At 39.8% G+C, this 235,291-nt stretch overlaps 3 protein-coding genes and 2 long non-coding RNA genes across 17 annotated transcripts; 3 read left to right on the plus strand and 2 right to left on the minus strand.

Moving 5' to 3' along the window:
• The first annotated feature begins 6,916 nt into the window (after window positions 1-6,916).
• NOB1 (NIN1 (RPN12) binding protein 1 homolog) lies at window positions 6,917-15,073 on the plus strand. 2 transcript variants are annotated; one of them, XM_036070813.2, is made up of 9 exons: window positions 6,917-7,040; window positions 7,161-7,293; window positions 8,076-8,206; window positions 10,136-10,207; window positions 10,402-10,530; window positions 10,624-10,827; window positions 11,403-11,500; window positions 13,590-13,734; window positions 14,468-15,073. In XM_036070813.2, exons 1-9 carry the CDS (start codon window positions 6,978-6,980, stop codon window positions 14,735-14,737), a joined length of 1,245 nt encoding a protein of 414 aa, XP_035926706.2. In that variant the 5' UTR covers window positions 6,917-6,977; the 3' UTR covers window positions 14,738-15,073. The 2 variants fall into 2 exon arrangements, with proteins under 2 accessions (XP_035926706.2, XP_035926723.2); XM_036070830.2 differs by lacking the exons at window positions 6,917-7,040; window positions 7,161-7,293 and adding an exon at window positions 7,326-7,536.
• A 14,796-nt stretch (window positions 15,074-29,869) lies between these two features.
• On the plus strand, window positions 29,870-42,819 carry NQO1 (NAD(P)H quinone dehydrogenase 1). The gene is made up of 7 exons (XM_078062536.1): window positions 29,870-30,107; window positions 35,961-36,064; window positions 37,076-37,240; window positions 37,351-37,481; window positions 40,080-40,193; window positions 40,855-40,956; window positions 41,886-42,819. The coding sequence occupies exons 2-7, from the start codon at window positions 36,061-36,063 to the stop codon at window positions 42,189-42,191; spliced, it is 822 nt and encodes a 273-aa protein (XP_077918662.1). The 5' UTR covers window positions 29,870-30,107; window positions 35,961-36,060; the 3' UTR covers window positions 42,192-42,819.
• A 4,072-nt stretch (window positions 42,820-46,891) lies between these two features.
• NFAT5 (nuclear factor of activated T cells 5) lies at window positions 46,892-166,195 on the minus strand. Of its 10 annotated transcripts, none has more exons than XM_078063740.1 (15): window positions 165,793-166,195; window positions 163,996-164,049; window positions 114,241-114,366; window positions 100,106-100,664; window positions 93,640-93,832; window positions 91,214-91,404; window positions 88,796-88,968; window positions 79,186-79,320; window positions 79,008-79,060; window positions 72,648-72,780; window positions 66,764-66,844; window positions 59,451-59,599; window positions 56,261-58,742; window positions 55,133-55,376; window positions 46,892-54,698 (listed from the first exon to the last, which is right to left on the minus strand). In XM_078063740.1, exons 1-14 carry the CDS (start codon window positions 165,863-165,865, stop codon window positions 55,141-55,143), a joined length of 4,638 nt encoding a protein of 1,545 aa, XP_077919866.1. In that variant the 5' UTR covers window positions 165,866-166,195; the 3' UTR covers window positions 46,892-54,698; window positions 55,133-55,140. The 10 variants fall into 10 exon arrangements, with proteins under 10 accessions (XP_077919866.1, XP_035942692.2, XP_077919867.1 ...); XM_036086799.2 differs by having other exon boundaries at window positions 66,764-66,847; XM_078063741.1 differs by lacking the exon at window positions 163,996-164,049.
• Window positions 165,262-217,140, plus strand: LOC144380328 (uncharacterized). Its single transcript, XR_013444426.1, has 3 exons — window positions 165,262-165,401; window positions 215,846-216,004; window positions 216,341-217,140. It is a non-coding gene; the product is annotated as an uncharacterized LOC144380328 (long non-coding RNA).
• Window positions 192,663-232,208, minus strand: LOC118532450 (uncharacterized). 3 transcript variants are annotated; one of them, XR_004915723.2, is made up of 6 exons: window positions 232,003-232,208; window positions 231,342-231,483; window positions 231,052-231,204; window positions 227,921-227,992; window positions 215,040-216,105; window positions 213,692-214,829 (listed from the first exon to the last, which is right to left on the minus strand). It is a non-coding gene; the product is annotated as an uncharacterized LOC118532450 (long non-coding RNA). The 3 variants fall into 3 exon arrangements; XR_013444425.1 differs by lacking the exons at window positions 213,692-214,829; window positions 215,040-216,105 and adding an exon at window positions 192,663-192,693; XR_013444424.1 differs by lacking the exons at window positions 213,692-214,829; window positions 215,040-216,105 and adding an exon at window positions 216,123-216,334 and having other exon boundaries at window positions 231,052-231,137.
• Window positions 232,209-235,291: the final 3,083 nt, after the last annotated feature.

Consider the following 235,291-nt stretch of genomic DNA (forward strand, 5'->3'; position numbering starts at 1 on the left):
TAAATACGGACGCCTATTTAAATTTGAATTTCAGATAATCAACTATGCAATATGTAGATGTGCCCCAAATACTGCAGGAGAGTATTATACTATAAATACTCCCATATATAAATACTCCCATGCCATATGTCAAAAAAAATCATTTGTTGTTTAGCTAAAAATTGGGGCATTCTGTATTTTTACTAGCTGTATCCGGCAACCCTATACCTAGTAGATACCAGGCACCATTCTAGGCTCTAGAAACAAAAGTAGGGGCGCCTGGGTGGCTCAGTCATTACGCCCCAGGTCATGATCCCAGGGTCCTGGGATGGAGCTCTGCATGGGGCTCCGTGCTCAGCGGGAGGCCTGCTTCTCCCTCTCCCACCCCCCCTGCTTGTGTTCGCGCTCTCGCTGTCTTTCTGTCCAAAAAATAAATAAAATCTTAAAAAAAAAAAAAAAAAGAAAAACACAAAAGTAGCCTTTATGGAGCATCTGTTTTTGTGACATAGAGCTAAGATAGGAAAGCTTCAAAACCCCTGGTTGGGTCCATAAAATGCCCCGCCACACCAAACTAGACCCCATTCTCTTAATCTACAAAGCAGATAGAATTTTATTAATTATAAAGCACATTTTAAATCAACATTCTGTACTAATAGTATGGACCTTCAGCTTTGATAAGTTGAATGAAGACTCAATTTTTTCACTCTTAATCACCATTAACTAAAATTAATACTAATCACTTAATTAGCCTTAAGCACTGTGACTTAATTATTCTGTTATTTTTGGGGTTTCGAATTTACATGGATCCTATTATGCATGCAAATTAAATTGGTTGAGCACTTTGTCTCTACTTTTCCTATTCCCATTCCAAATCCAGGAGATGGTATTTCATGGAGATACAGGCCTCTCTTAATATCTTAAACTCTACATTAATTCCATTTATGAAACTATTAAAACTTCTCTAGTTCCACTGAAGGAAGTTTTACTTATTCCAGAGGAATTAGGAAAGGATTCCTTGATTTGGTGGCATTTGAATAGATGTTTACCAAAAGAAAGGACTAGGCAGCGGCGCCTGGGTGGCTCAGTGAAGAGCCGTTAAGCCTCTGCCTTCACCTCAGGTCATGATCCCAGGATTGTGGGATGAGCCCCTCATGGACCCCCGCATTGGGCTCCCTTCCCTGCAGGGAGCCTGCTTCTCTCTCTCCCTCTGCCTGCCACTCCCCCTGCTTGTGCGCTCTCTCTCCCCCTCTCTCTCTCTCAAATAAATAAAATCTTAAAAAAAAAAAAAGGACTAAGCGAACATGCTCACAATTGTGCGTTAAAGGAGTAAAACCTAAGGTGTATATATATATATATATATGGTCACCTATGAGGCCCTACATGATCCCTCCCCACACCTCATCTCCAGTTACTCTTTTTGGATTTGACTTTCCGTTTGCCTGGAAAGCTCTTTCCCCAGAATCAGATGGCTGACTCCTTCATCTCTCATCAGATGTTTGCTCAACTATCACAGTAAAGCCTTTCCTGATCAGCCTATTTAACCATGCAACCCATCTCTTACTTCCCCTACCAGCCCCTGTTCCTGCTTTATTTTTTTTGTCCAGATTTCCTCCATACTTATCACTATGTGACATATATGAATGTATGCATGTGTGTGTATGTAATCTGTTTCCCACTACAAGAATTATGAGACAGGAGCCATATCCCTAAAGCCATATTCCTAAAGCAGTGCCTGGCTCACGGGAGGTCTCCTTAAATATACTGCTGAATGAATAGATTTCATCAACATTTATTGAGCACTGAACACACTGCTGTAGATCCCACAGTATAGAAGACTTTTCTAAAAGACACACAAAAAAATCTAAAGTATGTTTTCATAAAAGTGTCCCCTGAAAGTTTAAAGGTAAATTGAAATGTTCATTTGAGGAAAACGACCCCTAAAACACAGTCCCTGATTTCCAACCTACTTAAAGAAGACATACAATTGGGGCCGCAGGGTGCTCAGTCAGTTAAGCGGCTGCCTTTGGCTTGGGTCATGATCCTGGGGTCCCGGGATCAGGGGTCCTGGGATCAAGCCCCCACATCACATCTGGCTCCCTGCTCAGCGGGGAGTCTTCTCCCCCACCCCCGTTCCTCCCCCTGCTCATGTTCTCTCATTCTTTCAAATAAATAAAATCTTAAAGAAAAAAGATACACAATTAATTACAATGCAAAGCAGAAATAATAACTGCTCATTGAGCAAGAGAACTAAAACGTCTTAAGTGTGATAAGAAAGAAAAGTTCAAATCTGTCCTTGGGGAAAAATCTGATTTGAGTAATCAGAGACTGGTTTACAGAAGGGACCACTGACTGAACTGCTTCTTGGAGACTAAGCAAGTAGTGATTGGCCAGCACAATTTTCTGGAAGAAGAAAAAACAAGGGCAAAGACAGAGACAAAAAGTTTGGGACACTCCCAAGAATGTTCAAAGGAATTCTAGGGATACTTACTGATTTCACATAGTGTTTCTTCTGCATCAAGTTTTTCTCTCCCCCTAGCCCACTGTTAAGTGCATAGTTTCATAGCCTCTACGTGTACACTCCTGGAAATGAACTCAGATCTTCATTGGCACACAAGTAAGATCTCTCTCTCTCTCTCTTTTTTTTGTAGGATTTTTATTTATTCATTTGAAAGAGAGAGAGCACAAGTTGGGGGTGTGGGTGGAGGAGCTGAGAGAGAAGCAGATTCCCCGCTGAGCAGGGAGCCCGATGCAGGGCTCAATGTGGGGCTCGATCCCAGGATCCCAGGAACATGACCTGAGCCAAAGGCAGACACTTAACCAACTGAGCCACCCACGCGCCCCAACCTTTCTCTTTTCATAAAGGGCTTCACATGTAAAAGTTGACATTATCTCCAAATGAGTCATACATTGAATCCTTCTACATGTGTTTCAAAGCGTTAATTTAATGCAAACTGTTTAAAGTGACCATAATTTTTGTAATAGTGTTAGATTTCTTTACCTTTTGAAAAACCATAAACTTCAAAAAATTGAAGTGTTTCAGGGCTCACTTCACCTGTGAGAGATCCTGTCCCCAGATACCCTCGGCTACCACACATACTACCTTCAATTTTCTGAACACCACTTGGACTTTCATACCTCAGTGCCTCACAAAAGTAATACAAGTTAGGGGCGCCTGGGTGGCTCAGTTGGTTCAGCGACTGCCTTCGGCTCAGGTCATGATCTCAGGGTCCTGGGATCGAGCCCTGCATCGGGCTCCCTGCTCGGCAGGAAGCCTGCTTCTCCCTTTCCCACTCCCCCTGCTTGTGTTCCCTCTCTCGCTGTCTCTCTCTCTGTCAAATAAATAAATAAAAATCTTAAAAAAAAAAAAAGTAATACAAGTTAAATAATATCAAGTGTATAGTATAAATTACTATTAACAATTTCTTGAGCATATTTCCGGGAAGTTTTCTGTATCTATGTAGGGACAGGTAGACATGAGGGGACACTCTAGAAAGATGGCTCAGTGATACAGGTTTAGGACCCAGGGATAAAGTATAGTTGACCCTCGAATAACACAGGTTTCAACTGCGCAGGTCCACTTATATGCAGATTTTTTTCATTAATATAGTGTATTTCCCTATGAAATACCAAGCATGGAGCCTGATGTGGGGCTCAGTATGGTGTTGAAAAGCAGTAGTAGGGGCCACCTGGGTGGCTCAGTTGGTTAAGCATCTGCCTTGGGCTCAGGTCATGATCCCAGGGTCCTGGAATTGAGCCCCACATCAGGCTCCATGCTTGGCGGGAGGCCTGCTTCTCCCTCTCCCACTCCCCCTCCTTGTGTTCCCTCTCTCACTGTCTCTGTCAAATAAATAAATAAAATCTTCAAATAAATAAATAAATATCATTTTGTTATATCACCCAACCCATGGTGGTATAAAGGAGCTCCCAATACATATTTGTGGAATAAATTAGATTCCTTCTAAGGCTTTAGGGGACTTGGAGACTAATGTTACGAGGTAACAGAAAAGCAATTAAAATACTATTAAAAATGACAAAAGATACAAGGTATCAAGAGACCTTTTGTATTAATAAATATTCTCAGTGTTCACTGGAGAATGAATGGTTCAAAGCCTGATCTTCCTTTTCCTGACTAGTCCCCTAAATCTGTGATTCTCAAGTGTGTCCTCAGCTCAGCAAGAGCAGCATCACATAAAACTTATTAGAAATGCAAATTCTCAGGCACTGCCCAGATCTACAAATCAGAATCTGAGGAAGAGGCCTAGCCATCCATTTTTGGTTTTGATTTTGGTTTTTAAGATTTTAAGTAACCTCTACACCCAATGTGGGGCTCAAACTCAGGACCCAAGATGAAGAGTTGCATGCTCCACAGGCTGAGTCAGCCAGGCACCCCTACCCATCTGCTTTTACAAGCTCTCCAGGTGATTCTGATGCACACTCCAGTTTGAGAACCATTGATCTAGATCATTCTTCTTCATCCTAGGGTTTACAGAATTATTACTGCCAACTTTAATAAACCTCTTCTATTATGGAGTCCAGTTCCCACATCCTCCCTTTTTAGGCAACAGGAGCAATCAATTAAAGAAGGAGAGAAAAGAATACTAGTGTTGAGTGGATTATATAGTCTAGGCATGAGATTAAAACTTATTTAGAGTAAGGGGAATAAATGTAGAGGGGTCACAGGCACCCCAAATATTTCAGAAGTGGCATCAAGGGGAGTACTGGTTTAAAAAGAAGGTATGGAGGTGGGGGTACCTGGGTGGCTCAGTCAGTTAAGCCGTCCAGCTCTTGGTTTTGGCTCAGGTCATGATCTCAGGGTAGTGGGATTGAGCCTGGTATAGGGCCCCACAATCAGCGGGGAGTCTGCTTGGGATTCTCTCTGTCCCTCTTCCTCTGCCCCTCACCCCGACTCATGCTCTTTTTCTCTCTCTCTCAAATAAATTAAATCTTTTTTTAAAAAATGAACGTGGGAATTAAGATGACTCACATTCTTACCTTGAGTGCCTTTGTTGGAAATGCCACTAGTAAAAAATAAGAACTCTAATGAGTGAAAAAAGTTTAAGCAGGTTAAGAGATAATTATATCAGTTTTAACCTTCCCCCTGAGTGAAGATAACCTAAAATTTTTATTTATTTTTAATTTATTTATTTTTTAAAGATTTTGGGCGCCTGGGTGGCTCAGTTGGTTAAGCGACTGCCTTCGGCTCAGGTCATGATCCTGGAGTCCCGGGATCGAGTCCCACATCAGGCTCCCTGCTCAGCAGGGAGTCTGCTTCTCCCTCTGACCCTCCTCCCTCTCATGCTCTCTGTCTCTCATTCTCTCTCTCGCAAATAAATAAAATCTTAAAAAAAAAATTATTTTTAAAGATTTTGTTTATTTATTTGACAGAGAGAGCACAAGCAGGGGGCATGGCTGGCAGAGAGAGAGAGAGAAGCAGTCTCCCCACTGAGCAGGGAGCCAGACTCTGGGTTCCATCCCAGGACCCTGGGATCACCACCTGAGCCAAAGGCAGACACTTAACTGGCTGAGCCACCCAAGCGCCCCAAGATGTCTAAAATTTTTAGATGGATGTTTCCAGAAAGCTAGACTGGGGAATAAATAGGGATCGAATCTAAAGATTTGGGAGGCATTCCTATAATGTAATAATTGAAGCCTTGAGGATAGATAGTATTGCTGAAGGAGAGAATTTAGAAGGACAACGGGGCCAAGACAGTTCCGTGGGGGGTGGCCTGCGTGCAAGGCAGAATAGAGTCCAGTGAAGGAGGGTGGAAAGCCATCAGAGAGGCAGGGGGACCAGGATCCTTCAGTATTACCAAAGTCAGGGGAGAAGAGACAGTCCAGAAAGAGGACATGGTCAGCAATGTCAAATTTGGCAAAGAAACAGAAAGCTGAGAAATAAAAACAAAACAAAAAAAATTGATATGATCAACTAGAACATTAGAAACAGCTTTCCATCGTGCCATTTCAGGCTGGGCAGGTAGGACAGGAGCCATTGGTTCTGGAGATTGGAGAGAATAAATGGTAAGCAAAGTTGAGACAGATGTTTGGGGAAAGAAAGGGAATTTGGGCAACTGCTGAAAGGGACGCCTAGGGCACCGAAATGTTTTTGAGGGTAGGATGAATAAATTATCATCGAGGGATAAGATTGAAGACTTGACAAAGAAGGCTTGTAATGACTCAACGTCGCTGAAGATGAATGACAGAAAACCCACGTCATCATTCTGCTGAAATTCTGCATGAATTTTAACAGGCCAGATCCCATAATTATAGAATCTCAGATTTGAAAAGGAATTTAGAAGTCATCTAATACTCCCTTTCAGTTCCATCCAGCAAAGGATTATTTGCTAGTAAATTGCGTCCCTTGTTTAGAGAAATGGGCGAGGATGTCAAAGACTCTTAAAATGAAGTGGGGGTACCTAAGCAGTGGTCCAATAGAGCATAGTGGATAAGAAAGTGGCTCAGGGGTTGGTTTGTCCGTTAATCAATCTTTCTTTCTTTTCTTTTTTTTTTTTTTTTGTAAGTAGGCTCCACGCCCACGACCTTGAGATCAAAAGTCGCCCCCAGGTGTTAATCTTACAACCAAATATTAGACATGTTAGCTGAGCCTAGCTGTCTTGAGTAGCTATCCCTTACTTGTAAAACAGTACCTATCTCACAGACTTGTGATCTTTAAATGATCTGTAGTTTCTCTGTATTGACTGACTTGTAACAATAAGACTATATACAGGTTTTACATTTAAAAGTAAAGAAGGCGCTAAGGGGTGGACGCAGAAGCCTATCTCCTACGGTGTCTCCCTAAGTTTGACCCTGCCCACACCTGGCTGGGGTGCAGGCAACCTCGCGCATGCGCGCGGGTAGCCCTGAGCCGGAAAATGCCTATGCGGCCGCCAGGAGGCGCCGCTAAGTCACAATTGTACCTCCCTGCTCCCAGAGGCCCTGATTGGGATGTAGGGGTGGAGCCAGCTCCGTGCGCAAGCGCGCTGAGGGCGCGTTCGGTCAAGATGGCGCCTGTGGAGCACGTTGTGGCGGATGCCGGGGCTTTCCTGCGAGACGCGGCTCTGCAGGTACGGAGAGCTACCGCCAAGAGGAGCAGGGTCTGGGCTGGCGACCCCTGAAGTAGTGCGGGAAGTCGGGGGCGCATTGCGTGGTGCGGACGGGTGTGAGCTGGGCGGGTCTCTCCGCAGGACATCGGGAAGAACATCTACACTATCCGGGATGTGGTGAACGAGATTCGGGACAAGGCCACGCGCAGGCGGCTCGCAGTCCTGCCCTACGAGCTGCGTTTCAAGGAGCCCTTCCCAGAATACGTGCGGCTGGGTGAGTGCTTCTGCCCTGGTGTTGATGGCGAAGCCGGGTCCCAGGCTACCCGCTCGGGACCGACTCGGGTGCGAGTTGAGGTCTGGGTATTTATCAGCATTTGATTCAGAAACTGCACGTTCTAGGAGATCATGGTGGCAGAGAGGCTCCCTGGGTCAGGAGTCAGCCAGGCCTTGCCAGTTACTAGTAGGATTTGGTTGAAGGATAAAATGGAAAAGCTTTTAGTACAGTGCCTGGTACATGGTAAGTGCCCAATAAATTTTAGCTGCTAATGTCTGCTTTTAAGGAAATGTGTTATTGTTATAAAGCGGAGTTGTTGCAGAGCAGTCCAATAATTTTGTTTCATCACAAACTACAACAGTTATTGACTGAATTAACTTTTAATCCCATTTGGAATCTGAATATCCTATTAATCTGGATTGTTATACTTAGAATCAAAGAATTTTAGACCAGAGAAGAGACCTTCTATTCCAACGTAATACCAAAGTTTAATAAGGAATTCTCACCATTTGCAGACATGCTTTTAGTGACTTTTTGTTAACTTTGTTCTCCTGTTCCTTCCTCTGCACTGGATAAGGAGGTCACGGTAAACCTAATTGGCATGAATTTTAATGATAGAGAATACAAATGTCTCAACAGTGAGTAGAAAAAAGGAAATGGATGAGAGTATTAAAAGGGTTTTCTTGGGATATTGATCCTGAGTTCTTTTTCATACTTTCACTATGGTTATCCAAGGTCATATGGCTTTTTGTTTCTAATTTGAGTTGGGACTCTCTTCACAGTGACTGAGTTTTCAAAGAAAACTGGAGACTATCCCAGCCTCTCTGCCACAGATATCCAGGTGCTGGCGCTCACCTATCAGTTAGAAGCAGAGTTTGTTGGGGTGTCTCACCTAAAACAAGAACCGGAAAAGGTAAATCAAGAGGATTATTGGTTTTCTTCCTTTTAACTTTTTTATTCTGGGAACCATCAGATATACAGAAGTGGAGGGAATAGTATGATGGACCCAGTGTCTGGATTACTCTGTCTCCACACTTACCAAGTCATGATTTATCAGGTTTCATTTCTACTGACCCCAGCCCTTAGTATTTTGAACTCAGACATTGTATTTCAGTGATATTTCTTCGTGTCTCTCTTTAAAAGCAAAAAAAAAGCCCCACAAAATCATTACACAAAATTAATAGTAATTCCTTAATATTGTCAAATGTCCACCTAGTTTTCACATTTCCTAATTATTTTACAATTTTTTTTAACAAATGTGTCTTAGTCTCAGCAAATGGTCTCAGTCTCTTTTGATCTGTAGGTTTTTAGGAAGGGTTGGTTAAATTTGGAAAATGCAGAAATAGAGTAAAAATCAACTATATTCTTGCTATTTTTATTTTTATTATTATTATTTTTTTTTTTTTTAAGATTTTATTTATTTATTTGACAGAGAGAGACACAGCGAAAGAGGGAACACAAGCAGGGGGAGTGGGAGAGGGAGAAGCGGGCTTCCCGCTGAGCAGGGAGCCTGATGCGGGGCTCGATCCCAGGACCCTAGGATCATGACCTGAGCCGAAGGCAGACACTTAACGACTGAGCCACCCAGGCGCCCCTATTCTTGATATTTTTAAAAAAATGGGTTTCTTTCCAAAAGGAAGAAAGAACACTATGTGCTTGCCCTTTTTTTTTTTTTTTTTAAAACTCTTGCCACCTTCAGAATTCTAGATTCCTATTGTGCTTTTAGGGACTTGCCCGCATTGGCTAGGTTGAAGAGACTAATTGATTTGTGGCTGGGTCCTATTGGCTTTTTCCATGCCAAAAGATTTTAGAAGCCAAATAATCATGTAATAATTAATTTCAAATAGTGTTAACTAAGAATTGCTTAATGTCTTCTGTCTAAAGTCATCAAAAGTCCTCTGAACTCACATTTGTGTACGAATTGGAACTGCCATCACTTATTTTCAACCAGGTTTAGAGTTCTCTAATCCAAAGAGTCTAAAACTGATATGTAAAACACAGATTTCTGTGTGTCACCAAAATGTTTTAGGGAGACAGAGTAAAGGGAAACATAAAGCCAGAGTCTGTGACTGAGCACAGTGTGACTAGTATCTGGGTTTCCATTTGGCATCCATCAATTCATGATTCCTAAAAATTGCCCTTTTCCTGCAGCCTATTGGGCAGAGATTAGGTTTTTTGTTTTTTGGTGTTTTGTTTTAAGTAAATTCCATGTGGGGCTTGAACTCATGATCAAGAGTCTCGTGCTCTACCCACTGAGGAAGCCAGGTGCCCCAGGAGTTAGATATTTTGTATCAGAAGCCTTAAAACAGTCTATTTTTAAAAAATAATACAGTATCGGGGCGCCTGGGTGGCTCAGTCGTTAAGCGTCTGCCTTCGGCTCAGGTCATGATCCCAGGGTCCTGGGATCGAGTCCCACATCGGGCTCCCCGCTCAGCGGGAAGCCTGCTTCTCCCTCTCCCACTCCCCCTGCTTGTGTTCCCTCCCTCGCTGTGTCTCTGTCAAATAAATAAAATCTTAAAAAAAAAAAAAAATAATAATACAGTATCTTTTGACCCAGCAATTCCACTCCTAGGCATTTATCCTAAGTATATAACTAAAGATACATGCAAGTTTTATAACTAATGCTGTTCATCACAGCGTTATTTATGTGGACAAAAAAGAAATGTTCTAAAGTGGTTATTTGGTAGTTGTGGGATCACTGAATAATTATTTTTATGTTTCCCAATTCTCAGTAACTGTGGGGAAAATATTTTGTTTTCTATTCATTTTAGTTACTCTTTCATGGTGAATTTTCAAACTGTGTATTTCTCTGTTTAGAGCTGTCACTTTTTTCTTTTTAAAGGTTAAAGTGAGCTTATCAAGTCAGCACCCAGAAACTCCTCTACACATTTCTGGTTTCCATCTGCCCTCAAAGGTAATTGCTTAGACAAGCCACGCTCTCCTGCCCTCTTGTGCTACATAGCTCCACAAATTATGTACAGTGAGCCACATTTATCTAGACTGCTATCCTAGTTTGTCCAGCCCTGTCTGACCGGACTTGTGTCATCTGTCATTCCATCTATAATCCTCTGTTTTTAGGTTTTAAAATCCTTATTCTTTTAACCTCAGCCTAAACCCCCACGAGAAACACTACAACATGGACACCCAGCTGGTGAGCCCGAGAACCTAGAATTCAGTTCCTTCGTGTTCTGGAGAAACCCTTTGCCTAATATTGATCATGAACTGCAGGAGCTGCTGGTAAGGCCCTGATGTATGATCCCCTGATGACAGCATGCCAGTTTCTTCCTGCTCTTCCTATGGGCTGGGACTTCGTGACTTCTGTTGTTTCAGATGGACAAAGGTGATGATGTTCCAGGTGAGGAGGATGAGGAAGAAGAGACTGGATTTGAAGAAAGGAAAGACAAGGATAGCGACGACGATGGGGGTGGCTGGATAACTCCCAGCAACATCAAGCAGATCCAGCGGGAGTTGGAGCAGTGTGCCGTCCCGAAGGATGTGCGGGTCGGCTGCGTGACTACGGACTTCGCCATGCAGGTGGGTGGATGGGCATCGGCCGGCCCTAGGCTCTAGTTCATAACCTGTCACGGGCAGGGGTCCCTCTGAGGTTTGGGAGTATGTACAGCTCTACTCTGAGGCTTCTTTTCCTGGTTCTTGAAACTTCACCTGTGCTCTTTATTTATAGTTTTGGCTGGAAACTAAAAAAAATCAATGTAATGACAAAATATATATCTTCTATTAAGTTTTTAATGTTTATTATGGATGGTCTTTTGATAGTTCTCGTTCAGTATGTTTCATGTTCTGTTCTCAGTTAGGTTCTTGGAAAAAGTAGAGGTTTCCAGCCCCCAAAAGAGTATCTTGCCTTTGACAAGATAAATGTCTTTGTTAAGAGAGATTGCTAGTGAGGGGCCCTGGGCAAAAGACCTGGGCCCTTGAAATACAAGAGAAATCTAGGTCTTTTTCCTAGTTTGTGTGTCTTGAGAGGCATCCTAAGCTTACTTTCCCTTAGCACCAAACCAGGCTTTGTGAAGTCCTTTCACTGTGATTATACGGATGTTAGAAGAAACTTTGGTTTTGCTGACTTCGGTTGTGCTTTGACTTGTTGGTCACAGAACGTCCTGCTTCAGATGGGGCTGCACGTGCTGGCAGTGAACGGCCTGCTGATCCGAGAGGCCCGGAGCTACATCCTGCGTTGCCACGGCTGTTTCAGGTACGCAGCTGGTGGTCTGGACCCACGGCCTCTGTGGAACGCTTTTCTCTTCCTGTCCTTTCAGCCAGTCTTCAGAAGGATGGCCTCGTGTTCAGGTGTTCCTCCACCTTGTCCTTCATATGTGGCTAGGTTCGGTCCTCACCACAGCACTGAAACCTCTGGGACAGTAACCTCCTGCTTATTATCTCAGTCGTAGGAATAAAGGTGTGGATTGTGGAGCCAAGAGCCCTCATCATTTAACCATATGTACTGAAACATTTATGGATGAAATGATGTCTGGGACTTGCTTTGAAATAATACACAGGTGGGAATAGAGATAGAACAGGATGGCCATCAATTGATGGTTGTTGAAGCTGGGTGAGGGGCCCATGGGGGTTCGTTGTGCTCTTTGGTCTATTTTATGTTTACATTTTATGTTTAAAAACAAAAAAGAAAAGGTGAAATGGATTCAGATTACACAGGTTCAGATCCAGATTCTTTCTCACAGTAGCTTTACAAAAGTTGGTGAACTTCTCAGTGTTTCAGATTTTTCTTGCATAAAATCGAAAAAGCTGGTTGTCCGAGAAGAGTGTGATATCTGGAACACAGGACGGGGTGCACTCAGGTGAACTGTTAGTTCACAGAGCATGCCCTTCTTTTCCGTTTCTCTTCTGGCTCTTGAAGTGGTCCTCGTGCGGGGGTGGTGTTCTGTGGGCAGGCCCCAGGGGCCCGGAGACCTGCTCGGAGCAGACGAGACTATTCCACAGCCTTGCCGGTGACCATCGCCCTGGGACCTTACACTGCAGTGGCTGAGAGCTTCTTCGTAGATTCAGTCTAGATTTGGTGGCTGTCATGTAGATCATCTCGTGGAGCAGCAAAGTGTCCTTAGTGCTGGGTCCCTAGTGCTGTTCCACTGAGGATAAAGTTGCCTAGATGGACCACTGCTCTCCTGCTGGCTTCAAGACAACCAGTCACTCGTGGCCCAGGGGCCCTGCTCCACCCCCAGCCTCTGCAGGCTTGCCCGTGACTTAGGGAGCCACTTCTCAAAGCTTCCTCTGCATTCTTCTCCCTCTTCAGTATGTAAATGTACCGGGCGTAGGACGGTAAAGCGCCTGGCTTCATGAAAGCCCATTTCCCCCACTGCCCTTCATTACAAAACCCCAAGTTCCCCAAATGAACACGCCTTCTTAGCAGCTCTTAGAAACATTCTCCATTCTTGTGAGATTAGCCCAGTGACTGGACGGTTTCTTACACAGGATAATTAGTTCCTAGCATCTGTTGAGAGGCACTTGGTTTCCTCTCAGAGACTTGCAGGTCAAGGGTTCAGCGCCTCGGGAGATTCACATAGCTCATCCCCTGACCCCTGGGAATGGAGGGGGAGTTCCTCAAGGACACGTATAAACACTGCCACTTGGTCCTTGACAGCAGCGGCTTTCTTGTCCAGGGTCCCTGTTGGGGCTCAAATGCATAGGGGCAAGGCGAGGCCTCAGGGCCTGCCCTCGACACCCACAGCCATTCAACTCCGGCAGCTCTCCAGTGTTTCCTGTGTCGTTCGTTAATACGTTCTTGGCGCTTTGGGAGCCACGTGCTGGCTTCACAGCCCGGCTGCCAGCTCAGGAATACGGCCCTGGACTAAGTACTGTGATGTTAGAAGCACTGACTGGAGCCAGGTTCCCCGGGCTTGTATCTGCCACTCACTAGCTCTGTGACCTTGAGTAGGCTACCGTATCTTGCCTCGGTTTCCCCATCTGTAAGATGGACATAATGCCAATTCCATAGGATTGTTTTGATGTTAAACTTGTGGAATAATGCCTAACAGTTCAGTAAGACTTCAGTACTAGTGTAACAACATTCGCTCAACTTCCATGTTTACAGACTCACTGCCAGTGTCATTTCATTCACTTTTGCCCTCAGCGCAGCAGGGTGGCTTGCTTGTATCGGTGGCACGAGGCCAGGCGGCCGTGGTCTGTGATGCGTCGGGGGCCGTTCAGCCTCCCCCCCGTTCCTTGTCGCTTCCCCCTCGTCTGACACCCGCGACTCACCTTGTGCTCCAGGGACGAGGTTTGCCCTCCGTGGTTTCCGTGCAGAGCCTTTCTTTTTCTGTCTCCAGGACCACATCTGACATGAGCCGAGTGTTCTGTTCGCATTGTGGAAACAAGACCCTGAAGAAGGTGTCCGTGACCGTCAGTGACGATGGAAGCCTGCACATGCACTTCTCCCGCAACCCGAAGGTGCTGAACCCTCGGGGCCTCCGGGTGAGTGGCAGCATTCCCTTCTCCTCGCAGCCGGGCCTGAGGCTGGGAAAGCAAGACCTCTTAGCATCAGGATCAAAATCCACAGAGAGGACCAAGAAAGGCTTGGCATTTAACTGTCCCGCTGATTCCCTGAACCCGGCCTTACTTTATGGCACAAGATGGTCTGGCGCTCTTCTAATTCCGTCCCTGCCCTGGCATCAGCCATTTCTCTGTGGAGCTCGGATTCCTTACGGAGAGTGGGGTTTTGAAACAAAGAGCTGAGCATAGGGTGGGCTCATTGCCCTAGGGGGTCGGAGATGTCTCAGCCCACGGGGGACAGAGATTATAAACCGACGCGTGTGTATGTAAATATACACGGGAATATTTTCTATTACGTATCTGTATTTTAAAATGAGTTCATAAGTTCCATTTCAACCCAGCAGAGTTCATTGTAGCCCTCCCTCATGTTTTGACACCATTTTCCATCATTATTTATTTGCTCAATCTAGAATACTCATTTCAGAATTACTAACCCACAGCAGTGAAAATGGTACCTGCCCAGTGGAGTTCGGTGTTTGGAGGTAACTCCGTTGCTAGCTGAGGGCGTGTCCCCACAGCACGAGTAGCAGTGAGTGAGACGCTCCACTCACATCCTCTCTGCATCCAGAGCCGTCAATACGCTTGACATTAACAAGATCGGACATGTTTGAATAGGGTGCCCCGTCCTAATGGCCTTTCCTCCTCTCGTTTGCAGTATTCACTTCCCGCTCCCAAAGGGGGCAAATACGCCGTCAACCCCCATCTGACCGAGGACCAGCGCTTCCCTCAGCTGAGACTCTCCCGGAAGGCCAGGCAGAAAACGGACGTGTTTGCCCCTGACTACATAGCTGGGGTATCTCCCTTTGCGGAGAATGACATCTCCAGCCGGTCCGCCACCCTGCAGATCCGAGATAACACCTTGGGAGCGGGGAGGAGGCGGTTAAATCCCAATGCTTCCAGAAAGAAGTTTGTGAAGAAGAGGTGAAGCGCAAGCTCTGCGGGCCAACAGGATTGCCGCTGCAGCTGCTGAGGCGCTCAGGGGCCTCATTTCCCCAGCTGTCGGGCTCCAGAACCATGTGGGTGGAAACAGTAGGCCTGGCTTATGCAGTGCTGCTTCCTGGCTCCCTGGGATGGGTCGGGTCGGGTTCGTGATGGAGCTGGGCCATCCCTTGGCCTGCGAGCATCCAGAGAGCTGGGATTCCTGCCATGTTGAGGGGAGTTTGACAGAAACAGAAGAACGGTGCCATGGAGCACATCCTCAGCATTCAAAGAAAGGAACTTCCAGCTGGTACTGTTTTTCTAATAAATGTGGTTATAAGCTTCTGTGCCTTTTCATTAAGTCGCCAAATGTTTGCTTCTTAGATAATTGGAAGGTAGCACTTGAGCTGTATACTCAAGTATCAAGCATTTAGATTTTTTTTTTTTTTTACAAGAAAATATACTAAGTTTGTTACAGTAAACCTAAGAGCTACTATTTTTTCTCTTTTACAACTTATTCTTGGGATGCCTGGGTGGCTCAGTTGGTTAAGCATCTGCCTTCAGCTCAGGTCATGACCCAGGGACCTGGGATCGAGCCCCACATCGGGCTCCTTGCTCAGCAGGGAATCTGCTTCTCCCCCTGCCTGCCACTCCCTCTGCCTGTGCGTGCACACACCTCTCTGTCATATAAATAAATAAAATCTTTTAAAAATTATTCTGAGGCATTTCAGTCATTCAAGAGAGTTTTAGTATAGTGAACTGCTACAGCCTTCCACCTAGAGTCACTCTTACTTTGCCTTTTCTTTCTCTCTTCCTACACCCATGAGTACACCAGGAATCTCCTAGGGAAAGGATGTTCTTTGCATAAGTTCGGGAAACAACATTGATACGTAACTATTACTGATACAGAGCAGAACTCAATTTTTTCTAGACTGTTCACCGTCCTTCCTTTCATTTCCTGTTTCTGAACACTTTCTTTAAAAAGATTATGTGTTTTAGTGAGAGGGGGCAGAAGGAGAGAGAGTTTCAAGCTGACCACGCTGAGCACGGAGCCCGACATGGGGCTCAGACCCACGACCCTGAGATCATAACCTGAGCGGAAACCAAGAGTCGGGGGGACACTTAACCTACTGCGCCACCCAGGCACCCCTGAACACTTGAACTATGTCTTGAGCAGTTGACATTTTTAATAGTACAAACCACGTTTTTTAAATGTCCCTCCATTTGGGTTTGACAGATTGCATAACCTCAAGTAAATTTAGGGGGAAACACTTTGGGTAGGAATGTTCCATGAGTGATCGGTATACAGGGTCTCATGGTAAGTGATGTTAACTCTGATTACTTGGGATATGAACCGGACTACAAGATTTTTTTCCAAGTTCTTTATATTGATAGTATATATACAAAGTATATAGTAATCTTCAAAAGCTCCTTAATTAGGTTATTTTCTTGTATGGTTATCTTGGGCATATAGTTAAATTGAATTTAAACCAAGAACATTAACCAGGTTTTTCCCATCGTATTTTTTTAAGTAAACACGGTTCCAAAAATAAAAACCAAAAGGTATACATAGAGCTAGATGCATTCCGTCCCCTCCCGTTTCACCTTAACCCATATAGGTCATTGGTTTTGTTTCTTACTCATCCTTGTTTTGTTCTGCAAAAATAAGCATCTGTGTGTGTTACATCAACTTTTTTAAGATTTTTAAGTAATCTCTACACCCAACGTGGGACTTGAACTCACAACCCTGAGATCAAGAGTCCCATGTTCCACTGACAAGCCAGCCAGGTGCCCCAACTTTTTTCGTACACTAGTAGTGGTAGGGGCGCTCGGCTGGCTCAGTCCGTGGAACGTGCGACTCTATCTCGGGGTTGTAAGTTTGAGCCCCACATTGGGTATAGAGATTACTTAAAATCTTTTTTTAAAAAAGTAGTATACTATATTCCACCCCCCACCACCCCCCCCGGAAATCACTCCATATCCATTCATAGAGATCTTACTGTTCTTATCACTCCGTCATGAAAAGCTACCAGGTCAGGCACTTCATCATGTTACAGGCTCTGGGTTGAGTACGTAACCCACGTCCGCCCACTTACTGGGTAGGACATTGTTAACGAGGTGCGGGTGCTGTCAACAGCAGTCTTCTACACGAGATTAAATGCCTTAAAGTCACAGAGCTTGCGAGCGTCCAGGCCAAGGTTTCAGCTTAGTCTGTCTGCTCTGATGCAACAAACAGACCAGGGGAGACCAGAGGAAACAGGGTGAACACTAGCCCCCCTGCCCTGCATCTCTGAAACTCATGGGGGGGTTGTGCAGCTGGGGGGCTGGCTGAAAGCTGCGGTCCAGGGTGCTGGAGGAGAGGGCAGAAGGGGCAAGAGCCTGTGAGAGTCCGTTTCTTTCTCCTCCTACTGTCAGACTTACAGAAAAGCAGGGGGTAGTGTAACACCCATGTGCCCGATGTAGAGGCCAATTTTAGGCAACCAACTTGAACAATGGAAACCTGAGTCAGGTAGAAGGACCCATAGGGACCCCCAACCCCCAACCACCCCACCCCCACTGCTACATACAAACAGGCCCATCAGGCGACCCACCACAAAATATCCCCAAATGCTAGCTGACCTACAGGTTACTTACACCCGGACACAGGTACCAAAAAGGGAAAATTCCCTAGGTTCCCATACCTCCTCACCTCCCTTGCCTTAGAACCAAAAGGCGGCTCTGGTCCCACCCAGTAAGGCAAACCTCAGAATGTGCTTCTCACAGGTCACCAGCCAGAGCTAGTCCTGTGGCCCCACCCAATCGGATAGGACCAAGACATGCAATCCCAATCAACAGCCAGAAGGTAGGATGCTAGAAATACTTGGTGAATAGCATTAGTCAAAACCACAAATTGTAGAGATGCATACAAGTGGCTTGAAATAAACTTGGGAGCAGGAACAATAGGATAAAAGAGGTTGTAAGTGTGTGCATAGCAAGTTGTTAATTCCAGTGTTTAAGCCCTTGGACTTGAAGTATTAAAAGCTTAAGAACTTTTATATAAGTTATCCTTGAAAATTTTGATTGCTAGTTTAGGACATGTGAAACTCGTATTTAACCCAAATCTTACTGGCAACCTTGAATGACACTTTTAATTGTTAATAATTAATAAGATAATTCTGAGATAGGGAAACAGAAGGACTCCATAAAAATCTGCTTTTTGCTCCTTTTCCTGCTTCTATTCTTGCCAGGACATGCACCCCCACCCCACTTTACACAGGCCTCAGAATGTCCTCCTTGTCAGGGACAAGGAGTTAATGATTTCTTTAGAATAGATAACATCTACGGAAGGGCCAGTTGAGAAGGACCCCACAAAGCCATCATATGCACATTCCAGACCAAGGGAGCTAAATATCTCGATGCCAAGACCCTCTACTCCAAGGAATAACACCTGGGCCCTCATCTTTGTTCTAACAGGTTCCTGGATGCCTGAGAGCACATGTACACTGGGCCACAATCCTCCCTAAAAACCCCCAGACCCTGAACAAAGAGGAAATTCATGCTCCTTTCCTTTCCGAGTCTCCCAGACACAACGCCTGTATCTGTTCTCTATCTTCAATAAGCTCTGCTGGCTCGCATCGGATTTCTATCCTGCATGAAGCCAAGGACCCTCTTGTCTAGTCCTGAGGGACCCCCTCTGGGTCACCAGATCAAGCCTGCTGGCATCAATTCTATACTGCTATCTTCTTTAATACAAGATACAGTTAATAGCAGTGTCAGTGACATTTCCAAAACACCCCCTGGGAAAGAGCACCACTGTAATCCACAATCAAGCAGCAAATGCAAAACCCTGGGACATCTGGAAGACTAGCCCCCAAATTTACTGGTTATTTTCACCCCAGTACACATGGACAGGGAGATAGCTATAGTGGAAATGAATGCCGTGCCTAGCTCACTGTGTTTGTGTGTTCACGTGTTTGGAGGTAAATTTTCATAAATGCAACCTGTCTGCATTATTAAGACAATGATGAGACTGTAATTCTGGGACCCATGGTGACACAGAGGTGTGGTGTACCTTTACTACACTGTAGTAATGAGCTGTTCACATGTCTGCAAACTTAGAAACTGGGTGGGGTTTCTCTTTCTACACCCTTCGTGAGGCTCATTGCCAGGTTCTGGAATGATGTTTAATAAATGCTTGTAAAATTGAATGCATGACTCACACCAGTCTGGAGAAAATAATCAAGAGACCGGGAACACCTTTCCCTAACTTTTCTTACAGTTTGCTCTTGGAAATTATAAACGAGTTCCCTGCCCCCGAAGGTGTTTATGCCAGAGCTGAAGAGTTACTAGTGGGACGTGGGATAAAAAGGATCAAGCAATGAAAATGGGGTCCTTTCTATACCTTAAACTCTGTGATGTGACACCAGAACTCAATTTGCTCTATCAGATAATCTCTCTTCACAACACATGCATACCATTTCAAGAGAAATTTCAGTTTACCCAGAGCTGTCTAAGCCTAATAGAGAATGACCTATTTGACACAATATATAACATGACAAAGTTCCAGGAGAACACACAGGAACACAGAAGTCCAGCATAACAGTGCACGTTCCATACCATCGTGGTCGGGGGAGGGGGACAAGAAGGAGGAGGTTTACAGTAGAAGAATCATTAATCCCCTAACACCAAAGACCTGTTCCCTCCAGGGATCCATGGCTGGTAGCCACGGGAACCACTGAGGAGAACAGACGCCCAGGTCCCCAGACAGGCCCGTGCCGCCCCAAACTACTGCACCAAGTCCATCACCCACAGCAAGCGGGATTTAGGGACTTCTTATGCCAAAAAGGAGGCACCCTTGGGGAGGCAGTGCCTTTAGCAGGTGACTAATGAGGCTGTTTGTGTTCTTCCATCAGGAGGAGGATGGGGGACTCCTGAGGTTTCTCCTCTACCTCTGCTTTTTGTTTCTAGATAATGAAGACCATCAACAAAGCTTTCTACAGCTCCGAGTGCTGGCTGCTCCCTGATGATGTGGGAGAGACCTTGAGGACATGGTTTCCAGTCAACACGCAATGCTGGTACATACATACTCCAGGGACAGTCCTGCTCAGAGAAGCCCCTGGGCAGTGTACAGTTTTTAAACTCACAGCAAATTAAAGCTGAGGGACCTTTAAGGCAATGCAGCTGAAACCTATGTTTTTACAGAAGCAACCAGAGCTCAAAGAGAAGAGCATTGGCAGCTCATCTGGACCTAGGCTCCTCTGGAGTCTGAGGGCCTGAGTTCCAATTCTGAACTACACACTAACTAGCTGTAGAGCCATGGGCAAGTCATAATACCCCTTGGTTCATCAGTTTCCCTATCTCTAAAATGGGGGTTTTAGGGGTGCCTGGGTGGCTCAGTCATTAAGTGTCTGCTTTCGGCTTGGGTCATGATCCCAGGGTCCTGGAATCCAGCCCCACATCGGGCTCCTTGCTCAGCGGGAAGCCTGCCTCTCCCTCTCCCACTCCCCTCTACTTGTGTTCCCTCTCTCACTGTGTCTCTCTCTGTCAGATAAATAAATAAAATCTTAAAAAATAAAAATAAAATAAAATGGGGGTTTTATTCCCTACCTCACATCATACACGGAAATTACTGCAAACTAGATCTTAAAACTACAGACTTAAATGTAAGAGCTAAAACTATAAAACTCACAGATAAAAAAAATATAGGCATAAATCTAGGGTTAGGGAATGATTTCTTAGACAGGACACCAAAGCAGAAGTGATAAAAGGATCATAAGTTAGACTTCATCAAAATTAAAACCTTATATGGTTTAAAAGACACCACTGAGAAAATAAAAAGACAACCCAAAGAATGGAAGAAAGTATTTGCAAATCATGTATCTGATAAGGAATTTGCATAAAGGAGGCACCTGGCTGGCTTAGGTGGTAGAGTGTGCAACTCTTGATCTTGGGGTTGTGAGTTCAAGTCCCACGTTGGGTGTAGAGCTTACTTTAAAAAAAGGAACTTGTATAAAGAACCCTTACTACTCAATAATAAAAAAGACAACCCAATTTTAAAATGTGCAAAGAAATTGAATAAACATTTTTCCAGAGAAGATATATAAGTGTCCAAGAATTAATTACATGAAAAGATGTTGAATATCACTAATCATTAGGAAAATGCAACTCAAAACCACAATGAGATACCACCTCACAGACACACTAGGATGGCTATAATAAATGAGACAGACAACAGCAAGTGTGGATGAGGAGAAATTCTAACACTCATACTTTGCTGGTAGGAATGTAAAATAGTGCAGCTACCTTGGAAAACAGTTTGGCAGTTTCTCAGTTGTTAAACATAATGTAACCACCAATTTTCTTCCTGGACACCTACCCAAGAGAAATAGAAACACATGTCCATGCAAAAACTTAGATACCAGTGTTCATAGTAGCATTATTCATAATAGTCAAAGGTGGTAACCACCCAAATGTCCATCAGCTGATGAGTGGATCAACAAAATGTGGTTCATCCATACAATGGCATATTATTCAGTCATAAAAAGGAACAAAGTACTGATATCTGCTACAATGTGGATGACCCTTGAAAACACTAGTTAAGTGAAAGAAGACAGTTACAAAAGACCACATAATGTATGCCATTTATATAAGATGCCTGGGATGGGCAAATTCCCTAGAAACAGAAAGATTAGTGGTTGCCTAGGACCAAAGTGTAGGGGACAGGCAGGAGAAATGGAGAGTGATTGCTAATGGGCTCAAGGTTTCCTTCTGGAGTAATGAAAATGTTCTAAAATCAGATCACTGTGACCACTGCAAAACTCTATACATATATTAAAAGCCATTATACTCTCCCCTTTAAATGGGTGAGTTTCATGTCTTATATATCTCAAATCTATTTTAAAGATGAGAATTATAATAGCCCTTCCCTCAAAGTGCCGTGTGGAGGATTAGCATGAGTTAATACATGTAAGTGTATTCAGAACAGGTCTTGCTGCATGGAAAGTCTTCAGTAAATTAGTGATGATTACTTCCTATTCTGCAAGGGAAAAGGAATAAATTCTGTTGACTTTTCTTACATGAAGGGGTAATAAAGTTAGAAGAATTTTCCACTGTTAAGTATAGCATGACATATTCTGTTCATTTAGCAAAGCACAAATTAATACAATATGGTTTCCATAGTAGTACATAAGTTCAGGTAAAAGTATAGAATAAGGTCATACTGGGGTTATCTTTGTAATATTCATCTGGACAAAATGTCACAACACTGGGAATAAAAACATCTCAGGTACTTATACAGAAAAAAGCATATTCCATCCAAATAATCAGGAAGTAGAGGATATCGGATTCTCCACAACCACCATAAAATCCTGCAGACAACTAGTCAGATATACAATGTATCAAAAAACTTACCTTCCATTTATCCTTTGTTAGCAAACTATTAGAAAATGTAATGGGGGAGGTGGGTGGTGAGGAGAGTAAACCAAAGAGGAATACATGGACTTCAGCACAAGAGAGAGGAGAAAAAGAATCCCAGAAAGATAGCTACGCAGCAAACCTCAGAGAGTCATCAGCTGAGACTGAAACAGAGGACTTCAGAACTTTACCCAGAAGAAGAGAAGTAAACCTGATGAGTTTGACCAAGTGAAAATTAGCATTCATTCTGTGCTTATCTCTGTTTTACACTTTTTTTTTTTTTTTTTTAAGATTTTATTTATTTATTTGACAGAGAGCACACGAAGGAGCATAAGCAGGGGGAGCAGTAGAGGGAGAGAGAAGCAGGTTCTCAGCAGAGTGGGTAACCCAATACAGGCTTTATCCCAAGACCTTGGGATCATGACCCGAGCTGAAGGCAGATGCTTAACCATGTGAGCCACCCAGGCGCCCCTGTTTTAGAATTTTTTTAAAAGATTTTATTTTTTTAAAGATTTTATTTTTTTAAAGATTTTATTTTTTTAAAAGATTTTATTTATTTATTTATTTATTTATTTATTTTTATTTATTTATTTTACAGAGTGAGCATGGAGGGGGCAGAGAGAGTAAGCAGAGTCCCCACTGAGTGGACAGCCAGACATGGGCTCAATCCCATGACCCTGAGATCATGACTGGAGCCAAAATCAAGAGTCGGATGCTTAACCAACTGAGCCACCCAGGCACCCCAAGATTTTATTTTATTTTTTATTTTATTTTTTAAGATTTTATTTATTTGACAGACAGAGACACAGTGAGAGAGGGAACACAAGCAGGGGGAGTGGGAGAGGGAGAAGCAGGCTTCCTGCAGAGCAGGGAGCCCGATGCAGGGCTGGATCCCAGGACCCTGGGATCATGACCTGAGCCAAAGGTAGACGCCCAATGACTAAGCCACCCAGGCGCCCCACCCAAGATTTTATTTTTAAGTAATCTCTACACTCAATGTGGGGCTCAAACTCACCATCTCAAGATCAAGAGTTGCACTTTCCACCAACTGAGCCAGCCCAGCACTCCTGTTTTTCACAATTTCGATGGAAGGTTTAGGAACAAGCAGAGTGTTCGTTGTGTAGAAAACTAATGAGGAAAAAGAGGCAATTATCAACTCTAGGAAAACAAGAAGTTGAAGAAAGAAAATTATCATAATTCACTATCTGGCTCATTGTCATAATAGCATAAACCCTAAATACTGATTTAGCCAAAAATTTTTATATTGCCATATTGGAAGAAAAGAAGAAGGAAAGATGGTGGGCAGTATCAAAGTACTAGTCCTCATCTTTCATAATATTAAGCGAATAGATAAGGTCTTAAAATAATTAACTATAAAACAGCACACTACTTAGAAATACGGCATACCACAAAGTATCATTAAAACTAGTTCGGGGAATGCCTGGGTGGCTCAGTCAGTAAGTGTCTGCCTTCAGCTCAGGACATGATCCTAGGGTCCTGGAATCGAGTCCCTCATCAGGCTCTTTGCTCAATGCGGAGCCTGCTTCTTCCTCTGCCCCTCCCCCTGCCTGTGTGTGCGCACACTCTCTCTTTTTCTCTAAGTAAATAAATAAGGTAAAATATGGAAACATTAATTACTGAATATAAGTTTATCCACTTTTGGCTTCCTTTTACAGATGAACCAAAGATATTTAGGTCTATTAATAGATACATTTTGTGCCACATTGAAAAGTTTTCTGTAAGGAAGAATATACTTCTAGAAATTGTAAAATGTGTTCATAAATCTACCAATCCACAGAATGCTAGTATAACCAACAGTCCACAGTTGCTTCCTTTTTAGTTTTCCTTAGGAATAAAGGATTCTATTTATATAATTAGAAACTTTTACTAAAGCTATTATGGCAAACAGTATGGTGATTCCTCAAAGAATTAAAAATTGAACCATCATATGATCCAGCAATCCCACTTCCAGGTATATATCTGAAGGAACTGAAATCAGTATCTCAAAGAGATCTCTGCACACCCACGTTCATTGCAGCATTATTCACAATAGCCAAGGTATGGAAACAATGTGTCTGTCAACAGATGAATGGATAAAGAAGATATACATACACAACTGAGTGTTATTCAGACATGAGAAAGGAGATCCTTCCATTTTTGACAAGTTGGATGGACACTGAAGGCATTATGCTAGGGAAAGTAAATCCGAGAGAGAAGGACAAATACTATATGATATCACTTCTGTGTGGAATCTAAAAAAAAATGAACTTGCAAAAACCAGAGTAGAACGGTGGTTAGCAGGGGTTGGGGGTGGGGAGTTGGGGAGATGTTATTTAAGGGTACAAACTTATAAGTAGAAGATAAATAAGTTCTGGAAATCTAAGGACAACATGGTGACTAAAGTCAACAATACTGTATTGCAAACTTCAAAGTTACTAAGATACTAAATCTTAACTGTTCACAACACAAAAAGGAAAAGATAAATATGTGACTTGAGAAAGGTATTAGCTAATACTGTAGCAATCATATCGCCAAACAAAAATGTATCAAACCAACACATTGTATACCATAAACTGATACAATGTTAGATGTCAATTGTATCTCAATTAAAAAAAAAAACAAAAACAACTTGGGGCACCAGGCTGGCTCAGTTGCCAAAGCAGGTGACTCTTGATCTCCGGGTCATGAGTTCAAGCCCCATGTTGGGTGCAGAGCTTACTTAAAAAAGAAAAAAAAGTAGTAGTAGTAAGGGTGAAAGGAAACAACTGTGTATGAAAACTAGGTAAGGAAATAAAATGACTGGTTGTTCCAGAATGAGAAAAAGAGGGAATAAAACATAGGATAAAATCTGAATGGATATAGAAAACATTGTAGAAGATTTGTGAAAAAGGCACGGGAAAGGAAGTCTATGTTTGGTCTAGCTAGCTAAGATTGGAAGGGATTTAAGGGTGTTTTGTTTTTAAATGAGATTTATTTATTTATTTATTTATTTATTTATTTATTTATTTGAGAGAGAACACATGAGCAGGGGGAGGGGCAAAGGGAGAAGCAGACCCCACGGAGCAGGGAGCCCAACGTGGGGCTCCATCCCAGGACCCTGGGATGGTAACCTGAACTGAAGGCAGACGCTTAACTGACTGTGAGCCACCCAGGGACCCCTTTAATGAGTTTATTTATAAAAATTTTATTTATTCATTTGACAGAGAGTACAAGCAGGGGGAGAAGCAGACAGAGGGAAAGGGAGAAGCAGGCTCCCTGGTGAGTAGGGAGCCCGATGTGGGGCTCAATCCCAGGATCCTGGGATCATGACCTGAGCTGAAGGCAGATGCTTAACCTACTGAGTCACCCAGGTGCCCCCTTTAATGAGTTTTAATATGAGAAATACACTGGTACAAAATTAGATTTGGTTTTCTCTCTCTGAAAAGGACAGGTTTTCTTAAATTTCTGGTATGCTTTTTTAAGTGATTATAAAAGTTTCCCTACCTGTTAGGTAATTTGCCTGGACAGCAAAGATTTTGGGTCTTACCAAAATATTTTACACTGTTTTTATCAGGTCTTTGATTACTTAAGAAAACCTAGTCTTCTCAGAGCTAAGTTTCTTTCACAACTAAACTTCTGTACTTGCCTTTAACATCTATTGTCACTTTGGTTAAGTAGATAATTCTGTCTTATTTCATAATGATCATTCATTCATTCATTTATTTTATAGAGAGCAAGTGCAAGCAAGGGGAGAGGGAGAGAAAGAATCTCAAGCAGGCTCCAAGCTCATCGCAGAGCCTGACACGAGGCTCAATCCCAGGACCCTGAGATCACGACCTGAGCTGAAGTCAAGAGTCGGAAACTTAACTGACTGAGCCACCCAGACGTCCCTGATCTGTATCCTATTTAATCCAATATTCAAACTGTTTGACATTTTCTCCAAATCAAATTCTAAATGGGGCATTTTGACCTCAAAATAACTTTGAGGTTTATCAGTAGTTTCCTGGAAAATCTAAAGGACTTATCTCTCACCTAGGAAGATGTTAAAACAATTAGGTTTCTTTGGTATGTTAAATTACATGGCAAGCATTATCAAGTTAGAAGTGAGGCTAATTCTTCTTAGGTGGCATTTGTACAGATGCTTATTTATATAGAGATTATAGAGATTGTAGGAAATTCCCAGAAATCTGTTATGTCCTAGAACAATGTTATCAGTCATAATTCCAGTTATGATCTTAAAATATCGGGTATCACAGGAATAACCCCATGTCCTTGTCAATTCTATTATAATGAACTCTCATCACATCTTTAACCATGGACATTTTAAAGTCTTTTGTCATTTACAAACAGTTCCTGTTTTCACTCTGATGCTTTTGCAAAATGAAGATTCACAGAAAGGACCTTACCAAGTACTCTTGACCACTGACCCTGCCGCCCAATTGCAAAGTGTCAAACGTGGGGCATACATCTGACAGCTATCTGGCCCTAGGCAAAGGTCAGAGACCTCAAAAAGAAAAAGAAAAAAAGAAAAATCAAATTGAGGAGAAAGAGAAGTAATGAACATTGTTCCGACATGGTTTCTGTTCCTCCTTCCCTCTTGACCATCCTTTTCCTCATTCTTACACCACGAAGGTCTTGAGGATTCTTTTGTTCATCTTTTGCCTTTCCCTGACCTGGAAACATAATGCCATTGTTCTCCTAGCTTAGGCCACTGCAAGGTGGGGGGTGGGGGTGGTAATGCAACCTCCAAGTAACTGTTAGATTTGCCACCATGCTGGTGATCTGGTAGATCATTTGCCTGCCCCAAACTTCTCCCTGATTCCCAATGCCTCAGTTTCTATGAAACAAACTCAGCCACTTTCCATCCTGGGGGTCTCTTTCCTGGACTCTGCTTAACAACCCCAAACCAGGGGAAACTGTGTCTCTGTTCAAAGAAAGGGACACAAGGCAAGGGTAACCAGAATAAACCACCTGTGTAGTCTAGAGACCCTTCAGTTTTACTGACTGCCACCTTTCCAGTCCCTAGTCACAGATTCAAATGGGAATTACCAAGAGTTATTCACAATTCAAAATTCATTTCCTGTGGTGGATCCGTACTGTCCTGGTTAAGGGTAAGTGCCACGGAGGCTATGCTTGGAATTTCTCCTTAACTCTTGAAGATACTGCAGAATCTGCGGCTAAAGCATTACCTGCCCAATAAATATCCCTAATCTCTGGCCAATGTTGTTCCTGATAAGAGGAGAGCCCTTGATGATCTTTTAGCTGAGCAAGAGGTTTTTGCTCAGTGGCCACCACCACTTGCTGCACTTGGGCTCACACTTCTGGCCAAGTTGAGACTCGGCAGCTGCGTAAGATCACTGAGTAAGCCAGCTGGCTTTAAAAAGTGACTCCTTCAATTGGGTCTTACTTTGATCTATTTGATTCTGATTGGCTTGGGTCTTGGGGACCATGACTCATAAGTGCACTCCAGACATTGGGCATTATCTTGCTTTTAATAACCATAGTCTCCTCAGTGTGCTGTATTCTCTCAAATCTTTAAATGCATATTTTTGGCCATCCACCACCAAGCAAATGATCTCCCTAAGATTAGAACATCACTAACGCTTAGCCGCATGTCACCGAACAGAATCAGCTCACCCTGAACTGGAATCTGAAATCAGTCCGGAATGGCCTGATCAGCACTAGTTAGGTAATCGACCTGACAGACCCCCACCATCCCCTAAAAGAAAGTAACCTCAAAAAAAAAAAAACAAAAAACTATCCCCTTTTCGCAAAGTGTAACTTCCTTGTTCCCACTCCTTTCTGCCTATAGAAGTCTTTCATTTTGTACAGCTCCTCAGACCCCCATTCTACCCTCTAGACTGGATACTGCCTGATTCATGAATCATTGAATAAAACCAGTGAGACCCTCCAAATGTACTCAGTTGAATTTTATTTTTTACCAAAACAAAGAATGAATCAGTGTTAAGTGAAACCTCATTTTTCTCTAGGCTCAACACGGCTTGGCTTGGCGCTGTTACTAATCTTTATTTACAATTTTTATATTTTGTCTATCATGACTTTCTTTTCTGCAAATTGATTTTCAAAAAAACATCGCATTAAAGAGTTATTTATCAGGGTGCCTGACTGCCCCAGTCGGTGGCACATGCTCAACTCTCCATCTTGGGGTCATGAGTTCATGCCCCATGTTGGGTATACAAATTACTTAAAAAATAAAATCTTAAAAAAAAAAAAAACCAGACTTAAAAAATACTTGTTTACCTTGATTACTGCGTTTTTTAGCACATCCTTAGATTTTGCAAAGGTGCACCTCCCATCTCCCTTCCCTCTGAATTTTCTTAGTTTTCATTTCTAATTTTTCTTAACTTTCAAGTTCTATTTCTTTTGCCTTCCCCTTTGAGAGCAAAGGCGTACCTCTGAGATATTGTAGGTTTGGTTGCAGGGAACCGCAACAAAGCAAGTCACATGAATTTTTTGGTTTCCCCGTGCATATAAAAATTTTATGGGTGGCTCAGTCGGTTAAGCAGCTGCCTTTGGCTCAGGCAATGATCCCGGAGTCCCGGGATCAATCCCCACACCGGGCTCCTTGCTCAGCGGGGAGTCTGCTTCTCCCTCTGTCCTTTAGCCCACTTGCGTGCTCTCTCTTGCTCTCTTTCAAATAAATAAATGAAATCTTAAAAAAAAATTATGTTTACCCCATAGTCTATTAAGTGTGCAATAGCATTATGTCTAACAATGTACATACCTTAATTTAAAAATACTTCATTGATGGGGCGCCTGGGTGGCTCAGTCGTTAAGCGTCTGCCTTCGGCTCAGGTCATGATCCCAAGGTGCTGGGATCGAGCCCCGCATCGGGCTCCCTGCTCAGCAGGGAGCCTGCTTCTCCTTCTCCCTCTGTCTACCACTCTGCCTACTTGTGCTCTCTCTCTGTCAAATAAATAAATAAAATCTTTAAAAAAAAAAATACTTCATTGTTAAAAAATGCTTATCATCTGAGCTTTCAGTGAGTTATCCTCCCTGATCACAGATCACCACACCAAATATAATGAAAAGGTTTGAATTTTCCAAGAATTACCAAAACGTGACACAGACAGAAAATGAGCAAATGCTGTTGGAAAAAGGGTGCCAGATTTGTTCAATGTGAGGTTGCCACAAACGTTCAATTTACAGTCAAAAAAAAAAAAAAATGCAGAATCTGCAAAGCACACTAAAACAAGCACAATAAAACCTGTAGGATGAAGACTTCAACTTTCACTTGGTAGAGATTTAGAACTTTTCCCTTTGCTCTGTTCAGTTGCCCCAGGGCTGGACTAGCTCCTGGGGGACAAAACCAATTCGATTCCCGGCACCAAGGGAAATGCATCCCACGGGACCCCCGAGGGCCGAATCTGAACCTTGCCGAGGAAGAAACGAATTCCCTTTCCCTGGAACAGGCCGGCTCCCTCCGAGTCACAGTGAGTCAGCGAATCTGAGGCTTCAGGACCACAACCCTGCACATCCTCCTCCGGGTCTGCCCCATTCCGTGCGAAGGCGCTGTCCCGAGGCTGGGAGAGGCGCCAGGGTGCGCCGGGGCTCCCCCGGAAATTTCCCCCTGCTGGCCCCAGGTGGTTCTGGAGAGAGTCCCGATGGGCATGCCTCCCACCCGCACCCAGACCCTTTAGCCGCGCCCACCTCCCCCGCCCCCTGCGTCCTCAGGGCCCCCCTTCTTCCACGTCGGGGGTCCCTACTCCAGCTCCCAGACTCCGCTTCCCTCCCAGAACCGCAGCCCCGGCGCGCCCCGCCCTGCGCCCCAGGGTCCCAGCGGCCGGTTCCGCCCCGGCGGGCCCCCGCTCCAGTGGGCCGGGCTCGGGGAGCTATAAAGTGGCGGGCGCTCTGCAGGCTGCACGCCGGACCCCAGCCTCTGCCCGACGGCCGTGTCCCCCACCCCCGCGAGGACTCTGCCTCGGCCAGGGTCGCCCTGACACCCAGCAGCACAGCCAATCAACGCACCGCCGGAGGCCTGGCTGGTGAGTGCCGCGCCGCCGCGCTCCAGAGCAGGACCCCCTCAGCCCCCCAGCAGAGGCGCCCCCAGCCCTCGTTTGTCTGCGGGAGCCCCGGGGGGCTTAGCTCTCAGTTTTTCTCCGTGACTCAAAACAGAAAAAGCAAAGGCATTAGGATCCCGGGAGGAGCCCTTGACCAGACACTGCGGGAAGGAGAGCTCCTGTTTCTATCCCAACCCCACGAACCGGGGTGGGGGTTTGAAAGAGACTTGACCTCGGTAGCAAAAAAATTGCCTCCAAAACAGGTCGGAAACCGGTCGTCCAAGGCCAGATCTGGCCCACTGGCACAACTTCTTTGGCCTTATAGAATTTAAAGCATTTTGGTATAAGTTGCTAGTATTTACAATAAAGATAGGTGATTTCGTTTAAAAAGGTGAATTATCTGCTTTTGGAGGGAAATTAAAAGATCCGGTGATGACTGGAGCTGGGGAAGTTGTTCCCTTTAGTTTGACAGAGACCAGCCCCAGGCTGCCGGCCAGGAGACAGTTTTGACTGTGACCCTTGGATCGGGCAAACCCGATCCCTGTTCCACTTGGAGTGACAGAGCCTCCCCTCTCCACCATCCACCCCAGGGCACCTTACGGGTCACAAGTTTATGTGATGCACGCTTGGCCTCTAAGACACCCCAGCTGCAAGGCCTGCCGGTGCAGGGAGCTCTTCCGCAGAGAGCCTCATTCCCAGATGGGACGGTGCTACCATTTACAAAGCCATTTCCTCAGCTGGGACAGAATTCTACCTTCTTTCAATTTCCTTCCCTCTGAACCTAGTTCTGTTTTCTGAAAACACACATGCAGACAATCTCATCTTGCCAAAAGTTAAGGGAGGGATGAGCTGCTGTTGCAGTTGACAAACTAGAGTTAGAATCTCTGTGAAACGGGCTGCAGCCCACCCAGAGTTTCTAGAAACCTAGAGGAGAAGCATCTGGGAGAGACCGCAGGGCAGCTGACCAGGCTTCCCGCCTGCATCTTAGGGGCGGGTTCTCTCTACTTCATTCTTAGCTGTCCTGAGGGCACTGGCACTCCTCTAGTATAGGGCAAGAGCTAGTTCTTGATTTTCCAATCTTACAGAATATTCTGTGCATCCAAAGCATTTGTTTGCAACTACAAGGTGCCTCTCACTAGCAGAATGTGAATGCACTAGTAGAAACAGAATGCACAAAACTGATAGGAGGGCCTGCCCTTATTCTATTTGTGATAGGTTTTCCTTGACTGCTTATTCTTCCTGCCAGAATGATCGCGTGGGTAATATATCTGTTACTGGTAAAGACATCTAGATGTGCTTTACATTAAAACAAGGTGCCACGACCCCTTTCTCTCTCTCTGCCAGCTTTATCTTTTTCTGTCATTAAATTCTTTTTAAAAAATTTTTTTAAAGATTTTAATTATTTATTTTGACAGAGACAGTGAGCACAAGTAGGGGGAGCGGTAGAGGGAGAAGCAGACTCCCCGCTGAGCAAGGAGCCCAGACGTGGGGCTCGATCCCAAGACTCCGGGATCATGACCTGAGCCAAAGGCAGACGCTTAACCAACTGAGCCACCCAGACGTCCCCGTGTCATTAAGTTCTATGTTGGTTTTGAATGAAACTGCTGCTTGACAGAGTACTGTGCAGTCTGGAATGTTCGTGAAAACTTGGTTTCAGATTGGCCTGAGTTTGAAGGCAGAGAATCATAGGAACATTGGAGCCTTAGATGAGGACAGAGGTCAGGTCCCCCAAAACAGTCGGGATGCTTTGGTCACCAGAATGTATGTCTATGGAAAAAAAAAAAATTGTGTGTTTTTGCACACTGGTGTATCCCAAATGCCTAGAGCAGTGCCTGGTGGGTAGGAGGTGCTCACTCAAGCCCAGTGGAGAGGCTCAGAGGATGGGTTAGTGAGAACGTGAGCAGTGCACAGGGAGAGAAGAAGTTGGCTGGGGGTGGATACACCAGATTTCAGGACACAGAGAAGGGCGGATGAACAGGGAGCATATTTCACGTAGGGGTGGACTGAAATCTGAAGAGAGCTGCATTATCAAGGGCAGGCTCAGCTGTGGGACATACAGTGGCTTCTGTGAGGTCAGTGATGTGCCTGGCAAGCAGAAATGAATGTTAAATTAGAAGGACTGATGATAACCCCATTGCTCTTTCAAACCTCTTCTTCAGTGGCAGCGCCTCCTGAAGCTGTTCCTCATCGGCCAGCCCTGAAGTGGACGGTTTTCCTCAGGAATTTTGTCCCCTGCCTCCCCTGTCAGGCTAACGCTGTTAGTTTTTTGTGTGCGTGTCTTACTGCCTTTCTCAGGGTAAATCCTGAGAAAATCAAACTTGCCGTGTAGCTAGTTAAGTGTCAGGAAGGGCCACTGAACCCTTCAAGTCCAAAGACTGCGGGTTTGTCCGTGAAGAAGGACCTGGCGACGAGTGACTTGGTGGTGTGCTGGGTAGTGAATCTCCCCTTTACCCTTTCCCTCGGGCAAAGCAGCAAGCCTGCTCTGTTGACTACAAATGAATGTTCTGTTGTGTGTGCACAACCCTTGACCATTTTCCTACTGCCTTGTTTCCAGGAATCAATATATTCCAGATACTGAACTTTGTTAGTTACATTTCTTGCAAATACGTCCTTCCTGTTTGTGTCACATGGCTTACGTTTGAGGGCATCATGCATCCTCTAGCTAGGAGCTGATGAGCTCCTTGAAAGCAAGGGACAGATATCCTGATTTTCTCATTTTAGGTGAAGTGCCTTTATATTTTACTACTTAGGAAATGCTTGTTAACACTGATAAGTAAAAAAAAAAAAACAAAAAACCTTTATATCTATATATAGGTAGGAAGCCAAGAGAATAAAAACTGACAAAGCAATATTCAGTAAACACTGAGATAACTAATGCAAAGGTAAGTCACAGAGAAAATGCTCCTCAGAACTTAATATACTCACATTTCTCCTGAGAGTGGGAAGTCCTGGAGTTGATAAAAAGAAAAACGGGGGTAGGAATTTGTTGAGGCAGCTTCAGGAGCTCCTTTCCCTTTTCCCTGGCTGTCCAAAGCAGATAAATCACTTTCATAGCATTTAAATCCCTTATCAAACTTAGATTCCACCGCCTCTGAGTTTACAGAGCCTGAAGCGCCACGTGCACGTTTGGCAACGCTCCTCTCGGGCAGGCTGGGGCGGGAAGCCGACACCTAGCTGAATTTAACCCGAAGCAGCTGCTCCCACTGGAGCTCCACCCGTGGACACAACTGTTAGGAGTAGTAAGAAACGACGTAGTGATGCCAGTTACTAGGAGCAGTGGTGGTGGGATACGCCACTCTCTGCCATTCTCTGGTCCCTCCCCCCCTGCTGCCTGCATATGGCTGTGTGGATTTATCTCTCTCTCTCAATCTCTCTCTCTCTCTCTATATATATACATATATATGTATATTTTATTTATTTTATTTATTTTTTATTTTTAAAGATTTTATTTATTTATTTGAAAGAGAGAGAATGAGAGAGAGAAAGCATGAGAGGGGGGAGGGTCACAGGGAGAAGCAGACTCCCTGCTGAGCAGGGAGCCAAACGTGGGACTCGATCCCGGGACTCCAGGATCATGACCTGAGCCGAAGGCAGTCGCTTAACCAACTGAGCCACCCAGGCGCCCTATTTTTTTTTTTTTAGTACTCTCTTCACCCAGTGTGGGACTTGAACTCACAACTATGAGATCACAAGCCCCACACTCCTCTGACTGAGCCAACCAGGCGCCCCTATGTCTATATATTTTAAAATTATTCCAGTTTCACCACTTACTATGTAAACTTGGGTAACTTGCTTAACTTTTTTTTTATTTAAAAAAAATTTTTTTTAAAGATTTTATTTATTCATTTGAGAGAGAGAATGGGAGAGAGAGCACGAGAGGGGGGAGGGTCAGAGGGAGAAGCAGACTCCCTGCTGAGCAGGGAGCCCAATGCGGGACTCGATCCTGGGACTCCAGGATCATGACCTGAGCCGAAGGCAGTCGCTTAACCAACTGAGCCACCCAGGCACCCAAACTTGCTTAACTTTTCTGTGCCTCAGTGTTCTCATCCATAATATGGGGATACTCACTGTATCCATCTCAGTGTTGCCATGACAACTGCAAAAGAATGCAAAGTACTCCGAGCAGTGCCTAGCACAGAGTAAGCACCTGTTAATGCTGTTCTGGCAGAGAAAGGCAAATAGTATTTCACTTGTAATGTAGAATCTAAAAACCCAAACAGTGAACAAACAAAAAGACATAGACCCATAAATACAAAAAAACAAAGCGAGTTTGCCAGAGGGGAGTGGTATGGGCAAAGGGGCAAAGTGGTTGAAGGGGAGTGGGAGATATGGGCTTCCAGTTATGGAAGGAATAAGTCACGGGGGTAAAACGTACAACACAGGGAACATGATCAACAGTGTTGTAATGGTGTTGTGTGGTATGGCAGGTGGTAGCTACACTTGGGGTGAGCGTGACCTAATGTACAGACGTGTGGAATCACTGTGGTGTTCACCTGAAACTAAAGTAACATTGTGTGTCAAATATACTTCAGTTAAAATAAAGAAGAAAAAGGGCACCTGGCTGGCTCAGTCGGAGGAGCACGGGATTCTGGGTCTCAGGGTCGTGAGTTCGAGCCCCACGTTGGGTATAGAGATTACTTTAAAATAAATAGAACTTTGGGGTGCCTGGGTGGCTCAGATGGTTGGGCATCAGCCTTTGGCTCGGGTCATGATCCTGGGGTCCTGGGATTGAGTCCCATATCGGGCTCTCTCTTCAGCGGGGAGTCTGCTTCTCCCGCTCCCTCTGCGCCCCCTTCATGCTCACGCTCTCTCTCTCTTAAATAAATAAAATCTTTAAAAAAAATAGAACTTAAAAAAAAAATAAATGCTGTTCTTATAAGAGTATAACATGCTTGTTCTAACAACTTTTTTAATACAGGTCCAAAAAAGGTCGAAGGAAAAAAAGTAAATCCTTCCCCTCAGTCTCTACCTCCTTGCCATCTCTTACTTAGCTAAGAAAACTATTTTTCCCTCATACCTATATACTGCAAATCTATGTACACATATATGTAGTTTCTTTGTCTTTTTTTTTTTTAAAGTAATGTCTATACCCAGTGTGGGGCTCGAACTCACGACTCCAAGATCTAGAGCTGCACGCTCCAACTGAGCCAGCCAGACACCCCTCTCTGTCTTTTATAAAAATGGGTTCACATTTACTTCATTTTGTCAGCTAACAATATATCACGGACATCTTTTTTCTGGGTGACTATATATAGTTAACTCTTTCTTGTTAACAACATACTAGTCTGTAGTATGTATATATGTACCATAATTTATTCAGATACTCCCCATAAATAGTCAGGTTGTATCCCATTTTTGCCAGTGAAAAGAGTAATACAGGATGCAAGGATGATCCTTGTTCATGTATCCTTATGTCCCCATGCTTTTAGTCTATAGAACAGATTCCCCAAAGTTGGAGAGCTAGATCAAAGATTTATGTGTGGGATTTTGTTTTTGTTTTTGTTTCTTGAGAGAGAGAATGATCAGGGAGGGAGGGTGGAGAGGGAGAGAGAGAATCCTAAGCAGACTCGATGCCCGACACAGGGCTCGATCTCAGGCAACCCTGAGATCGTGACTTGAGCTGAGATCGAGAGTCAGGTGCTTAACCAACTGAGCCACTCAGGCACCCCTAAGATTTATGTGTCTTTAAAATTTAAAGAGATTCAGCCTGTTTACTTTCCCTAAAGATGGAGGCAGTTCATAGTCCCACTGGCAAGGTGCCAGTCTTCCTGCAATCTTCATAGCCCTCAGTGTTGCTTGTCTTAAATTGTTTTGCCAATCTTTTTTTTTTTTTTTAAGATTTTATTTATAAGTAATCTCTACACCCAGTGTGGGGCCTGAAATCGCAACACCAAGATCAAGAGTCACCCTCCACCAACGGAGCTGCTTTGCTAATCTGATGGGTAAATAATAGTATTTCATTTAAATGTGCTTTTCCTGAGGGCACTTCCCTAATGTGCCGGGTGGGGCATTTCTTCCTCTGTGACTAGTGTGCTCATGACCTTGAGTTGTTTTTCTATTGCATGGTCTTTTTCTGTTTGTAGGTGTTCTTTGGGATTTTAACCCTTTGTGGTAAGAGTTGCAGATATCATCTTCTTGTTGATTGTCTTTTGACTTTGTTTATGGTGCCTTCTGGTACACACAAATTTTTTAATTTTTATGTGGCTTTATCTGGCAAGCTTTTCCTTCATGGTTTCTGAATCTCTAGTCTTTCTTAAAAAGTATTCTCTGTCTTGAGGTTATACAAATTCTCCCTTTAGATCTTTACTCTGCCAGGAATTTATTGCTCTAGGTGGTGTGTTTGTGGGATAGTGAAAAAAAAAAAACCAAAACACTCAAAATACATATTGAACACAATAGACGCACCGAAAAGTGCACAAATTCAAAGTGACTTGTCACAGACTGTGTGATCAGCACCCAGATCAAGAAACAGAACATTGCCAGTACCCCCAAAGCCCCTTCTCTGCCCTTCCAGTCAGTACCCCTTGACAAGGGGAACCACTGTCCTGACTCCTAACACCTTGTATTAGTTGTCTAAGGGGATAATTCCATTTTCATGCAGATGGCCAATTAAATATGCCAACAAAATTAGTTAGGATGCCTCCTTTATTCGTGGGTACTTTTAAGGAGAAAATATGTTTCTGGCCTCAGTGGGGGGAGCGCATCCCCCAATGCCTAACAAAGTCGACTCTCCCTTTTTTTAAGTTTATTTATTTATTTAGTAATCTCTATGCCCACCATGAGGCTTGAACTCACAACCCCGAAATCGAGAGTCGCATGCTTTTCCAGCTGAGCCAGCCAGGCGCCCCTGAAGTCGACTCTTGCATTGTGGATCCTGGCTTGGCCGCCCTGGAGCTGAAGCTTTGCTGCGTGGTAACTGCTTTTCTCCGTCTGCCTTGTGTGTGCCTGAGTAGCTAGAAGAGTACTGATCGTCCTGGCCCACCCAGAGAAGACATCCTTCAACTATGCCATGAAGGAGGCAGCGGTAGAGGCCTTGAAGGGGAAAGGATGGGAGGTCACCGTGTCGGACCTCTACGCCATGAACTTCAATCCTGTCATCTCCAGAAAGGACATCACAGGTAGGAGCAGCTCCCCTCCTTAATGAGGTCTCTGTGGCACGTCTCACCGGTGGGTTCTCTGGCCCATCCTTGGCCCCTCCGGCTTCAACCTGTCCTTTTCCTCTCGGCAGGCCCACTGAAGGACCCTGGGACCTTCCAATATTCCGTGGAGTCTATGCTAGCTTATAAAGAAGGCCGTCTGAGCCCGGATATTGTGGCTGAACAAAAGAAGCTAGAAGCCGCAGACCTTGTGATTTTTCAGGTGTGGTCGGACATCAGAAGGGGTGTCAGGACCCTTGAGTTCTCACTGCCCGAGCCCGGTCCCCTAATCAGCTATGTGATCTTAGAAAAGTCAGTTACCCACTCGAGCGCATTCTCTGTAAAGAAGGGCGATGACTTCAAAGGTGCGCCCTTACTCAGATTTATAGACCCGGTGCCCCTGGCCGTACTACTCTTTGAAAATAGGGGACTACAAAGACGACACGTGAGCCTGGCGCTTTTCTTCCGTGAGTGATTCCTTGTGGGATCTCTCATAGTTTGCCGTTAGCCCCCCTTCTCTGCCTCAGCACCCCGACTGGTCTGTGGAGTGAAGCGTGGGAGCCTGACCTCTGCAGTTAGAACCGCCCAGCTGAAGGGCCCGCGGCCCTGCTTAATGTGTTCCAGCCTCAGAGCGGGGCCTTTCTTCTCCTGGAAGCTGTGTCCCCGCTAGGCAGGCAGTCCTGGACGTGCATATGCTTCTGGTCAGGCCTCTTTCCCGAAAATGCCAGACTGGACTCAGTGACTTTGCTTCTCCTGGTTCTCACCAGCTTTTTGATACTGAACGTGGGATGTCTAGGACCCTGGAAACTGCACAAGGAGGGTGACGCCAGCTGTGGTTTTTGCAATTATTCAATCAGCTGCAAAGAATCTAAACTTTTAGGTTTTTTATTCGACCCTCAGGCCTGCTGCTGCAGATCAAAGCCACAAGCCATTAGCCAGCGCCCCAGAGGACGCCTTCTTGGAGCGCGTTTTCTGCTGCGGTTTATCCTCGTGCAGCCAAGGCAGCGGCAGGAGCAGCTTTCAAGTCTGAATCTCATATTTTAGAATTGGAACAGACCCTAGTGGTCTTTTAATTTAGCTTCTATCCGATGCCTAAGTTTAATTTACTATCAGTACAGCTGTGCAGGTTGTGCACTGTGAAATAGCAACATCAAAGGGCAATGTATACACTGCAGATTTGTAGACTTACTATAACATGTTACCAAAGGATGACAGGAAAAGTCTTACTATAGAAGAATCAGTGCACTATGTATGATAGTCTTTCTTTTTCTTTTTTTTTTTTTAAAGAATTTATTTATTTTGATAGAGACACAGCGAGAGAGGGAACACAAACAGGGGGAGTGGGAGAGGGAGAAGCAGGCTTCCTGCTGAGCAGGGATCCCAATGTGGGGCTCGATCCCAGGACCCTGGGACCATGACCTGAGCCGAAGGCAGACGCTTAACGACTGAGCCACCCAGGCGCCCCATGATAGTCTTTCAACATACAAATTACGTGTCCTGAGGAGGAGCATTTTGATTCATACCGAGGTGCCATGTGGGCTAGCCCCCTGCTTACTTCCCTCACTTCTCCAAGAACAATCAGAGGAAGAATTAACTCTTAATATCCTGCAAGCCGAGCAATCCTATTTTCAGCTCTGACTGCAGGACACTCACAGGGACCAAATCTACTTGTCTAAACAACCTACACATTTCTCTTAAAAGCTGCGGTCTGGCCCCTCACAGTTGCAGGGTCATAAAGATAAGAAGCCTCTAGAGATTACTCAAGCCCCTCTTTCCACAGCTAAGGCACATGAGACTTAGGGAAAGTAAGGGGCTTATGGGGCAGAGGTCTTGCATCACGTCAATGGCAGAATCAGGGTGAGAAGACAACCTTGTTTTCAAGCTCGTGTTCCTTCTGTTCGAAAACCCTGCCCCTTTTCCCCTCTCCTATACGTCAATAACCATTCAAATATCGGAGAAAGATATCAAGTCCTCCAAATTCCTTCTCTGTCCTAATTTTTCTCATGTGGGCGTATTCCATTTGTCATTGTCTTTAAATCCTAAGTCAGGGAGAAGAAGAAATACTGGTATAGTCCCTGTTCTGCTTTTATCAGGACAAGAGACCCCACGAGACTTTCTCATGGGAATTCCCTGATAAACCTTAGTCACAAGGGTCATTTGTTTGCCCGCATGAGTTCATCCTCATGCGCTGTTTATTCTAAATGATAGGATTTTACATCCGTGAACACAAGGTCCCTGTTTCATTTGTTGATACCACTCCTACTGAAGTGAGCTCTTCAGAAAATATTGATTTAGGCATCACACATTGAAACAAACTGCAATCCTTGCTGTTTACACTTTGCCGCTAAATGTGATTTCAAAGAAACAAACCTTTTATTGTTTTTAAAGATTTGTTTATCTGAGAGAGAGAGTTGGGGGGAGGGGCAGGCGGAGAGGGAGAGAATCTCAAGCTGATGCCCTGCTGAGGGTGGAGCCCGATGCAGGGTTTGATCTCACGACCCTGAGATCATGACCTGAGCTGAAATCAAGGGTTGGATGCTTAACCAACTGAGCCACCCAGGCGCCCCTCGCAGAAACAAATCTTAATTGCATGTGGCTCTCTTCAGACCTACCGGTAGCAGTTTCTTTAGGCAGAAACAGGAGTGTCAAGTTGACTGACCAAGGACAATAATTTTAATGTGCTAACTCCTCCAGGAGAAATGACAAGGGCCCCAAGAAAGGTCTGCCCTTCTGTGAGGTCCCAGGCAGCTGCTAAGCACCTGAGCCACCCTCTGGGCTGGCGGTGCTCCTGATCTGACCTCTCTGTCCCTCTGTCCCACAGTTCCCGCTGCAGTGGTTTGGAGTCCCTGCCATCCTGAAAGGCTGGTTCGAGCGAGTGCTCATAGGGGAGTTTGCTTATTCGTATGCTGCCATGTATGACAAGGGACCTTTCCAGGTAGGTGGATGGTTCCGCTTTTTCTCTATCAGCTAGATTCTGGGTAGATTCTGTCCTGAGGCAGAGTTTTGAACACAATTAGATACTCAGGTCAGGCTCCTGGGAGAGATGGATAATAAAGTTTTTAGTAGATATTTAGATATGACTTTAGGACTTGCTTTAAAATAGCCCAGGAACCTAAGGGGCAAGGGTAGGAGCTAAAGCGAATACTGAGCGTTGAAGCTGGGGGGGGGGGGTAGTGGTGGAAGCGTCTATATTATACTATTTTCTCTATGTATGTTTGACATTTTCCATAATAAAAATTAAAAAAAAAGAAAGTCTACCTTAGTTTTTTAGAGACCCACCTCCTCCACAAGAAACATTTTGAGGCCTCCTGGATACGCGCGTAGCCCTGTGGGGTGACAGGTAGAAGCGACAGAGCCCCGCTGGGGCAGCAGCGGTCGCGCACCGGTTTTGTAGTCCCCTGGTTTGCCACCCGCGGTGCGCAGTCGCCCTGGGTGCGACTTCCGGAGTCCCACTGAGCGGCTGGGGGAGCCCGAGCCGGAAGTGACGTCAGCGGCAGGTGGGCGCGCCTGCGTGTGCCTTTCCCGGGGGCTGTTTCGTTCGTTAACTTCCCATCCCCGCGGAGAGGTGGAGGGTGACGACGACTTGCCTTTTACAGAAGAAGAAGACCGTGCTTTCCGTCACCACTGGTGGCAGTGGCTCCATGTATTCCCTGCAGGGTATCCACGGAGACATGAATATCCTTCTCTGGCCAATTCAGGTTACTTGTTTTCAATGACTCTTCGGGGAGGGGGCGGTTGATCAAACGAGCTTTCTGTGGGGTCCAGATCCTCAAGATCGCAGCTGAAAACAGACCTGGGGTGTGAGGATGAGAGCCACGTAATAATTCCGAACTCCAGGGAGCTCCCTTTTAGGGCTTGTCTTCCCCGGCGCCTGCACTGCAAGGATAACCCGAGTATGCCCACGTGCAAACCTGGCCGCCTCCTAACCAAGGGCTAGCGCAGGTAACCCCTAGATTTGTATAGCCATGTGCCCCGGTCCTCTTCAGATGACCGATACCTCTCTCCAAGCTTCCTGGAGTTCCTTCTCCGAGTTGCTGCTACGGCCTCACAAACGATTAGAAAATCGTAAGAAATGATTTCGTCCAGCTAACGAGAGTGAAGTGTCTGAGGGAGGCTATTTGGGAGCTGGCCACTGGACTATCAAGATAATCCCTTCTAAGGTAGAGGGTTGGAGAGAAGGGCAAATGAGGTGGCCACCTTTAAGAGCGGACAACTAATACTGGAGAATAAATTATAAGAATCATTTCTTGAGACTCATCTGGTTAAACGGAGAGGCAGAGAAAGGCACATCCGCATGCCTTGGCAAGAGTCAGCTGCCAAGAGGCTGAAATTCCCTTATGTAATAGAGCTTCCGGCATTTTTGGCAGAGGATCCCAAGGCTGGCAGGGTTTCAAGGTTTTATTCATTTAAAAAAGAGCTCAGCTGAATAGGCTAAAATAGGTAACAGCTAGGAATAGAGAGCAGGTGAGAGAAAATAGCTATGAATTGATTCTCCGGGGGGAGGCCTCAGGCCCCCATATCAGAGTGTCTTTTTGGAAAACCTAGATTAACTTTGGCTGTTTGTATATGGTACAAGCTGTGTAGGGTTTGTTCTGTGACTCATCTCTGTGCTTTTGTGTATCCCCAGAGTGGCACTCTGCATTTCTGTGGCTTCCAAGTCTTGGAACCTCAACTGACATATAGCATTGGGCACACTCCTATGGAGGCCCGAATTCAGATCTTGGAAGGATGGAAGAAACGCCTGGAGAATATCTGGGATGAGACTCCACTGTATTTTGCTCCGAGTAGCCTCTTTGACTTAAGCTTCCAGGCAGGATTCTTAATGAAAAAGGAAGTGCAGAATGAGTGGGAAAACAAGAAATTTGGCCTTTCTGTGGGCCATCATTTGGGCAAGTCCATCCCAACTGACAACCAGATCAAAGCCAGAAAATGAGATTCACAAGACTTGGTTTCCTTCTAAAATGTAGCCAAATCGAGATTTCTTTTTCAGACTTCCTTGACTTGCTTTAGTCTTTAAGATTTGTGTTTTTTTAAGATGTGTGTTTTTCTTTTTCCACAAGGAATGACTAGGAGACAGAATAGGCTCTATTCATATATTTTTGGATAGTTTTATTAATTATAACTGATTCTTATGATTGCTATCATGGCAAAATCTGATTAGGCTCAAGAGGCCACTTAGGATATAAAGCAGGGAAAGAAGTAGAAACATGCCAGACAATAATCTTTAAGGTCCTCTACACAATTTAATTCCTCTTGTTAGGGACAAATTTTTAGGGCTAAATCTGGCAAGACAGCATCCAACTCTTCAATAATACATTTTTCTTTTAATTACCTCTCTGTGGCTTATAGCAGAAGGGAATTGCTCAGAGAAAGAAATGACTGAATCTGTCTGACCCATGGGACTTGTTTGGTAGTTACTAATCTGTGCTTGTTTATGATACTGGCTTTAATTACTGCACAGTGACTAATAATATGCCTAATGTGTTACTCTTCAACTTTTGTTGTTTGTATACAATACCTGCAGATACCTTCAAGTGAAGATAATAAAAGTCTCTTCTTTATCTCAGTCTTCTAATTTAATGTCTGCAGAAATAAGCCAACACATCTGTACACATCTGCTGCAATGAATGAATTCAAGAAATAGTTACTCCCAATACTTAACAACAGCCTTCTACAAATAGTATTTTATTTCTGAGCTATATAACACCCTGGAAGGTTTTCTTCTCTATCATAGCTGAACTGATGACTTTCCTTTTGGATGCGATTTGGTCCCACAATTTGGGGGATGAAATCGTAATCCTAGAGTTTCATTAACTCTGAACAATTCTGACATACTTCCAATTTCAATTATTGAAGTGCGGCTCACTGTCCTCATAATTCAAGTAGAATATGATGAAAGGCCGCCCTCTTGTGGTGCCTTGTAAGGAAACGAGCTATTAGGCAAAGCAAGGTTGCCTGAAACGGAACAGGTAAAAGTGGAATCTGTTAGGGAAGACAGGATCAGAGCATGCAATAATAAATTATGGCCCCGGGCGCCTGGCTGGCTCGTGGAGCATGCAACTCTTGATCTCAGAGTTGTGAGTTCCAGCCCCATGTTGGGTGGAGAGCATTCCTTAAAAATAAAATCTAAAAACAAATGGCCAGATGCCTTTAAGACTTGAGAGCTCTCCCAACAGGGCTGCTTCATATTGAATGGTAAAGGAACAACCTATTAAGATCCTCGCAGGGAATCTACAGGACATTTAGAGATCCAGATAAGAGTGTTACAGAAATCAAGAAAAACCTAGAATTCAGTAAACAAATGCCGAGGGGCAGCGGTATTTATTGTGATTTGCCCGATGTATTCCGATTTACCCAGTCAGTGGGCTAGGTACTCGGCTAGGCACTGGGACCACAGCAATGAACAAAACCAAGTACTTCGTGCTAGAAGAAAGAGCAGGGTAAGACAGAGACGGAATGTGCGTAGTTTTGTTTTATATAGGGTGATCAAGAAAGATCTGTCCGATAAGGCTATGTTTGAGCAAAGACCTGATAAAGTGAGAGTGAGATGTAGATGCGTGAGAGAAGGCACTCTGGGCAGCGGTGATGGCAGAGGGCAAATATCCAAGGCAGGAACATGCAGTGTGAGGAAGAGAGAGGACATTCGTGTGACTAAAGCAGAGAAAGGAAGAGGGGGCTAGGTCACATAGCCGGGGTCAGATCACACAGAGCCTTACAAGCGCTGTAAGAAAATAAAGATGGGGAGTGGCTGGAGAGTTTTGGGCAGAAGTATAATATGACTCACGTTTAATTCTGGCTGGTAGGTGAGGAATCAAGTATAAGACAATGATGGAAGCACGACTTATGCTTGTGGGGAAAGTGTGACAATCTAGTTAATAAATGCTTTGAGCAACAGAGGTGTCAAGAAGTGGATGTTTTTATAAGGTTGAATATATTTCAAAGGTTGGCGTAACAGTATTTGGTAAAGGACTGGATCTGGGTCAAATAAAATAACTCGAAGGTATTTTGGCTTAAGCAGCTGGAAGAATGGAGACTCTCATTTGCTAAGATGATCAAGAATCAGGAAAGCATATTGGGGGCAGAAGTTGGGGTCGGGAAGGGTGAAATCAAAATCTGACTTCAGACATTTTATGTTTGAGATGGATGTCTATTAAGGGTAATAGGAACCTGGACTTAGGGGAGAAGTTATGACTAGAGGCATACATATGGAAATCTTCAACATAGAGATAGTATATGATGCAATGTCATGGATGAGATTACCTAGGAAATAAACTGCGAAAGAGAAGAGATCTGATGATTGACCTCTACGGCTCTCCGGTGTTAGGTCAAGAAGATGAGAATAAAAAAAAGTGCCCAGCAGAGCAGGAGAGTTGAGCGTGGGGTCCTGAAAGCTAAGAGAAGAGAGTGTTTCAAAGAGGGAGTGATCGAGTATGTCAAATAGTACTCATAAGCCAAGTAGGATAGGTCTGAGAATTGACCTTTGCATAAAGTCATGTGGAGGCCCCTGGTAATTTTGACAAGAGATATTTCGGGGGAGTGGTTTCATGAAAGCCTGATTGGAATGGGTTCAATAAAGAATGGAAGGAGAGGAAGTGGAAACTTTGTGTACAGACTTGTGTGGTCAAAGAAAGTTATTTGATTTTTTTAAGAGATAAGGGACATTACAGCAAATTTATATGCCAGTAGGAATGACTCAGAGAGAAAAGGTTTTGATACTGGAGAAAGAAGACAATTACAGGAACATGTCTTTGAAAAAAACAAAGCACAAAAGGATATGGGATCTAGTGCACAAGGGACAGAATAGCTAAGTAGTGTCAGGACTAGTAATACTAAAACAAGGTAACACTTATTAGGCACTTACTGCGTGCCAGGAACTAAGTAATTTTACATGGATTAATTTACTTAGTTCTTTTTTTTTAAAGTTTTTTTTTTTTATTTGACAGAGAGATAGAGAGAGAGCACAAGTAGGCAGACAGGCAGATGGAGAGGGAGAAGCAGGCTCTCCACTGAGCAGGGAGCCAGGCGTGGGGCTCGATCCCAAGACCCCAGGATCATGACCCGAGCCGAAGGCAGCCGCTTAACCGACTGAGCCACCCAGGCGCCCCTTTACTTAGTTCTTGCAATAACCCTAAGAGGAGGGTTTTATTTTTATTTCGACTTTGTAAGTAAGGAGACGGAGGAATGCAGAGGTTAAACAGCACGTGCAGGAGCCAAGAACTCCACTGAGGTGGGCAAACTCAAGAGCCTATGCTTTTAAATACTACACTGTATTGCCTCAGCAGAAGCAGGGACAGCAGCACCATGGAAGAGGGCACAAGAGCAGCAATGAGTAACTCTTCTTGACAGCAAGACCATTAAGTGTTGCTGTTGAGAAACTGTAGCTACTTTTATACTTCTAGAGTCCTTGTTGTGTCCCGAGCAGGCATAAATGATGCTCCAATTCTCTTACAGGCCCGATTCCATGGCTGCTGAGAATGTTTGCTCCTTACAACAGGACAGAGGAGTACTCTGACCAGCCTGGAGTAAAGCCGGACAACCACCTCCCTTGTTCTGGACACTGTAACTTCAATTATGTAACCCAGGATTGCATCAGCTTTCCTGGCAGCCACGTATAGCCTCAACTTCAGATCAGTCTTTTGCCCACACAGGCTGTTTTTTGGACCCATGTATTTTTTAATTTTTTTTTACCCTTTTATTATTTTTAAAAAATTTTTTTAAATTAAAATTTTAGGTCGTTAACATACAGTGCAGTATTGGTTTCTGGAGTAGAATTCAGTGATTCCTAACTTACAACACCCAGTGCCCATCATAACAAGTGCCCTCCTTAATACCCATCACCCATCTAACCCATCCGCCACCCTTTTTGATATTTATACTTACGGAATTTCATTTCATTATTACTCCTTTCCAGTGCTGCTGGAAGTCATTTAAGGCCAAAAGACAACTTTTAAACACATTTAGAACAATGGCAGCATTGCTGAAATATATACAGCCTCCTAAAACAACTCGTGTGTGTATACGTTTGGGTATGCTGAGAATTCAGTCACTTTCATAGAGTCAACAGACACAGACTATATGTGATAAGGTATAAGCATACTGTTCCAAGCACTGCTTCTGAAGTTTCAGTTATTTATATATCAAATTCATGATATCTATGTATCATCTATATTTGTTTTTAATATCACTTATATTTCCCCAGAGTCTAGTAGGTGGACATAGATTTTTTTCTAATGCACATAGACATATATATGTTTACTCATGTCTCATTTTGAATACTGCTAGTGATATGTTATATAGACACCACATATTGGTAAACACTAATTTATGTATGTTATGAAGAACAACAAAAAGAGATTATTGCCTCTGGATGTTTGACTGAAGGCTGGGGAGATTTGGTTTTTATCAAAATCACCTCTGTGCTACATGATTTGCTACCACACTGAGTCACTTTGTATGCTGCCCGGGAAGACTACTAGGCACAAAGTAAATGCTCAAAAATAGATCTGTATTTTCGTACCTTTTCCAAATGATTTTATAATTTCAGCCACATACTCACCTTGCTCAAAACTGACATTCATGGATATGGATTCATTCACAAAGTTTGAGGAAAAAAGACAGTTACCCACTGCAAAATGAAAACTTTCAATGTTTTATTTTTGACTGCAGCTGTTTACAGAAATATAGTTGCGAGTATACAAATGTTCCAATAGAAGCAAAATATCTTTTTAATATTTAACAAGTTATCACAGATAGCTAAAAACATAGATGCAAATGAAATTCCCCCACAGAACAAACTGAAAATATCTGGTGTCAGTGCTCTGAAATCCCAACTATGAAAGCCATATACACAAAAATGTAATCCTTATATCATTGCAGGACAATGGAAGAAGGCAGTTCAGTGGTTGACCAGTGTGCTCAAGCAAAATAAAATAAAATTAAAAAATTTAAATGGCAGAATGATAACTAAAGCACTTGTTAATGAAATATTTGCAGTATGTTAATTAAAAGACTAGGTAAAAGAAGTGAATAAAACTCAGTAAAAGTTGACCCAAAAAAGTAGCCACTACTTGGAGCTTATCAATTAGAAGGGAACAAGGTGAGCAGATACATTCATTAGCTCAAAAGAAATTAGCTCAATGTCACTGGAATCAGTCTGTAGTTACTAAAGTCATAAACACTTCAGTGCAGGACAGTTCTTTATTGGACGCATTAGTCTGATTCCAAAGCCACTCTCAAACATCTGAGATGGTGTGTGTGTATGTGTGTGTGTTGTCCTGAGGTTCATCAGCTAAAAGAAGAAGCAACCCCTATAAACTATTTCAAACCAAATTCCTTCTGGGGAAAGAAAGAGAGCAAGGATGATATGGTTAAACACGGGTCTTTTAAAAGAGATATTACAAGTTGGAGTCAAATAGAATTGTGGTAGAATGCTTTGGATACAGGAATATATTATGCAATAAAGTGGGGAAGAGGGGAAAGGGAACATAAAGGAGGAATGTACCTGGAGCATCTCCCCACGGTTTGCCCATGTATTCCCAGCACCAAGGTTTGGAGAGTAAGCCACTTACATTTCCACTGCTAGGATTAAGCAAAGACAGCAGTGGTGATTTTTATAAAGTGAGTATACAATTATTTTTATTTTGAATGTGCATTTTTCTTCCATGAGTTAATTAATTGGGTGATTTGTAAACAGTGGAAGGAAGATTACAGCAATTATGGAGGTACTGAATTACATACGGAGATTAAAGTGAATGGATAAATCTACTTATCTTGTTAGTTTATATTCACCATGAGGCATACAATTGAGAAGGGAGAAGTGCCCAGATTATATAATGCACTGCTTGTCCAATATCTATTTTAGTAAATAATGCTTGTCTGAAGCATAAGTTCCAAGAATAGCTAACTGTATCAGTTCTCATACAAACCAAGCTACTTTTAAATAAGTTTCATCTATTTAAAAAAGAAATTAAATAAGGTGCTTTGTGGACCTGGCCAGCCATCTTGTTTAACATCTCAGATACAAATATGAATACAAGGAATGATGTTCTGAGGGTTGGTCTAGCCAGACCAAAATTGTGGTCTGCTGGTAAAGTAAGAGGCAATGAAAAGAAAGCTTGTAATATCACTGCCCATAATGTACCCATTTCATGGATAAACAGGAGACTTTAGCACCCGTCAATTGTTTTAGCTACTTAAATATCATAACAATTAAAAGAAATATAGAAGATTGCACCTATATATTTAAATCAGTCATTTAATGTAAACTTTTTAGTACATGGTAGTAAAATGCCAAACTAAGTTAACTGAATTATCAGTAACTAAACTGTTTATGTATATAAAACATACTATATTTCTATAGGCAGTACTGAGAATAAATTATCATTGCCAATAAATGATTATGGATAACCAGGTTAAGCTGAATTTACATAAAGAACAATATACATAACTGTTTGTATGACTGGGGCGGGGAACATTTCTAGATCTTACTGTATAACACTTACCCCAGTGGTTTTCAAATGAGCATACATCAGAATCACCTGAACGGCTTGTTAAAACACAGATTGCTAGGCCCCATGCCGGAGTTTCTGATTCAGTATGTCTATGATAGGGCCCAAAATCTGCATTTCTAACTAGTTCCCAAGTGATACTGACGTTGGCTGGTGGGCTTTGAAAACCACTGGTTTATACTGTTTATGTAGAAAATTATATACTACAAGGTTCTTATAAACATGACACAAAATATACTGGAAGAGAGCTGGTTTTAATTAAGTCTCAAACATATAGATTAGCAAGCTGAACATTTAATATTTCTAAAATGATTTGCTGAAGTGTAATAATTTCCTCATATAGTCAATTACATTTCAAAGTCTTAAGTCCTACTATACAGTCATTTTAGAAAATATTCACGTAACACTTACACCCAGCTGGCTATCCAAAGTAAAAAGGGACATAAATAGTTAAATGTATTCATTAAGAAGGAATCATCACCACAGAGCATTCTTGACTTCTTTGGAATGATTAAAGTGCATAATATCATGAGGGTATTAAGAATACTGCATAAAGCTTTGCAGTCTTCAGAGCCTCTAAGTCAAAGAAATACTCACACGGGGAAAGCAGCTCTATCCCCAAGCTACTGCTATCCTGCTCTCTCGATAGACACCACCACTGCAGTAAGGAGCTACAAAAGAGGCAAAATTAACAAAAACCAGAGGGACACTCAATCCAACTGTATCCTGTTGAAAGGAATCATTATCTTCGTTCTAGCGGGATTCCAAAATAACTTCTTTATTTCCTTTGACACTATTTTTCGTAAAGATTACAAAGGTTCTGACAGGTAAGAGGTGCACTACAATGAATTACATGGCCTTGTCTAGTTAGAAAAGTTGACATTACCAGCTTTTACCTGAACTATGTGGTTTTCATCCATCTAATAAGTAAGATCAGAGAAGATGCTTTAAATACTTCCTTCCTGAAATTTAACTACAAACATTTGTGTACATGGAGTCTCACAGATAACAAAATTTTCATTAGCATTCAGATAAGACCTATCATTAGTTGGTCAAGATGAAGACAAATTTAGATCATTTATATAAAGCTGAAACAGTATAATTCTATAATCTATTACTTACCATCCCTCAAAGGAACAATTCTAGCAATGTATCTTCTCTGTTACTCTTACGCCAAAGGGAGAAATTTATGAAGTTGTTTTCTACTGTGATCGAAAAATGGAGAAAAGAATGGCTAAATGAAAAAACTAAAGTTGGGGCCTAGTGAAATCACTTGTGTATTTGTTTTTGGCAATAGTGAAAAATGAAATTACAAGAAAGGGGCACTATCATGGTAAAAAGGCACTTTTCCATAAGTATTTGATCTTGATATAAAATATTAATTTAAAAAAATTTCCTGAAAGTGGAGTAAAAATAGAATTTTATTAATGAATGAGGCTAGAATGGCATGAAAACAAATGGGGATTAAAGAAGTAAGTAGAGCACTGGGACAATTCACAAGTGACACTAAGTTACTCTGATATTTACTGCATTGTGAACATTATGTCCATGATTTAGGTCTAGTGACACAAATAAGCAGAGGAGAAAACCTCTTTTTAATATGTTATGAGATTCTACTAACCTCACTTACTAAGGCATGTACTCTGAGTTATTTTTCTAATAAAGCTGCTGAACTATACGTCTCTGTCTTCACTGAGTCCCTCCTTATAACCAAAGGTGTACAGATATAACATGGCTGCACTGGGTAGGGATGAAGCCTGTGGTCATGAAGCAGCATAAAGCTAACAGGCCTCATATAATTTTCAATTAATTAGAAAAAAAATTAACTAGGAAACAGGTATTAGAACAGAAATTTTCATGAGAACAATGAAAAATTCTCAAATTACTCCTTGTGAGTATAAGTCATGTTTATTTTGAGACTTTGATTATTATCGCATTTAATTCTGATCTTTAATTACTGATTTGTCTAAACAGATTTCACTTTTCCAAAACAAGTGTCCAAAACAGTTTAAATGGTCAAAAGGAATTATCTTAGTTCTAGAGGGACTCAGATACAATTTCTTTCTCATTTCCTTTGACATGATTTTTCCTAGGCAGATTAACTGAAGTTGTTGATGGACAAGAAATGCACTATAATGAAATTTCCAACTATAGCATATACAATATTACCAAAAAAGAAAAGAAAGGAAGGAAGGGAGACCCTTCGTTAATTCTGCTTTTATATTGAACAAAGCCCTTTGAAAACCTGTTCTAGAGAGACTGGCAAAACAGACTTGTACTGACTAAGTAACAGCACAATACAAAGGTAACCTGATAAAGCTCAGAAGCCAATACGACTTCTAGTTATCTTCTCCCATGTTGGTGTGGATATATAATGGAATGACAATAATGAATAACACACACACACACACACACACACACACAGATAAGCTCCAAGCATTAAGGTGAGTTGCTAAAAGCAAGAGCAATTGAATGTAACAATATAAAGGAATAAAAAAGGTTCATAGTTTATTTAGGTCCTTCTGCCATAAATAAATTTAATTGTTGCTTCCAAGGCCTTCGCTGGCTCATGGAGTCTCTCCCATATGTAGTTATAAGTTGTAACAGTAATCTGGAAATTGTATTATTAGCACAAGTATCAACCACTGACTACTGAGCTAACTCTTCATAAGAAGACAAATGCTTTTTGCAACCAAATATTCAGAATGCTGTACTTAACATTGACCTTTAGGTGTAAGGAACATTAAACAATGTTAAAAAAAATTCATCATTATTGAATAAGAATATGGTAGCATAGCACAGCCCTTGTATAAATAACCACAAAATTTATGAAAACAAAAATTGGGTTTTCTGCCTCCATCCAATCAAGCCACTATACAGTTCAGGTGTATGTTCTGTTCTAAACTTAGATACTATAAAACAGAAAATTGGTCCCTGGTGACTTGGCATTGGCAATCAGCATTTTATAATGATAAGCCTCTTGCTAAATGACAGAACAGAAGTCAGCACACAAGCCAGTCTTCTTGCCACCACTTCATCCACAGAGCAGTATTAACAAACATTCTAATTGGAACTCGGTGAACAAATAGACTTCCTGAGTCTCCTGTGTGATCTCTTAGGAAAAAAGTCAGAAAACTCAGAAATAAACTTACAGTATTTTATTTCTACTTCTTATTTTTATACCTGCTGGGTAAGCCACCTCTTTATACCTCTGCAGTTAGAGTTTTACATTTTAAAACTGAAGCACTGGATTGTGTGGCTGGTCCTTCTTATAACCTGAACTATATTGGGTAATTTTTCCTGATGGGGTGGGGAGAGATGATATATTGAGGAAAATGCTTTTGGTTCAGAGAATTTATAAAGTAGCTCTGGATATTACAAGATGGGGAAAATGTTATTAAAATTACAAACATGGGATATTTTTTTAGTGTCATAAATAAAAGGCATAGAATACAGAAAGCCAATTAATAATAACAATAACAACAATAAAATATTAAATATATAGTGAGCAAGGACTGAATGGCTCATTCTTGTGAAACACCATGACACAACTGCCTAGATGGGTCTCCTTACTCTAACATTTTGCTGAGTGAAAGATCCAGCAAACACACAGTAAGCTGCCTTTAGCCCACTAAAAACATCAAGGAACTGCCCGATGGAATGGCCACAGATGAACAGGTCATTTGTTTCAAAAGATACTTAAATACTCAATAAAGACATAACAAACCCCCCCTCACTGTTATCAGACGCCACGTTGTGGTAGAACATCAGACAAACTCACAAATTTACCACAAAAATGTGTGGCAAAAAAAGAATAGTTTATATATATGTATATATATAAATTTCTATATTTATGCCAATGTACTCACTCAGTACAAATAGCAAAATAGTATACCATTTCCTAAATACAAAATATAGCTTTCCAAAAAAATGAAACACACATTAGATATAAACCATCCAAAACTTGAACGATTGAAAACTGTATTCAAAAGTAAATGACCCAGAGTAGGTCTCTTTCTGAAAAGTTCCCTTCATATCGGCAAGAAGCCTGTACTACTGAAAACGTAATTCAATGCCTCTCAATCAGAGAGAGAAAGAAAGAAAGGGTTGGGGGTGGAGGAACGAATATATAAGAACAGAGAGAAAAAACAAATTAGAAGAAGAGCACATTCAAAGAACCAAGGAAGACCACAAAAAGGGGGAAAAAATCTGGCTATATAAACAAAACCAACACCACAATTCTACAAAGTTCAACTAAATGTATAGGATAGAAAAAAATTAAAAACAAACAAACAAACAGAAAAGTAGCCTTCAACAATCATTTAACAGGCTATTTTCTTGTACACTTAAAAAAAAACAAATGAAAGGGACATGAATACCAAAACATCTTATCTACATATAGAAGCCACACACAATTTGGCCTTAAACTGTATTAACAGCTTTCTACATGCCAAAAGGAAAATCAGACATAAGCATGTGTCCAGACAACAGGTTGTAGTGAGAAGCAGGCATCCCATGGGTGGCAAGAACACCCAGAACTGTATAACTAATGCTACAACTGCAAATTCTGGAGTGTGTAATTTTGCTCTATAGATGTAACACAAGTTAATTCATTTTAAGTCAATGATATGACCCTGTAAAGCCTAAGGCTTGTGGGAACCATCAGATAAGTGACCACTTCAAACTGTAAAGCACTGAGGTGACAAGTGAATTACACTCACTGCAGTTCAGGGAGAAGTGATGTTTCAAGAAATTTTAGTTTGCCTTTTTTTTTTTTTTTAAATTAAAATGTACACTGTTTCCTATTAGAGGGAAATTTGAAGACTTCAGAACAGCACCGTTCATGGAAACAAATGAATGCATTGTTTCTTGTGTCTCAGGAATCCGCTCCCTCAATCCTGAGGGCAGCCCCCCTGCCTGTGCGCAGGACTTGCCGGGCTACCCCAGACCGAAGCGGCCTTTTCCTTTAAGTTGCTACAGGGTCACAGAGCTAGCAGTATATTACTAATTGTCTAAATAAAGTGAAGGAGAGGGGGAGAAGGATATAAATGAATACAAAAAGGAAACATCGGTCCACGACTGGGGTAAGAAGAAAGCAGACTCAAATTGCTGTGTCAGTTTTAAACTGCCATAGGAGGCTATCAGAACATAATTTACCACATACTATCCCCTTCATTTTTTGATAGAGCAAGATAATTATTCTTCTATGCACAGTTATGGCTAAACCCCTTAAGAGAGAAACAGAGAATTAACAACTCTCTGAAAAATAAAATCAATAGCATTTCAATTCTTCCTACTTTGTGTGTTGTCTGCCTTTGTGATAAATAAAGAGGTCTCTGACATGTGCAGAGCTCTTAATACAGCTTACTTGTCAGAATGTTACCCCTTCAGTTTCTCCATAAAAACTGAAAAAAAGATTCCTTCACTTTGGCCAACAGCTGTGCTTTTTATATTGAAAAATCACAGCCTTAAGTTTTAGTTGCTATTTGAACTTTCCTTTTTCAAAAGCCATTACTTGACTAAAACAATGCAGGAAAGAAAATATGAATAAAGAACAAAAGTAAACATGACATTATGAATTACCTTCTAATAGCAATAATAACTGAGCAGTCCAGCTTTTGGATTTAAACTGTACTTTTAAAGAAATAGCGCCTAGGAAAATAGCAACAATTAATTCTGTCAGCTGGAAACTCAAAAGGATTCTCAGTCATCACTGTTATTAGGAATATAAAATATGAAGATGTTAACAATGGTGGCTAATCACTGCAATAGGCAGCACAGATGTGCTCTTTTGCAGTAAGAGTAAAATCTATCCATTTACTCAATCACAGTTTTTCATACTTTGCTTTGTTTTTAAAGTAACAGTTCAAAAATCCTCATGGAATCACATGATCTCAGGACATCTTGGAATCAGAATTTTCTTCATGGAATTTCTAAAAAAGAAGGAGAAGTTGAATATAACTCACTAGGGAGTGAAAGCATTCAGAAATTTCCCGTTACCCTGAATGACCCCAAAGTATATTACAGTATTATAAATGATACTTCCACAGACTTTTCTGACTCAGTATTTATTTCTTGAGGAAGGGAGAAATGAGATATAATTATATCCAATACATAGTACATTCATTGGATGTTCTGTCGTTCCACGGCAAAGAAACTTAGAGCCAGAAGGATTGCCTAGTACTAACAATACAAGTTACCATTCAGAGTAATTTATGCAGATCGAAAAAGTATCATCTTGTGAGAAAGCCATATTTCAAAAGAGTAGGGTCTAAAAGATGTTATTACTTAAACACAAATCTGGTTAAGAATAATACAATTTATCGATGCTTTTCAATAAAAAAAGAAGCCAAAATGCAATACTTACTCATCCAGTTAAAAGGTGCCAGTCAAGTTGTTCCCTTGGTTTTGCAAAGAAACAAGCAAATCAATCTTTTCAATGTTCTGGTTGGCATTTATAGAGGATGCTAGTGAAGAATTCTCTGGCATTTGCTGAGAAAGAAGTGTTGTCACAGGCGGCTGGCCCTCATTCTGGGGTTGGCCTGGCTGACTTATGGCCATCAACTGATCTGGCAATGTAGCTGGTCCAGAAGTTAAAAGCTGACTACAGTCTGCAGAGACATTTAAAATAGAGAAGCTACCTGATTAGTTACTTTCTGTTAAGATTCATAAGAAGATATTTATTAGTTGCTGGGGGAAATTCATTATTGTGCTTATTCAAAAGAGAACTAGAAGGGAGGCACCTGACAGCCCCCAAAAAGGTTTTCACCAAACGGTACTGAAATTCATCCCAGGTCTCTTCTAAGTGGTATACAGATACAACTTTGCTTCGTTAATCGTAAGTCCTACACATTTTCCTTGGAATATAAATATTAAAGATGAGTTTCTACTTCCTTGGAAACTACTTGCTTTAATTGGCAGAGATATTTTCTGTCATTCTTACTTCATTTTCCTTTCAACTTTATAGATTAAAATGGCAAACACATTCATTTATATTCATGACCACATTTAGTCCTCCCAATATCCTTTTCGATTAAGTACATAATATTACCACCATTTAAAGAGGTGGAAACTGAAGCTTTTGCAGGTCACGTAACTTGTCCACGATCTCACGGAATATAAATGGTATAGCTGGGACTTGAACTCAGTTCCAAGTATAATCTGTGCTCTTAAGACCCCTGTGTTTTGGGGCGCCTGGGTGGCTCAGCTGGTTAAGCAACTGCCTTGGGCTCAGGTCATGATCCCAGGGTCCTGGGATCGAGCCCCGCATCGGGCTCCCTGCTCTTCGGGGAGCCTGCTTCTCCCTCTGCCCGCAGCTCCCCCTGCTTGTCTCCCCTCTCTCGCTGTGTCTCTCTCTGTCAAGTAAATAAATAAAATCTTAAAAAAAAAAAAAAAAAGACCCCTGTGTTTTGCTTCCTTTTAATAAAAATAGTAATAATGTGACCACTTCAACCAATAACATTTAAGAAATAAGAAATTAGAAAGAGTTTCTTACTATTCTGAATGCCAAACAAGAACATTCCGGAAGTCTGTTGAGATGAGCCAGGAGAATTCTGTAGTTGGTTCATTGTGCCTCCGGTGGTGTTGTGAAATAAAGTTGCCTGTGCCTGAGGTGAAGATGCGGCTCCCTGGATTCCGGGCATGTTGTTCTGAGGGGAATAAAGAGGAGACTGCTGCATGTCTTGTTGGTTCATACTGGTCTGCAAAGCAGACATGGATGCTGGAGAGAGGAACAGTGTTACTTGCTGCTCTTGAGAACTGGGTGACCCTTGGACCAACTGAATCTGAGGAGAGCTATGGAACAAGGAGGTTTGTGGCGACTCAGACTGGGCAGGGCCTGGGTTCTGAAGAGAGGAAACCGTAGGCTGGTTCTGAAATTGCATGGGCTGCTGCTCTTGATTCATCGGGGCCATGTTATTTTGTTGGTGAAAGATGGCCTGGTTCTGCTGCTCCTGATTAGCCATTGGATTCTGACCCGGGCTGAACATCATGTTTGGTGGTGGCTGCTTCTGGGAGGCCATCGTGGCCATGGTATTCTGGCTACTGAACAAAATGCTCTGCTGCTGCTGCTGCTGCTGCTGCTGCTGCTGCTGCTCCTGGGACGGGGAGTTACTCTGCAGGGCGACTATTGAGCGCGGAGCCTGGAAGATCGTTCCTTGTTGGTTCTGAGGCATTGGATTAGGAGGCAGGGAGCCCAGCGACACTTGAGGCTGGAACATACCTTGCTGGGAGGGCTGCGCCTGTTCCTGGGAGAGCATAGGGGTCTGGATGTGTGATATTGGAGCCTGCTGCTGGAAAGCAGCCTGCTGCTCAGTGTTAGATGTTGACTGCAGCGGAGAAATTGAGTTCTGAGCGGCAAAAAATGAAATCTGTTCTTCTTGGGCAACTGTGTTACTCTGAAGATTATTCATTGGACTCTGGGACAGAAATAGGTTGGCTGACTGCTGGTCTTGAGGAACAGAAGAGCCCTGGAGCACAGCCATGGTACTCTGGGAGTGAAACATTGGAGGCTGCATTTGTTCAGAGGACGTCGTAGAAGTCTGACTGTGGACGATGGGACTTGGGCTGTGGAAAATAGAACCTTGAGCGTCCTGGGAAAGGTTCTGAGCATCAGCGATAGGATTTGGAGGGTGAAAAAGTGGAGCCTGTGAATGAGAAGACTGCTGCAGAAAGTTCCCAGACTGGAGTGACATCATCTCATTACCTTGCTGGAATAAACCGTTACCTTGTTGCTGAGTACCATTACTCTGCACGCTCATCATACTTTTCGTAGATGAAAAAAGGTTAACTTGAGCTTGACTGTCCCCACTATGTTGCATTTGGACCATGGTCTGAAAGACACTGTTCTGAATCTGCTTTGCTTGTGCTCCAGTTTCTTCTCCATCTCCTGAACTCGATGTCTGAAACATGGTCGTGCCAGGGGTTGCAACCTGTTGTGTGGTGGTTGTAGTAGTTTCGTTTCCAGAAACCGCAGGTGGAGAAGAAAACAATTCACACTGCATTTGCATGTCCTCATTGGTAGATAACGCACTCATCATGTGCGAAGTCTGCTGGTAAACTGGAGATTGCTGAAGGTTCCCGTTTGCTGACGCAGGTGAAGGGAATAACTCGGACTGGATCTGGGCAGCCGCCTGGCAGATACTCTGCTGCATCTCCATCACCATCGCAGCTGATGATTCCATCACTTGCTGCTGTTGCTGTTGCTGCTGTTGACCGGATAATGTGTTCTCAGGCGGTGGGTGAACACTTTCGGCTCTTCCGGCTATTAAATTATCTGGTCTAGTATGGACTGCTGGCTCTGTTGAGGAAAACATTCCAGGGCTTACGCTATTTTGAATTTGACTGACTTGTTGAAAAATGTCTGCACTAAGCTGTTCTTGAACATTCTCATTACCATCTGGAGCAGAAAATAAAACTGAAGATAACTGCTGTTGTGCCTCTAAAACCTGCTGGACCAAGTCAACATTTCCACTGCTGCCACTAGCAGTGCTGCCTGTAAAACTCCCGGCTTGCAAATGCTGAATCGTGTTCTGTAGCTGACTCACGCTATTCGGTGATGGGAAAATATTGGACGACATCTGCTGCTGTAAAGTCTGCGCTTGTTCTTGTAGTGGTGACTGCTGCTGTTGCTGGGATGATTCAGTCAGGTGTGACAAGCTAACCACTGTCCCATCTGACTGCAGGACGTCTCGAGACTGAGTCTCTCTGGTCTGAAACTGGGGAGCCTGCTGTAGCAGTGCCTCACTGCTGGGCAGCTGACTAGAAGCAGAAACGGCTGGAAAGGTACCAGGCTGCGAAATGTCCTGTGTCTGGATGGTTGTCAGGGTCTCTGGGTTGTATGTCTTGGGCTGAATCTGCTGCTGCTTTTCATTTTCAGAAGGTAAGTGGGAAGAGGATGATGATGAAAAAGACCCACTTCCTGCCATGTTAGAGATATTTTCTAACGTTTGTTGAGTTGATCCAACTGTCTTTGCAGTCTAAAAAATAAAAATCCCCAAATGATATGTCTATGTAAACATTAAATTAACTCATATGGTACTTCAAAAATTATTATTCTAAAAACATATGTATATGCAGGACCGGTTTTCCACTCTACATTATTTTTTCGGGAAACGGGTTAAGACTAGGATTCTCAGTGATACCATGATATCGGTCATTAGGATATCTTTTTAATAAATGTTATAAGCAAAGAGAGCCAAACAAAAAACTTCAATAATCAGTTATTGATGTGCTTAGGACAGGAAGAACACATTAATTCTATAGTTCATCAAGTAATAGTAAACTTAAAAATACCTCCATCTTGTGGATCACTGGTAACATTTTGGAGGGAAAAGAATAAGTAAAAAAGGGAAAGGGAGTTATAGAAAAAGACTGGGGGAAAAAAGGAAATAAAAATGTCTCCAATTCTGAAAATACTAAACCTGTACTTTCATTAATATCCCACATCCCACAGGTCTAGCTAACATTAATTCTTCCCTTATCAAGGTATATTGGAAGTCACTTTGCAGGCTATTTTATTAGCATTTTAAATCACTCTGAAAAGCAAAACTCATTAACTGCATCTACAGAGAAACACATGTGAAAGAAACAGGAAAAGTAAAAAGCACAAACACGGGGAAAAGAAATCAAACTAGCAATTTTTATAACTGAGATGAAGGTGTGGGGCACTAATCAATGTAACTCACCTTAAAAATAGGGGAAGATCTTTTTTCTGCTGTTACTTCCATTGGAGTAACATCTTCACTCTTAATCATACTGCTTGATATGAGTGGAGTGATCAGAGCATTAGGAAGAATATTTACCTTATCTAAGTTACAACCAGTAGTTTTCATTGCTGTATACACACATACACACACACACAAAAAGAAAGAAAAGTTTAAAATCACTAACATCATCAACTATTTCATTCTACAATATGCTGACTCTTAGTCATGATTTAAATGTCTATTTTTTCATGCTATGCTGGCAGCATGAGATATAAAACTGGAGTTATCAAAATGTGTCCTCCCTTTTTTTGAAGTAGCAGTGGCTTGAGGACTTCTGATAGGAGCCTGAGACTGGGTTAAATAACAACAAGGTTACGCAGTTCAATTATCAAGCTATATCCCTCAGGGCCCTTTCAAGGTACCATGAATTACACTAATCAACACGACCACAATATATTATAGGATACAGCTTAGAAATATCCAGGTTAAAGCTACTCAATTACAACTCTCCCCTTAGCATATGGTTGCCTGGCTGCATAAAGTTAAAACATTTTAAGGGCTATAGGATTGTTTGAACATTTCTCTCCTCAACAAAACTCAAGTGTCTCATTAGAATATGCCACCAAGGCGCCAGATAGACTTTGCTTTTCTAACTTAATGTCTTAGAAAACTTGTATATGCTAAGTTGACACATGAGCACATTTCTCTTTCATTTTTTTTTAAAGATTTTATTAATTTATTTGAGAGAGAGAAAGCACACACGAAAGAGAGAGAGAAAGAGAGAGAGAGAGCATGAGCAGGGGGAGGGGGAGGGAGGGGCAGTGGGACAGGGAGAAGCAGACTCCTCACTGAGCAGGGAGCCCGATGTGGGGCTGGATCCCAGAACCCTGGGATCACGACCTGAGTCAAAGGCAGATGATTAACCTCCTGAGCCACCCAGGTACCCCAGCACATTTCTCTTTTATTTTTATTTATTATTATTATTATTGTTATTTAAAGATTTTATTTATTTATTTGAGGGAGAGAGAATGAGAGAGAGAGAGAGAGCACATGAGAGGGGGGAGGGTCAGAGGGAGAAGCAGACTCCCTCCTGAGCAGGGAGCCCGATGTGGGACTCGATCCTGGGACTCCAGGATCATGACCTGAGCCGAAGGCAGTAGCTTAACCAACTGAGCCACCCAGATGGCCCCTACTACTGCTTTTCAACACCATACTGGAAGTCCTAACTAATGCAATAAGATGAGAAAAGGAAATAAAAAGGAACAGGTTGGGAAGAGAGAAATAAAACTGTGTTTGTTCACAGAGGACATGATTATTTATGCAGAAAATCAGAAAGAATCAATAAAAAACCTCCGGGAACTACATGATTAATAGCAAAGCTGCAGGGGCCCCTGGATGGCTCAGTCGTTAAGCGTCTGCCTTCGGCTCAGGTCATGATCCCAGGGTCCTGGGATCGAGCCCCGCATCGGGCTCCCTGCTCAGCAGGAGGCCTGCTTCTCCCTCTCCCACTCCCCCTGCTTGTGTTCCCTCTCTCGCTGTCTCTCTCTCTGTCAAATAAACAAAATCTTTATTTAAAAAAATGGCATATGGTACATTAACAGGATAGCTACCTTTGTAATAATTTGATTTAAAAATATTTGAAATTTACTGGTCTTACTTCAACTTGTCTCACAGCTAACTGGCGAAAAACAACTGTGGGAATTGATTATCTTGAGGGAGGGGAAAGTGCTCATTTAACTTTTGATATTCTATACTTTATTACTTCGAAAAATGGATCATTTCCTCTTGAGTTCTCAGACCTATTTTCACCCAGATTTAATGCAACTCACAATCCAATTTTGACTGAGACAAAACTTCAGATCATGCACAAGGCAGGCATTTAAAAGTATTTTAGACCCATCTCACATGACAATTTGAAAGACCATTGCTAGTGTCCTATTTTGATCCTGTGACACAGGACAGACGGACCTGCTGCTTCTGGTTTATGTGAAGCCTGTATTTGGGCCCTCTTTGGTTTTACTGTTAGTACATCGGGCCCACTGCTACTTGGCAGGTGTGAGGCATGGGGTAGGTTGACCATATCAAGTTCTGTTGTTGCTATTATACATGTGGTGGGGGATGAGTTAGCCCCCAAATTTTGCTAGTGGATCAGCTGCTGTCACTAGGTATAAGTCATCCCACCAAGACTCTGCTAGTCTTTGCCTTTCCTAGTCTTTGCGAGCAGGCTATTCATGCTTATTTATTGACTTACTCTTTCTCTCTGTGCCTGTTGCCAGTTCTGAGTCACAGACTTCTCTGGTGCCCAATTCAGGTAGATAAAAGAAAACCCAAGAAACTCACTTGGTGTCAATCTTCAAGTTCTAAGGTCCCTAGCCAGTCCACTTTATTTTCTCTGTATTTCAAAGTGCTTTTATGATTATTCAATTATTTCCAAGGTAATTTGGTAGATTTAGACTGGAGGGACAGGGAAAAGTAAGTCTATACTATTATGTCCCAGAACCCACAACTATATCTTTAATGGACCTGTAAACAATATTAAATGGCTTGAGAGAGGTCATCCTATCTTTCCTTCCTACATTCTCATTATATATTTATGATCCTTTACAAAGTTTCAGGCACTGTTTCAGGTTCCAGTGATGATTAAGATGGATAAAGTCCTACTGCCCAGAAATTACATTTTAGTGAAGGAGGGGAAAAAAAAAATCAAACATGTGAAGTCTGTGTATTATGTAAGGGCTAGGGGAGAACTTTTAAGCCAATTCAGAAAATCCACAAGGTAAATAAGATAGACATATTTAACCATCCAAATATCAATTTGAATTTGTGAAAAATGGTATTGACCATTTATGCCAAACAACTTTTAAACAGTGTTCAGTTCTACCCATGCCAAATAATCTTTGAAACTTAGAACAATCTTTACTACAAGTTTGTTAACAGCAAGCAGCATTTAGGTCAAGTACAAACATGCTTGTTTAAAATATCGATTAAGGGCGCCTGGGTGGCTCAGTTGGTTAAGCTACTGCCTTCGGCTCAGGTCATGATCCCGGAGTCCCGGGATCAAGTCCCACATCGGGCTCCCTGCTCAGCGAGGAGCCTGCTTCTCCCTCTGACCCTCCCCCCTCTCATGTACTCTCTCGCTCTCATTCTTGCTCTCTCAAATAAATAAATAAATAAATAAATAAAATATCGATTAAGATTTATAGGGGAAGAAATGATAGAGTAGAAAAACCAGAGGTGTGGGAGAAATCTAAGTTGCAAGCTCTGTCAGTTGAGAGCTGTGTCACCTTGAGCAAATCACTTAACTTCTCTAAGCCTTGGTTTATTCACCTGTAAAATGAGATTGAGATATGGTTCCTTCACGCTCCTAAACCTTTCCACATAGCTAAAACCAGTTAGAGAAAAGTATATGCTCTCAACTATTACATACTCATCCACTCCTTACAAAGCCGAAACTAAGAGAATGCACATCAATACAAGTTGACCCTTGAACAATGTGGGGGTTGAGGCACTCATCATGACACACAGTTGAAAATCCACATAGAACTTTTGACTCTCTCAAAACTTAACTACTGATAGCCTACTGTTAACCAGAACCCTAACCAATAACATAAAGAGTTGATTACCACATATTTTATATGTTATATGTATTATATACTGTTTTCTTACAATAAAGTAGGCTAAGAGAAAGGCGGCTATTAACAAAACCATAGGGAAATACACTATATTTATTGAAAAAAATCGGCATATAAGTGGACCTGCGCAGTTGAAACCTGTGTTATTCGAGGGTCAACTATACTTTATCCCTGGGTCCTAAACCTGTATCACTGAGCCATCTTTCTAGAGTGTCCCCTCATGTCTACCTGTCCCTACACAGATACAGAAAACTTCCCGGAAATATGCTCAAGAAATTGTTAATAGTAATTTATACTACACACTTGATATTATTTAACTTGTATTACTTTTTTTTTTTTTTAAGATTTTTATTTATTTATTTGACAGAGAGAGAGACAGCGAGAGAGGGAACACAACAAGCAGGGGGAGTGGGAAAGGGAGAAGCAGGCTTCCTGCCGAGCAGGGAGCCCGATGCAGGGCTCGATCCCAGGACCCTGAGATCATGACCTGAGCCGAAGGCAGTCGCTGAACCAACTGAGCCACCCAGGCGCCCCTAACTTGTATTACTTTTGTGTTGAGAATATATACACAGTTGAGTAAAACCAAAAATGAATCGTGATATTCTGGCTCTAGATTTAATATCTCACTGAGTGAGCTGAGCAGTTATCCTCCTTACTCTCCACCCACTCCCTCCAAACCCTCTCTAAAGAATTAGAAACTTACTTTAAAGCAAAAGCTTTCAATAATATCATTATTTGGTTATCAAGTTCTTTTTTTTTTTTTTTTAAAGATTTTATTTGACAGAGAGAGAGACACCGCGAGAGAGGGAACACAAGCAGGGGGAGTGGGAGAGGGAGAAGTAGGCTTTCCGCAGAGTAGGGAGCCCAATGCGGGGGGCTCGATCCCAGGACCCTGGGATCATGACCCAAGCTGAAGGCAGACGCCTAACGACTGAGTCACCCAGGTGCCCCTGGTTATCAAGTTCTAAATCTTAATGTAATTGATGGCTATTTATAAGAATGTTACTTGGAAGATTCCTGCCAGAACACAAATTTAAAAGTCATTTATGTTGCTCAGTCTTCCTCATTAAAGTATACTTAATTAAATCTCTCAGATGACACCATTATACTAAAGCTCTGATTTCAAGGGATCATAAGAATAAGCCATATGTCAAGGAAAGCTGCTGGTTCTGAAAGCTACTATTTTTTCTTCATTGATCAGGAATCTCCAAATAATGATATTCCATTTAAAATGACAAGTGAAAGGGGCACCTAGGTGGCTCAGTTGTTAAGCATCTGCCTTCGGCTCAGGTCATGATCCCAGGGTCCTGGGATCAAGCCTCGTATTGGGCTCCCTGCTCTGTGGGAAGCCTGCTTCTCTCTCTCCCACTCCCTCTGCTTGTGTTCCTGCTCTCGCTCTCTCTCTCTCTGTCAAATAAATAAATAAAATCTTAAAAAAAAAATGACAAGTGAAAAATTTAAATCTTTTTTTTTTTAAGATTTTATTTATTTATTTGTCAGAGAGACAGAGAGGGCACAAGCAGGGGAAGCAGCAGGCAGAGTAGGCAGACAGAGAAGCAGGCTCCCCACTGAGCAAGGAGCCCGATATGGGACTCCATCCCTGAACCCTAGGATCATGACCCGAGCCAAAGGCAGCCGCTTAACCGACTGAGCCACCCAGGCATCCCTGACAAGTGAAAAATTTAAATCAATGAGTATTCAATTTCATTTTCTATTGTCAAAAAAAATTTTACCATGGTTTCACTTGATAAAACTGTCAAGATAAGGTTTGAACTGTGAAAAATAACATGTGTGTGTTTGTTTCTTATCCATTTGTTTTAGCCTTTTAAGATTTTGATCAAACGACTAAATCATTTATTACTAAAACTTAAATGTGACAGCTAAAACTTTTTAACCTTCAACTCATTATCTTGTAGGAGAAATTCCACACTGGATTAGATTAGTGTCCCATCAGTCTGATACTCTATGAAAGTACCATCAAAAAGTTTTGGAGAAAAGCATGGATGGCAAAGTTGGCAAAAAATAGACCACAAATATCTCTGACTTTCTTTAATGATTCATTAATTATGGATTTATTCATTTAATAAACATGGTTTTAATTATTTTTGCTTAGATGTGTTACCTTATTCACTAGAGCTCAACCTATCCTTTTTTAAAAAAAGATTTTATTTATTTATTTGCTAAAGAGAGAGAGAGAGTGAGAGTACAAGCAGGGGGAGCAGCAGGCAGAGGGAGAAACAGGCTCCCCGCCGAGCAAGGAGCCCAACGTGGGACTCGATCCCAGGACCCCGGGATCATGACTCGAGCCGAAGGCAGCCGCTCAACCAACTGAGCCACCCAGGCATCCCACGACCTATCCTTTTTTAACACTAGCTAAGTGACCTTGGGCAAATTATTTAACCTCTCTGGAACTCTGGTTTCTTCATCTGTGAAATGAGAATAATAAATTACCTACCTCATTGAGTTTGGAAGATTAAATGAGATAGTGCCAGTAAAGAGTATGGCATATTGCCTAGCACTTAATATACATGTGATAAATGTAAGCTATGGTTATCCATTATACAGATTTGTAAATTTTCCTGTAGTTGAATCAGATAAATTTGGCAGTTTACTTACTATTGCATAATTCCTCACTAATCTACTCTAGAAGTGTTCATGTTCAGAAATTAAATGACAAGCTATACTATTATACTAACTATTCTATGTTATGTATATGAATGCTGAATTTTACCACTGACAATATAAAAAAATCCATTGTATTTGATTAAGTATTTTTAATTTTAAAATTTAATTTGATTTAACTCATGAATTTCATGGCAGAAAAATATAAATAAAGGCTAGAATTATAATAAATCAATGGCCATTATGTAATTGACATCTTCATATATAATGGCAAAAAGAAATCACCACTGAGTATCTAGTTGTGTTAGAAATCTCTTAAGAAAAAAATTTACTCCATTCTGGCCCCCCCACCACCCAAGGTACTATAGGCTGGACACAGAGTAAAGTTTGCAAGCTGGAAAAAAAAAAAAGGAAAGAGAGGAAGAGAGAGAAAAAGAAAGAGAGAGGAAGGAAGGAAGGAAGGAAGGAAGGAAGGAAGGAAGGAAGGAAGAAGGAAGGAAGATCTAATCTATGTTACATTATAACATCCTGAAGATATCTTCATTGTTTCTTGGGATTGGCAGGGAGTAAATAAAGATGTCAGAAGGAAGAATGATAACTAAAAAACCTAAAGAAACTTTTCAAATGTTGAACTTTTTCAAAATAGTTCAAATTTTGGTCTCTTCAGTTTCAAAATTTCAATGTCAAGTACTAATTTTGGTAGCAAGAAGCTTTATAGATTCTATTTTACAAAAACTTTGTATTTTATACTTTTAACATTTCTAACACTGGGGAATGAAAAACATTAAAAAAAAAAAAATCTCCTCTACTCCAACATATGCTTTAAAACAGTTTTTTCATATGGTGAATAAAGGGAAATATCAAGTTGGGAAACAAGTTTCTGCATTCAATAAAGTTAAACAAATATTTATTTTGTGATATGGAAGATACCTTGCTAAGTGTTCCAAGTACATAAGAGAAAACAAAATAAGTAAGAGTTGCTAGACAAAATAAATAGGATCACCTATTTATAATTTTTGGAAAGAATCGACTTGGTACCTTTCATGGCCTCTTCAAAAGAGCAAGGTCTTGAAGGACTAGATATCTCTTTCTTCACATTTACATTCAAAGCACCAGCTGCTGCTATAAAAGCAAAACAAAATAGAAAGATGGATGTATTTAAACTTTTCCTAAAAAAAAAGTGTATCTTAAAAATCTTTAATTGAAATATTTCCCATAAAACATTATTAAATTATTTGTTTAGCAGAAAATTTAAGCAGAAATGAGGATTTTTTTTTTTTAACAGATTTTATTTATCTATTTGTAAGAGAGAGAGCACAAGGAGGGGGAGCGGCAAGCAGAGGGAGAAGCAGGCTCCCCGCTGAGCAAGGAGTCCGATGTGGGGCTCAATCCCAGGACCCCAGGATCATGACCTGAGCTGAAAGCAGATGCTTAACCGACTGAGCCACCCAGGCGCCCCAAGAATGAGTTTTTATAACCACCAATTTATGCCCTAAAATCCATCAACCAAATGGGCAGTAGTACATGCTCACTTATGAAAACAAAAGCAACAGCAACTTAAAAAAATCCTTCTTGTAACAGTATTCACACTGATGATATAAGTAGAAGACTGATACGAAACTTTTTTTTTTTCCTTAAGTAGGCTCCATGCTAGCATGGAGCCCAATGCAGGGCTTGAACTCACAACCCTGAGATCAAGACCTGAGCTGAGATCAAGAGTCGGACGCCGGTTTAACTGAATGAGCCATCCAGGTGCCCAAAACAGACATGAAACTTTTAAAAATTATCAAATATACTGTAATAACAGGTAACAAAAATTCACCATTCATCTACATAAATGATTAAAAAATATTGATTGAGAAACATTGGTCAATTAATTGAACTAAATTTTAAAAAAGCTGTGATGAACATATAGAATCTATAACATTATGATTATTCCTTTTGTAAAGACTTGGAAAAAATAATCTTTGTATATTATTAATGGAGAATTGCTGGACTATTACATCTAGTCATATCAACTACAGCTACTATGGCAACTTAAAATTTAATGGGCCTAAGAACAGGGTTAAGTTCTGAAATGATAAAGTTAAATAAATTCCAAGTTTTTTTTTTTTTTTAAAGATTTTATTTATTTATTTGATAGAGAGAGACACAGCGAGAGAGCGAACACAAGCAGGGGGAGTGGGAGAGGGAGAAGCAGGCTTCCCGCCAAGCGGAGAGCCCGATGCAGAGCTCGATCCCAGGACCCTGGGATCATGACCTGAGCCGAAGGCAGACGCTCAACGACTGAGCCACCCAGGCGCCCCATAAATTCCAAGTTTTTGCTTAAAATGCCTATACAATAATTTTATTTAAATATTTTAATTTCTATTTTTCAATGTATTTATATTCCCTAACTTATTCAGAATAGGAACTGAGTCACCTTACTTTCAATTTCTTTTAAAATTTTATTAATTATTTATTCATTTTTAAGTAAACTGTATACCCAATGTGGGCCTTAAACTAACAACCCCAAGATCAAGAGTGTTAGGTTCTACTGACTAAACCAGCCAGGAGCCCCACCTTATTTCCTATTTCTTATTTTTGACATGACAATGTGAAATGATAAAGAGACTATAAAGAGCTAGTTAATTGTGAATAAAAAGACAAAACGTACACATCTAAGAATGAAGTTAAATAATTTATCTTAGTGTGCGACATAGGAGGTCCAACAAATGACATATAGGGAATTGAATGGAAAAGAAATCCACAGACAGTTTTAAAGCATAACATTAATTCTAGCAATTACAGATTTTATTTATTTATTTAGAGAAAGCGCCTGTGTGAGTGGGGTGGGGAGGGGCAGAGGGAAAGAGAGAATCTTAAGCAGGCTCCACGCCCAGTATGGAGCCTGACTCAGGCTTGATCTCATGACCCTGAGATCATAACTTGAGCTGAAATCAAGAGTTGGACGCTTAACCACCTGAGCCACCCAGGTGCCCCAACAATTACAGATTTTAAAATAGAAACTAATCTTTGAAAACACTTTAAATTTTGACTCTTTTTTTCTTTTTTAAAGATTTTATTTATTTATTTGACAGGGAGAGAGAGAATAAGCAGGGAAAGCGGCAGGCAGAGGGAGAGGGAGAAAGAGGTTCCCCGCTCAGCGAGGATCATGACCCAAGCTGAAGGCAGATGCCCAACAGATTGAGCCCCCAGGTGCCCCTAAATTTTGACTTTAAAAATTAAGTTTCAGTCAGTCGTTGTTAGAGCAACAAAAAAATGAATAAATATTATATCCCTCATTTCTTACAGAAATCACCAATGCTGAGTCACCACAAAAAATAGCTAATGTGACTTATGTGTCTTAATAGACTGAAGTAAAAGCTTTGGGGACTAACTAGCAATGAAACAAAGTTTTATGGCCTTGCAAAGTATCTAAATGCTTGAGAACATACAGATGCAATGTATTTTTTAGCAATACTAGACTCAGAGGGCTTTAGAGGGGCTCTTGTCTGGCAAAGTGTGCAGAGCCAGTTTATGTTAAACCCTTGCCTCAATCCTACTTTTAGACCATGTACCAAGTACAAGTACCCAAGATCTCCAAATTTTCTGCATAACTATTTTAGACTATGTGTATAGTCTTAGGCCTACAGAGTGGACAGAGCTTAGAAGCACTTTTGGTGCACTGTCTAGGTATAGAATGAAGCTAAAAAAGGGAAAGTTGGTTGGGCGACTGCCTTTGGCTCAGGTTATGATCCTGGTGTACAGGGATTGAGGCCAAATCAGGCTCCCTGCTCAGCAGGGAGTCTGCTTCTCCCTCTGACCCTCCCCCCTCTCATGCTCTCTCTCTCCCATTTTCTCTCTCTCAAATAAATAAAATCTTAAAAAAAAAAAAAAAAAAAAGAAAGGGAAAAGAAGGCTGGCAGGGTGGGGAACCCTCTTTCCTCATTTTACCACATTCGGCTTGGAACTCCCAAGCATTCTGATAATCCTAAATTCAAATCTCGTCTTCTAGGTTGATATGAAAGTATCTTAGTCAAATTAGGAGGATAGGATATATTTAATTTGCTAGTTTAATTATAACTTTTAAATATTTAGACAAATAGTATAATATCGCCATTTCTACGTTGACTTGCGAATATTAGGGTAGGCCTAGTTTTTGCTGTTATAATTACACATCATGAATATTCAAATGTTTAACCACAGTCCCCAGATGAATCACAACAGCAATTGGCTTATCATAATGAGACAGTGCAAATTTTCTATAACCAAGTTTTCCTAAAATCATATTCTTTCTCACGTACACCTGAAAATATTATATTTTATAAAACATAAAAAAGTGAAATTATAGGAAGATTCTTTAGCTATAACATAAAGGCAGAAACTGAAGCATGAGGTCCTATTACAACTTGCATACTATGTGTTTATTTTATTAAGAGTTTCTGAGAGCGATTGCTATCTACTGAATACAAAATATGAAAGGGAAAACTTAAAAGAATAAACATATGTTAATGATTGCCTAAATGTGGCCAAAGATAGCCAAGTAGTATATGCAGAAGACTTAAAAGCTGTTTTATCTGGCAATTTTTCAAAGGGAGATTTCTAATCATCAGCATGTATCACTAAGAAATGAGGATTCTTAGTGCTAATGCTAAGCACTTCAAAGTCCTGATGTTCTTCATAATTAATAAAAACAAACAACCACAGAACCTCAGTATTTTCAGGACCGCAAAACCTTTAAGGCTATTCCCTGACCACACATACACACTTCCATCTTCCCTTCCCACACAGATGATAGAGAAGCTCATTAGGAAAAATGTTCTTCTGTATCAATTATGCCAGCTTTCTCCCCACATGAGTAAGCTCCTCTTCACAAAAAATATTAAATGCCACTATTTAAGTAATTAGCAGTTACTAAAATGCTTTAACTACCATTAGTTTTAAGTCAAACTTTCTTGGATTTTTGAGACCTTCCTAGAAAGAAAACAATCAAATATTTGGTCTTTTGAGTATCTTCTCTTTCCTATTTTTGTTGAAACCAGTATATCATTTCTAAACTTTGCCTTTTCCTGTCTGAAAATTTTACTGCTGATCTTTTATTCTGAAACAAATATTAATTTCATTAATGCTATATACGGTGGCATACTTTTGTAGCAAACTGGTGGATAATGAGCAAATGCTGTGAAATTCAGACATGATTTTTTAAAAAGGGGAGAGGGGCGCCTGGGTGGTTCAGTCGTTAAGCGTCTGCCTTTGGCTCAGATCATGATCCCAGGGTCCTGGGATCAAGTCCAGTATTGGGCTCCTTGCTCAGCGGGAAGCCTGCTTCTCCCTCTCCCACTCCCCCTGCTTGTGTTCCCTCTCTCGCTGTCTCTCTGTCAAATAAATAAATAAAATCTTTAAAAAACAAAAAAAAGAAAAAAATTAAAAAGGGGAGAGATACATTAAGTGATAGAAAGTAATTATCAGGACTAGATATAACTCTGTCTTAGCTACTGTTTCCATCGCTTTTTCTTGCCAGGGCTTTTTTTCCCCTGGCCACCATTATTCACTTTGTACCTCACTGAATCCTGAACTATTTGGGAATAACATAAATGATAAGCTTAAAAACATGGAAAGAACTGCTAGTTCTGAAGTATGCCTGAGACTGGAATGAACTGAACCAATGGTAAACATGACAGAAACTAAGCCTAGGTCAGTGGAATAGGTGAAGAATTTCATTTTCCAAAATGTTCTCCCTACTTTTGCCAGGAAAAGGCTTTTCTTCTCTAGGCAACTAAATGAATGTAGGCAAAAAATTCTTTTTTTTTTTCCTTTTTTTTTTTGAGAGAGAGAGAGAGAAAGAGTGTGTGAGCGGGGATGTGGGGAAGGGCAGATGGAGAGGGAAAGAGAGAATCTTTTTTTTTTTTTTTAAAGAATTTATTTATTTATTTGACAGAGACACAGCGAGAGAGGGAACACAAACACGGGGAGTGGGAGAGAGAGAAGCAGGCTTCCCGCGGAGCAAAGAGCCCGATGCAGGGCTTGATCCCAGGACTCTGGGATCATGACCTGAGGCGAAGGCAGACGCTTAACGACTGAGCCACCCAGGCGCCCCTCTTTTTTTTTTTAACAGATTTTTTTTTTTTAATTTAAAGACTTTATTTATTTGAGAGAGAGAGAGAGAGAAACAGCATGAGAGGGGAGAGGGTCAGAGAGAGAAGCAGGCTCCCCATTGAGCCGGGAGCCCGATGTGGGACTTGATCCTAGGACTCCGGGATCATGACCTGAGCCAAAGGCAGTTGCTTAACCAACTGAGCCACCCAGGCACCCTAGGCAAAAAATTCTTAAGATACTTCTTACCCAGAGATCTTTTAAACTTATAAACATTTCAAGTATTCTTATTGCTTTGGTTTCTGAAGTAACTACTTTACCTAGATGCTTGAAATTATATTTAAAATATTTATTAAAATCCAGTAGTAGTCTTTTGATATTTTTGACTATTACACAAATTAGAATCTGTTACATGCATGTAACTCTATTTGTGATTTTATCATTTATCAATCCAAGCTTATCTCTCACCTCTCCCAAAATGCATCCTATAAGCCAGACACAGACTAAACTATTAAGTTTCCCAAGGTTGTCACTTTGACCTTTCCACACATAAGAGGTACTTAATGAATGGTAATTCTTACTAAGAAGTAATCTGCATGATATAATTCTGAAGAGTAGGACTTCAGAGCATTCCTAGTTTTTCTTTTTACTATTAGAGCATAGGCAGAAATAATACCCTTAACGCAAGAGTAAAAACAGGTGGCCATCTTCTTAGGAAATAATGTCCTTAGTATCAGTTCATCTTAGCACACAACTTTTTCTTCTTGGTTGGCTGGTCTTCAATATGCTTCCAAAGAACTAGAAATTAATTACTGATTTTAGTTCAGAATTTTTTATTTTGACATACCTGGGTCTGGAGTGTAAGTGAATGGCTGAACATCATGAGATCTTCCAGCATTGGTCACTACATAAATTCCCACTGATACTGGCAAAGTTATATGTTGGTCGTGATATGGGGGAACCTTCACAATAAGATGATTCTAAATTTAAAGGAAATAACAAGAGTTAAAAAAGGAGCAATATTTAAATTAAAATCTTGAAATAATTATAATTAAGTACATTTTCTGTTAGCTGTAAAATGTAAAAAGTCTGACTAGAAAAAAATGCAGTTTAAAGATCAGGTTTCATAGGCATCAGGACATTAATCTTAAAATTGCTTTTAATGTTTTACAGTGGCTTACAAGGTGCTTCTCCTGTCAACTGTATCTCTTTTCCATTCCCCCCAGGCTTGTTATACTCTGGCCACAATGACCTTCTCACTCCATTCTTTTAACACACTAAATTCATTTTTTTTATCTCACAGTCATTATTACTTGCTGGTTTCTCCCACTGGAATATTCTTCTTTCACCTCTTCAGATGGCTAGTTCCTTACCCATTTTCAGGTCTTATTCAAAATGTTAACCTCCACAGAGAGGCCTTCTATGACCATCCTATTTAAAGTAGCACCCCTTCCCAACCTGGTCACATAATCTTGTTTATTTTTAAAATAGCATTTATCACCACTTGAAATTACTGTATTTGTTTTTTGTCTCTCTCCAATCACAAGAATTTAAGTTCCATAAGAACCTAGGATGTTTTGTTCTTTGTTCTATATCCACTGTTAAGCACCTTACACCAAATATACTCAAATGTATTTGTTGAATAAAAGAATGAATAAATTTTGAGAAAAAAAATATGTCCACCAAGCACAATGTCAGTTATCATATGTTTTGTAAAACATTAATTGTGAGATGTACTTCGCAATGCAGTTCACAACTGCTTCCTAACCACTTTAATTCTCATTTAAAGTCAAAGAGAGTTCCGTGCACCCAAACCCTAGCAATCAAAGTTATTTTTTGTCGGGATAGTGGCAGAAGCATCCTCATAAGCAAAAAGTTCATAAGTGCTTCATCAGCACTCACTCAAGGGGACTCCATCTTCTTGGAGGATACCATGAACCATATATGAGTTTTGCTCTTCTTCCCTAGTATATTACAGTAATGGGAAGGAATATTAAGGGGCAGTGATTATGTGTTTCTACGGTGAGGATGTGACAAGCAGGAGGCCAATGTTGACAAATGAGGATGGCATGAGTTTGATGACATTTTTTATTTAGCTAGACTACAGTTGGTGGACTCAGCTGACAGAACAAGTGACAAGTGGTACCAAGGTCAAGGTTTCAATTTTTGTGCACTTAAATTTCTTTCTAAGCCAGTTTAAAACACTCTCTGAAATAGCCACATTATAAATAAACAGCTTCCGATTTACGGCATTATGCCTCCTAAGGCAAGTTAGCCATCTCAAAAAAAAAAAAAAATCACTTTTTAGACAGATGAAAAAACATGTATACATATGTGTATTCACAGATATTGGAGAAAAAATCTGAAAGCACATATTCAAACGCACATGAAGTCATCCAAAAATGTATTTGCACTGATCCAACTTCTAATAAACAGTTTTAAAATCCTGTCTACTCTTAACGTTACTCTTTTGTTTAAGCACTGTAACCATGTCACAAACCAGTCCTACCTACAGTTAAAGAGACAGCTGAATGGAGAGACTTGTGAATTATCCTCCCAGTCTTAAAATTATTTGGCAAATTCTGTAATTGAAATTATTCTTCTGAATAAAATCTTGTTTCTTGGTAATCAGTAACAGATTTAGTATCTAAAAGTCTGATGCATATTTTATTTAAAAGCTTTTATTCCACTTGCTTTGGAGAGCATATTTAAATAAACCTAATATGAAACCTTTAAAAAACAAAATGACCCTATTTTGATACTACTCCTTCTACTCCCTCAATCTGAATCTAGAAATTCTATAAGTGATTTGAATTAAAAACTAAGTAAATTATGAATAGTGATACAAAGTTGTTTTTATATACTATTTTAATAAATTAAGAGAAATTAACTACCATTAAGCTAGGAGCACAATACAGATAAAATATACAAAGGGTTGGGAGGTCCTTGGAGCAGGTTCAATGTTCTCTAGGGTAAAAATAGAAGCAATCTCAATTTTAATTTCTTAGAAAAATCTGCTTGGAATCAAAATAACAATTTTCTCCTTCTCAGCAGATAATTTTTTTTAGAACTTATAAGGAATGGTGCTGGATATTTTTCATTCTCCTAAATGATAATTTATCACTGCCACATTCATTTTTCAGTTGGGGATATATATACATATAAATAATTAGAGACACATAACAAAACAAAATTCCTAATAAAATCATTTGAAAATATATAACCTCTAAACTCTCAAGCCTTTGTTTAGTCTAGATGTTCCCAAAAATTCTGAGGACCTCTTTTGGCATTTCTTTCAAGAACTTTCTTTCCATATTTATATGAAAAATTCCATCTTCTCCAAAACTCCAAAGCTTCTCCTTACTTTTTTATTCTTTCCCTCTAAAGAATGTAATAGAAAGAACCCAGAAGACTAAAGGTTGAGAAATAACAATCTACACAACTGTATTTTTGATACACTAATGCCTGTTTTATGTTTTATAAAACAAGTTATTCTCAAATCAAATTGTATACTTCTTAGTATCTAATATACCCATTTTTAGCTCTTAGTTCCCTTTTTAAAATCACCTCCATATTTCAAGCTGTGAAACTCTTGCTTTCTTTCAAAACCAACTTATCTTTAAGACTGTATGTATATATACACATATTCATAGAAAGAAAAAGACTATATATATATCTATATATATGTAAAAGAGATCTCTTAGAGATTGATCTTTAAGATCTACATCTTTTGTATATATTTAATAGGCAATTCCTACAGAATTTATCTGAAATTGTTAAAATGGGAATAGATATAATGACCCTGTGCTTACCACATTTGGTATACATGTGCCTGAGACATATTATGGCTTTGAATAGAAGAGACAGATACTAAACAAAGAACTGTTTTCTCAGACTTCATTAATCTCAATTTTTAAGTCTGTTTTTAAAGTTTTATTCATTCTTAATCTTTACACACAACATGGGGCTTGAACTCACAACCCCGAGATCAAGATTCACATGCCCCTCTGACTGAGCCAGCCAGGCACCCCTCAACTTTTAAATTTTTAAATAATAAAAAAGTTTAATGCCTGAGGAGTTGATTTTGTGGTTGGAAATGAATAGTTATCACAGTTATTCATAATGGCAATTTGCAAAGTTATCTTTAAATGGTCTTTTCTACTACACCATCTTTTGGTCATTTTTTAATATTGTAGAGGTCCTTTCAGCTCTTCTGTATAGGCCTGATATTTCTTTATGGACTACAATTTCTTCTCTTTTGTTTTCTGAGTACCCTTCCCTCTAAATTGTTTTTTTTTTAATAGATTTTATTTTTTTAAGTAATCTCCACACAGAGGCTCAAACCCACAATCCTTAGACCAAGAGTCACATGCTCCACCAACTGAGCCAGCCAGGCACCCCTAAATGTTTAATTTTTGTTTTTTTTCCCCTTAATATAATCTGTTGGATCGGTTCTTTATATCTCTACTGTGATCCCGTTCTAAAACACTTCCCAGAAAGTCCCTTAGGAAAAAAAAAGACAAAGCTCTCTGAAAAAGATTAAAATTTAAAAATGAACAGCAGAACCACAGACTTAATGAAAGATCATATTATGTTTTAGTTTGTTATACATACTTGCTTGCAAAAACCCCAGGACCTCTAGATATAGCCACCAAATAAGGACATTAATTCCTTTCCATTCCACCATGTCTTATTTTTATGATTAATCTTCTTTAATCTATTGTAGCTGGCATAACTACCCTGAAAAAAAGTGTTTTAAGAATATTAACTACCCCATGCCTCAAAGGTAAAGAAGGAAGGAAAAAAGGAAGGAAGGGAAGAGAGAGGAAGAGGGAGAGGAAAAGTCAGAGGAAGAAGGGGAGGAGGAAGAGGGAGGCAGAAGATGAAAAGGAAGAGGAGGAGAAGAAACAAAGACTTCTTAACATTAAGTTCTATATGAAACAGCAAGTTAAGACTATAATTTGTTGGGGCTATCTTATTAATATTTTATATAATGTATAGGGCAAGTTTCTCAGTCTCCAGAACTAGTCATAGGATAAGGTAAGGAAGAGAAATTGTAATAGAATATTACTAGCAAAGGAGTTTACATTAATGTAACCAACTCATCAAAAAACAAAACATGTTTATGGCACACATAGAAGTATTACACGTAAGGATAAATTAAGCTTCAGTCAGGACCAAAACTATAGGCATGTAAGAGCCTGGTTGCAATCAGGGTTTGAAGTGCCCTCAAAAAGAATAAGGAACCTTAGACCCCAGAGTCCTCATTTTCTTCCAAGTGAATAAAATGAACCAACAAGTTTTTCATGAGTATCTGTTAAGTGCTTAATATTATGAGGAACACACAAGAGTCATAATACACTGCCCCTAATCTCCGGGAGTCCTCGAGAGGAAGCCACTGTTGGTTCATGGGGAGTGGGAATGGTCTGATCAATTAAGTTATATAAGAAATCATAAAATGTCAGAGTTAGAAGGAACCTCTCAAATAATTTAGTAAAAATTTATAGATTAGAAAACTGGGGCACAAAAGTGACTTGTCTTATTTAGTTAACAAAGACTGTTAGTGACAAATTAAGTGTTATAACTTCAGTTAAGACAGAGATTGCCCAACAGTATATGTGACAAAGGAATGACTGTTATGTCCTATTATCTCTTTTTCACAGCATGTAGTAGCATAAAGCCAGAGGAAAACTTTCTATATAGCATTTGTCTAGGTATGTAAGAAGCTCCACTTCATAGGATACTATTTTGTGAAGAATTAACTTTACCCTAAGGTCTAGTTTTGTCCTTGGCTACTGAAAGGTAATCTCTAAGACCCTAGAAATTCCTGCCTGATAGGAATATCTCTGACTGGGGGCTTTGGCCACTGGACAAATTTATGAAGGGGACTTTGAAATGTCCTATCAGTTTCAACCTCTGATGGAACTGGAGACTACAAGTGAGCTGCATGAGCATTATGTGGCTGAGCCCCAACAAAAACTCTGGACACCAATGGCTTGGGTGAGTTTCCTGATTGATAATACTTTGTATATTGTCACACACGGATGTGCTGAGATGTAAGGCATCCTGAGGACAACAAAAGCTTCACCTTTGGGACCTCCCAGACCTTGCTCTGTGTGTCTGTCTTTCCCTTTGGCTGGTTCTGGTTTGTGGCCTTTTGCTATAATAAAACTGAAATTAAATATAGTGTTTCCTGAGTCCTGTGAGTTATTCCAGCAAATCTAAGTGGGGATGGGAAACCCTAAATTTGAAGCCAACTGTTGAAAACTGAGAGTGGTCAGGAGATACCTGAACTTGTGGCTTCTATCTGAAATGAGGGAACACTGTGCCCTCAGCTTTGAGTTTGGCAATGTATTTTATTGGATACATATTTTAAATTTTATTTTTTTAAAAATACAAAGGAATAAAAAAATTTAAAAACTAAAAATTATAAACTTTTTTGATAAATTGGCCAGTTTCTAATTTTTGCCTCTTCCATCTCTCTGCTTGTTTTCATGTGCTCTTTTCTACTCCCATCAGCATTTAACGGTAAATTTTAGGCTTTGGGTATTTTACACATTAGTTTGTCCCTGCTTTGCTGCAAGCTGTTCTTTCTCCACGATCTATACCTATATACGCTATTCTTCTGCATATGCCTTCTATCTGATTTGTTCATAAATTTGTCCTTCTTTTCTGCTAGTCTCAACTTCTGTAAATTTGGTACTATTTGTTCTACATTCTAATTCTTAAGCCAGTTTTTTATCCTTGTTTTCAAGCTCTTTTTCCTTGTCATTTTGAAAACAATATATGGTGAGGTCCTACAAATACAGACTCTTAATATTAAGTTTAACAAACAGTGCCTCTGTGAAAGGTAACAAACATAAAACACCTGACACAGCAGGTAGTCAACAAATAAGTTTCCCTTTGATTTAACTAAATGGTAGGCTAGGATAATCCAAATCCTCAGAAAAAACAAATATTAGGAAATAAATGTCTCATTTATTAACAATGATAATTTACTAATGCTTCTAACTTTTAAAAATAGAGAACTGTCATTTCTAGCACCAGTGGAATTTTCAGTTACAGAAATTCAAGAAAGAAACTTAAATGATTTATATGAATCCCACATAAAGAAGAAATTTAATCTGTTGATTTAGGAAAATTTCAGAACAAAACTGAATTTCTCAGAGAGTAAATAATTAAACTACAAAAAGTCTTAAAATTATACCTGATGAAATAATTCCATGTCAATTTCAGCTTCTGACTTCCAAGAGTTTTCATCTGATTGAAATAAAAACAGTAATTTACTAAAATTTTGAAACTTTTTTTACTCTGTAGCTATTATTATATCTTTATAACAAAGTAGAACATGCGAAAATCTCCATACCAATATTATGCCTACTTACCAGAAACATTTTCTTGGAAAATAACTTTAGTTCCTTTCAGAAAGTTCTTGCCGATTAAAAATACTTCTTCCTCTCCTTTCACCGAACAGCTATGCAAGCTTTTCTTTAAGATTTCTGGCACTCCTGCTGGCTGAGCTGTGGGTACACATAAGCATTCCATAAAAAGAACCACCAACACTTATTTCTTTTCTAAAATCAGTTCTAGAAGTTGTCTTTTTTGACCCCTGAATTTGACTTCCTTTACTCTGCAACTTAACTTTCACCCTAACAGAGAAAAATCCAGGAAAATCCATATTAATTTTTAATAACTCTGATAAGATTTTGTAGGGATGGATTAATGTCTAAGATGAGGTTTTATTTTATGTATCTTTGTTTTATCGTTATGTGAATTAATAAACGAGTTTTAAAATGTGCATTTAGTTTTAATAATATATTTTTTTAAATTCTGTCTTAATCATATTTTTAAAAAATTCTGTTTAAAAAACAAGCTTGTCCCACAATCCTAACCTCAAAAATGTCAGCTATGCTTTTGCGATTACTAGACTTCTGAGGCAGTATCTCCTCTGGGTGGTACTGAGGGCTTCTTTAAGGATCTACACCCAGGACTCAGAGGCCCCATATACCAAAAGAACACCTAAAAACAGACTGAATCCAATTCGGAATAGTTTTTTCTACCAGAGGATCTCCCTGAACTAGGATAACATGAGGTTAAAAAATAAAATAATTGAAAAACTAGTGCATAAAGACTAAGTAACCACTACTAAAATAAAGAAAGAAGTTGTAAAGTACCGAGGGCACACATCTAATGAATAAATTATAATTAGCCTACCAACTTTCTCATGCCAGGATTTCCTTAAGAAAATTTAATAGGTATTGCTTAGCAAAACAGATTCCTAAGTCAAGTAAATCTGGGAAATAAAGATTAAAGCAAAGCTAAATGAACAAAAGGATTTCACCAAGTATTTAATATTCTGATAAACACCATAAATATCCAAGAAGTGAATACAGTATATAGGTTCCCCAATATATTTGACTCCAAAAACATTCTTCCTTATTGACACTTAAGGACTAGTTTTCCACCAAAATACTGAGATGCTGGTGTATGCAAATAAATACCTTTTAAGTACTCAAAAAACTGCACCCCAAGAGGTTAAGCACTTTGACAGAGATTACACTATCCGTTGTTTTAGTAAACCCTCACAACATAAGCACTGCAAAGGTAAACTTAAATTTGGCTGTATAACTCACCGACTTCTAAATTAGTAAGAGAGTCCACTAAACTTTAGGAAAAGTTTAACTTTTTTCTCCATAGACACTTATATATTTAAATAGTTAATTTTATCTTTATAATAATACCATATAGGAAATTTTTATTGTCAAAATATTCACTGCCCCTCTTTTCCTAGGTCCTTCCTTGTGAAAAGGCTATAATTATTGCTCCACTCACATCAGGACTGGCCATGTGACTTGTTTGTATAATGAAATGTGAACTGAAATAATATGCCAGTTCCAAGGAATAGCTTTTCACATGGTTCCACTATTTCCTTTTTTCCCTCTACTACAAAAATGGCAATGTCCTAGATAAGGGCAGCTTCTTCAGCCTGGATCCTAGAGTGAAGAGAATGGACCTGCTTCCAAACCACAGCCAATATTATCATAAAGTGAGGGAGAAATAGAACTGTTGTTGAGTGCCACTGAGTTTTTTGTTGTTGTTGTTACTGCAGCATCATTTAGCCTCACTTACTGATATAAACAAGTATCCTGTCCTTATTAAATATTTAAATGGCAAATGACACTTTTAGCAATGTCTAAGAGTTTAAAAGAAATTGTGAATGTATACCCTTATACACTGGTTTGAACCCATTAACAGGGTTAAAGTATGAAGAGAATGGAAACAGTTATTGGTCAAATACTGGCAATTATATGCCCTTTTTAAATGAAGAATTAACTGAACTTATTTATAGCTTTTTAGAGTAACACTGGAACTAGATAGCTGTTTTTAAAGGATGTTCAAGAAAAACACAGTAAATTTTTTTAAAAGATTTTTTAAGTAATCTCTACACTCAACATGGGGCTCAAACTCATAACCCCAAGATCAAGAGTTGTATGCTCCACTGACTGAGCCAGCCAGGAGCCCCAGTAAATATTATTTTGATTAGAAAACAATTAAGAGGTGAAAATTACATGGATATATTGTATTAACGAAATGAATGGAAAGTATACAAACTTTCCCATTTCCAAATACTATGTGGAAATTCCATTCCACTGATGCTTATCAAAACTTTTTTTTCCCCTATCTCATTTTTTCCTTTTATGTATTAAGAGCATATGATGGCCAAATGAGGCTCCTCTGAAGGTACAACGTGTATGTATCTTCTATATATCTGTACTTACACAAAGAACTAGTCTGTTACTGTTCAAGATAATTTAACTTTTAACTTTTGACCTTAAAAGGTTTTTTCTATTAAAAAGTTTAATGGTTACCTAAGAGCCCAGACACCATACTAAACAGAACTAAAGTCAGTATTATTTAAGCATTAACTATTTTATTTTTATCTTTAAGTAATTAGTAAGCCAGCTCTTGAAAGTGATCATACTGCTTTAAAATTTTAACACAAAAAAAGCAGCCACTTTTCTGGTATTATAAAAACAATGTGCTTCTAGATGCTTTTCAAATAGCAGCTCAAAAATAAAGTTGAAAAAAATTAATGAATATCTGAATACTGAAAAATAACAGCATGCCAAAAGAATTAGTAAAGCTTTTTTTTTTTTTTAAAGATTTTATTTATTTATTTGACAGAGAGAGACACAGCGAGAGAGGGAACACAAGCAGGGGGAGTGGGAGAGGGAGAAGCAGGCCTCCCGCTGAGCAGGGAGCCCGATGCGGGGCTCGATCCCATGACCCTGGGATCACGACCCGAGCCGAAGGCAGACGCTTAACGACTGAGCCACCCAGGCGCCCCATTAGTAAAGCTTTTTAATAATGTCTGTGAAGAGAAGGGAAGTTTATTCAATGATATTATCCTTTTCCTGAAGTTGTGGGATACAGAGAAATAAGGGAAGTAGAAACTTGTTAAATTCAGTCAGATTTAATCCAATATACATTATTGTGAAGAAAGCTATAAATTAATTTTGTTATATTTAAAAAATTAGCATAGGAGGGTAGATACTAAAAAAGTATGAAAATTGATATTCTTAATTTGATACAGTATCACCAAATAATATATACAATATACCAGAACAAAACAAAACAAAAAACATGTATACCTGTATTGTCTGGAGAAATAGAAATAGGTCAAGAATATAAAAGGGGATAATTCTTCCATCCCCTTAAAAACAAATAAACAAAAACAGATAATGGATGCAATGGTCACTGTTCAACCAGCAAGTAAAAGCAGACCTTCTTTTTCAATGTCATAAAGCACAACATGAATACTGGCAATAGGCCTTCTTTCCACTGAGTGTCTCTAGTTGGAAGATCAAATGTCTGTTTCCTCTCCTCCTTTCCACCTCTATCACCTTTTGGTCCCTCTTCCTCTTCTGCCTCCCTCTCATCTTCCTGTTTCCTTCTACCTCCCATTCCAATTCTAACCCTTCTTACTAACCTATTTCCTTTTTACCTCTCTTTCTATTCCAATTACTCAAACCTGTCATAAAGGTTATATTCATGGAAATAAACATAAACCAGGAACCCATAATGGAACAAACATTCTTATTTTAAATTTTTTAAATAAAAAGATTTTTTGGGCCCTTTGTTTCACTGTGTATTATTTATATGTTTACTTTTCCTCCTCCCTCATATCCCCACACTCTAAAGCCTAAGTGCAAGCCTCACGTTTCCTAAAGTGGTCAGGTTAAAATTCAAATTCTTTAGCTCAACACACAAGTTCCTATAAAACAGATCTTGCCTGGCTCTACTAACTTCAAATCTTACCACTTCTTCAGTGTGTGTGTGTATATATATATACACACACACATATATTTAGAGAGGGAGAGATAGAGGGAGGGAGGGGAAGAGGGAGAGGGAGAAGCAGACTCCCTGCTGAGCAGGGAGACCAGGACCCTGAGATCATGACCTGAGCTGAAGGCAGCCGCTCAACCAACTGAGCCACCCAGGTGCCCCTATTGTATGATCCCATTTATATGAAATGTCCAGAATAGGCAAATGCATAGAGACAGAAAATAGAATAGTGGTTTCCAGGCTCGCGGATAACGGGGGAATGGAGAGTGACTGCTAAGAGGTACAGGGTTTCCTTTTTTGGTGGCAATAAAAATGTTCTAAAATTAGATAACGGTGATGGTCATACAACTTTGTGAATATGATAAAACTGTACACGTTAAAAGGCTTAATTGCATGGTTTGCAAGTTATATCTCAGTAAACTATTATAAAAGAAAAAAAGAAGCTGTCTATTATAGGACAGAAAGCATGAACCTAATTGTATGTGAATTTAAGATAATTAGATGCCTATATGCCAAAACCCTAATTATAAGCTATACAACTTAAAAAGTATATCCACTATTAAAGTTGATAAAAATTAATTCTTCCCTATATTTTATAGTAGATATCAGCTCAAAATAATGAACAAAAAAATCAGATTATCTCTTATCTATCATTTCCTACTCTCAACAGTTTGTCCCTATTCTATTAAAGTGAAACCAATCATTTCTACTTTATTAATAACAGACTTGTTGTCAAGATCAAATGGGATAATGTAGTACTACTATTAATAGGAAACTCCATTCGATTAATACTCACTAGAGAGGAGGAATGACTTAACTACAGAGGATTTGGAACCAGGGGTTGGGCATGATTAGCCCAGTCTTCTTTCCTCCCTCTTCTGCAACTGCCTACATGCACAAAGCATACGTTTTAGATGGTTTGTGCCTGTTGATAAGAGGCCTGCAATTGTAGAAGGCTGCTCTGACTGGGTGGATAGATGTATCCTACTCTGGGATGAAAAAGTCCTCTTTTGAACAGTTTTATCAGTAGTCAAGTTGGCATTATCATCTCAATTTCTCTAACTCCTATGTGTCTAACTCCAATTACAAGGGAAACATTTATTTATTAACTTCCTAAGACCTCAGCATACATGAAAGCGCTTTATAAACCACAGAGTATAAGACAGAGATAAAATAATACTATGAAAAGTAATATTGAAGTTAATGCCTTTTCCTGTACATCTAGTTTAATATTTAAACAAAAGTAATTAAAAAGTAATAAAATTTCTTTTTTTTAAGATTTTTTATTTCTGAGAGAGAGAATGAGAGACAGAGAGCATGAGAGGGAAGAGGGTCAGAGGGAGAAGCAGACTCCCTGCTGAGCAGGGAGCCCGATGTGGGACTTGATCCTAGGACTCCAGGATCATGACCTGAGCCGAAGGCAGTCGCTTAACCAACTGAGCCACCCAGGCACCCCAAAGTAATACATTTTTTTAAAAAAGATTTTATTTATTTATCCGACAGACAGAGACCAGGGAGAGAGGGAACACAAGCAGGGGGAGTGGGAAAGGGAAAAGCAGGCTTCCCACGGAGCAGGGAGCCCAATGTGGGGCTCGATCCCAGGACCCTGGGATCATGACCTGAGCCGAAGGCAGATGCTTAACGACTGAGCCACCCAGGTGCCCCTAAAAAGTAATAAAAATTTTAAAAGATTTCATTTTGTTGTCAGTTAAACAATAAAAAAAGATTGTCTGATCAATCTACAGACTGCTAGGTAGTATATTTAATGAAAACCCATGAAGATCAAATTAAAATTATATTCTGAACAAAGAATGATGACATTCATTACATACAATGATAGGTTTTCAAAAAATCAAATCACTGATCCACTAGCAATGTACAGATCAGGAGGCTTACGGGTGGTTGGCTGGCTCAGGGAGAAGAGCATGCGACTCTTGATCTCAGGGTCATAACTTTAAGCCCGAAGTTGGGGGGTAGAAATTACTTAAATAAATAAGTATTTTTAAAAACGGAAGCTTAGATTCTTGCCTAAAGGATTAGATGTAATTGATATTCATAGAAATTACTATTAGAAATATTTTAAGCTAGTTTTTTTTTTAAAGGAAAAAAACCTGTTTGTATGAAAGTCCATGAAAATAACATTAATAAGAAATAAAGGGACGCCTAGGTGGCTCAGTTGGTTAAGCAACTGCCTTTGGCTCAGGTCATGATCCCAGGGTCCTGGGATGGATCCCCGCATTGGGCTCCTTGCTCAGCAGGGAGCCTGCTTCTCCCTCTCCCTCTACCTGCTACTCCAACTGCTTGTGCTCTCTCTGTCAAATAAATAAAAAATCTTAAAAAAAAAAAAAAAAGAACAAACTATGAAAACTATCATGTAAACTTATTTGCAAATTAAAAGAAGTATGGGAACTATTACTGTCAAGGTACCCCTTCATTTTTTTATTCTTTCAAAAATAATTTTTTTGAGTATAATTGACATACATACAATGTTACATTAGTTACAGGTGTACAATATAGTGATTCAACAATTCTATACCTTATGCTATGCTCACCAGGAGTATAGCTACCATCTGTCACCATGCTATTACAATACCACTGACTATATTCCCTATATTGCACCTTTTATTCTCTCTCATTCCATAACTGGAAGCTTGTATCTTCCACTTCCCTTCACCCATTTTGCTCATCCCCCAGCAACCTGGCTACCATCAGTTTGTTCTCTGTATTTATAGGTCTTATTCTACTTTTTGTTTATTCACATTTGTTTTTTTTTAGATGCTACATATAAGTGAAATCATACAGTATTTGTCTTTCTCTGACTTGTTTCACTTAGTATAAAACCCTGTAGATTCACCTATGTTGTCACAAATGGCAAGACCACATCGTTTTTGGTAACCCTTTCTTTCAAAGAAAGTACTGATCATGTTTATCTAATCCAGTTTCTCTAAGCAGATGAAAAGTGACAAATAGTCAACTAAAGGAATAAAAATAAATAACCTACACCTCCATAATAAACGACTTCTACAAAAGGAAATGGAAGGGACAATACAGGTATTCAAGTAAAATCCTCCAGTATGAACAGAGATCTATTTTCTCAATTCATAAAAAGTCTAAATTACACAAATAAATCTCCTAGGTAGAGGAAACAGTTCACTAACAATCTCTTTCTGTAACCATAGTCCTAACCATCCAGAGGCTTTGGCTAGGATGAAATGAATTGTTTAAATTTGGTTTCAGCACTGCAATTTTAAGTGATTATAATGATAATATAGCATAGTGGCTAAAAGCAGAGGCTCTGAATCCTGGTCTTACTATTTACTAGCTATGTGACCTTGAGGGAGTAAATAACTCTAAGTCTCCGTTTCATCAACTGTAGAATGGAATCCATATAAGGTAACAGAGAGGACTAAATGATACAATACTTATAGTGTTTAACAAAATCCCTGGCATATAGTCAGAGTTCAAAGCATGTTAATTTTTATCATTGGCCATATATCCTTTCCATTGCTTCTTAGGGCCATCAAATCTACCCCACACATCACCTCCCAGAGAGATACACTTTTTTGCAATGTGGACAATATTATCATGAAGAGTGATAATTAACAAATGATAATAATTACAGATGAAAAATTTCAGAAAATTATGTTTTCCAGTTCTTTTGTATTTTCTACCATCTTTAGCCAGTTATATTTATACTTTAATAATAACTTAATGAAAAAGAAAATGAAGAAATGATTGAACACACTAATGAAAGAAAAAACAAATAATTAAAGTTGGCAACCAATTCGCAGTCTCTGCCGAAGCAGTATGATCTCAATTATCTAGCATCTCCTGGCTCTGGCCTTCAGAGAGTGGCTATGGTCATGCTCAAAGTATTAGATCACTTAAAAAAAGAACTGCAAATACACCATTAAAATTGGAAATTCATCCTTTAAGAGTCAAGTTGGGACATACCGTGAATTATAGTAAATCCAGAATTGGAGCACCCCAATTAGAAAAGCTTTAAAACTCAATAAACCATCTACAGATTGTTTATTTTGTCCCTATCTAAATGCAATAGAATGGACATGGAATCTATGATTTGTAAAAGCAGTCTATTTATAATTGCACATCACCCAGAAATAGCCCAAGGAAATACTAGTATCAACACAAATTTGTCATAATAATGAAAAACAGAGAAATCCAACTGAGCTCTCTTGACATCAGAAAGATATTTTAGTACTTAAAAAAAAATTAGGGCGTTTGCTAAGCTAGAGTATGGCTATATAATCATTTTGAAGATGAATTAAAAGAAAGGGAAAAATAAGATTTACAAAGGATGAACAATTTGACAAAACTAAAATACAATAACAAAGGTTCTGTAGGGGTAGCAAGGTCATAATACAGAAAACAACCCAAAGGAAATTCAACTGAATGGAACTGAGTCTCTTTTGCTCTTCTGAATTCAGGTACAAATTACAAAAACACAATGCCAAAGAAAATTACACTCAATGAAAATCTTCTTAAGTGACATATAAAGGAAAAAATTTTCCTATTTATTACTTGTAATAATACTTACAGGGAAAGCAGAATATATGGCGAGACACGTACAACAACATGATTGAATCTAAATACACACACACACATTTACTTTCTATGCCAAGATTAGCAAAATAAGAATTTCATTTCCCACTTCCCAACACTATAATGCCATAATTTGTAATCAGAACTCCAACAGCTGTATATTTACAAAGTTCTGCTTACCTTAGTGTTTCTTCTGTTCTAATAGAAAATAGACTTAGGATCACAGCAATTTATCACACAATAAAGATGCAGCAAAAAAATCCTTTGGCTTTCCATTTTACTTCAGGTAAACCATTCAGAGTACATTTTTTTTTTTTTAAATTTTTTTATTGTTATGTTAATCCCCATACATTACATCATTAGTTTTAGATATAGTGTTCCATGATTCATTGTTTATGCATAACACCCAGTGCTCCATGCAGAACGTGCCCTCCTCAATACCCATCACCAGGCTAACCCATCCTCCCAACCCCCTCCCCTCTAGAACCCTCAGTTTGTTTTTCAGAGTCCATCGTCTCTCATGGTTCTTCTCCCCCTCCGATTTCCCCCCCTTCATTCTTCCCCTCCTGCTACATTCTTCTTCTTCTTTTTTTCTTTCTTAACATATATTTTTTTAAGCATGGAGCCCAACAGCGGGGCTTGAACTCATGACCCTGAGGATCAAGACCTGAGCTGATTATCAAGAGTTGGAAGCTTAACCAACTGTGCCACCCAGGTGCCCCTAAAGTACTTTTTCCAAAATTAAAAAGAAATTTTTAAGTAGGCTCCACGCCCAATGTGGGGGGCTTGAATTCACGACCCTGAGATCAAGCGTAGCATTCTCTAGCAACTGAGCCAGCCAGGCGCCCCCTCAAATTACTTTTAAAATTAGTATGTGATGATAATAGGGAACTACAAAATGCTATACATCTTTAGAAAATTATTTGATATTATCCACCTTTCAGTCTAGAAAATTTGACTACAGCTTTTTAAAATGTTTCAAGTTTTGCAAGATCACAAGCTAGAGCATATGATACATCTGAAATTTAGAGATGTCTGCAAATTAACAGAAAAGGAAAAAAATCCAATATATATTTTCTTACTTACTACATAAAATTGGAGAAGAGGGTGTCTGCAGTGTCAAAGTGGAGCCATCTTTCCTTGTGATATTAACTCTAAAAACCAATCTGGCACGAGTGCTTTTTTTCTTGGAACCAGCAATTCCTATTCTGGCTTCAACATCAGCATTCCTCAATTTCAATATCCCTACGCAGTCCACCCTAACACACACAAAAAAAGACATTAACTGATATTTTCTGTTGTATAAATAGTACAATATTCTTAACCAAATAAGTCTCTTTTTTTTAGGGGGGGAGGGGCAGAGGGAGAAAGAGAGAATCTTCTTAAGCAAGTTTCATGTGCAGTGTGGAGTCTGACAGGGGCTCGACCTTACATCCCTGAGACCAGGACCTGAGCTGAAATCAAGAGTTGTAGGCTTAACTAACTGAGCCACCCAGGTGCCCCAAATAAGTTTCTTTTAAAAATTTTTTTGCTAATTATTAATTTTTTGAAAATGTAATACAATCATAAGGTTCAAAATTCAAAAAGTACAGAAGGGTGAATTCTGAATATTCATAATTCTTAATCTTGTCAATTTTTCATTTATAATAATAGTGGAAAAAATAGTCAAGTAAAATCACTATTTCAAAATCTGAACATAAGTAATGGTTTACAGGAGATACTTTTGACATTTTTAAATTTTAGTTTATTTTTTCTGTTTTATTTTCTTTTAAAGATTTTATTTATTTATTGGAGAGAGAGAGAGAACGAGCAAGGGAGAGGTAGAGGTAGAGGGAGAAGCAGACTCCCCACTGAGCAGGAAGCTCAATGCAGGGCTCAATCCCTGGACCCTGAGATCATGACCTGAGCCGAAGGCAGACACTTAATGGGCTGAGCCACCCAGGCGCCCCTTAATTTATTTTTTTAAAAGTATGCTCTCTACCCAACGTTGGGCTCAAACTCACAACGCTGAGATCAAGAGCCAGTCAGGCACCCCAATTGCTATTTTTTAAAAAATAAATGTATCCTCTATTTTTGCAGCTAATTCATACATTAAAATAGAATGAATGAATTTTACTTAAAAAACAAAACAAAACAGAAGTAGGAACTGTCTCCAAAAGAATGGAACACTATATAGCCATTAAAATATATGCTATAAAATAAGATTTACTATAAGGAAAATGCTGATGGTAAGTGAAAGCAAGGTTACAAAACAGTGGGTACCGTATTATTTCAATGTTACCAGAAAAAAAGGATGGAAAGATATGTATCAAAATAGTGGTTATTGGGCTCCTGGGTGGCTCATTGGTTAAGCATCTGCCTTCAGCTCAGGTCATGATCCCAGGACCCTGGGATCGAGCCCCGCATGGGTCTCTCTGCTCAGAGTGAAGCCTACTTCTCTTTCTCCCGCAGCCTCTCCTCCAGCTTGTGTGCTCTCTCTATTTCTCTCTCTCAAAAAAAAATAGCGGTTATTTCTGGGAAGTTGGCTTTTGAGAGGTATGTTTTTAGTTTTTTATTATTATTATTCATTTTTCTTTATTATTTTTCATTGTTCTGTATTTTCAACTTATAATGAATAAGCACTATTTTTATAATCAGTAACTCTTTTCTTTCTTCCACTATATACATTTATTTTTATAATTTTCAAAAGTTAAAAAATAAGTCTTTACTAAATATTTTTCAAAATTTCCCCTTCCAATTAACCTCTTACTAACCTATTCAAAACGGCTTTCAAAAGGAAACTCAAAACTAAATAGAGAAATGTCATTAGCTATCCAATATAAATAATTACAACATAAGTCTACCCCTTTTCATATGTTTGCTGCTGTTATGGTTTAATTTTAGGATTAAAGAACCTTAACAAAAGGCTTAAGGGAAAAAATTCTTAAATTTAAATCATTAATACTTCTAATACATTTTAGGCATTGAAAATGCATAAGATGAAAAAAACATAGTCCCAGAACATACTTTTTTTTAATATAGGAAAATAGAAACAGAAGGTGAATTTAGAACAACAATATGCTTTTTCACATTAAAATGGGTCAAGGTACCATGAATGGTCTCCGTCAAAGAGTTTCTAATGCAAACACTAAGAAAGCAGAATTTAGAAAAAAAAAAAGAAAAGCAGAATTTAGGAGAGCAAATCAAATTGTTTGTAATTTTTATTTTTTAACATTACTTTTATTAATTCCAACAAGTAAATCCATATTATTTTCAAAAAAGCCAGCATTCCACCTGGCTTTTATTTCCTTGCCTTTCATCATGGGAATTCCATGGCAAAGGGCAAAAGAGTTCATTTTAACCCATTATACCATTCTGCAATAATCTATTTTTGTATTTGTAATGTTTAAAACATTTAAATAAAATACTCAAAATCTTCTTTTTTTACATTAGAAACCAAAATTTTTTTGAGCCCACTGCAAAAGTGCAATGTATACTGAAAAATTTTTTATACTAAGTACTTACGCCAGTGTCATGTTGTTGCTTGGATCAAGACCAACTTCTATAACGGTAGTGCCTTCAATGTCCACTTCTTTACAGGGAGTTGTATTTCGCCCAGTTACCCTACAGGCCTGATAAAATCCATGTGGTTTCACTCGACCAGAGTCATTACCCACAAACACTTGCAACACTACCGGCTCATTATGGCCTTCCAGCTGGAGTGAGATAACATGGAACATAAACACTAATTAGCCTTTCAAATAATCTGATTGTCAAATCAAACACTTAAGACCAAGTCCTATATTTATAACTGGATAATAATAAAGAAATCATTTAAATCCTCAAGAAAAACGAAAGTACAATATTTTCATAAAAAGGAGAGATGGCTAAGTTTCTGTACAAAATGTTTTAATTCTGTAATAATCACACTTTGATTAAAATTTTATGTTTAATGATAAATTACCATTTATAATTAATTTGTACAACCAGATGCAAATGAATACACAGTCCTTTAGGTATTTATAAATTTATGGACTGCCAAAGCATGTAGGTTGTTCAAAATTTACCACCACCACTAATGGAAAATTCACTAAATTGTGTTAGTGGCATCATTATCATCATCATCAAATGAATACACATAGTGAATTTTTTACTCTTTTAAAGCTATTTAAATAGGAAAGTGAAGTGCACCTATATAAATAAAAGGGAAATGGAGCTCATTTGCATAGATTAGATACACACACACACAACATCATGAAATCCTGGGCCAAAACATGGTTTGAAAACTGGTAGTTCAGACCAGGATCTATGGGTCCTTACAGGTCTCTAACAAGCCTTCATAAGTTATAATTTGTATGCTGAAGAATAAATAAATATTTAAAGCAGCATTTGGGAACAAATGTTTCCAATGCAGATTTTTGTTCAGGTTTATAGTTAAACCCTGAAGCTTTTAATATAGAATGCATAAAATCACAAAATAACTTGTACAATGTATACCAAAGGGCTTTAAAAAATTCATACATCTTTTCTAACCCAGTATAGCTATATCTGTGAAAAGATATCAAAATGAGGGAAATAAGCAGATAAATAAACAATCTACCGAAACCATTAGCAGTACCTAGAACACTGTCTGGCACATAAAGGGGTGCATATTTGTTGAATGAATGAATAAATAAACTTTTGAGGTCAGTCAATTCACTCCCTATCATAGTTAGACAATCTAATAATACTTCTGGCCAAAGAGTACTTAAACAAAGCATAACTTAAAGTTAGAGCAATTGGGTTAAAAATACTGACCAAACTATCAACATGTATGGTTAGACAAATATTTACAAAAAGCAAAACTGAAATTTCTTATTTACCTATTATTTGTCCTGAGTTTGGGGGATTGAGGATGGGTTGGTGTGATGAGTAGCAGAGGGATAAGGAATGATGTTGTTGACTATTAACCAACCTTATAAATAGCCACGGATAGGTTTCCTGATCCCAAGATTCTACCATTATTTCATTAAAATTTAAAATGAAAGGCAGTCCAATTGAATACTACTCAACTAACACATTTTCACAAACTGTATTTAACAAGAATTTACCATGTGACTAGCCAAAATTCCTCCATTTAATGTTTTATAAGGGGCAGAAACACTTATTAAATATCCCCAACCCAACTCTTTTTTGGTTTGTCTTCAAAGAGAAATACTCTTTCTAACAAAGTTTCCCAGGTACTGAAATTTAAGCCCCCTTTTTTCATTTAGTCTAAATTATGAAAAGATGAAGATTCAGTTGATATCCTATTTCTTAAACTGAAGACTTAAATTATTTATCAACCCATTCTTTTCTGAGATGAACAGTCCTGATTTCTTTGGCCATCTCAAAAACCTTATTTTCCAAGTTCATAGTAATTTCTGTAATATTTTTTTAATTCACTTTAAAATTTCTTCTTAAATATTAAGTTTGGGAAGGAATAAATACAGTTGCAACCTATATCAAATATAAGGAGAACATAATTCATGATTTCCAGATATTTATCAGAATACATTCTCACCTCCTCTTTCATCTAAGTTAAAATTCAAATGACATCAAAGTAACAATATCGGGCTTAGGATTCAGTTTTGCTTTAATTTCCATTATATACACCTAGCAATTCTACCATTCTGTTGTAGGCAGCTTTTGCTGGTTAAAAACAAAACTGGAGGCGCCTGGGTGGCTCAGTTGGTTGAGCGACTGCCTTAGGCTCGGGTCATGGTCCCGGAGTCCTGGGATCGAGTCCCACATTGGGTTCCCGGGTCGGCGGGGAGCCTGCTTCTCCCTCTGACCCTCTCCCCTCTCATGCTGTTTCTCTCTCTCTCTCTTTCTCTCAAATAAATAAATAAATAAAATCTTTAAAAAAATAAAAACAAAAATAAAAACAAAACTGGAGAAATTCTTTGTATATTGCTAAATAAAATCAGTACCTTTACTGTAGGAAAGCCTTGCTGTGTTCTATCCTTTACTGAGCCACGGCTACCCTCAGTCAGGTACCGAGCTCTATGCTGGGTCTCAGGCTGTACAACTATCTTCAACTCCTTTCCCTCACTTTTAACAGGATACTGTCCACACAACATAGGGCTCTTCTTTACTCCACTTCCTTTTTGGTTTTCCAATGTTCTGAGAAGTCAAAGCACAACATGGAAAAAGTATCAAAAAGAGTTTTTTTCTACAAAAGTCATCTAAGATAAAGGAAGAAACAGGATAGGCAGTACATTAAAAACAACTGATTATCTTACTGACAATATACAGCCTAATGGAAGATACATTCCATAAGCAAACTATCTCAAAATTTTGTAGTAAAATTTAACTATACAGTGCAAAAATAAAAAATGCATATGTGCGGAGGGGGAGAAGAACCATGAGAGACAATGGACTCTGAAAAACAAACTGAGGGTTCTAGAGGGGAGGGGGGTGGGAGGATGGGTTAGCCTGGTGATGGGTATTGAGGAGGGCACGTTCTGCATGGAGCACTGGGTGTTATGCAGAAACAATGAATCATGGAACACTATATCTAAAACTAATGATGTAATGTATGGGGATTAACATAACAATAAAAAAATTAAAAAAAAATGCATATGTGTGGTAGGAGAAGGGGAGGAAGACTGAACGTAATAAGCCAGGAATAACAGGTAAGAGAATAGCTGATGTCATTATAACCTTTCACATTGTTCTTCAGTCAAAACAAATTTTAAAGCTACAAGATTAACTATCATTATCTTCTAATCAGACTTGCAAAGCAAAAGAAAAGTGGGAGTAGCAAAAAAAATAAATAAATAAACAAAAGGCCTTAATAAAACAATTAAGAGTACATGTAGCATACATATTCTTTTGGATATCTTTCTCAGGAAAATTTTTCTGAAAAAATTATAATAAAAAAATCAGTGATCCAATTTTTATTGGGAAATTAGATTTACTCTAAAAATCTTTCTTAGAAGTGTAATTTTTCAGACTATTTTTATTTGTGATTAAATAATTAAAGACCTTAGCATATAAAATCTTTATAAGCTGGGCTTTACAGATAGGAAATCAATTTTTTTTTTTTTTAAAGATTTTAGTCATTTATTTGACAGAGAGAGACACAGCGAGAGAGGGAACACAAGCATGGGGAGTGGGAGAGGGAGAAGCAGGCTTTTCGCGGAGCAGAGAGCCCGACGCGGGGCTCGATCCCAGGACTCCGGGATCATGACCTGAGCCGAAGGCAGACGCTTAACGACTGAGCCACCCAGGCACCCCAGGAAATCTAGTTTTTAATTGTATTTCTTTTTAAATTTTTTTTATTTTTAAAATTTGTATTTCTAATATTTGTTTATCATGCATTTGCTATGTGGAATGTATGTTCAAAGAAAAATACTTCAAATGGTGGTTAGGACTTTAGGTCAATACATTTAATCTGAAGCATTGCAAATGTGACAAATACAAAACAATACTATTAGTTTTAAAATACATTTAAAATTATCCATGTATGGGGTGCCTGGGTGGCTCAGTTTTAAAGTGTCTGCCTTCGGCTCAGGTCATGATCCCAGGGTCCTGGGATCAAGCCCCACATTGGGCTCTCTGCTCAGTGGGAAGCCTGCTTCTCCCTCTCCCATTCCCCTTGCTTGTGTTCCCTCTCTCACTGTCTCTCTCTCTGTCAAATAAATAAATAATCTTTTTAAAAAATTTAAAAAATTAAAATTATCCACGTCCATTTTTTTTAAAGATGTTATTCATTTGAGAGAAAGTGAGTGAGACAGAGAGAGAGAGAGAGCATGAGCAGTGGGAGGGACAGAGGGAGAGAGAGAGAAGCAGACTCCTGGCTGAGAGGAGCAGGGAGCTCGAGACAGGTCTCGATCCCAGGACCTTGGAATGATGACCTGGGCCAAAAGCAGACGCTTAAGTGACTGAGCCACCCAGGCACCCCTACCCATGTACATTTTAAAATAGAGTCAGAGGGGATCCTGGGTGGCTCAGTCAATTAAGGTTGGACTCTTGGTTTCGGCTCAGGTCATAATCTCAGGTTCGTGAGATCAGCCCTGCATGGGGCTCTGTGCTCAGTGGGGAGTCTGCTTGAGATTCTCTCCATCTCCCTCTGCCCCTCCCCCCTCAAATGAATAGATAAATCTTAAAAATAATATAAAATGTCATGGCCTATATTGCTTTCTGTATGACTCACACTGAAAATACAGGAGCCAAGAGATGACTGTGGACAAAAATCTCCAAAAGCAAACAGGTCCCAAGAGGAACATTATGAATTCAAAGAAGAACAACGGTGGCTAAGAAGCCTTAAAAATGGCCCTAAGGTTTAACCCTCCATCTCTAACCAAGTTGTTGCCTCTATTACCAATAACAAAAAGAGGAAATATTGGGGCGCCTGGGTGACTCAGTCATTAAGCGTCTGCCTTTGGCTCAGGTCATGATCCCAGGGTCCTGGGATTGAGCCCCGCATCGGGCTCCCTCCTCCATGGGAAGCCTGCTTCTCCCTCTCCCACTCCCCCTGCTTGTGTTCCCTTTCTCGCTGTGTCTCTCTCTGTCAAAATAAATAAATAAAATCTTTAAAAAAAAAAAAAAGAGCAAATATTGTATTCTCAATGGAACCAGGGACTGGAGTGAACCTCATGGCTAGGAAAGGGACACAAGAATGGAGAAAAGAAGGAATGCAAAGGAATGGGTGAAGACTGACAAGATAAGTGGGAGAGTTCTGAGGCCTAGTACTGTGCTCCATCATCTTCATATTCCCTGAATCCTGCATAATTCCTGAAACCGAAGGTGCTGAGAAAATAGTCCTTGTTGAAGGCAAATAGGAAAAAGGAACAAAGAAGGAAAGAATAAAAAAGAGCACCTATTTTAATGTAAGATGAGAAAGACTGGATCCTAACTGGCCAAAGAATGCCATTCATGTAAGTTTGACATACGTAAGTCAAAGATTACCTGTGTAACTCATTTAAAAGGCCCTAGAAGAATAAATTCTACAAATCAAAGAGTTGAAACTGGAACAATGGGCAACAAATCCTATTTTCCTTTTCATCTTTCTGGGCAGAAATTCAAACATTTGCTTTCAATACAATGTGCTCTCAATACATTTGCTCTTATCTATGAAAACCGACAATGGTATCATTTTTTACTTATTTTAAAACCAAAGCAAAAATATTCGCTTACAGAAACTATGTAAAAACACCCCCCAAATATTCACTGAAAAGAAAATACAGCAAAATGCTAAAAGCAGTTGTACTGAGTGACTAGATTATGGGTTATTTGTTTTCTTCTATTTTTCCAAATGTTTGTAATTAATATGTATTAATTTTATAATAAGAAAAGGGAACACTTAGTTTGAAATATAAGGAAAATTTAGCATATGTCAATGAATTTGGCAAGATACAGTTTTTATATTCACTTATGCTAGCCAAGCTAATATTTATGAGGATAAACAGATGAATACGAGTTCTACTATTTCAGTAAAACAAAATATTTCATTTGGGATGAAGGCTGCTAAGTGAGTTGACAAGTATACATATTCTTAAAAAAGAATAGTCCATGTAACTAAACAACTTCTGAAATGATACTTTTAAAAGCCCTCAAAACTATCTTTATTCTCTAAAGCTTAAATGTAAAGATGGAATACATATATATATTTAGATCTTTAGACATGTAAAAAATGAAAATGTCGGGCGCCTGGGTGGCTCAGTTGGTTAAGCAACTGCCTTCGGCTCAGGTCATGATCCTGGAGTCCCGGGATCGAGTCCCGCATCGGACTCCCTGCTCAGCGGGGAGTCTGCTTCTCCCTCTGATCCTCCCCCTCTCATGCTCTCTGTCTCCCATTCTCTCTCTCAGATAAATAAATAAAAAATCTTTAAAAAAAAAAAAAAAAAATGAAAATGTCAACTAATCCTTGGAAAAGTAGTCAATTAAATTACTAATTTTTAAGGCATGATGGCTTAAGAACAAACAAGAAAGTAGCAGTTAATTGTATGGGATTTTACTTTTAAATGACATCTAAAAGATAAATCCAGTTTTGGCATACTCTTCAGAAGTCTTAAGATGACATTCTAATTCCTTTGTGTTACACATCCTTTTGGTTGTCTACGTCACAAAAAAATAATTTCTACCACAAAATGCCTAAAAAGGGTTTCACATCTAGATGACATCATGTCTTAATTTCTATAAATATCTAGAAGAGATATAGGGCTACTGATTCTCAGGACATTTAGTTGAAGAATTTAAGAATGACATAGCTAGGAATATTTAAATACTAAGTAGTTCCTTTTCAAATGATTTTGTTTTCTTAATAAACTTTAACTTTTATATAATATTTTAATTATACAAAAATGCTATTGCCATCTTGAAGATCAATAAAACTGCTGTATACAACATATTTGAGAGTATATTTCCTATAATTTAGCATTATAGAAATTGTAAATATATGGCACATTAGATCTAAGGCTATATATACCTTATCCCTCAAAAGATTTCTAAATTTCTTTCATGTTTCTAGAACCTTTCTTGTTGAAGAATATAGGACGTTAGTTTGAGATCCTCTTAATAACTGCTTTGAAAAGCCTATTTTTCTATATATTTACATAAACTTTTATCCTCTCCTTGATATAGTTCTTATAAATTCAAAATGAAAACTTCTTCCATCATTTCTATTTGCTAGTGCCAAATATTTTTCCATTACCTAAGAAGCTGGACATTTCTTCTGCTGCTTGATGAGTTTCTGTTCCATGAATTATTTCATGAGAGATTTTTGTCTTGACAAATGTTATTATACTTTCCCTGGGTAACCTCAAATCATTTCTAAGATATATCTATCATACAAAAGCAGAAGCAGAAAAGATGTAGGTCAAGATATCTCTTTAATAGGAACTGCAAATCATATGTGTTGACTAACCCTATGTCAAAATTTTATTTGTTCATTTGGATCTTTAACATTTATTTCAATATAAAAATGAAAATCTCTCTTCTGGAACTTAAAAAAAAATTTTTTTTTTTTTGCCTTGAAGCCCAAATAAACACCCGTATTTAATGACAGATACACATGAGCCTTTTAAATCTGTGCAACTATGTTTCAGAGCATTATTCTACAGGTACTAGTTGTACAAATATGTTCTAGAATTGACTCTGCTAAGGGCAACATTTTAGGAAAGGGTATATCTTTTTTTTTTTTTTAAGATAATTTCCTAATCTGGACTTTCTAAAAAGAAAAAACATTCAAATGTTTACTTTTATTTAACTACATCACCCCAAAGAAGTTCTAAGTGAGAGGAGAAAAGAAAACAGTATAGAATAATTACACTTAAATGGTAGATAAATGGTAGCTATTACTTTAAAAATGTACTGACAGAATATTTAAGAACAAGATTAATGTACATTAAAAAATATTCTCCACAATACTCAACCAGATCTCTAACTTAAAAGATATGAATGATGTCATCAAGTAGTAAACCAACCTAACGCTTCTCCATCACTCTCTGTAACAACCTGAAATTGTAGGAGGTTCTGGATCAACTAAAGACCATATGCTGCCTCCCGAAGAGTAATCTCTCAAAATCCACTGAGTTAAATTTTATCAAATTATGTTGAACGTACTATAGGAAAATCTAATTTAAAAAGTCTAGCAATTAAATATAATAAAAGTACTAAAGGAATTAAGAAGTTAAAAATAAGTCATAGTATTCTATACTATAGCAATAAATATTGTGTACTACGGCCACTGAAATATATTTATATGCAGATATATTTATAGTGAGTGCTGTGAACTGGCAGAGATGAATGAAAACTCAAACATGTACCATGACCTGTCCTATCACCCTTCCAGTACATAAACCCAGATTCACAGGAAAAAAAATTAGTGATATATTTTTTAAAAAATATCAGCACAATGTATCAAAGAAAAAGCTTAAAATAAATACATGAATCTAAATGATGAGAATCAAACCATCAATTTAGTTTTTTCTTGTTTTCATCAAAAGAAAAAAGTCTAAAATCCTCATAGAAATGGAAATGGGTTGAAGCATATGGGGAGACAACATGAAAGAACACAAACTAGCCCTTTTCAAATGTTTTGAGTTAACTACGGCCATTACACTCTAGTTATTTCTCTGAGTAAAAATATTTTTAAATCCTTTTAAAATACAAATCCATTTGTGAAATTTAAGTTATTTCAAAACAGATTATTTTCTACTAATCATACCCATAATAAGATACCTATTGCTAAAATCTATTAATGTTTTTCTCTAGTGAAACTTGGTAATTTTAAATTTGAATTTTCATGTATCTCAATGATAAAATCAGTATCTCTGCTTTATATGCACACTTGAATTGAGCAATTACAAAAACTGGGGAATGATTGATTTATTTATTTTTTGTTTTGTTTTGCACAATGGTGATAGAACTTTAAAAAATGTGAATACCAACCCATTTCCTGCTTTTGAGTTGCCTTTGTTGTCCGTGGTAAGCTGAGAAAGCACATAGTGAGGGGCTTTGGCACTGTCGGCATCAAATATATCCATGTTAGATTCTTCACAATCTCGTCGTTTGACCCCCGGCCTCTGCTTTGGATTTCGTTTTCGTGATTTACGAGGTACCTCAGTGTTATCATTGTAGGAACTGGTGCTCATGTTACTGAAGTTGGAGGGGGAATCCTCCATCCACATACTGCAGCTCTGCTCTGATTCCAATCCACACCCCTCATCCTGGCAGGACATCCGACTGTTATCCAGCAAGTCCTCAGGTGGTGGTGAGATGTACAAGACTGTGTGCCTCTTCGGTGTTGATGGATGCTGCTGAACTGTGTTACTGGTTAACTGCTTTTCACTTACCCCTCTGTTACTTACCCCCAAGGCTGAGGAGCAGCTCTCCACTTGCATAGCCTTGCTGTCGGTGACTGAGGTAGAATAAATGGTAGGGCTGGAAGAGGTGGTAAAGGAGCTGCAAGCACCGCCCATGGAGGAAGAGGAGGGAGCTGAAGAAGCATCTGCGGTGTACAATTTAAGAGTAAATACACTATACATATTTTCACCTATGCTGGCTAGCAGTCCCATTGAAAATGTGATTCGTGAACTGATTGTTTTTCCCCAAAATGAATAGTTGGAATTTGGTTAAGTTTTAGAATATAAATGCTTCAAGCAATACAAGGCCTAAAAAAATGCAATTTTAAAAAATGCCCAAATAGCGATATTTTACTTGTGCTATAATTGATAGATTTTTAAAAATCTAATTTAATGTTTTAAGCTGTAAAGCAAGAATAAAGCTTTTATTGCCTCAGCTGGATGTTCTGTTGAATTTTAATCATTTAAAATAATAAAGAAAACCCCAATATGAAATATATGCTTGTGGTCCACATTCAATGCCAATTAAATAATCCATTATAGAATTTGAAAAGTGGGACTGTGCTTAGCCACAAAATATTAAAATAAGTTTCTAACCTATGAAGCAGAGAACTACAGGTCATTTTTAATGCAGACACTCCCTGCTTCAGAGGCAAATCCTGGAATAAAAATATGAGAAAATAAATGAGAAAAGAGCTGCTGATTATTCCAGATATCAATTATAAAATGAGAAATAAATAGAAAAATTATAATCAACTGAATTGGAGGCAAAATGGAACTGGTACCGTCACTATGATTGTTGTAAAATCTAGAATAAAAGCGAAAAAACTTTGATTTGGAATATGCTGGGCTGTGGAAGATAAGGAAGTTAACCACTAAGGGTATCCAGAAGCTGGAAATGGCAGTTCAAAACCATAATCTCTAAAATAAATAAATCCATCCTTTATGGGAGAATTAATAAGTAGAGTAAGGACTGATTATTGGATGGATTTCTCTTACAAAGTACTTGATTACACACTCAGCAATTGTTTACCACTATTGATTTCCTCTCTCTTTCAAGGGCCTGCTTGATTTTAACCATTAAGGGAATTTCTTAATATAAGTAACAGTAACTTTTATTGACTGAAGCCTAACAGAAAAAGAGTTAAACAAGAAATTCTAGTGCTGGGGAAGCACTAAAATTAGTTTCTATAAAAAGGTCTTTTACAAAGCCATTTATTTATTATGCCTAGCAAGAAAGATTTAAGTAGATCTTTTCAAAACATGTGCCAACTGGCAGAACAGCTTGTTGAAAAATACTACTACTTTAAGCCTTTATAGCACAACCTCAAAGGCACACTAATAATGTTAAGGTTGGAAGTTGTCAGTTCTTAAAATTTTAGAAATACCATTTGATCTTGTATAAGACATGGGAAGGTTCATAATCATACACACATAAAACTAAAAATAGGTAACATGGGACAGAGAGTTAAAAGATATGTTTAAATCTAAAATCAGTTTTTATCTATAGCCAAGTGTGCCACTGTGTTACAGTGGTAGGATAAAATTTAAAACTGATGTGCAGTCATTGGAATTGCAATATTCTTATCAATTATAATCTAAACAGTGAATGTAAGAACGCCAGTGTTCAGATAATCAAAAGCCAAGTGCCAAAGATCTATTTTTAAATTAAAAACATGTACCAGAACACTTAAGTCATTTGAAAGAGCTAAATTCACCCATAATTTCTCACTGCTGTCAAGGCTGAAGAGCATAATAATTAATATTAGCCATTAACGATGTGATCTACATAATGTCACATGGAAATATTTTTCCCAACTACCAGGAGTCAAAGAACCTAGGGCAATTAGATGATACCAGTTCCATTTTCCAGTTTGTATCTTTGTCAAATGCAGTAGCTGAAATTGGAAAATTCAGTCACTTTAAACTGCATTCCAATTTAAAGAAAAATTTATCAATTTCATATCATGCATTAATGCAATGTTTTCTTAGTAAATAAATATTTTAAAAAGATTTGTAAAAACTACAAAATCTAGATGCTAATGTCAGTGACAGTTTAGGAGCTGATTTGTAGCCACTTTGGGTTTAAACAACAAGTTTTTTCCTTGTTTTTTTGAAAAATACTATAAAAATCATTTTTAAAATAGAGAAGGTATTATGTATAACATTCCTCCATCTGTTCCAACTATTGGCAAAAATGAAACTAAATTTGTGTGTGTGTATAAGCCTATGTTCTTCATCTTCAGAGAAATAAAAGTACGCAGCATGCAGAATTTGCAGTGGAACACACAAAACATGCAGCATGAATGCTGTGAACGTGTATTTCTATGAAGCGGCTTTCCCCCACCCACCTTTTTTTAATCTAAGTATCATGCACATGAGAATGCAGAATATGAACATCTCAGGGATCCCTGTCCATGACAGATGGAAAGTACTGGTGAAAAGTAATCATGAACTCAAAAGCAAGTTATGTGATATTCATGAATTTAATATGCAAGACATAGCCTAGCATTGCTCTTAAAGGTATCTATGATTTTATCTTGCACATCTTATCAAAGCAATCATGGTTATAAAACCCAATTGATATAATCATACATAAATGTCTGTTCTGGGACAGGTATGCCAAGCTGTGATCTCATACCCTACATAAATTAAAATATTCTATACATTTTCCCTGGACACCTAACATACAATTTTTATATTTTACCTGCAGTTTCCTGGATATACTTATTAAATAAAAAAGTTCATTAGCACAAAACTATGAAACTGAAAACATAAACTCTGTCAGAAGACAGCAGTAAGCATCCTTTAATTAAAAAATATTATTACTTTTTAAAGCCTATCTCAGTTTGAGCCTAAATTACAAAAGATTCTATTCATTTTAAGACTATAACAAGTAAGACAAATTTTTAAAACTATAAAACTCTTTACAACAATATCACCGTTACGTTGATAATGACGATAATGGTGTATAAAATCCTTCACATAAAGATGTTTTACATTTTGGTTAGCAAGACATCACCTAAGTGTAATAATAATGCCAAATGAGGTGGTGAAGTGTAGAATAAAAACTATGGGCCCTTTCTAAGATCTTTCTTAGACCCTCCCAAAACCTAACAAAACCTAACTTGCATGTAGTAAAAATCTAAATTTTTTATTAAATTGATTAATTGGAAGCCAATATTTGAGAACTATGTTGAATTATATTAAAGTTATATTGGCCAATATATTGGCCCAAAAATATATCTTACTATAATAGCATTATCTGATACAGGGAAGGGTTTAGAAGTAACTTAAGAGTTTAGAGGTAACTATTTGCTATTTCTACAAAGAGTGTGCTAAAAACTTTCTTTCTTGAAACTATATATAAACCAAATTATCTACTTGCGTATTAATCCATAAATTTACTAAGAATAAAAAATCCTTAATATTATCTATTAAAAATACATTAAATTATATCAAAAACATTTTAGATTTCTAAACACAAATTTCTCATTCCCAAGCAGTCCCAGAAAAGCACTCAAGAACATTACTGGGAATACTCTAAATGTACTTAAAATATCTACAAAGACCTTTTTCAGTCACTATATAATTAAATATCAAGAAACAGCTTAATTGACTTTCTACAGAACTAAAATGCTAATGTAATCCTGCCTCATCTATATATTCTTTTTTATTTTTAAATTGTTATAAACAAAATATGCTAACTACCCTTCCCCCCTTTTTTGGTTTTGAGTCTCTTTCTGTTAGGAATGTATAGACTATGTTTCACTGCTGCATATTAAAAGTACAAAAACTCCAAAAAAATTTTTTTAATAATTGCTTTTATTTTCTAAGCAGAATAGTTGTAATGTATTTCTATTTTATACCTTTATAATTTTATTTGTTCTTTTATTTTTTATTCAAATTCATTTACTTAACATATAATGTATTATTTATTTCAGGGGTATAGGTCTGTGATTCATCAGTTTATTTGTTCTTTTAAATCCCTTACCAATCCTTTGCAAAGTTGTCAGTTTTTCTTAAAATTTTTTCTTAAAATTATTCTTTTACCTAAGTAACACATGAATAAATTTTTCATTTTTTTCTTTTACGAAAAAATTATCTTTAACCTAGAGGAATTTTATTTTTCCATAAACTTTTTTGTGACTAGAGAGCATGGTGAACGAAAGGGAAAACCGTTTCTACATTTACTAATGAAAATTTACAATTTTAAAAGAATACATTAATTCTAAAATGTGTAAGTGAAAGGAAGAATCACATCTATAGTGTTCTATGTCTAAGTCTAATAATTCTATTATTAGCAGTAGCCAATTACTAGACCAAATGCCAGTAATGATGGTGAATATAAGTTGTATATTATATGCTTTTAAGAACTGATGGAATCATTAAGGTTCACTATGAATATTCAAAGTAGTTGGGATAAGGAGAATAGCAGATAATGCCTACATAGATATCCCAGAATTTCTAAGTATTATTAATTTGATGAGAAAGATGAAAATGGACTTTTAAATGCTACCACATACAGACACTTGTGTAGATTTTATATACTCCTTGCTTAAACTATATTTTAAAATTAAGAACTATTATAGTTCTAGTTTTGTGAACCAGAAATTAATTACCATATCATTTTAGTGCTTAAAATACCATAAAAAAAAAAGGATAACACTTTATATGGAACTAACTAAACTTTTTATGGAAAGCTTTGAAATTGGAAATATTCTTTAAAGTCCTCAAAAGAAACAAATACCTTTCACTAATTTAAAATATGTGACAGCAATGGCATTTAACTGAGCTTCCAAGATAAAAATGTGATCCCTAGTATTTAAATATGCACATATATTTTATAACTTTTCAACATCAGGGCAAAATCAGTTGAGCTTCCTAACAAAGTCATTAAAAGCCATAAAATTTTGCAAGTGTGCTTAAGTGAACCAATAGTGGAACGGAGAAGGAGTAAACCATTGACTGTTCAGAAAATAATCTTAAAAAACAATCCAGATATTTGGAAACATTTCTGGTCTAAAATACTTATTGTTCAAACTTAGTTATCCTTTTTAAGTATTTCATTTTCTTTCTGGTAACAATGACTTCAAATCTAAACATCTTGCCTGATAAAAGTCACCAGATACAAGGACATAATTTTAGATCAAAGAAGAAAGATATTGAGAGAAAAAAATTGTAAGGCCAACATTCATGTTGCTAAGGGATTGAAAAATCTAGAACACACAAAGTGGCTGCAAACCTGCTTTGTCAACACCTTACATGCCAACCTTCGTTTTCTACTTTTCTTCTTCTTCTTCTTATAGTATTAATGTAAAGTTTAAAACTTTACAAAAAGTTTTTAGTTTCAATCAGTATCAATCCACTATTTAGAAACAAAAAAAGAAAGGAAGGAAGGAAGAAAGAAAGAAAGAAAAAAAGACTTATGAAGAAGTCTGAAAACGAGACCGACCTATACCCTGGGTGAGATTGGATGGGTTAAGTGTCTCTGGCACTATTTGTCTTCACTATTGACAGACACTGTCACACAACCCACCACACGATGCCTGTCTCTGAATGGCGAAGCTAGAATGCAAGTTAAGTGTATTAATAGAAAAAACAACTAGCATCCCAGCATATAAAATAAGCAATCCAGATTACTTTACCAAAAACAAAAACAAAAAACAAAATTGTAGGGTTGATCATTTAATTTACATGTTTAACAATTTCAATTTCCATTTGTACTTTTCCCACCCAACATAAGCTTACATGCCACAATAAGCAATGTTTTAAAACAAACTTTAAAAAAATTAAATTATCAATATCCAAATAAATGCATGTGGAAAAATTTCTTATCCAAAATTTTTGTTAACTCATATTCACCAATGTGTTCTGTATACTAATGCAATCTAATCCATAAGCCAGAATGCCCTCTCTCAGGTGTTTTTAGGTTGTGCCTTTACCCAAATTCCTTTAAAGAGTAGAAGAGAATACGCTCTGATCAAAACACTCAAGCAGAAAGAAATATCTGTATTTTATTTTATTTTTTTCAAGATTTTATTTATTGGAGAGAGAGCGATCGATGTGCAAGGAGCATGAGCAGGGTGGAGGGGCAGAGGAAGAAGCTGACTCTGCTGAGCAGGGAGGCCTACTCAGGGCTCAATCCCAGGACCCTGGGATCATGACCTGAGCCCAAGGGAGCTGCTTAACTGACTGAGCCACCCAGGCGCCCCAGAAATTTCTGTATTTTAGCAGCAAAAGAATCTTTTCATTTCTCAGGCCAACTTCCACATATGTCCTCATACCCCTCAAAAAAAGTTAACAATTTTCACTTTTAAATTAGATATGCTATTGTACATAAAACGGTTGATCCTAGAGGCTCTATTTTAAAAAATAATTATTAGCACTATTGCTGAAGCTGAAAGACTTGTTACTGATTTATTGGAAACCATCTTTTTCTTCCCCAGTCCATCAAATTGCCAATCAGGGTTCTAATACTACACAATAATTATTCTCCCATTTTTAATCTAAATTCTCCTAAAATAATTATTTTTACCTTGTCAGAGTACGGGGAGGGGAAGAGGGAAAGGGAGAGAGAGAATCTTAAGCAGGCTCCATACCCAGCACAGAGCCTGATGCAGGGCTCAATCTCACTACCCTGAGATCATGACCTGAGCCGAAATCAAGAGTCAGATGCTTAACCGAATGAGCCACCCAGGTGCCCCTATTCACAGGATGTTTATTAAAGAATGTTAACCGAAAAATAAAATGCTCACAAAATTTGTAAGTGTCCTGACATTTATAGCAATGCTTTAAACATATCTTTTGTCTTATTCAATCCTAAGTATCTAAGCACAGTGTAAAATATGTACTAGGTATATATTATGCAATTTGGTTTTTAAATCCTTTCCTGTTGGAAAAGAAAGATGCTTTCTAACATCCAGTGATTTAAGTACTACTGGATAGCATCACTGGTCAATACTGGGTGAAGAGACTAAAGCCCAGAAAGAATCCTTTACCTCAAAGCAATTAAAGATAAAAGGGGATAATTACACTAGCCGATAACTATATTTATTACATTGTCAAAGACCCCAAGAAGTACAGGCTGAAGAAAAAAAAAAGACAACTATTCAACTATTTTACTACTTGAAAGAGAACATTACGTTAATACAAAAACAGAGATTATCACTATATTAACTTAGATAAGGGATTTAGAGAAAAACAGTTCTGAACAATGCTATATGAAGGTCACCTCAATGCTTTATCATGCAATACATTTTAATATATTTAGATTAAATAATAAAGGTACTCCTGTCAACTCTAGTCCAATGTCTTCACATTTTTTTAGAGGAGACCAAAAAGGGGAAAGAAAATACTATTTGTATCATTAAAATCTTGTAATTTAATTACTTGGGTTTTACACCTGGGTCTGGATTAGAGTGGATATTAGATCCAACTGCAGACAAAACAAAGTGTCTAAGCAAAAAACAGAAGGGAGGTCATATATTGCTCTACTAGGAGTTTTGATACCTGATCGTGCAAATGTATCACTTCATTAAAAAAAAAAAAGTGGGAAGAGAATTCTAGGAACTAGAACTCTTTAATAGTCACCTTCTAGAATCATCCCTTTGGGAAATGTCTATTCTCCCCATGACTCATCATCTTCTATCAATGTCTCTTTTATATACAAGGGCTCCTATTAAGAGAGTGTCAACATGAAAGAATAAGTCAGAATGTAAATACAATGGCCCATGTGCAGCTCTATCTTGGGTGACAGGCAAAATTTCAAAGGTAAAAAACAGACTGGGTGGGAATGGAAAGAAAGAAGCAAAATAAGGTTAAAAAGTTTATTTTTATAAAAATAAGACCGACTTTTTAAAACCTTACAAATGAAAGGAGTAACTCATGTGGGAGGAAAGTGAATGTTTACTGAATGATCACTAATTGTCAGGTAATGTTAAGTATTTTACATATCTATCTTTATAATAACCTTAAGAAAAAGTTGGTGTTAGTGTCTAGTTACAGGGGTAATATTATACATTTATTTAACCTCCACAAAATTCTGTCTATATGATAGAAATGATAGGACAGCAATCAGATTCAAGTTAGATCCTTATGATACCAAAACCCATACTAATTTTATATTTCATATGTGGGAAAAATAAATAAATAGAAATAAAACTATAATACGTGTGTGTGTGTGTGTGTGTGTGTGTGTGTGTGTGTATTGTATCTAGATTATGCCCGTACAGGCCTGGCACTTTGAGGTGCTTTCTCAGTTATTTTCTATTTAATTTCATTGACAATAACACCTTTTCATGAAGGAAGGACACACGGGAAATGAATTTTCCTCAGTGGGCTAAATAAATATTACTGATGGACATCTACTTGCATTTATTGATGAAAAGGTAATGTACCCTCACTTATGCCAAAAATAAATTCATCATGTATCTAATATATCTCAGGCCTTTATTACTTTTTAAGAGCACAGTTCATTGAACATTTTGACTTATTTTAATCATCTGCCACATGGTATTTTTAAAATTATGAAATATTTAAAACGAAAACCCATGTTTCCTCTGCTCATATTTTAACAAATGCTAACATTTTACTACATATGATTTTATTTTTTTTTAAGATTTTATTTATTTGAGAGAGTAAGAAAGCACAAGTAGGGGGGAGCAGCAGAGGGAGAGGGAGAAGCAGGCTCCCTGCTGAGCAGGGGCTCAATCCCAGGACTCTGGGATCAGGACCTGAGTTGAGGACAGAAGCTTAACCTTAACCAACTGAGCCACCCAGGCTCTCTAAGCTCTGACTTATTTCTGAATTAATCATTATGTCCCAAATTTGCTTATGCTTTTCATTTTAATAATGCAGATGTTAACATAAATCTATACATACATACATACATATTTCTATATGTATAAATGTATACCCATTTAGATTTACAATATAATTTCAGTAAAAAGACAGAATTAGGAGTAGAGTTTTTAAACCTATTTGCAACATTTTTGTAACTAGAATCTGACTTCCTTCTGGAAGGGGTCCAGTTTTCTAGCAAATGTAGAAATGGCCATAGGAATAAACACGATCAACTCACGTTGTAGCTCACAACATCAACACATAGATTACAGAGGTGAATCACCTTTCCTGCTAATGAGCTTTGGGTTTAATTTTAGGAATACTATACTACATAAATGGCCAAAATTCTGAAGTATGTTTACCTCATTAACTTAGGACAGCAATCAAAGGCAAATGTGCTCCTCAAAATTTATTCAACTCAAAAAAATACAAATTACATATCTGTAAATACTTTCTAACACTAGTAAATAAATTATAATAAATTCAAAGGACTATGCAATTCTGTTGCTGTGAATCACTGTTATTAAAACTTAATGTTCTCCTAGAAATCATATTCCAATTTCATAGACCCTGAAACTTGCAAAATTAAAGGGGTATGTGGCTTTTCCAAGTCAATATCCTACACACTGCTTAGTCCAGGAACTACTGTTATCTAAGTGAAGTAATAGCACACAATTTCCTGAAGTACAATGGCAAGAAGAAAAGAACTTAGACCCCAGCAGGAAAGAAGAGAGGTATCTTGTGCCTGAAAGAATTGAGATATGATGATATGCAAATTGTCTAGCACAATTTCTATTACACAGTAGGAACTCAAAAATGTAACTTACATTTTCTTCAACTCATTTTTTGTACTGCTCTGTTGTTATGGATGGTTTAGAAATTCCTATAATTTTATTAGATGATTAAGATGTCTAAAACAAATTAAAGCATAGCTGTTCTTTGGTAACAGGACATTAATTTAGCTCTCTAGCGTCCTCTCCTCCAATATAAATAGCACTCAATTAAGTTCTTTCAGTACAGAAAATACCTGTTAGGTACTTGCGATTTATTAACTGCTGTGGCATAAAATTCAAAGCACTATTGAATAAGTCTCTCTCTTCCAACAGAAAAGTTTATTATATGGATCACTTCATGTAAAGTTATTAACTAAAATTACAGCCTTTAAAAACCTCCAGTGATCTAACTAGTGGAGATATTCAACATGTATTTCTATTATACATGCTTAATCTGTGTGTACACCTATACATGTTAAAAAGTGCTACAAAGTATCAGTATCCTGAGACTGTATTACTTCTTAAAAAAGTATTAATATATAATTACTGAAAGTAAAACAGCAATTTTATGAAAACAACTAACAAAAGAATCACTAACTAGTTATTAAGATTCTCTGGCTGAATTATAAAACTTATCGTTTGTTTAGTTCACTGTTTATCTCAAGAATTAGAATAAAAATTTTAAAGAAACTTGAAACAGTTACCTTAGCAAAGTCATATTTTGATACAAACTAATAAACATAATGCCATATCCCAAAATGAAGACAGAGTCTAGGATAGAGTAAGAAAATAAACTGATTTCTTAAAATGAAGATTAAAGTTTATTGTTCACTTCTGTGAAAGACTTCCTATTTTAATTAAATGAAGCAAATCTAAGCATTAAAAACTATAAACATATAAGTAGATTTTAAAAAATACTTGATTGGTATAGGAGTTATCTATCAATAAATCTGTTATTTAAGAAAAATGTCTGCCATATCTCTTTGCAAAAACTCCCCAAACTCTGGTGTAACTGTGTTAGTTCTTCTAAATAATACTTGCATTTTAGCTCTTTATAACCTATACTATAGGATTCCCCCCCTAAAAAAAAACAAACCAAAAGAATCCTTTTACAGTATGCATTTCTTGAGCAACTCCTTATTTTGCCAAAAATGCCATTAATTCATTTGGATAACTTTGTGTTAGGAAAATGGCCCCTGTCTTAACTACTGAGAACCTACAATACTGTTCAGAAAGTCTGTATTTCTGAAACTTATTCATTCACATATTGAACCTCAAACTCTTAAATACCTTTCTAGTGGGACAAAAGCAAAGGGCTTCAAAAAATGAGAAGGAGTACAAATTTCATACTGGTGATTCTCAACTATATCTCCCAGCTTTTGACACTTGGCCCACGGAGTGGGGAGGAGTTCTGTAGAAGTAAGCCCTCTTTCTCCCAGCCCCAAACCTGGAACTTACCCGATAAAAAGATGTTATATAAAAGTGTGAATAGTACAGAGGCAGAAAAAGGCTTGAGAGATATTCTTTTATCCAATATTCTGGATTGTGGATTAGCAGCATCATGTTTATTCATTCCCTCAGTAATATGTAAAGGGAAAAAAATCTAGATTGGTGAATCTGAGAAACACATTTTAAATAATTAAGTAATAAAGAATGTACATGAACACCTATATGCCCAGCCTCTAAATTTTAAAATTTAAATTGATTTAGAACTTGTGAAACACAAACCTTTATAGCAGAACTAGAAGTCTGTTCCCACCAGGCCCTCATACCTGATAGCAGCCAATCCGGCTCCTTCAAAACTCTGAAGAATTAACTACATCAAGAGTCATCATTTTTATGCATTTCATATTTAAACAGCAAATGTATAGATTAAAAATAAAATTCACAGAAGTCTAAATTAATGTGCCTTTCCCCAGACATCAAGTCTTTTGGCCAGGAAACACTGAGTAACTGGTAATTTACTCCAAATCCTTCTCTTCGACAGTTATGTCACTAAAGATACTCATATGTCAAATAAAAAAGCAACTCTATATTGATACCTACTGATTTCCCTACAGTAATTATTCTGTAATTTAAACTCTCTTACCTATAATGTTACAAGACAAAGACTATTCTACTAATAAGACAGAGTCCTAGAATAAGATTATATTGGTTACTAAAAGTAAATTTATGTAAAAAAAATTACAAATGACTTGGTTTTAGATCATAGAAACTTTCTACATGTGAATAAGAAAGCTGTTAATATTACCTCCTTACTCTCTTCACCTTCTTTGGAATGTCAATAACTTCTCGATCTAATAAGAATTTATTACTTCAGAATACTTCCTTTGGTTAATTCTCTTATTTTCATGATTTTCAACTCATGTCTTTCAATCTAATTTATCTGGAGAGGATTTTCTCAAATACAGAGAGGGAAGGAGGGAGGATCAACATTCTATTAGTGACTCAAATTCAAGAACTTTCAATATCTATATATAAAAAAACTTGAAATTGAGTTTGGTATTACTTAAGAGGAAGTGTTCTTTTCCAAACCTCGCTGACATTTTTTCAGCTTTTAAAAGGAACTGGATCTACTGTCAACAGATGTTAAAAAGCACAGAAGAAACAGACTTTTAGTTCTATATAGATTCAACAAGTCTATAAAAAATAATCTCAAAAGATACAAAAGAAATCAGTTAGTCAATTTCTACTTGTGGATTTAAAGTGAAATATTTCATTAAAAATATTTTTTTTCATATTTTATCATCTGATACAATTTTTAAGCAATATTAAAAAATTTTAATTCCAGAAAAAATATTCAGGGACATTTTAGAACCCAGTGGATATAAAGTAAAACCAGGTCATCTTACCAATTTGATTACTAAAAAGATCACAGTTAAATCCACAGAATCTGTTAGAAAATGTCTGGCAACACATGAACAGTGAGCAGGGCTGATAAGTTTCTTTGTTATGTTTAAAGTTTTCCTGCCCTCAATGAGGAAGGCCGCACACTGCAGTATACAGCTCAGGGAAAAGATTCGTACACAAGATTAATGGTACATTGGTTAATGCATACAAGAAAAATATATGAAGTTCCATTACAGTACCAAATCCTTATTTAAACCACAACCTTCCACTTCACTGTTCTTTTTGAAATGAAATGAATTTACTGAACACAATGCTGTGATGGATTTAAGTACCATTTAAAAGATGAGAGGTATCATTGGATAAGAAACCTCTACTTAGAAGGATAAAACTTCAGAGAGTGTGTGTGTGTGTGTGTGTGTGTGTGTGTGTGTGTGTATACATGTATATATCTTTTTACCTTTTTTTAAACCGAACACACTTAGCAGTGTATAAAACCCAACTAAAAAAAGAAATACAGTTGGGCAATCTAATATTATTGAAAGCACTCATTAATTTATCAATAATCAAGACTTTTTTCTATTAGCTTATCCATCAATCTTTTATTCTGGTTCATTAAAAAATGGAACCAATTTTATATAAAGTGTATGATTTGAGAGCGGAATAAAAATAAATTTGATAAATTTCAAACATTACTTTCCATACTTTTTCATTGATATTACGAAATGCTTTCACATAAATACTACATTCAAATCTTCCATTACTTTCAACTAAATTTAAAAGAAGTCTAAAGTCACGTTTTTAAATGTAGGGAAAAGGTTGTAATAAACATGCTACAAACAGAAAAGAGAACTGAGTGCTTGAGTTCTTTTTCAGATTATACAAAATATTTTTCTTTCAGCAAATTTTAAAAAAGAATTGTTAAATAGAGACTCGAATGTAATTTTCTATCCATAGCTTGGTATGTAACTTTTTTATGTGCAGTCAACAAAAGAGCTTCAAGCTTGTTTTCACATCTGAAGATAAGCTCCTAGAAAAGAAATGGCACTAACAGATGTGCCAATGTGAAATTTTAAGAAATAAGAATTATATCAAGAAATGTATACTGAAATATTTTAAGGTTAAAAGTATTTATTTTTAAACCTCTTAAAACAAACCCTCAAATCACACTCTTTTTTGATATGAACTTTGCCAGCACTGTTCATGTTGGCCAGATAATACACTAGTTTTCTTTAATAAAATAAAATGAAATGCGTACCAGCAGCAACTACAGCTGGAGGAGGCGAGCCTGCCTCACCACCACTTGTCTGACTCATTGATGCTACAGATGTTTCTCTAGATGGAGGTAACTGTAACTCCTTTGGGAGAAGATCATAGACAGATTCTGCAGGAGGAAGGAGAAAAAAATTTTAAGAGAGTGGAAGTCAATAGCCTAATACATGAACATGTATTAATACATGAAATTAATATGTCTTTTCACTCAGGAGGAGAACTACATTATTCACACAAACAAAAAACCCTCCATATAATTACTGTTGTAAAGAATTATTAGCAAATATTTTTCTTTTATTATGCAATTTTACTAAAGAATGAATTTCTATTAGTTCTGTCCCCTGTTTTCTTCTTGGCTTTTTCCTTTATATTTAAGATGGTCTCTAAAGTTATTAAATTTTAGAACTGGATAAACTCAGACAAAATACAAGAAACATCAAATAACCCAAAATGGCCCAATATCTTCCTTTGTAATAATAAGAGTGTAACTTACCATACTCTTATCAGCTTTAAAATGGCTTCTCCAATGAGACCATTAGTCTAGCCTTGCTCTTCTACCCAGCACCTTATAGCAAATATTTTAATTCTCTATCATAATGCATTTTTCCCTCCCAAAAAAAGCTAAACAAGGAATGTCATAGCTCAAGGAAATATTGTACTTTTTATTCTGAGCTATCTCCAAACTCTAGAAAGGCACAAGTTTGGATACTCTTTTTTTTAAAAAAAGATTTTATTTATTTATTTGACAGAGAGAGAGAGAGAGAGACAGCAAGAGAGGGAACACAAGCAGGGGGAGTGGGAGAGGGAGAAGCAGGCTTCCCGCTGAGCGGAGAGCCCGATGTGGGGCTTGATCCCAGGACCCTGGGTTGGTGACCTGAGCTGAAGGCAGACGCTTAATGACTGAGCCACCCAGGCATCCCTATCTTTTTTTTATGTTCATATATCTTTTTAATGTACTTTATAATCACTGTCCATAAATTTACATTTATATCTACTATTTAAAAATTTTTTTTATATTTATTATTGTATGGCTTTGGGCACAAATAATTCTCAAAATATCTGGGAAAGGTAGTAGAATCAATATTAGAAGGAACTTCAAACAACCATTTAGAATCATATGCCCATTTTCAAAAAGAACTGAGACACAGGGTTTAAGGGACTTGCCCAGTATTCCAAGAAACCCAACATTCCAACAAATAAAAAAGAGTATTAATCATTTGCATGAGGGATTAAAAAACAAAGGTAGCACTCTAAGACATTTTATCCTTGATAACAAACAATACCTTTAGTAACTGATCACTGAATACATAAATACTTTGAACCTTCCAATTAATCTTTGAATTATGTACACCAACTTTGACATGGATAGGGATAAGGAAGAATGTCCTGAAGGAAAGCTAAAACCAGAAGTTTTACTATTAAATGATCTTCACTCACAGCACAGAATCAACTGAAAATTGTCTTTTGAAAAACTCTAACACTTAGAGAACCTAATTAAAACAGAAATGCCAGTATCATCGAATATTGATTTTAAAACAATGTTTCTCAATACATGCTGAAAACATGACTTCTTTATACATAAGAGAAGCATACTCAAGTCTTCTTTTTTTGTCCAAACAAACCAAAAGGAAATATGAAAATAAAAATAGCATAGATGAAAAGAGAAAGGATCTATCAAAATATATCCATCAAGAAAAAAAAAAGTCCTAGTAATAGTCCATCACTAACAGCACTTCACTAATTGGAACTATTTCTCCACTTCTTTAATTATTAAAATAAATAAATCAAAACAAATCAAACCTGTGTGGGCTGAACTGAAACACTCTACCTTTCCCAAAGAAGTGTATAAAATTGAATCTATATTAGAGGTATAAAAGCAATGTTAATAAAAATACAGTGGAAAGTAAAAAAAAAAAAAAGTAACTAAATATAGAACTTATTATATCTTAGTCCTCCGCCCAGCCTACCCCCCAAAACAAACAAACTAACATGCAAGGTGAAGTAGAAGGTGTAGGAAGCATGGACTCATTCCTTCATCAAAGGTATTTTCTGATTAACTGACTGAAATGTTTGGAAATTAAAGAAGTCAGAAGTTTTATCATATCTACCCAAGGGAAGAAGCAGTTAATACAGTCATTACCATCACAGGTTCTGATTTTAGACATAACTGGGTTGGCTCTGCTACTTCAAACAATCTCTCTAAGACGTAAATCCTCATTTAAAAATTTTCTTTTATCCCATTATCTTTTTTTTTTTTAAGATTTATTTATTTATTTGACAGAGAGAGACAGCGACAGCGAGAGAGGGAACACAAGCAGGGGGAGTGGGAGAGGGAGAAGCAGGCTTCCCACAGAGCAGGGAGTCTGATGTGGGGCTCGATCCCAGGACCCTGGGATCATGACCTGAGCCGAAGGCAGGCGCTTAACGACTGTGCCACCCAGGTGTCCCCTCTTTTACCCCATTATCTTGAAGAAACTCTCCCCAAGCTATAATTGTACAACCCAACCACATATACTGGCCTTACTCTTAAATCTGCTTCCCATAAGACATAAAAACATTAAAGGAATATAAATTATGCTGTTAATACTATTGCCATTTACTCCTAAATTCAATCCAAATTACAGTTTTACAGTATCCACTACCCAATGAAAGAGCTCCTGACTAAGACCATAGGTACTTTAAAATCCACGAAATTGAAAAATAGTCCTAAGTTGGTACTAACCACCTCATGTTAAGACATCATATCTATTTTTCTTGTGTTATTTTTTAAACTAGTTAGATAAGGAAGGAATGAAATTCTAGGTTTATAAACACAGAATATGAAGAAAGAGACCAGGAAATCCATAATGGAAAGGCAGTTTCTTGGGGAAAGACTTTGTTAGAAAACAAAAGTAAAATCACTTCTAGATTTTTTTTAAAAGAAGAACGTGAGAGGGGCGCCGGGGTGGCTCAGTCGTTAAGCGTCTGCCTTCAGCTCAGGTCATGATCCCAGGGTTCTGGGATCGAGCCCCACATCGGGCTCCATGCTCTGCAGGAAGCCTGCTTCTCCCTCTCCCACTCCCACTGCTTGTGTTCCCTCTCTCACTGTGTCTGTCTCTGTCAAATAAATAAATAAAATCTTAAAAAAAAAAAAAAAAGAAGAACATGAGAATGGACACAGTTTTCTTTTTGAGATGGTAAAAATGTTCTAAAATTGAATTATGGTAACGGTTACACAACTCTGTAAATAAACTAACCACTACTGAATTTGTATACTTTAAATGGGTGAATTTTATGATATGTAAATTATACATCAGCAAAGCTGTTTTCAAAGCAAGCAAGCAAGCGGAATAGAACAAGTACAAGTGAAATTGCACAGGAGCAAGGTACATCTCTCACTGTTCCTAATAAACCTCTGGATAAAAATATCTCTTCACATAGCTTGTATCTGTGAAAAGTGAAATTATGAAGGCCAAGCTGCACACTAATCTAATTTGCTTTTTAAGGCTCTTCTATTAGAGGATCAGGAAAATGCCAGAGGTATAGTTATCCTAAATTCGGAAAAATATCTGAGGAAAATCTTAAAAACTTCTCATAACCACGATGAAGAAATGTAGACTTAATAAAACAGATGACTCTAAGCAACAGCACCCAAAAATGTATGGGTTTAGACATTAAATTTGCAAATGACATAGGCTTAAGAGGGATATATTGTGTGTCACGATTCATCACAGATCATGCAATGCTGGAATATCTGCCCAGAGGAATAAAGTGAAATTTAGTTAGGATTAATGTAACAGCTGGTAAAAATTGTTCTTGTACAATGTACTGAAAGGCACTTTCTCTTTTTTTTAATTGAGAAATAATTTTACTTTTATTTTCTTTTTCTTTTTATTATTTTAAATAGGCTCCACGTGGAGCCCAACGCGGGGCTCGAACTCACGACCATGAGATCAAGACCTGAACTGAGATCAAGATTTGGATGCTCAACCCATTGAGCCACCCAGGCTCCCCTTTATTTTATTTTAAGTAAGCTCTATGCCCAACATGGGGCTTGAACTCACAACCCCAAGATCAAGAGTCACATGCTCCACCAACTAAGCCAGCCAGGCACTGATTTCTAAGGAATTCTTACCTGGTCGGCCAGGATTGAAGTGACTATTGTCCTACCTATTTTTTCTATTAATGTTGCTAATAATTTATGCAGTAATGTTTAATCAACTCACTAATGGTTTATTATGAATTTTATTGACCAAAATCCCATGTAAGTGCTCTGCTTAAATATCCCTGTAATAGAATTAGGGCAGGTGTAAAATAACTTCATAAATATATAAATAACCTTGTTATTTGTAATAAATAACTTTGTTAATAGAAATTAACATAAGTGTATGAAAAAGGAAATTAGGCAGAAAAGGAAACAAGCTCCCAAGATCAAGAATTTGTCTTATGTTGGTGCAATACTGTAGAGTCTAGGGCCATTAGAGGGAAGGAAGAAATGGAGGAATTAAATTATTTTCAGATTCTGAAAGCAAACCAATGCTTCCCAATGTTGGGTGGGAAGGTGAACAATGTAAAAATGGGCTAACTGGCTGGTTTGTTTGCTTGGTCATTCAGTAAACTCTAATTGATCCACTTATGTCACTGATTATTTTCTAGGTCAATTTGGTCTTTTATTCTTCAACACTGGCTATGAGTTGTTTCACTATACTGCATTAAACTCAAAGTAGACAGAAATCCTATCCTGAGGGCACAATGCAGTGAAAGAGAAGGGAAAAGTTGGTAACTTAATAGTGCAGCTTTTTTTTTTTTTAAATTTTCTCAATTGGGAACAATGTTCCCTAACCGCTGATAATCCAAATCCCATTCTCTACTGCTTCATTCTGCAAGTTGCTCAGTCTCAGGAAAAGGTGAAAAGACTTCAAACCCCCATACTCTCTCACTTTCCCCTGAAAGTGTCCAGGGAGATAAAACACAGGAAACAGCTGAGAAAAGGCATGCTTTTCTTGTTCTCTCTCAGCAAAACATTAATAATACAACTATCATTTATTAAGCTTTGGGGGATGGTTCAGGCACTATGCAAAGCTCATTATATACATTTTTAACTTAATTTCAAAGCAATCCTGTGAGGTAGGTTTTACCAATAAAGACTTTGAACACTGTGCAACAGTAAAAAATGAAAAACATATGTGATACAACAAAAAAAAGGAATGATAAATATAAAGTTTATTAGGACAATGGTTTCCTTTGATGGGGAGAAAGAGACAGGACAAAGGAGGAACAGAAATAAGTTGGGCTGGACAGTGGGCTCACAGATGTTCTTTTATGAAAATATGTAAGAAATCAGTAAATACAAAAAAATTAAAGATTATGCATGGATAGCGTATAGCCTCACAGAGTTGTTAGAAGATGACCTGCTAAATAGAACTCTACAACTTATCATTCCTTTGTTGGAATCTGTATCCTTACCTCACCCTTCTTGACCTGATAGCTAGCATTCAATGTTCAATTGCCTTAGGGTCAGAAAGTAAAGACCAAATTTGTCAGAGAGCCCACTTTATGACTTTTCTGAAGACTTTCTTACTTACAGGTAACAAAATAAATAAAAGTTGTACACAACTAATACTACAGACTTAACTGCATGCAGAGATGAATGATAAAAAGACAGGGTGGGGGGGAAGCTCTGGAAATAAACTGTTTCTGTTTAACTATCAAGCAAGCAGCCATAAATAGAAATATCTGGGCGCCTGGGTGGCTCAGTTGGTTAAGTGACTGCCTTCAGCTCAGGTCATGATCCTGGAGTCCCGGGATCGAGTCCCACATCGGGCTCCCTGCTCAGCGGGGGGTCTGCTTCTCCTTCTGATCCCCTTCCCTCTCGTGCTGTCTCTCATTCTCTCTCTCTCAAATAAATAAATAAAATCTTTTAAAAAATAAAACAAACAAACAAACAAACAAATAAATAAATAAATAGAAATATCTGTGGTAAAAAGGACGTTACTTTGTTCTGGGAATGTTTTAAAATTTAACAAAAAGTAAACTAATGATACAGCAGAGATATTAGTTATTCAAATAATGAATGCTCCCTGATATCAGATGCAAATACTATAATACTGAAAAATCCATTTACAAACAATTGTACCTTATTTAAAAAATGGGGTTTTACTAATTTTTTTACAGTCTAAATATGAAGCTAGCATAGCACCTCAGAATTAAAAGACTTTCAAAAAGTCCTTGCAAATGGTTTGGGAACTAATTGCCTTACCCTTCCATCTCCCTATGAACTATCTCAATAAGCCAGTGAATCCCATGGCTATGGTTTCATGTCAGACATTCTAAAACAAAATGCCTGGCACCTCCACTGTGCCAACATAGTTCTGCATTGAAGAGAGACAGCATTCATTCTGTTAAAAACACTTCAGGCTTGACAGTCATCATACTTGGCATCTCCACTGGAAAAATGTACTGGCTGCAGGTCTACTGAATATTTGGTTTCTAAAAGATTATGAAGTTCAAGAATAACTAGTAGGTGATGCTCTTTTTAACGAATTTTTCTCATCTAAGTTTAAGTCAATTAATAGTTTGCTGTCACATATTTACTTAATCATATCACTTCTTCCTGTGTATATTTTATTATTGTCTTCCTAAAACAATCTATTTGTTTTGTATTTTAAATAATATGCAGCAGCATAAATTATATCAATTGGGAAATAAAACCAATTTGAATTCCACGATCATTTCAATATAACACATATTTTTTCTAGTAGGTATTACTTTTCATCTAAAAACTTTACAATTCTTTTCTTTTTTTTTAAAGATTTTATTTATTTGACAGAGAGAGACACAGAGAGAGAGGGAACACAAGCAGGGGGAGTGGGAGAGGGAGAAGCAGGCTTCCCGCAGAGCCAGGAGCCCGATGCGGGGCTCGATCCCAGGACCCTGGGACCATGACCTGAGCCGAAGGCAGACGCTTAACAACTGAGCCACCCAGGCGCCCTTATATATATTGTTTTTTATCTTGAAAAGACAGGTAATAAATAATGATTTGCTCATTCATTCATATACTTATTTATTAAGCACAGTATAATGCTAATTATGTGTCAGGCACGATAACACAGTAAATAGAGTTCCTAACTTCAGTGTTATTTCTAACTGCATAGACCTTGCATTACAAGGTAGTTCAGAAGTTTATTTTTTAAAAGAAGAAAAACCTAATTTTGTCATCACTAATCCATTTTGTGTTCATTGGTGCAGACACTAAAGTGACCTGTGTCTCTGTTTTCGAACAGCTTGCAGTCCAGTGAACTAGACTGCAAGTATATAAATAACCAATGGAATCACTACCAAGACATAGATGTTATGTGTGAAAAAAGAAAGGAGAGATTAAATACAAAGAGAGCTAGGCAAGAATGGTATGAATGGAATGAATGTAGTTTTATGAGATTAACCTAAAATTCACATAAAAAGCATAGAATTTTAGAGGTAGAAGCAGTGAAAGTACTCAGCATAACCCTCAGTTTTTACAGAGAAGAAATTATATTCCTATTAGGTTATGACTTGATTAGCATAGCCAAGATTGGTTAAAGCTAGATCCTGAACAGGAGAAAGAGAAATCCTTTCTCCAGCATTCCTGTCTATGCAATTAGAATGAAGGAATATTATCAATGAATGAACAAATCATCTATCATGATTGATTCTACCCAAACAATTATAAGACATTAATTCTTGTTTCTAACCCCAAAATCTCAGTGAGGGAAAATAAAACAAACAAAAATCTATCTTATTTTTGTTGCTATCACTACCAGAATGTGCTATCACTACCAGAATGTTCTATCACTTTAACTAAATGTCATTTTTCTGCAGTATTTTCTACTCCAAGTACCCTATTTTCCCCATATTCCATCTTCTAGCTTCCACCCTATGATCACCTAAACTACCATTTTCTTTTTTTTTAAGAATTTTTTATTTATTTATTTGACAGAGACACAGCGAGAGAGGGAACACAAGCAGGGGGAGTGGGAGAGGGAGAAGCAGGCTTCCCGCTGAGCAGGGAGCCCAACGCGGGGCTCGATCCCAGGACCCCGGGATCATGACCTGAGCCGAAGGCAGACGCTTAACGACTGAGCCACCCAGGCGCCCCTAAACTACCATTTTCTTAATGAACAGATAAAAATTACTTTTTATATTTTAGGGTCATTTTCAGTGATTTAAAAAAGTTATTTCCTATCAAGTTTCTCCTTTTCTATTCATGTAACATGAATTTTTTTCCTCCCTCAAGCCAATACTAAATAAATCAACAAGGCTCACTTTTTCCTCTCTACTCCACACAAGGATTATCCACAAACAGAATATGCAAACCTCATACTTTTAGAAGCAAGCTGATTGTTTAGAGATCAAAAATATCTGTCTACCATTAATGGCAATAAACAAATGAGCAAGTTCATTACTTCTGCCTCTTTATTTAAGACAGTGGTAATCAATAAGGAGTATCAGTGCAATTGCTGGATCGTATGGTAGCTCTATTTTCAACTTTTTGAGGAACCTCCATACTGTTTTCCAGAGTAGTTGCACCAGCTTGCATTCCCACCAACAGTGTAGGAGGGTTCCCCTTTCTCTGCATCCCTGCCAACACCTGTCGTTTCCTGACTTGTTAATTTTAGCCATTCTGACTGGTGTGAGGTGGTATCTCATTGAGGTTTTGATTTAGATTTCACTGATGCCGAGCGATGTTGAGCACTTTTTCATGTGTCTGTTGGCCATTTGGATGTCTTCTTTGGAAAAATGTCTGTGCATGTCTTCTGCCCATTTCTTGACTGGATTCTTCGTTCTTTGGGTGTTGAGTTTGATAAGTTCTTTATAGATTTTGGATATTAGCCCTTTATCTGATACGTCATTTGCAAATATCTTCTCCCATTCTGTCGGTTGTCTTTTGGTTTTGTTGACTGTTTCTTTTGCTGTGTAAAAGCTTTTTATCTTGATGGAAGTCCCAATAGTTCATTTTTGCCCTTGCTTCCCTTGCCTTTGGCGACGTTTCTAGAAGAAGTTGCTGCGCCTGAGGTTGAAGAGGTTGCTGCCTGTGTTCTCCTTTAGGATTTTGATGGACTCCTGTGCACTACTGGGTATTTACCCCAAAGATACAAATGTAGGGACCCGAAGGGGTACGTGCACCCTGATGTTTATAGCAGCAATGTCCACAATAGCCAAACTGTGGAAAGAGCCAAGATGTCCATCGACAGATGAATGGATAAAGAAGATGTGGTATATATATACAATGGAATATTATGCAGCCATCAAAAGGAATGAGATCTTACCATTTGCAACGACATGGATGGAACTGGAGGGTATTATGCTGAGCGAAATAAGTCAATCAGAGAAAGACATGTATCATATGACCTCACTGATATGAGGAATTCTTTATCTCAGGAAACTAACTGAGGGTTGCTGGAGTGGGGGGTGGGACGGGAGGGATGGGGTGGCTGGGTGATAGACACTGGGGAGGGTATGTGCTATGGTGAGCACTGTGAATTGTGCAAGACTGTTGAATCACAGATCTGTACCTCTGAAACAAATAATGCAATACATGTTAAGAAAAAAAAAAAGAAGAAGAAGATAGCAGGAGGGGAAGAATGAAGGGGGGGAAATCGGAGGGGGAGACGAACCATGAGAGACAATGGACTCTGAAAAACAAACTGCGGGTTCTAGAGGGGAGGGGGGTGGGAGGATGGGTTAGCCTGGTGATGGGTATTAAAGAGGGCACATTCAGCATGGAGCACTGGGTGTTATGCACAAACAATGAATCATGGAACACTACATCTAAAACTAATGATGTAATGTATGGTGATTAACATAACAATAAAAAATTTTTTTAAAAAATAAGGAATATCAGAATTGCATTTGGAAATATGTTTTTTTTTTTCCTGAATGAAGATGCACTGGGATTCCATCACAGACTTACTGAATAAGGGTTTACAGTAGGCAGGATCACAGAATGCACATTTTTATAGAGTTCCACAGTTGATTCTGGCAAAGAGCCATTACCTTTTTTTTTTTTAAGATTTTATTTATTTATTTGACAGAGAGAGACACAGCGAGAGAGGGAATACAAGCAGGGGGAGTGAGAGAGGGAGAAGCAGGCTTCCCATGGAGCTGGGAGCCCGATGTGGGGCTCGATCCCAGAACCCTGGGACCATGACCTGAGGTGAAGGCAGGCGCTTAACGACTGAGCCACCCAGGCACCCAAGAACCTTTACTTTACTTTAAAGCATGAAATTTAGCCTCAAATTTAGCATGAGTTTTGCTATTTATTTTTTTCCCTAAACAGTAGAAAAGAACAGTAACAAAGAGCTGAATCATCCTCTCAGATTAAATTTTAAACTTTGAAGAGAAAACAATTCCATTTACATATCAAGAAAAGGAGTGTTGTCTATCATTCCTGACTAAAATGACAATTGTTATTTCACATGGCAGTAGATAACTTCAGATATTTGATACTTATACGTGATACAGGCAGACCTGAACAATACATAAAATAATAAAGCAAATTAGCACAGTTCTTATTATTTTGAACTTGAGAGATATTATCTAGAATTACCTCTTATGGGTAAAACCCAAAGATTCTCAATGAGTAACACTCTGACAGCATATGGTAGTCTTCCAGATCATCTACCTCCTGGCTATTCTCTAAATACAAGTAACATTTGTTATAACATGAAAGTTTAATACTTTGTTTCTTGCAAAAAAAGAATAGCTTGATTTTGATATAGTAACTAGATGTCACTTTACTGATCCACAAAGCCACTCTTTTTATTAATTTTGATAATGATTTTCGGTTGTCATTTTACAACAGCAAATGAAAGGGTAGCTTATGCAATCTTTTTATGCCATGATGTATGTGGTCCATAAACAGAAACAAGTAGAGAAAGAGCTCTAGAAAATGGAAAATTGTTCTAAAAATAAATTATATCTGATAACATTGTAATTTAGAAATTACCAAGTACTTTTATATTTATAATCATAGTATTGATATATGTGAAAAGTGCCTTGACCATAAAGTATATATAAATAAAACAGATGATTATTACTATCTTATAGGTCATAATTTCAGAATAGACTGTTTTTCAGTGTTTCAACTTTTTATTAAAGCACAATATATACATATAGTAAAGTATACATAACTTAAGTCTTGAGTTTGAAGAATTTAAAAAAGTGGACACACACATAACAACTACCACCCAGCTACTTAAGCATCCTTCATGCTTCCTCTCAGGTACCAGCCCTAAAACTAACCAATCTTCTAATTTCTATTACCATAGATTATAGTTTTGCCTATTTTTGAACTTTATATAATAAAAGAATCATAAAGGATATATCCTTTTGTGCTTAGCTTCTTTCACTCAGCATTGTCTGTTCAGTTTATTGATACTGCTTACAGCAGTTCATTCTTTTGCACTGCTATATATTATTCTGTCTTTTGAATATTCTACAATTAATCCATTCTGCTATTAAATGATTGAGTTGTTTATAGTTTCTACCTATTACAAAAATACTGCTATGAACATTCTCACATGCACATATATGTACTTCCCTTGGATATATACTTAGAGATAAAATTGCTGGGTCATAAGGTATGTGTACACTCAACTTTAGTAGATACCGCTAAATAGTTTCCCCAAGAGGTTGTATCAATATACTCTCATCATCAGTGTATGAAGTTCTGGCTACTCCACAAGCTCAGTCATAAAAAAATGTTTTTATAAGCCATCTCATGGAGATGGAGTGATATCACACTCTGGTTTTAATCTGATAACTAATGTTTTTGAGCAACTTTACAAATGCTTATTGGCTATATGGTTATCTTCTTTCTTGAAACAGCTGTTCAAGTCCACGTCTCTTACACATATTTTAATTGGGTTGTCCTTGTTTTGTTTTGTTTTTTGAGAGAGTGAGAGAGAGAGCCCAAGCATGAGCAGGGGAGGGGGATGTAGAGGGAGAGAGAGAAATTCAAGCAGACTCCTTGCTGAGCGCAGAGCCCAACACAGCCCAATCCCATGACCCCAAGATCATGGTCTGTGCTGAAATCAAGAGTCAGACACCCAACCGACTGAGCCACCCAGGGGCCCCTGGGTTGTCCTTTTTTAAAAAAAAATTAATTTATAGGAGTATGTTATATATTCTAGATACAGATCCTATGTCAAATATACATATTGTAAATAGCTTCTCCCATATGTGCCTTGCCTTCCCACCCTCTTAATGGTATCTTTAATAAACAGAAATTCTTAATTTTAATGAAGTTCAGTCTACCAATTTTTTCACTTATGGTTAATGATTTTTATGTTCTATTCAAGAAATCTTTGCATATATCCCAAGAACATGAAGATATTCTACTATGTTTTCTTCTAGAAGTCTTTTTGCTTTACCTTTCATATTTATATCCAACCAGAATTGGTTTTGCTGTATTATGAGGTTGAAGTCAAAGTTCATTGTTTTCCATATGGACATCCAATTGATTCAGCAAGAACGCTTGTTTTCACTCCAAAAATGAAAGTCTCAGAGACATTCTCTATTGGAAAGATGACTTGAGTAGACACAGTTTTCCCCATTCCTCCAAGTTCAGCTAAAAACCTTGGATGTTACATACATTTTTAAAGATTTTATTTATTTATTTGACAGAGAGAGACACAGCGAGGGAGGGAACACAAGCAGGGGGAGTGGGAGAGGGAGAAGCAGGCTTCCTGAAGAGCAGGGAGCCCAATGTAGGACTCAATCCCAGGACCCTGGGATCACGACCTGAGCTGAAGGCAGACGCTTAACAACTGAGCCACCCAGGCGCCCCTGTTACATACATTTTTAAAGAACACACATAAGAAGACTGAAAAATGGAGAAAAGAAGACAGACCAGCTATGGATGGTGGGACCCAGGAACAATATAGCAGTGGGTCCCTGGGTTTTCTTTTTGCCTCATGGGTGTTGGAGAGGCCAATAACCTGGGTGCAAACAATGGGTGCAATGACAATGGGTGCAAACAGAGACCACCAGTCATTTCTGGATCAGTTTTGACTTATTGATTTTTCTCACTATGTATTATAATTTTCTGCTTCTTTCCATGACTAGTGATTTTCTATAAAATAAAACAAACTTTTAGAGTGCCATGGTGATTTCTGATTAGATGTCAGACATTGAGAACTTTACCTTGCTGGTGTGCTGGATGTTTTGACATTCTTATAAATATTCTTGAGCTTTTGGGGGGATATGATTAAGTTACTTGGAAACAGTTTGATCCTTTCAGTTCTTGCTTTTTAAAGCTCTGTTAGACATGACCAGAGCATGTTTAGTCCAGGGTTCACTTTTCTTTACTACTGAAGCAAGACCCTTCTTAATTATACCTAATTTCCCCTGAATTAAAAGGTTTTCTACTCTCTTTAGTACAAATGGGCATTATATCCAGTCCTTTCTGAGTTCTGAGCACTGTTCTCTCTCTCTAATCCTTTCAGTTTTTTCCTCAGTCTTGGGTAGTTTTCTCGAATGCCTGTAATGATCACTACTCAAATGAATACTCAAAGGAGACCCTCTGCTGAACTTCAGAATCCTATGTGCATTTCCCTCCTTTCCAGTACTATGCTCTGAGAACTGTAGATACCTTGGCTTTCCCAGTCTCCTATCTTTACCTCCTCAACTCAGGGAGACCTCTGGGCTCTACATGGATTGCCCCTTTCTACACCACCACAGCATAGAAACTATCTTCAAGAAGTAAGCCAGGGTACTTGTAGGGTTCATCTCATTTGCCCTTCACCCCTCTTTCATTGTCACTGTCTTTCACTGTCTGACGGTAAATGTAAAGAGAACCAATGTTTCATATAGTTTATCTCTCTTTTTAGCTGCTTCAGGCAGGAGGGTAAATCTGGCCCCTATTACTCTATCTTGGCTAAAAGAAGTGATGCTATTGTAATTTTAACCCATATCAATGTTTTTTGCTCAGAGAAGAAGAATAACTACTATCACCATGTTCTACTTGACAACCTTCAATAAATTTGAAGATGTTTCAGGTTATTTAAGTAAATATTTTACAAAAAAGGTATACGCCCTATGTAAAATTGAGTTAAGCCCTTTGAGGTTTAAAAAAAATAAGTCTTAATCTTGTAAACATAAACTCTGCACATATAGACACACATAAATATACTCTTTGTACTCTAACACAAATGAAGATGTAAAAGAAATTAGACACAGTAGTCTATGCCCTCAAAGAACTGAAAATCTAATTAGAATAAGGCTATATATATTAAATGTTTAGAGAATAAGAATAGATTACACATTAATGGCAATGATTATAATTTAAAATCAGAGACAGAAGGCCAAAATCTTGACTAAAAGAGTCTTGGAACATTCTGAGTCAGATCTAGTAATATAACCAATACAAACCCATGATAACACCAGTCTATAGCAGTAATCAATTATCAAAGACTCGGCCTCTAAAACCTAGTTTTGATTGTTCATAGCAACAGGAGTGAAAACTAGGCTATTAAAATGTATACTTATGTTGTGGTGCCTGGCTGGCTCAGTTGGTGAACTGCAACTTTTGATATTGGGGTTGTAAATCTGAACCTCATGTTGTGTGTAGAGATTACTTAAAAATAAAATCTTTTAAAAGATGTATACTTATGTGAAAGTATAGCTATAAAGTAAGACAACAGAGCACTAAATATTTGTTGAATGAATAGTAATGAGTGCCTATTTTATAACCCTTCAACCTTACCCTCCTCATTCTCCTCTCTCCCTCTACACTCTTAAGATACAATGATCTTCAATTCTTCAGCCAAACACTGCCTTATTTTTATTTCTTTGCAAATGCTATTGCTTCTGAGACACTGACCTTCCCAAAGCCCCTTTCAACTGTTACTTCTTCCCAAAAAGCTTTTCCTGACCACTCCAGTCTTAGTTAAGTATCCCTTCTATGTATTTCCTTTACCAGAGTATTTATCCTACACTGTTCCACAACTGCCAGTTAATCTACATGTATTTCATATTAGACTATTCACACGATGAGGACAGTGACTGTGTCAGTCCTTCTCACTCTCAGCAGTAGCACAGTGCGTGGCACAAACAGGCATCATTTGATGAGCGCATGAATGAGCAAGAAAAGAGAAGCTGTGGGAATACATAAAATTAATTACAGACCACATAAAGAATGAAAAGGCAGAAGGGTAAGAGTAAGAAAAGAAGCCAGGCCAGAAGCTACAGTCAGAGAAGAGCCTGAAGAGTACAGTGTCAAAAAAAGAACAGTCTTGGGAGTGGACTGCCAAAAATGAAAATGCCTCATTCAGTTCAAGTAAGGAAAAACTCAGAAGAATGCATTTATTTGATGTGGCAAAAGGTATTTCTTGATAGTTCTGCCAAAGAAGTATCAAGGGAGTGATGGGGAGAGAAGCCAGAAGGCAAAAGAGTTGAAGACCAAATGGAAGTGAGGAAGTAAATGCAGTGTAAGCAGAAATATAGACTATTATTTCACAAAGTCCTTCCAAAGACAAGGAAAAAAATACTTAAGGAGACAGGACCAAATAAAGGGTTTATTTTAGACTGTGGAAGAAGAAATTGTGTATGTTTGATGGTGGAAGGGAAATAGCCAGGAATAAGGAAAGGCTTGAAGATCCAAGACAGGACATATAGAAGAGATTTAATTAAGAAAAACGCCATCAGGTTTGACAATTGTAAAATCATAACTGAATTTCCTAGAGAATACTTGCATGCTAACAAAGGGTTAAGGAACAACTGGATGGTGAAGAAACTAAGATTAGTATAACAATGACTAAATAAAACTTTTTTCCAGGGCATTTTTATAGGATTATATTACCATAAGGAATTCATTTTCTTTTGTAAGTACAATTTTTTTAAATTTTATCATGTGCAGGGGTACCTCCATAGAAATCATAGTTTAAAAGTTTGACAACTTGCCATAAGTAAACAAAAACATGGAAAAAAATAATGAAAAAGAAGAGATGGAAAATATTAAAATGAAGTGACTGTCATGGAATCAAGTCCAAGAGGTTGGGGGCACCTTAGAAAAAGACTGGACATTTCTTCCACTGACATGAGAGAAAAATAAAACATAACATGAGAAGACCCCCCAAAATTTTTGAGATGAAGAGGTAAAAAGTTGAGGGACTTCAGTGGCACGGTTTCAAAATGCTGTAGAAGAGAATTCAATTATTTCTATTTGCCAGTGGCTGTGCTATAGAAGCAGATGCTTAAGAGACATGTAACAAATCCTTCTATACCTATTAATGTTTAAATGGCTAATTATATCATGTAGAAGAATTAAGAGGTTAAAACTCAGGGGAAAAAAGTTCTAATACAAGAGAATATCAATATTATTTTTAAATAAAAAATATATGAATTTTCATTTGGCTTGATCAGAAAGTCAGAATCACTAGATACTATTAGTAGGCATTTTAAACATTATTGTAAACTTTTTTGCATGAAGGGGGGGGATAAGGGAGGAAGGAGAAAGCCATAAGTTTCCTTAGAAATGTCTACAATCACTATAAAAAGCAGTATGATCCCTGTGTTAAGATACCAATACTATTTACAATAAATAAGAGGTACGTAGCATGCCATAATGAAAGAACAAAGGTAGTGAGAATTGGGCTTTCACTATATCTCTATCACTTATTTTCTGTGTGTTTGTAGACAAGTTACTTGTCTCAATTATAATATGGCAGAAAATATGGCAGAAATATCTATCTACCTTTTGGAGTTACGAGCGCTAGCAATAATGCATACAATATACATAAGAAGCACTGTCCAGCATAGTATAGGCATACAATGTTATTATTATGCTGACGACTAATTAATTCAAAAGTAATTTACTGTGAGTCAAGGATACAAAATTGAGTATGACAAAAAAGGTCCCTGTCCTTAAGGAGTTTTTCTGTAATGAGAAGCAGAAAAAAGTCTGGAACAAGGATATAATTTTTAAAATACAAAGTAGAATGAATGCTATGAAGAAAACAAACAGGAATCTGTAAGAAAGAATAATGTAGGGACTACTTTAAGAGAAGATAGTCAGGAAGGCCTCTCTGAGCGGTTCCTGAGGATAAGAAAGAATCAGCAATTCAAAGAGCAGAAAGAGAAGCAAGACATCTGAGGCAACAGCATGTGCAAAAGTCTTTAGGCAGGAAAAGACATGGCATGTCTGGGTAACTGAAAGGTACGCAATGTTGCTAGAACACAGTAATCAAGAGATTCCCCTGCTGGCCTGAGATAAGATTAGTGGGTGTGGTAGAGCACAGATCATGCAGGGCCTTAGCATTTTTGATAAGGTCAAGATAATGTTTATTGAATGGATGGATAGATAGATGCATGCGTGAAACAGAATTCAAAGTTCATACAAAAAGACTCAGAAGAGGGGAGCCTGGGTGGTGCAGTCGGTTGAGTGTCTGACTCTTGGGTTTCAGCTCAGGTCGTGATATCAATGTCCTGGGATTGAGCCCTGGGTCTGGTTCGGGCTCAGCATGGAGTCTGCTTAAAGACTCCCTCTCCCTCTGCCCCTCCCCACCTCTGTGCACACACTGTCTCCCAAATAAATAAATAAATCTTAAAAAAAAAAAAAGAAAGACTCAGAAGAGAAGAATATCTAATGATATGGTCAGCATCTTTAAAAATTTTATGCATTTTAGAGAGAGAAAGTGCACAAGCGAGCAGGGGGAGGAGCAGAGGGAAAGGGAGAAAGAGAATCCCAAGCAGGTTCCACGCCTAGTGCGGACTGGGGGCTCGAGCTCAAGACCCTGAGATCATGACCTGAGCCCAAATCAAGAGTCAGACACCCAGCCAATGGAGCCACCCAGGTGCCCTGGCCTGCATTTTTTTTTTTTTTAAAGATTTTATTTATTTATTTGAGAGAGAGAGAATGAGAGACAGCATGAGAGGGAAGAGGGTCAGAGGGAGAAGCAGACACCCCACCCCGCTGAGCAGGGAGCCCGATGCGGGACTGGATCCCAGGACTCCAGGATCATGACCTGAGCCGAAGGCAGTCGCTTAACCAACTGAGCCACCCAGGCGACCCCCGCCTGCATTTTTAAAAAACAAAAGTAAAAACAATGAAGTTCAACTTATTCACATAGTTCACTTTTCAGGTAAGGGAAACAAAGTAAAAAATATAGGAACAATTACTATTTTCCTAGTAAGGCTAAAAAGTACAGATACTAGGATAAACAAGAGCTAAACACACATTAACAACACAGTATTGCAGCTGTTCCCCCAACCTAAAATCCCCCAACCTGCGTCATGGGATTGATACTCGCAATGGGCTCCGTGCTCAGTGGGGAACTTGTTTCTCCCTCTCCTGCCTCTTTCTCTATCTCTCTCTCGCCAATAAATAAATAAAATCTTTTAAAAAAATAAAAGTTTCAGAGTTAGTTACAATGTTCTAATACATGAAGATTCTTATTTTAACATTTTTATGTTTTTAAGATTTTATTTATTTATTTGAGAGAGAGAAAGAGAATGGCTTGGGGGTTGGGGGGGGAAGGAGGGGAAGAGGAAGAAGGAGAAGCAGGCTCCTGCTCCCCACTGCACACGGAGCCTGACTCAGGGCTCAGGACCCTGAGGTCATGACCTGAGCCTAAGGCAGATTAACTGACTGAGCCACCCAGGCGACCCAAACATTTTTATGTTTTATTAAGGCACAAAAGTGATAAACGAAAAGGATATATAAAGGATATATCATTTTTGGAAAACTGGAAGCATTTTTTTAAAGTATAAAAGAAAAAATAAAGTCACTTCAAATCCCAATTCTCAGAGATCACCATTCTAACCTTTTATTTCCTACTAGTCTTACTGTTTTTAAATAAAACTGGGATCATTATTTTATGTCTTCTTTTTTTAAAATTTAACATCCATCATGGGCATTTTCTTCTAGCATTAACTATTTTTTGAGTACATGATTTATAATAATAGCATAAATTTCATTAATGAACACTTATTAAACAAAAGATGATAAACAAGATTTCTCTACCTTTCCTTAACCTAGAAAAGGAAAATAACATTAAACTGCACCCTAAAGTATTTTAATTACTTTAAAAATTTTTGAATAATTTTTATTTCATCTTAGCTTAAAAATCCTCCTAGTGAAAAAATGGGTCTTATGCCTCTGCCTTTCATTTAAAACTGGAAAGTTGAAGTTCAGAGTCCTACAACCAAAGTAAGTAGCAGAACAGGATTTTTTTTTTTTTTTAAGATTTTATTTTATTTAAGAGAGAGAGAATGAGAGAGAGAGAGAGAGAGCATGAGAGGAGGAGAGTCAGAGGGAGAAGCAGACACCCCGCTGAGCAGGGAGACCAATGCGGGGCTTGATCCAGGGACTCCAGGATCATGACCTGAGTCGAAGGCAGTTGCTTAACCAACTGAGCCACCCAAGCGCCCACTGAGCAGGATTTTTGAATCTGGATCTGTTGTGGCTCCAAAGCCTATGCTATTTAACCACTACACTATATATTACAGGATGGTTTGAGTGTGGTCCTACCCAACTACATACAGGTAGTCTTATTTAGTTACTGCATTCTCAAGATAAAATTAAAAGATGCAAGACTGAAGGATTCACTTTGAAATTTAACAGCAAAAGAAATTTAGAAATAAAATACAAATTTAAGTGCTTAGAACACTGCTCACCATAAGTATTAGCTATTATTACTCACAGGAAATATCCATAATAGTACAGGAAAAAAAAATGTATGTACTGTGTTCATTACAGTGATGTTTATAACAGTTAAAAATAAAATAATGGCCCATGATCAAAGGACTGGCTAATTTAAGTATATTTTGTTATTTAAACCTGGAATATTCTGCAGTAATAGCAAAACAGATTTATATTTACTAATATCTATAAGCAGATAAGAAAATAGAATGTACTGTATAATCCTATTTATGCAGAAATATACTAATAGATATGTATACATAGAGATGTCTGAAAGAATAATCACCAACATATTAATAGTGATTATATCTAGATTCAGCAAGCTTTCATGTGATTTGTCCTTATTCTGTACTTTTGCATATCCAAAAATTCAAGGTGCATATGTGTGTGTATGTATTTTAATTCTAACAGATTAAACTTAAGGCAGCATTAACAGGTTTTCCCTGTACAAAACGAAAAAGAAAAAGACCAATGGGGTACAACTTCAAGGAAAACATGAGATTGTGTCTTGAAGAAAAATTCCTTTACCCTGTCCTCAGAGTTTTTCTATCATATTGACCCTAACCACTCATCTTCAATATTCCTGAACCATAGCTTCTAAGTTTTGATGGAAAAAATGAAAACACATAGACTAGTACCACTATGAATTCATGATCTCCCTCAAAGTAACTCAGGGAAACGGTTTTTTTTTTCCTTAGTATTCCTCCTCAGTTTTCGCCTCCATTCCTTACAATAATTCTCTTAAAGCCACCACCCTATTATCTATCACTCCTAGCAAATGACTGTTTATTTCTCCAGAGAGAAAACAGGCCACAGGACATGAATTTTTTTAAAAAGATTTTATTTATTTATTTGAGAGAGAGAGCACAAGTGAGGTGAGGGGCAGATGGAGAAGCAGACTCCCCGCTGAGCAGGGAGTCCAATGTGGAGCTCGATCCCTGGACTCCAGGATCATGACGTGAGCCAAAGGCAGATATTTAACCGACTGGACCACCCAGATGCTTCCTTATCTGTAACTTCTGACACTAAGACTACTTCTGCTTTCTGGAAACTCCTCTCTCCACTATCTCCTGTTTTCTTCCCTCATTTAATTCTCCTTAGTATACTCTTTTCATGCCCCTTAAATATTGTGTGTTTTGTCCCCAGGGAAATAAACCCTCAGCATTCTTCTTTCTCATTCTTTCTCTAATTATTCATTTCAACTTCAACAATAACTCCAATGATACCCATAACGTGGTGACTATCAACATTTGCCTCCAGTTTGAGATTTATAGATATAAATACCTAGTCAGTATCTCCATTTGGACACTTACATAGACTTTTCATTATAAATATATCTAAAACCAATCTCATAATTTACTTCCCCTCACCTACCCATCCACCAGAGTCTTTGCATCTCATTACATGAGAACTCCATTCTTCTAGTTGTTCAGTTAAAAAATTCTGGTATCATCTTTCACTCATCTTTTTCTCTCACACTCAACATCCAATCCATAAGCAAATCCTGTTTGCTCTTTCTATTAAATACATCCAGGGGGCGCCTGGGTGGTCAGTCGGTTAAGCATCTGCCTTGGGCTCAGGTCATGATCTCAGGGTCCTGGGATCGGGCCCCGCATTGGGCTTCCTGCTCAGCAGGGAGTCTGCTTCTCTCTTTCTTTCCCTCTGCCCCTCCTCACTGCTTATTCTCTCTCTCTTAAATAAATAAATAAAATCTAAAAAAAAAAAAAAAACCATCCAGAATTCTACCGCTTCTTGCTACCTCTTCTACTACTATCCTGGTCTAACTATCTCACTTAGACTAACTACCTCCGAACTCATTTATTATTTCTTTTACTCAGCTTATTATCTACACCATAGCCTGAATAATCTATTTAAAACCTAATTCAGGGGCACCTGGGTGGCTCAGTCAGTTAAACGGCTGCCTTTGGCTTGAGTTGTGATCACAGGGTCCTGGGATTTGGCCCTGCATATGGCTCCCTGCTGGGGGGGGGGGGGAGTCTGCTTCTCCCTCTCCCTCTGCCCCTCCCCCTGCCTGTGCTCTCTCTCTCTCTCTCTCTCTCTCTAATAAATAAAATTAAAAAAAAAAAAAATTTGACAGCCAAAGCTTATGTCCAGGGTTAACCAGAGTAAATAGTGCAGTCATCTGTTCCCAACTATTAAGATCATGAGGCCCCTTACTACACAAAGACAAGACATATGTAATAACTGTATATATTGTTTGACTATAATATTTCTATCACATATATTCAGGTTTTCGTGCTACCTGTGAGCCTCTTCTCTACGTCCCTGCTGCTACTAATTCAGAATGTTATCATAACCAGCCTTGGTTTACCACATCTTTCACAGCTACACCTTTTCCCTCCCTTACCATTCCCTTCCCCAATCTCTAACTATATGATCCAGCCATGCTGAATTTCTTTCAATTGTCTAACATAGTAATCTTCCAACATGATATTCTCCTGCTGCCTAGAACAATTTCCTCCAACACAGCCCCATCACCTTTACCTTACTAATTTTTATGATTTCAGTACTGAGTTTAGATGTCACCTTCAATCAAAAGCCCTCCCTGATTGATTCCCTGGCATATCAGCACATTCCCATGCCCCACTTCATCAATCTGCACCTCCCTTTTCAGAGCACTCAGAATTCTACTTTTTTAAAAGGTTTATTTATTTATTTGAGAGAGAAAGGGAAAGTGTGTGCAGTGGGGGGAGGGGCAGAGGGAGAGGGACAGAGAATCCCAAACAGACTCCCTGCTGAGCACAGAGCCTGATCTCCCCAACGCCCACGCCCCCCCAATCATGACCCCAGGGAAACCAAGAGTCAGAAGCTCAACTGACTGAGCCACCCAGGCGCCCCTCAGAATATTATTTTTAATTGATTATTTACTAGTCTGTCTCCCCAACTAGAAGATAAGCTCAATCAGGATAGGAATCACATTTTTGTCTTTTACCATTATATCTGTAGTCAGTCAGTAAATGAATGATCATGGCCGAGATTATAGAGAAAAGGAATGGATCAGAAGTCAGAATGCCTTTAACCTAGCTCTTCTAATGATGAACAGTGTCAACTCGGGCAAGTCTCTATCATTTGGGGTTTTGGTTTTATTTTATTTTTAAAGATTTTATTTTTTAAGAAATCTCTACACCCAACGTGAGGCTCAAATCAACCACCCCAAGATCAAGAGTTGCATGTTCCACCAACCGACCCAGCCAAGGCACCCCTGGTTTTATTATAGTTAAAATGGGGATGATAACAATACCTACTGGTTGTCAAAAAGATTAAATAAAATACTGTATATCGAAGCGCTTTACAAAGTTATGTGCAAAATAAGAAACAACACTAGGCTAAGCTATCTACTTGACCACTCTCCTATAATGTAAATAATCCTACTTTTATTTATCATGTTGTAAGGTCAGTTTATTAAAGTTAAACTTTTCTCAAAATGAATTCAAATTTGGAAGATATACTAGAAACAGAATAGTTCCAATTGCAGGTCTTAATTTCAACTAACAAACAGCAGATTTTCCTGAACCTATATAAAGTAGTCAAGTGCTAACAGGTTAATGAAGAACTAGGAAGACTGGGATACATTCAGCCCACTAACAGCTACAGCTGAAAATAGCATCTGGAAAAAAAAGTTCTAACATGAAAACAGGTTAAAATACAAGTTGTCATGTTTAAAAAAATTTTTGATAATCTTTCATGCTTATACTATACAAACAATGACATAGTTACTTATAATAATAAACTTAAAAATTCAATTTACCATTTCTTTCCTTTAATTTGCTTCCCTTCCTCACCCTATTCTACATACCCACCAGTTTGGGGATTACACCCTTTTAATCTATATTCCCAAAATCACTTTGTTAAAAATGCCACCATGCTACAACAGTACTAGAGGTGAATTAAAGTTATTCCAATGGCAAATGCCATTGCCAATTTGCTTCTTAGATGTTTCACTATAACAACTTCTGGAAAGATAGATACAAGAACTCAGTAAAAGTCACATTTTATGAATTTGATCAGTTAAAATAAAATTCTAAGACTCTGTTGTTTAATTCATTTATTTATATGTAGTAGGAGTATTACAGGCCTACAGTATTCAAAACACAATGGAAACCTAAAACTAGTTTATTCATTTGGGGCACTAAGATAACTAGAAAAAATGTGTTGTTAAACCTGGCCTTTTGGGGCACCCGGGTGGCTCAGTTGGTTAAGTGTCTGCCTTTAGCTTAGGTCATGATCCCAGGGTCCTGGGATATAGCCCTGCATCAGTCTCCATGCTCAGGAGGGAGCCTGCTTCTCCCTCTCTCTCTGCAGCTCCCCCTGCTTGCGCTCTTTCTCAAATAAAGAAATAAATAAAATCTTTAAAAATATAAATAAATAAACCTGGCATTTTGGGGCACCTGGGTGGCTCAGTCAGTTAAGCGTGTGCTTTTGGCTCAGGTCATGAATGCAGGGTCCTGGGATCAAGCCCCGAATCAGGATCCTTGCTCAGTTTCTCCCTCCCCCTCTGCCTGCAGCTCTCGCTGCTTGTGCTCTCTCTCTCTCTCTGTCAAATAAACAAATAAAATTTTAAAAAACAAACAAACAAAACCTGGCATTTTCATGAATCTTCACAAAAATAAAATTGCCATTAATTTTGAACTTTAAAAAGGATTACATTTCTAAATTACCCAGGCAGGAAAAGGATGTGAATCCATTCCCATATCCATGCCTTTCTGCCCAGCTTCAAAATCCCAAATATAAACATTACTATATTCCAAAGTAAATTATTCCATTCAAAAGACTCCATTCAGAGATGAACCTAAATGACTATTCTAAAGAAATCAATAACTGAATAGTATACTCAGATAATCAAAGTCAATTAAGCTTTAGGGTTTATACTAACTCATCATGTACTACATTGAAATATGACACATAGTACTACTGAGGAGATGCTTAATATATTATAAGTACCTTAGTATATTACAGAAATAGTAAGCACCTAACAAAAGGCTAACCAAAAGGTAATCTATCACAATTTATGAAATTATTGACAACTAAAAGAAAATTTATTTATATCAATGTACAGTGTAAAAAAGTTAGAAGCATATAATTAAACTCTGAATTGGAAGTAGACCTTTTTACTCAACATCAGCTCTACATAACCTCGCTTTCTCAACTTGTATTGGCATGGATTTCCTGGGATTTTTTTATAAACATGACCCGGGGATCATGACCTGAGCCAAAGGTAGATGCTTAACTGACTGAGCCCCCAGGCATCTCAAAAATATCCAATTTTAATAGCAAATTAAGAGAATAAGATAGCATAGCATATGAAATTGTAATAATTTTTTAAAGATAATACTTGGCAGGGCTCCTGAGTGGCTCAGTCCATTAGGTGTCCGACTCTTGATTCTGGCTCAGGTCATGATCTCAGGGTCATGAGATCGAGCCATGCATTTGGCTCCATGCTCAGCGTGGAGCCTGCTTGCAATTCTCTCTCCCTCTCCTCTTGCCCCCCTCCCCCACAAGAGTGCGCGCACACACTCTCAAAATAAATAATAAAGATAATACTTGGTGCTGGCAAAGGTTTAGGGAACTTGATAATGCTGAAGGATATAAATTGGTAAAACCTTTTGGAGGCAAGAGATATCAAGATCCTTTCTAATGTGTATATGCTTTTTCCCAATAATTATAGTTCTGTAAATTTAAATTAAAAAATATAGTTAAGTATGCAAAGATATATATATGATTGCTCTCTACAACACTGGTTGTAAAAGCAAAAACTAGAAACAGTCTAAATCTCATCAATAGGAGAGGGGCTAAGTAATTGATGGCAATGATGGCATATCCATATCAAGAAATACAATGTGGCCACTAAAAATAGAGATAAAGATCTACTCGGACCATAGAAAATATATTGTAAGTGAAGGAAGCAGGCTATAAGTAGTATAAAACCAAATGAAAATAATCTCACTTACATAAAAAGTATATATGTATAGAAATATAATAGTAGTTATCTAGGAGAGATGAGAATTTTTGTGATTTTTACTTCATGTTTTTATATTATTTAAAAAGTTTTGCAATAAAAAATAAAGTACGTTACACTCCATTTATTAACCTAGAGTGGTGTTCAAAATATACTAAGAGATAAAAACAGGTTACAAAATTCATAATATGATCCTATTTTATTTTTTTAAGGATTTATTTATTTGAGAGAGAGAGAGAGAGAGCGAGCACAAGTGGGAGGGGCTGAGGGAGAGGGAGAGAGAATGCCAAACAGACTCCAAACTGAGCACAGAGCCCCATGCAGGACTCAATCCTAGGATCCTGAGATCACCACCTGAGACGAAACCAAAAGTCTGACGCTCAACCAACTGAGCCACCCAGGTGCCCCTGATCCTATTTTAGAAAAGACAAACATAAAATATCCTATATACACACAGAAAAGACAGGTAAGTACAGAATAACATATTGTACATCAAAATGTGAACAGTGTTATCTCTGTGTGGTAGGATTACATATTATTTTTCTTTTCTACTTTATATGTTTTATACTTTTCACAAGAGCCTAACTTTTTTGTAATAAGCATTAAAAAGTATAATTTCATTATAATTTGAAAAAATAAGCTTTCAATTTTTGAAAATTTTCTAATAAAAAATATCTTAAACACCCAAAAAGAATGACTTGTCCTTAAAAATTAACTTTCTGGGGTGCCTGGGTGGCTCAATTGTTAAGCGTCTGCCTTCGGCTCAGGTCACGGTCCTGGGATCAAGCCCCGCATCAGGCTCCCTGCTCCGCGGGAAGCCTGCTTCTCCCTCTGCCACTCCCCCTGCTTGTGTTCCTTCTTTCGCTGTGTCTCTCTCTGTCAAATAAATAAATAAAATCTTAAAAAAAAAAAAAACTTTCCTTCAAATACATATACCTGATTTTTTCTCAATTTGATTTGAATCAAATCAATTTGATTTGAATATTTGATTTCTCAAAATATCTAGAGCAAATACCTAGATTCACATTCAAATGTTTAAAAGCACCAGCATAGTGAAAAACATTATTTCATATAAACTTCATAATAACCCTGTTAGATAAAGAGGAAATGAGGATGAAAGGATGAAATGAAATTTGACTAGCAAAATGTAAAACTGATATTTAAATGTTTCCAGGGACACCTGGGTGGCTCAGTGTTTAAGCATCTGCCTTCAACTCAGGTCATGATCCCAGGGTCCTGGGATCGAGTCCCGCATCAGACTCCTTGCTCAGCGGGAAGCCCGCTTCTCCCTCTCCTTCTGCTGCTCCCCCTGCTTGTGCTCTCTCACTCTCTCTGTCAAATAAACAAATAAAATCTAAAAAAAAAAAAAAAAGATACAACAGTAAGTAATTTTTCCGTGGTGGCCAGCCTGGAACCAACCATCTTTCAATAAAGCTTTTCCACTTCATCTAATTCACTCAGAGTAAGAAAACTAAGCCTTAAAAGCCAGACATCCTAAATAGTACAATCGTTAATAAAGAAGAGATGGCTGGCAGTATTAGTTGCTCTTATACTGGCACAAATTCTTGTTTTCAAACCCAAAGAAACTTTGGCACTGTTATTATTCCTATAATCAGATAAATCAAGAAACCACCCAAAAGAAAATGGCCACAAATACAGAATGCCAAAATGACCAAAACTGATGTTTATTCTGCTTTACTTAAAACGTGATGTTTTCTATCTTTTCTTTGGCACTAATAATGACCTTATAATAAAGGTACGGTTTTTATCCTTTTCAAAAAAAGACAATGTAGCAAGGGTATTCCAATAATAATAATAAAATAGCAACTTGTGTACCTTATGCTAGACACTACTCTAAGCACTTTACTTACATCAGCTCATTTAATTCTTGCAACTCTATGATAAAGCTCTGTTATCAACAGCATTTCACAGATGAGAAAACTGAGGCAGAGAGGTCAATGAACTTGTCCAAGCTGTCACACACCTAGTGAACAATATAACTAGAACCTGAACCCACACAGTCCTGTTCCAAGGCCCACATCTTTAACCACTACACCCACTGCCCTCTCCATGTTATTAATATATTATCATGGGAGAGAATATGATAAACATGTAAGAAAAGTTTTTTCAAATTGCCTTAATGTTTTAAAATTCTATATGGCCAGAGCATAAGAATGTTACTGTTAAACAAGAACACTGGCCCCATGAAGTGAGATAGTAAACATTCCTATAAGTTGGACATTAGATCTTGGAATTGGATCTGCTGTTGTCCCACAATATAACTTCTGTGTGACCCTTGTTTCAATGGAAAAATTGAGTAAGGCAAAAAGTCTGCAGTTACTTAGGTAAGTTGTTAGAAAACAACTCACCAATACATTGTATGTTTAAAAAAACCCAAAAAACTCATCTTTGAGGCAATGAGAGACTCAATGTCTTTTTACCCTTAGCTCAAAGGTAGCCATAAACATAAAAAATATGTTTAACAAACTGAAAAAACAATTATATGGGACAAACCTTCTTATCCTGTCAGGCTAAGGGAGAAAAAAAGGCCAGGAAAAGATATAGAACACAACTTACAGAACATTAAACTTAAAATATGAATTTGTCTAAACCACTTTAGAATTTATTTTCTTCTTATAATTTTCTAACCTGAGACAAAGTAACTGTGAATCACAATTTTCCAAAATTTACAAATTGAAATTCAACTGACTTTTATTTTAATGATACAAAGAAGAAAGAGCACTGTCCTGTATTGTGAAATACCTCTCCCTGAAAAATCCTGAACTTTTCCTAACAGTTTTTTAAATAAATGCTCAAACCTGAAATTATTAGGACACCATTTTGTTTCCTTTGTATACCATAGCCTAATTGCCCAAAATAAGATTTGTCAGTTTATTGGTTCATTCAGAATGGTCATGTCTAGTCACCTGACACTTAGCACTCATTTAAATCTGTACTGAGAAGATGTACAAAAGCCAAAGAAGGAGCTTTTTAGATACCTAGGGTATCCAAGAATCACCTATGGTGGAAGACAAAATACACAGAGAACACAAAGTAACAAAACAAAGTATCAAGGAAAATAACTTCCTGCTGCTGAGAGAGAGAGAGAGAGAGAGAGAGAGAGAGAGAGTTCTCTTTTAATTCCTGGAAATGGAGAATTCAAGAGCCTTACCCCAAGACTCAAAGAAGTGATCTGAATCATCCTGATACAGACTCTGCAACCTGTATTTCTATTCAATCTTAAATACCAAAATTAGGGATATTGCTTTTTACTGTTTATCTCTAGCTATTTTAATTGATAAAAACTTTTTTACTCTCATTTTTTTCAAAGATTTATTTGAGGGATACCTGGGTGGCTCAGTCAGTTAAGCATCTGCCTTCGGTCCAGGTCATGATCCCAGGGTCCTGGGTCGAGCCCCACATCCATCCCAGGGTCCTGGGATGAGCCCCAAATCCAGGTCCCCGCTCAGTGGGAGTCTGCTTCTCTCTCTCCTCCCGACTTGTTCTCTCTCTCTCTGTCTCTCTCTCTCAAATAAATAAAATCTTAAAAAACAAAGAACATGAAATCTCATTAAAAATTATTTATTTATTTATTTATTTATTTATTTGAGTGTGTGCGTATGTGCGAGAGGGGCAGAGGGAGAGAATCTTCAAGCAGACTCCCTGCTGACTGCGGAGCTCACCACGGGGTTCAATCCCAAGATCCATGAGATCATGACCTGAGCAGAAACCAACAGTCAGATGTTCAACCAACTGAGCCACCCAGGAGCCCCTTTTTTACTCTTATTTTTATTAAATGTTATCCTCTGAATTTCTCAACTGCATTTTGTCTATGTTTAAGGATTTTAGCAATCCAAATGTGGATGTGCCACTAGTACAGATAAGCACATCCACATGTGGATCACTAATACAGTATTTTTCTCCCAGGACACACCATCCAGTCCCTTTATGAAGAGCTATGCTTACTACAATCCATTATCGCTGCAAAATACAAATAGTCAAGTAGATGAACACAGTCCTACTAAAAAGGAAATAGGAAAAGGAGAGGTCCAACACACTGAGAAGGACCCTCCATATAATGCTCTGGTCTATCTTTGTTCAAGAACTAGGTAGTGGTGAATATTCAAATAGTTCTTAATAGAAGAAGGGCTAGTATTTTTTCTCTACCAATTTCCCTCTAATTTGGCATTTCCAAATGGATGGGTTCTCTTTTCTGGGCAATATTTAGGGTCCAACCTAAAATGATTTTTCCAAAAGAGTTTACTTCTCATAGTTCACTTTTTCTGTTTCATTTTGCTTATATAATAAAGGACAGCTAAATTTCACTTCTAAGTCTGCTTAGACTTGGGATATTCCAAAATACAATTGGCTTCCATGCTGGTTGACAGCAGATGTTTCTGCAAAGGTCTAACAGGTTGAAGAAAGACTTCCTAGTATAAGTGTATAAGAAAACAAAACACATGTAAACTTAAGGGAAAACATACTTTTGGATTTATACACAAACAAGCAAACAAGTATGGTGAGAACACAATTACTCAGTTAACTATCTTTCAGTTCTAGTTTGCCTTCCTATTTTTAGAATTTGACACCATCTCCCTCCTGAAGCTTGCTACCACAAGCAGCCCATTATAATTCTATCAACTGAGTATAGGCAACCAACCCTGATTACAGACCTAATCATAAATTTTCTTCAGAGTAAGTTTGTTTTTATAATTAAGAGGGAAATATTAAGCTTCTAGGTCAGTCACGGTATCCATCAAGTTTTTATTGGTAAAAGAACCAATCATTTTACAAAAATTATTATGAATTACCAAAGGACCTAATTTACACCTAAAACATTATTTTTTCATAAAATCTACTTATGCACTTACTAATACATGTTTATCAGTAAACACAAAGACTGGGTCAAGATTAATTTACTAAACTGACTGATGTTCATATTCTCTTATTTATTCTCAAATTAAAACCTGAACTACAGCAGTAATCTAAGAAAACATTTTAAAATAGAAAGTATTTTGGGCGCCTGGGTGGCTCAGTTGGTTAAGCCACTGCCTTCGGCTCAGGTCATGATCCTGGACTCCCGGGATCGAGTCCCGCATCGGACTCCCTGCTCGGCGGGGAGTCTGCTTCTCCCTCTGACCCTCCCCCTTCTCATGCTCTCTATCTCATTCTCTCTCTCAAATAAATAAATAAAATCTTTAAAAAATAAAAATAAAATAAAATAAAATAGAAAGTATTTTCATAGTTAAGGACAAATAATAAATCAAATTAAAGAAAAGGAAATTAAGTACTTCAATTTTCACACAAAATAAATACTAAACTACTCAACAATGCCTCTTACCCAGCCCTCTGATAAATACAATTATATCTATATTTATTTATTTATTTATTTATTTATTTAATTTTTTTTTTTTAAAGATTTTATTTATGTATTTGACAGAGAGAGACAGCGAGAGAGGGAACACAAGCAGGGGGAGTGGGAGAGGGAGAAGCAGGCTTCCCTCTGAGCAGGGAGCCCGATGCGGGGCTCGATCCCAGGATCCTGGGATCATGACCTGAGCCGAAGTCAGTCGCTTAATGACTGAGCCACCCAGGCGCCCCACAATTATACCTATATTTAATCTAGCAGTCATCTAGGGTCCTCATTAACCTCTACTAATGTCTAATTAATAGTACAAATACAAAGAGAATACCTGTTTGAGACTAAGTAGGGTTTATAGTTTCCATAGCTACAGAAGTGTGTCTCACTTCACTAATGCAGTTTTTCTTCTTCCTGGCTCTCTGCCACAATTCTGTGACATTTATTGGAAAACTGCAATCCATTTGCTACTATTAAATATAAACATTTGCTTTCCAGAAATCAACAAAATGAATCAACCACGCATATTAATAGTAAAAAAATTTTTTCAATCTAAATGATTGTGTCTACTTCATGAATTTTTCACAGGCATCTGTAGTCTAGACTGGCTCATCAAAATTCTGTTTTTGATCATTTAAGATATAGCACAATCAGTGATGTCCAGGTCATCCCATTCACATTTTAAGCTAAAGATTTTGGGTCCCATATAGAAAGCAAGAGAAATTCACATTTTATGAAAACAGGAGGAGGAAAACCATAAATGATTTAAACAACTAAAATACACTCTGTTAAATGGGAAAAACAGTCTTTTTTCCATGTGCCACCACACAATTACTTCTGTCTCAGTAACTTCACCAAAAAAGTTAGTATATCTCAGACTCTTAAAATTACTTTTTTCTACTTTTTTAACATATATATTTTTGTGGTAAAATATATATAACATAAAATTTACCACTGCTTTTTAAAAAAAGATTTATTTATTTATTTTAGAGAGAGGGAAACAGAGACAGAGAGCCCATGTAAGTGTGAGCAGGTGGGAGGGCAAGAAGGAAAGGGAGAGGGAGAGAAGCAGACTCTCCACTGAGCATGGAGCCCAATGTGGGGTGTGATCCCATAACTGAGATCATAACCTGAGCGGAATCAAAAGTTGGACGTTTAACTGACTGAGCCACCCAGACGCCCCTTACCACTGCATTTTTTAAGTGTACAATTTAATGCTATTAAGTTCACTCACAATGTTGTGCAACCATCACCACTACCCATTTCCAGAACTTTTTCATCATCACAAATATAAACTCTGTACCCATTAAACAATAACTCACCATTGTCCTCTCACCATAGTCCTTAGTGACCACTATTCTATTTTCTGTCTCTATTCTAGATACTTCATGAAATCATACAGTATTTGTCCTTTTGTATCTGGCTTATTTCACTTAGCACGTTTTCAAAATTCATCCATGCTGTAAGATGTACCAAAATTTCATTCCTTTTTAAGGGTGAATAATATTCCATTATCTGTACAATACCACACTTTATCCATTCATCTGTTGATGGACACTTTAGTATATTCACAAAGTTGTGCGACCATCATCACAATCAATTTTATAACATTTTTAGCACCCTTCCAAAAGAAACCCCAAATCCTTTAACTATCATCCCCTATCCTCAATTCCCACCCCTAGGAACCACTAATCTACCTTCTAACCTATAGATCTGGCTATTCTGTACATTTTCTATAAATGGAATCATACAATATGTGGTGTTTTGTGATTGGCTTCTTTCACTTAACGTGTTTTCAAGATTCATCCATGTCGCAGCATGTATCAGTAATGTATTCCTTTTTATGCCAAGTATTATTCCATTAAATGGATATACGTTTTGTTTATCCATCCATTGATCAGTTGATGGACATCTGGGTTGCTTCCACATTTTGGCTATTTAGAATAATGCTGCTATGGACATTTGTGTACAAGTTTTTGTGTGTACAGATGTTTTCATTTCTGTTGGGTATACATCTAGAAGTGAGATGCTGCATTATATGATAACTCTACAGTTAATTTTTTGAGGAATTACCAGATTATTTTCTAAAGTGGCTGCAGCATTTTACATTTCCACCAGCAGTATATGAGGTGATTTGTCCACATCCTTGCCACATCTGTTATTATCTGTCTTTTTGATTATAGCTATCCTAGTGGATATAAAGTAGTATCTCATTGTGGTTTAAATCTGCATTTCCCTAATAACAAATGATGCTGAAAATCTTTTCATGTGTTTATTGGTACAGTATATATTTTTATTGTATCAGTGCTTTTATATTAAAACATTTATACATTTAGCAATATTTATGGAAAAGACAAAGTCAATATGTTCTTAAATATAACTTAAACAAATGTTTAATAGCACAAACAGTATTCTATTAAATATAGAGGAATAGTTGTTCCAATCGATAAAATGGGAGTAGACTCTCTTCATATTATGTTTGTTTATAGCCAATCACCTAAGTGTTCCTCTCATTTAAAGAACACATTTTTATTTAGATAGAATAAATTCCTGTGCTCAAAATATCAGTCAGGTACAGGCATTATGGAAAACAGTACAATGGTTCCTCAAAAAATTAGAATAGAAATACCATGTGATCCAGAAATTTCATTTCTGGGTATTTATCCAAAGGAAATGAAATCACTACCTTGAAAAGATACCTGCACCCCCACATTCACTGAAACAATACAATAGTCAAGACTGGAAACAACTTAAGTGTCCATCTATGGATGAGTGGCTAAAGGAAATGTCACACACACACACACACACACACACACACACACGTGCAAACAGGAATATCATTCAGCCATAAAAAAGAAGGAAATCCTGCCATATGTGACAACGTGAATGGAACTTGAGAACATTATACCAAGTGAAATAAGACAGAGAAAGACAAATACTGTATGATCTCACTTATACATGTTATCTAAAATAAAAGAAAATAATATAAAACAAAAACCCTGAACTCAGAGAACTACAGAAAACAGACTGATGGTTGCCAGAAGTGGCAGGTGGTGGGTGGAATAGGTAAAGGTAGTCAATGGTACAAAATTCCAGTTTATAAGATAAATAATTTCTAGGGATATGAGGTACAGCATAGTGACTGTAGTTACCAGTACTGCATTGTACATATGAAAGTTACACTAAGAGTAAGGTTAAAAGTTCTCATCACAAGAAAAAAACTTGTAACTGTGGAGACAGATGTTAAATAAACTTATTGTCATAATCATTCTCAATATACACATATATCAAATCATTATGCTATACACCTAAAACTAATACAATGTTAGAGGTCAATTATATCTCAATTAAAAAAAAAAAGAATATCATAGGAGTGAAATAGCCAAAAAACCCAAACAAACAAAAGTCTTCTGGATTTAAGAATCTCATAATGCAAAGATTAATACCTAGCAGAAAAAAAAATGTTTAAAAGTATCCTTAACTCTTAACACAATTATTCCAAAGTAGTAGTATTATACCAATGAAATCAATAATACAAGTACAGTAGTCCCAAATTAGTGTTTTAGATGCTATATCACTCCTAGGACCCAGCAGAAATTAAAGGCTAAAAAAATTCCTAAGCAGTGTTTCTGCACATGAAAGATATACACATAATATTTTTAAAAATCTGTCTATAAATAATATTGCTAAGTCTTACTTCTCCTTCACTTATATTTAAAGTGAAGGGGCGCCTGGGTGGCTCAGTCGTTAAGCGTCTGCCTTCGGCTCAGGTCATTATCCCAGGGTCCTGGGATCGAGCCCCACATCGTGCTCCCTGCTCCGCGGGAAGCCTGTTCTCCCTCTCCCTCTGCCCCTGCTTGTGTTCCCTCTCTCACTGTGTCTCTCTCTGTCAAATAAATAAAATCTTTAAAAAAAAAAAATAAAGTGAAGTTTGCTCCTAGAATATGACAATTAAAAATTATAAGATTAATTTAATAGTTGCTGAGGACCAGGGTTTGACAGAATTGATTTCACACATGCCCATATACATACCCCATTTCACTCTACTAAAATCCCAGGAAAACTGAGGCACCTGGATGGTTCAGTCGGTTGAGTGTCCAACTCTTGGTTTCAGCTCAGGTCATGATCTCATGGTTGTGAGATGGAGCCCCACGATGGGCTTCGTCCTCAGGGCAGTCTGCTTCACATTCCTTCTCCCTCTCCCTACCCCTCTGCCCCTCCCCACTCACACATTCTCTCTCTCTAAAATAAATAAATAAAATCTTTTTAAAAAAAAATCCCAGGAAATCCATGCCAATACGAGTTGAGAAAGCTAGGCTATGTAGAGCTGATACTGAATAAAAAGGTCTACTTCCAATTCTACAAAATCACCTCACTTTAACTGGTTATTCTGTTCTGTGCGGCACAGAATTTTAAAATAAAATAACCCTCCCAAACATACAAGAAAAAGTACTGTTGGGAAAAATTACATTTTCTGATAAAGACACCAGACATTTTCTATGCCATAAAATTAAGATCATATCTCTAGCTTTCTCAATTATCCATGATTGTCATCCTATTATCTACTAATTTAACTAACCATTCTAGATTCTATTTTTTTCAGTTGTAACATGTAAAAGGTCCCCTAAGAAAACTTTTACTCACTATATATATTACATAGTCATACATTTTGCCCAACCCTGTTCCATTCCAGTGTCAAGAGAGCTTTCTTATTCGAGTATTCTAGGTTTAGAGAACAAATTTACCTCCATTTTCATCTTTATTATCTAAGTTTTTGTCTTTACAGATTAAATAGCTCCAATTCTATAAAGGCCTAGTTTTCCATATGCTGTAATTTTAATGCAATTGTTATTCCAATTAAAGCTTTCTACATGGTTGCATATAACTAGAACACAATCCTCTCAGGTTTCTAATATCATTCCTTCCTTCTTTCTGGATATGGTACTCATTCATTCAATATTTATCAAGTATCTTTCAGATTATAAAGCACTTGTGTCAGATGCTATGAGAATTCAAGGTCTGGTTGCTGCCCTTGAGAAAATTACCACCCAGTACAACTTTTTAAACAAAACCGGACTTTACTATATGTTGTATATGGTTTACTACAGCTTTAATTCTATGGCTGACTAATATTTTACAGTCAATTATTTTATCATGGTTTGGGTTTCTTTTTCTGAATAGATATAGAATCTAGTACTTCAATACTAAAGCTCTCCTAAGTTTTAAAAGACCATTCCTCAAATCATTTCCATAATTTTACTAACACTTAAAAACACGGTTAAAAAAAATAAAATACTTAAAAATAAATGTTTAAAAAGATGTGTAAAACTTATACCCTGAAAACTACAAAACACTGTTGAAAGAAATTACAGTGAGATCTAAATAAAAGGAAAGATATCCCATGTTTATTGACAGGTAGGTTTAATATTATTAAGATGGCAATATTCCACAAACAGTTCTCCTCAAAATAGATTCAATGCAATCCCTATTAAAATCACAGCTCACTTTTTACAGAAGTTGAGAAGCTAATCGTAAAATTCAAATGGGGGGGCACCTGGGTGGCTCAGTCAGTTAAGCGCCTGCCTTCAGCTCAGGTCGTGATCTCTGGGTCCTGGGATTTAGCCCCACTTCCGGTTCCCTGCTCAGTGGGAAGTCTGCTTTTCCCTCTCCCTCTGCCCTTCCTCCCTGCTCCTGTTCTCTCTCTCTCAAATAAATATATTTTTAAAAAATTAAAATGGAGGGGCGCCTGGGTGGCTCAGATGGTTAAGCGTCTGCCTTCAGCTTGGGTCATGGTCTCCAGGTCCTGGGATCGAGCTCCACATCGGGCTCCCGGCTGGCTCAGCAGGGAGTCTGCTTCTCCCTCTCCCCCTGCTTGTGTGCTCTCTGTCTCTCTCTCAAATGAATAAATAAAATCTTTTAAAAAATTAAAATGGAAATTCAAGGGACTTTGAATAGCCAAAACAATCTTGTAAAAGAAGAACAAAATTGGAAGACTCATCCTTCTCAATTTCAAAATTTATTTCAAAGTTACAGTAATCAAGACAGTATGGTACTGACATAAGGACAGACAGAAAGATGAATGGAGAAGAACTGAGACTCCAGAAACAAATTAAGTCAAAATGGATCAAAGATCAAACTGTAAGAACCAAAACTATAACATTCTCAGAAGAAAACATAGGTGTAAATCTTTGTAACCCTAAGTTAGGCAAAAGTTCCTTAAATATGACACAAACCAAGAGTAACAACAACAAAAACAGATAAAAGTAGACTTAAAAAAAATTTAAAATGTTTGTGCATCGAAAGACACTATCAAGAAAGTGAAGGGATGCCTGGGTGGCTCAGTCATTTAAGTGTCTGCCTTCCGCTGAGGTCATGATCTCGGGGTCCTGGGATTGAGCCCCGCACAGGACTCCCTGCTCAGTGGGGAGTCTGCTTCTCCCTCTCCCTCTGCCCCTCCCCCACCCATGCTTGCCCTCTCTTTCTCTCTCTCAAATAAAAAAAAATCTTAAAAAAAAAAAGTGAAGGGCGCCTGGGTGGCTCAGTTGGTTAAGCGACTGCCTTCGGCTCAGGTCATGATCCTGGAGTCCCGGGATCAAGTCCCACATCGGGCTCCTTGCTCGGCGGGGAGTCTGCTTCTCCCTCTGCCCTTCCCCCCTCTCATGCTCTCTCTAATAAATAAATAAATAAATCTTAAAAAAAAAAAAGTGAAAAGACAACCCACAGAATGGGAGAAAATTTCTGCAAATCACCTGTCTGATAAAGGACTTGTATACATAATATATAAAGAACTCCTACAACTCAACAATAAGAAGACAAGTAAATCAATTTAAAAATGGGCAAAGCCTTGAGTAGACATTTTTCCAAGGAAGACATACTAATGGCCAATAAACACATGAAAAGATGCTCAATAGTATTAGTCATGAGAGAACTATAAATCAAAACCACAAGAGACTTCATACCCACCATGACATCTATAATCAAAAAGAGAAAATAACAAGTGTTGACAAGGATATAGAGAAACCAGAACCCTCATACACTGCTGCTGAAAATATAAAATGATGCAGCCACTGTGGAAAGCAGTTTGGCAATTCCTCAAAAAGTTAAAAACAGAGTTACTGTATGACCCAGCAATTCCACTCTTGGGTATATACCCAAAAGAAAAAAAAAATCTACACACATAAAAACTTATACACAAATGTTCATAGCAACATTGTTCATAATAGCTAAAATAACCCAAATGTCCATGAACTAATGAATGGAGGAAGAGTCAAAAATATTCTTCCATAAAAAGGAATGAATTACTGATACATGCTATAAAATGGATGAACCTTGAAAACAATGCTAAGTGACACAAAGAAGTCACAAAAGACCACAGATGATTCCTTTTATATAAAATGTCTAGAACAGACAAATCCAGAGACAAAAAGCAGAAATTTTAGTAATTTTAAATAAGGGCTCCCAGGGGATGGAAGAGGGGGAAATGAGGAGTGAATGCTAATGAATAAAGTGTTTCTTTTGGGGGAATGAAAATGTTCCAGAATTATATACTAGTGCTAGCTGTACAACATTTTGAATGCACTAAAACCACTGAATTATACATTTTAAAATGGTTAAAATGACAAACTTTATATTATCTCAATTAAAAAAAAAAAAAGATAATCAGGAGCCAGGTCTTTAAGAATTTTACATCTTTATTAAAGGATTTTAAAGCAAGCAATATGATTAGATTTGTATTTTAAGAAGATAAATCCTGTACCACATTACCTTATGAATGCCTACACCTTAGTATGTAAATTTAGCAACATCTGATTTGGGTGTTCAGAAGCTTATGCTAATAAACTCCTGGTTCCTTGCTACATTTTGGGTAAATATGTTTGTCAAGTAATTTATTTCTAGATATGAATTTTTATTTTATTTGTTTAACAAGTATTTATATAGTGCTTACTGTGTGCCAAATACAAGTGCTTTAGAAATATTAACTCATCTAATCTTCATAAGAAATCTGAGTCTATTATCCCCATTTTACAGAAGAACTGAGTCAACAGAAAGGTTAAGTAACTTGCCTAAAATGACACAGCTATTAAGTAATGCATGCTTCTGAAATTGGGTTTTTATTCACAAGCCTGATAAATATGTGGAACTCTGATTTTTCTAATCATTATCTTTACCATTTTCTTTAGGATTTTAGTTATTTGTCAGAAAGAGCACAAGCAGGGGAGCGGCAGGCAGGCAGAGGGATAAGCAGGCTCCCCACTGAGCAAGGAGCCCAAGGCAGGACTCAATCCCAGGATCCTGGGATCATGACTTGAGCTGAAGGCAGCCAATTAACCAACTGAGCCACCGACATGTCCCTATCTTTACTATTTTTAATTCCCAAGAAAAGCACTTCTTCAAATTCAACCTCCAACTCTTCTGTTCATCTGTTCTCAATTAAGTATGCACTGAATTTTTTTCTGTGTAGAATTTTTAGTATTGATTCTATCCATTCTTATTAAGTTCACTGAAAAACATTTTCAAGAAAATTATTTTTTAGTTTTTACTTACTGTATTTTACACTATAAATGTGCCATTTGTATTTACTGTAATAGAGCAGTACGTTAGCTAACTAGTGACATTCTGTTTGTTCTTCAACTATTTCACTACCCAGTTTAAAAACAAAAAAAGCAACAATGAGCTTATTAAAGGAATTAAGTAGTCATTTTATCCAAAGCATCTGTTATTCAGGTAAAAATAAAGTAAGAAAATGAAACGTTCTTCAAAAATAATTATAGGGGCGCCTGGGTGGCTTAGTCAGTTGAGTGTCTGCCTTCAGCTCAGGTCACGATCCCAGGGTCCTGGGATTGAGCCCCGCATCGGGCTCCCTGCTCTGTGGGGAGCCTGCTTCTCCCTCTCTCTCTGCCCCTCCCCCTGCTCGCGCTTACTCTCTCTTGCTCTTTCTCAAATAAATAAAATCTTTAATAATAATATTAGAAAATTCAAGCCATGTTTATATTTTGCACTCATTCACTCTACTTTAGCCTAATATTCTAGAGAATATGGTTTAACAATAAAAATTAAAAAGGATATAGAAAAAGTCAGAGTTCACAATACAATTTTATAAAAATTTACTCAAGTAAAATTTTAATTTATAATTTCTAAAGTCCTTATAACTGCCTATTACTTCGGTGCTTATAAATTGAATATTTAACTTGTGAACATTAACTTATTATTAGTAATTCCACTTTACCATAATATTTTTTCAAGTAAAATCTTCATTTCAGACTGAAACCCCAACAAGCAAGTTGCTACTTAAAAACTGGAAAAAAAGAGTACAAAATCTTTAAGACTTCTAATTACAACTTTACTGTGAAGAATAGCTACTTGTTAGCTTAAACCTATGTTTGGATGCTTCATCGCTATTACACACTTTTTTTTTTTTTTAAAGATTTTATTTATTTATTTGACAGAGAGAGACAGCAAGACAGGGAACACAAGCAGGGGGAGCGGGAGAGGGAGAAGCAGGCTCCCCGCAGAGCAGGGAGCCCGGTGTGGGACTCGATTCCAGAACCCTGGGATCATGACCTGAGCCGAAGGCAGATGCTTAAAACGACTGAGCCACCCAGGTGCCCCGCTATTACACACTTTTAAACACAAGGCATTTTAGTGACTTACCTAAACAATTATAATGAAAACTTTAATTCAAACAAATACTTAAATTTGTGTAATCAGGCCCCCATCAACAAACATTTAATTGTTCCATTATGTTGCTAACAAAAGTATTTTAATGTCCAAGGTCCAAACTAGCAGTATGGTATATAGTAAAAATGATTACTGGACAAACTTGAATTTTATTCAGCATTAGTACTTACCATAGAGTTAAGCATAGGATAGTACTCACTTTATATGTGACAGAAAGCTCATATTCTGTTTTGACCTTTACACTTAATATACAGTACTACATACCTCCTACGTACTCTTCAACTATATAACCCTCTCAAGACCTAAACTACAAAGAAATTTTAAAGTTCTAAACTTCAATTTATAATTATCTAGTATAGGTGCAAACTATATGCTTTGGTATAAGGTGCACAAAAGTATTTTCCTATTAGCAAATAAAAGTTAAAAGTCAACCATATTAATTTCATTTTCTAATCTAGATTGAATTATGAAACCCTTTAAAACAGTTATCACTGTTTATTCACATACAATCTCTTCTACTGAGCTATAAACTATATGTGGCCAGGATCCATGTGCAAATTCATTTTGAGTGAATGAATAAATATAAATATTATGAGTAAGTAACCTAAACTTGCACATAAACATGAAAAGTCATCCCTAGAAAACTACACTTGGCTACATTATAGATATAGGAATGTATAACAGAATAAAAAAATCTCATTACTTTTAGGTCCTTTAGAAAACCAGTTTTCCATTTTAGAACATTATGGTGGTTGAAACAAACAAAAGTTAAAGAGAAAAGAGTATACATTGTATAAATCTATTTATATGAAATTCTAAAAAAGACAAAACTAATCTATTTTAAGGAAAAACAGGCAAGTAGTTGCCTGAGGGGCTACAGTGGACAGAACTGACTACAAAAGAGCAAAAGGTAGCCTATCTAACAGGGTGACTGAAATGTTCTGTATCTTATCTACGGTGATTACACAAATGTATATACACTTGTTAAAAATTCATGGAACACCCCAAATTGGTAAACCTCTGTACCTCTCTATATAGACTGTTTGTTATTTAAAAAGGGGGGGCGCACCTGGGTGGCTCAGTTGGTTAAGCCTCTGCCTTTGGCTCAGGTCATGATCCCGGGGTCCTGGAATCAAGCCCCACATTGGGCTCCTTGCTCAGCAGGAGTCTGCTTCTCCCTCTCCCTCTGTCTGCTGCTCTGCCTACTTGTGCACACACGCTTGCTCTCTCTCTCTCTCTCTGTCAAATAAATAAAATCCTTAAAAATAAAAATAAAAATAAAAATAAGAAGGGAAAGAGAGAAAGGATACAAGAAGTAACCACAAAACCAACAAGCAAAATGTAGAAAGTACCATGAGAAAATGGAGACATGAGTAGAACAAGATTTTTAAAAAAGGGACAGTGCAAAGAACCAAAGCAAATTAATAGGGCCCTATGCAAAGTATCACTACTCATACAGACATTTTATAGTTTGGTCCTCTAACACTGTATCAGTTGTTCTTCCTCTTAACTCTTAGGTAAGCAAAACCGCTATTAATGTCTCTACTGAAGAAAAGGAATGCTTACACGATTTTCCACAGGGTCTCAAACCCAAACTAGAATTAAAATCCATATTTTCTAATGCCTAACACAGAATTTTCAGGAAGTTCATTAACAATGACCCACCATAGCAAGAATAGAACTAACTCCTGAAGCTCTATTAGTACTATTTTTTCTGTTGCTCATCTCCTTTCAAATTTAGTTAGGCTCTGAAACACATCAGCAGAAATAAGGTGCAACGATTCCATGCTTCCATAAAACTAGTGCCAAAGAAATCATGAGTCCCATGGCATCCTCCATTTCTCAAGTCATTCTCCTTAGGTGATGGTCTGCTTACCCTTCCCCTACTCTTCAATTCTGAGTACCATCATCTGTCAAAACAGAGGTGGTTCAATCTTAGACACTCACCAAAGCAAGGCAATGATTTGCTAATTTTGAGTGTTAAAATATTCCCCCAAAGGATCATCATCATATTCTTTACTGATTTTTATGTGTGGCTTATACAGTTTCTCTCTTACTTTATGGAAGCTGTTTAGCTGAAGAATCCTACACAAAGCTCTCTTTTTACACCATCTGAACAGTAGTGTAATTTTAGTAGGGCCTAAAGTGTAAATGACAATTATGAAATGTTTATACTAAAGGGAGTCAGGATAAGCTCAATAATCTGTGGTAAAATAGTGAAGTTTCAAATTCCAGCCTCCTTGATTAGCTATGTGACTTTGGGAAAATTAGTGAATCCCTCTATACCACAGTTTGCTCATTTATGAAATACGGATCCTGACACTATCTCAGAGGATTTTTCTGAGGACTAACGTGAAAAATATCTGTACAATTCTGGCACACATAAATTGCTCAAAAAATGTTTTTAATTACTAGCATTGAATTTATTATTCCTTTTTTACCAACACTGTTTATTATGTCCTACAAATGTTATTTTAAGTAGATGTCTTAAAACTAAAACTAAAAAGAAAAGACACTAAACTAAAACTAAATTTATAAAGATAAGAGTAATCAACAACTTAGGTCACTCTTAGAAACTTTTCTGTTCTTGTCTCACCTTCAAAAAAAGATACCAAAAAACCCCCAAAAAACAAAAAAACAACCAATACCAAATTTACTAAAAGACTAATTGTAACATTTCTGGATGGGAAAAAAGTGAAAACATTTATGGCTGGCCAGCAGTAATTATCATCACCTTTTTGTCAAGTAAACATTAAAAAGAAAAGAGAAAAAATTTTATTTTTCAGTAGTTATTAAGAATAAGTAACTGAAAATGTCCACATAGCATAACTTTCGTTTCAAATCATCAAAAATATAGATCCTTTATCACAACACCAGCTTTTACTTATATTTGGAAGCTAAAATCATTATCTGTAGTTAATCTATAAAGAAAATTTCTACCTTTTCACTCAAGTACAGGTTTATAATTAGTATATTATATATTTTGGTAGTTTTTTTTAACCTTGATTTTTATTAAGACAACAGCAAATAAAAGACACATGAATCTCTTTTATGTAACTTGAAATAAAATGTTTGCAACAAGACAATAAAGTAAGTTAATAAGCAACATTTCTATTGAAGAATGTCTTAAACCTTAGAGCTAACAGGACTATCTTCTCTCACTACACAATCAGGCCCAAATGATGTCTCAGATTAATTTGATCTTTTATTTTTTTTCTAATTACCTATTATTCTTTATGGACAATATAATCTTTTTTTTTTTTTAAAGATTTTCTTTATTTATTTGACAGAGACACAGCGAGAGAGGGAACACAAGCAGGGGGAGTGGGAGAGGGAGAAGCAGGCTTCCCGTGGAGCAGGGAGCCCGATGCGGGGCTCGATCCCAGGACCCTGGGATCATGACCTGAGCTGAAGGCAGACGCCCAACGACTGAGCTACCCAGGCGCCCCTAATCTTTTTTTTTTTTTTAAGATTTTATTTATCTGAGAGAGAAGAGGGAGAGCGAGCACGAGCAGGGGGAGGGGCAGAGGGAGAAGCAGACTCCCCGCTGAGCAGGGAGCCCACCACCACAAGGCTCGATCCCAAGATTTTGACCTAAGCAGAAGATAGACGCGTACCTGACTGAGCCACCCACCCAACTGAGCCACCCAGGCGCTCCATGGACAATATAATGACAATTTTTTCTAATATAAAGTGGCTATTTTTAATATATAATATTAATCACAATAAGAAATGTTTTTCTATACTATCACTTCCAAGTTTTAGGGGACTCCTGGAATAATTACAGTAGTCAAGAGTGAGTTAAGAGCAAGCCAAGAACCATCTGATTAAATATGAATTTCTATCCTCTTACTGTAATAGGCAACAGAATTCTAGTACTGAATGGAAATAACAAAAACAGAGTTTAGAAAGAGACAAAAACAAATGGTAGGAAATCAGAGAAATGGATCCTAGAACCAAGAAGTGAGGATGAACTAGGTAGGTATGACTTCTATAATGTTTGAACTTCATTTCCATAATTATTTCCATAATGACATTTTTAGTTTACTAGATAAGGATCTATAGATATTAATAGATACTAAACAAAAGAATCCAACAGATTATTTTTAATATTAAATATTTTCAAAAAATTCTTTCCATTAAGATACCTTCATACATTTCGTCATTTAAGACAATGGCTTAACTACCTTACTAACATCAGCTTTAGGAATAGAAATAAATCAGGCTCAATGGCAATTCAGAAATATTCCATAAAGTCAGTAAAACACTGTTACTATTTTTAGGATTTTCATTTGGTGAACTATAAAGTATAATTATACATAGTACCATATCAAATAGTTTGACAGCAGTAAGAAAAAAAGTAGTTTATTGTCCCTAACTCATTATACTATTTCATATTTTCCTTTAAAAATCTTCCAGTTTCAAATATTTAATACTAAACCTGCCTCACATTGGTATTTAGCTCTTATTTAACCAGTTATTTAATTTAATCCATCATTTAATCTAACTCCTGCTTTTTAAAAAACATTTTAAAGTTTTAATCCATTGTTTTTATAATTCTATTTTTTCCAATTTGTTTGTTATTTTTCCTGTTTTATCTGATTTTCTACCATTTTATCTTACATCTCTATATTTCCAGAATGACCTCTTACTCGTATTCATTTACTTTTAATTTAATTTTTATCTCAGTTTTTTATATGGCAAATAATATATGCCAAAATCAATATTTTTCAATACAGAAAGTGTAAGAAATGACAACTCTTTCTCTGTAGTTCAACTTTTTCTCTAGGCACTCCAAAGATTCCTAAGCCTTCAAATTTGAACACACTAACTGTAAACCATTTTATTTTTTTCAATATATAAACTATCTTCTTTAAAGAAGGCAGGAAAAATGCAAAAATAGAATCAAAAAGTAAAATCTTATAGGGCGCCTGGGTGGCTCAGTTGGTGAAGTGACTGCCTTCAGCTCAGGTCATGATCTCAGGGTCCTGGGATCGAGCATCGGGCTCCCTGCTCCGCGGGAAGCCTGCTTCTCCCTTTCTCACTCCCCCTGCTTGTGTTCCCTCTCTCGCTGTCTCTCTCTCTCTGTCAAATAAATAAATAAAATCTTTAAAAAAAAAAAAAGTAAAATCGTATAGTATATACATTTGTACAGGACTTTTTCTATGCGAAGTTTTTTTTTTTTTAAAGATTTTATTTATTTGACAGAGACAGACAGTGAGAGAGGGAACACAAGCAGGGGGAGCGGGAGCAGGAGAGGGAGAAGCAGGCCTCCCGCAGAGCAGGGAGCCCGACGGGGGCTCGATCCCAGGACCCTGGGATCATGACCTGAGCCGAAGGCAGACGCTTAACGACTGAGCCACCCAGGCGCCCCATGCGAGTTATTTTTAATATAATTGCAACAGTACCTCTTTTATTTACTCATTTCATTAAGAGTTTCACATGTAATTATCAGAAACATTATTTTATGGCTATGTATTATTGCATTAAATAACTAGACCCTTTTCCCACTGTCAGGCAATCACCACATTAAATAAAAAGGTAGTAGCAAAACTACATATGGTGACAGATGTTAATTAGACTTATTGTGGTGGTCACTTCCCAATATATACAAATAATTAATCATTACATTGTGAAACTGAAATAAATATAATGTTTTATGTCAACTATATCTCAATTAAAAAATGAATTTCCTATTCTTTTAAAAAAATACATACATACATATATATATATATATATATATATATATATATATATATATATATATATATATATATAGTAGCAGAAAGGACCAGATTGATATGTAGGATAAAAGCAAACTTAACTGAATGGATCTATTTTTAAAGCTCAATAGCACTCAACTGCAAGTTTTCCAACCTTGTTTTCCTAAAGAGAGAACTTAAATTTGGAAAAAAAATGTTCTACCAAAAATTTAACAAATTATATATGATAGTAATTAAATTCCCCTTACTCTGGGTTGAGTTTACTATTAAAAGGAAATCTAGACTACTGACAGAAAGTATGCATACATATTACTAGAAAATACTTATTATATAACACAGGGAGTCAGTACAGTATAATAATAGCTATGAGCATAGGCTACAGTGAGGCTACCTGTGTTGAAATCTTGGCTACAACTTATCTGCTGTATGACTATGGGTAAGTTGCTGAACCTCCCCATGCCTTAGCACCCTCATCTGTAAAATGGGATAATAATAACCATCTCAAAGGGTTGTTAAGAGAAGTCAGTGAGTTCATATTTATAAAGGTCTTGGCACACAGTAAATGCCATGTAAGTGGTTATTGTTTAGAATTTTTAATAGAGCTAACATTTATTGAGCACTTACTATGTGCTAGGTTAAATGCTTTGGACATGAATTTGCCTCAAATAATCTTCACAGCAGCCCATGATGAAGATACTGTGATTGTCCCCATTTAAAGATGAGAAAATTGAAGCACAAAAAGATTAAATGACTAAGACTAGGTCAAGCACAAATGTTGAAACAAGGATTTGAACCCAAGTCTGACGCATGACCTACAATTTTAACATAGACTACAAGGTACACACACTAGACATTAGAAGCAGTAGCCTCCAGCTGTACTTTATCTTAAAAAGAGGGCAGAGAGAGGACAGACTTTACTGAAATAAATCAGAATATGTATTTTCTGGAATAAAGTAGGGTATTTTAAAAATTAATAAAGATCACTATAATACTAAAGTATGTTTATATGAAATAACATGATGTCTGATATTTGTTTTAAAATAATACAGCTTGGGGAAAGGGAGAGGATAAAAGAAAAAAGATCAGACATGCATTGATAATGGTTAAAAACTTGGTGATAGGCACATGGGGGCTCATTATTTTATTCTCTCTACTTCTCTAAGTTCTTTAAAATGTCCATAATAAAAGGTTAAAATAGAAGTAGGGTGCACAGATTAAATACTTTCGTTACACAAGCAAACAACTTTCTTATGATTCCCTGTATCAAAGACATAAAAGGATACTTGATATTTATACATTTTACAATGTATATGTAATCTACGAAACGATGGTCTCATTTCAAAAACTGAGGATCTTCTCAGCCAAAATAAAAATTTAATAAAAGTATTTAAGCACATACATGTAAATATATATATTAAATGGCTGTCTGCATTTCCATCGACTTGTTAAAAATATTTGCCGGAATAATTAACACTTTTTTCATATCTTTCTCCTGCCTGATAATCTCTATGATTATGATACTCTCTGGTCTGTTGCCCAGAAAATGGATGGGTTTGTACAGATAAATATGAATCTACAACATGGTCACAAATTGAACAATGTGAATAAAAAACAGAAATCTGCTTCACCAAAAAACACGTAAAATTTCTTGCCTCAAATTATAGTTGATTTTTATACTAATGTATATCAATGGGCTTCTGATAAATATAAATATAATCAATAATTAAAGAACATTTTATATGCTCTAAATTATAGCTAAAACAAGGTAGCTGATACTAAAGGAAAAAACCAACATTTATTAAGCCAGACACTATTCTAGGCATTTTCATACACATTACCTCTGTAAATTTAAGAGATTATATACATTTTTATAGAAAGAATATTAAAGTTCAGAGAGGTGAAATTACCTGCCCAAGGCCACAGAGTTTACTAGCAACTAAATTGGTATTCAAACTCAAGCTCAATTACAAAACCCACTCTTCCCCCCCATTATATCAGACTACCATATGGGAGGCAAACATCTAAACTCAAATCAAACTTAAATATTTATGGCCTTTTTTAAGTGGACCACAAAATGTTTAAGTTACTGGTTACATATATATTTTACAGTGGCAGCTTGGCTTTGGGTAAAGAACTCCAGCTAAACACAAAAAGCATTATGTCTGCTCTTGTGTGACTCTTTTCCCCCAAGTCTCTTAATTTCAGCCTCAGGTTACTCATCTCTATAATGGGGAAATTAATATCCTTGCTGTCCAACTGCAGGATTACAAAATTCAAAGAGGATATGTAAAACCACTTCAAAAACTACAAAATACAGGGGCTCCTGGCTGGCTCAGTCAGAAAAGCATGTGACTCTTGATCTAGGGGATTGTGAGTTTGAGCCCCACACTGGGTGGAGAGATTACTAAAAAAAATAAACTTTTTAAAAAATTATGTTAAAAACTCTACAAAACACAAAGAGTCTTTTTTTGTCTTAAAATGCTAAAAACAACAAAGTTTCTTTTTTTCAATATAAGGTTTTCTAAAGTAATTGTCAGCTGTTAAAATTCTACACCTATTAACATTTCCAGAACTTTCTCAAACTTTTTTTCTAAGCATAGTTCAATCATCATCTCTATCACCTGGCTTTCCTTATCCTTAAAAATAATGCAACAGTGGGACCCTGGGTGGCTCAGTCGGTTATGCGTCTGCCTTCAGCTCAGGTCATGATCCCTAGGTCCTGGGATAGAGTCCCACATGGGGCTCCAGTCTCACATCGGGCTCCCTGCTGAGCAGGGAGCCTGCTTCTTCTCCCTCTCCCTCTGCCTGAGGCTCCACCTGCTTGTGCTTTCTGTCTCTCTCTCTCACACAAATAAATAAAATCTTAAAAAAAAAAAAAGCAACAGTAATGATATCAATACTTTTGTAATAAATAATTAACATGCTGTTTTGAAATGCTCAACATATAAAAGTTCTAAATTCTGAATTTTTAAACGAAATATGTGTTTGGTGTCACTCTTAGATATATTGATGATCATAATGTTTGAGCCTTTTCACATTCAGTTTATTTATAAAAAGCTAGAATTAAGATCTGGAATTCCAAAGTAGAACACCCAACATAATTTTTAGTAATTTTGTGGGGGTTTTCTCAAGGCTTCTCAAAGCAGATACAATAAGCTAACAAGCACATCAAACACAGTAATAAAATCCACTGAAACATTCAGCTGCTCTAAAAGAAGGATCAGGCTCTTTAGGAGAAAACTACATTGTATGAGTTTGCAAAGTTTCACACTTTCTCATTTAAACTCCATTTCAGAGAAAGCCTTTGCATACTCACACAATATGCTTTAAAATGGCACTTTGCTGACCTTCCAATAGTCCAGCTCTATGAAAATTCTGTGATGGGTGTAACTTCAGAGAATCTGAAAAACACAAAAAGCATTAAGTACTTTTTATGCTGAATGACTTAAGAAAAAAAAAAAAAAGCAAGGGTGGCATACATCTCTTACATAACTGCCATGTATTTTTAAGAACTAAAGCCCATATTTGTGAATATACTCTGCAAAAGAAGACTGAATTGCCTCTACATTGGTCTTTATGCTAAACTTCGATTTTCATAAAGCATTTGTTTCATGGAAAATTATCTGATGATTACTGCACAAATGGCATTAATGTCTTGACTATTTTTAGCACCCAATTGTACCCCATTAGCCCTCTTCTAAGAATCATCTCTTGATATAATCTTTTTCTTCTGACACTCAGAACTACAATATTTCCAAACTACTTCAGGTACGCTGCCTGAAAAACATCCTACAGGATGGTGACTGCCAACTAAAGTCATCAGAGCAACAGACAATGGCTGCAGTTACTAAGTAGGACTCTGTGTACAAACCCAATCGTCAGTCTGTAAAGTCCAGTACCTTCCAGAGTAAACTATCTCACTGATTCGCTTAAACGATGTAAATTTACATAATGTGAAGCTGAAGTCCCCCTTTCTGGAGGGGGTAGCCTCAGTGGATGGATACATCACACCAAAACTGAAGAAGTGCTGGATTTCTCAGTAAGGAGGTTCACAACGGCACATACTTTTTTTTTAATATGGTGAAATGAATATCTAATAACCCAGTTATGTCTTTTTGCCCCTCCCAGTGGTTTAAAAAGTGGTGAAGAGTGTAGTGGTAGCATTCTGGTTTGATGCCCCTTGCACAGGGAACCTGTTCTAACACATTCTTGTGGAGCCCAGTATAGGAATTTAAACCCCGTAGAGACCAACTCAAGTGTTAATATTGTAGATCCCGGGAATCCCCTTTAGGCCTTAGCCAAAAGAGTTTAAAAATGAGAATCTCTGTCCAATGCCCCCTCCCTGCAACGAGCCCTTGAACGGCAACGAAAGAGAAAATTCTCAAAGGACAGTCAGTGCCTGAGCTGGTACCCCTGGGACAGGAGAGGAATAAAACTAATCCAGAGAGAGCACCCCCATCCTTGTAAAAAGAGAGGGAGATGTAAGTCATTAGAATGCCACAGAGGTGGAAAGAGAGAAAAAGAGAAAATTCGGGCCCTTTCCAGCAGTAAGATGACGAGGAAAGGAAGAACGCCTGGTCGAGGGGGGCCGTCCCAACAAGGGGAGGGAGTGGACTAGGCCGGAGGGAGAGGGGGGTAGAACGACGGCGCACAAACAACCTGGAGGGGGAGAGAAATGGTGCCCCTGCACCCAGAACCGGCTCCAAGCCACGCCGCCCGTTTGGGGGCAACTTTGCTGGGGAGGATGGTCCTGGTAAGAGGGGCCGCGGCGCACGGATCGCAGCAGCCCCAGCGCGGGGCCCAGTCGGGGGAGGGGGGAGGAATCCCTGAGCCGGGGAGGCCGGGACCGGCCGCTCGAGGAGTGTGGCGGGGCCGGACACGCCGAGGGACTCTCAGAACGACTGGTGCCGCAGAGACCGGGGGCAGACGGCAATTGGGCCCCGTGCGGCCGGCGGCTCCGCGGGGGAGGGGCCGCCACTCCTCCCCTGCCCCTTCCACCATCACCCGACCCCATCGGCCTCTCCCCACACCCCCAAAACAGGCCCGACCGGCCCAGGCTTGCCCCCACCCCCGACGGGGACCCCTCCGGTCCCCCCCGGGCTGGGCCTCCCCGCCCCCACGCCCCAGCCCCCAGCCTGACTCACCTCGCGAGTACAGGGACTTGGGCGATTCCAGGTCTAGGTCCGCGCTGAGCAATGAGATGAAGTCCGAGGGCATCGCAGCTCGACCCAGCCCGGCCCGAGGGCAGCGGGAGGGGGGGAGCGGCGGTGGCGGCGGCACCTCCTCTCCGGGACCGCGGGCACCGAACCGGGGGCGGCGAGGCGAGGGCGGCTGCTGCTGCCTCCTCCTCGAGGGCAGTGACTTCCACCGGGCCGAGGACCGAGGAAACGGCAGCAAGGCGGAGGGGAAACTCCACGGGGACTAATTCCCGGAGAGCCAGGAGGGGGGTTCAGGGCGGGGAAAGGGAGGGGGGAAAGCCAACGGGTCCGTTTCGTGCTTCTCCTCAGCGAAAACTGACGGTCGCCGCCACCGCCGCCGCCGCTGACAGGAATCTGAGCCCCGCCCCCCGCGCGGCACTGCGCAGGCGCGGAGGGGGGCGCCCCAGAGCCTGGAAGAGCTAGGGCGGCCGCCGGAGGGCGGGGAGACGCGCCAAGGAACAGCATCAACAAGGGCTTCGCTTCCTGCCGCCGCGGCCGCGGCTGCTGTTTCCCAGCCGGGAAAGGGCCCCGCCAGCAGGGAGGGAGGCAGGGAGGTGTCCGCGCCTGGGGCCCCGGGGAGGGAAAAGGTATTTGCGCCGACCTGGTGGAGGCGAGCCCGAGTCGGCCGGCCCAGCGCCGAGCTGAGCTCAGGAGGAGACAGACCTGAGGGAGCCGAGGTGACTGTGGGACGAGAAGAAGGACCCCAGAGCTGGGTCCGGTCGGCCTGGGCGGGCTGGCTTGGGGTCTCACAGGGGAATGGAGTTTCGTCCCTTGGACAGCCACCAGCCGTTTAGGGTTTTCATAGGAGTGTCTACCTTGAGTTGGCCAAAGGACTATCAAACTCATTTCTTAATTAGGAAATGACAGACCTTATCTAAAAACCTCGAGTTATTGCATGTTTTTAATTCAAGTACCTTCTTCTCCCTTTGCCCTCCCCCTTTTTGTCTCCCCTCCCCCATTCTTTTCGAAAATTCGAAACAAAACATAAAAACAACTTTCTGATTGTGCTGGGTGGCCGGGTTTATTCGGAGTAGAAGATAAAAGACTATTTAAAAATTGGATCCTATGAATCCACCTGGCTGTTCTAAAGGAAAAAGGAAAAAAGCACAGCTAAACACCACTCTTCCAAACGCTTTTTCATTTTTTACCTTTGGATTAGGCAAGGATGGAGGGAAAACACATTTAATTGAGTTTTTGCTATTCTGTTCATGGGGCCAAAAGTTTCCGTTGCAAAAACTGAAAATCCTCACCTACACCGCAGACCGTTTCCTGACTCTAATAGACTTCTGAGAAATTTTTAATCAAGTTATTAAAATATCAATTGGAGTGCAGGGTATGCATCTTGGGAAATAATTTTAATCTTGTGTGGAATACTGATGCCAGCAATCACTGGGCAACGTTTTTAAGCTATTAAATTTGGTTTTGTTTTTGTTATTTTATCTATAAAGATAGAGATAATAAAAATCACTCTGGTGTGTATGCGTGTGTATATATCATATATATATATATATATATACATCTATATATATCATATATAGATATATACACAATTTATAGAGCCTTTTCCCCAGGAAGCTGGACAATTCATCATCTGGACTTGGAGTCCTGGAGATGGGGAAGAAACTCTCAGCAAAAGAGGCCCCAGTGCAGGTGTCTCTGGGGTGGGGCTCTTTGCAAAGCTTTACCTGCAGACCTAGAATTTAAACTTGTGTCATCAGAGTCTTCATATCTTTCCATCTGAACATCTGATTCAGGTTGCCCAATTATCTTCACTGCATTCTGTGCAGTAATGAATCAAGCCTGTGAACATTTTCTTCCTGTCAGAGGTAAGAAAGCTTTTCAGAGCCATCCCAAGATGGCAAAGCAGAACAGGAAACTACTCTCAAATCTCATTGCCACTGTTTGCTGTTGCAGCAAGTCCCAAGGGAAGTCCCTTCATAACTGGTAAGAGCCCCACTCATTTGAGAGGAAACTCAAATTGCCCAACAGGCCAAGGCTTTGGCCAAAGCTTTTTAAATTAGAGCAAACACCTGTTGGAGACCCCCCACACACACACCCCAGTCATTAGTCATACAAAATGTGAGGAGAGGAAATTGCAATTTACCAGGCAGAACCCTAATACTAAAAAATTGGGTGTCTCACTCGGAGCATATCCTTTTTCCCCAGACCTATGTAATCATTCAACAAACTTAGGGTATAGGAAATCCCCAGTACTGTTCTGACCCTAATTAACAGTCAAGAATTGGCAAGGCCGCTTGCTTCCCCTTTCCCTCAACACTTCTCTGCCCTTTTGTGCCTTTTTTCCCCTAGTATGAGTGCTTTGTTGTTTATGTTAATCAGATTTCCCTTGGCTTGGTAAAACCAAGAAAGGGGGGGGGGGCAAGTGTGACTTGACCCAGACTGAATCTCCTAGATGGATTCTTTAGGCTCAGGCCCCACCCCATCAGGCCTTGCATCAAGCAGTGATTATATCTCAAAGGATATTTGAAAATTCAGTGTCCTTCTAATTTCCTTTTACAGAAATACATTTTTTGAAAAACTGTTTAGATGGATAGTTTTCATGGCCGAGCTTTGCAACAGCACAGAGACCTAGATTTCGTGTTATCCTTAAAATTTCAGTGACTAAAAACACAAATTCATTAGTAAGCATGTTTGCTCTGCTCTGATCACAAAATATATGACCCGCATGATATTCAGGGTTACCAAAAGTAACTATCTGATCATTGTGTCTTTAGTAAATTACATGCTACCCCTAGTTCCAAGGATATTCCCTCTGTAGTCATTAGTATCTCCTTGCTTCCCCTTTTATTCAGTCTTTGAAAGAATCTCATATTGTATTTCAAAAACCACCCATCACTCAAATAAACACCTTCATAAAACTTTGTGCACAATAAAAAGTAAAGCTTTTTAAAATTTGGAAATTTCCTCTCATTGAAAATTACAATAGGATTATGGAACAAAACATAAAGCAGATTTAGTAGTTTGTAGAATTCCTTTATATTCCTTCCCAATCATATCACATTCCCAAGTTACTTGATTAAAATTTCACAAGAACCCAGATTCAACTACAAGGTTGTATAGATTATGCAACAGAGTGGCAGTTTTTATACTGGTGGTGTGTTCTTTAACCCCTCCTGGACCTGTTTAGGCACTTAGTGAATTGTGTTGCTGGATCTACTCTAAATGAAAGAGGTTCAAATATCAACCACTGAAAAGGAATTAAATAAACTCATACAGAACAGAGGAATGTGTTGTCACAAGATAATCTTTGTCATTGTAATACAATTAAGGCTGTTAAAATAATTTTGGTCACATGTATATTGTAAAGAACCTGCTAAACAAACACAAGATCTGAAAGGAAAATTTCCAGAGCAGTTCAAGTCATGGACAAAAAAAGTTTAGACCGAAAATTATCTTTGCTCTACCTTGGGAGCACTCCTTAATAATAATGGAGAATTGATAGTAGTGGGAAATAGCAATGACTGCATTTGTGCTGAAATTGTAAACAAAGTCTTATTTGATTATGACTATGTGTCAATTTTCACCCTTAGAACATGCTCTAGCAAATATTTCTAAAGGCAAAATTAGTTTTAATAGTTTTGCCGTTGGATTTAGAACATTCTCACTCCTTATATCTCTCACTGCCTAAATCTGATAATCAGGCATCTGATTCACTTTGATGAAGTACTTCTGTACTTTATGACTGGGTCTGAGTCAGAGTTGTCATCTGAAGTCTTACAAAGGCCAGTTCAGTCTCTCAAGATCTAGAATAGTTGGAAGTCCTGAGATACAGAGCAATCAGCTTGAATTGCAAGAACTTGGTGAACAGTGGAGAAAGGAGAGAAATGCCAGAGAAACTCAAGGGGTGGATTAGGGGGGAGAAATTTTAATGGGAAAATAGAAACCTCTGAGCGCAGAGTGCCTGAGTGGCTCAGTTGTTAAGCGTCTGCCTTCAGCTCAGGTCATGATCCCAGGGTCCTGGGATCGAGCCCCGCATCAGGCTCCCTGCTCAGCGGGGAGCCTGCTTCTCCCTCTCCCACTCCCCCTGCTTGTGTTCCCTCTCTCGCTGTCTCTCTCTGTCAAATTAAAAAAAAAAAAAAATCTTTAGAAACCTCTGAGCCCATTAAACCAAGAAAGGAAGGAGAATGTCTCTAGGTCATCCCAACAGTAGGCAGGTTGGACTTATGTAAACTGCATTCAATTCAGTCCTTATTCATACTGGCTTTGACACCACCATGTTTGCTAAGATGCTCTTTCCACATCTGATCATAACATGAATAGTCTAGTAGCCCCACCTCAGCTGTGATATTAGTTTGACCAAGAGTATGAATTAGAAATGGTTTTACAGGGCTACCTGGGTGGCTCTGTTGGTTAAGCATCCAGTCTGACTCTTGGTTTTGGCTCAGGTTGTGATCTTAGGGTCATGGGATCGAGCCCTGCGTCAAGGCTCCATGCTCAGCAGGGAGTCTGCTTGATGTTCTCTCTGTCCCTCTCCCTCTGCCCCTCACCCCGTGCTCTCTCTCTAAAATAAATAAATATTTAATTTATTTATTTTAGAGAGAGAGACAGAGATAGTAAGACAGAGCACCAGCAGGGAGGAGAGGGAGAAGCAGGCTCCCCGCTGAGCAGGGAGCCGGATGTGGGACTCGATTCCAGGATCCTGGGATCATGACCTGGGCCAAGGCAGATGCTTAACCAACTGAGCCACCCAGGTGCCAAAATCTTTTTTAAAAAAATGGTTTTACAGTTTCTATTACCCTCTCTCTTAATTCAGGGAGGTTTTTGTTTTTGTTTTTGAAGATTTTATTTATTTGAGAGAGCAAGAGAGAGAATACACATGCACACACACAGGGAGGAACAGAGGGAGAGGAAGAGAGAATCCCAGTCGGGGCTTGATCTCACAACCCTGAGATCATGACCTAAGCCGAAATCAAGAGTCAGATGCTTAACTGTCTGAGCCAATCAGGTGCTCCTTAATTCAGGGAGTTTTAACCTGAAGTCCATGGATTTGTTTCAAGGCATCTGTGATCCCCTTAAACTTGTATACAAATTTTTGCAAGCTTGTATCTACATGCACTTTTCTCCAAAGGATGAAAGTCTTAGAGTGCTGGGGTGCCTGGGTGGCTCAGTCGGTGGAGCATAGGGCTTTTTTTTTTTTTTTTAAGATTGTATTTATTTCTTTGAGAGAGAGAGAGAGAGATCAAGGGGGAAGAGCAGAGAGAGAGGGACAAGCGGGACTCCACACTGAGCACAGATCCTGATGAGGTGTTCAATCTTACCACCCTGAAATCATGACCTGAGCCAAAATCAAGAGTCGGAGCTTAACTGACTGAGCCACCCAGGCACCCCACATGAGACTCTTGATGTCAAGGTTGTGAGTTTGAGCCCCACATTGAGTGTAGAGATTACTAAAAAAAAAAAACTTAAAAAATTATTTTAAAAAACCACAAAGGATGAAAGTCTTTAACTTTCATAAGATTTCTGAAAAAAAAAAAATCCATAACCCAGAGAAGATGAAAAAGCATTCCTCTATATGAAGCACATCCATTCTTCCCTCTTTCCACAAATGAGCTCTAGGAACTATGCTAGGTGCAGGAAATACAAAGATGAATATAAGAAGTCAACTCTCAGCCTGATGTGGGAGACACCCTTTAAACCAGCACAGGATGCCGTGTGACAAGTGCTCTGCTAGAGTTTTGTACAGGTACTAGAAATCAGTTATCTTTTGCTTTATTAGTAAGCTGATAGAGGGCAAGAGGAAGGAATGCCATCTAACACACATCACTTTCTTCTCTGCTCACTACCCCCACAGCTGACTTCTCTTCACTCCAACCACAATTTCCTACAGTGGTCAAGAGAGGCTAGACAGTTGCAGGGCAAAGTCCTGACATACAAATGTTTACATTAGGAAGCATCGCAGCTATTATTGTTGATACAAATATTCCAAGAAATACCTGGGCTTCATTGGACTTTGTCAGTGGATTGTCAAAGAAACACTGAGTGTCTTTTTTCAGCTTTGCTGAGGATTATGGCTAAATACTTAGGTTAAGGATGCAATGATAAAATAGCTGAATTGGTCATCCACAACTGAGCCCAGAACTAAAGGGCTAAGTTGAAGTTACTGGATAAACTAGACTGACTTTAGAAATAACATATTCCACCTGAGAAGCATTTGTTTCAGCTGAATAAGGAAATGGGGACTGCTCCAAACATGGGAAGAGGCATGCGAGGGATCTGCCCACATCTGTCAGAATCTAATTATAAAACACGAGGCTTAGAAACAATATTCATTTAGGTATTCATTCAGTTTCTCTACCCACAAAGAATCCTGTTTATCCTTCAAAGTCCAGCTCAGAATTTACCTCTGTAAATTCACCCTGAACCCTTCCAAGGAACATTAATTGTTCTCTGTGTTCCCATAGCATTTCATCCAAAATGTTGGTAGAGCAATCACAACAATGAATTCTAGTTCATGGGTCTCTCTCTAATATATTGTGAACACTTGTTTGTATAGTCTTTGACAAGGTCAAAAAAAGTAAAACACATCCTTGCCTTAAATAACTTCTAATTGATTTTGAGCACATAACTTTAGCACCCACGCTTCTAAGATGCCATTTCTTGAATTTGACATCCAGTACAGAGATTAACAGAATGAAAGAAGAAACTGGAAAGTTAAGACAAGGTTAGAGGTGAAAGGCCACAAACGAGGATTTTGTTCTTTATCCTATAGGCACTGGGGAACTATTGAAGGTTTTGGAGGAGGGGGATAACAGGACCAGAGCTGTATTTTAAGAAAGTAACAGAGACAGGAGTGTGGAGAGTAAATTGGCAGCTGAAAGCCTAGAAAGAGAGCCCAGCAAAGGCCAATGAGGCCCCGAAGGGTAAAGGCTGAAAAGGAGGAGCTGTTTATGCAAGACATTGTGGAACTAGAATCAAAAGAACTCAGAAATTGCTTAAATGTTGAAAGTGAGAGAGAGAAGTATGAGAATGTTCAAGAAAAGGAGATAGTGAGAGAAGTCTGAAACATCCACCAACAGGTTCCTCATTGTTGGAGTCCAATAGCTTAACAATAGCTAAAAAAAATACCTAACAGAGAAGCAAACACCACTTAAACATGAATCACCCAAGAGACTCTATACTTTTGTACATGGAGCAGCAAAATCTCTAACCAGAAAAGGAATTATCCTAGATTTAGTTTTTACCAGTAGGAAATCCAAGTAAACATAACTTGCTGAAACTCAGGGAAAGAGTAAATTGATTAAGAAACAAATTTACATGAGCATGCGTTCCCGGTGTTCACTCCAAATATACTCAAGTATTAACATATAAGCCTTTAAATGCTTATTTTCGGGGCACCTGGGTGGCTCAGTTGTTAAGCGTCTGCCTTCGGCTCAGGCCATGATCCCAGGGTCCTGGGATCGAGCCCCGCATCAGGCTCCCTGCTCTGCACGAAGCCTGCTTCTCCTTCTCCCACTCCCCCTGCTTGTGTTCCCTCTCTCGCTGTGTCTCTCTGTGTCAAATAAATAAATAAAATCTTAAAAAAAATAATAAATGCTTATTTTCGTAGTAACTAAATATGGAAGAATTTCAAGAATCCTAAAGGCCAACAATTCTTCCAAAAAAGAAAAAAGAAAAAAGTCCTGTAGAGATAAAAAGCAGCCATAATGTCTTTAAAGAGGATCAATTTGCAAACCTTCCATTCGTGGAAGTTTTGGTTAATAACGGACCTGAAGTTTACTCTATAAGGCCTGGACCGAGGACCAAAGCATTTAAAAACCAGGTACAAAACTGACTGAGGGAACTCTGAACTCCCCCCTGAACTGGAATCACAAAAAACAAGTAGGTGGTCTGCCCTTTGTAGTTAGTTAGTTAGTTAGTTATTTTAGTTTATTTATTTAAGCAATCTCTACACCCACTGTGGGGCTCAAACTCACCACCCCGAGATCAAGAGCTGCATGCTCTACTGACTGAGCCAGCCCGTCACCCCTGCCCTTTGTACTTATTAAATAAATACCGTTTCGGGGTGTAGGAGAAATATGAAAAAGGGAAATCCAGAAAGAAACATTTAGCAAAAGAAAAACACAGGAAAAGAGCCGATGCAGAGTCATTCCAGTAGGCTTCCCTCCAGAAGCAAAGTGGAAAATGTAATCTATGTCATGGCTCATGAGCAGCTCAATCCCCAGCCCCAAATCCAACTTGGTCTACAGTGCGGAGGGCCATCTTTAAATACGACGCCCAGTGATTCTAATTTCTTCTTGATAGTTATGGTATTTTCTCTATCGTATATACATACCTTGGTGGTCAACAGCTACCAAAGGAGTATATAATCATTTATATGATCCAAGGAAATATCTGATAGATCTGTATTTCTCATGGATGTTACATACACCTATTTTTCTTAAATCAGAGGCTACTTGATGAAGTAGGACGTGAACAGACTTGAAAACAGGAGTCCTAAGTTCTAGATGTAGGCAATGAGGCAACTAGGATGTCCACTTTTGGAGCGCCCAGCAGGTAGTCCTACTTCTCCTGAGTACTGTGACTTTTCTTCAGGGAATAGTTTGTGCTTTCCCTCTGGACTTAATCCTGGGTAAGGCAGGAGCTGCTGGCTTCCCCTTGTCACAAAGGGGGTAAGAGCCTGTCTGGAGTGGAGGGAGCAGAGGAAGTGTTGCCAAAAGCTGGAGAGAGAAAACCCAGAATCTGAATAAAAAAAATCACTGGAGTCACTGGAGGAGGCCACACCTGACTTCAATGATCTGAAATGATCATTTCTTTTTCTTGCTTAAGAGGTTTGGGATTGGGTTGTCAGTCCCTTCAAAGTAAGAAAATCTTAACTTGATACAACCTGCCCGGGCTTATGGAACTTTCTTGGACCTTTGTCTCCTCTCTGTGAAATAAGTGGGTTAGATTATTTATCAGGCAGGCATTGTGTTTGGCTGCTAGCAACAAACACCAGTGGCTTAGAGGTTTTAGTTTTCTCATACGAGAAGCCTGGATTAGGCAATCCAGGCTAATCCCACAGTCTCACAATGCCATCAGGCTCACAAGCTTTCAAGGTGGCCCTTGTTCTCATGCTTACAAGATGTCCCCTCTAAGCATCCTGTCTGCATTCTAGGTGAGAGGAAGAAAGAAGAGTAAAGGGGCGCCTGGGTGGCTCAGTTGGTTGAGTGTCTGCCTTCAGCTCAGGTCATGATCTCAGGGTTCTGGGATCAAGCCCCGTGTGTGTCAGGCTCCCCTGCTCAGCAGGGAGCCTGCTTCTCCCTCTCCCTCTGCCCCTACCCCCGCCCCGCTTCTGCTCTCTCTCTCAAATGAATAAATGAATAAATGAATAAAATCTTTCAAAAGAAAAAGAAGGAAGAGTAAAAGGCAAAGGGTCAACTGTGGTCCATGTAAGATCCACATAGTGGCTTCTATTTACATGTCACTGGCCAGGACTATGTCACATGGTCACTCCATCTGAAAGGCTGGGAAATCTGTGGGTTTTTTTAGATGTGTACATTGATGCTCTGAACACAACTGGGGGTCAGCTGGCACGGAAGAAGGGAAGAACAGATGTTGGGTAGACAATTACAGTATCTGCTGCAGACTACATAATAGCAAAAGGTAACCTCCCTCTCTGAAATTCTATCTTTCTAATCTTTTTTCTATGTTGTTTTACCTAATCTTTTTCTTAATGGAAAAGAGCTAAGTGTTTTCTGGAAAGTAAGCACATTTTTAAAACCTCAAATTTTGAAGAAGTAGAGGTACATCTCATAAATGAAATGACAATAGGTACATATGAGATATCAGGTTATTAATCAAAAGTGCTTCACATTTATTATCTCCTCCCTGAAATTTTCTTAAACTTGAAAATTCCAATCTTCAGGAAGCCTCTTCTCACTAATCCCAACTATACTTATCCCTTCTTTCATTGAACTAAGTCACCTGTTTTTTCTTTCTCATTTTCAGTGCTTCTCAGATGATTTCATATCCTCATCTTTTATCTCTCCAAATAAACTGTAAACTAGTAAAGAGCAGAGCCTGACACTTAGCACAATGCTGGATTTGTAGTGAACAATCACGAATGGTTGAGCAATTGAATGGATGGATGGATGGATGGATGGATGGATGGATGGATGGGTGGGTGGGTGGGTGGATGGATGGATGGATGGATGGGTGGGTGGGTGGGTGGGTGGATGGATGAATAACTGAAAACTGAAAACTGAATTTCTATTTTTCTCTCTTCAGAACTCTATCCTCAGTGCATGCTTGCTAACTGACTGCACCTCAGAGTCATTGCCAAGGCAATTTGTATCCTAGGAAGCCAGGTTTAGAAAGCCTTTTATTTTCTACCTCTAAATCCATTCCACCCTTGCATATTCAGCTCACAGCAGGAGTGAGCACCCGACCACCTCCCTTCACCTAACTGCTTCACCTAGTCCCCCTCCCATTTTAACTGATTAAAGGTCTTACCTTCAGGAAATTCTTATGTTTAAATTAAATTCTGTGCAAGCCATTTCCTCTTCTTTTGCTCTCTAAGTTGACAGAACACAGCAAGTAACATGTTTATCAGTGTTTTATAAAGGCCTGAGTGGGTTTTCTTTTTTAATAAAATTTATGTGGCTGTTTTATACTGCAAAAGCAATGCATTCATTGTAGAAACTAAAAATAATAGCTGAAAATATAAGTAAGAAGGTAATAAATAAGAATTATTCAAAAACTCGGGGTGCCTGGCTGGCTGAGTCAGAAGAACGCACAACTCTTGTCAGGGTTCTGAGTTTGAGCCCCACATCTGGTATAGAGATGACTTAAATAAACTTAAAAAAATTATTCAAAAATCATAAACCACCACATAGAAAAGATCATTCAGTATCTATCTTTCTGGAATTTTTTAAATGTGTATTTACCTTACATACACAAAAATTGGCTACACTGTGTATACTGTTATCCTGCATTGCTGATGTAAGTATGAACATCAATACACATCAGCAAATATTCTTTTTCTTTTTTGAAGATTTTACCTATTTATCTGAGAGAGAGACCAAGACCATGAGTGGGGGGAGGGGCAGAGGGAGAGGGAGAAGCAGACTCCCTGCTGAGCATGGAGCCCAGACCCCGATCCCAGGACCCTGAGATCATGACCTGAGCCAAGGCAGCCACTTAAACCACTGAGCCACCCAGGCGCCCCCACATCAGTAAATATTCTTAATAATGTGTGATGGCAGAGGAGTATTCCATTATAGAATATATCTTAACTTACTAGCCAGTCCGCTACTTTTGGCATTTAATTTGTTTCCTTTTTTGAAAACCTTTGTAAATACCACCGAGATGAACATCCTTGTAGCTAATCTGTGCTTTTAGCCTTTTCTTAATTATTTCCTTTGGATATACCCTTAGTAAGTTTTACTTCTGATGAGCAATAAGGAGAAATGATGTAGGAAATGGAGGAGACTGGAAGCAAGGCCATAGTGGCTCTTTAGCCTTGTTTTAGGACTGAAAATGTGTTTGGCTTGCAGGTTCCAGGGCTTATTCAGCACAACATAATGCAACAATTTTAAAATATATTCCTGTGGCACAACACCTGGGAATCTGAGCTCTCTGCAGAACGCTGCAGAAACTCCGGTAAGGGAAACTTAAAAGCACAAAACATATAATCTCATGCTACATCAGATACCATCCTATTCCAGCATCTAGTATCCATTTCAGAAAAACACATCAGAGAAAAATTGAATTGAGAAAATTTGGCAAATTAATGAGTTTTCTATCTAAACTGGTAAAAGGCTGCTGTTGTCTGATTTGGTGGTGCTCAAAAAGTACTAGCGCAAGTGAAAAAAGCAGAATATTTCATTCTGAATCTCCTCCCTGCCACTTATGAAATGCCTAAAACTCTTAATCACTCTGAAACCTCAGTCTCCTCCTCAGCAAAATGGCTTTATAATAGTACCTTTGTCATTCACAGAGGTATATCTGTGAATGACAAAGATATACCCCTTTGATGTATCTTAGGGAGAAACTGAGCTAAATCGTGAGAAATTGCTTTGTAAAGTGTAATACTGTAACACAAATGTTACTGGTAATTGTTATTGTAATTGATCCAGACTTGGTGGGAGGGGTTGCTGGGTGGCTTGGTTAAGTGTCCAACTCTTGATTTTGGCTCAGGTCATGATCTTGGAGTTGTAAGATCAAGCACCGAATTGGGCTCCACGTGGGGTGTGGAGCCTGCTTAAGATTCTTTCTCCCTCTCCCTCTGCGCCACCCCCCCCATGAAAGAAAGAAAGAAAGAAAGAAAGAAAAGAAAGAAAAGAAAGAAAGAAAGAAAGAAAGAAAGAAAGAAAGAAAGAAAGAAAGAAAGAAAGAAAGAAAGAAAAAGAAAGAAAGAAAGAAAAAGAAAGAAAGAAAGAAAAAGAAAGAAAGAAAGAAAAAGAAAGGAAGAAAGGAAGGAAGGAAGGAAGGAAGAAAGACTGATTCAGACTTCACTAGAACTGAGTTCTTCACAAAGACTGGACAGCATAAATGCAATCCTAAATATAAGAATTTCATGATATGACAGCATTCGATCAAACCTATCACCAAATAATCATCTTATAGAAACAAATACTACAATCAACCTTCAAAAGCTGAGATTAAAAAATTCCCTTCAGTTCTTTTTTTTTTAAGATTTTTATTTATTTATTTATTTGAGAGAGAGAGACACAGGGAGGGAGGGAACACAAGCCGGGGGAGTGGGAGAGGGAGAAGCAGGCTTCCTGCCGAGCAGGGAGCCCGATGCGGGGCTCGATCCCAGGACCCCGGGATTGTGACCTGAGCCGAAGGCAGACGCTTAACGCCTGAGCCACCCAGGTGCCCCTTCCCTTCAGTTCTAAGAGCTCTTTTATTTGTGACTCAGGGGGAAGAGACACTTATTCTACATACTTTCATTCTTATTGTTTGGTAGCTTATTCTTACATGGAAACTTAAAGGACCTAAACTTTAAAAATAAGTATTTTTGGGGGCGCCTGGGTGGCTCAGTCGTTGAGCGTCTGCCTTCAGCTCAGGTCATAATCCCAGGATCCTGGGATCAAGCCCCGCATCGGGCTCCCTGCTCCGCGGGAGGCCTGCTTCTCCCTCTCCCACTCCCCCTGCTTGTGTTCCCTCTCTCACTGTGTCTCTCTCTGTCAAATAAATAAATAAAATTTAAAAAAAATAAAAAAATAAAAAGTATTTTTTTTAAAGTGCAAAAGGTGTGTCTATACTTTTTTTAAGTTATGATCATAACTACAAAAACAGTATATGAACAAGGATTGAAAGACAGTAGGTAACAGTAAGAATCCTCGCACTTAGATGGCAGCTTTATAGATTTTCTTTAAAAATTTTTCCCTATCCATAATACATCACTTCAGATAAATGTTTTAATGTATAAAAAATAGACTTTCTTGTCTTATTTTTTCTTTTTATTTCTTTACAGTTTATAATTACATGGGCAAATCAATTTAAAGAAATTCATCCCAAGTTGAGAGTACTTAGGGTTCTGTGTCCCTTAATCAGTTTATTCTCACCCAGCTTTCAAGATATTTGTAATTAGGCAGAAAACATATCATTCAAATCTATGTTTTAGAAGAATAAAATCAATTTTCCTCTCCTGGTTAGAAACAAATCCTAAGAGGGGTTCCTGGCTGGTTCAGTTGACAGAGCGTGCAACTCTTGATTTCAGGGTCATGAGTTGAGCCCCATGTTGGGTGTGGAGCCTACTTAAAATAAAAATTTTTAAAAAAAGAATGAAACAAATCATAAAATAAAGAAACGTTATAGGGCGCCTGGGTGGCTCAGTCGTTATGCGTCTGCCTTCGGCTAGGTCATGATCTCAGGGTCCTGGGATCGAGCCCCACATCAGGCTCCCCGCTCAGCGGGAAGCCTTCTTCTCCCTCTCCCACTTCCCCAGCTTGTGTTCCCTCTCTCGCTGTGTCTCTCTCTGTCAGATAAATAAATAAAATCTTAAAAAAAAAATGTTATAAGTGAAGTGGAAAGAACCTTGTATAGGAGACAGAATTACGGTCATCTCAATCGGTCATGTTGCTATTCAAGATGGCTCTTCTACCTCAGCTAACTAGAATGTATATCATTAACGGAAAGGAATAGGAAAAGGAGAGGGCAGAGCATTCCTCTTCCCTTTAAGACATGGACTACCTCTAGGGGCACCTGGGTGGCACAGTTGGTTAAGTGCCCAACTCTTGGTTTCTGCTCAAGTCTTGATCTCAGGGCATGAGATCAAGCTCCGTGTCAGGCTCTACACTCAGTGTGGAGTGTGATTGGGTTTCTCTCACCCTCTCCCTCTGCCCCTCCTTCCCACTTGCTCTCTCTCTCTCTCTCAAATAAGTAAATCTTAAAAAAAAAAAAAAAAAAAAAAAGGGCTCCGGGGTGGCTCAGATGGTTAAGCGTCTGCCTTCAGCTCAGGTCATGATCTCAGGGTCCTGGGATCGAGTCCCGCATCGGGCTTCCTGCTCCTTGGGAGCCTGCTTCTCCCTCTGCTTCTCTCTCTCTCTCATGAATAAATAAATAAAATCTTAAAAAAAAAAAGACAAGACATGGACCACCTCTAATTTTGTCTTAGTAGCCAAAGCTTAAAGACAACCACATCTACTAAAGTGCAAGGGATGCTGAGAAATGTAGTATGTAGTTATATGATCAGCTACAAATCTGAGGTCCTATTACAATAAGAAGAATAGAAGAGTTAATGTGAGGCAGCTATCCACCAAAAAATGACAGTAAATCTACAAGAAACACCATAGTTAATGGTGAAAAAAATAAAGCATTTCATTAAAATAAGAAACAAAACAAGGATGCTTTCTTCTCTATGCTATTAAACATTGTCCTAGAGATCCCAACCAATGCAATTAGAAAAAATAAGTAAGAGGAATAAGGATTGGAAAATAAGAAGGAAAAATCTTTGTTACTTCCACTTGAAATGATCGTCTACATAAGAAATGCAAGAAAAACATTAAAATAGTTTAGCAACTCACTGGTAAAGACAACATCCAAAAATCAATAATGTTGCTAATGATAAAAAATATAATTACAAGAGCAACAAAAACCATGAGATACCCCATGAATAAACAGACAAAAGATGGACAAGACTTTTAAGGAGAAATTTATAAAACATAGAAGGATATAAAAGGCCACTTACATAAATGGAAGCTATAGTATGTTCATGGACAGAAGGAGTCAAGATCTATAATTGGTCTATAAATTTATTAATCTATGTCAGTTAATGTATAAACTCATTGTAATACCAATCAAAATTCCAAAAGAACATTGTGTTGATCTTCATAAAGCAATCCTAAATTTCATACAAAAGAACAAATAGCCCAAAAATAGCAAAGAGAATTTTGAGGAAAAAATAAGGAGGACCTACTAGACCTGACTTGACCTACCAGGTCAGTTAAGAAAAATTTATCATAAAGCCATATTTTTAAAAACAATTCAACATTTGTTTAGAAATAGACAAACAGATTAAATACATATGGAAACTTGGCATAAAATAGAAATTGCATTATAAATCAGTGGGAAAAAATGGAAAAACTTAATAAATGGTGCTGAAACAATTAGCCACTTATACAAAAAAGCAAAATAAATTAGTTCCTTACCTTATACCAGATAAAAATAAATTCAGAGTGGATTAAAAATGTTAAAGGTAAAAAGTAACATGGAAAATTGTTAGAAGAAAACATAACAGTTTTATGACATCAGAATAGGGAAAGATTTTCCAAACAAGACTCAAAAGTACAAAGAGTAAAGAAAAGCATTTGACTACATTAAAATTGAAAAATATCTGCCAGACCATATTAATATCGTATCATAATATACTATAGAAAATACCAAAGGATACCTACAAACTGAAGATGTTTGCAACTCAACACAACTAAAAGATTAATAGCTTACCCAGCAGAAGAGTAATACACTGAGTATCTATAAATTCTGACAAATCATTTTTAAAAACCACAATTTTTAAGCAAAGGTGAACAAGAAATTCATCAGAGAAAATTCTGGATGGTTAATAAACATGAAAAAAATGTTCAACCTCACCAGTAATTGGGGTAATGAAAATTAAAACAAGGAGATACCATTAGGAGTAGAAAAAAAATTTAATAGTAGACCTAGTATTTTAGAACAGTTTCAGATTTACAGAAAATTTGAGAAAATATCATTTCCATATACCTCATGCCCAGGTTCCCTGAATGTTAATATCTTATATTAGTGTGGTACATTTGTTACAATTAATGTACAGATATTGACACATCATTATTAAAGTCCACAGTTTATCCCAGTTTCCTTAGTTTACTGTCATTTTTATATTCCAGGATCCCAGCTGGGGTACTACTTTACATTTAGCTATCAGATATGCTCCTTAGGCTCCTCTTGGCTATGACAGTTTCTCAGACTGTCCCTGGTTTTGATGACCTTGACAGGTTTGAGGAGTACTGGATAAGTATATTGTAAGATACCCTTCTAGGAGTTTTGTCTGATAGTTTTTTTGTTTGTTTGTTTGTTTGTTTGTAACTAGACTGGGGCAATAGGATTTTGGGAGGAAGACCATACGGTTAAAGTGCCATTTTTATCACATCATATCAAGAGTACATACTATCAAGATGATTTATGACTGTTAATGACCTTGATCATCTGGGTGAAGAGTAGAAAAATTTTAAGATCTTAAAATTTTAAGTGTAATAAGGACACAAGGAAAGGAAATGAGAACTTTCCTACACTGCTGGTGCTTATGTAAGTATAAAGTGACAAAACAAAAAACAAAACAAAATACAAAAAAGACCCTCACTTTGGGTAGAAATTTGGCAGTATCTGTTGAAGTTGGAAGTGTCTATACTCTTATTTTTTTTTTAGATTTTATTTATTTATTTGAGAGAGAGAAGGAGAAAGTGAGGGGGAGAGAGCACAGAGTGAGAGGAAGAAGCAGACTCCCAGCTGAGCAGAGAGCCCAACAAGGCACTTGATATGAGGCTTGATCCCAGGACCCTGAGATCATGACCTGAGTTGAAAGCAGATGCTTAAGTGACTGAGCCACCCAGGCACCCCAGGAAGTGCCTATACTCTTGAACTAGCAATTCCACATCTAGATTTGAAAACCTCTCACTCACATATATAAGCATGCAATGACATGTTTATTGCAATTTTATGTGTAATACTAGAAAAATACTGAAAAACTAGAAAGTAGGAATCCTGAATCCCTGAATTGAAGACCCTGAATCCATTGGTACCTTAAGCCTGAGCAGCTCCCATGCAACCAAGAGCTCTTCAGTTACATGACCAAATAATATTCTAAGTTAAGCCTGCTTGAGATGATTTTTCTGTCATTTGTAACCTGAGTTTTAACTGATACACCAAGATATTAATGTCAAGTTCATCTAAATCCACGCCCAGTTTTTTTTCCTAAAGGAAAAGTCAACATCTATTAAGCAAAGCCTAAAAGCCTAGACTCTAGACCCTAGAGGATAATTAAGCCACAGTGGCCATATCTCTAAGGTTTATAGTATACAAACTATTCTAGGCAGTCTTGATCAAAGCACAAAATCAATAAACAAAATAAACATAGTACATGAAATCAATGAAAAGAATTTCATAAAGTGATATCTTACAAAGTTTCACATTCACATAAATCAGCTCAAGATGAAGTTTCTTTTATCTTAAAATAGGAAATATTTCAAATATACAGGAAATAGATGCCATATATCCATCACCCAGAGAACACATTCAACATTTCCCTATATTTGTTCATATTTTTTTAGAAAGACACAAGGCATTATATGTAACACTGTAGTCTCTTTAACCATCCTTTTTCCTTCTCCTTCCCCATAGTAACCACTGTTCTAAAGTTGGAGTGTATCATTCCATGCTTGTTTTTACACTTTTACTACATATATGAGTATCATTGTTTGGATTTGCATTTTCCTATTACTACTGAGTTTGAACATTTTTTCAGGTATTAATTGGCCATTCAAGTTCCTCTGCTGTTTATTTCCTTCTGCCACTTTTTCGTTTGGGTTGTTTGCCTTTTGTTAGTCTTTTATATATCCTGGATACAAATCCGTTGTTGTTTATATGTGTGGCAAATATCTCCTCTCTATCAATTGCTTGTCTTTGCCTTGGCTTATGGTGTTAGTCATACAGAACCCCCAAGGACAGTTGAAAGAAATGGTTATTTCTGAGTTAATGGTGAGAATATGGGTGTTTGGTTGTTGTTATTCTTTGTACTTTTCTGTATTTTAAAAACCTTTCAAACTATAAAAGAATTTCTAAAGAAAAATGGGAAGAAAAGTAATAGTGATGCATGGTTTTATTCTTCCTTCTGCTTTTCTATAATTTCCAAAGTTCTTGTAATAAGCAAATCTATAACGGGAGGGAAACCACCAAATCATTTTTTGTTCTTAAGTTTTGTTTAGCAAACTTAATGCTAATATTGGGGGGTAGTTAGTGCCACTTTAGAGTCTACACAGCTATCTTAAGCATTTTTATATATATATATATATTTTTAAAGATTTTATTTATTTGACAGAGAGAGACACAGCGAGAGAGGGAACACAAGCAGGGGGAGTGGGAGAGGGAGAAGCAGACTCCCCACTGAGCAGGGAGCCTAATGTGGGGCTCGATCCCAGGACCCCGGGATCACGATCTGAGCCGAAGGCAGATGCTTAACGACTGAGCCACCCAGGCGCCCCTTTATATATATTCTTATTAATATAGTCCCTTCTACCAAGCATCTACAACTAAATAGGTGATGGAAAAGCCCATATTGTCCTAAAAATAACCCCCACTCAGATAAGTGGCTTAAATCCCTCTCATGAGCTTGGAATCATGCAGACATGAGTCATGGACAAGATGTCAGTAGTATTGTTTCCTTAATTTCAAAGGAATAGAATATATATGTGCCTGCATGTGTGTGTATTCTGATATCCTGAATTGTGGTTACTGCAGAGAGACAATGGACACATTCAAAATAAGTAGAAATGAGGTATTTACTGAGATTAGCCGTGGGTTCCTCTTACGATCTGTTTTATCATTCATTGCATTGATATTAACAGTTGGGTAACAGCAGGTGTGAGTGGGTAAAATGACTCTAAATCACAGTCACATGGGGGAAGTTAGAAAAATTGTGCGTAGCATGGAAACCTTTTTACTTTTGTAGCTATCTAAGCAAGCAAAGCTTGAGTTTCCAAATCTAGTGACAGATTTATTTTAATGTAATTGAATAATCGGAGTTTTCCACTGTCAGAAACTTTTATCCACTTCATTACTTAGAGGATTAAAAGAAAATATGATCTGGTGTTTTATGGAGCTTTCTCCTCCCAGGGACCCAAAGAGCGAACAACTGGGAACATATGACCCTGAATGTTATCTGTTTCCGCTGCATCTGACTGAGCACAGTATATACTAGAATCACTGCCAAAAGTTTCAAGTCTGCCTCTCACCTCCATTGGCTCAGAATGATTGGGTTCTAGAACTGAAATCACTGAAATCACTGAATCCCTCTCATTTTACAGGTGAAAAAACTGGGGCATAATTTCAGTAGGAAGTAATAAAATTACATTTACGAATACACTACAACCCAGCAATTCCACTCTTGAGAGCTACCAAGGAGAGGCCTGAGGAGACATTCAAAGATGTTCATTGCAGCATTGTTTGTAACAGAGGAAGGAAGGAAGGAAGGAAGGAAGGAAAGGAGGGACGGACGGAGGGAGGGAGGGAAGGAAGGAAGGAAGGAAGGAAGGAAGGAAAGGAGGGACGGAGGGAGGGAAGGAAGAAGGAAGGAAGGAGGGAAGAGAAAGAAAGAAAGAATGAATTAGTAGGAAAATGGCTAATAAAACATAAAATAGTCATACCATGAAGCACTATGCAGTAGATAAAAGGATTGAGCTAGATCTGACTGGATAGAGGTAAAAAATAGAGTGACTCAAAGGGCCAAGTTGCAGAAACCTCCGAAAAATGTATTTATATAAAAATCCATTTAACAATACTATTTTTATACGGGTACAAAATACGTGATATGTGATATGATACTGATTCTAAAAATCTTCTAGAATGTTTAGAACTCTGCCATTCAATACAGTAGCTAGTACTTTAAATTAAGTAAAATAGCACTAGCCACATTTCAAGGGTTCAGTAGCCACATTTGGCTGGTGGCTTCTGTATTGGACTACACAGATATATACAATTTCCGTAAGTGCGTAAGTTCTACTGGACAATGCTGGTCTAAAAAAAATGCATGCTGGGATGCCTGGGTGGCTCAGTCGTTAAGCGTCTGCCTTCAGCTCAGGTCATGATCCCAGAGTCCTGGGATCGAGCCCCGCATCAGTCTCCTTGCTCAGCCGGGAGCCTGCTTCTCCCTCTGCCTGCCGGTCCCCCTGCTTGTGCGCTCTCTCTCTCTGACAAATAAATAAAATATTTTTAAAAAATAAAAAAATAAAAAAAATACATGCCAAATTCGTAAGTTACATAGCTGGGTAATGGTACAACCAAAACATGTCAGAAGACCACTACTGAAAGGTTCTTGGCATGAGGGCTCCTTTGGATCATTCAGGAATGGATGAATGGATGGATAGATGGATGGATTCATTCATTCATTCATAATAATTTAATTACTACATATTAAGCCCTGGGTTAAGCCACTGGGAAACAAAGTTCAACTGGATGCCACCCGAGCCCCAGAGGACAAGTGTCCGTCACCAGCTGTCCACTGAATGCCTCTTCTGTGACAGACCCCGTGTGAAGCCTAGGGTCAGCGGCGAACAAGACAAAGTACCTGTGCTCCTCATGGAACTCATAACCCACAGCAGAGTTCTCAACACTATGGACATTTTGACGGGTAATTCTTTGTCATGGGAGCTGTCCCGTGTATTATAGGATTTTTAATAGCATCCCTGGCCTCTGCTTACTAAAGAACAGCAGTACTGACCCTCCAGTGTGAAAACCAGAAATGTCCTCAGACATTGCCAAATGTCCCCTAGGGAACAAAACTGCCCCCATTGAGCAACAGAGAAAGAGGCACATTGATCGAATTATAACAAGTATTTAAATGGTAGGAAGTGTGCTGACTGCTGTGCTGGGAACATGTGGGGTTGCTTTGAAAGTATTTACCAGGAGCCTGACCTAATCTTTAAGGGGTAGATGAGGAGTGCTTCACTGCGATGTGACAATGTTGTCTGCTCTGTTAGCCAAACATGGACAGAACTTGCCTGCAGGGGACACGGTTCTGAATAAATAAGTCCATGTCAATGGTCTGGGGCAAAGGAAGTCAGATGTTCAAGTCCACAGATGTCAGGTTTCTCTAGGAGAGGTGAGGTAAGCTGGGTTTTGATGCATAATTATCCATTTCAGCACCTAATATCTAAAGCTCACTCAACTGGCCCAGCTTGGGCAGGTGACCATGAACTTAAGACTAAACCAGCTGGTAAAAAAAAAAAAAAATGGAGACCAGCTACAGGTCCTGTCTTCTTTATCAGAGATCTGGAGGTCATAAGTAATAAAGCAAAATGAGAATCAGGATTTACATTTCTCCTTTGTCCAACAATTTGGACAAAATCTCCCTCTGCTCTACTCCATTACAGCAAAAATAAATCCTAGTAGAGAGAAATGGAAGAGACTTGTTAGATCACCAAGTACCTCCCTCCCCAGGGGCCCTGATAGTTGGGAGTCCCCGGTTGGAAGACGTAGTCAGGTCTTTAACCGTTCCTTTCCTTAATGAGGTCAAAAGGGACTCCTTGGAGCTAAGACATCTATTTTAATATTTGGGGAATTGTGTTTACTTTAACTTCTTCATTTTAGAAATGGAGAAAACAGTGGGCCTGGACTGTGAGATAGGGGGCTTGGCAATCACTTACCCTACCCGTTCATTTGATAGATGAGGAAACCAAAGGTCTAGAGGGGGATCACATGGCTCAAAGTTACATAGATATTCATTGCAGTCATTCTCCAATCTCTCTCTTTTGTTTTTAAAGATTTTATTTATTTATTTGAGAGAGAGAGAGAGAGTACAAGCGGGGGGAGCAGGAGAGGGAGAAGCAGGCTCCCCACTGAGCAGGGAGCCCGACGTGGGGCTTGATCCCAGGACCCTAGGATCGTGACCCGAATCGAAGGCAGATGTTTAAGGGACTGAGCCACCCAGATGTCCCCATTCCTCCAATCTCTTGATCTCCTTCTTCCCTTACATTCAGAAACAACTAAAGAATATATAATATTATATACTATAATATATAATTAATATATAAAATAGATAATATAATATGTACAGTCTTTTGTTATTCTCAAATATAGGGAAATATATATTTGTTATGTAGGTATATAAATATATTATATATAAATTCAAAAGTGATACAGGTAAATGCAAAGTGGGTGCCGGATCCCAAAACGGAAAAACGTTATTAATGGAAAAACCAGTGAAGTCTGAATGAAGTCCGTAATTTAATAGTAGCAATGTGCCAACATAGGTTTCTTAGTTCTGTTTCTTAGTTCTGACACATGTTCCATGGTCATGCAAGATGTTAACAAGAGGGGAAACAGGGTAAGGAGTGTAAGAAAACTCTGTGCTATTTTGCATGTCTTCTGTAAATCTTAAATCATTCCCAAATAATATTGCTACGTAAAAAGTAGTAAACTAATAAACGGGCACGTGGCTGACTCTTGATCTCAGCTCAGGTCCTGATCTCAGGGTTGTGAGTTTAAGCCCTGTGTTGAGCTCTGTGCTGGGCATGGAGCTTACTTAAAAAAATAAAGAATGAATGAATGAATAAATAAATAAAAAACAAAAAAGGGGGCCTTGCAATTCTGCCCCTAAATTCTAACCACTTTTAATAGTTCAGTGTCTTTCCAGACATTTTCTTTTATGTTTATTCAAACACACACAGTTTTAAAATATTCTATCTCTGGGACGTCTGGTTGGCTCAGCTGGTTAAGCACCTGCCTTCAGCTCAGGTCATGATTCCGGGGTCCTGGGATCGAGCCCCGCATCGGGCTCCTTGCTCAGTGGGGAGCCTGCTTCTCCCTCTGCCTGCCGCTCCCCCTGCTTGTGCTCTTTCTCTCTCATTAAACCTTTCAAACAATCACATGAAACTGGCATTATAGTCAAATGAGAAAACACTGGCTCAGGGTCACTGGTAAGTGTCTGGGACTAGATTCACAGCAGACCACCTAACTCTGAACTCCATTTTGTCCCCAGAGTCCACAAGGCTGTGCCCCGCACAAGAGCACTCAGCTCCGGAGGAGAGTCCGGGCCTACTCTGTGCTTCCAGGTCTCACGCTCTGACAAGGGCCGCATCTGGTTGGAGGGTGGGGACTCCTTTCCTTGGCACTAAGGCTCCAGAGGGACCAGCACCAACCCTCCTCTTTCTCTCTCTCCTATGCCAACGGGATGGTGATGCTGGTCATGGCCACATTGTTGCAGAATATAGTGAGTGTGATTTGGGATGTGTTTTGCGTTGCCCGTGGTGAAGGATGGGAAAACGGGTGTATTCTGAAACCTCAGGAAACACACGGGCAGGGCATTTCATAATTCGTTAGAGCAAGCCCATCGCCTGCCAATGACAGCACAGATTTGGGGTCCTCTGATGTTAACCAATAGCAGGATTCAAAACACAAAATATGTTCAGCTCTCTTCCCCAAAGCAATGTGCTTCACTTGCCAGGAATGGAATTTTCACACATTTAAGGTCAAAGTGAAATTTCTGGGAGGGATCTCAGTGAATCATAAAGCTAGTCACCACGTGCAGTGGCTCTGAATAGGAGGAAACTGCAACAACAATATGCTGAGTTTTTCAAACACTGGCCTGTGGGCAGCTCAGGATCCTGAGCCCTGGGTGACCTTCCTAACAGAAAAATCACCTTGGGTTAAATTAGCAAAGCCGCGTTCTGAATAATTCACCGGCAAAACAAACTGTGTTGCCCCTTAGAAAGGAGGAAACGACACTGGGTAGTCACCTAACTCTGGGCCAAGGCCAGCATGAGCCCTTTACATGCTCTCACTCACTCCTCACTCCTGTGAGGGATGTCCTGTCACCATGCCCGGGCCACAGGTGAGGAGACAGAGGCCCAGCGAGGAGAGGTACCTTACCTAAATGTCACACAACTACTAAGCAGTTGACAGAAGATTCTAATCCAGATGTGTTTGACTCTGAAACAGATGTTTTTTAAATGTCTCAAAGTCACTTCGCAAAACAAACTATATATATTTTAATCTCTTAAACTTGAAAAAAAAAATCACTCCTATAGCATATGCTATCCCCACACTGTGGTTTATATTCTGAGACCAGATGGTAAAATAAAAAGCAACAGTCCTTTCCAGCACTCACTCAAATTCTGGTCATACTCTTCTACACTCAAGGCAGAGCGAAATACATTTGATGTGGTACCCAAGGAGCAGATTCCACATTTCAAGCTCAGTATGATGTGTTTCCACTGGACCTGACTTTTGCTAAGATTTACCCCATTTTCTCTTTAGTAAATAATTGTTAAGACCAACTAACATTTATTTATGAAGTTGTCTTTCCTAATACCTTATTATAAAAACTTTCAAACATATACATGAGTTGAAAGGATTTCACAGGGAACATTCATATACCCACCACCTAGATTCTACCATTAACATTTTACTATAAATTTTTAAATTGTTTTTAATAGGTGCTAAGAACTCTGCATGCATTATCTCACTTAATCCATGAAAAACTCTCTGAAGCTCCTACTATTGCTACTCCTGTTTAATGGAGGAGGAAATTAAGGCTCAAAAGTTAAAGTGAGGGGTACCTGGGTGGCTCAGTTGGTTAAGCATCTGCCTTGGGCTCAGGTCATGATCCCAGGGTCCTGGGATCGAGCCCCACATCGGGCTCCCATCTAGCACTGCTTCTCCCTCTCCCACTCCCCCGGCTTGTGTTCCCTCTCTCACTGTGTCTCTCTCTGTCAAATAAATAAATAAAATCTTAAAAAAAAAAAAAGTTAAAGTGACAGACAAGTTTGTCTACAAAACCACTACTCTAGTTATATTCACAAAGATGGAGGCCAACTTGAGCTGAATTTAATGGAATTTTATTAGCTCAGTTAATGTTGGAAATTTGTTTTCTGAAACAGAGAAGGAGTTTCCAGATGTAAAACTCAACAAAAGGAGTCTATGTGCTGAATAGGAAGGGATTTGTTCTTTTGTAGTTCATACTTGGGGTATTGATTTTTTTTATTAAAAAAAAAAAAGTAAAGCAGAGATATAGACCCAAAGATGTTCACTACAGTGTTATTTAAAATGAGAAAATTTGGAAACAATCTAAATGCCCCAAATTAGAAATACAGCCGACTACGGTATGCTCAAAAGATGGCATTTGACGCAAATGCTAAAACTTGTTTATTTGCCTAATAGAAATATTTGTCAACCCTGGGGCACCTGGGTGGCTCAGTTGGTTAAACATCTGCCTTCAATTCGGGTCATGATCTCAGGGTCCTGGGACTGAGCCCCGCATCGGGATCCTTGTTCAACGGGAGTCCGCTTGTCCCTCTGCTCCTCCCCCTTCTTGTGTGTGCTCTCTCTCCGTCTCTCTAATAAATAAATAAAATCATTTTTAAAAAAACAGAAAAAAATAGAAATATTTGTCAATCGAGCATGGGACATATGTGCACAATCCAAATGTAATCATGATGGTCAGGAACATAAATGCTAAGACTGCATATCATTCTCTCTGGCCTAGGAAAATAAGAGATTGAATATCAGGATCAGAAAGGCATAGAACTCCAGGAGGAAAGGATTTGCAAAGGGCACTATCATCTGGGACATGTATCAGGTGCATTTAGCTCAGTCCTGCAAAGCCTAATATAAGGTACCACACAACAGAATCCCAGCATCCTTCATGGTGCACACATCTGCTGAGTGCTGATTAGATGCAGATCCTGGAGCCTCACTGGGGGAGAGAAAGCATTCCTTTCTCTGCGAGCACGGCAGGCCGTAGGGGAAGTAAGCGTCTTACCTGCACTCTGGGTCACATCAAATGACTGGCTTAGGAAAGACTCTTCCATCTGTTAATACTTAGAGCAATGGTTCTCAAACAGGGGCAGTCTTCACGCCCCCTCACCCCCAGGGACATTTGGCAAGATCTGCAGACACTTCTGCAGTGGGGGTGGGGGTGGTGCCCCTGGCATCTATGGGCACAGGTCGGGGACACTGCCAACCACCTAAAAGGCACAGAAGAGCCCCCCCATGTCAGTAGGACTGATGACGAGAAACGACTTACAGAGACTCTCGGGATTCTCTCTTAGAAGTTACAGAGAATGAGAAACCTGGCGGGGGGGGGAAGGGTGTCCCCAAGAAAGTGGCAGGTCCGTGGGCATGTGCGCTCAGGGAAAGAGGATGTGCCTGGGGGATTATGGAGGTGATGAGGCAAACCTATGTGGAGAGGCAGTCCCAAGTTACTGAGACTCCTACTCCAAAAGTTAATTTGTAAATTGCTTCTTTGGCATGTCTTGGGTCCCCTGCCTGCCTCCGTCCAGAAGGAGTCCATAAGGTGAAATGAAAGGCTCTGGAGATGACATCGGAAGATCTGGGTGAAACCCCAACTTTGCAATAGTGAAAACCACCTTACTTTTCTGAGCCCCCATTTACACTTTTGAGAACTGGGGATGGAAATGCTCCGCCTCCCACCACGGAGATGAGAGCAGGTGTTTGAACATGCCTGGCTCTCTGCAGAGGCTCAAAGGTGATACTTTTCCACTGTTTGTATGTTCACAATGTGTCATCACGTGAAAAGAGTGGTTTGTGCAACAGAACATACTGTATGCATCCAATCTTTGCTGAATTCGGAATATCTGCCGAGAAACCAGTCTAGAGGTAATTATATCAGATGGCTAACACAAATTGTCCCTGAGTGAGGAGACACAAAACAAAAGCAAAACAGAAATAAATATATTACCTTTGGAATTAGATAGTAAATACATGTTATTTCAACTCTTGAAAGTTATTTTTGTCAAAAGATATTTTATGGGGAAAAAAGATATTTTATGATGTGAGGAAATACCTAGGATATAATTTATTTTTTTTAAGTTTAAGATTTATTTATTTGACAGAGAGAGAGAGTGCACAAGTGAGCAGAGCAGCAAGCAGAGGGAGAGTGAGAAGCAGGCTCCCCACTGAGCAAAGAGCCTGACCCGGGACTTGATCTTAGGACCCCGGGATCATGACCTGAGCCAAAGGCAGACGCCTAACTGACTGAGCCACCCAGGCGCCCCTAGGATACGATTTCAACAAGAACAAAAGCAAAGTAGAAATGGTAAAGAGCTGTGCTGTCCAGTACGGTAGCCACTCAAAGAAATTGTGAAGTGTCTCATTAATAATTTTAGTAGTGAGGGGCGCCTGGCTGGCTCAGTCAGTGGAGTGTGCAACTCTTGATCTCAGGGTCGTGAGTTCAAGCCCCACATGGGGTGGAAATTACTAAAAAAAATAAACTTAAAAAAATGATTTTAATAGTGAGTACATGAAGAAACAATTATAGCTTGGGTCTACTGTGTGAAATGAAATATACTGTTAAAAGTAATTTTACCTCTCTGTGTTCATTTTTCTTTAACGAGTCTACCAAAACATTTAAGATGACACGTGTGGCTCACATTTGTGGTTCACATATTCCTTTTTGGTAGTGCTGATGTAAACAATATAAAGTTGACTGTATGATGAAAAAAAAAATGCAGAGGGCAAAAAAAAAAAAACAGAATGGAAAAATACCAAACTCATCGCTATGACTGAACCTAAATGGCAGGATTATGGGTGACTTTCTCAGCTTCCTTACACTTTTCTGTGTTTCCCTAATGTTCTATGGGGTGCAGGGATCCCTGTGATAATCTGGAAAAGGGCAAAATGAGTCTAGATTCTCTCCTGTATTCCAGGGCAAAAACTGTTCTTTCTCAAAATGCATTGTGTTGGGACTGTTACTTTGTAGGTTGAAAAAGGATTTTCTAGCTGGCCACCCTCTCCTTTGGTCCTGGGTAGAAGGGGAAGGTCTGGCCATCCTGCTCCCCGCTCTCCCTAGGGGCAGGGCGATCTTCTCTGGGCCTTTCCCGCAAAAAGGGAACAGAGGGTGTGAGGAGGGTGAGGAGCGGTTCTCCGTGGATGCTCAGAACATCCCTGGGCAAGGAAATGAGTCATCCAGTGAGTCAGCCCCACCACCCTGCTTTCATTCTCGGTATTGTTCCATGTCGCTGCCCCTGTGTCTGTCACCCTTTCCCCTGAACCGCATGTGTGGCCTTGAGTTGGCCCAGGCAGCCCTGGCTGAGAAGGGCTCCTGGGTGCTGAGTATCTAAGGTGCGTCTTTCCCAGTGCCACCTCTGGTCACACCTTCATAGCTACCCATTCAACACAGGCGGGAGCAGTATTCTCATTTCAAAAATGAGGAAACTGAGGCACAGGGGGGCTAACGACTTGACCAAGGGCTCACAGCTAGGAAGAGGGAGAGGTGAGCTTCAAGTTCCAGCCGGACTCCAGAGCTTGTTGTCTGAACCGTGGCGGGCCCCCAGTACTCTGTCTTTCCCACAGCGCGCACCTAGGTCCACACCAGACAAGACTGAGAAGTATCTAAGTGCTGCCTTTCCACTGTCCTCTATTTCAGGTGCCCGGGGTCCTGCCGTGGGCTGCACACCCAAAATACAGGTGGTCTGCTTGCCCTCTTCCAAAATCTGTGCCTGGGAGAGAGTCTGAGTCAGATATCAGACATTTACACCAAAGTATGCCTTTAGGCCTATAGGGACACCTTTGGGGAGCAACTCTAGGTGAAAGCCTATCCCAGTTGTAGGGTGAAAGACTAAAAGGAATTTAAGCCATGGGGAGGCACACGAGGGCGATACCTGGAGGAGAAGGAGGGTATTCACGGTTCTGCTCCCTCCAGAGAACAGGAGCCCACCTACTCAGGGAGCCAAGTCTGGCCTTGGGGTTATTAGCAGGGTAGGTGGGGCAGGGCCAAGTAAGCAATGCTCATGTGATGTGGCTGCCACAGAATACCACCCCCTCACAGATTCCACCAGGGGAGAGTCATGCCCAGGCAGTAAGCATTTCTCTGCCTTGTAAATCTTTTTGATTTTTAAAAATAATGTAATGTGTGTATGTGTAATACATTCACATGGTTCAAAAATTATATAAGGGTTATAATAAACATTATATATAATATTATTATATAATTTCTGAACCATGTGAATGTATTACACACACAAACACACAGAGAAGTTATTTTTAAGTCTTCCTCCTACGGGGTCCCCATCTGCCCAGTTCCTCCAGCACCCCCATACTGACTGTTGTTATTAGCTTCTTGTGTATCTTTTCAGAGTTTCTTTCTACATAGACAAATAAATACAAACACACACAGACACACACCCTGTCCCCCTTCCTTCTCTACAGAATTTGCAGGCTCTTTCCACAAAAGTAAAAATGCTGGAGAGAACACATCGTTACCAACGCTTCACTGAAAAGGAGTCCATAGGTGTTTTCTTCCGGGGAGGAACTGGATGACGTGGGCCCTTTTCCTTTGTTTTCACATTTTTAAAAAGTCAGCTTGCATGAGACAGGACAAATGCCCACAGTCGTGTAGCCAGTACCACAATCCAGATACAGAACAAATTCTCTCATGCCCCTCTCTGGCCATCCTCCACCCCCATCTCCAGCCCCTAGCAACCACTGCTATGTTCTCTGTCCTGATAGTTTTGCTTCTTCCAGAATGTCATGTAAATGGATCATGCCATATGTAATTTTTTGTGTCTAACTCCTTTCACTTAGCAGACTTATGTTCCACTGTATGGAGGTAGCAGTTTGCCTAACCATTCATCAGCTGAAGGACATTAGGGTTGTTTGCAGTTAGGGGCAATTATCAGAATTTCCATAGACTTTCATATACAGGTTTTTGTGTGAACATACATTTTCATTTCTCATTGATCAATATATAGGAGTGGTATTACGGGGTCATATGGAGAGTGGGTATCATCTCCTTTTTAATCCTGACAATAGCCCCGTGATCTGGTCTTGCCAGCTTACTCTCAGTGGGGAAATCTGAGGGCAAGCGTGTTTGAGTAGCCTGTCTCCCACATCATCCATCAGATAAGCAGCAGAGGTGGGATTTGAACTCACATCTAACAAAACACCAACTTCCTGCTTCTAACTTTGAGGTAACGCTGGCTTTCTGCCACTGTTAAAAAGGGTCCGTGACATCTAGGTGTAAGAGCTAAAGTCACAAACAGAATCCAAACCTCACTTTCTTTCTACTTTTGGCTCTCTTACAAGAATTGTCTTCTTGTCGCGAGGAAATCCTAGTGGGGCCCCCTCTAGGCTGGTAGTACACTCTGCTGCCTCAAGAACATTAGCTTTCCCAAAGGGAATGATTCCTAATGTTTATGAGTGGGCAAGGAATGTGCTCTTAAAAGTTTATAGTTCACTTAACATGCATCATCTCATCAGAGAACGATTTCACGAGGGGGTGGACCTGTCTCTCCCTGTGACCCTCCCACAGAGCCACCGACACCTGCTGAGCACTGTGTGGAGGGAGCCTATTTGTGACCCTTATTATTTCACTCTCTTCTGAGCTGTACACCCCTCCCTTTGTGCAATGACAAGCTGGCAATTCCAAACGCCCTCCTGGCACGCCTGGATTGGCAGGGTGGTGGCCTGGAAAGGGCTCGGGCCCAGGACTCCAGTCCTTCCCTTAGGATTTTTTTGGGCCTTAGGAAGGCTGCTGAGTGCCCAGCCTGGGTCCCAGCATGGGGAGGCAGTCGGCAAACGTCGGTCCCCTTCCCCTTCCCTGAGAGAGAGAGACAGGTACCGAGCTAGCAAGCAAGCCACCGGAGGTGAGTCTCTGTGGTCGGTGTGCTGTGCGCTTTAGGCAAGTCACCTCCCTACACTGTGCCTTTAGTTTCCACATTCAGAAAAGTAGACCAGGTCCAAGTTCACTGTATGGAATGTAATTGTAAATGTAGCCTTTCAGCCTAAAGAAGAGGAATTAAGGGAAAAACCCCTATATCTCCTGGCTGCCTAGAAGGCCTTGCCCTCTCCAAGCAGCGAGAAGGTTCTGACAGCCATGGAGAGGCTGCTGGACGTAGCAGGGAGAAGCCTGAATCTTACTGACCACATAAAGCCAGGCCCACCCACAGAGCTGAGAGAATGCCTCAGAGACGGACTCTCTGTCTCACACTCGTTGTACGGGCTTGTGAGTCTCTCTAGAGTGGGAATAACAATGCATCTTCCTCCTTGGGTTGTGGGGATGGGGATCTGGAGGACATATGTTCCTTGCTTAGCTACCTCACTGGACTGTTGGCAGGTGAAGTGAGAGTGTGAGAGGCAGAAATCTCACACGAGTTCCTTGTGGCCACCACAGAGGGTGACCAACTTGTCCTGATTTGCAATAGAAGTCCCACATCCCAGAAAACTCCTTAGTCCCGGGCAAACCAGGACAGTTTTACACCCGACCTACACACCCATTTTTTTTTTTTTTAAATCAAACTCATAGCCAATGTTCAAAGTTTAGAATTTCACATTGAACATTCCAAACGTCCGGAATCCCTTAAACACCGTAGGATCTGGCAGCTCTGTGCCCACATGCACACATGGAAACAATGGGCTGGGGCTGAGTGATAGCAGCTTCCCTCAGAGGCGCCAAGCACTTGCCACTTTGCCACGGTCCCCACCACTCCCTCCTGTCTGACACACATCCATCGACTTCACTCATTGATATTAGCTTACAGCCCTGGGGTTTGCAGCCCTTGGTGCAAATTCACTCAAACCTCTGAAGAGCTTAAAAATTTATGACAAAACTTTAAAAAGTTGCCCCTAGGGGTGCCTGGGTGGCTCAGTCGGTTAGGCATTTGACTTTGGCTCAGGTCATGATCTCAGGGTCCTGGGATCAGCCCCACATGGGGCCCTGTTCTCAGAGGGGAGTCTGTTTCTCCCTCTCCCCCTCTCCCCACTCCACCCCTGCTCCTACATGCTCTCTTGCTCTCTCTCAAATAATAGATAAAATCTTTTTAAATAAATAAATAAATTTGCCCCTAGGTTGCTCTTTTTCAAATGGTCCAAGATAGGAACATTTTAATGGCTATAAAGCACCATCAATTTTCTCACTGATGGTTTTTTTTTTTTTAGAATTTTATTTATTTATTTGAGAAAGAAACAGCGAGAGAGAGAGAAGGCACAAGTCGGGGGGAGGGGCAGAGGGAGAGGGAGCTTAACTGGCTGAGCCACCCAGGCAGCCCTTCACTGATGTTCTTTATTAAAAAACAAAGTAATGTAGACAGTAAGAATCTACATTATTTTGACATGAAACTTAAAAGGACTGTCATTTTTTTTTATATATAAAAGAAAATGTTTTCCTCCTGAACTGACCCTCAAGCACAAATTGTAGTTGCAAGTAACAGAAATGTAATCTAAAGCAGTTTAAGGAGGAAGACAGAATGAGAGTGCAAGAGAGGCAGACGGTGGAGGGAGGAGTGGGGGGGGGGCGCGGAGAGAGAGAAAGAACTGACTGATTTAAAAGGTTCTGTAATCTAACGCAGACCAGTAGGAGTGGAGGCCTGGGTCCAGGGTCAATTGGATTCAGAGAGACTTGGGCTCTGCCCCAGCCAGGACTCTGTTCCAGCTTCTCTTTGCAAATCACCTTTACTCTCAGCTTCTGCACATGGAGGAAAAAGGGAGGAAAAAAGGAGCAAAGGCAACTCTGGGCTCACAGTTTTACTATCTGAACCCCAAAAGAGGGGGAAAAGGATGGGTGGTGAGCAGTGGTGGTTAATCTCTTTTCTACCCATTGGAAGATGCAGTCAGAAAATTCGCAGGGAAGAGTTCTGATTGGCCTGGCTTAGTTTCTATGGCTGTTCCTAGACCAATCAGGGATCTGTTCCCAGAAGAAAGGAGGGATGGATGTTAGGCAGGTCCAAGTCATAGCCAATAATAGCACTAATAGGTGAGTTATGTGGGTTGAAATGAGCTCCAGGGCCCTCCAGGCTGGAAAGCTCTTCTCTGCAGTCTAGTTTTTTTTTTTTTTTTTGGTACCAATTACAGTAATTGCGATTGCTTGCAATGCGCCAGGCACTGTTTTAATTGCTTTGCAGATATTATCTCGTTGAATCCTCTCATCGACCCTCTAAGAGAGTTTATTATTCCTGTTTTACAAATGAGGAAACCGAGACACAAAGTAGTTAAGTAGTTAGGCAACTTGTCCGAGCGGCAGACCTGGGCTGCGAATCCCAGTGGTCTGGCCAGAAATCCCACGGCTCACTGGTATCACTGCTGCGCCTCTCTGGAGAGAGCTACACACTAGACTAGGAAAGATCAGTCACAAATGCCTGTGCAGCGGCGGTGCTCAAAGGTGGGACCACTAATGGCATGGCGTTCCACCTGGGAGCATGGGTGGGGGACTGGGCGAGAGGTCCCCCAGATTCCTACCACGCTTGCTGCCTGTTATGGGGAAGCCGGCTTTGATCTGCCTCTGAGCCACTGGGCGCAGTGCTATCTGTTCATCTAGCCCTCTGCAGCCAGCGTGGCCCAGACTCCTTCTGCTGCATTTTGGTTTCCCCCCAAGCCTGCATTCGGTGACCCGAGCCCCGCATCAGGAATCAGAAAAGTCATATTTTTATTTTTGTTGTTGTTGTTGTGTGTTCCTGGTCCTGGTTCTGTCTCTAACAGAATACAAATAGCAGTATGTTCAGTGGTTTGTCTGGATTTTAGGGGAATTCAATTCATTCTGACAAATGTGTCGTTCATTTCTTCTCTGAGCCTAGCTATCAGGAAGGGTTATGGCAATAAATGAGGAGACTCTGCCCTAAAAAAAAAAAAAAATTTAGGCTACTTAAAAAAAAAAAAATCCTTATCTCTAAACTGCTCCATTCCAGATCAGGCAAAAGTTTTCTTTTCTGTTCTTTTTTTTAAAATAGGCTCCACACCGAGCATGGAGCCCAATGGGGGGCTTAAACTCACAACCCTGAGATCAAGGCCTGAGCAGAGACTAAGAGTTGGATGCTTAACTGATTGAGCCACCCAGGTGCCCTCAGGCGAAAGTTTTCTTGATGGTCTGGGTCCCTTCAGTTTCTGACTTTTCCAATTCTTCCTATGGACCGCAGCCAGTCTAACTGCTTTATTTTTTAATTTCTTTTTAAGATTTTATTTATCTATTTGAGAGAGAGTGAGAGATCACGAGTGGGGCGGGCAGAGGGAGAAGCAGACTCCCCACTGAGCAGGGAGCCCCATGCGAGACCTGACCCCAGGTCCCTGGGATCATGACCCGAGCTAAAGGCAGACGCTTAACCTACTGACCCATGCAGGCACCCCAGTCTAACTGCTTTAAAACTGCTTTCCTCCCTAACTGGGAAGTCTTTTCCATCCCCCGCCCCCCCCCCAACCACTAAGGACTAAGTCAGACCTTTAAATCAGGCTCTGCTTATGTCTCATAGCCTTCTCCCTTTACCACCTCCACCAGCTGAATTGATTTACTCCCTACATTGCTAACCAGAAAGAATTAGGCTTGTCTGTCACTGCCCTCCCAACTGTACCCCTACTTTGACATTGTCCTTTATCTGCAGTTCCTGGTAGGCTTAGGCCGCCATGTTTTAATCACATGATTTGCCTTCTGACCACAGCTGATTGGCTCTGAGTGATCACCTGACCCAGGAGTACCCATCGGTAGACTGACCTGAGCCAATCAGCTTCTGTTTCCTCCAAAGTTTGACCTAATGGGCTCAAAGAGGAGATGAAGATGGCTGGCCCTGGAGCAGGACGGTATTGTGGTTATTAGGGTGTCAAGCTTGTACCAAGTAAAATTCTAGTAAGAGAGGGAAGCATGGGAATGGAGGATACGTAAAGGGGCAGAGGTGAGAGCCCATCCATGAGGCAATGCAGAGGCAGAGGAAGGGAGGAGAAGCAGCCCCGTCTACCAGGCTGAGCCCCTTCCTGTCCCTCTTGAAGCCCACTTCCCAGCCTGGGATGTCTACTATACCTTTTAACAGAGTCTCAGTTGAATTGAGCAAGACTGACATGGCCTGGATTTCTTGCAACCAAACTGTGACTAGACTGTCAAAATATTTCATCCATTCCATGACTATCACAGTTAAAATAATAAAGTGCAGATATGCCACCTATCCCAACAGATGGAATACCTTTTCATTCATCTTTATATCCCCCCTACTTTCCCTTGCCTAGCACATGGACCAGGCTCAGTAAAAGCTTGATGAAGGAGTGAAGGAATAGTCATCTCCAAATTTCTCTGCCTGGTTTTCCAGCCTCCCCCACCTGGCCCCATATCTAACCTAATTTCCCGCTACTCCTCACTACACACCCTTCACTGTGGTTAAACCAGTCTCACCAAGACACCCGACCATTTCTCTGGGCCTTTCCTCATGCTGGAATGCCCTCCTCCCTCTTCACCTATTTATCCTTAATATCATGCCCCTCCTTCTGCATTCATTCCTCAAACACTTACTGAATGCCCACTGTGCCAGGCAGTATGCTAAGTGCCAGGCTACAGCAGAGAACAAAACACATAGGCTTTCTGTCGCCATGCTGCTTATTGTCTTACGAACTTTATCCAAGAGCCCCCCACTCCCATTCATCTCCCTCCTCTCTTACGTCTTGTAAGGTTAATTCTTACTACCTCACACTGCTGTTTGTTAACAGTTTCTCTTGAATTTGTTTTGCCCACCAGGCCTCCCGCTGCAAGCTGGGTTTTATGTGTCTTGAGGGCTGGAGCTGGAATTTTGTACGTTTTCTATTTATATTTAGGTGGCTCAGCATTGGGGACACAGTGGGCACCTAAAAAATAATTCTTCACTGCCTGCCTGCTTGATTGAAAGTGTCTCCTGCCCTCTTGGCCTGGAAAAAGGAAGGACAGAGAGGTATTTGTCTCTCTTCGCAATCCCGGGAATAAACATCAGCCTGGGTTTCAGCTGATCCCAATAACCCTGGCCATAAAGCATCGTCTAAATCCAGGGTAGAGATGAACAAATAGAGGTTTTATTTGTTCTGTTTAATCCCGGGTACTCTGGGGGAGGGCTTCACAGACCTCCTTGCCACAAACCTATGCTAACAAACAAGAAGCCACTTCATTGGCCTCCTGTACAGCGTCCTCTTACCTACAAGTCAACTCCCTTGTCTCCAGCCCTTCTGAAAGACACCTTTCAGCTCTGCATCTTTACTGGGTGTGAGGGAAAAAAAAGAGGGGCACTAGATTTCATTCTCTCCCCAGACATAAGCAAAGGTGGTTCATCCCACATCGAGCCCAGCAAGCTCTCACCACAGAATTTCTCTGCATAAAGTGCCTTTTTGAAACACAAAGTTACTCTTTCAATTCAGGAAGGGAAAAAATAATCCACCAACCAACCCCAAAACCTGCACTTGGCCAAAATCCTGAGTTTGATGACAGGATCGGAGTGAATCACTTCTCTCTGCTCTGATTGCATCAGCGACAGGCAGCCGGGAGCTGTTTGGTCCCCCAGCAGAGGCCTTATGCCACATTTGTGCCTAATTCTGATTCCCTTTTTGCTTGCGAGCAGCACCATCTTAACTAACGCGGGACAGGAATTAGGTTCATCCCATCTGGTTGAGTCCAGGGACTGATAGTTCTGACAGAGAATCTGTTACAACATGAGGGGCTGTTTCTTTTGCGCCTTAAGCTCAAGCCCAATTCGTTCCATCTCTCTGTCGCCTGTTTTGAGACATTCTACAATACCCTTGACGTGAAGTCTTAGCTCATAGGTACTCTAAGCTTTACACAGTAAGGAGCACTTTTTGAACAAAGTCTTCCTGAGTACCCTGCCCTTGCGAAACATTATTTATGTTATTAGATCCTAAAACAACCCAAGCAACCCTATGAGGTAGGTGCAATGGTAATCTCTTATAAATATAGAAACTGAGACCCAGAGAAGAATCTCTGTATTACAGACGTAGAAACCGGGACCCAGAGAAGTAGACTAGCTTGTCTATAGCTAGTAAGTGACTGAGCCAGCTTGGACCCAAGCCAGCTGACTCCAAAACCAGTGCTCTTCAGCACTATATGCCAATAGTTCTCGCTTTGTTCTCCTCTTTCTGAGGACTCTCCATTCTCCAAAGACTGAAGAAAATTCCATCCCCTTCCAGATGTCTGCAGACCTCTCTAGCCTTCCCTAACCTGACTTACTTCCTCTTACCTGTTAGCACCTCTCAGGCCACTCTGAAATAATCACTCATTCACGCAGCAAATATTAAACACCTATATAGGCCAGGCCTGTTCTAGAAGACTCAGCAGCAAACAAAACAGATAAAAAATCCCTACCTTCACAGACTCTACATTCTAGTGGAGGGAGGGAGGACAGATACTAAAGAATACAGAGGTCACCTGGCTGGCTCAGTTGCTAGAGCAGGCGACTCTTGATCTTGGGGTCATGTGTTCGAGCCCCACATGGGCAAAGAGCTTACTTTAAAGAAGAATATAAATACATGAAACTATATGTATAGTAGGTGACAGTAAGTGCTAAAGAGAGAAATAAGGCAGAGAAAGGAGATTGAGAATATCTGAGAAAGTGTACAGTTTTAGGCAGGGTGGTAAGGGCAGGCCTTACTGAGGAAGTATTACCAGATTTAGATCTGTAGACAAGAGTGAGCCATGTGGGGGAAGGGCATTTGAAATGGAAAGGCAACTGTGAAGGCACAGAGGCAGGAGTGTGCTTGGTATGTTCAAGGAATGGCAAGGAGGCCAGTGTGGCTGGAGTAGAACAAGTGAGGGAAGAGCAGTTGCACATGAGGTGAGAGAGGGAAGGAAAAGACGCTGGACTCCAGAGCCTTGCAGGTCATGGTCAAAGGGTTGGCGCTCATTCAGAGTGACATGGGAAGCCACCAGAGGGTTCTGAGAAGATTTGCATTTTAACAGCGTCCCTCTGGTGGTTGTGTTGAGAGCAGGCTGAAGGGGGACAAGGTTGGGAGGCTATTAATAATCCAAGTGAGAAATGATGGAGGCTTGGACGGAGGGCAGTGGTGTCAGGGTCAGATTCTGGATGTATTCTGAAGTTACGTCAGTAGGACTTCCTGACACGTTGACGATGGGAAGTGAGAGAAAGAGAGGAGTCAGGAGTGACACCCAAGTTTTTGGCCTGAGCATCTGGAAGATGGAAGATTTATTGAGATAAGGGTGGAGAGACAGGTTTGAAGGAGGGATATCAGGAGCTCAGTATTGGATATGATAAGTTTGAAATGCCTAATTCAAGATCTAAGTGAGTAGGTGGTTCAATAAACATTTGTGGAGTTCAGGGGAGAGCTCTGGCTGGAAACACAAATATGGAAGTCATTGGGGTGTGGATGGTATTTTTTAAGCCACAGTATTGAGTGAAATCATCCAGAGAGTCAAAGGAGCTAAGGAGGTGAGGTCTAAGGACCATGCCCTGGGGCACTCTAACATTTAAAGGTCAAAAAGATGAGGAGGGGGGTGCCTGGGTGGCTCAGTTGGTTGAGCGTCCAACTCTTGATTTTAGCTCAGGTCAGGATCTCAGCGTCCTGGGATCGAACCCCTGGTTGGGCTCCCTGCTCAGCAGGGAGTCTGCTTCTCTCCCTCTCCCCCTCTCCCTGCTTGCTCTGGCTCTCTCTCTCTCTCAAAAATAAATAATTTTTTTTTAAGATTTTATTTATTCATTTGAGACACAGATACAGAGAGAGAGAAAGCAAGAGCAGGGGGAGAGGCAGAGGGAGAGGGAGAAGCAGACTCCCCGCCGACCCAGGAGCCCGATGCGGGGCTCGATCCCAGGACCGCGGGATCATGACCTGAGCCGAAGGCAGACGCTCAACCATCTGAGCCATCCAGGTGCCCCAATAAATAATTCTTAAAAAAAAAAATGAGGAAGAACCAACTGGAGACTAAGAAGGAACAGACAGGGAGGTAAGAAGGAACCCAGAAGTGGTTCAAGGAAGAGGGAGAGATCAGTTGTGTCAGATGCTTCTGACTGGTCAAGTAACAACAGGACTGAAAATTGACCCATTAGATAAAAAGAAGAAATGTTTAAATAGTTCTCTTGTTTTGTTTAGATGTGTATTTATCTAGACTTCTCAACCGATGGCAAGGTTGGAAAGAACAGGGATTGGTTCCCATTATTATTCTGTACCCCGCTCCCCTCCCCCCACCACGCCTCTCCTTCCCCTCCTCCAGTCGACCACCCCCACCCCTACACCCGACTTTGCTGGAGTCTGGGGGTTGACTCACCGGCCAAGGAAACATTGGTCCTGAGCTTAAGCACCAGAACAATCTCTAAGGCAACTCACTGTTTCCCAGATTTGGCAAAGAGAGTAAGTTGCCACTACCACTTTAAAGGGGGGGGGGGGTGAAGAAAAAAAGGGGAGGCACCTGGGTGGCTCAGTCGATTCAGATCATGATCCTGGAGTCCCCAGATGGAGCCCCGCAGCAGGCTCCCTGCTCAGCGGGGAGTCTGCTAGCCCTCTCTGTTTGCCCCTCCCCACCCTGGCTTGTGCTCTCTCTCACTCTCGCTCACTCTCTCTCAAATAAATAAATAAAATCTTTATAAAAAAATAAAAATAAAGAGAAAAGGATGGAAGGGATAAACTGAGGGTGGCAGAAGGGGAAGCTGCAGACGCCACTGTAGAGGGAAAACAAATTTTGCTTTTAAAAAATGCCTCCAGCAATTGTTGCCAGGAAGCAAAGGAATTTATCTTGGGGCTGCATGGCTCCTTGATTCAGATAAAGTCAGTCATTAATGAGCCTTTTCCAGTTGGCTCCATCCCGGAGCCTAGACTAGGGAAGGGGTTGAGAACTAAATTCCTCTGCACTGAGTTTTTCCCTGGCAGGTGAGGAAGACAGGCATGTCAGAGCCTGGGAAATGGGAGAAAAGCGATGGGAGAAAGATGGCCAGCACAGAATTCCCAGAGGCGGGGCTAGGCTGAACCTGTTTTAAGAGCGGTGAGGTCTAACACCAACTTCTTTGAACCTTCTGTTGAAGTAATAACAGATATGGAGGGCAATGTGCACCACTGGATGAATTTTCACGCACCCATGTAACCCACACTCAAGTCAGGTACCCCTGGAGCCCCTGTCATGTTCTCTTCCGGTCATGACTCCACCCAAGGGCAACTGCTATCCTGACTTCGAACAGCATGAACTAGTTTTGCCTGTTTTTGTACATTATACAAATGAGTCGTGCCTTTTGGCATCTGACTTCTTTCGTTTCACATTGTTTTTGTGAGGGTCATCCGCACCGTTGCATAGAGTCGTCCATCTTACAGCCTCATGGCTACAGACTATCCCATTATATGATGATAATGCTATTGATTTATCCCTTCTACTAGTGATGGGCGTAGAAATTGTTTCCATTTGGGGGCCATTACAAATAGTGCTGCGACAGACGTATTTGGACCTGTCTAGAATTCACTTTTATCCCCCAACAGTTTAGTTGGAAATGTTTCAAACATAGAAAATTTAAATAATTGTATAGTGAACATCCTATATAGGAACCACTTATATTCTAAATTAATATGGTACTAAAAAATGTAATATTGTACTATATTTGCTTTATCACTTATCTATCCCTTCACCCATTGACAAAGCCATCTTTTGATGTATTTCAGTGTAAGGTGCACTTTCATTACATTTCACCCCAAACATTTCAGTATATCCATCACTGAAAAAATTTACTATTTATTCTTTGTGGGAAAATTTATACAAAGTGAAATGCATTCATGTTAACAGCATTATTCAATGAGTTTCTGAAATGCATATATCTGTATAACCCAAACCCCTATCAAAATATAAAGTATTATTATCATCCAGAAAGTTCCCCTGTTCCCCTTCAGTCAATCTCCCCCCCCAACCACAGTGTTCTCATTTTTTTTCACCATCGATGAGTTCTGTTTGCTTTAGAACTTCATGTAAATGTAATCATACAGTATGTACTCTTTTGTCTAAGGCTTCTTTCACTAGGCATAATATTTTTGAAATTCATTCATGGTGTTGCATGAATAAGTAGTTTGTTTCCATTCACTGTGTGAATATACCACAATTTGTTTATATATCCTCTTGTTGACTGACATCTGGGATGTTTCCAGTTTTGGGCTTTATAAAGAAAAATGTTATTACCATTCTCATACTAGTCTTTTTGTAGACATATGCTTTCATTTCTCTTGGGTAAATATCTAAAACCAAAATTGCTGGGTCATAGGGGTATGTTTAGTTTCATACGAAACTCCCAGACCTTTATTTCAAAGTGATTATGTGATTTTACATTCCCACTAGCAAAATAGGAAAGTTAATATTGTTCACTGCCCTTGCTCACATTTGCTGTTGTCAGTCTTTTTAATTGAAGCTATTCTGGTGAGGATGTAGCAGTACCTTGTTTTAATTTGCATTTTTCTGATAATTGGTGATATTGAGCACATTTTCAAGTGCTCCTTGGCCATTCATGTATCTTCCTTTGTGAAGCGTCTGTTCAAATTTTAGCCATTTCTTATAGGGTTGTTGGTCTTTTTTGCTCTTTAATTATAGGAGTTCTTTCTAAGTTCTAAATGTCAATCCTTGGTCAAATAACTGCTTTCTTTACAAATAATGTCTCCCAGTCTATGGCCTGCCTATTCATTTTCTTGAATGTCTTAAAAAAAAAAAAATCTTTGCTTATCATTAAGTCATGAAGATGTTGTCCTAGGTTTTCTTATAGAAGTTTTATAATTTTAGTTTCTACATTTAGCTGTATGATCCATCACATATTAATTTTTGTATATAGTATAAGATAATGATTGAAGTTTTCTTTCTTCTTATGGATATCCAGCATCATTTGTTGCAAAGACTTTCCTTATTAGATTGCTTCGGTACTTCTGTCAAAAATTAAATGACCATTTAAGTGTATTTCTGAACTCTACTCTGTTCCATTAACCTACTGGTCAATCCTTATGATAGAATCCCACTGTCTTGATTCCTGTAGCTTTACAGTAAATCTTGAAGTAATATGAGTCCTAAATATTTTTTTTTTCTTTCAGTATTGCTTTGGATAGATATTCTAGGTCCTCCACATAAATTTTAGAATCAATTTGTCTTTTTTTTTTTCAATTTGTCATTTAAAAAAGAAGTCGGCTAGGGGTGCCTGTGTGGGTCAGGCAGTTAAGCTTCCGACTCTTGGTTTTGGCTCAGGTCATGATGTCAGGGTCGTGGGATCGAGCCCCTTCTTGTTGGGCTCCCTGCTCAGCGAGGAGTCTGCTTCCTCTCTCCCTCTGCCCCTCCCCCTGCTCATGCTTTCTCTCTCAAATAAATCTTAAAAAAAAAAGAAGAAAGGGGTGCCTGGGTGGCTCAGTCGTTAAGCGTCTGCCTTCGGCTCAGGTCATGATCCCAGGGTCCTGGGATCGAGCCCGCATCGGGCTCCCTGCTCCATGGGAAGCCTGCTTCTCCCTCTCCCACTCCCCGTGCTTGTGTTCCTGCTCTCGTTCTCTCTCTCTCTGTCAAATAAATAAATAAAATCTTTAAAAAAAATAAATAAATAAAAATTAAAAAAAGAAGTTGGCTAGGATTATGGAGACTTTCTTGAATCTACATATCAATATGGGTGGAATTGACAAACTAATAATACTAAGTCTTCCAAGCTCTGACACAGCATATATCTACATTTATTAGGTCTTCTTGAATTTCTCTCAGCAATGATTGGCAGTTTTCAGTGTACAGAACTTGTCTTTTGTTAAACTCATTTACATGAGCATTTTGTTTTTTGATACTACTGTTAAGTGGAATTATGTTTTTTAATTTCATTTTTCCAATTGTTTGCTGCTGATATACAAAATTACAATTGATTTTTAAAATAATAACCCTGCATCCTGTGAAGTTGCTAACTCCCATTTATTAGCTCTGTTGTAGATCTCTTAGGATTTTTTTGTAAGATTTTATTTTTTTTAGGGGCGCCTGGGTGGCTCAGTCGTTAAGCGTCTGCCTTCAGCTCAGGTCATGATCCCAGGGTCCTGGGATCGAGCCCTGCATCAGGCTCCCTGCTCAGCGAGGAGCCTGCTTCTCCCGCTCCTGCTCCCCCTGCTTGTGTTCCCTCTCTCGCTGTGTCTCTCTCTGTCAAATAAATAAATAAAATCTTTAACAAAAAAAAGATTTTATTTTTTTTTAAGTAATCTCTACACCCAAAGTGGGGCTCAAACTTAAACCCTAAGATCAAGAGTCACATAGTTTACTGACTGAGCCAACCAGGTGCCCCTTTTAGGATTTCTACATAAACAATCATGTCATCCTCAAATAGAACTTCTACTTCTTACTTTCCAATTTTTATGTCTCTTGTGTTATTGCACTAAGATCTCCAATACAATGTTGAATACAAAAGGTGAGAGTGTATTTGCCTTGCTCATAAGCTTAGGGGGAAAACAATCATTATTTCACCATTAAATATGACATTAGCTCTAGATTTTTCATAGGTACCCTTTTTCACATTGAGGAAGTTCTTTTCTATTCATAATTTGCTGAGAGCTTTTGTCATGAACAGGTGTCAAAAATGTCTTTTTTTCTACCTGAGATTATCTTTCTTTTTTTCCTTTTTTCTGTTAATATGGTGCATTACATTGATTTTCCAATGTTCAACCAGCTTTGCATTCCTGAGATAAATCCCACAGGTTATGATATATTATCCTTTTTATATATAGCCGATTTTATTTGTTAACATTTTGTTAGGAATTTTTGCATCTATGTTCATAAGAGATAATTGATTTTTAACTTACTTCCTTCCTCCCTTTCTCCCCCCTCCCTTTTTTTTTTTTTTAAGTTTATTTATTTATTTGACAGAGAAAGACACTGCGAGAGAAGGAACACAAGCAGGGGGAGTGGGAGAGGGAGAAGCAGGGCTCCTGTGGAGCAGGGAGCCTGATGCGGGGCTCGATCCCAGGACCCCGGGATCATGACCTGAGCCGAAGGCAGATGCTCAACGACTGAGCCACCCAGGTGCCCCGATAATGGATCCAATTTACTTACTAATAAAAGGGACATTCAGATTTTCTAATTTATCTTATGTCAGTTTGGGTAAGATGTAATTTTCAAGGAATTTGTCCATTTCATCTACATTGTCTAATTTATTGGCATAAAGTTGCTTACAACATTCTTTTAATAGCCTTTTCATATCATTAGTGTAGTGATACGCTTTCTTTTGTTCCTGATATTGGTGGTTTGTCTCTTCTCTTTACTAGGGGGCAGGGAAAAGGTGGTCAGTCTGGTTAGGGTTGATTAATTTTGTTACCTTTTCAAATAACCAACTTTTGACTTTGTTAAATTTATTTATTGTTTATCTGTTTTCTATTTTACAATTTCTGTTCTTCTCTCTATTATTTCCTTTCTATCATTTACTTTAGGTTTACTTTGCTCTTCTTTTCCTAGCTTCTGAAAGTGAAACATAGGCCTTTTTTTCCAGTATTAGGTTTTACAGCTATAAATATGTCTCTAAGAACAAACTGTGTTTGTTTCATCTTGCAAAGTTTGGTATGTTTTATTTTTGCAATCATTCAGTTCAAAATATTTCCTAATATTCTCTGAGATTTATTGGACTATTTGTCATCTAGAACTGTGCTGTTTAATTTCCAAGTGTTTGGGGTGTTCTACATGTTGTTATTGATTTGTAATTTAACTCCATGGTGGTTAGGTAATTTACTCTATATGATTTTAGCCTTTTTCAATTTATTGGGATTTGTTTTATCACCCAGAATATGAACTACCTTGGTAAATATATCAAGGGCACTTGAACTTGAAAGTAATGTGTATTCTGGTGGGTGCTTTGTTCTGTAAATATTAATTAGATCAAGGTAGCTGAAAGTGTTGTTTAAATCTTTTGTCTTTACTGATTTTTGCCTAGTTATTTTTTATTTTAAGATTTTATTTATTTGACAGAGAGAGACACAGCGAGAGAGGGAACACAAGCAGGGGGAGCGGGAGAGGGAGAAGCAGGCTTCCCGCCAAGCAGGGAGCCCGATGCGGGGCTCGATCCCAGGACCCTGGGATCATGACCTAAACCGAAGGCAGACGCTTAAAGACTGAGCCACCCAGGCGCCCAGTCTAGTTGTTTTTTATAATTGCTGAGAGAGTGATGTTAAAATGTCCAACTATGATAGTGAATTTGTGTATTTCTCCCTTTAATTCTGTCATTCTGTTAGTTTTTCCTTCATGTATTTTGAAACAGTTATGTATGCTTATTATACCTTCCTGGTGATATTTATTATTGTGAGGCTTCTATTTTTATCTCCGATGACAGTCTCCATCTTAAAATCTACTTCATTTGATATGAATTTAGCTACTTCAACTTTCTTATATTTATTGTCTGCATACTACATCTTTTCACATCCACTTCCTGCAACCTCTCTGTCTCTCAAAGACAGTACTGTTGGGCCATGCTTTTTTTTTTTTTTTTTAATCTATTCTGACAGATTCTGCTTTTTAATTGAAGTGCTTTAGACTAGTAACCTTTAATGTAATTACTGATATGGTTGAATGTTGGTCTACCATTTTACTATTTTTTTCTCTTTATCTCCTGTTTTTTTGTTTCTCTGTTCCTCCTCTCTTGCCTTCTTTTTGGGTTAACTGAATATATTTTAGAAGTCTACTCTAATCTATCAATTAGCTTTTTTGTTATCTTCTTTGCATTTTTAAGAAGTGGTCACCGTAGAAATTATATCTCCTTAACATTTCACAGTCTATTTAAAATTAATATTGTGCCACTTCATGCAAAATATATATTAAGTGTTACATTTACATAAGTTATAAATCTCACAATACAATGTTAAAATATTTGCTTTAAACATTCATAAGTATTTTAAGAAATGGAGAAAAAACTGGTTTCTTATATTTATTCTTATATGTGCTATTTCTGGTGTTCTTCATTCTTCCTGAAGATCCAAATTTCTACCTGGTATCATTTTTTTTTTGCTCTGAAAAAAACTTCGTTTAGCATTTCTTATAGTGCAGATCCGTTGTCCATGAGTCGTCTTAGATCTTGTTTATCCATAAATGTCTTTATTTACTTTTAAATGGTTTCCTGTGCAGGACTATGCTATCGTGCCCTTTTCTGTTTCCCACAAGACTTCAGGAAAAGTCTGCTTCACAAAAAGCCTGGTTACTGGTGCCTTGGGGAGCAGGGGGAGAAAAGCGTCTGTTGGGGCAAAAAGCTTCGCCCACAGAGGACCACAGCTAGAGGGGCAAGACGTCCAGCAGAGATGGAGAATCACGGCAGCAGAAATTGAGAACAGAGATGATGCAAACTGTCCTTCTTTCAACATGGGAGCACTCCAAAGTTTCTGCAATCATGCACACACCTCCAAGCCTCTCATTTGGATGTTAGAGGGAAAGTAACCTCAGAAACGTGGAGCATTTGCGGGCATTCAGGTTACACAAAAGACAAGTTTAATTCAACTTGACCAGTATTATTAAGTGTGTAATGTGTACTTTTAGTCCTCTGGGCCTTCATTAAGACTTTTCAGAAATCTTACTTTTCAGCTAGGGAATGTGCAGACTCAGCAGAAAGGTTCCCTTCCCATTGGTCCGTGGGGTCAGCTGACTCCATGACTCCACCTGGGAAGTTGCTCACCAGCCAGAGACTGCCAGATATGCCCCATAAACAGGTAAACGTGTCAAAACAGAGAGAGCAGAGAAAAGCTTCCTCTCACCACCAGTGATCCTTGGGAAAGAACTTTTCCTGAGACACGTGTTGCTCGGCTCACCAAAGCCGGGCATGTCTGGGGCGCGTGGTGTGGGAACTTCTTTCCAACTTTCCCTGGGAAAGAGTCATGCACGTGCAGGGCTAGGGCCAGGGCGAGGCAGGAGGGGCACTAGCCTCAAGTGCCAAATTGAAGAGGGCGCCAAAAATCTCAGAACTCAAGATAAAGAACATTTGACTGCAATATTTTTCTTTAAAAAAAAAATTAACGTGAATAAGCTCTATGATGAACAAAGTATTAAAATTTCAAATAAGACGGTGTGATGCTGCTCTTGTGTAATTCACATCACTTGCCATCTCCGGCCTGGCCCCACCCACGCTGGGCCCTGTCTTTACTTAAAATGTTGGTGTTTCATTGGTCATGGATCTTTTTGCCTTACTCTTGATATTAAAAAACATTCCATTAAAATGGCATTTATCTTGATTACTGTGGTTTTTGGTGCTCCCTTAAATTTTGCACTCGCCTTACCCTAGTACCAGCCCTGAACATCTTTAAGAACCTCTTTAAAATCTCCCCGGCCACTCCTCCAGCCTATCAAAAGAAATCCCCCAACATACTTTGATGATGAGAAGGCATTTTTTCATATATAAATGTAAAAAGCTTACTGGCAACAGTAATAAGAGCCAAAGGAGGGATCTGCCTAAACTCCTGGCACATTCATTGAGCAGTTTTATAAACAGGAGTTCTACAAACTTCTAGATCCCAGGGTAAAAATTCATCAACTAAAATGATCTTACATTTCTTCACTTGAACATAAGAGACTAAGAACTAAGGAGGCTGAAAAAGACAAGAATTTGAGTATATTTTGTTACATGGGTTATAATGTACATTAATGGGTTATGTATTCATGGTTTCAATTGGATGGAATGATTAAATCTCAGCTCTAATACTTCATGGTGGAGTGTGGTCAGCATGGGTGCCATTCATAAAATACTGAATCCCTTTTACTTCGTCCCAATGCATGTCAGTAAAGGCAACATGGAATAGCAGTGAGAACTCTAGAGTGTGAATCCCAGTTAAGATACGTATTACCCATAACAACTTGAGCAAGTCATGAAATGTCCCTAGGTCTCACTTTCCTCATCTGTAAAAGGGGGCTACAAATTTAGCTTAAATACCATGTCTTTAAAAAACAAATCTTAATTACTTGCTCCTTTATTTTTTTTTAAAGATTTTTTTTATATTTGAGAGAGAGAAAGAGAGTGCACCCTCCAGCGAGCACGGGTGGGGGGAGGGGCAAAGGAAGAGGGAGAAACAGACTCCCCGCTGAACAGGGAGCCCCACGTGGGGCTCCTTCCCAGGACCCTGGGATCATGACCTGAGCCAAAGGCAGACGCTTAACTGACTGAGCCACTCAGGTGCCCCGCGTGCTTCTTTATTTACACTAAATAATTACAGGTCCTCTTGATTATCCTTGGTGTCTAAAATTATAAAAGCTAATTTTGAAAAATAAAGAATTATTTCTGAAGAACATTTTGAAAAAGGAGACAGGAATAAGTACAGCCAAATTTTGTTTTAAAGAATAATGATCACAAAACTTTCTGGAGTCCAACAAATTGGTATGCACATGCCAAATGGGAGAGGCAGTGACCACTTCTAATCTGTAACTTAATAGAGTTCAGAATAGACGTTCTGAGGGGCACCTGGCCAGCTGAGTCGGTAGAGCATGTGACGCTTGATCGCAGGGTGATGAGTTCGAGCCCCACACTGGGTGTAGAGATTACTTAAAAAAAAAAAAAAAGCTCAGAATTTTTTTTTTAGCCCACTGGGTTAAAACATCAGTGAGCTGGGCTGATTAAAAACAAAACAAAACAAAACAAAAAACTGGGCTTAACATCTCAGCTAAAGCTCCAGCAGATGGAGGAGGAACACTGCACTTGACAATGGTTGACTGTCATTTTTCGGGGGTGGAAACATCACATTCCCACCAGGACTTAATGAAGAATCCAGGTTCTATTATTAATTTCCTCCCCAAAGTCTAATCTTGTCAGGATTACAATTTGTGATTCTGACTATTTAGCATTTGGAAGTTTAGAATTATTCTTTAATTATTTTAGCAGACCATTCCCTTTGCTCCTCATTTTCAGTTCAAGCTTTTTTTTTTTTTTTTTAAGATTTTATTTATTTATTTGACAGAGAGAGACATAGAGAGAAAGGGATCACAAGCAGGTGGGAGTGGGAGAGCGAGAAGCAGGCTTCCCGTGGAGCAGGGAGCCCGATGCGGGGCTCGATCCCAGGACCCTGGGATCATGACCTGAGCCGAAGGCAGACGCTTAATGACTGAGCCACCCAGGCGACCCTCAGTTCCAGCTGTTCTTTCCCACCTTCTAGCCAGGTGATTCTCTTAAGACCTTTGCCAAGACGGGGCGCCTGGGTGGCTCAGTTGGTTAAGCGACTGCCTTTGGCTCAGGTCATGATCCTGGAGTCCCGGGATCGAGTCCCACATTGGGCTCCCTGCTCGGCAGGGAGTCTGCTTCTCCCTCTGACCCTCTCATGCTCTCTCTGTCTCATTCTCTCTCTCAAATAAATAAATAAAATCTTTAAAAAAAAAAAAAAAAGACCTTTGCCAAGAGCCCAATAAAGAGACACTAATATCTTAGAAAGAACAGGAACAAAACTCCTATGAAGTCCCCTGTATAGTGTCTCTTTAATTAGCAATAATCGCACCTGCGATAAACCTCATCAGCTATCATACTGCCACCTGTAACAGCTTTGTTGAGATATAATTCGCACACCATACAATCCACCCATTTAAAGTGTACAATTCAATGGCTCTGAGTATATTCAGAGTTGTGTGACCATCACCACAATCAGTTTTAGAACATTTTCATCACCCCGACAAGAAACCTTGTACCCAGTAACAGTTACCTCTCATTCTCCCATACCCCCCAGCCCGGCGACCACTAATTCACTCTCTGTCTCTATCGATTTGCCTATCATGGACACTTCATATAAATGAATCACGTGGTCTTTTGGGAGGGGCTTCTTTCACTTAGCCTGACGTTTTCAAGGTTCATCCGTGGTGTAGCATGTATCTGTACTTCATTTCTTTTTATGGTCGAATAATACTCCATCGTGTGGATATACATTTCATTTATCCATGCATCAGATGGTGACCATTTGGGTTCTTTCCACTTTTTGGCTATTGTGAATCATGCTGCATTGAACACGCTATACAAGTTTTCGTTGGATATATGTTTTCAATTCTCTTGAGTATATATCTAGAAATGGAATTGTCAGCTCCTATGCACCTTTATAGTTTTCAATGGAATAATGTGACAATGATCTATCTGTCTATTCCTGCATACAAAATTATCCCAAAGCTTCAGGGCTTCAAATAACAGTAATCATTTACTACCTCTCATAGTTGCTGTGGGTCCGGAACTTGGGAGTAACTCGAATAGGAGGATCTGGGTCCAGGTCTTTCACGAGGCTGCAGTCAGATTCTGGTCAATGTGGAAATCCTCTGAAGGCTTGGCCGGAGCTGGAGATCCATTTCTGGGATGGCTCGCTCGCATCTGACAAGGTAGAGCTGGCTCTTGGCTGGGGCCTCAGTCCCTCTCCACACAGGCTCCCCCACAGGAATGCCTGAGTGTCCTCAAAGTAGCAGTCTTCCTCTAACACCAGCTAACCAAGAGACCAAGGTGGAAGCTGCATTATCTTTTATGACTTAGCCTCAGAAGTCAGACACTGTCGCTTTCACCAAATTCTACTGTTCACATAGGCCAGCCCTGATTCCTGCGGGAGGGTAGCAACAAAGGGGAAGAGGGAAGACACCGAGGGAGGAAGGTTGGAGACATCTTGGAGGCTGGCTACTGCAAACAGGTTGACTTCAAAGCTCTGTGCTCTGTTCTTCCTGCAGAGAGGATCCAAAGTGACAGATCCCAGGCAAGAGGTCAAAAAATACGGGTCATAGTCTGGAGGATCGTGACAGCACTGTGTTTCACTCCCTCCAGTGGGTGGATTTAACAACCTGCACTGGAGCTTCCTGACTCTCGCGCTGGGGAATTTGAGGAGAAGGAGAATCTAAGTGCACTATGTAATAGAAAGATAAAGAACTCCAAGCCTGCCTGTTGTCCTTGGATTATTGCCCCTGGTATTCACCTCTGGAAGGGCCAACCCTTTGTCTCCCTATCTGCATCAGCAAAATCTTCCTGGAATGTCATTTGGGTTATTTGATCCAGTAGTGAAATCCACGTTCTCTCCTGGCAAATCAGCAAGTACTTATTAAGCATCTACTGTGTACCCAAGAGCAAATCCTAGGATCATTTGAGACCAGTGTAGATGGATACGCCAAAAATGGCCAGGCATGACCAAAATAGATTGTTGTCAAACCCACCTGTCTTGAGGCTTCAAAGGCAAGAAATGAAAAGGACTTTTTTTTTTTTTTTTGAGCTAGCATTTAGAGACGGTACTGCCCAAAGAATGCTTTCAGACTGGTTTTCATTTAGAAAATTCCCGAGGACTTGAAACACAAAGAAAGATCAAGGAACCATTCTAGAGGGGCGCCTGGGTGGCTCAGCCGTTAAGCGTCTGCCTTCGACTCAGGTCATGATCCCAGGGTCCTGGGATCGAGCCCTGCATCGGGCTCCCTGCTCAGCGGGAAGCCTGCTTCTCCCTCTCCCATTCCCCCTGCTTGTGTTCCCTCTCTCCCTCTGTCTCTCTCTGTCAAATAAATAAATAAAATCTTTAAAAAAAAAAAAAAAGGAACCATTCTAGAGACTTTTATTCAATGGACAACAAAATGTAATGTTTATCCTAGATTAGATCCTGGATGGGGAAAAAATGGCTGGAAAATACATTATTGGAAATTGGTGAAATTGGAATACAACCTGTAGATTATAGTATTAAATCAATACTATGTTAATGTTTCTGAATTTAAAATTATATTGTGGTTATGCAACAAAACATGTATGTTCTAAGGAAATACATATTGAAGTATTATGGGGTAAATGTAACTACAACTTAGTTTCTAGTGGTTCAGAAAAAAATTCTGCATATTCATATGTGCACACACACATACAGAAAGAGACAGCAAACAAATGCAGCAAAATGTGAACAGTGAATCTGGGTGAAGGGCATACAGAAATTCTTTATACGTATACTATGTTTGCAGCTTTTCTGTGAAATTGAAATCGAAATTATTTCAAAATAAAAAGGTTTTAAAGAGAAAAGGAGGGGCGCCTGGGTGGCTCAGTCATTAAGTGTCTGCCTTCGGCTCAGGTCATGATCCCAGGGTCCTGGGATCGAGCCCTGCATCGGGCTCCCTGCTCAGCGAGAAGCCTGCTTCTCCCTCTCCTGCTCCCCCTGCTTGTGTTCCCTCTCTCTGTCAAATAAATAAATAAAATCTTTAATTAAAAAAAAATAAAGAGAGGGGCACCTGGGTGGCTCAGTTGGTTAAGCGGCTGCCTTCGGCTCAGGCCATGATCCTGGAGTCCAGGGATCGAGTCCTGCATCAGGCTCCCTGCTCAGCAGGGAGTCTGCTTCTCCCTCTGACCCTCCCCCCTCTCATATGCTGTCTCTCATTCTCTCTCTCAAATAAATAAATAAAATCTTAAAAAAAAAAAAAATAAAGAGAAAAGGAAACTCCCAAGAGTCTTCTGTTAAGGACAGGATAGGCTGCGGCATTACTGCTCCTTCATGGAATGGTATATCAAAGGAGTCAAGGTCAGCCGGTGCCGATTACCCACATGACTAAGCCAATGCTGTGTGTCGGGTGCTGGAGGTGACAACTGTCTCAGTTGACAACATCTCCTGGCAGTTACTAAAACGTCCAGGGGCGCCTGGCTGGCTTAGTGGGTGGAGCATTCAACTCTTGATCTCGGGGTTATGAGTTTGAGCCCCACACTGGGGTACAGAGATTACTTAAAAATAAAATCTTAAAAAAAAACAAAACACCAGCATTACCAAAACTTTACATTGTACTGCAACCCCACAGTCAGCCCCTGAAAGTGACAGTCGCAGCTTCCTCCACCCCCCGACTTCCAGTTGGGCAGCCGTTTCAACAGCTCCTCCGAGAGGTCCCGGATTGGGCAAGGGCACCGCTTGCCCTCTTGCTCCCCGAAATGGAGTGCATCCTTCTGCTCACTTGGGCTCTGGGCTGGAAGGCAGAAACTTGTCCTGTTCCCTCCATATCGGGGACAGTGTGGCCGCAAATCCACGGCACAAAAGCCCCCCAAATTTCCAAGAACATCTCAGAGCCGCAGAATCAGCCAAATGTCTTTGAACTGGCCCAGAGTAAGAAGCCCCTCCACATAGCACAGCTCAGGCTCAGATGTCAAGGGGCATGTTCTGATTCCTAGTCCACTGGATGAGCAGGAGGCAGCTGGGAGCTCCACTGACTTAGAAGAAACAGATCCAGTCAAGGCCCAGAGGATGCCCACGTTAAAAACATTAGCCCTCTGGCCTTCAGAGTTCACTAAATATGAACATATGAACTCTACAAATTAGCTTCGATGCCAGCCAAGCCTGGGTATCACCATCTGCCTGCCAGGGCCAGCTGACTTCCAGTTAGCAGTGAGAGCAAGTGGAAAGGCCACCAGCCCCAGGGGCTTCAAAGAGAAGGAGGTTGGGGAGATCCCTGACAAGAGAATCTAATCACAGAGCCCTGAAGAGAACGACAGAAGAAGGTCTTGCTAGTTCCTGTGAAAGCAGGTACCAGACTGTGATGGCTCCAGGCAAGCCCACAGCCCAGCCACCACCTGCTGGGGACAAAGACCTTTCTCCTCCAGCTCCGACTCTCTGATGTGTGTGGGGGGGAAAGACCAGCCTCCCACTGTGTGCCATTCACAGAGGACACTCTTGGCTTCCCTAATTACCTGAGACCAAGCAAAGGAATCACAGGCCCAGCACAGAGCAAGTTCTCATGAAGAGCAAACACTTTCATGGCACTTATCAAGTGCCAGGCACTGTCCTAGGCGCTTTATGGATAACTCATGCGACACCCGCCCCCTGGTAACCCTATGAGGGTAGTACTCCTGTTATCCCCACGTGGCACATAGGGAAACGGAGGCGAGAGAGATAAAGAAACATGCCCAAAGTCGCTGACCTAGTAAATAATGAAGCCAGGATTTGAACCCTGGCTTACACCTGTGCTTTTAACCACTTTCTATGCAATTGAGGAAATAAACACATTTCAAAAACCATATACAGACAGGACGAGATGGATAAGGGGGTCTGCAGAGCAGGTATGTGGACGATAGGAAAGTGGAGTGGGTCTCACTGTTACCTAGGGTACTTATAATCGGTACCATCTCATCCACCCATTCGTTCATCCTCTCACATTTCGAATTTAGGGCGTACTCGGGGTTAGAACGGGAGGAAACAAGAGGAGCACAACTTAGATAATGAATTGAAACTGAACACACAAACAGTGAAAGACAGAGAGGAGGAGGATCTGGGGCCGAGTGAGTCGTGCTGAGGTCTGGAGCAGGGTGGAGGGCCACAGCTCCCAGAAGCATTCCCTGGCCACACACACACACAGCACACAGGTTGGGGGTCCTCCTCCACCCGCCACACCGCATCCTTATTGTAGCATTTTCCACAATGGGTTGCAGTTTCCTAGTTGCTTCTCTGCCCACTACTAATTTCTGTATCTCCAGTGCTAGGCACGGACTAGTCATTCAGTGTTTGTTGAATGACTTACTGAGGGAAAAGGGCCTGAGGGAAAAGAGCTCAGCTGCACTAAGGGGAAATGAGCAGCAGGCTCACCTGAGCAGGGAGGGCTAGACAGGGTTTCTCAAACTGGAGGAAACATGAGAAGCACATAGGGATCTGTGAAAATGCAAATCCTGATTCAGTAGGCGTGGGGTGTGGCCTGAGCTTTTTTATTTCCAGCAAGCTCACTGGTGATGCCCCTACTCCTGCTCCCTGGATCCTACTTGGAATGCTGAGGCCCCTGATGATCCCTGGCCCTTCTCATTCCCAAAGGAGCGTCATTCCGTGCTCGGGCCCCCTTCCTCTGTCCCTGTGCCCCTTTGCTGCCCTCACACAGCCTTAGCCACTGATCCCATTTGCCTTCCGGCCCAGATCCAGATTTGAAGACCATCTATCCAAATCGCTGCAGTTCCCACAGTGTGGCCCACGGGTCCCAGGGTGGGCCTGGTGAGGGGGCTCCTACGGTCAAGGATATCGCCCAGATCATCCCCCACCCCCAGGTGATCACAGGATCACAGGATCACTGCTCACCTTGGCCTCTTTTAGGCTCCCCGCAGTCTTGCGATGACAAAGGCTTGTTCAGGAGCTTAAAGGACGGCTGAGACGGGGGAGGGACTTAATGGCCCACAGTTCTCCTCAGCACCACCCCTACCTACTCGGACCCAGAAACAGCGGTGTCCCATCCGTCCGGATTGCCATCCTCAGGAGCAGCTTATGGACATAGGGAAATTCTAGAACTACATAGGGAAAAGGCAAGGTTTGTCTTCTTGGGGGGGGGTGGGGGGGAGGTATCCTTTCCCTGCCACTGACGCTCTTTTCTTTCCCCCCGACATCTTCAGGACCCTGGTCTCTTACCCCTCGGTCTATTAAAGGATCTGATGCCATCATATATGCTGAACTGTCCGTGATCGATAAGACTCCAACACACCACTCCTCAAGGCCTGTTGTTCTCGCTTTGCTCCTCTACCCTCAGCCCACATCCATTTTTTATCCCTCTCTGTCCCTGGGACTCTGGCCCCTTGGGGCCTCCCTTACCCTCTGGCTCCCAGGGCGGGGTGGGGGAGTGGCCGGCCAGTGGGCGGCACTTCGGGGAGAGCTGAGGGCAGGGGAGCTACACATCACTGGCCAGTGGCTGTCTCTCCACAGCCTCGGTCCTCCACAGCTCATTTTTACCAGGCTCCCTTTGGCCCTTCCACCCTAGGGTGCTTGCTACCCGCTGCCTGCCACCACACACCCCGATGGCGCCTCAGCCATCCCTGCTGGCTCCTTCCATCCTGCCCACTTCACTGTCAATAGTCCTGTCACTGTCTTCTTTTATTTTAATTTGCAGTTAAACCCTTTTGAGTCTGCCTTCTGTTTTCTTGCTAGGATTCTGACCAAACAGAAAGTTGCATTTTTACCAAGCACCGGGTCCCAGTTTTGTTTAAGCCAAAGCAATGAAGCTCTAACGGTAGAATGGGGGGCTAGAGGGAGCCGAGGAGAGAGAAGGTATTTTTGAGGGGGGGGAAGGGTGCCAGTGTTTCTCAGTGCCTTGAAATCCAACTACATCAAGGTCTGCCTGGGAGTTCGCGTCTCATTTTATTCTCTTCAGCCATCAGGAACTCGGGATTGTGGGAATCAAGGACGACAGAGACCAGGCCCCATGTCCCAGAACCTCACGCTCAGGGACACTCCGGCGGGGCAGGATGAAAGGCCTGGAATGGAATTGAATGTGACAGGCAGCCAAGCAGGGCAGAGCCGCAGAGATAAGGGCCTAATCAGAGTTCAGACAGAGAACAGAGGCAGAACGGCAGGCGGAGGCTTTGTTCCAACGCTGGGGACCTGGGAGGACCCCGCAGGGTGGGGGAGAAGGTCACATGGGACCTTGGAGCGCTGCAACGCAGCCCATCAGCAGCCTCAGCCCAGAAGCCAGAGCAGGCCCCTTTCTGCAGCCTCCTTGGAGGCCCAAGTGGTTTTATTTGCTCCTCCTCTGGGTTCTTACTGCGCATCTACTTGACTCGAGCAGCTCCCACGGATCCAGCGCTTGCCCTGCGCACGAGCTCGTTCGATCCTCCCAACCACCCTGTGGGTGGGCGTTATTCAGCCCTTTTTATAGCTAAGGAAAGTGAGGCTCAGTCCAAGTGCCTGGCCCACAAATTTATAAATAGACACCGAAGGAACCAGAATTTGAATCCAGACTGCCTGGCTCCAAAATGCACTCTCTCGAGCACTGGTTTATCCACTGTGATTTCTAACTCCTCTAGTTACAGCAGCATCTACAACAGGTCAAGGGTGGACTGAGCACTTTGGATGGAGCCTTCACAGCAACCCCCTGAGGTAGGTCCTAGTATTTCCCGGTACTTTCCAGGAGAAGACACCGTCCCACCAAGAGGGTGACATCACTCTCTCCAGGGCCCTCAGCCAGGTCATGGTGCAGCCAGGGTTTGAACCCAGGAGACCAACTCCAAGTTCATGCCTCCAGCCAAGACATTCCTCCAGAGCGGAGCCTAAATTATTATTTTTTTTTAACAGACCTTATTTTGTAGAATAGTTTTAGATTTACAGAAAAATTATGAAGATAATTCAAAGAGTTTCCTAAATACTCTGGCTAGGACTTTTCAATACCATGTTGAATAAAAGTGGCGAGAGTGGGCATCCTTGTCTTGTTCCTGATCTTAGAGGAAAAGCTTTCAGCTTTCACTGTTGCGTATGATGTTAGCTGTGGGCTTGTCACAGATAGCCTTTATTTATTTATTTTTTAATTTTTTTAAGATTTTTTTTTTATTTATTTGTGTGGGGGGGGAACTGAACACAAGTGACGGGGAGCAGCAGAGGGAGAAGCAGGCTCCCCACTGAGCAAGGAGCCCAACATATGCCTCGATCCCAGGACCCTGGGATCATGACCTGAGCCAAAGGCAGATGCTTAGCCAACTGAGCCACCTAGGCACCCCTTAAGTTTTCATTTTAATCACCTGGCTCACCACAACAAGCACACTCCTTAATCCCCATCTCTATTTTCCCCATCCTTCCACCCACCTCCCCTCTGGTAACCATCAGTTTATTCTCTACAGTTATAGTTAAGAGTCTGTTTCTTGGTTTGTCTCTCTCTTTTCTCCCTTTGCTTGTTTGTTTTGTTCCTTAAATTCCACATATGAGTGAAATCATATGGTAGTTGTCTTTCTCTGACTGACTTACTTCACTTGGCATTATACTCTCTAGCTCCATCCATGTGGTTGCAAATGTCAAGCTTTCATTCTTTTTGATGGCTGAATAAACACATGGCCTTTATTATGTTAAGGCACAGTCCCTCTATACCTTTGTTGAGAGTTTTTATCATAAATGATGTTGAATCTTATCAAATGCTTTTTCTGCACTTATTTAGGGGATCCTATAACTTTCATCCTTCATATTGTTAGTATGGTGTATCATACCGATGGATTTGCATATGGAATATGCATCCGTGGAATAAATCCCACTTGACCCACAACGTAGGATCCTTTTCATGTATTGTTCAATGTGGTTTGTTAATATTTTGTTGACGATTTTTCTCTTCTTGTGGCATTCTTGTCTGGTTTTGGTATCAGGGTAATATTGGCATCATAAAATGAGTTTGGAAGTGCTCCCTCCTCTTCTGTTTTTTGGAGGAGTCTGAGAAGAACTGGTATTAATTCTTTAAATGCTTGGGAATATTCACCAGTGAAGGCATCTAGCCCTAGACTTTTGTTTGTTGGAGCTTTTCGATTATGGATCCAATCTCTTGACTAATAATCGGTCTTTCAGATTTTCTATTTCTTCATGAAATAAAGACAAATAATGATCTCACTCATATGTGGAACCTAAAAAATGAAAGAAACAGGGGCACCTGGCTGGCTCAGTCGGTAAAGCATGCAACTCTTGATCTCGGGATTGTGAGTTTGAGCCTGGTGTTGAGTGTAGAGATTACTTTCAAAATACATAAAAAATAAAACACACAAGCGGGACACCTGGGTGGCTCAGTTGGTTAAGCATCTGCCTTCGGCTCAGGTCATGATCCTAGGGTCCTGGGATCGAGTCCCACATCGGGCTTCCTGCTCAGCGGGGAGCCTGCTTCTCCCTCTGCCCCTACCCCTGCTCATGCTCTCTCTCTCTCTCTGACAAATAAATAAAACCTTTAAAAAAAAAAAATAAATAAATAAATAAAACACACAAGCAAACCAACAATAAACCAAACTCATCAATACAGAAAACAGATTGGGGGTTGCCAGAGGTGGGGTTGGCAAAATGGGTGGTCAAAAGGTACTAAAAAAAAGAAAAGAAAAATTTCCATACACCCCAGGCCCAGTTTCCCTTACGGTTAACCTCTTACATTAGTGGGGTATATTTGTCACAATTAACGCACCAGTGTTGACATGTCATTATTCACTAAAGGCCATAGTTGATGCAGATTTCCTCAGCCTACCTACTATCTTTTTGTGTCCCAGGATCCCATCCAGGACACTATATTACATTTAGCCTTCATGTCTCCTTAGGCTCCTCTTGGCTGTGACAGTTTCTCAGACTTTCCCTGTTTTTGATGACCTCAACAGCTTTTTAAATTGTGGTTAAAAAGCAACACATAAAATTTACCATCTCAACCATCCTTAAGTGTACAGTCAGTAATATTAAGTACATTCACACTGTTGTGCAACAGATCTCCAGAATGTCTTCATCTTGCAAAACTGAAACTCTATACTCATAAACAACTTTTTTTCCCAATCCCCAGCCCCTGGTAACCACCATTCTACTTTGTGTTTCTATGACTTTGACTACTTTATTTTTTTAAGTTTTTTTTTTTTTTTAGTAATCTCTACACCCTACGTGGGGCTTGAACTCACAACCCCAAGATCAAGAGTCGCATGCTCTACCAACTAAACCAGCCAGGTGCCCACTCACTACTTGAGATACCTCATTTAGGTCTGGAATCATACAGTATTTACCTTTTCGTGACTGGCTTATTTCACTCATCATAATGTCCTTAAGTTTCATCCATGTTGTAGCACATGTCAGCCTTTCCAAGGCTGAATAATATCCCATTGTATGTATGTACCACATTTTATTTATATGTTCATCAACAGACAGTTGGGTTGTTTCCAGCTTTTGTCTGTTGTGAACGTAAGTAATCGAGAAACCGCCATGTTGTTTTCCGTAGCAGCTGTACCATTTTACCTTCCCACCAACACTTGTAATTCTCTAGGGCTTTTTGACAGTAGCCATCTTAATGGATCTGAGGTGGTATCTTACTATGGTTTGACTTTCTTTTCCCCAATGATTGTGATGTTGAGCATCTTTCGTGTGCTATTGGCCATTTACACATCTTCTTTAGAGAAATGTCTACTAAGTCCTTTGTCCATATTTTTATTGCTGAGCAATCAATGAATATGTCACAATTTATTCATCTGTTCCCCTGTAGATGGGCCTTTGGGTTGTTACTGGTCTTGGCTATTGCACATAAAGCTGCTGTAGAAGTCTTTTGTGGGTATATGTTCTCACTTCTCTTAGATAAATACTTTTTGTACATTTCTGTATCTACCAGTACTTTGGCCCTAGTTGGTACTCAAAAAAAGCGGACTGAGGTAAAGTGGACTGAGTCACAGAACTAAGAGCTCTGAGGTAGTAATAATCATTTCATATAACAAAGTGCATTTCCTATAACAAAGTTTCAAAGGTGAGCATGAATACCAATAGTACAGGCCGAATAAAAAGGACATCTGAGGTAGAGACTTAGTGATTCCGTTAAGAATTTTGAAAAAGGATAGGCTTTGAAGAAGAGCCAAAACATGGGGACAATCAGGAAACTTCCTCCTGCAAGGGACAGAGCCTTCTCTCCCCCACCTGGCTGGACAGGGAGTCCTGGAGGGTGTCTTGCTGGAGTCACAATGGAGAGCTCAGCATGGGGGAGGCAGACCCAGCCAGAGCAAAGATTATGATGCCCATAGTTTGTTAGAGAGATTTTCTTGTGATGTTTTATATCTTGTTGAGGAGCATTAATACTCTTTGCTTTTTCCTCTCTAAATCCACTCCTGACTTGCCATACTGAGAGAGTTTTCCCTGGCCAGGATAACCCAGAACAGGATACAGTCCAGCAAACTTTTCTCCTTGGCTCTAGAAGATGTTTGTGTGTAGTCGGGAAACCTGAGTTTCTGCCTTTAACTCGCTGTGTGTGCCCTTGTCTCCAAAGTTCCTTCCAGCTCTGAAATATTACGACTTAGCAACTATACTTCTTTCTTCAGTAAGTATGTTATTTATTTATTTATTATTATTATTATTTTTTTTAGTAATCGCTACACCCAATGTAGGGCTCAAACTCATCACCCTGAGATCAAGAGTCGCATGCTCTTCGGACTGAGCCAGCCAGATGCCCCTCTTCAGTAAATACTTTTTTCTTATTACAGAGGTATATGTGTTCACCATAGAAAGTTAGAAAATACAATAAGGGAGCAGAAGAACATATAAGATCACTCATAATTCCACCACCCAGTGCTAACTCTTATTAACACACCTCATTCATATAAAAATATGTGTTGAGTGCCTGCCAGGTACTGATGAGCAGTTTGAAATACACCTTTCTAGGCTATTTATATTTATGTTTTAATGAGATCAACCTGCTTTGTAACCTGCCTTTCCCTCAACAGACAGTTGTGAACATATTGCCAGGTCAGTATATATTTTCCTACAACGTTCCAGATTTTCATTAGTAAACACGCTCAGAGCTAGATTTTGAACAAAGTCATAACCATTTTTTTTTTAAGATTTTATTTATTTGACAGAGAGAGACACAGCGAGAGAGGGAACACAAGCAGGGGGAGTGGGAGAGGGAGAAGCAGGCTTACCGCCGAGCAGGGAGCCCGATGCGGGGCTCCATCCCAGGACCCTGGGATCATGACCTGAGCCAAAGGCAGACGCTTAATGACTGAGCCACCCAGGCGCCCCAAGTCATAACCATTTTTTTAAGACAATTCCTAGAGGTGGAATTACTAGATCAATTAGTAATCACGCTTATGTGTCTGGGCAATGCCAGGTGGCCTGCGTCCCCAGCCTTTCTTTACGTCCTTCCCCTCACACATACGCAGTGAACAGGGTATAGAACTGTGCTGTCCCTTACAGCAAGCACTAGATACGTGTGGCCATGTAGATTTAAGTTAAAATTAATTAAAATAATATAAACGATTCAGGTCCTCAACTGCACGAGCCACATTCCAAGCACTCAATAGACATACGTTAACTAACGGTTACTGCAATAGTCCAGAAAACATTTCCATCATCACACAAAGTGCTCTTGGACATCACTGGTCCAGAACAATGTTCAATTGATGGGAACTGTTACTATTTTTCGGGTGGAGATTTGGGGGAATTTTCCTTCTTATTGTATTTCTTGGCCCCAATATAGAGCATTTATCAATGACTCTTGTATATTTATTATGTGTAAAGGCTTCTTCCCTTTGGAGGGCTATACCTCATTTCCACTAGCCACCTGTGGATGTTTGATTATGGGAAATCTCCAGAGCCCTTATGGTGGGTCACTGGTTTGAATTCAAATTTCCTTCCTGATGATGGAGCTCAAAAAAGGTGTATTAAGAATCTTTATATAGGGGCACCCGAGTGGCTTAGTTGGTTAAGCTCAGCCTGGAGCCTGCTTAAGATTCTCTCTCTCTTCCTCTCCCTCTGTGCCCCTCCCCGCCCCTGCTCACATATACTCTCTCTCTCTTTCTAAAAAAGAATATATAAATTTACTTATATATGCATAAAGAAATTCTGGAAGGATACCTAAAAAATTAGAAACATTACTTACCTATAGCATGGGGAGTGGGTGTCTCTGCAGATGAGGACAAGAATGGGAAAATTTCCTGTGTGAATGTATCACCTATTTAAAAATAGATTAAAAATAAATTTAGAATACATCTTTTTAATAGCATGCAATTGTAAAAAATATAGTAGGCAGTGAAATTCCTTTCCCTGAAGGTTACTGTCAGGTTAATAAGAATCCTTCCAGACTTGGGTCTGTTATAGACAATCACATATGATAGCTTTATTGTATAAATGGCTGGTGTGTTCTCATTCCTTAGAAACCACCAGAGTCCTACCTCCCTTCCTGGCAATAAGAGCTAGAAAAAGGGCTTCTGAAGCTCCAGGACTTCCCACCGTCCCCTCACCTCTCCAGGTGGCCCTTGCTAACACTCGATGTCTCTTTTGAAAGCCCTTGTGTCAGACCCGTTTCCAGGTGATTGCAGAACTCGTGCCAGTCATTAGCCAGCTGTGGAGGTCTCCAGGTGGGTTTGCCCCACTGACCTCGCAGACTCAGACCCTTTGCTTCTCGCCCTCTCCCTTCCTCAGGTGTCTCTTTGTGCACACCTTTCCAAGGCACTGCGGGTGAAGGGAGTGAAGAGTGTTTCCACAGTACCGGGTGGAGCCTTGGTGTATGAAAGAGGCAGGGACACGGGGCACGAGTCACCTCCAGGTCCCCTGTCCTCCAGGAGACTGGTAACAGCCCGTTAACCTACTGCTCTTGTCCAACCTCAGTTCCATATCCACTCCCAACCCCCACCTTGCTAGACACATTTCTGAACCTTTCTTACGTCTTTGCATTTCTGTGATGGGTCTGCCACATTGACCCTGGAGAGTCCGTTCTCCACTCCTTCCCTGGGTGCGTCATGGTCCCTACCTTTACTAGGTTGGGGAGTGAGTGAGTAAGGGGCATTTCCAGAGGACTGAATGGGCCTGGAGTCAGTGTAGGAAGGAGGTGGGGACATATGGTGTGAGTCATCCACAAGCGTCTCTGATGCTCCTGGAATTCACCGCCCAGTACCAGGACCAAATAGAGAAATCCCAGTTGTGGTGAGTGGTGTGCCCCCTCCCTGAGAGGCCCAGTAACTGGTCTAGCTTCAAAGGCTGTTCTCCCGGCCACACAAGACTGAAACCAGCAAATCCGTGGAGACAGAAAGTAGATTAGTGGTTGCCAGGGACTAGGGTTGGGGGGATGGGAAGTGACTCTTAATGGGTACGGGGCTTCTTTTTGGAGTGATGAAAATGTTCTGGAATTGGACTGTGGTGGCAGTTGCTCTGTGAATATACTAAAAATCACTGAAGTATACACTTTAAAAGGGTGCATTTTATGAAATGTGAATTGTATCTCAATAAAAAATCGATTTATCCCTGGTGGTCTAGTGGTTAGGATTCGGTGTTCTCAATAAAAAAATCGATTTACGGGTTTGCAAATCTACTGAGATCCAATTGACATGCAATAAAACGCAACCATTTCAAGGTAGAGTTCAATGATTTTTGGCAAAGACACCATGCCACCATCACTCTCATCAAAATATAGAACCTGTCCATCACCCCAAAAAGTTCCCCTTTGCCCCTTCAGGATTTTTTTCAACAAAAATGAATAGAATACAGACTATCAGAATTCATCACACACAGTAAGGGTATTATTTCATAAAATGAACGTTTCCGCTACATTTAAAGATACATACACATGCATGATAAGGTTGTGATGTGGGCCACCGTCAAAAAAATGTAAACGTTCCCACAGAAACATGAAGTACCATGCAACGCTTGGTGGTGGTTGTAGAAGGTGCTAAGTACTCGCTCTGACGGCCACTATGTGCTGAGAGTTCTGCCAGGCACTTAGCGGGCGTCATCTCGTTTAATCCTTCCAACCACCATCTACCTGAGTCTCATCACCTCATTCCACAGATGAGGAACCAAGGCTTCCCTACCTGCGCTGGTAGCTGGTTCTATCTGATCCCAAAATGTACTGTCCTTAATGCCCTGGTTTCCTCTTGATGGGCTTATGATGCCCGTGAAACGTCAAAGCCTGGAGGATACAGGCAGTTATCTGGCAGTGAGCCTCTGTTAATTCACTCGAGCACAGCGTAAGTACTGAGAGAGAAAAAGAAGACACAGTTCTCCCTCCAGGGAGCTTGCAGCCCAGTAGGGAGCATCCGCCAGATAGCTAAAAGCACCAAAGAGAAGGCCACAGCGTCATGTTGCTCTTTGTCACCCTGGGTGTGACCCGGGGTGTGATGGGCTGGCTCTTCCTATGCGCAGGCCCTCGGAACGTCACCCCGGCCTTTCTCTGGCACAATCCTGGGCAGCTAGGCCAGGTGGAATCTGCCAGGCCCAGTCCATTCGAGGTTGCTCTGAAAGGCCTGAGGCGGGGGTCTTAGGTGACACACACAGTCCTGAGGCTGCCGGAGGCCCAGGCCCAAGCCCAGGCCCTTGCTGGAAACCTCGGAGCCTTCCAGAACCCTCCAGAGTCTTCTACCAAGCAACTGGCCACAGAGCAGCCGGGGCTGGATTTACAGCACAGAATTCCTTTGTCATTAGGGTCTTTGTTCCTGAGGGTGCCTCCGTGATATACGGGTAACCACCATCAGTCTCTCATTGCAAAAAGGGTCAAGACCCATAGCATAGGTTCTACCTTCCAGTTAGCCCTAATTGATTTCACCCAAATTGATTTACTGCTAATGAGCCTGTTTGTCTCAAGACCCAAACTTCTTTCTTTATTAGATTCTCTGGCATCATTAAATCTTTCGACCATCAGGGACTGTCTTAAAACACTATTCTTAAACATCACTGCACTCAACACACCCCTGTGGTCTGGAAAAGTCAGCAGACCCCCAACAGAGACCAGTTTTCATCCCAGGTGTAGCTAAAAACCCCGCGAGTCTCATGGTCATTAAGCCTCCTCAGTGCCCTCACCTGCTCTCGCTGGCCAGGGCTGATGTGGAAAGAACTGGAGTCAGACAGACCTGGGTTTGGATCCCAGCTCTGTCCCTTGTTAACTGTGTGACCTTGGGCAATTTACCTAACCTCTCCGAACTTTGGTTTCCTCATCTCAAAAAAAAAAAGAAAAGAAAAGAAAAAAGAAAAAAAAATGAGGCTAACATCCAAAGCCTTGCTGGGTTATTGTGGGATTACCTGAGATCGAGGTATGCAGTTGGCACTTAATACATATCAGCTCTCCTTTTCGTTCCTTTCGTCCGCCTGCCAAGGAGATCAACATTCTGCAGAGACAAGAACAGCCGAGCAACTTTCTCTTAAGGAGGATTTGTATCTTTGTTATTGTTTTTCCTGGAAGGGGATGAACAGGAAACCTCAGACTGGCAAGAACACCATAACCTTGGCCCTTCTCTAATGTATTAAGGGGACGTTTCCACGGGGTCTTAACCGCCGTGCGTTATAACGTACTACGCACCACGCGTGCTCACCTGGAAAACAGTCCTCCTCGCTCCGACTGCAGCGCCCCCAAGAGGTGGACCACCATCGCCCCACTCCCCTGGACCCCTCATCGGCGTGGCCTCCACTTCGGCTCTTGCTGCTCAAAATATGCTTCTCTCCAGGAGGCCAGTTCTAAAACCGCAAAGGAGAGGACAGCAGACGCCAGCTCTGGGCCCCTCCGTGCTCTTTCCCCGCAGAGCCCACCGCGATCTGCCCCCCGCCGGCCTCTCCCCTTTCTTCTCCTCCCTCCCCACGCCGGACTGCCTGCGCCTTCCACAAATGCTTCTCTTACCACCCACCCCCCACCCGCGCGCCAGTCTGTTCCAGCCTCAAGGCCTTGCAGCAGCTGTGCCCTCCACCTGGAGTCTCCTCCCGATGGATGCTTCCTTTTCAATATTCAGGCTTCAGATTCAGGGCCACCTGCTCAGAGAGCTCTTCTCTGATCCTGGAGGCGCCGCCGTCACATCTATCACTTCGCGCTACTTATTTTCATCCTTGCACTTGTCACTACCTAGAACTCTCTGGTCCCTTGTCTAAGTCTTATTCACCATGCCCACCCACCCCGCCCCGGCCCGGCTGCCTAGAACACCGCCTGGCACACGGCAGGTGCGCCACCCGCGTTGGTTACATAAATGAACCCTTTTGTCTCACCATTGAAGCATAAATCAATGATCTTCAGGATGGTCTCTCTTCAGAGGAGAGCTCCTAATATGTAAGTGTCTAGACAGTCCTTTTATTTCTGGCAATTTTGGCAAAGTGACTTGCTTCTGGAATTTAACAAAACCAGACAACGCCTGTCTTCCTAGTCTCATCCAAAGCTGTGCCACCTCGTCCAGAACCTGCAGAGACTCTTGCAGTCTGGCCCCTCCGTAATAACTAGGCACGGATGAGACAGAAGTTTGACAAATCCCTCTGGAATATTCAGCTGCCTGAAAAACTGGACTGGAGCTTCAAGCCAGAAGGAGCTTGAAGCTAGAGAAGGCCCCCGCTCCTCCGTGGCTGGACACATGGGATTAATTCAAGCAGAAGCCAGGCAAGAATACTGGCCCCTGAGAATGCTAAAGAAAGGGAATTTTAAGATCCAGACTGAAAAGAAAGTGGGACTGGAGGGGAGGTGGGGGGCGTAGGAAGGACTCACCCTCCTTAATCCAAGGGGTCTTAATCTCCTAGGATTGATACTAAATGTTAAATTGGGGACAGGTGTGTGCGTGCGTGCACGCGTGCACGTGTGTGTTTTAGGGAGAGGGTCCATGGTTTTTATCAGGGTTGCAGTAGGATCTGTGCCCCAAAAGTTTAAGAGGTGCAGATCAAGAAGGCATGCAATTAGGTTAAAGAATCATCTCCATCCTAAACACGACCTGAACTGGAACAGTCACGAGAAAGGAAAAGTGCTTTGTGCTCCAAAGAAAACAACAGCCATTTCCAACAGGAATTGGCTGTCACATTCTCTGCACTTGGAAAAAAAATCAACAGAGCATCCGCCCAGCCTGCTCAAGGCCCATCCCTTAAGCCCAGGTCTCTGGGGAAGGCAGTGAGCCTTTGTTTTCCAGTCTGTGGGCAACTGGCTAGGCAAGAAGCCAGAGGGGAGAGACCTCGATGGAAGAAAATACAGAGATGCGCCAAGCTGTGCGGCCTAGAAGCACCCGGAGGTGGACTCTGGCTGATGCCCCAAGGCCCATGGAGTGAGGAAGAAGGTGCTAGTTACGGACCCCTGATGTCTTGATTTGGCTCCAGGGAGGATGCTGGGCCTGCTTTGCCCTCTGGGTGCTCCGAGGCACGACCGTATTAGTCACAGGCCTGGGTGCGCTTTTCTGAGTCAGTTTTGGACTCCTCACGGTTGGCAGGCCTACCTGCGGCCACCGCAGCTATCCGACTGGAGCTCCTGCCTGTTCGAGGCCATGTGTCACGTCTGGTGTTCAGAAAGAACACTCCCTTCCCCTGGCCCTTCTTGCCTTTGTGAAGGGAGAACCTGGGACGTGGCAGGAGTCCCAATAAACGCTGGGAGGAGAGCTGTGAGCAGGCGGCAGGCCCCGAGCCAGTGTGCCGTGCCAGCCCTCGGTGTAACCTCCAGGGAGGGCGCAGTCCACACACGTCCCGGCTTCCGAGAGGCAGGCCCTGGGTGGCAGCCCGCAGCCCTGGCCTCTCCGGGAGTCCCATGGACTCACACTCAGACTGGCGTTGTGATTTTTTGATGTTTGTATGTGTTCTATCTTTAATATATCCCAGAGGGGATTCTTGATGTCCTTCCCTAAATCTGATTCTCCTCCAAGCTTCCCCATCGCAGTACATAGCCCCTTCATCACCCAGCAGCTCCTCCTTCGGCTCCCAGCTAAACAGCACCTCCTCCTTCTCCTTGCAGAGACCTTCCCAGGCGCCGAATCTAGTGTCGTCATACCCCCCACCCCACACACACACCCACACACCAAGATGCTCTCTTTCATGTCAGCCTGTTTGCTGACATGTAAAAGTTACATTCTGTAACTTTTATTTTTCTGTATGTCTCTCCACTCAAAATGTCAGGTCCATGAGGACCAAGGGTCTTTATTGGCTTCTCCAGAGTCACTCTCCAGCCTTCTCCCCTGTCCTCTAGGCCTGAGGAGGCTGACGATGGGGCCCGCGTGGCCCAAGCTCCCAGAAGGCGAAGGGACGGTGGGTAGGTGGCCCCTCCCTGCCACAGCTCCTACGAAGCAGCCTTCTCCTACGGCTCTTGCCGCGTTCCAGCAACGACCTTCTCCCCTTGCCCTCCCAGGCCCCGGGTGGGGGAGGATGGCTGCCGTCTGTTGCCAACCCTGACATGCTGCGAACAGTCCATTCATGAAACTCTCCTCAGTGACCCATCTTAAATGTGCCACCTGATACCTGACAATGGTTCTGACCCACACAGGGGCCATGTCTAACTCGCTGGCCAGTGTCTCCCACCAGGGGGCTAAGGGATGTCTGGCATACCTCAGGGACTTCATACGTGGCTTTTGAATAAATGAATGCATAAGGATACTATGTTTTTATTTACATTTTTTAAAGATAGAATTCATATACCATAAAACTCACCCTTCTAATGTTTCTAACTCAGTGGTTTTTAGTTCATTCACAAGCTTGTGAGACTATCATCACTAATTCCAGAACATTTTCTCATCACTTCAGAAAGAAACCCTGTACCCATCAGGGTCTCTCCCCATTTCCCCCCACCCCTGGCAACCGCAATCCACTTTCTGTCTCTATACACTTGCCTATTCTGGACACTTCCTATAAGCGGAATTATGTAGTATGTGGCTTTCTGCGCCTGCTTCTTTCACTTAGCATCATGTTGCCCACATGTAGCAACATTTCATTCCTCTTTATGCTCAATAATCTATCCTGTTGTCTGGAGAGACCACATCTTATGCACTCATTCATCAGGTGAAGGCGGTTTCTGGCTTTTGGCTATTATGAATAATGCTGCTATAAACATTCATGTACAAGTTTTTGTATGAACGTAAGTTTTCAGTTCTCTTGGGTCGAAACCTCGGAGTGGAATTTCTGGGCCACGTGGTAACCCTACGTTTACGTTTTTGAGGAAAGACACTTTGTTTTCAATCTCTCTGCGCCCCCCAGCGCTGCACAGCAGTCTCTTCAGCCTGTGGCCCCAGGTGTTGGCATCTGCCTGGAGAACCCAACTGACATGGATGTGGAGCAAAGGGGGTCTCAAACGCCATAGGTCCACGGCAGGCACGCACCCACGAGACATTCTTGCGCACCTGCACCAGGATATTCAAACAAGGATGCTCAAAGCAACATCACTGGCCGAACATCGGAGATAACCTAATGCTCATTACCAGTAGCATGGATAAATACATTGTGGGAGAAAGAAAGAAAATAAATGGATTACGGCTATGCGTAACAGCACAGAGGAACCTCACAAACACAGTGGAGGGGAAAAAAAAAAAACACAAGTTACAAAAGA

The sequence above is a fragment of the Halichoerus grypus genome, chromosome 15 (genome assembly GCF_964656455.1).
Source record: "Halichoerus grypus chromosome 15, mHalGry1.hap1.1, whole genome shotgun sequence".
Taxonomy (NCBI): domain Eukaryota; kingdom Metazoa; phylum Chordata; class Mammalia; order Carnivora; family Phocidae; genus Halichoerus; species Halichoerus grypus.

Coding starts and splice junctions, on each gene's coding strand:
- NQO1 (XM_078062536.1), top strand. Junction 37,241..37,350: donor CTCCAGAAAGGACATCACAG/GTAGGAGCAGCT, acceptor TCCTCTCGGCAG/GCCCACTGAAGGACCCTGGG. Junction 40,957..41,885: donor TCCTTCTCTGGCCAATTCAG/GTTACTTGTTTT, acceptor GTGTATCCCCAG/AGTGGCACTCTGCATTTCTG.
- NFAT5 (XM_036086799.2), bottom strand. CDS start 165,865: ATGCCCTCGGACTTCATCTCATTGCTCAGCGCGGACCTAGACCTGGAA. Junction 93,833..100,105: donor AACTCAAAAGCAGGAAATGG/GTTGGTATTCAC, acceptor TTGACTTCTCAG/AACATTGGAAAACCAAAAAG. Junction 79,321..88,795: donor CTCTTCTCCAATTTTATGTA/GTAAGTAAGAAA, acceptor GTGTACCCACAG/CTCAGCCAGCAGGAGTGCCA.
- NOB1 (XM_036070813.2), top strand. CDS start 6,978: ATGGCGCCTGTGGAGCACGTTGTGGCGGATGCCGGGGCTTTCCTGCGA. Junction 10,208..10,401: donor GTTTCCATCTGCCCTCAAAG/GTAATTGCTTAG, acceptor TTTTAACCTCAG/CCTAAACCCCCACGAGAAAC. Junction 13,735..14,467: donor TGAACCCTCGGGGCCTCCGG/GTGAGTGGCAGC, acceptor TCTCGTTTGCAG/TATTCACTTCCCGCTCCCAA.